Source organism: Hyla sarda, chromosome 9 (genome assembly GCF_029499605.1).
Source record: "Hyla sarda isolate aHylSar1 chromosome 9, aHylSar1.hap1, whole genome shotgun sequence".
NCBI classification, from domain to species: Eukaryota; Metazoa; Chordata; class Amphibia; order Anura; family Hylidae; genus Hyla; species Hyla sarda.
The window spans coordinates 55,745,158-55,988,950 of NC_079197.1; the positions used below are offsets into that span (position 1 = coordinate 55,745,158).

The 243,793-nt window shown below is 42.9% G+C and overlaps 1 protein-coding gene and 1 long non-coding RNA gene across 11 annotated transcripts; one reads left to right on the forward strand and one right to left on the reverse strand.

Moving 5' to 3' along the window:
- Positions 1-58,325: 58,325 nt before the first annotated feature.
- GDPD2 (glycerophosphodiester phosphodiesterase domain containing 2) lies at positions 58,326-240,489 on the forward strand. Of its 10 annotated transcripts, none has more exons than XM_056537825.1 (18): positions 58,326-58,432; positions 58,777-58,964; positions 96,513-96,594; positions 158,734-158,837; positions 193,463-193,566; positions 193,676-193,769; positions 205,051-205,110; positions 205,200-205,298; positions 226,624-226,717; positions 226,834-226,979; positions 227,062-227,144; positions 227,220-227,370; positions 227,464-227,685; positions 227,852-228,003; positions 228,120-228,267; positions 231,728-231,810; positions 233,769-233,797; positions 237,300-240,489. In XM_056537825.1, the coding sequence occupies exons 2-18, from the start codon at positions 58,929-58,931 to the stop codon at positions 237,344-237,346; spliced, it is 1,734 nt and encodes a 577-aa protein (XP_056393800.1). In that variant the 5' UTR covers positions 58,326-58,432; positions 58,777-58,928; the 3' UTR covers positions 237,347-240,489. The 10 variants fall into 10 exon arrangements, with proteins under 10 accessions (XP_056393800.1, XP_056393802.1, XP_056393804.1 ...); XM_056537827.1 differs by lacking the exon at positions 96,513-96,594 and adding an exon at positions 131,447-131,486 and having other exon boundaries at positions 237,300-240,488; XM_056537829.1 differs by lacking the exon at positions 96,513-96,594 and adding an exon at positions 114,746-114,820 and having other exon boundaries at positions 237,300-240,487.
- On the reverse strand, positions 116,657-119,844 carry LOC130290335 (uncharacterized). Its single transcript, XR_008847570.1, has 3 exons — positions 119,727-119,844; positions 116,875-116,937; positions 116,657-116,770 (listed from the first exon to the last, which is right to left on the reverse strand). It is a non-coding gene; the product is annotated as an uncharacterized LOC130290335 (long non-coding RNA).
- Positions 240,490-243,793: the final 3,304 nt, after the last annotated feature.

Consider the following 243,793-nt stretch of genomic DNA (forward strand, 5'->3'; position numbering starts at 1 on the left):
TTTTATTATTAAAGGTTATCCTAAAACCATCCTATCTGATGCTTTCAACAGGGTGAAAGAAAAACAGCAAGCTTCTCTAGTACAACCTAAATCATCTAACCCTATGCTCATTAGTTTAAATACAGAAAATCCAAATATAGAAAATACTAAGAATAATCACACTACATTTAAATATAATTTTATTACAGATTATAATTGTGCTACGGATAGCGTTAGGAAAACCCTGGGTAAACACTGGAGCATTTTTATGGATGACCCAGTTTTAAAAAAGGTGCTACCCTCTCAGCCTAATTTAACATTCCGTAGGTCTAGTAATTTACCAAACTTGATAGCTCCAAGAAAGTTACCTTTCATTAAAACATAATAGCGATATAAAAGTGCTCAAACTTACCATCATCAAAACAATTCCATCTCACACTAGAAATAGATTTCAAAGTCTTATTAATAGAGAATCGTTCTGGATCTTCCCATTGGGCACCTTATTTCCGGGGGGCTTAATGAGACGATCGAGAATTCTAGGTGATGTATTTCATTTATTTACTTATTAATTTACTAAATTTCATTATAGCACATTTATGTACATATATATGTTGTGGTCACAGTTCTAATTTGTTATCCATTTATTATTTGCATTCATTTCATTTTCATTCATTTTTTAACCGTTTGTCAAATTGATATAATTAAATACATTATTTAGTTTTTGTGAGCGGTGAGTGGTCCCTTTGTGTGAGGGGAGGTGTCCCTCCTTATTTTAGAAAATCCTACTTTACTCTATAGGGACAACAAATTACTTCTATTTCATAAGTCCTTCATAATTATTTTAGTACTAATATTTATGCACAGATTTTTATGTATATACTCTTGATGCGCATGTTTTCTACATTTTAAATTCTCTTTTTTCTATGTAATGGAATCATAGTTAATCCATGAACCCTATATATTTTGTGTTAGCACTCACCTGAGTATGCCTGATGAAGCAGTCCTACTGTGAAACGCGTTGCATCATGGGTGAATAAATCTTAGTTTCCCCACCCTTGTGTGTCCTGTGCCTTGAATCCTGTCGACACGTTGGAGGTCCTTTCTTTTGTATCGATTTGGACGTGGAGTGGCTGCAGACATCTAGCTCTACTACCCTTTTCCATTGTTACACTTGGCGGAGTGTAACTTAATGTGGTAAGCACCACCTCTGCCCAATATATTTTGTGTAACAACGGTATTACACTACGGAGTGCTCTCTTTCTTTTGTTTCAGTTATGATTATAAGAGAATTCAGCCCAGGGGAGAAGGTTGACCCAATCGTCTTGGCGAGCTGGAACAAAATGCCGAAGATAAGTCTCAAAGATTTGATTAACCCTCTCCACCTGACCGTTGGACTGAGGGTGGTAGGCTGAGGAGAAGTCCAGCTTGATGTCCAGACGGTTACAAAGGGCTCGCCAGAACTTAGAGACAAACTGCACACCACGATCCGAAACGATATGCTGGGGAAGACCATGTAAATGAAAGACATGCAGCAAGAAGTACTTTGCCAGCTGTGGAGCAGAAGGGAAACCTGGTAGAGGAATGAAATGAGCCATCTTGGAAAACCGATCTACAACGACCTAAATGACAGTGTTATTATGAGACGGTGGCAAATCGGTGATGAAATCCATGGCAATATGGGACCAGGGAGTCTTCGGAATGGGTAAAGGCTGTAAGAGTCCTGCAGGTCTCTGTTGAGGTGTTTTGTCATGGGCACAAGTTTCACAGGAACTAACAAAATCAGAAACATCACGTTCCCAGTAATGCCGGGAGATTAGAAGTAGTGTCTTGTGTATTCCTGGATGTCCTGCTGTCAAGGAAGAATTACCCCATTTCAGTACCTTGCATCTCAATCTGGCAGGCACAAAGGATTTTCCCGGAGGAACTTGCTGCATTTCGGCAGGAGCAGCAGGAATCAAACGGTCAGAAGGAATAATATGCCTAGGCGTGGAGTCCAAACCAATGACATCAGAGGACCTGAGGGAGCATCTGCTCTGATGTTCTTGTTTGCTGGACAGAAGTAGATGAAGAAGTTGAACCTAGAAAAGAACAGTGACCACCTTGCCTGGTGGGGGTTCAAATGCTGAGCAGACTGAAGGTATAGAAGATTTTTATGGTCGGAATAGATGCTGACCGGATGAGAAGAACCTTGCAATAAATGTTGCCATTCCTCCAAAGCAAGCTTGATAGCGAGGAGTTCATGATCTCCAATGGAGTAATTCCTCTCAGCAGGAGAGAATGTCTTGCAGAAGAACCCACAAGTTAGAGACTTGCCCTTGGTGTTTTTCTGAGTAAGAATGGCACCCGCTCCAATAGATGAAGCATCAAACTCCAAAGCAAAGGGCCTCTTCGGATCAGGTCTTGTAAGCACGGGAGCAGAGGCAAATGCAGACCTTAAATGGGAGAAGGCCTCTTCAGCCTCTTGAGGCCAAGACTTAGGATTGGATGCCTTCTTAGTGAGAGACACAATTGGAGCAACCAAGGACGAAAAATGTGGGATAAATTGACGATAATAGTTAGCGAATCCCAGAAAGCGTTGAATAGCAAGTAGGCCCAAAGGACGAGGCAAATCCAACACCACAGACAATTTATCTGGATCCATTTTCAGGCCCTGATGAGAGACAATGTAGACAAGAAATCGAAGACTAGAGTTCTCGAACAGACATTTCTCCATTTTGGCGTCGAGATTATTCTTCTGTAGTCGCTGAAGAACCAGACGAACATGAGTACGATGCTCCTCTAATTTGGAAGAGAAGATCAGGATGTAATCTAGGTAAACGACAACACAGGTATAGAGAAGATCATGGAAGATATCATTAACAAACTCTTGAAAAACGGCAGGATCATTGCAGAGACCAAAAGGCATTACGAGATTCTCAAAATGTCCATCATGAGTATTGAAGGCTGTTTTCCATTCATCTCCCCTGCAGATACGAATGAGGTTATACGCTCCACGTAAGTCCAACTTGGAGAAGACCTTGGCACCATGTAGACGCTCAAAAAGTTCTGAGATAAGAGGTAGTGGGTAACGGTTCTTTAACGTGATTTTGTTAAGTCCCCTGTAATCAATGCATGTACAGAATGAGCCATCCTTCTTCCCTACAAAGAAGAAACCAGCTCCAGCAGGAGAAGAGGACTTAGAGATAAATCCCTTTTGGATATTCTCCTGGATATACTCAGACATGGCTTTGGTCTGAGGAACTTATAGAGGGTATATCCTTACAATAAACAGGGGTATGACATACATGTATAAAATGCAGTTTTATTGGTTACATTCTAATAAAAACAGACATATAACCCCTTAGACAGAACAAAAATTATTCACCTGTGACCGCAAATGGGAATGAAATATTCACAAAGAATAGAACATAAAGTAATACTGATAACATCCACCTCCTTACAATATTGCACCTCAGTTGGTCACTTTCACAGTCTCCAGATAGTGATCTATTGCACATACCCTTTAGCCTACCAAGTCAATTCGGACCTTAAGATGGGAGATCTCATACAGGCAGGGACAGCTGATGTATCCTGTCCCTACACTCCCTCTCTGTCCCTATTGTGTAGTGCAGGTATGGCCCTAGTGTAATCTTCCCCTTACTGTCTGGCACGTAACTGGGGCACTCGTCCTAATAAGGATGACCCCCGTGCCCCAGGACCCTCTTCCTATACTGGTACAGTCCTGATAAGTGTATACAGTTTAAGGAAAAAACAAAGTGCAAGTGCTAAGGTGCAAATGTAAAGTCAGAATTCACATCGATATATAGAAAACCCGCATGTAGTACAACAGGACCTGATCTCCTACGCTGCGTTTTGCTTCCATGCAGCTCGTCAGGGAGATCTACTCTCAGGTAAACGTGTCCATGCAGGGTGGAGTGGCAATGGCAACTCTTCTCCCCCTTCACGGTCTTTTTAAATCTCAAGGGACTCCCTCTTTTTAATACGTACATCCGTGTCACTAGCGCAACGCCTTCAGAGTGGATGAGGGATTCCCCGATTACCTCCGCCCAAGCCCGCATCACTGAGGTACCGGCAGCAGTGTAATGAGCCTCCCAAAGTGACATCAGGCTAGCTCACTGTCAGAGCGGGGATCGGGCCCTCCCCTCTCAGGCTAACAACCACTGACACGGAGGGGGGAGTGTCTAAGTACTAATAACGGGACGATTGGCACGTCCCTGGCAAGAGTCTCTCCGCAAGTTCTCCGATTATAGAAAAAGCCGACTCTCGGACATCTTTAGTTACTGCGGCAATAGAAAGGTCAGTATGGCATATGGGCCATGAGTGCTGAAAGCTACTATACCGACAGCAATGCATATTGTTAGAATAACATATAACATAGATAGAAAGATCAAGATATAGACACAGCGATCGGCACTACCTTGATCGGCCTAGCAGCGGTACATAGGAAGATGAGGGCAGATATGTACAGTCCTCTAACGTGGTTCACTGGAGAGCGGTGCACCAGTCACCGATCTACGGTGCTCTAACCCCTTTACGGACAGCTGTAACCAATGAACAGATAGAGCAATGGAAAAGAAAAGGTAAGGGGTGCACTCACGAAGACCCGGTCTCAGTTGCGGTGCAAAGTGTTCTTTATTCAGGTGCGGGTAAAACCAAGCTGGACGCCAGGAACGCCGGTGTGACAGGTAAGCTTTCACGCCACTGACTGGGCGCTTCTTCAGACCACACCTCTTCCGACACCTCTATGGTCACGTGACGGGAGAGGATGTTAACATAGATAGTTAAAAATGACACTGGTGGACATGCTAAAAACAATACAAAAACCACAGCTCCAGCTGCAGGATAGGTTCTTTCGATGCCAAAGAATTTCATGGCCGTGATATCACTATTGTGGTAATCACGCATGTGTGCAATTAGTCGGGGCGATGTAAAATCTATTGCAGCTGCAGCGTACACAATAGACAACGTTCTTCGTTCTGCAACATATGAAGTCCCTGCAAATGATGTCAACACCTCCCACATGAATGTACTTATCTGAGCAAAAGAACCTACACCAATTGCAGCTGCCACAACAAAAATTCCCTTTTGGCCTTTCTGCATTTAACCAGTTAGTACTGGGGGAATTATTTTTAAGGGCGCTGCTTACGATTATATTGCTAAGATTTCTAAATTTTTTGAAAGTGATAAGTGGGGGATTTTTAGTGAACTAGCAGATCAGGATCATTTTGTAGAAGTCCCCAATTTTCTTTAATAGCTTTTTTAATTTTGTGGGCTACCGGACTGTAGGTGAAGGCAAAGGAGAACCGATTTAGGTTTTTAACTGTATGTGGAGATGACTTTTTACATTTAAGTAGTGTCTCTCTTGGTATCGTTCTGGCCTTAGCCAAGGCCGTGTTTAATACCTTCTTTGGGTAGCCCCTACTTAGAAGCCTCGCATGCAAATCGCTGGCCTGCCTCTCGAAATCCTCCCCCCGGGTTTTTATCCTCTTTAATCGTAGGAACTGTCCATAAGGGACAGCCCTTTTCACATGTTCCGGGTGGTAACTTCCAAAGTGGAGCAGCGAGTTGCAGGCTGTGGGTTTGCGATACCCCTGGGTGGTGACCCCGCCGTCATTGATGCTAACTTTGACATCAAGGAACTCCAAGTCGGGATCGCCTACCTTCCACGTAAATCTTAAATTCATATCATTCTCATCGTTTAGGGCGGAAACGAAGTCCACAAAAGTGGACTCCGTTCCCGCCCAGATGATGAAGATATCGTCCACAAATCGGTGATACTGAATAATGTTCCCGATAAATCTATTAGTGTTGGTAAGGATGTATCTTTTTTTGAGGCTAGTTAAATATAGATTCGCCAACGTACAAGCGACCGGGGTCCCCATAGCGACCCCACCGGTCTGCGTATACCAGGTATTATTGAACTTGAATGAGTTACACGAATGAAATTAATAAAGTTGGTACTCTTGTCTGAGCATTCTAGAAAGTCTCTGATCACCTCGACACTTCTCTCCTGGGGTATGCTGGTATAAAGACTTTCAATGTCTATCGACACCAGGAGAGAGTTTTCGGGGACCACGAGACCCTCTATTGCTCTTAGGGAGGCATTGGTATCTTTTACCAGGGCTGGGATGTCGTCCAATAGGGGGTGTAATACCCAATCCACAAATTGAGATAAAGGTTCCATTAGAGTCCCCACCCCGGAGACAATAGGTCTCCCGGGTGGGGACTCCAACGTTTTGTGAACCTTAGGGAGGAAGTACCATACTGCCTCCCTAGGTATGTCCGGTAGGAGCCTTTCAGCCATTTTTTTGGACAGAACACCTTTTTCAAAATAAATCCTCAATAGTGACTGTAACTTGCTTTTTTGTGTTTGGAGGGGACTGCCTGCTAATTTGACATAATGAAGGGGTTTTTCTAGCTGTCGTAATGCCTCTTTGACGTAATACGTTTTGCTCATTAGCACTATATTACCCCCCTTATCAGATTTTTTGATGACGAGATTATCTGCTTTTCTTAATCTATCAAGTGCCATTTCATCTTCCCTGGAAATATTTTTGGGGTCTTTAGGGTGCCGCAGTGCCTTGATCTCCCCCAGAACCTTTTTCTGGAAGAGATCAAGGCCACTGCTGGTTGGAACCTGTGGGCAGAAAGTGGACTTCTTGCCCCCCCCCCCGTAAATTCGGGAACTTCCATTATCTCTGATTCTGTCTCTCCCTCATTAGGTAAGAGATCCATAAGGGCAAAAAGACAATCTAGTTCAGACTGTGGAGCCTCTTTGAGGACACTGAACCCCAATGCCCCAATACTGACAGGTGTCTCTCCCTCCGAACGTTGCTTGACATTATCTTTGTTACAAAAAACTTTTTGAGACTAATCTTCCAAATAGCTCGGAAGAAATTTATTTCAAAAGACACCTGATCAAACTCGTCAACTAGGCAGTAATTTAACCCTTTAGAAAGCAAAGACACGGTCACTGGATCCAAGTGATAGTCTGATAAATTAATAATTTTCAGGTCTTATCCATTGTCCATGGCCCCATCTCCGGTTACATCTGCCATGTCACTCCTTTCCTCTTGATTCCCAGACCCCTTTCTCCTTCTCCTGCTTCTTCGTGTTTTCCGCCTAAAGGGTCGGCAGTGATGTTTTTTCCCGATTTCTGTTGCGATTTCTCCTTTTGTTTCCTGTCGTTGTTACCCTTTTCCTCTGATCCACTGGACTCAGAATCCGTAGTCCAGTAATCTGATTTGCGTCGGCGATTTCTATTTTTCCTTTGTGGGCGTTTATTGGATGGCTTGGCATATGAGACCACTCTATTGGTATCAAAGTCCAATTTATCTCTCAAATATTTATCTTTTTTGTTCTCCTTTAAGGACACCTGCAGCAATGTCAGCTTTTTCTCCAATTTTTTGCTGAAAGCCAAATATTGCTGTTCTGAGAGTCTCACTCTCAGCTCAGTTTTTGCCTTCATAAGATCGACTGTAACAACTGAATATTCTTTTTCATTTTGTTGTATAATGGCTTTCATCATGCTTAATGCATAATCTAGATGTAACTTGTGCCAAGTCTGCAGGAATTCAGGGTCATCTGTAAACTGCGAGGGCTCCTTATAATTGTGCCAACCGCGAGGTACGCGGTTACAGGCTTCATACGACTTCAAAGACTTCAAAGTCCAAAAGAGCCTGGTCTTTTTTCTGACAAGGTGGAGATCTTTTGTTCCAGGCTTTTGATGCTCATCACCTGGAGCGTGTCCTTTAGATTGCACGTGGAAAAAAATCTGTCCGCGTCCTGGCCTCCAGCAGAAAACGCACCCTCCGCATTATCAATGAGTCCACTTTCTGAGTCATCCGACCCAAAGTCCATAGTTGCACTGGTACCTTCAGCCATGTATCAGGTGTGCTCTGATCCAAACAAGAGCAAAGCAAAAGGACAAGATATAGACACAGCGATCGGCACTACCTTAATCGGCCTAGCAGCGGTACATAGGAAGATGAGGGCAGATATGTACAGTCCTCTAACGTGGTTCACTGGAGAGCGGTGCACCAGTCACCGATCTACGGTGCTATAACCCCTTTACGGACAGCTGTAACCAATGAACAGATAGAGCAATGGAAAAGAAAAGGTAAGGGGAGCACTCCCGAAGACCCGGTCTCAGTTGCGGTGCAAAGTGCTCTTTATTCAGGTGCGGGTAAAACCAAGCTGGATGCCAGGAACGCCAGTGTGACAATCTGCAGGAGTTCACTAAAAATCCCCCACTTATCATTTTCAAAATTTTTTTAAATCTTAGCAATATAATCGTAAGCAGCGCCCTTAAAAATAATTCCCCCAGTACTAACTGGTTAAATGCAGAAAGGCCAAAAGGGAATTTTTGTTGTGGCAGCTGCAATTAGTGTAGGTTCTTCTGCTCAGATAAGTACATTAATGTGGGAGGTGTTGACATCATTTGCAGGGACTTCATATGTTGCAGAACGAAGAACGTTGTCTATTGTGTACGCTGCAGCTGCAATAGATTTTACATTGGGTGCACTACTCACGCAATTAATGTACGTTTTAGAGAACATGCCAACTCAATCAGGACAGGCAAAGGATCGCCCCGACTAATTGCACACATGCGTGATTACCACAATAGTGATATCACGGCCATGAAATTCTTTGGCATCGAAAGAATCTATACTGCAGCTGGAGCGGACATTAAGAGGCTCGTCCTTCAAAAAGAAGGACGTTGGATTTTAAAGACCGATGCCCAAGGTAGCCTTGGTCTAAACGACAGGTTAGATATGAGCGTGTTCATTTAACATTTTGTATTGTGGTTTTTGTATTGTTTTTAGCATGTCCACCGGTGTCATTTTTAACTATCTATGTTAACACTCTCTCCCGTCACGTGACCATAGAGGTGTATATACCTGGGTCAGGTGTCGGAAGAGGTGTGGTCTGAAGAAGCGCCCAGTCAGTGGCGTGAAAGCTTACCTGTCACACTGGCATTCCTGGCGTCCAGCTTGGTTTTACCCGCATCTGAATAAAGAACACTTTGCACCGCAACTGAGACCGGATCTTCGTGAGTGCTCCCCTTACCTTTTCTTTTCCATTGCTCTGTTCATTAGATAGAAAGATAGTTCTGAGGAAATACAATTTAATCATATGGTCCTGTGATCAATAAACATGTAAATGTAGAAAATATGATATCTATTGGCAAAGGTTATATAGAAAGAGAGTTGTTATGCATGTATTCACAACTCTTAATATAGCCCAAAGATCCTATACAGGTAGATGCCCAAATATTTTCACGTCTATTATCAATAGTGCTAAGCAGTCACTCCAATTTGGCAAACCTGCATGTATCATTCTAACATAAAGTGGCAATGGCCATCATAAATACTTGTATCTTACTGTTTGTAGCAGTGTGTTCTACCAATATATGGACATACAAACCAAATCCCCTATACATTTCTATAACCTTATTAGTCTCCCAACAATGAAACAAACATATTATAGTATCAAATCATCATATCATGTGTTTAACATCCGACCCTAGAAGTATTTCAATCCTGTGTAAAACATATCATTTGTCACCTATCGTTATGCCTACCCGGGGGTACCATCTAACTAATTAATACTTATGTCACTACTACCTAGTCATATTACAACATAAAGTAAAATAAAACATGAAAAGCCGAGTGTTTCATTTAGGCCCACGGGAGTGGATGAATTGAGTCTAAAGATCCACTTGCATTCGGTTTGCAAAAGTCCACAGTTTGTCTCCCCATAAATTTCACAGTATTGGGGACACCACCATGTACTTGATGGATATGTCTCGAGAGAGACGTGTCTCTCTGATTCCGAATGTCATTATAGTGATCCCTAATCCTCCAGTGAAATTCCCGCCGGGTCTTGCCCACATAATCCAGGGGGCAAGGGCATTGTGCCAAGTGAATGACTCCTGAACTTTTGCAATTAATAAAATCAAAGATCTTAAACTCTTTGCCATCCGAAGAACCCCTAAAGGTTTTTCCAGTCCTAACGGACGAGCACGCCACACAAGATCCGCACCTAAAAGTGCCATTAGGTTTTCTGTCCAGCCAGGTTCCAGTCCCCCTTTTGGGAGTCAGATGGCTATGTACCATCAGATCCCTGAGGCTGGGGCCTTTTCTGAATGTCACTTGTGAACATTCTCCTATTACATCTTTGATGTCCTTATCTGCCCGCAGTATGTCCCAATATTTCTCGAGTATGGACCTTACTTCCCTATGCCCGCTGTCTTAGGTCCCAATTACTCGAATAGAATCCACTTCTTCCAAAGGTGTTAGTTTTGGGACAAGAAGATCCCTCCTTCTGTGATCTCCTTCGGTGATTGCGGCATCAAATGCACTGCGCAAGATGTTATCTGGGTACCCCCGATTATGGAAACATGACCTCAGATCTTGTGCTTGTTTGAGAAACTCAGCTGTCCCTGAGCAGTTTCGCCTTAGGTGCAAATACTGGCCCCGCGGAAAACCCTTTTTCAGGGCCAGTGGGTGGGAACTTTCCCACGTCAGTAAGCCATTGGTCGAAGTCGGCTTCCTATACACCGTGGTCTCAATGTTTCCATTCCTTCCTTTAGTTAAGAGGACATCTAGGAAGGGCAGTTTACTAGGATTCAATTCACATGTGAACCGTAAGTTAAAATTGTATTGGTTCAGCAGGCTCACAAAGTCCTCAAACTCTCTCCCAGTTCCTGACCACAAAATGAAGACATCATCTATATACCTCAGCCACATGGATAGATGTTTTTGCCATGGGCTGAGGTCTTCTCCAAAGACCACCCTTTCCTCCCACCAACCCAGGAGCAAGTTGGCATACTTGGGGGCACAGGGGCTCCCCATCGCGGTGCCCCAGAGTTGGTGGAGGATGTGGCCATTGAAGAGAAAAAAATAATGCAGCAGATTGAACTCCAAGACAAATTAATGATGGGGTCCCTGATGTATATCCCTGGTGGACAGATAAGATCTTACTGACTGCAGTCCAAGATCATGTCTGATGGAGCTATACAGGGCTTCCCCATCGATGGATGCAAAGATGGGATCCGCATTCACCGATATGCCATCAAGTTTTAACAGGAGGTCTGCCGTGTCCCGTATGTATGAGGGAAGAGAAAGAACGAATGGGCGTAATATTCTGTCCAGATAGACTCCAACATTTTGCGTCAAACTTCCCACTCCTGACACTATGGGTCTCCCTTTCAAAGGGGAGAGCCCCTTGTGTATCTTATGGAGTGAGTAAAACGTTGGAGTCACAGGATGTTCTGGACATAGAAAAGACGCCTCATTCTCATCCACAAGCTGATTCTCCAGGGCCCTGGAGACAATAGTCTGCAGCTTGTGTGCAAAAACCCTTGTTGGATTCTCTTCCAGCCTACAATAAGTGTCTTGATCATTCAATATATAATATAAATGTGGTGCCAATATTTAAAAAGGGGATAAAAGGTGACCCCGGTAATTATAGGCCTGTTAGTTTAACCTCTGTTGTATGTAAATTGTTTGAGGGTTTTCTAAGAGATGCTATTTTGGAATATCTTGATACAAATAAATGTATGACTCCATATCAGCATGGCTTTATGAGGGATCGGTCCTGTCAAACTAACCTGATCAGCTTTTATGAGGAGGTGAGCTCCAGACTGGACCATTGGCAATCGCTGGATGTCATGTATCTGGATTTTTCCAAAGCATTTGATACGGTTCCACATAAAAGGTTGGTGCATAAAATGAGAAGGATGGGGCTGGGGGAGAATGTGTGTAAGTGGGTAAGTAATTGGCTCAGTGATAGGAAACAGAGGGTGGTTATTAATGGTACTTATTCTGATTGGGTGACTGTAACTAGTGGGGTACCACAGGGGTCAGTATTGGGTCCTGTCCTATTTAATATATTCATTAATGACCTTGTAGAGGGGTTGAATAGTCAAGTAGCAATCTTTGCAGATGATACTAAACTCTGTAAAGCGGTAAACACAATAGAGGACAGGGCACTGTTACAAATGGATCTGGATAGGTTGGAGGCTTGGGCTGAGAAGTGGCACATGAGGTTCAACACTGATAAATGTAAGGTAATGCACATGGTTAGGAAAAATCAAGCCTGGGATTATGTATTAAATGGGAGCACACTAGGGACGACTGACGTGCAAAAGGACTTGGGAGTTTTAGTTAATAGTAAATTTAGCTGTAGTGACCAGTGTCGGGCAGCTGCTGCCAAGGCAAATAAAATCATGGGGTGCATCAATAGGGGCATAGATGCCCACAACAAGGAAATAATTCTACCGCTGTACAAATCACTAGTCAGACCACACATAGAATACTGTGTACAGTACTGGGCACCAGTGTACAAGAAAGATACAGTGGACCTGGAGAGGGTTCAAAGACGAGCAACCAGGGTAATACGGGGAATGGGAGGACTGCAGTACCCAGAAAGATTATCAGAATTAGGGTTATTTAGTTACGAAAAAAGAAGGCTTAGGGGGAGACCTAATAACTATGTATAAATATATCAGGGGACAGTACAGAGATCTTTCCCATGATCTATTTATATCCAGGACTGTATCTATAACAAGGGGGCATCCTTTCCGTTTAGAGGAAAGAAGGTTCCTATACCAGCACAGACGGGGGTCTTTACTGTAAGAGCAGTGAGACTGTGGAATTCTCTCCCGGAGGAAGTGGTCATGCGGAACTCTGTAAGGCTGGGTCCACACTACGTTTTGTCCCATACGGGAGCGCATACGGCAGGAGGGAGCTAAAAGCTCGCGCTCCCGTATGTAACCGTATGCGCTCCCGTATGTCATTCATTTCAATGAGCCGACCGGAGTGAAACGTTCGGTCCGGTCGGCTCATTTTTGCGCCGTATGCGCTTTTACAACCGGACCTAAAACCGTGGTTGACCACAGTTTTAGTTCCGGTTGTAAAAGCGCATACGGCGCAAAAATGAGCCGACCGGACCGAACGTTTCACTCCGGTCGGCTCATTGAAATGAATGACATACGGGAGCGCATACGGTTACATACGGGAGCGCGAGCTTTTAGCTCCCTCCTGTCGTATGCGCTCCCGTATGGGACAAAACGTAGTGTGGACCCAGCCTAAAAGAATTTAAAAGGGGTCTGGATGCTTTTTTGGAGAGTAAGAACATTGCTGGTTATGTAAATTAGAATTATAGGGACAGAACGTTGATCCAGGGATTTATTCTGACTGCCATATTTGGAGTCGGGAAGGAATTTTTTATGAGTTTTTTTTTTTTTCCTTCCTCTGGATTAACTCAGTAGGTACTCATTAGGGATATAGGTTGAACGGGATGGACTCTGGTCTTTTTTCAACCTTATGAACTATGTTAAGACACATATGGGTATATGAATTCAGGTCCATGACCACTACATTATTACCCTTGTCTGAGGGTTTTATAATGATCTCCTGATTGGCAGAAAGCTCTTTCTTAGCCCCCCCCCCCCCCCCCCCCCCAAGCGATTACAGTCTGAGGAACAGGATTCAGGAGAGACAGGGGGCAGATCAATAGAAGTAATAAATCTATCCAAAATGACTCTCTGGCTCACATATGAGTGTTCTAAAAAGGGGTCTCTCCTTTGTACCCACTACCAATTTTGATTCTTTCTCTTGGGTAAAGGATATCTCCCTCTTTGTGAGAAAAATAAAATGGAAAAAGAAAAATGTAAGGAACAGAATATCTCACCCTCTGATATCACTGTCTGGAGGGCCCTGCAGTCCCTAGAGAGTTGCCACCCCTCCTATCTCTGCTATTGGTGGTCTACACGCGACCACCAATAGCAGATCGGGGGCGGAGGGGTTTACTTTCGGTTTCCCCGTCCTGCCCACCCACAATAGGCGGGGCAGGACGGGGAAACCGACAGGGACCGGCGCCGAAGATCCACTTACCCATCGGCGACGGCAGCGGGCGACTATCAGCGGCGGCAGCGGGCGACGATCGGCGGAAGATGAGGACCACGACGCAGGTCCCTGGATCCAACAGAAGCCGGTGAGTTACTTAGCAACATCTGGAGGGCTACAGTCTGAGACCACTATAGTGGTCTCTAAACTGTAACCCTCCAGATGTTGCAAAACTACAACTCCCAGCATGCCCAGAGAGCTGTTTAGGCTTGCTGGGAGTTGCAGTTTTGCAACAGCTGGAGATCTACAGTTTGAGACCACTCCAAAGTGATCTCTATACTGTGCACCTCCAGATCTTGCAAAACTACAGCTCCCAGCATGCCCAGACAGCAGTTTGCTGTCTGGGCATGCTGGGAGTTGTAGTTCTGCAACATCTGGAGGTTCCCAGTTTGGAGACCACTGTGCAGTGGTCTCTAAACTATAGCTCTCCAGATGTTGCAAAACTGCAACTCCCAGCATGCCTAAACAGCAAACAGCTGTCTCTGCATGCTGGGAGTTGTAGTTGCGATCCCTCCAGCTGTTGCATAACTACATCTCCCTGCATGCCTTTCGGTGATCAGTACATGCTGGGAGTTGAAGTTTTGCAACAGCTGGAGGCACACTGGTTGGAAAATACTGAGTTAGGTAACAGAACCTAACTGAAGGTTTTCCAACCAGTGTGCCTCCAGCTGTTGCAAAAGTACAACTCCCAGCATGCACGGTCTGTCAGTACATGCTGGGAGTTGTAGTTTTGAAACAGCTGGAGGTTTGCCCCCCCATGTGAACGTACAGGGTACATTCACACTGGCGGGTTTACAGTAAGTTTTCTGCTTCAAGTATGAGCTGTGGCAAATTTTTCACCGCAGCGCAAACTCCTAGCGGTAAATTCACTGTAAACCCGCCAGTGTGAACGTACCCTAAAAACACTACACTACACTACACTACCACATAATAAAGAGTAAAACACTACATTTACACCCCCTTACACTGTCCCCCTAATAAAAAATAAAAATGTATTGTACAGCAGTGTTTCCAAAACAGAGCCTCCAGCTGTTGCAAAACAACAACTCCCAGCATTTCCGGACAGCCACTAACTGTCCAGGCATGCTGGGAGTTTAGCAACAGCTGGAGGCACCCTGTTAGGGGTATTCTACGCCAGTGATTCCCAATGTCCACCCCTGTGCAATCCCTAATTTAGTCCTCAAATGCGCATGGCGCTCTCTCACTTCAGAGCCCTGTCGTATTTCAAGGAAACAGTTTAGTGCCACATATGGGGTATCTCCGTACTCGGGAGAAATTGCATTACTAATTTTGGGGGCTTTTTTTCCTTTTACCCCTTATGAAAAAGAAAAGTTGGGGTCTACACCAGCCTGTTAGTGTAAAAAAAAAATTTTTTTTTACACTAACATGCTGGTGTTGTCCTTTACTTTTTATTTTCACAAGAGGTAAAAAGGAAAAAAAGACCCCCAAAATTTGTAACGCAATTTCTCCTGAGTACGGAGATACCCCATATGTGGGCGTAAAATGCTCTGCGGACGCACAACAAGGCTCAGGAGTGAGAGCGCACCATGTACATTTGAGGCCTAAATTGGTGATTTGCACAGGGGTGGCTGATTTTACAGCGGTTCTGACATAAACCCCAAAAAATAAATACCCACATGTGATCCCATTTTGAAAACGACACCCCTCACGGAACGTAACAAGGGGTATAGTGAGCCTGAACACCCCACAGGTGTTTGACAAATTTTCATTAAAGTTGGATGGGAAAATGAAAAAAATAAATTTTTTTCACTAAAATGCTGGTGTCACCCTAAATTTTTCATTTTCACAAGGGAAAATAAAAAAAAGCCCCCCAAAATTTGTGACCCAATTTCTTCTGAGTAAGAGCATACCCCATATGTGGATGTAAAGTGCTCTATGGGTGCACTACAATGCTCAGAAGAGAAGGAGCGCCATTGGGATTTTGAAGAGAAAATTTGTCCGGGATTGAAGGCCACTTGTGTTTACAAAGCCCCCATGGTACCAGAACAATGGACCCCCCCCATATGTGACCCCATTTTGGAAACTACACCCCTCATGTAATGTAATAAGGGGTACAGTGAGCATTTACGCCCCACAGGTGTCTGACAGATTTTTGGAACAGTGATCCGTGAAAATGAAAAATTTAATTTTCCATTTGCACAGCCCACTGTTCCAAAGATCTGTCAAACGCCAGTGGGGTGTAAATGCTCACTGCACCACTTATTAAATTCTGTGAGGTGTGTAGTTTCCAAAATGGGGTCACATGTGGGGGGGTCCACTGTTCTGGCACCACGGGGGGCTTTGTAAATGCACATGGCCCCTGACTACCATTCCAAACGAATTCTCTTTCCAAAAGCTCAATGGTGCTCCTCCTCTTCTGAGCATTGTAGTTCGCCTGTAGTGCACTTCAGGTCCACTTATGGGGTACCTCCATACTCAGAAGAGATGGGGTTACAAATTTTGGGGGGTATTTTCTGCTATTAACCCTTGCAAAAATGTGAAATTTGGGGGGAAACACACATTTTTGTGAAAAAAAAAATATTCTTTTACATATGCAAAAGTCGTGAAACCCGTGTGGGGTATTAAGGCTCACTTTATTCCTTGTTACGTTCCTCAAGGGGTCTAGTTTCCAAAATGGTATGCCATGTGTTTTTTTTTTTGCTGTTCTGGCACCATAGGGGCTTCCTAAATGCGACATGCCCCCCGAGCAAAATTTGCTCTCAAAAAGTCAAATATCACTCCTTCTCTTCGGAGCATTGTAGTTCGCCCGTAATGCACTTCATGCCAACTTATGGGGTGCCTCCATACTCAGAAGAGATGGGGTTACAAATTTTTGGGGGTATTTTCTGCTATTAACCCTTGCAAAAATGGGAAATTTGGGGGGAAACACACATTTTTGTGAAATTTTTTTTAATTTTTTTTTACATATGCAAAAGTCGTGAAACACCTGTGGGGTATTAAGGCTCACTTTATTCCTTGTTACGTCCCCCAAGGGGTCTAGTTTCCAAAATGGTATGCCATGTGGGTTATTTTTGCTGTTCTGGCACCATAGGGGCTTCCTAAATGCAACATGCCCCCCAAAAACCATTTCTGAAAAATGTACTCTCCAAAATTCCCTTGTCGCTCCTTCGTTTCTGAGCCCTCTACTGCGCCCGCCGAACACTTTACATAGACATATGAGGTATGTGCTTATTCGAGAGAAATTGGGCTACAAATATAAGTATACATTTTCTCCTTTTACCTCTTGTAAAAATTCAAAAATTGGGTTTACAAGAACATGCGAGTGTAAAAAATAAAGATTGTGAATTTTCTCCTTCACTTTGCTGCTATTCCTGTGAAACACCTAAAGGGTTAAAACACTTACTGATTGTCATTTTGAATACTTTGGGGGGTGTAGTTTTTATAATGGGGTCATTTGTGGGGTATTTCTAATGGGAAGACCCTTCAAATCCACTTCAAACCTGAACTGGTCTCTGAAAAAAACGAGGTTAAAAATTTTGTGAAAAATTGAAAAAGTGCTGCTGAACTTTGAAGCCCACTGGTGTCTTCCAAAAGTAAAAACACGTCAATTTTATGATGCAAACATAAAGTAGACATATTGGAAATGTGAATAAAAAAAAATATTTTGAATATCCATTTTCCTTACAAGCAGAAAGCTTCAAAGTTAGAAAAATGAAAAATTTTCAAATTTTTCATCAAATTTTGGGATTTTTCACCAAGAAACGATGCAAGTTACCACAAAATTTTACCACTATGTTAAAGTAGAATATGTCACGAAAAAACAATCTCGGAATCAGATTGATAACTAAAAGCATTCCAGAGTTATTAATGTTTAAAGTGACAGTGGTCAGATGTGCAAAAAACGCTCTGGTCCTAAGGTGTAAAATGGCCTGGTCCTTAAGGGGTTAAAGAGCTTTCTACCAATCTGGAGATCATTATAAAACCCTCGGACAAGGGTAATAATGTAGTGGTCATGAACCTAAATTCATATACCCGTATGTGTCTTGATATATTGAATGATCAAGACACTTATCGTAGGCTGGAAGAGAATCCAACAAGGGTTTTTGCACACAAGCTGCAGACTATTGTCTCCAGGGCCCTGGAGAATCAGCTTGTGGATGAGAATAAGGCGTCTTTTCTATGCCCAGAACATCCTGTGATTCCAACATTTTTCTCACTCCCTAAGATACACAAGGGGCTCTCCCCTTTGAAAGGGAGACCCATAGTGTCAGGAGTGGGAAGTTTGACCCAAAACGTTGGAGTCTATCTGGACAGAATATCACGCCCATTCGTTCATTCTCTTCCCTCATACATACGGGACACGGCAGACCTCCTGTTAAAACTTGATGGCATATCGGTGGATGCGGATCCCATCTTTGCATCCATCGATGTGGAAGCCCTGTATAGCTCCATCAGACATGATCTTGGACTGCAGTCAGTAAGATCTTATCTGTCCACCAGGGATATACATCTAGGACCCCATAATGAATTTTTCATGGAACTCTTGGCGTTCAATCTGATGCATAATTTTTTTCTCTTCAATGGCCACATCCTCCACCAACTCAGGGGCATTACGATGGGGAGCCCCTGTGCCCCCACATATGCCAACTTGCTCCTGGGTTGGTGGGAGGAAAGGATGGTATTTGGAGAAGACCTCAGCCCATGGCAAAAACATCTATCCATGTGGCTGAGGTATATAGATGACGTCTTCACTTTGTGGTCAGGAACTGGGAGAGAGTTTGAGGACTTTGTGAGCCTGCTGAACCAAAACAATCTTAATTTACGGTTCACATGTGAATGGAATCCCAGTAAACTGCCCTTCCTAGATGTCTTCATAACTAAAGGAAGGAATGGAAACATTGAGACCTCGGTGTATGGGAAGCCGACCAACGGCTTACTGAGGTGGGAAAGTTCCCACCCACTGCCCTGAAAAAGGGTATTCCACGGGTTCAGTATTTGCACCTAAGGCGAAACTGCTTAGGGACAGCTGAGTTTCTCAAACAAGCACAAGATCTGAGGTCACGTTTCCATAATCGGGGGTACCCAGATAACATCTTGCGCAGTGCATTTAATGCCGCAATCACCCACAGAAGGAGGGATCTCCTTGTCCCAAAATGAACACCTTTGGAAGAGGTGGATTCTATTCAAGTAATTGGGATCTATGACAGTGGGCATAGGGAAGTAAGGTCCAAACTCGAGAAATATTGGGACATACTGTGGGCAGATGAGGACATCAAAGATGTAATAGGAGAATCTCCACAAGTTACATAGTTAGTACGGTCGAAAAAAGATATACGTCCATCAAGTTCAACCAGGGAATTGAAGGGTAGGGGTGTGGTGGGATATTGGGGGAAGGGATGGGATTTTATATTTCTGCATAAGCATTAATGTTATTTTGTTCCAGGACTGTATCTAACCCTGTTTTAAATGTATTAATCGTTCCTGCTGTGATTAGTTCCTGAGGTAGACTGTTCCATAAATTCACAGTTCTTATGGTAAAGAATGCGTGTCGCCCCTTGAGACTAAACCCTTTCTTCTCCAAACAGAGGGAGTGCCCCCTTGTCCTTTAAGGGGGCTGAACCTGGAACAGTTTTTCTCCATATGTTTTGTATGGGCTATTAATATATTTATATACATTTATCATATCCCACCTTAAACGTCTCTTCTCAAGACTAAACAAGTGTAACTCCTTTAATCGCTCCTCATATCTAAGATGTTCCATGCCCCATATTAGTTTAGTCGCGCGTCTCTGCACCCTTTCCAGCAACACAGTGTCCCTTTTATGGACTGGTGACCAAAACTGAACAGCATATTTCAGGTGAGGCTGTACCAAAGCTTTATAAAGGGGGAGTATTATGTCCCTGTCCCTCGAGTCCATGCCTCTTTTTCTACATGACAATATCCTGCCGGTGCATTGCCGTGGAATGAGATTTGCCATAGAATGAGATGGTCCGCCTCCATCACATCCTATTGGCTCTCTCTTGTCACGTGACATATTTAAACGTCACGCATCGATGCGCACAGCAGTGTCAATTTGGCTATCACAGGGAGAGGGTCTCCTCACCCTGTGATAGCTGAAGCTGTACGGAGCTCTCATGGCCTCTGTGGCCCGACAGAAGTTCACACATGTACGCAGATCATACGGCTGCCTCATATACATTTACTGTTGATCCACAGCGCTATCGGGATCCCTATGCCCGATGGCGCTGTCATCAGTGTGCGTCCCCGCGAGCGCCCCATGCCCGCAGCTCTACTCCCCGTCCTCCGCCCCCCGCAGCTCTACTCCCCGTCCCTCCGTAGCTCTACTCCCCGTCCCGTTAACGCTCAGGGAGCGGGGAACAGAAAGTAGAGCATCGGGCGCAGGTTAAGTTATTCGCGTAGTGCTGCGCATGCGCAGTACTACTTTACCTGCGCCCAATGCTCTACTTTCTGTTCCCCGCTCCCTGAGCGTTAACGGGACGGGGAGTAGAGCTACGGAGGGACGGGGAGTAGAGCTGCGGGGGGCGGAGGACGGGGAGTAGAGCTGCGGGCATGGGGCGCTCGGGGGGAGGCACACTGATGACAGCGCCATCGGGCATAGGGATCCCCATAGCGCTGTGGGTCGCTCCCTGAGCGTTCACAGGGGACGGGGAGTACAGCTGCGTGGGACAGGGAGTAGAGCTGCGGGGGACGGGGAGTAGAGCTGCGGGGGACGGGGAGTAGAGATGCGGGGGACGGGGAGTAGAGCTGCGGGCGTGGGGATCCTGATGACAGCGCCATCGGGCATAGGGATCCCGATAGCGCTGTGGATCAACAGTAAATGTATATGAGGCAGCCGTATGAGCTGCGTACATGTGTGAACTTCTGTCAGGCCACAGAGGCCATGAGAGCTCCGTGCAGCTTCAGCTATCACAGGGTGAGGAGACCCTCTCCCTGTGATAGCCAAACTGACACTGCTGTGCGCATCGATGCGTGACGTTTAAATATGTCACGTGACAAGAGAGAGCCAATAGGATGTGATGGAGGCGGACCATCTCATTCTATGGCAAATCTCATTCCACGGCAATGCACCGGCCTTCGAAGCAGCAGCCTGACATTGCATGCTATTCTGTAGTCTGTGATCTACAAGTACACCCAGATCCTTCTCTACCAGTGACTCTGCCAGTTTAATCCCCCCTAAGACATATGATGCATGCAGGTTATTAGTACCCAGATGCATAACTTTACATTTATCCACATTGAACCTCATTTGCCAAGTGGATGCCCAGACACTTAGTCTATCCAAGTCATCTTGTAACCTATACACATCCTCTATAGACTGTACCGTGCTACAAAGCTTGGTGTCATCTGCAAAGATAGAAGCAGAGCTGTTAATGCCATCCTCTATATCACTGATAAATAAATTAAACAACAGCGGGCCCAGTACTGAACCTTGGGGTACACCACTAATTATCGGGGACCAATCAGAGTACGAATCATTGACCACCACTCTCTGGGTACGATCCATGAGCCAGTGTTCAATCCAGTTACAAACTAAAGCCCAAAGACCTTAACTTACCTGTCAGGCGTCTATGAGGGACAGTATCAAACGCTTTAGCAAAATCCAGAAACACTATATCCACAGCCATTCCTCTGTCAAGGCTTCTACTCACCTCTTCATAAAAGCAAATTAGATTGGTTTGACAACTTCTATCCTTAGTAAACCCATGCTGGCTATCACTTATAATACAATTATCCCCTATGTATTCCTGTATGTAATCCCTTATAAGTCCTTCAAACAATTTACCCACAATGCACGTTAAACTTACCGGTCTATAATTTCCTGGGGAACACCTAGAGCCCTTCTTGAAGATTGGTACCACATTCGCCTTGCACCAGTCCCTTGGCACAATACCAGACACCAGAGAATCTCTAAATATCATGAACAAGGGAACAGATATTACTGCACTTACCTCTCTAAGAACTCTTAGGTGTAGTCCATCCGGTCCTGGAGATTTGCTTACATTTACTTTACTTAACTTACCTTGTACCATCTCTACATTAAGCCAGTTCAGTACATTACATGATGTGTTACCAGCATTGACCTGGCCAATGTCAGCTCCTCCTTCATCCTTAGTAAATACAGAACTAAAGAACCCATTCAGTAGCTCCGCCTTCTCTTGATCGCCCGTGACAACCTCCCCATTATTATTATTAAGGGGCCTACATGCTCTGTCCTTGTTTTTTTTTGTATTTATATATCTAAAAAAATATTTAGGATTCGTTTTGCTTTATTTGGCCACCTGTCTCTCATTTAGAATTTTTGCAGTTTTTATTACATTTTTACAGATTTTATTAAGCTCTTTTGTACTGTTTAAATGTTATAGCTGACCCCTCAGATTTGTATTTTTTTAAGGCTATTTTTGTTGTTGTTAATTGCTCTTTTAACATCATATGTCAGCCATGTAGGATTTAGTTTTAATCGTTTATATTTGTTCCCCTTTGGTATATATTTAGCTGTATAGTTATTTAGAGTTTATTAAAAAATGTCCCATTTACCTTCTGTATCAGTATTTGAGAACACCTCCCCCCAGTCTATGTCCTGTAGTGCAGCTCTCAGCCCAGGGAAGTTTGCCTTTTTAAAGTTATATGTTTTTGCCTTCCCCGCCTGTCTTTGTTTTCTACATTTTAAGTCAAAAGTAACTATATTGTGGTCGCTATTACCAAGGTTTTCCCGCACAGTTAGATTACCAACCAGCTCTGCGTTGTTGGAAATGATCAGATCCAACAAGGCATCACTTCTTGTTGGGTCCTCCACAAACTGGCCCATAAAATTATTCTTGAATAAATTTAGGAATTGTCGCCCCTTTGTAGTTTTAGCCAACCCCCGACCCCAATCTATGTCTGGATAGTTAAAATCTCCCATTATTACCACTGCACCGTCCCGGGCAGCCCTCTCTATTTGTTTATACAGCTGACCTTCTATTTCATCAGTGATATTAGGGGGTCTGTAGATTACACCAAATATTATCTTTTCAGTATTTCTCAGTATTTCTCCACATCCTCAGAATCATCACACACTATGGCATCGTTCAGACTGACTTTCATACCACTTCTTACATACAGACAGACTCCACCACCTTTCCTGTTCAGTCTATCCTTGCAAAACAATGTACAACCCTGCCGATTGACAGCCCAGTCATGCGAGGAGTCCAGCCATGTCTCAGTGACCCCAAATATATGAATATGTTCCTCCAGTATCAAGGCCTCCAGGTCCCCCATTTTATTTTCTAGGCTTCTGGCATTTGTGAACATACACTTTACATTTTCATCCTTTATGTTATTGGCGTTAATGGGATTCAAGGGTATATGTTTTATTTTCCTATGAAGCCTATTCCTATTAACTATTCTAACCCCTCCCTCCGCTCCACCCCCAGGTCCATTATTAATTCCCACCTCTCTATCTACGCTATCTTCCCCCTCTTTGCTGTAGGTTCCCTCAGTGACATTCAGAAAAGGCCCCAGCCTCAGGGATCTGATGGTACATAGCCATCTGACTCCCAAAAGAGGGACCGGAACCTGGCTGGACAGAAAACCTAATGGCACTTTTAGGTGCGGATCTTGTGTGGCGTGCTCGTCCGTTAGGACTGGAAAAACCTTTAGGGGTTCTTCGGATGGCAAAGAGTTTAAGATCTTTGATTTTATTAATTGCAAAAGTTCAGGGGTCATTAACTTGGCACAATGCCCTTGCCCCCTGGATTATGTGTGTAAGACCCGGAGGATTAGGGATCACTACAATGACATTCTGAATCAGAGAGACACGTCTCTCTTGAGACATATCCATCAAGTACATGGTGGTGACCCAAATACTGTGAAATTTATGGGGAGACAAACTGTACCAAAAGGCCCACGAGGGGGAATTTGGGATGTCAGACTTTTGCAAACCGAATGCAAGTGGATCTTTAGACTCAATTTATCCACTCCCGTGGGCCTAAATGAAACACTCAGCTTTTCATGTTTTATTTAATTTTATGTTGTAATATGACTAGGTAGTAGTGACATAAGTATTAATTAGTTAGATGGTACCCCCGGGTAGGTATAACGATAGGTGACAAATGATATGTTTTACACAGGATTGAAATACTTCTATGGTCGGATGCTAAACACATGTTAGATATGATGATTTGATACTATAATATGTTTGTTTCATTTTTGGGAGACTAACAAGGTTATAGAAATGTATAGGGGATTTGCTTTGTATGTCCATATATTGGTAGAACACACTTCTACAAACAGTAAGATTTATGATGGCCATTGCTACTTTAATAGAAGTGACTGCTTAGCACTATTGATAATAGACGTGAAAATATTTGGGCATCTACCTGTATAGGATCTTTGGGCTATATTTAGAGTTGTCAATACATGCATAACAACTCTCTTTCTATTTAACCTTTGCCAATAGATATCATATTTTCTACATTTACATGTTTATTGATCACAGGACCATATGATTAAATTGTATTTCATCAGAACTATCTTTCTATCTATGTTATATGTTATTCTAACAATATGCATTGCTGCCGGTATAGTAACTTTCATCCCGCATGGCACATATGTTATACTGACCTTTCTATTGCCACAGTAACTAAAAATTTCGAGAGTCTGCTTTTCCCATAATCGGAGCGCTTGCGGAGAGACTCTTGACAGGGATGCGTCGATCGTCCCGTTATTAGTACTTTGACAGTGAGCTAGCCTGACGTCACTGTGGGAGGCTCAGTACACTGCTGCCAGTACCTCAGTGACGCGGGCTTGGGCGGAGGTAATCGGGAAATCCCTCATCCACTCTGAAGGCAGTGTGCTAGTGACACGGAGGTACGTATTAAAAAGAGGGAGTCCCTTGAGATTTAAAAAGACTGTGAAAGGGGAGAATAGTTGCCATTGCCACTCCACCCTGCATGGACATGTTTACCTGAGAGTAGATCTCTCTGATGAGCTGCATGGAAGCGAAATGCCGCGTAGGAGATCAGGTCATGTTGTACTACATGCGGTTTTCTATGTATCAATGTGAATTGTGACTTTATATTTGCACCTTGGCACTTGCACTTTGTTTTTTCCTTAAACTGTATACACTTATCAGGACTGTACCAGTATAGGAAGAGGGTCCTGGGGCACGGGGGTCGTCCTTATTAAGACAAGTGCCCCAGTTACGTGCCGGACAGTAAGGGGAAGGTTACACTACGGCCATACCTGCACTACACAATAGGGACAGAGAGGGAGTGTAGGGACAGGATACATCAGCTGTCCCTGTCTGTATGAGATCTCCCATCTTAAGGTCCGAATTGACTTGGTAGGCTAAAGGGTATGTGCAATATAGTATAAGTGCATGTGCAACAGGTCACTATCTGGAGACTGTGAAAGTTACCAACGGAGGTGCAATATTGTAAGGAAATGGATGTTATCAGTATTACTTTATGTTCTATTCTCTGTGAATATTTCATTCCCATTTGCGATCACAGGTGAATAATTTTTGTTCTGTCTAAGGGGTTATATGTTTGTTTTTAATAGAATATGACCATTAAAACTGCATTTTATACATGTAAGTCATACCCCTGTTTATTGTTTTGATATTTGATTGATGGGGGAAATGCGATTGCCTGTAGTGACTATAGTAAGCTATCTAATTGTGTTTAGGGTATATCCTTCCACCAGGAGGAGTGGTACCAGGCAGAAGATCTATAGGGCAGTCGTAAAGACGATGTGGAGGTAGAGACTCAGCCTGTTTCTTGCAGAATACATCAGAGAAATCTTGGTAAGGTGGAGGCAGACGAGGCAAAGGAGGAGGACGATAAACAACTTTAGGCTGGACTGGCCTGAGACAAAGATTTTGACAGAACTGTCCCCAGCGACTAATTTCTCCAGTTCTCCAATCTTGTTGCGGAGAGTGTTGCGGAATGTCCGAGCCAAGGAAGGCCAAGAAGAAGCTCAGAAGTACAGTGAGGCAGTACATAGCATTCAATCTTTTCTTTATGCAAGTGTGGCAGTGTGGCAAGGAAAGGGTGTATTTCCCTTGCTATCTCTGCAGAATGCTCCACCTGTGGGCTGATTAATGAGGTATCAGGAAGGGAAAGTGTGTGTTTAAAAGGAAAAGAAACAGAATAGTTGGGGCTTTCCCTGGGTAACAGCACATCGCTGTAGGGGGAGACACACGGACCCTGTTGAGGAAACCCAAAGCGAACTGTGAGCGGTCCAAGAAGTGAAGTGGTGTGAACTGTGAGTAACAGGTTGCAGGGGCACATGTTTTATGCTGGCTGAGGGTAGCTCACCAGATAGTAGTCAGGGCATGCTGGTATGTGTAGTCAGTGACCAGACGGTCTAGGACTTTGGTTTGTTCCTGAGTTATGTTTTGTTTTACCTGCAACCTGTCTAAATAAAGCTGGCAAGGTGCCAGGCGTGCATAAATAACCTTTGTCTGCGGGTTTATTGAGTGGAAACGTGTCCCGTGGCAGTGTCCAGGACGATCCCGGAGCTAATCCCCAAGGAGGAATCCTTACAATTGGTGTCGGATGCAGTGAAGTTGTTGCCAAGAGAAAACTACCGTGCATGGTGCAAGGGTGTACTCTTTCTCAGAGAGGAGACAGGGGGACGAGCCCAGCTGTGGAGTACAAGAGCAGGACTGCGCCTGTGGTGAAGTTGTTGCTAGGGGCAACAGATCGCATCAAGCGAGTGGGTGCTCTTTCTCAAGTAAGGAGACAGGTGGACGGGCCACCTGCAGAGGACGTTTTGAGACTGTGTATAAAGGCGTTGCTAGGGGCAATGGAAAAATTTTGTTGGCAAGCGGCTGACATTTCGGCAGAGGACTGTACTGTGTTTGCAAGGTTTGAAGTGTTGCAAGATGGATGTCCTGATAAGTGCTTTGTTGCAGACTGCTGCAGCGCAAGAGGAAGCAAGCTTTGCAGAGTTTGAAAAGATTGCTATGCATGAGGCATGGCCCAAGACACACTTGGGAAACTTGGTGTTTGGATTCCTTGGAGGAGATGCCCAAAAAGTTCATTGTGAACTGGATCCAAAGATCTTACGGGACTATGAGAAAGTCAAGACAGAGATCCTGACTAAAGTGGGAGTAAGCCAAGCTGCAAGACTACAGTGTGCACTGCAGCCTAACAGTGATGCTGGGTTTAAGGTTGCAGAGCTACTTAAAGAGCAAGTGGAGCGATGTTCTGCAGCAGAGAAGCTGGTGAGAGGTGTCCAGCACCAGCCTTTAACTGACTGGACGGCAAGAGATTCTGGTAAGACTGTTCCAGGGGTTATGGGGGCCATGTTTAGGGACTATGAGACTGTACATAAAAATGATGGGACTGTGCATAAAAATGCTGAGGCAGAGGGTGGTGTTTCCCTAGTTGACTGTGTGAACAGTGTTCAAGGTGGTACCAACCTATGTCCAGTTGCAAAATCATGTGAGGGTGGGGAACCCCTCATGAAGACTGATGGGACTGTTCACACTGTGCAGATCGGATTAAAAATAAAAATCTGGTGAACAGAAAATGTTAAATGCAGGACTGGGAGAAAATGTGTTAAAACACACTTTGCCTGAGTTAGGTCCTAGTGCTATGAACTGTCCTGTAAATTTTGAACATGTGCAATCTGATAATGTTTTTGTTGAAAAACTTATGTTGATGTGTTCAGATGTAAAGAGAACTGCTGCCACCTCTGACAGGACAAAAGAAAACCTGTGTGAGCTGGCAATAGAAGGTAAAAAGATGACAGTTTTGTTAGACCCTAGATGTGTAATAAGTCTGGTAAAGTCCAGCAGGAGAAAGCCAGACCCTGCTATAGTGTCTATGCAGGCTGGTATTTGGGGTTATAAAACGGTTAATGTCTGTATTTCTACTCCCTATGGTACTATAGGTCACAAGGTTGCAATAGAGCCCTCCTTGGAGTATGATGTAGTACTGGGGACGGATTTTCAATTATTTCAGCAATTATGGGAAGACTGTCGGGTAACTAGAGCAGGTACATCTGATAGGCTCACAACACTTGACTTGCATCACACACTAGAGGAGAGTTACTCAGCAGAGGCTGAGGACGGGGAGTGTCAGCAGTCACTAGATGTAGGTCAGATAGGGGTCTGCCAGACTGCTGGGGGAGCTGAAGACCAGACCATGAGTCAAGTCCAAGAGGATCCAGTGACTCAAGTGACAAGTGTGCCTCTGACTGAAACAGAATCTTCAGTGAAACCAGAAACGGATCAGGTACAGGAACATGGGTTCCATCCGCCAGCTGAAGATGAGCCCAAGGTGGGGCTAGAGTTGCGTGGTCATCTGGAAGAGGTGACTGGAAAAGAAGCTACAGAGATGTCTGTGGATAATGCAGAAGTACTGAAGAGAGTACATCTGGAGCTGGGTGCTGCGCTTACTGTCACAGACAGAGTCCTGAGTGAAGGAGATGTGATGTCTGGACCAGAGTTGGATCGTGACCAGGAAGGTCGAACCACTGGACCAGATGTTGTTGCAGACCCAGGAGCCCTAGACCTTTCTGCTGGGCAGCAGAGAGACAGTGTTGAAGTGAAAGAGAAGTCTGCCAGTGAGCAGAGAGACAGTCCAGAGAGACTGTCCAGGAACTACCCTGAAGCCCAAGTGGCCAAGACCCTTGAAAAGGGGGAGACTACTCCTAAAGGTGGAAAAGAGTCTGAACGAGTTGGCTTGAAGGAAGAGACAGGCCAAGCACAGGTGACTGACAGAGGACAAGAGAATGTCACAAGGTCCAGCAGCGAGAGTAAGGAGACCGCTGTAAGTAAGAGATCTCGGAAAAAACGCGCTGGTCTTGGTAAAAAAAGGGAGCAGATCCAGAACCTTGAAGAAACCTTGCAGATGGTTTCTGCTAAATTGTCTCAAAAGGAAGAAGTAGTTCATCACCTGACAGAGGAGAAAGAAAAAACGCTTGCAGACTTGAATAAAGAGCAGGAAGCGACGCTTCAGCTGCAGAAAGATATGGAGCTTCACAAAAGTGAGTTTGCGGCTCTGCAGGAGGAACTGTCCCGCTCCCAGGGTCTTATGACCAGCAAGGAGAGAGAATTGGAGATTCTGGCCAAGCAGATCTCATTCAAGGATGAAAAAGTGAATGTCCTGTGTGGGGCATATCTGGCTCTACAAAGTGATCACAAGGCTAGGTTGGTAGCCATGGAAGAGCTGGAGAAGGAGAAAGTGGTAATGGCTCATAAGGTGCAGAGCCTGGAGGCGCAGAACGAAACGCATATTAAGTCTCGCGCAGCTGCCTTGGATTCACTGGGTACTCAGCTCTCTGAACAAGAGGCTCAGCTAAAAGTCTATGAGCAGAAAGTGTCCAAGATGGCGCAACTGAATAAAGACAATGAGCAGATGAGAGAACAACTGCTGTCCCTGGAGGATACTGTCAAAAACTTGACAGAATTGCTGGAAAGTGAGAAGAAGAACTCTGCTAAACTCAAGAGTGAGCAGCAGAAATGTTTAAAGCTGGAAGGGGACATGAAGGTCCTAAAAGAAAGCTGTGACCAAGTTATAGTAGAACTGGCTAACGAGAGGTTAAAAGTGTCTCAGATGGAAACTGAGGCCAAAGCCACAGCCGTCCGTGTAAAAGAAGAAAAACTGCTTGTGGGGCAAAAACTACTGGAGACAGGGATGCTTTCTCTAAAAAAGGCGGAGTCTGAACAATGGACGCAAGAAACAGTAGAGTCTGAAGACCATGAGAAGAAGCCATATGAAAGGTCCTCTGAAGCTGAGACTGAGGTGAAACCATATGGGAAGTACTCTGAAGCTGCAGAGATATTGACATTGCATGGTGAAAATTCTGAGGCAGAGAAGTTCTCTGAGGTAGAAGTTAAACCAGAGATAACTGCAGAAGCTGCAAGTAAAGTCACTGACACATCTGAAGGTGCAGGTGAAAAACTGGCTAAAGGAGCCAAGAGTTCTCAGCCTAAAAATGAGCCTGTGAAAGTCGGTGTCCCTAAAGAAAGGGCTAATAAGAAAGCAGAGTCCTTAAAAAGAGGTCACTGTGATAGAAGACTGGGTCGTGGTGGAAACCCTGAGAGGCACTGGATTAGAAAACACTGGAAGAAAGTCCGCAAAAGTAGAATTTGGAGAAGAGTCCGTCTCAAGGAGAAGATGGACAGGTGCATTAAAGGGAAGCCTCCTGAAATTGTGGAGGATGACTTAGAATACCTGCAAATGGGTGATACAGGCTCGGTTGGCCACCAGCAAAGTTCGTGCAATGGTCATACCAGTGACAGAAGAAGACAATGGCCTAGAGCATCTGCCTTGTCCGCACCTAGTGTCCAGAGCACTGCACAGACCAAGATGAAGAACCTGGTGTTGGAAAGGTGTGACATGAATGGAGCTTTTTACAAGGAATTTGTCAAAGGTGACCAAAAGTCTTGTGCTCGGTGGCTGATGAAAGTGCGAGTGAAAGAAGGGTGCACCATTGAAGTGGTGCAGATAAAATCTACTGATGAAGGAAGCCAAGTGCCTCAAAACCTGTTGGACGTAGTTGTTCAAGGAAAAGGAAAGGCAGTTGGACTCTGCCTTTTGAATACAAGTGCTCCTTCCCGGTGGTCTGAGCAGAAGGGGGGGATATGTGGCAGTGTGGCAAGGAAAGGGTGTATTTCCCTTGCTATCTCTGCAGAATGCTCCACCTGTGGCCTGATTAATGAGGTATCAGGAAGGGAAAGTATGTGTTTAAAAGGAAAAGAAACAGAATAGTTGGGGCTTTCCCTGGGTAACAGCACATCGCTGTAGGGGGAGACACACGGACCCTGTTGAGGAAACACACAGCGAACTGTGAGCGGTCCAAGAAGTGAAGTGGTGTGAACTGTGAGTAACAGGTTGTAGGGGCATATGTTTTATGCTGGCTGAGGGTAGCTCACCAGATAGTAGTCAGGGCATGCTGGTATGTGTAGTCAGTGACCAGACGGTCTAGGACTTTGGTTTGTTCCTGAGTTATGTTTTGTTTTACCTGCAACCTGTCTAAATAAAGCTGGCAAGGTGCCAGGCGTGCATGAATAACCTTTGTCTGCGGGTTTATTGAGTGGAAACGTGTCCCATGGCAGTGTCCAGGACGATCCCGGAGCTAATCCCCAAGGAGGAATCCTTACACAAGACACCCACTTGCATGATGAGAGGCTCAGTACGGAATAGCACCTTACAGTCCTAATTCTGTCCATTAACAGAGGAGATGAACAAAGGCTTGGCAAGCCGAGTAACAGGAAGATGATATTTGTGGACGAAAGAAGCATCAATAAAGTCACCTGCAGATCCAGAATCCAAAAATGCTGTACCGCTAAAGGAAGACTTGGCAGAAGCGAAGACTTGTACAGAAATGGTCAAACAAGAGGTGGTATTCACACCTAGGGACACCTCTCCTACGTGCACTAGGTGCAAGCGTTTTCCCTGATACTGTGGACGAACAGAACAGTCTTTGAGGAAGTGCTCCGGGCTAGCACAATACAAACACAAATTCTCAATGCGTCGTCATGATCTCTCCTGTTGCGTAAGACGGGAACAATCCACTTGCATAGCCTCTTCGGCAAGAGGTGCAAGAAACTGTGGAGATGGACATTGAAACATGGGTGCCAGGCGAGGATATCTCCTTATTAGAGCAAGTTCCCTCTTTAAGCGCAGTTCTTCCTGCCTCTCAGCAAAACGCACACCAATACATGTGGCCAAGTTCAGTCAGAGAAGAAGGAGGATCACGTTCAGCCAGGGCATCTTTAATCCAGCTAGACAGTATGGAATTTAACCGCGTAGTTACCAATGGAAGAATTCCCTTGACATAGGTTCAGCAAAGCCATCTCAGCAGAAGAGGCACGTGTGGGTTCCTCAAAGACACAGTGAAATTCTGCCAGAAAAGCCGTCAAGTTGGTAGCTACAGGATCACCGCGGTCCCAAAGGGGTGTAGCCCAGGCCAGGGCTTTTTCGGACAGTAGGCTAATAACAAATTCCACCTTAGCACGTCCTGTTGGAAACAGTTCAGACATGAGTTCCAAATGCATGGAGCACTGTGTAACGAAGCCTCTGCATAACTTGGAATCATTGGCACATTTAGAGGATAATGGTAGACGTAGCTGGGAGCCATAAGACACTGCAGGAGCTGGAGGAGGGAGTGGGACAGGATGCGGGTGCAGCTTTTGTATTATAGCAGACAGTTGGGTATGTTGCTGCCCCGGTCGTGCCAATTGCTGAGACTGACATACCTCAACAGAGGGAAGATCCGCGACTTCAGGTGGGGTACTTCAGTGGGATCCATGGCCGGATCTTACTGTAACACACACGTTTCAGAAGACAGGAACTCCGGTGGATGTGGATCTGCTGGACCTGTGTGGCAGATGACTCAGACCGTACCAGGGAGCGGAGTCTAAGGTGCCACTGGTTTTCACCAGATCCCGACGCTGCTGCTGTTGTTGCTGCTGCTGAGCCAAGAGGAGCTGCTGCAACATCGCAGATAGTTGATTCAACATTGTGCAATCTGCTGGGCCACAATGGTGGTGTGGTCAGCAACATTCGGCAGAGGCATCTGGGCGGGATCCATTGCCGGATCATACTGTTACGGCAGTAGAGTGGATCCGCTGTACCTGCGTGGACGATGGCGTGAGCCGCACCAATGAGTGGAGTCTAAGGTGTTGCTGGTTTTCACCAGAGCCCGCCACAAAGCGGGATGGACCTGCTGCGGCAGGCAGCTCCCAGGTCACTACCCCTGGTACAACTCATCCAGTAAGGCAGCCAAGATGATGCAAAGCACAGAAGGAATGAGGCAAAGTCATAGTCAGGACAGGCGGGAGGTAAGGGCTGGCGGGACAATAGCAAGGTCGGAAACAGGTAGCAAGGAGGTTAGAGGGCAGGCGGCACAGTAATGTGGTCAGAAAACGTAGCAGGCAGAAATGGTACACGGAGAGGCAGAACACAATATAATGACACTTTCTCAAAGACACAGAGGCACAAAGCTCTGGCAAATGTAAGGAGGAAGTGCATGGTTAAATAAGGTCAGGACCAGACAAGCACCAATTAATGGTGGATACGCACATGCCGGCATCACATGATGACAGGGGCCTCCATAGCAACACCCCATAGTATTCCGACCCTTTGTTATGACACTTTTAAATTTAGCTTTGGGGGGCCTCCAATTTCTCTATCTCATATTTGAGATGTTTCTACACCTGTGGTGAATTCAGTTGGTTGGTTGAACACACCACTGTCTATATAGTCTTACAGCTAAGAATGCGTATCAGACAAAAAAACAATAGAGCTCAGAGACAGGATTGTGTGAATCCACAGATCTGGAGAAGGATAGAAAAAAAATTTCTGCTTTGCTAAAAGTTCCTTACGAGCACAGTGGCCTCCATATTTCTTAAATGGAAGAAGTTTGGAACTACCAGGACTCAGCTCCACCAAACTAAGTAATCAAGAGAGAAGGGCCTTGTTAAAGGGGTAGTCTGATAATTAACTTCTTTTTAAAAACTAAGAGTGGGGGTTAAGTTCCCCTCCCAACTGTTCAGTGCTTCAAGGTTTGACGCTGGCTAAGCTCCAAGGATCCTGTGTGCAGATGGTAGAAGCTTCCAGAAGGAAGTTAACAAAAACTTTTTATATAATGTAGATAATACCATTAAAAGTATATTTGTAATATACATTGCTTAAAAATTATGTATATTTTTGTTTCTACAGCTATTGCCTGTGTATAGTGTTGGTGGACAAGCAGAGCTCTGTTCACTGAGGACAAGCAGGGCTCTGTACACTGAGGACAAGCAGGGCTCTGTGCACTGAGGGCAAGCAGGGCTCTGTGCACTGAGGGCAAGCAGGGCTCTATGCACTGAGGACAAGCAGGGCTCTGTGCACTGAGGACAAGCAGGTATTTGTGCACTGAGGACAAGCAGGGCTCTGTGCACTGAGGACAAGCAAGGCTCTGGGCACGGAGGACAAGCAGGGATTTGTGCATTGAGGACAAGCAGGGCTCTGTCCACTGAGGACAAGCAGGGATCTGTGCACTGAGGACAAGCAGGGATCTTTGCACTGAGGACAAGCAGGGCTCTGTGCACTGAGGACAAGCAGGGATTTGTGCACTGAGGACAAGCAGGGCTCTGTGCACTGAGGACAAGCAGGGCTCTGGGCACTGAGGACATGCAGGGATTTGTGCATTGAGGACAAGCAGGGCTCTGTACACTGAGGACAAGCAGGGCTCTGTGCATTGAGGACAAGCAGGGATCTGTGCACTGAGGTCAAGCAGGGCTCTGTGCACTGAGGACAAGCAGGGCTTTGTACACTGAGGAAAAGCAGGTGTGTTTTCCCGGTACGGTATCCTATCCGGTACCTTTTTATTGTGGGTCCCCATAGCCAGAGTCCCTAGGACGTCGGGGTTCCTATTGTCCTATCCACCCCTAGTCACCTCTCATTCAGATAGTTATTGCACCGATAGCTTACTTAGGAAGCATGTAAATATTATATAAAAGCTCTATAAATAGTTAATTACCTGTCCCATAGCGTAGCAGGACCTGCGGGTCACGTGGTTAGGTGAACTCTATGGTATTTCTGCTTGAGGACCTTTGGAGGTCCTTATGACGTAGTCAATCCCATCACTCATTATAACAGTGAATGACGGATGTTCGGACCAATCAGATTAGCCCCGCCCCCTGCCCATATAAGGGAGCGGCGGCCATGTTCTCACTCTCTTGTTCCTGTGCAAGCAAGAAGCATCTGCGCTGCTGAGATCTCTGAGTCTAGGCCTGAACCTTGCGGCGACGGCCGATAACTTCTAAATTCTGAGTGTATCAATCCCCATGCACTCTGCAAGATCACCGGACCTTATCTATCCCCTAAATCTGGACGGATCTGCAATAATTACCCTAAATTTAGAGACTTTAATTTATTTCAATGTCCGCAACAATTGTCAGTCATTGAGCTATATAAAGACTGTATTCCTGAGACTGTCATTGTTCATTGGATGTACCGCAAGCACTTAAGTAAAGTTACCCAAGTTCAAGTACATTGTGGACCGTCAGTCATTTCGTTACATGCACCTGTCATTTCTGGGAAGGGCGGCGATAGGACGGAGAATTACCTCAGCATACTAGCCCTTAGCCTGGCGTCACGAACAGGGCTCTGTGCACTGAGGACAAGCCGGGCTCTGTACACTCAGGACAAGCAGGGCTCTGTACACTGAGGACAATCAGGGATCTGTGCACTGAGGACAAGCAGGGCACTGTAAACTGAGGACAAGCAGGGCTCTGTACACTGAGGACAAGAAGGGCTCTGTACACTGAGGACAAGAAGGGCTCTGTACACTGAGAACAAGCACGGATCTGTGCACTGAGGACAAGCAGGGCTCTGAACACTGAGGACAAGCAGGGCTCTGTGCACTGAAGACAAGCTGGGATTTGTGCACTGAGGACAAGCAGGGTTCTGTGCACTGAGGACAAGCAGGGGTCTGTACACTGAGGACAAACAGGCATCTGCATTCAGGACAAGCCGGGCTCTGTGCACAGAAGACAAGCAAGGCTCTGTACACTGTGGACAAGCAGGGCTCTGTGCACTCAGAACAAGCAGGTCTCTGTACACTGAGGACAAGCAAGACTCTGTGCACTGAGGACAAGCAGGGTTTTGTGCACTGAGGACAAGCAGGGCTCTGTACACTGAGGACAAGCAGGGATCTGCGTTTGGGACAAGCAGGGCTCTGTGCACTGAAGACAAGTAGGGCTCTGTGCACTGAAGACAAGCAAGGCTCTGTACACTGTGGACAAGCAGGGCTCTGTGCACTCAGGACAAGCAGGTCTCTGTACACTGAGGACAAGCAAGACTCTGTGCACTGAGGACAAGCAGGGCTCTGTGCACTCAGGACAAGCAGGGCTCTGTTCACTGAGGACAAGCAGGGCTCTGGGCACTTAGGACAAGCAGGGCTCTGGGCACTGAGGACAAGCAGGGCTCTGTACACTGAGGACAAGTTGGGCTCCATACACTGAGGACAAGCAGGGCTCTGTGTACTGAGGCTCTGTGACACGCCCCTGGCTCACACATCAGGATGATTGACAAGCTAGGAGCCTGCACAGAGCCCTGCTTGTCCTGCTCTCACTTCTTTTATTTTGTTTCCTCATAGAGACACACAGGCAATAGCTGCAGGGACAGCATTTTTTCACCCAAAAATATAGCCATTTTTTTAATCAATGTATATTACAAATGTACATATACAATGGTATTATCTACAATATATCAAAAGTTTGTTGTTAACAACAGGTACAATTTAACGATAACTGCAGCATTCCAAAAATCTGGCTTTATGGCACAATGGTCAGAAAGAAGCCTTGCTTCAGTAAAAGACACATGAATGCCCGCCTAGAGTTTGCATGAAAGTGTATAAAAGACTCAGACTGTGAGAAACAAGATTCTCTGGTCTGATTACACCAAGACTAATTGTTGGCCTCAATTCTAATCATCATGTTGTTACGCTGAGCGCTCTGGGTCCCTGCTCCTCCCCGGAGCGCTCGCGGCGTTCTCCTCTCTGCAGCGCCCCGGTCAGACCCGCTGACCGGGAGCGCTGCACTGTCACTGCCGGCGGGGATGTGATCCGCGTAGCGGGACGCGCCCGCGGGTCGCTTCCCAATCTACTCACCTGTCCCGTTCCCCGGCTGTCATGTCCTGGCGTGCCCGGCTCCGCTCTCTAGGGCGCGCGCGCGCCAGCTCTCTAAGATTTAAAGGGCCAGTGCACCACTAATTGGTGCCTGGCCCCATCAGTGTCTATCAGCTTCCCTGCTCCACCTGTATATAAACCCACTTCCCCTTCCTGTCCTTGCCGGATCTTGTTGCCTCAGTGCCTAGTGAAAGCGTTTTGTGAGTGCCCTTACCAGTGTTACCAGACCTTCTGCCGTTGCCCTTGACTACGAACCTTGCCGCCTGCCCCGACCTTCTGCTACGTCTGACCTCGCCTCTGTCTCGTCCTTTTGTACCGCGCCTGTCTCAGCAGTCAGTGAGGTTGAGCCGCTACCGGTGGACACGACCTGGTTGCTACCGCCGCAGCAAGACCATCCCGCTTTGCGATGGGCTCTGGTGAAAACCAGTAGCAACTTAGAACCGGTCCACCGGTACGGTCCACGCCAATTCCTCTCTGACACAGAGGATCCACCATTAGCCTACTGAATCCTGACAGTAGATCCGGCCATGGATCCCGCTGAGGTGCCACCGTGGTCGCCCAACAAGGACAACAGCTGTCGCAGTTGACCGCCATGCTACAGCAGCTTCTGCCTCTACAGCAGCAACCATCTCCTCTGCCTGCTCCTGCTTCTCCTCCCAGTAAGTTGCCACTTGCAGACTCCGCTTGTCCCTACCTGACAAGTTCGATGGGAACTCTAAATTGTGCCGTGGGTTCCTGTCCCAGTGTTCCTTGCACTTGGAGATGATGTCGGACCAATTCCCCACTGAATGGTCTAAGGTGGCTTTCGTGGTCAAGTTCACAGACACTTGTCCAGCTCACCAAAACCCCTCCAATGTGCACGGATCGGTGTCCAGCCAACACCCAATAGTGGAACAAAGAAGCAGTAGATCCAGCACTATTCTTAGCAGCTTTATTGTAACACAGCACTCGGATAAAATCAGCCAATACATCAAACGCGTTTCGAGTGCATGCGCTCTTTTTCGGTGATGTAACAGGTAAGTCCAGGTGAGGTTAAATACCTTTCCATTTTAGGGAGGGGGAAAGAACTTACTCCTAGCCCCACCTCTCACTGGAAACCTGTGACACAGTTCACATTAGTAAAAACAAACATTGATTTAAGATATATAAAATCTATAAAGAACGTGCATGCAATAAATATTGCCATATTGTTCATACAATTGTGGGATCAAAGAAATGGGAACAAGAGGTTTATAAGAATACTATAATTATAATTGGTAATATTTTACCTAGCAATTTATGCTATATATAATGTTAAATGTTAAATATTAATAGTGGAACAACAGTTCATGACGGACATTAAGTCCCATCGGGGAACGAGTCCCCAATGTGAACTGCCAATAAGCCTCACGATCTGCAAGTTTTTTTCTAATACAACCACCTCTTGTTCCTATTTTCACATGCTCAATGGCAAAGATTTTGAAGGAATTTAATTTACCAGCGTGTACAGAACGAAAATGCACAGATGCCGCAGATCGTTGTCTCACCGCAGTGAGTGTACTATCATTTAGATGTTCGAGTGCTCTGGTTTTCAGTTTTCGTGTGGTATATCCTACATATTTTAAATTACACTCTGTACATTCTATCATATAAATCACATTACTGTAATTACAGTTAAATTATAGATAGAATATTTTTTAGTACCATCAAAGTTTTCAAACTGGGTGGTCTGTTTCACATACTGACATGTGCGGCATACTTTATGCCCACATTTGAAAAAACCTTTTCTCTCTATCCAATTTTGGTTATTTCTTTTTTGTGAAACAACCACACTGGGGGATAACTTATCACCAAGTGTGGGTGCCCGCTTAGAAACTATCTGACATCCTACACCTAATATTTCAGCCAGGGTTTCATCCTGCCTTAGATATTGCATGTGTCTCTGCACTATGTTTTTAATGTGGCCGAAATATGGTGAGTAGGTAATGGCTAGTACGGATGTTTTATTCTGGGTTACCGCCTGACGTGTTGGATTTAATAAGTTACTTCTTTCTTTTTTAGACACTTCTGTTCTGCTTTCTTGATAGTGTACGAGGAATATCCTCTCTGTTTTAATCTTTGTTTTAACTCACCAGCTTGAGTATTGTACACTGCGGGATCTGTGCAGTTCCGTTTTAACCTAGTTAATTCTCCTACTGGAATCGCTTGTACAGTATCAATTAGAATACAATACAGGAATATGGGTGCACTACTGTGGTAGATGTATACAATGACATTGGCTATCCCTCAACACTGATGTTAAAATTGAGACATTCGCCAGTGTATCCTTATATGAAGGACACACCAGAGCCCGCACACCAACGCCAAGGTTTCTCAAGATGGTGCGAGACCTAACGCTAATCCTACCTGTGCTTGATAAGCAAAACAGGGGCCAGTGGGCAATTATGGCAGCATTCGGTCGACTCACAACTTCCTCCCAGATATCCTCCAGCGTGACTGAGCACACATGCAATGGGAGGAGGGAGGCAAGCTGCAAGCCTGTACAGTATGTCTGGGATGATTGCTATTGGCTCTTAGGACCGTATTTCCCGATATGGGTTTTCTGTATGTTGAAGTCTCAACTATTCGGTCCCTGGAGCCACTTAACTCTAAGTCTAGAAATGTAATGTTAGTGGAATCCACATGGTAGGTAAACTTTAGATTAAACATATTATTATTCAGGTAATCTACAAACAGTGGTACGGCCATGACGCTCCCCCTCCAGATTAGGAGAAGGTCGTCAATGAATCGACCGTACCACTGTATGTTTTCCCTAAAAGGATTCTCAGTATTGTAAATGAATTGTGACTCCCAGAACGACATAGTTAAATTAGCTAGGGAAGGTGAGTGCCTCGCTCCCATGGAAACACCACTGACCTGTACAAAAATGGTCTTGTCAAAAATGAAGTAATTCCTGGACAGAAGAAACCAAATAACCATTTTGATGTATTCACATAAATCCAAAGAATAATCACTATATGTGATCAAGCGGTAATCCAAGGCACGCATGGCAACCGTCCATGGGATGCAGGTGTATAAAGACACCACATCACAGGAAAGCCACGCGAATCCCGGATCCCACCTGATATTTTCAAATGCATTTAGAACATCTCTGGAATCCTTTAAGTAACCTGGAACTCTTTGAACTAAAGGTTGCAATAATCGATCCACCCATGTGGACAATCGCTACAGCAATGAACCATTGCCCGACACGATCGGTCTCATGGGCTGAGGAATAACACCCTTTTGGGTTTTGGGGAGAGTATATAATACTGGGATGATTGGCGGATCTACATATAAATAATCTCTATCCCTCTCTGAAATAACACCCAGTGCTACACCTTCATCCAATAATTTACTTAATTCTTGTTGAAATTTTCTGGTTGGATCCTGATCCATTTTTTTGTAAGTTTTTTCATCTGTTAATAACGTACTTTCGTGCTTTCGTGGTCAGTCTCCTGTCTGGAAAGGCCTTGTCATGGGCCACACCGCTCTGGGACCGCAACGATCCTGCCACTGCTACAATCCAGTCCTTCTTCGCTGAAGTTCGTAGTGTCTTTGAGGAGCTAGCCCGGGCCTCCTCAGCCGAGACTGCTTTGCTGAACCTCGTCCAAAGGAGTTCTTCCGTAGGCGAATACGCCATCCAGTTTCGCACCCTCGCTTCAGAGCTATCCTTGAACAATGAGGCCCTCTGCACAACCTTCAAGAAAGGCTTATCCAGTCACATCATGTGCTGGCCGCACGAGAAATTCCTGCTACCCTATCTGAACTTATCCAGTTGGCCACCCGCCAGGAAAAGGACCTTGATCTCTGGGTACCTCTCTCCCAGAATCCTCTGCAATCTACTCCTGTGCCTCCCGCCGAGGAGGCTATGCAAGTGGATCGGTCTCGCCTGACCCAAGAAGAGAGGTCTCGTCGCAGAGATGAAAATTTGTGCCTGTACTGCGCTAGTACCGAACATTTCCTAGTGGACTGCCCTATTCGTCCTCCACGTCCGGCAAATGCACGCACCCTGTTCACGTGGGAGTGGCGTCTCTTGACATAAATTCTGCCCCTCCACGTCTGACTGTACCTGTGTGGATTTCTCCTTCCGCCAACTCCTCCTTCTCAGCAGTGGCCTTCTTGGACTCAGGTTCTGCAGGAAACGTTATTTTGCCTCTTTTGTTAATAGGTTCAGTATCCCAGTAACCCGTCTCGTCAAGCCGCTCTACATTTCTTCTGTCAACGGAAAAAAAATTGGACTGCACTGTGCGTTACCGCACAGAACCCCTGCTTATGAGCATTGGACTGCATCACGAAAAAATTTAATTTCTTGTTCTGCCCAACTGCACCTCTGAAGTCCTCCTTGGTCTACCATGGCTCCAACGTCATTCTCCTACCCTTAACTGGACCACCGGGGAGATCAAAATTGGGGTCCTTCTTGTCACAAACGATGCCTCACATCTGCTCCCACTTGTCTAACTCCTGAGGTTCCACCCTTACCGGGTCCTCCCAAGGCTTACCAGGACTTTTCTGATGTTTTCTGCAAAAAGCAAGCAGAGATCTTACCTCCTCATAGCCTCCTTCCTGGTACCACTCTGCCCCGTGGCAAGATTCACCCTCTGCCCCCCCTCCCCATTCCCACTTCTTCTGGAGTTCCTTCCGTAGATTAAGTAACCCGGGACTTCTCCGTTATCTGGAAGGAGACTCAAGAGTCTCTCCCACTGGCCTCGTCTCGTATGAAGGGACATGCAGATAAAAAGAGAGGGAGACCTAAGGAGGGGGGGTAATGTTATTCCGAGCGTTCCGGGTCCCTGCTCTTCCCCGGAGTGCTCGCGGCGTTCTCCTCTCTGCAGCGCCCCGGTCAGACCCGCTGACCGGGAGAGCTGCACTGTCACTGCCGGCGGGCATGCGATCCGCGTAGCGAGATGCGCCCGCCTGCGGGTCGCATCCCAATCTACTCACCTGTCCCGTTCCCCAGCTGTCACGTCCTGGCGCGCACGGCTCCGCCCTCTAGGGCACGCGCGCTGGCTCTCTAAGATTTAAAGGGCCAGTGCACCACTAATTAGTGCCTGGCCCAATCAGTGTCTATCAGCTTCCCTGCTCCACCTGTATATAAACCCACTTCCCCTTCCTGTTCTTGCCGGATCTTGTTGCCTCAGTGCCTAGTGAAAGCGTTTTGTGAGTGCCCTTACCAGTGTTACCAGACCTTCTGCCGTTGCCCTTGACTACGAACCTTGCCGCCTGCCCCGACCTTCTGCTACGTCTGACCTCGCCTCTGTCTTGTCCTTTTGTACCGCGCCTGTCTCAGCAGTCAGTGAGGTTGAGCCACTACCGGTGGACACGACCTGATTGCTACCGCCGCAGCAAGACCATCCCGCTTTGCGACGGGCTCTGGTAAAAACCAGTAGCAACTTAGAACCGGTCCACCGGTACGGTCCACGCCAATCCCTCACTGACACAGAGGATCCACCATAAGCCTGCCCAATCCTGACACATGTCTGGAGGAATCCAGGCACTGCTCATGACCTGCCTGATCCTATCCCTTCAATGAAGCAGGGTTGTGGCAGCATCATGCTGTGGGGATGCTTTTAAGCATCTGGGGCAAGAAGACCTGATGGAAAACGGAATGAATCAAACTACAGAGATATTCTTAATCAACTTTGATCCAGAATGCTCTGGACCTTAGACTGGGGCAGAGGGTTCACCTTCCAATAGTACAGGGTGGGCCATTTATATGAATACACCTTAATAAAATGGGAATGGTTGGTGATATTAACTTCCTGTTTGTGGCACATTAGTATATGTGAGGGGGGAAACTTTTCAAGATGGGTGGTGACCATGGTGGCCATTTTGAAGTCGGCCATTTTGAATCCAACTTTTGTTTTTTCAATAGGAAGAGGGTCATGTGATGCATCAAACTTATTGGGAATTTCACAAGAAAAACAATGATGTGCTTGGTTTTAACGTAACTTTATTCTTTCATGAGTTATTTACAAGTTTCTGACCACTTATAAAATGTGTTCAATGTGCTGCCCATTGTGTTGAATTGTCAATGCAACCCTCTTCTCCCACTCTTCACACACTGATAGCAACACCGCAGGAGAAATGGTAGCATAGGCTTCCAGTATCCATAGTTTCAGGTGCTGCAGAATGGGCAAAACTAAAATTGGAACAGGACCCTCAGTTTACGCAGAAGATTTTGTTCACTGATGAGGCAAACTTTTATGTGAATGGTGAAGTTAACAAACAAAACCACCGCTATTGGTTTGACACTAACCCACATTGGATAGATCCCTCCAAGACTGTTGGAACACAAAAATTGATGGTATGGTGTGGTATATGGGGTACAAAGATAGTGAGGCCATTCTTCATCAATGGAAACCTCAAGGCCACTGGATATGCGAAATTGCTACATGATGATGTGTTTCCCTCTTTATGCACTGAAGCTGGCATGTTCCCTGAGTTTTTCCAGCAAGATGGTGCACCACCACATTATAGGCATCAGGTCCGAGCATTCCTAGATGAACAGTTTCCTGGAAAGTGGATTGGTCGTCGTGGGCCAATTGAATGGCCCCCAAGGTCTCCCGATCTGACCCCCTTAGACTTTTATCTTTGGGGTCATCTGAAGGCAATTGTCTATGCTGTGAAGATACGAGATGTGCAGCACCTGAAACTACAGATACTGGAAGCCTGTGCTAGCATTTCTCCTGCGGTGTTGCTATTTTTCTTGTGAAATTCCCAATAAGTTTGATGCGTCACATGACCCTCTTCCTATTGAAAAAAACAAAAGTTGAATTCAAAATGGCCGACTTCAAAATGGCCGCCATGTTCACCACCCATCTTGAAAAGTTCCCCCCCCCCCCCACATATACTAATGTGCCACAAACAGGAAGTTAATATCACCAACCATTCCCATTTTATTAAGGTGTATCCATATAAATGACCCACCCTGTACCCTGTACACAGGCAACAAAACACAGAAGTGGCTTAGGAAAATCTCTGTGAATGTCCATAGTGGCACAGCCAGAGTGCTGGTTTGAACCCAATCAAACATCTCTGTAGACATTTAAAAATCGCTTTCCACCAACCATCCTATTCAGCAGGACAGAGCTTTAGAGAATCAGCCAGAGGAATGGCAGAAAATCCCCAAGTCCAGGTGTGGAAACCTTGTGACATCATAACCAAGAAGATTTGAGGCTGAAATCACTGCCAAAGGTGCTTTAACTAAGTACTGATGAAAGGGTATGAATACTTATGTCAATGCAATATTTTAGATTTTACTTTTCAATAAATTAGCAAAGATTTCTAGCATTCTGATTTCATAGGATAATGGGGGTATTTATCAATTTTGCCTGTTGACAGTTTCTTTTTACCCTTTTTTTTTTCACTTTGGTTTTCGTGGACATGCACCAAATTTATCGTTTGGTGCATAGTTGCTAGTAATTTTGGCTCAAATGTTGAAATCAGCTGTTCACAGCGCCTTTTACACAGAACTTACCACCACAGAGGACGCGTATTTTACCCTGTAGAGCCGCCATTTCGGAGTCCCTCCTGCAGTATATCAGCAAGCGACATGAGTTCTTTTCTTTTGTGGGGTTTATAGCCACCATGTGAAATGGATTTTATTTTCAACTTGGGTATTTATTTTTATTTTTTTACTTTAGTGCAGTGGTCTTCAACCTGCGGACCTCCAGATGTTGCAAAACTACAATTCCCAGCATGCTGGGAGTTGTAGTTTTGCAACATCTGGAGGTCCGCAGGTTGGAGACCACTGCTTTAGTGCTTACCTTTCCTGAACCTGTGTGGCCATGTCCAATGCTGGCTCAACGGAGGGTGAAGGTTCCTCAGAGACAACTATGTCGCAGGATAGTATTGAGCACCCCTGGAGGCGTCGCTGCTTTCACCCAAAAAATTTTTTTATGTATTTTGACGCCTTTAGATTTTCTGAAAATGCTAAGTGTGTTTTCCATGTGCAAAATTTCTTGGCGGGGATTTGTGCCAAAAAAAGACAGGATTGGCGCAAATGATGAATTACTAACTAAAGTTAGAATCACACACAGGACCGCGTGATTTTGAGAAAGTTGTAAAAATGGAATTGGAGAAGATGCGCCAAACTTTGGCGCAAAAAGACACTGCGCCAAAGTATTGCGCCAAAGTTACGTGAAAAAAAAACACATAAATCCTTTGAAAAATACCCCCCATTGAGTGCAAATAATGGAGGAAATCTTGACAGTTTTAGCACAAAGCTACAACATAATAATATGAAAAAGTGAAAGGGCTAATACTTTCTGAATGCATTATAGCGCTGGAGAGATTGGAGGAGACACTTTGTGCCTCATTTTTGAAAGGCAAAATCCTACTTTAGAAATTCATGTCGGTGCTAGGACTTATAGACGGCTATGCATTAGGTGCAGACTCCGGACAAAGATTTAAACATCTGGCACGGAAATTCCGCCATGTGCACAGCGCAGCAGAATCCGAATGAATTCGACGTGACTCTGCTGATTGGCTCTGCTGATTTCCATGTGGACATTCCAAGCGGAATTCTGGACAGAAATTCAGGCATGTGAACCTAGCCTCACAGTCCATGGGAACATGCTGAGTTTTGTAAGATTTGAATGTGTATGTAATCCTCTTCATAGTTATTGCTTTTCTACTCCTCTAAATCTATTTATTCTAATCTGCTGTTTATTATATCAATGTACTGGTTTTTAACATAATAAGGCTATGTTCACACGTCGGAATGTCCGTGCAAAAAATCTCTGTCTGCTGACTGTGGGTGTCGGCATAACAGGCTGGTGCTAGGACCGCATGGGAATGCGCCTTCTCATAGATGGCAATGCATTCAGTGCGGAGTCCGCAGAAAGAACGGGCAGGTTCATTCTTTCTGTGACAGATGTTTAACAGTGCAGCTGAATCTAATGAATAAAATGGGACTCTTCTGCTGCAGAATCTTTGTGTAGAATTCCAATGGGAAATTCCACATGGTAATTCTGTGAAAATAACCTAAGAGCAAGCATTATCCTCATGTATAGAGAAAAAAAATGCATGTCATTAAAGGGGTACTCTGGTGGAAAACATTTATTTTTTAAATCAACTGAAAGTTAAACAGATTTGTAAATTACTTCTATTAACCCCTTAAGGACTGAGCCCTTTTTCACCTTAAGGACTCGGCCATTTTTTGCAAATCTGACCACTGTCACTTTAAACATTAATAACTCTGGAATGCTTTTAGTTATCATTCTGATTCCGAGAATGTTTTTTCGTGACATATTCTACTTTAACATAGTGGTAAAATTTTGTGGTAACTTGCATCCTTTCTTGGTGAAAAATCCCAAAATTTGATGAAAAATTTGAAAAGTTTGCATTTTTCTAACTTTGAAGCTCTCTTTATTCACATATACAATATGTCTACTGTCACGGCTCGGCTGGCAGGAGGTGGATCCTCTGTGCCAGAGAGGGATTGGCGCGGACCGTGCTAGTGGACCGGTTCTAAGCTGCTACTGGTTTTCACCAGAGCCCGCCGCAAAGCGGGATGGTCTTGCAGCGGCGGTAGCAACCAGGTCGTATCCACTAGCAACGGCTCGACCTCTCTGACTGCTGAAGATAGGCGCGGTACAAGGGAGTAGACAAGAGCAAGGTCGGACGTAGCAGAAGGTCGGGGCAGGCAGCAAGGATCGTAGTCAGGGGCAACGGCAGGAGGTCTGGAACACAAGCTAGGAACACACTGGGAAACGCTTTCACTGGCACGATGGCAACAAGATCCGGCAAGGAAGGGAAGGGGAAGTGAGGTTATATAGGAAGTGCACATGTGAATACACTAATTAGAACCACTGCGCCAATCAGTGGCGCAGTGGCCCTTTAAATCGCAGAGACCCGGCGCGCGCGCGCCCTAGGGAGCGGGGCCGCGCGCGCCGGGACAGGACCGACGGAGAGCGAGTCAGGTACGGGAGCCGGGGTGCGCATCGCGAGCGGGCGCCACCCGCATCGCGAATCGCATCCCGGCTGGAGGCGGTATCGCAGCGCACCCGGTCAGTGGATCTGACCGGGGCGCTGCAGTAGCGAGGATGTGGCGAGCGCTCCGGGGAGGAGCGGGGACCCGGAGCGCTCGGCGTTACAGTACCCCCCCCCCCTTGGGTCTCCCCCTCTTCTTAGAGCCTGAGAACCTGAGGACCAGACTTTTGTCAAGGATGTTGTCCTCAGGTTTCCAGGATCTCTCTTCAGGACCACAGCCCTCCCAATCAATCAAAAAATTTTTTTTCCCTCTGACCGTCTTGGAGGCCAGTATCTCCTTTACGGCGAAGATGTCAGAGGAACCGGAAACAGGAGTGGGATAAACAAGTTTGGGAGAGAAACGGTTGATGATGAGTGGTTTAAGAAGAGAGACATGAAAGGCATTAGGAATACGAAGAGAAGGAGGAAGAAGAAGTTTGTAAGAGACAGGATTAATTTGGCACAAGATTTTGAAAGGACCAAGATAGCGTGGTCCCAGTTTGTAGCTGGGGACACGGAAGCGGACATATTTAGCGGAGAGCCATACCTTGTCTCCGGGAGAAAAAATGGGGGAAGCTCTTCTTTTCTTATCGGCAAACTTTTTCATGCGAGATGAAGCCTGTAAAAGAGAATTTTGGGTCTCTTTCCATATGGTGGAAAGATCACGAGTCACTTCATCCACAGCGGGCAAACCAGAGGGCAAGGGAGTAGGGAGGGGGGGAAGAGGGTGACGGCCGTACACCACGAAAAATGGGGATTTAGAAGAAGATTCAGAGACTCTGAAGTTGTACGAGAATTCGGCCCATGGTAGAAGATCTGCCCAGTCATCCTGGCGGGAGGAAACAAAATGCCGTAAATAGTCACCCAGGACCTGGTTAATTCTTTCTACTTGCCCATTGGATTGAGGATGATAAGCAGAAGAGAAGTTTAATTTAATCTTGAGTTGTTTACAGAGAGCCCTCCAGAATTTTGACACGAATTGGACGCCTCTATCCGAGACGATCTGCGTGGGCAAACCGTGAAGACGAAAAATGTGTACAAAAAATTGTTTTGCCAACTGAGGCGCTGAAGGAAGACCAGGAAGAGGAATAAAATGTGCCATCTTGGAAAATCGATCAACGACCACCCAAACAACAGTGTTGCCACGGGATGGGGGTAAGTCTGTAATAAAGTCCATACCAATCAGAGACCAAGGCTGTTCGGGGACAGGCAGAGGATGAAGGAGACCAGCAGGCTTCTGGCGAGGAGTCTTATCCCGGGCACAGACAGTACAGGCCCGCACAAAATCAACAACATCCGTCTCCAGAGTCGGCCACCAATAGAAGCGAGAGATGAGTTGCAAAGACTTTTTGATGCCCGCATGGCCAGCGAGGTGGGAGGAGTGACCCCATTTGAGAATCCCGAGACGTTGGCGTGGAGAAACGAAGGTCTTCCCTGGAGGAGTTTGCCTGATGGAGGCTGGAGAAGTGGAGATCAGACAGTCAGGAGGAATGATGTGTTGCGGAGAGACCTCTACTTCCGAAGCATCAGAGGAACGAGAGAGAGCATCGGCCCTAATGTTTTTGTCGGCAGGGCGAAAATGAATTTCAAAGTTAAAACGGGCAAAGAACAAAGACCACCTGGCCTGGCGAGGATTCAGCCGTTGGGCAGACTGGAGATAGGAGAGATTCTTGTGATCGGTGTAAATGATAACTGGAAATTTTGATCCCTCCAGCAGATGCCTCCATTCCTCAAGTGCCAATTTAATGGCCAGTAGTTCTCGATCCCCGATGGAGTAGTTCCTCTCCGCCGGAGAGAAGGTCCTAGAAAAAAACCCACAAGTAACAGCATGCCCAGAAGAATTTTTTTGTAGAAGGACCGCTCCAGCTCCCACTGAGGAGGCATCAACCTCCAATAGGAAGGGTTTAGATGGGTCAGGTCTGGAGAGCACGGGAGCAGAAGAAAAGGCAGACTTGAGCCGTTTAAATGCGTCTTCCGCTTGGGGAGACCAGGACTTAGGATTGGCATTCCTCTTGGTTAAATCCACGATAGGAGCCACAATAGTGGAAAAATGTGGAATGAATTGTCTGTAATAATTGGCGAACCCCAAAAAACGTTGGATAGCACGGAGTCCGGAGGGGCGTGGCCAATCTAAGACGGCAGAGAGTTTATCTGGGTCCATTTGTAGTCCCTGGCCAGAGACCAAGTATCCTAGGAAAGGAAGAGATTGACATTCAAACAGACATTTCTCCATTTTGGCATAAAGTTGATTGTCTCGAAGTCTCTGAAGAACCATGCGGACATGCTGGCGATGTTCTTCTAAGTTGGCAGAAAAAATCAGAATATCGTCCAGATACACAACAACACAGGAATATAAGAGATCACGAAAAATTTCATTAACAAAGTCTTGGAAGACGGCAGGGGCGTTGCACAGGCCAAAGGGCATGACCAGATACTCAAAGTGTCCATCTCTGGTGTTAAATGCAGTTTTCCATTCGTCCCCCTCCCTGATGCGGATGAGATTATATGCACCTCTTAAGTCCAGTTTGGTAAAGATGTGGGCACCTTGAAGGCGATCAAAGAGTTCAGAGATAAGAGGTAGGGGGTAGCGGTTCTTTACCGTGATTTTATTAAGTCCGCGGTAATCAATGCAAGGACGTAGGGAGCCATCCTTTTTGGACACAAAGAAAAATCCAGCTCCGGCAGGAGAGGAGGATTTGCGGATAAACCCCTTTTTTAAATTTTCCTGGATGTATTCATACATAGCAAGAGTCTCTGGGGCGGACAGAGGATAAATTCTGCCCCGGGGTGGAGTAGTGCCCGGGAGGAGGTCAATAGGACAGTCAAAAGGCCTGTGAGGGGGTAAAGTCTCAGCTTGCTTTTTGCAAAATACGTCAGCATAGTCCATATAAGCCTTAGGGAGACCGGTTACAGGGGGAACCACAGGGTCACGGCAGGGAGTACTGGGAACCGGTTTAAGACAGTCCTTGAAACAAGAAGTACCCCAGCTCTTGATCTCTCCTGTGGACCAATCAAGGGTTGGGGAATGGCGTTGAAGCCACGGTAGTCCAAGGAGAATTTCGGAAGTGCAATTGGAGAGGACCAAAAACTCAATTTTTTCGTGATGAGGTCCGATGCACATTAGGAGGGGTTCCGTGCGGTAACGCACGGCACAGTCCAATCTTTCATTGTTAACACAATTGATGTAGAGGGGTCTGGCGAGACTGGTCACTGGGATGTTGAACCTGTTGATGAGAGAGGCCAAAATAAAATTTCCTGCAGATCCGGAATCCAAGAAGGCCTTAGTAGAGAAGGAGAAGGTAGAGGCAGATATCCGCACAGGCACAGTAAGGCGTGGAGAAGCAGAGTTGACATCAAGAACTGTCTCACCTTTGTGCGGAGTCAGCGTACGTCTTTCCAGGCGGGGAGGACGGATAGGACAATCCTTCAGGAAGTGTTCGGTACCGCCACAGTACAGGCAAAGATTCTCCATGCGGCGTCGTGTCCTCTCTTGAGGTGTCAAGCGAGACCGGTCAACTTGCATAGCCTCCACGGCGGGAGGCACAGGAACGGATTGCAGAGGACCAGAGGAGAGAGGAGTCGGGGAGAAAAAACGCCTCGTGCGAACAAAGTCCATATCCTGGCGGAGCTCCTGACGCCTTTCGGAAAAACGCATGTCAATGCGAGTGGCAAGATGAATGAGTTCATGCAGGTTAGCAGGAATTTCTCGTGCGGCCAGAACATCTTTAATGTTGCTGGATAGGCCTTTTTTAAAGGTCGCGCAGAGGGCCTCATTATTCCAGGATAATTCGGAAGCAAGAGTACGGAATTGGATGGCGTACTCGCCAACGGAAGAATTACCCTGGACCAGGTTCAGCAGGGCAGTCTCAGCAGAAGAGGCTCGGGCAGGTTCCTCAAAGACACTTCGAATTTCCGAGAAGAAGGAGTGTACAGAGGCAGTGACGGCGTCATTGCGGTCCCAGAGCGGTGTGGCCCATGACAGAGCTTTCCCAGACAGAAGGCTGACTACGAAAGCCACCTTAGACCTTTCAGTAGGAAACTGGTCAGACATCATCTCCAAGTGCAGGGAACATTGTGAAAGAAAGCCACGGCAAAAGTTAGAGTCCCCATCAAATTTGTCCGGCAAGGAAAGTCGTAGGCCGGAAGCGGCCACTCGCTGCGGAGGAGGTGCAGGAGCTGGCGGAGGAGATGATTGCTGAAGCTGTGGTAGTAGCTGCTGTAGCATCACGGTCAGTTGAGACAGCTGGTGGCCTTGTTGCGCTATCTGTTGCGACTGCTGGGCGACCACAGTGGTGAGGTCGGCGACAACTGGCAGTGGAACTTCAGCGGGATCCATGGCCGGATCTACTGTCACGGCTCGGCTGGCAGGAGGTGGATCCTCTGTGCCAGAGAGGGATTGGCGCGGACCGTGCTAGTGGACCGGTTCTAAGCTGCTACTGGTTTTCACCAGAGCCCGCCGCAAAGCGGGATGGTCTTGCAGCGGCGGTAGCAACCAGGTCGTATCCACTAGCAACGGCTCGACCTCTCTGACTGCTGAAGATAGGCGCGGTACAAGGGAGTAGACAAGAGCAAGGTCGGACGTAGCAGAAGGTCGGGGCAGGCAGCAAGGATCGTAGTCAGGGGCAACGGCAGGAGGTCTGGAACACAGGCTAGGAACACACTGGGAAACGCTTTCACTGGCACGATGGCAACAAGATCCGGCAAGGAAGGGAAGGGGAAGTGAGGTTATATAGGAAGTGCACATGTGAATACACTAATTAGAACCACTGCGCCAATCAGTGGCGCAGTGGCCCTTTAAATCGCAGAGACCCGGCGCGCGCGCGCCCTAGGGAGCGGGGCCGCGCGCGCCGGGACAGGACCGACGGAGAGCGAGTCAGGTACGGGAGCCGGGGTGCGCATCGCGAGCGGGCGCCACCCGCATCGCGAATCGCATCCCGGCTGGAGGCGGTATCGCAGCGCACCCGGTCAGTGGATCTGACCGGGGCGCTGCAGTAGCGAGGATGTGGCGAGCGCTCCGGGGAGGAGCGGGGACCCGGAGCGCTCGGCGTAACATCTACTTTATGTTTGCATCATAAAATTGAGGTGTTTTTACTTTTCGAAGACACCAGAGGGCTTCAAAGTTCCGCATCAATTTTCCAATTTTTCACAAAATTTTGAAACTCGCTTTTTTTCAGGGACCAGTTCAGGTTTGAAGTGGATTTGAAGGGTCTTCATATTAGAAATACCCCATAAATTACCACATTATAAAAACTGCAACACCCAAAGTATTCAAAATGACATTCAGTAAGCGTTTTAACCCTTTAGGGGTTTCACAGGAATAGCAGCAAAGTGAAGGAGAAAATACACAATCTTCATTTTTTACACTCGCATGTTCTTGTAGACCCAATTTCTGAATTTTTGCAAGTGGTAAAAAGGAGAAAATTTTTACTTGTATTTGAAACCCAATTTTTCTCGAGTAAGCACATACCTCATATGTCTACGTTAATTGTTCGGCGGGCGCAGTAGAGGGCTCAGAAGGGAAGGAGCGACAAATGGTTTTTGGGGGGCATTTCACCTTTAGGAAGCCCCTATGGTGCCAGAACAGCAAAAAAAAAATTACATGGCATACCATTTTGGAAACTAGCCCCCTTGGGGAACATAACAAGGGGTAAAGTGAACCTTAATACCCCAAAGGTGATTCACGACTTTTGCATATGTAAAAAAAAAATAATAATTTTTACCTAAAATGCTTGGTTTCCCAAAAGTTTTACATTTTTAAAAAGGGTAATAGCAGAAAATACCCCCCAAAATTAGAAGCTCAATTTCTTCCGATTCAGAAAACACCCCATATGGGGGTGAAAAGTGCTCTGCTGGCGCACTACAGGTCTCAGAAGAGAAGGAGTCACATTTGGCTTTTTTGAAGGAAATTTTGCTCTGGGGGCATGCCGCATTTAGGAAGCCCCTATGGTGCCAGGACAGCAAAAAAAAAAAAAAAACACATGGCATACCATTTTGGAAACTAGACCCCTCGGGGAACGTAACAAGGGGTAATGTGAACCTTAATACCCCACAGGGTTTTCACAACTTTTGCATATGTAAAAAAAAAATTTTACCTAAAATGCTTGCTTTCCCAAAAAATGTACATTTTTACAAAGGGTTAAAGCAGAAAATACCCCACAAAATTTGAAGCCCAATTTCTCCCGATTCAGAAAACACCCCATATGGGGGTGAAAAGTGCTCTACTGGCGCACTACAGGTCTCAGAAGAGAAGGAGTCACATTTGGCTTTTTGAAAGCAAATTTTACTCTGGGGGCATGCCGCATTTAGGAAGCCCCTATGGTGCCAGGACAGCAAAAAAAAAACACATGGCATACCATTTTGGAAACTAGACCCTTCGGAGAACGTAACAAGGGGTTAAGTGAACCTTAATACCCCACAGGCGTTTCACGACTTTTGCATATGTAAAAAAAATATATATATTTTTCCCTAAAATGCTTCTTTTCCCAAAATTTTAAATTTTTAAAAAGGGTAAAAGCAGAAAATACCCCCCAAAATTTGTAACACAATTTCTCCCGAGTACGGCGATACCCCATATGTGACCCTAAACTTTTCCCTTGAAATACGAAAGGGCTCCAAAGTGAGAGCGCCATGCGCATTTGAGGCCTAAATTAGGGATTGCATAGGGGTGGACATAGGGGAATTCTACTCCAGTGATTCCCAAACAGGTTGCCTCCAGCTGTTGTAAAACTCCCAGCATGCCTGGACAGTCAGTGGCTGTCTGGTAATACTGGGAGTAGTTGTTTTGCAACAGCTGGAGGCTCCGTTTTGGAAACCGTGGCGTACCAGACGTTTTTCATTTTTATTGGGGAGGGGGGCTGTGTAGGGGTATGTGTATATGTAGTGTTTTTTACTTTTTATTTTATTTTGTGTTAGTGTAATCTAGTGTTTTTAGGGTACAGTAACACGGGCGGGGGTTCACAGTAGTTTCTCGCTGGCAGTTTGAGCTGCGGCAGGAAATTTGCCGCAGCTCAAACTTGCAGCCCGATACTTACTGTAATCCTCCGCCCATGTGAGTGTACCCTGTACATTCACATGGGGGGGGGGGGGGGGACATCCAGCTGTTGCAAAACTACAACTCCAGCATGCGCTGACAGACTGTACATGCTGAGAGTTTTAGTTTTGCAACAGCTGTAGGCACACTGGTTATGTATCACTGAGTTTGTGACCTTACTCAGTGTTTCAAAATCAGTGTGCCTCCAGCTGTTGCAAAACTACAACTCCCAGCATGTACGGTGCATGGTGTAAGGTGACTGCTGGGAGTTGTAGTTTGCAACAGCTGGAGGCACACCGGTCGTGAAACACTGAGTTAGGTAAAAAAAAAAATGAGTTTCACAACCAGTGTGCCTTCAGCTGTTGCAAAACTACAACTCTCAGCAGTCACCGACAGCCAATGGGCATGCTGGGAGTTGTAGTTATGCAACCAGCAGATGCACCACTACAACTCCCAGCATGCACTTTAGCTGTTTGTGCAAGCTGGGAGTTGTAATTATACAACAGCTGAAGGTACACTTTTCCATAGAAAAAATGTGCCTCCAGCTGTTGCAAAACCATAAGTCCCAGCATGCCCATAAGGGAATGCTGGGAGTTGTGGTGGTCTGCCTCCTGCTGTTGCATAACTACAGCTCCCAGCATGCCCTTTTTGCATGCTGGGAGTTGTTGGCAAGCAACAGCAGGAGGCTGTCACTCACCTCCTGCTGCTGCTCCGTCGCAGGACAGTCCCGCCTCCGCCGCTCCTGGGGCCCCGATCCCAACAGGGACATCGGGGATCGGGGTCCCCAGCACCCGGGGTCTTCTTCCCGCACCCGCTCACTTCCTCCGGAAGAGGGGCGGAGCGGATGCGGGACTGACACCCGCAGCAGGCGCCCTGATTGGTCGGCCGGTAATCCGGCCGACGAATCAGGGCGATCGTGAGGTGGCACCAGTGCCACCTCACCCCTGCTGGCTCTGGCTGTTCGGGGCCGTCAGAGACGGCCCCGATCAGCCAGTAATTCCGGGTCACCGGGTCACTGGAGACCCGATTGACCCGGAATCGCCACAGATCGCTGGACTGAATTGCCATCGCCGACATGGGGGGGCATAATGACCCCCCTGGGCGATATGCCGGGATGCCTGCTGAACGATTTCAGCAGGCATCCGGCTCCGGTCCCCAACCGGCTAGCGGTGGGGACTGGAATTCAAACGGGTGTATGGATATGCCCTGCGTCCTTAAGGACTCGGAATGCAGGGCATATCCATACGCCCTGCGTCCTTAAGAGGTTAAAAAATCTTTACAATTCCAGTACTTATTAGCAGCTGTATGCTACAGAGGAAATTCTTTTATTTTTTAATTTCTTTTTTGTCCACAGTGCTCTCTGCTGACACCTGATGCCCGTATCAGGAACTGTCCAGAGCAGGAGAAAATCCTCATAGCAAACCTATGCTACTCTGGACAGTTCCTGACACAAGCAGAGGTATCGGCAGAGAGCACTGTGGTCAAGACAAAAAAGACATTCAAAAAGCAAAGAATTTCCTCTGTAGCATACAGCTGCTAATAAGTACTGGAAGGATAAAGTTTTTAATAGAAGTAATTTAAAAATCTGGTTAACTTTCTGGCATCAGTTCATTAAACAAACTAAAAGTTTTCCACTGGAGTTCCCCTTTAATTGTGTGTTCCCCTTTAAGTTTTAGTCCTCCCATTTGTTGTGTCCTTCTTTGCAGCCATTACACAAATGCCACACAGTATTGAATGCTGCTTTCTTGGTGAAACTAATTTCTGGGGTGCTGTTGTACACCATCAGACCCTGCCAGTTTTACTGGCCATCAGCTTTCAGGAGGAGAAGTGGCCAGTATCACCATGAGCTAATGCAGAGCCCAATGCTGAAGTGTTGTTGTGTGCCGGAAAGATGTCATAAAAGAGTTTGATGCCAGAATGGAGTATGTGGTATGCCATGTTTAATGCCATAAGGAATGGCTGTGAGTGTGTGCAGAGCAAGCGGGCCAAAGTACAGCCACCATGAGTGTGGGCTAGAAACAGAGGTTAATAGACATGGAGAACCTAGGAAGTGTTGTGCAACAAAGTCCCAGAATAGATGAGATATTCCAGTTAGAGACTGAGGCCAAAGAGAAAAAATTGAGTTTTGGTTCTGTAGTGGCCCAGAGTTAGCAGAAATGTTGCTGGGAGGAAGTAAACCTGTAGGCTTCCACAAGGTTTTCCAATGCTCCCCAGAATGACATAGTAAAAGGGGGGAGGGGATGCCTTGGAGGGACTACACAAGTGGTATAGGTATACTACAGAAGAGGTTCATTTCTTTTTGAACTTCCTTTCTGTCTGACCACTGTGCTCTCTGCTGACATCTCTGTCCATGTCTTGAACTGTCCAGAGCAGGATACGTTTTCTATGGGGATTTCCTCTTGCTCTGGACAGTTCCTAAAATGGACAGAGGTGTCAGCATAGAGCACTGTGGTCAGATAGAAAGGAAATTGAAAAAGAAAATTACTTCCTATGGAGCATACAGCGGCTGATAAGTACTGGAAGGGTTAAGATTTTTATATAGAAGTCATTTACAAATCTAAAAGAAAAAGGAAGGTTATGTGCAGCTCACAATTAAATATTCCCCGAGGTCAAATGGACAAGCAGCTATACCCAAGCTGCAATATACAAATGTAGAAAAAAGAAGTTTTTTTTTTGTCCAGACCTCCAGGAGAATAAATGCTATAATTAATGCAGTAATAAAAGATCGTGCTTCAATTATAATTAACTAAAATGTATTTTATAAAAAATTCTGATATATATATATGTAGGATAAACATATATATATGTAGGATGTATACATATATATATATATCCAAATTTTTTATAAAATACATTTTAGTTAATTATAATTGAAGCACGATCTTTTATTACTGCATTAATTATAGCATTTATTCTCCTGAGGTCTAGACAAAAAAAACCTTCATTTACAAATCTGTTTAACTTTCTGGCACCAGTTGATTAAAAGAAAAAGTTTTCCAGTGGAGTACCCCCTTTAAGGCTCAATATGAGGCTGGAATTCCACTGAGGTTTTTTTTTTTTTTTGCAAAAACGCCGTAAAAAAACTCCAATTTTCCTGCACAGCGTTTTTTCAGTGTCCAGATGTTAGCTGCAAGTCAATAGTAAACTGCAAAATGCCAGATCCACTTGGCGTTTTTCAGTTTTTAGTTTTAATCCTTTTGGGCTCAGAGGTTGCGATCCAAAAAAGTGATGGAGATACCCTTTTTATTAAAATTTCGTAGGGTACCATTAAAAAAAATAATAAAAAAGATACAGTAGTGATGGAAAAAATTGTATTACAAAATGTTTATTAATTTTTAAACAGGGATCAATTTATGTGGGCGGGTAAACCACTAAAAATGTAGCCGACAATAATAAAAATGTAGTGAGTTTTTAGGTAGTACTACTACTCCCAGCATGGAACACACTGTTCCATGATGGGAGTAGTAGTACCTGTACTAATTGACAGATCGCCTGTTGAGATCCTTCTGTATAATTTATAGATGCAGCTGGTTGCTCTTCTATGGTCCCCTGCACTGCTGTATATATACACCTATTCATATTTTCCACAGAGAGCTGTGATTGGCCAGATGGTTCCAGCCAATCACAACTCTGTGGGAAATATGAATATGTGTATATATACGGCAGTGCAGGGGACCATAGAAGAGCGGCCGCATGTATACATTATACAGGAGGATCACAGCGGTGTCAGGAGTGATACCCGCTGTGATCTGTTCTTAACTGCAGGTACTACTACTCCCAACATGGAGCACACTCTGCTCCATGCTGGGAGCTGTAGTACCTGCATTGATAGACAGATCGCAGCGGGTTTCAGAAATTACACTCTATTGTCTATTGCAGAGATGGAGCGGCTGTATACAGCGCTCCGCATCTCTGCACTATACTCCGGCCGGCCACACACTCATTCATATTTCCCTCTGAGAGCGGTGATTGGCTGCAACCATCCGGCCAATCCCCACTCTGGTCGGAAAATATGAATGAATGATGTTCTATTCACATCACTGGCCGGAGTACAGAGCAGAGATGTGAGCGCTGTATAGAGCCACATCTCTGCTATATTATGGACTGACACCCTGGGTGATATGTCTATTAGTACAGGTACTACTACTCCCATAATGGAACAGTGTGTTCCATGCTGGGAGTAGTAGTACTACATAAAACATTTTTTTTTTTTTAAAGAAAAAAAATTGTAAAACACACACACTTTATAAAAAGTTTATTAACATTTTGTTATAAAAAAAACGTTTAGTTAAATACGTTTTTTTACATCCCTACTGCATCCTTTTTATATTTTTTATATTTTTGGTACCCAACTAATTTTGTACAAAGAACGCCAAAGGGGCCAAAAAAGGCAAATTCCACACAAAGGTAAAAACGCAAGAAAAACGCCAAACGCAGGTAAAAACAGTTTTTCTGGCATTTTTAAGCCCCAAAAAAAAACCTCAGTGGAATTCTAGCCTTACGCTTGTATTTATTGTAGTAGCAAAATAAGCCTTACATTTTTAAACCATTAAAATTTTGGGTGAAGTTCACTCACCATTTTATGAGCCAAAGGCTTAGTTCACACAGCAGAATTTTGGCGGAATTTCTATTTCTTTAAACACAGAATTCTGCCAATATTCAAGCCCCATTGACTTCAATCATTTCACTCTTGGAGCCAGGCAGCACAATTGGGTAGATTTATCAAAACCTATGCAGAGGAAGAGTGGTGCAGTTGCCCATAGCAACCAATCAGATTGCTTCTTTCATTTTCCACAGGCCTCTAAAGAGGCCTGTGGAAAATGAAAGAAGCGATCTGATTGGTTGCTATGGGCAACTGCACCACTCTTCCTCTGCACAGGTTTTGATAAATCAACCCCCAATGTCTTGGCCGGCCCGGCATGTATGTTGTATTATGTTTAAAAGAAATTAAAGTCGAACTGTAATGATTATGTATGAAAAAAAAATAAGTTATAAACGTAGCCTCAGAAATAACATACAAGGGGACTGTAATATATACACTTGCTAATGCATTCATTTTAGCTTGATCTCTTCCTTGCACAATATCCCAGACATCACATTCAGGAACATATAAATACAGCTTCACTTATTCACTGCTTAGTTATGTTTTCATTGACTAATAACATTTCTAAATTGCGTATTTAATGACCTCGTAGCCTTTATTACGACACCAAGTGTTGCAAAGAGTCTAGGAATTGATTATGTAATACCCGGTTTCTCCACTAGGTGTCAGTATTGTAAAAGTTGGATGTCGGTCAATGCATTGATGAAAAAGTAATGGAGAGAAGTGAAAGAAGCCAAACAAAGTGAAGGGAAGAGATGAGGAGCACGCAGGTGATCAGTGGGGATGAGGACAGAAGGCACAGCATGTGGACTCTATGATCCTGGGCGGATGTGAAGCAGTCTATCTGCAGGTACATGAATGGCTTTCCTGTGTGTGTGGGGGAACATGTGCTCCTCTAGAACAAAGCTGAGAAAGATGAGATGGAGATCCTGGACCCCCCTCTGCAGTGCTGGGACTCACATGAAATGGATTATACAGCCCTGGGATAGCTGCTAGTCCAGCACAGCCAGAGTATAGAAATGTGAGGACCTATGTCACCCTGAAAAGGAATGAACATAAATGACACCTGAGAGCCTAGGGCAGGAGCTGGGGAGCAAATCAGCATTTTCCTGGGTCATAGGTTGGATGTTCTGATCCAGAATGTTGTTTAGGATGTACTAAACTGAGGTGAAGGGCAGTATGTAATGGGTAACGTATACAGACCAGGGGTCATGGGCAGGATGTACAGACCAGGGGTCATGGGCAGGATGTACAGACCAGGAGTCATGGGCAGGATGTACAGACCAGGGGTCATGGGTGGGATGTAATGGGTAAGTTATACAGACCAGGGGTCATGGTTAGGATGTAATGGGTGAGTTATACAGACCAGGGGTCATGGGTAGGATGTAATGGGTAAGTTATACAGACCAGGGGTCATGGGTAGAATGTAATGGGTAAGTTATACAGACCAGGGGTCATGGGCAGGATGCACAGACCAGGAGTCATGGGTAGGATGTAATGGGTAACTTATACAGATCAGGGGGTCATGGGCAGGATGTACAGACCAGGAGTCGTGGGCAGGATGTAATGGGTGAGTTATACAGACCAGGGGTCATGGGCAGGATGTAATGGGTGAGTTATACAGACCAGGGGTCATGGGTAGGATGTAATGGGTAAGTTATACAGACCAGGGGTCATGGGTAGGATGTAATGGGTAAGTTATACAGACCAGGGGTCATGGGTAGGATGTAATGGGTGAGTTATACAGACCAGGAGTCATGGGTAGGATGTAATGGGTAAGTTATACAGACCAGGGGTCATGGGCAGGATGTAATGGGTAAGTTATACAGACCAGGGGTCATGGGCAGGATGCACAGACCAGGAGTCATGGGTAGGATGTAATGGGTAACTTATACAGATCAGGGGGTCATGGGCAGGATGTACAGACCAGGAGTCGTGGGCAGGATGTAATGGGTGAGTTATACAGACCAGGGGTCATGGGCAGGATGTAATGGGTGAGTTATACAGACCAGGGGTCATGGGTAGGATGTAATGGGTAAGTTATACAGACCAGGGGTCATGGGTAGGATGTAATGGGTGAGTTATACAGACCAGGAGTCATGGGTAGGATGTAATGGGTAAGTTATACAGACCAGGGGTCATGGGCAGGATGTAATGGGTAAGTTATACAGACCAGGGGTCATGGTTAGGATGTAATGGACTGGGATCTTGGATGGGATGTACTGACCAGGGGTGATGGGTGGGATGTTGTGACAAGGGGTCATGGGTGGGATGTTCTGGCTCAAAGGGGGAGATTTATCAAAAACTGTGCAGAGGAAGAGTGGTGTAGTTGCCCATGGCAACCAATCAGATTGCTTCTTTCATTTTTAAAGAGACCTGTGAAAAATGAAAGAAGCAGTCCGGTTGCCATGGGTAACTGTGCCACTCTTCCTCTACACCAGTTTTGATAAATCTCCCCCAAAGTGTTGGGTAGGAGTCTGACATCTGTGTAGGGTGTAATGATTGGAGTCTTAGGTAGAATGCGCTGTGGAATTTAGATTGTGAACCCCAATGGGAACTGGAACAGATTTAAGTGATGACAAGCTGAAATAACTTGAAACAATAGTAATAATGAAAAAAATCACTGAAAATGAACTGGTAAAAATCAGACCTTCATTTTGGTTCAGCAGAACCACGTTAAAGAACAAAATCATGAAACTGCACTATAGTACCCTGAACTATTCTCATTCAAAAAAATGTATCCCCTATCCGCTCGGACCCCCCCCCCCCCCCCCCCCCTGCGATCTTCTGCACGGAGCCCCGGCTCTTGCCTGGAGCGGCGCGTCACAATCATCGCCCAAAGCAGGGACCACCACGCCTCCTCCATATAGCTCTATGGGAGAGCCATAGATAGTCAAACGGCACTCCCATAGACATATATGGAGGGGTCGTGACGCGCCACTCCCGGGGAGAGCCGGGGCTCCGTACAAGAGATTGTGGTTGACCCCAGCACTCAGATCCCCTGTGAGCTAAAACATAGTTTTTTTTTTTTTGTATGACCGATCTCCTTTAATATTTGGTTGCACAACCTCTTGAGACAGTCACTACAATCAAGTGATTTCTGTCACTCTCAACGAGACGTCTGCACTTGTCTCCAGGTATCTTGGCCCACTCCTCATAGGATCCTACTCTATTGTCTCAAGTGTGAAGGTGTCTTCTCCAGACTGCATGTTTTAGCTCCTTCCACAGATGTTCAATAGGATTCAGATCAGGGCTCGTAGAAGGCCACTTCAGAATAGCCCAATATTTTTCTCTTTACCATTCTTCGGTGTTTCTAGCTGTGTGTTTAGGGTCATTGGGGTAGACTTATCAAAACCCGTTTAAAGGAAATCTGTCACCAGTGTCACCTGCAATAACCTGTGGGTACCGACAGGTAGTGCAGGTGACCCTGATGACAATGGTACTTACCTTGTCCTGTTCCGTGCAGTGCTCAGTGATGTCACCGCTGCCTTTAACCCCTTGGGGACGGAGCCCATTATGACCCTAAGGACGGGAGCATTTTTTGCAAATCTGACCACTGTCACTTTAAGCATTAATAACTCTGGGATCCTTTTACTTATAAATTTGATTCCGACATTGTTTTTTTGTGACATATTCTACTTTATGTTAGTGGTAAATTTTCGGCGATACTTGCATCCTTTCTTGGTGAAAAATTCAAAAATTTCATGAAAAATTTGAAAATTTTGCATTTTTCTAACTTTGAAGCTCTCTGCTTATAAGGAATATGGATATTCCAAATAAATTATATATTGATTCACATATACAATATGTCTACTTTATGTTTGCATCATAAAATTGATGAGTTTTTACTTTTGGAAGACATCAGAGGGCTTCAAAGTTCAGCAACAATTTTCCAATTTTTCTCAAAATTTTCAAAATCGGAATTTTTCAGGGACCAGTTCAGGTTTGAAGGGGATTTGAAGGGTCTTCTGGTTAGAAATACCCGATAAATGACCCCATTATAGAAACTGCACCCCTCAAAGTATTCAAAATGACATTCAGTCAGCGTTTTAACCCTTTAGGTGTTTCACAGGAATAGCAGCAAAGTGAAGGAGAAAATTCAAAATCTTCATTTTTTACACTGGCATGTTTTGTAGACCCAATTTTTGAATTTTTACAAGGGGTAAAAGGAAAAAAATCCTCTCAAAATTTGTAACCCAATTTCTCTCGAGTTAGAAAATACCTCATGTGTATGTCAAGTGTTCGGCGGGTGCACTAGAGGGCTCAGAAGCGAAGGAGCAACAATGGGATTTAGGAGAGTGAGTTTTTCTGAAATGGTTTTTGGGAGGCATGTCCCATTTAGGAAGCCTCTATGGTGCCAGAACAGCAAAAACCCCCACATTGCACACTATTATGGAAACGACACCCCTCAAGGAACGTAACAAGGGGTACGGTGAGCCTTAACACCCCACAGGTGTTTGACAACTTTTTGTTAAAGTCGGATGTGTAAATTAAAAAAATATATTTTTCCAATAAAATGCTGGTTTTTCCCCAAATTTTACTTTTTTACAAAGGGTAATAGGAGAAAATGCCCCCCAAAATTTGTAATCCCATTTCTTCTGAGTATGGAAATACCCCATGTTTGGACGTCAAGTGCACTGCGAGCGAACTACAACGCTCAGATGAGAAGGAGCGCCATTGAGCTTTTAGAGAGATAATTTGTTTGGAATGGAAGTCGGGGGCCATGTGCATTTACAAAGCCCCCCGTGGTGCCAGAACAGTGGACCCCCCCACATGTGACCCCATTTTGGAAACTACACCCCTCACAGAATGTAATAAGGGGTACAGTGAGCATTTACACCCCACTGGCGTTTGACAGATCTTTGGAACAGTGGGCTGTGCAAACAAAAAAATTACATTTTTCATTTTCACGTACCACTGTTCCAAAAATCTTTCAGACCCCTGTGGGGCGTAAATGCTCACTGTACCCCTTATTACATTACACGAGGGGTGTAGTTTCCAAAATGGGGTCACATGTGGGTATTTATTTTTTTGCATTTATGTCAGAACCGCTGTAAAATCAGCCACCCCTGTGCAAATCACCAATTTAGGCATCAAATGTACCCGGTGCGCTCTCACTCCTGAGCCTTGTTGTGCGCCCGCAGAGTATTTTACGTCCACATATGGGGTATTTCCGTACTCAGGAGAAATTGCGTTACAAATTTTGGGGGTCTTTTTTTCCTTTTACCTCTTGTGAAAATAAAAAGTAAAGGGCAACACCAGCATGTTAGTGTAACATTTTTTTTTTTACACTAACAGGCTGGTGTAGACCCCAACTTTTCCTTTTCAAAAGGGGTAAAAGGAGAAAAAGACCCCCAAAATTTGTAGTGTAATTCCTCCCGAGTACGGAGATACCCCATATGTGGCCCTAAACTGTTTCCTTGAAATACGACAGCGCTCCAAAGTGAGAGAGCGCCATGCGCATTTGAGGACTAAATTAGGGATTGCATAGGGGTGGACATAGGGGTATTCTACGCCAGTGATTCCCAAACAGGATGCCTCCAGCTGTTGCTAAACTCCCAGCATGCCTGGACAGTCAGTGGCTGTCCGGAAATGCTGGGAGTTGTTGTTTTGCAACAGCTGGAGGCTCCGTTTTGGAAACACTGCTGTACAATACATTTTTCCTTTTTATTGGGGGGGGGGACAGTGTAAGGGGGTGTATATGTTGTGTTTTACTCTTTATTAGGTGTTAGTATAGTGTTTTTAGGGTACATTCACACTGGCGGGTTACGGTGAGTTTCCCGCTAGGAATTTGCGCTGCGGCGAAAAATTTGCCGCAGCTCATACTTGAAGCAGGAAACTTGCTGTAAATCCGCCCGTGTGAATGTACCCTGTACGTTCACATGGGGGGGGGACAAACCTCCAGCTGTTTCAAAACTACAACTCCCAGCATGCACGGTCTGTCAGTACATGCTGGGAGTTGTAGTTTTGCAACAGCTGGAGGCACACTGGTTGGAAAATACTGAGTTGGGTTCTGTTACCTAACTCAGTATTTTCCAACCAGTGTGCCTCCAGCTGTTGCAAAACTACAATTCCCAGCATGTCTGATCACAGAAGGGCATGCTGGGAGATGTAGTTATGCAACAGCTGGAGGTACGCAACTACATCTCCCAGCATGCCGAGACAGCTGTTTTCTGTGTGGGCATGCTGGAATTTGTAGTTTTGCAACATCTGGAGTGCTACAATTTAGAGACCACTGAACAGTGATCTCCAAACTGTGGACCTCCAGATGTTGCAAAACTACAACTCCCAGCATGCCCAGACAGCAAACAGCTGTGTGGGCATGCTAGGAGTTGTAGTTTTGCAAGATCTAGAGGGCAGTATAGAGATCACTGTGCAGTGGTCTCTAAACTGCAGACCTCCAGCTGTTGCAAAACTACAAATTCCAGCATGCCCACACAGCAAACAGCTGTCTGGGCATGCTGGGAGTTGTAGTTTTGCAACATCTGGAGGGCTACAGTCTATAGACCACTATAGTGGTCTCAGACTGTAGCCCTCTAGATGTTGCTAGGCAACTACTCACCGGCTTCCGTCGCATCCGGGAGCCGTCCTCTTCTGCCGCACGCCGCCGCAGATCTCCGTCGCCGCCGACGATCCCCGTCGCTCCGCTGCCTCCGGAGGGGTAAGTGGACTCCGACGCCGCTCCTCTTCGTTTTCCCCGTTCTGCCCCGCCTATTGTGGGAGGGCAGGACGGGGAAAACGAAAGTAAACCCCTCCGACCCAGATCTGCTATTGGTGGTCGTGTCTAGACCACCAATAGCAGAGATAGGAGGGGTGGCAACCCTGCCACCTCACTCCTATCGCTTTAGGGGGATCGTGGGTGTCTTAGACACCCGCCATCCCCCTTCTATTCCGGGTCACCGGGTCACCATAGACCCGTAATGACCCGGAATCGGCGCAAATCGCAAGTGTGAATTCACTTGCTATTTGCGCCGATCGCCGACATGGGGGGGTCTAATGACCCCCCTGGGCATTTGCACGGCGGGGGCCGAAATTCCCACGGGCGTATGGATACGCCCTTCGTCCTTAAGTACCAGGACGCAAGGGCGTATGCATACGCCCTTCGTCCCCAACAGGTTAAAGGAAGAGTGGTGCAGTTGCCCATAGCAACCAGATTCCTTCTTTGTTTTTTTCATTGGCCACTTTAAAAAGCAAACTGGTTGCTATAAACAACTGCACCACTCTTCCTTTACCCAGGTTTTGATAAATCTCCTCCATTATTCTGTTTGAGGACCTATGATCTGCAGCTGAGACCAGCCTTTCTGACACTGGGCAGCACATTTCGCTTGAGAATGCCAGGATATTCTTGAGATTTCATGGTACCCTGTACAGATTGAAGACCCTCTGTACCAGGTGCTCCATGCTTCACAGTAGGTACAGTGTTCTTGTATTCGTCGTTTTTGTGTGTGCGAACATAGAGCTGATGTGACTTGCTGAAAAGCTCCAGATTTGTCCAAAGGACATTCTCCCAGAAGGTTTGGGGCCCTTTGGACGGATGAGACAAAATTTAAGCTTTTGGCAAAACATTGGACTATTCTGAAGTGGCTTTCTATGAGCTGTGACCTCAATCCTATTGAACATCTGTGGAAGAGCTGAAATATGCGGACTGGAGAAGCCACCCCTCAAACCTGAGACAGCTGGAGCTATATCATATGAGAAGTGGGCCAAGATACCCGTATACAAGTGCAGTACTCTCATGTTCACATGGCAGAAATTCTGCTATTCCATTCAAATTCGGTTCTGCAAAGCTTGCTGTGCTCAAAACACAGAATCCTGATGAAATGGAAAGCCCCATTGAGTTCAATAGGATTCTGCCTGGAATTCTCCAACATTTAAAGACCTATTCAATGCTTTTGCAGAACCCGGAAAGCAGAATTCCATAGTGGAAATTCTGCCATGTGAATGGGCCAGCGGACTCCCCATTCAATTCAATGTGCAGTCAATTTTGCAGAATTTCCAAGAAGAATTTTCTGGGGAAACTCTGCAAGGAAATTCTGCCATGTGAACATAGCGTCATTGAGAGTTACAGATATCACTTGCTGCAAACCTTTATTTTTGTACAAGGCACTTTCATTATTATTATTTTTTTTAAATGATTCTTTAGGACCACCTTTCAAAAGCAATGCATGATTCAGGTAATTTTAAGCAAATTTTTACTCATTTTTACTTCTGTCAATTTCAAGTTATTTTAGGCAGCACTGTTGGTTTTTCTGTTTTTAACGATAGGGTACAAACAATATTGTCCATGTTTGTATGTACTTACTGCAGTCTTGGGTAGGATGTGCTGACCTGGAGTACTGGGCAGTATGTAGTCAGCTGGGATCAGGGGTGGGAATTACTGAGGACCAGAACTGATAAACATTCATCTATCTTGTGAATAGGTGATAAGGCTTTTTAGTGACACAAAGTTGGATACTTAGCAATTGTCACATGGTAAAAGCTGGTAATGCAATGCTATGAAAGAGGTACTCCAGTGGAAAACAATTTGTAAATATCTTCTATTAAAAAAAATCTTAATCCTTCCAGTACTTATCAGCTGCTGTATGCTCCACAGGAAGTTGTTTAGTTATTTTCTGTCTGACCACAGTGCTCTCTGCTGTCACCTCTGTCTGTGTCAGGAACTATCCAGAGTAGGAGCAAATCCCCATAGCAAACCTCTCCTGCAGTTCCTGACAAAGATGTCAACAGAGAGCACTGTGGTCAGACAGAAAGATCTACTCAACTTCCTCTGAAGCATACAGCAGCTGATAAGTACTGGAAGGATTAAGATTTTTTAATAGAAATAATTTACAAATCTGTTTTAACTTTCTGGAGACAGTTGATGTTTTCTACCGGAATACCCTTTTAAAGCTGTGTTATGTTAATCCTGTGATTTTTGCAGTGACTTGCATGGCACTGCATAGCACGAGATTGAGGCTGTTGTCACTCGTGCCTTTTTTTTTTGTCAGTTTTTGTGCCAACCACAGGAACAGATGCAAAATCAGGAGGATTATCTGTTTTTTTTTACTATTTCTTTACAGTTTTTTTCAACAGATTGTGGAGCGCTACTGATTTTTATTAAAATCCAAATTTTGTTTTTTTAAAGAAATAAGTAGAATGCTGGAAAGTGGGGCAGCTGTGGATATATTAGGAGATTTATCAAAATTTGTGTAAAGGAAGAGTGGCGCAGTTGTCCATAGCAGCCAATCAGATTGCATCTTTCACATTTCTTTAAAAATGCAATAAGCAATCTGGTTGCTATGGACAACTGCACCACTCTTATTCTACACAGGTTTTGGACAACTGCACCACTCTTATTCTACACAGGTTTTTATAAATCTCCCCTGTAGTGTTTTGTTTCTTTTAGAAACCTAATGGTTAGGAAATTATAGTTTGTAATTGGATTGAAAACTGGGTCAAGGACCATACAGATTGTAGCGGTCAATGATTTCTACTCTAAATGGTCCCTGGTTAAGTGGTGTACCCCAAAGTGCAGTACTGGGTCTCTATCTGTGATGATGGTGAAACCTTCTTTCCTCTAGACCAGGGGTACTCAACTGGCGGACCGCGTTCCAGATCCAACCACCCGCTGAATCTCCCCTTATTCATTTGTAGCGGTGTCCTTAAAACACCGATACAAATGAATAGCCGTGGCCTGGAGTAAGGGAATACTGTGTCCCTGCCCGGCGCTTCTCCTGTGATGCAGGCGGTGCGATTAGCACTGCCTGCATCATCTGCTCTAGCCAAGCCTGACAAGAAGAGGCCAGAGCAGCGGAGCAGCGCGGGACCTGGGACGGGAGCAAAGCTCTCAGGTAAAAGTTTGTGTTCCCAAACTTTTGACTCTCCAGTTTTTGTAGAACTATAGCTCCCATGATGACCACCTGTCTGTGCATGATAGGAGTTGTAGTTTGCAACAGCTGGAGAGTCACAGTGGCAAAGTTTATATGTCGGCACAGTGGCATCATTAACTCTGTGGGGCACAGTGGCATCAATAATTCTAGGGGCACAGTGGCATCATTAACTTTGTGGGACACAGTGGTATCGGTAACTCTAGCACTGTGGCATCATTAACTTTGTGGGGCACATTGGCTTCATTAACTGTGGGGCACAGTGGCATCATCAATTCTAGGGGCAGAGGCATCATTAACTTTGTGGGTCACAGTGGCATTATTAACTTTGTGGGGCACGGTGGCATCATTAATTCTGTGGGGCACGGTAGCATCATTCTTTCTGTGGGGCACGGAGGCATCAATAATTCTGGGGGCACAGTGGCATCATTAATTCTGGAAGCACGGTTGCATAAATTTGGGGGCACAGTGGCATCATTCATTGTCAGGGCACAGTGGCATCATTTATTCTTTGGGGCACAGTGGCATCACTGGCATATTGTGAGGGTACAGTGTGCGGCAGTATTATATTCAGGGGAACAGTGTGTGGCATTATTATATTCAGAGGGTACAGTGTGTGGCATTATTATATTCAGAAGGTACAGTGTGCGGCAGTATTCAGGTCATACATACTCCACACTTCAGTCGCTCGTTTGCTCTTTCTTTTATGGCACTGAGGCCGAGCTGAAGGCCTTAACGTTCAGCTCGGACCTTCACCAGATGGCAGACCTGAATAAGCGGACGCTCACTAAAGATAGTTGAGTACACCTGCTCTAGACGTAGAGAATGCCCACTTGTCATGGTTACAGACCTAGATGTAAAAAGATGACTCGAAAGATCTCTGTACTGTCCATTCATATATTTGTACATTGTGATCAGATTGCCTTTAACCCCTTAAGGACCTAGGGCGTATGGATATGCCCTGGCTCCCTGGTACCAAAGGACCCAGGACGTATCCATACGGATTGGGGTGACTGCTGATATCTATCAGCAGGCACCCCGCGCAAATGCCCTAGGGGGTCATCAGACCTCCCCATGTCGGCGATCGGTGAATTCGCACCGACCATTTGTGCCGATTCCGGGTCATACAGATCTATGGTGACCCGGAATATAAGGGGGAATGCGGTTGTCCAAGACACCCACGATCCCCCTGAAGGGATAGGAGTGAGGTGGCAGGGGTGCCACCCCTCCTATCCCTGCTATTGGTCGTCAAGAAGCGACGACCAATAGCAGATCGGGGGCGGGGGGGGGGGGGGGGGTTAACTTTCGGTTTCCCCGTTTTGCCCACCCACAATAGGCCGGGCCGAATGGGGAAACCGACAGGGACCGTCGCTGAAGTCCACTTACCAATCAGCGGCAGCAGCAGCCAGCGATCGGCGGTGGGGATCGACGGAAGAAGAGGACGTCGATGCGGCTCCCTGGATCCTACGGAAGGCGGTGAGTGGCCTAGCAACATCTGGAGGGCTACAGTCTGAGACTACTATACAGTGGTCTCTAAACTGTAGCCCTCCAGATGTTGCAAAACAACAACTCCTAGCATGCCCACACAGCAGTTTGCTGTCTGGGCATGCTGGGATTTGTAGTTTTGCAACATCTGGAGAGTCACAGTTTGGAGATCACTGTGCAGCGGTCTCTAAACTGTAGCTTTCCAGATGTTGCAAAACTGCAAATCCCAGCATGCCCAAACAGCTGTCTCGGCATGCTGGGAGTTGTAGTTGCGTACCTCCAGCTGTTGCATAACTACATCTCCCAGCATGCCCTTAGTTTTGCAACAGTTGGAGGCACACTGGTCGTATTTCAAGGAAACAGTTTAGGGCCACATATGGGGTATTTCCGTACTCGGGAGAAATTGCACTACAAATTTTGGGGGGGCTTTTTCTCCTTTTACCCTTTATGAAAAGGAAAAGTTGGGGGCTGCACCAGCCTGTTAGTGTAAAAAAATTTACATTTTTACACTAACATGCTGGTGTTGCCCCATACTTTTTATTTTCACAAGCGGTAAAAGCAAAATAAGACCCCCAAAATTTGTCACGCAATTTCTCCTGAGTATGGAAATACCCCATATGTGGGTGTAAAATGCTCTGCGGGCGCACAACAAGGCTCAGAAGTGAGAGCGCACTATGTACATTTGAGGCCAAAATTGGTGATTTGCACAGGGGTGGCTGATTTTACAGCGGTTCTGACATAAACGCAAAAAAATAAATACCCAGATGTGACCCCATTTTGGAAACTACACCCCTCATGCAACGTAACAAGGGGTATAGTGAGCCTTAACACCCCACAGGTGTTTGAAGAATTTTCATTAAATGCTGGTGTTACCCTAAATTTTTCATTTTCACAAGGGAAAAAAAGGAAAGAAGCCCCCCAAAATGTGTAACCCCATTTCTTCTGAGTATATAAATACCCCATGTGTGGACGTCAAGTGCTCTGCTGGCGCACTACAATGCTCAGAAGAGAAGGAGCGCCATTGGGATTTTGAAGAGAAAACTTGTCCGGAATTGAAGGCCACGTGTGTTTACAAAGCCCCCATAGTGCCAGAACAATGCCCCCCCCCCCCACATGTGACCGCATTTTGGAAACTACACCCCTCACAGAATTTAATAAGGGACGCACTGAGTATTTACGCCCCACAGGTGTCTGACAGATTCATTCAAGAACATGCGAGTGTAAAAAATGAAGATTTTGAATTTTCACTTTGCTGCTATTCCTGTGAAACACCTATAGGGTTAACACACTTACTGAATGTCATTTTGGATACTTTGAGGCGGGAAGTTTTTATAATGGGGGTCATTTGTGGAGTATTTCTAATATGAAGGCCCTTCAAATCCACTTCAAAACTGAACTGGTCCCTGAAAAATTCAGATTTTGAAAATTTTGTGAAAAATTGGAAAATTGCTGCTGAACTTTGAAGCCCTCTGATGTCTTCCAAAAGTAAAAACATGTCAACTTTATGATGAAAATATAAAGTAGACATATTGTATTTGTGAATCAATATATCATTTATTTGGAGTGTCTGTTTTCCTTACAAGCAGAGAGCTTCAAAGTTAGAAAAATGCAAAAAAAAAATTTCATCAAATTTTGGAATTTTTCACCAAGAAATGATGCAAGTATCAACAACATTTTACCACTAACATAAAGTAGAATATGTCATGAAGAAACATTCTCGGAATCAGAATGAAAAGTAAAATCATTCCAGAGTTATTAATGCTTAAAGTGACAGTGGTCAGATGTGCAAAAAATGGCCGGGTCCTTAAGGTGAAAATGGGCTGGGTCCTTAAGGGGTTAAGCTGTGTAAGTAACTCCAAATTTAATTACCTGTCTTGGTACTGCATGAGAACCATTTAATTACCTTGGTCACCCTCCTCTGCACCTTCTTCAGTTCAGAAATATCCTTCTTGTATACAGATGCCCATAACTGAACAAAACATTCCAAATATGTTCTGACTAGAGATTTGTATAGAGGAAGATCTGTGCCTCTTTGGATGATGATTTTATTTGCCTTAGCAAATGCTGCTTGGTACTGACTACAAATGTTGAGCCTACTGCCCACCTATACCCAGTGTGTTACGATATATATCATTTTCTATTTTGTTTACAGCCCAAGTACATAACCTTACATTAATCCACATTAAATTGTATTTGCCATTTCTCCACCCAAGCCTCCAGCTTCCAAATTCCACTGTAGTATTATATTATCCTTCTCTGGCTTGGTTGTCGTACATAATTTGATGTCAAGTACAGATAGTGAAATTCTACACCGTAAGCTGTCCACGTGGTCATTACTAAACATATTAAAAAGAAAATGAGCCAAAACTGACCCCTAGGGTACCCCACTTGTGACTGTGACCTAACTGGAGTATGTTTCATCAATACATTTCCTGTGTCCTATCTGAGCCAGTTACTAACCCATTTCTGCATATTTGCCCCTAGACCCAGCACTTTATCATATGCCTTATAAAAATCCAGATACAACATCTTAGGTTATTTTTAAGATACTCTGGTATAGCATTGCTCCCAAATGGATGCCATCTGGACATGGTGATTTGTGTATTTCAGTGTTTTAAGGCAGCATTTCACTTCTTGGGTTATGCAGGTGAAATCTGATGGATACTTTACATAGGCCCTTCTCGTGTCATCTGTCATTGACTTTTGCTTTGTAAATATGGTAGAGGAGAAGGTGTTAATAGATTGTGGCGAGCACCTCAATGAGAAATGTTACCCCTCCAGTTCAATAATAAAGACCTCTCTTTTAGTCAGCACTCTGCTCTATATGTAGGGAAAACACTCTGAAATGGCTCTACAGATCTTTTACTTTAGGAGAGATTTTGGCTTGGTAATTAAAATTCTCAGTCATGTTCTCAGATTTCCTAAAGGGAATGTTGCCTGCAATTGTTGCTTCCATAATGTAGAAAAATGCCTTTATTCTCTGGTGTCAAGTGTCAAAAGGTGTTCCCAATTCCCTGTAGGGCTAAGGGATAAATAAAATAGATAAATGTAGCTCACTCAATAATGTAAACCTGACTGAGTTTAGTTACTAGACCTATACCCAGGGCCTCAAAAGTGCAAAATTTTTTAGATAATTTGTTAGTTTCTAGGGGTAAAAATGATAAATCATTTTATTAAGGTTATATGTTTTCAAGTGTCTGGAGTAGAGGTAAACAACAGTTGCCACAGGGCCCTCACCCATTACATATGAATATTACATTGTTAGATATGAATATTATTAATGTTAATAAAAATGTATTACAGTATTTTTATTTATTTCAGTATTTTTCTCAATAAAGTAGGAGTGAGTCAACCTAAGAAATGAATATAAAACAAAAATAAAGAAAGAGAAACATAGCCGCACACCCACAATTTGTATTTTCATCTACTTGCTTCTCAGCAAATCATCACAGCAACAATGGCTGCCACACCAGTGGGAACACCTACCATCTGCTCCCTGCCAGAGGGCTGGGAGATTGCTAAGAGGATACCCATATGCAGTCTCCTGCTAATTAAAAATGCCTGGGCAGAATGGGTGGGGTGGAGTGGAGTGCTGGCCATGAATGAGGGGAGACTACAATGTACAACAAAAATAGAGAAACAGAAACACAGCCGCACATCCACAATTTGTATTTTGATCTCCTTGCGTCTCAGCAAAATTTAAAAAATGAACAGGTTGTTAGTATACATTTTGATCAAAAAGTACAAGCCCACTCACCACATCGAGGCCACCTAGTCAGAGTGGGTCCCTAACCTAACACTGGCGGAGCAACACCAAGCCCACAGCCCACAGGGGGAACGACCCATTGGCCAGGCAGCCCCACTGCTGCCCAACCAAGCTCCTGACACCACCCCACAGACAAAGCATCACAGCAACAATGGCCGCCACAGAGCACCACACCAGGCGTGAACACCTACCACCTAAAAAATAAATACATTTCCAATAAACTGCCTTAAATTGATGTCCTTGGAATCATCAAAGATTCTAAATTCATCCAATGTTGTGTGCTAATTGTTTTCACATTTATTTTCCAGTAAGCTTAAACCTGTTAAGGACAATGCACTTAAGGACCAAGGGCGTACCTTGTTGGTTTTGAAGTGCAGGAGAAAGATGAAAGATGTCGGCAGCTCAGTGGAGCCAAAATGGTGGAGGAGGGTACCTTTACTTGCCTCCTGCCGCCCGATTGCCGATTCAATTATGTAGCCTGGCTTAGTGATTGCATATTAAAGTCCCCTATGGGGACTTAAAAGAGTGTAAAATAAAAAATAGTTTCTAAAATCATATAAAACCCCCTCCCCTAATAAAAAAAATCCAATCCCCCTTATTTTCCCACTTTACAAAAAAAATAAAGAAAAAAAATAACATATTTGGTATCGCCGCATGCCTAAATGTACAAACTATTAAAAAACGTAAACACAAAAAAATACCACCAAAAATACAGATTTTTAAGCACATCATATACTGGAAAAATAATAATAAAAAGCGATCCAGAAGTCCCATCAGAACAAAAATGGTACCAATAAAAACTACAGATCACGGTGCAAAAATTAGCCCTCATACATCTCTGCATACACCATATACAGAATAGTAAAAAAGTTATATATATATATATATTTTTTAAATAGTACAATAATAGAAAAGCTATATAAATTGGGTATTGGTTTAATTGCACTGACGTACAGAATAAAGACAATGTGCGTGAATCTTTCTGCGGACATTCCGGAGAATGTGGGCACTGGCGCTAGGACCGCACGGGAATGCTATGCATTCCGTGCAGTCTCCGCACAAAGAATGGACATGTCCCTGTGCGAGGTACCGCGGCACCGGTTCTCAAGCCCGATTTGTATCGTGGACTACAATCAGTATATGGGGGGAGTTGATCTCTCTGATCAAGTCTTCAAGCTATATAATGCCATGCGCAAAACCCGGGCATGGTACAAAAAGGTTGCAATCTACATGGTCCAGGTTGCCATGTTCAATGCATTTGTACTATACTGGAGCGCTGGCAACACAGGGAGAGTTCTCAAGTTCCAGGAGGTGCTCATAAAGGCCCTGATCTTTGGTGGTCAGGGGGTAGCGGCCCCGAGCACTTCCAGAACTGGTGGTGCCAGGATCGTCCCTGGCCAACACTTTCCAGGTGAGGTTCCCCACACTGGAAAGAAGGGACGATCCCATAAAAAATGCAATGTGTGTCGCAGGAGGGGGATTCGGAAGGACACCACCACTCAGTGCGACACTTGCCCCGATCATCCGGGCCTCTGCATTAAGGATTGATTCAGGGAGTATCAAACTTCCATGGAGCACTAAATTTTAAAATCATCTTTCTCCCTTTTAATTCCACTTGATTTGACCCCAATGTACCTGTCCCCAGTACACACTATCCTCCAAATTTTACCCCCCCCCCCCCCAAGAAAAAAAACCAAGCCCAATAGCATAATACCCCTGATACGACCTCTGGTGGTATTGGGTCATGTGTCAGTCATTTGCATTGGGGGTTTTCAGGTTGCCTCAAATGTGCAGCGCTCTCTCTACACCTGAGTGGGGTGCGCATTTGGGTTAACAGAATAGGGACGGCCACACACGTCACATTCCCAGAATGATGAATCAGAGTATAGGGTTTCGGGCGGGCATAATTTTTTACTTTTGGCTATACTCTGGGGCATCATTCTGGGTACCCAATTTGCAAATTATTATGAAAATTGCAATTTTCATTTTTCCTAAAACTACCCTTCATCCATTCCTGGAAAATAAATCTAGGAAACGCCCGTCCATTCAAAATATGGTCACATGTGGCTGTTTCTTTTTTTTTTCCTCTTAATGTATGTAACCATCAGGCCTCAAATGCGCAGTGCTCTCTCCTCCCCTGAGCGGTGTGTGCATTTTCAGGTAACCGTTTAGGGATGGCCACCCAAAAAAAAAACATTCCCATAATGATGAAGCAGAGCATAGGGTTTGTGACGAGCACACGTTTTACTTTTGCCTATGCTCTGGGTCATCATACTCCATACACAAATAGCATATCAGTTGGAAAATTGCAATTTTCATTTTTCCAAAAATACATTTCATCCATACCTGGAAAATAAAAGAAGAAAGAAAGAAACACCCGACCATTCTGAATGTCCACTTTACCCCTATAAAGATTCCACAGGGGTTGTACTTTCTGTAATGGTGTCACATGTGGGTGTTTCTTTTTGTATTTTCCTCTGAATGTATGTAACCGTCAGCTACTGATATGCCATAGGCCTCAAATGCGAACATTGCTCTATGAGTCTTGAGCCATGTTATGTGCCTCAACAGCATGTTACGTCCACATATGGGGTATTCAGGAGAAATTGGGTTAAAAAAATTTCGGGATTTTTCTCCTATTAACCCACTTTTTGGTTTTACAGCCCACTGATCCAAAAACCTATGAGGTGTAAATACTCACTGTACCCCTTGTTACGTTCCTTGAGGGGTTTCATTTCAAAATTCAGGTCACTTGCTAGGATTTTTATTTTAGGTCAGAACCTTTGCCATTGCAGGGCAAATCCCCACCTTAGGCCTCAAAGGTGCTCGGTGCTCTCTCACTCATTAGCCCAGTTGTGCACCCACACAGCATGTTACATCTACATATGTGGTATTTCCTTACTCGGGACAAATTGGACTCCAAACTTTGGGGGGCTTTTTCTCCTATAATCCCAGTTAAAAATGAAAAATGTTGTGCAACAGTAGCAACAGTAGTAGTTAAAAATCAGATTTCTAATTATTACGGCCCACTGTTCAAAAAACCTGTGAGTAGTAAATACTCATTGTACCCCTTGTTACGTTCCTTGAGGGGTGTACTTTCCAAAAAGATGGCACAGTTGGGGAGGATCCTCTGTTCTGCCACCATGGGGGCTTTGAAAATGCACATGGCCCCCAACTACAATTCCAGCCAAAACAGCGCTCCTTCTTCTGAGACTTGTAGTGCCCTCGCCGAGCAATTTACGTCCACATATGAGGTATTTACTTATTCATGAGAAATTGGGCTACAAATTTTTGGGGGATTTTTGTTCAATTACACCTTGTTAAAATTAAAAAATTGGGGTAACACAAAAACTTTAGTGTTAAAAATCTAATTTTTCACTTTTACAACCCACTGTTCAATAAACCTGTGAGGTATAAGTTCTTACTGTAAAGTTTATCATGTTCCTTGAGGGGTGTAGTTTCCAAAATGGTGTCACATGTGGGGGGTTTCCGCTGTTCTGGCACCATGGGGGCTTTGTAAATGCACATTGACCCCAACTTCAATTACAGCAAAATTATCCCTCCTACAGCCAAACAGCGCTCCTTCTCTTCTGAGACCTGTAGTATGCTCGCCGAGCAATTTACGTCCACATGTGAGGTATTTACTTATTCATGAGAAATTGGGCTACAAATTTTGGGGGTTTTTTGTTCAATTACACCTTGTTAAAATGAAAAATTTGGGGTAACACAAAAACTTTAGTGTTAAAAATCTAATTTTTCACTTTTACAACCCACTGTTCAATAAACTTGTGAGGTATAAGTTCTTACTGTAAACTTTACAATGTTCCTTGAGGAGTGTAGTTTCCAAAATAGTATGCCATGTGTTTTTTTTATTTTTTTATTTATTTATTTTTTTTTTTTTGCTGTTCTGGCGCCATGGGGGCTTCCTAAATGCAACATGCCCCCCCAAAACCATTTCAGCAAAATTCTTTTTCAAAAAGCCAAATTTAGCTCCTTGTCTTCTGAGCATTGTAGTGCGCCAGTAGAGCACTTAACGTCCGCATATGTGGTGTTTTCTTAATTGGGAGAAATTGGGCTTAAAATTTTGGGGTCCATTTTCTCCTATTACCCCTTGTGAAAAAGAAAAATTTAGGGTAACACCATACTTTTAGTGTTAAAAATCAAATTTTCCATTTTCATGTCCAACTTCAATGCATAGTCGTCAATCATCCGTGAGGTGTTTAGGCTCACTATACCCCTTACGTTCCTTGAGGGGTTTAGTTTCCAAAATAGTATGCCATGTGGGGCTGTTCTGGCACCATGGGGGCTTCCTAAATGCGACATGCCCCCCCAAAAACCATTCCAACAAAATTCTCCAAAATCGCAAAGCTGCTCCTTCCCTTCTGAGCCATGTTGTGCGTCCTCAGAGCACTTAACATCCACATATGAGGTATTACCATACTCGAGAGAAATTGGGCTACACATTTTTGAGTCTTTTTCTCCTTTTACCCCTTGTAAAAAGTCTAAAAATAGGGCTACAAGAACATGTAAAAAAATTAGATTTAATTTTTTTTCCTCCACTTTGCTGCTATTCCTGTGAAACACCTAAAGGGTTAACAAAGTTTCTGAATGTCATTTTAAATACTTTGAGGGGTGCACTTTTCATAATGGGGGGGTTTCTTACAGAAAGGCCCCTCAAATCCACTTCAAACTTAACTGGTCCCGGAAAAAAATCCTATTTTGAATTTTTCATGAAAATTTGGAAAATTGCTGCTTTACTTTGAAGCCCTCTAATATCTTCAAAAAGTAAAAATATGTCAACTTTATGATGCCAACATAAAGTAGACATATTGTATATGTGAATCAATATATAATTTATTTGTTATGTCTATTTTCCTTACAAGCAGAGAGTTTCAAAGTTAGAAAAATGCTAAATTTTCATAAAATTTGGGAATTTTTCACCAAGAAATGATGCAAGTAACGCTGAAAATTTACCACTAACATAAAGTAGAATATGTCACGAAAAAAATCAGAATGAAAAGTAAAAGCATCCCAGAGTTATTAATGCTTAAAGTGACAGTGGTCATATGTGCAAAAAATGCTCCCGTCCTTAGGGTTATAATGGGCTCCATCCCCAAGGGGTTAAAGGAGAACTCCAGAATAGAAAAATTGTCCTCCATACTGCCGACAGTAAAAAAATAAATAGATACATACCTTCCTTCGCTCCCCCGGTAACCCACTCCGGTCTCTGCCGCTATCCTCTTCCTGGTTGCCGGTAGTCGGCAAGTCATACTGCAATCAGCCAATCACCGGCTGCAGCGAAGTCCCGACTCGGCCGGCGATAGGCTGAGCAGCAGTGTGACATTTTCGATAAATCTCCCCCATTGTATATGTGAATCAATATATCATTTATTTGGAATGTCCATTTTTCTTACAAGCAGAGAGCTAGAAGTTAGAAAAATGCGAAATTTTTAAAAATTTTCGATGATGCAAGTATCAACGAAAATTTACCACTAACATAAAGTAGAATATGTCACGAAAAAAAATCTCTGAATCAAATTCATAAGCTAAAGCATCCCAGAGTTATTAATGCTTAAAGTGACAGTGGTCAGATTTGCAAAAAATGGCCTTGTTAAAATGGTCTTCGTCCCCAAGGGGCTAAAAGAAAAAAATGAAAATGCAAAATAGAAAATTCACTGTATCCTTTAAGGGTTAATTAAACTGTACCCTGCTCAAGTGCAAGTGGAATTGAGCATGAAATCCCATTCATTTCCTTTTATACAACGAGGCAGCAGTCATCTTTCACCCCACCTTATTCCACTTGATATTGTAGTGTTTTGGTATAAAATTGTTCTGTGCCAGAACTTAGTGGCTTGGAAATTGCAATTCTTTATCATAGCCTCTCTGTTTTGCTTTGTCTCTGTCTAGATTCTGTATTTTTCTTATGGATATCATTTCTGAATTTAGAAATGGGTCTTGCTGGTAAGAAATTCCACTTACTTCACCGAGGGGAGTATACGCTCTCCTACTTCCTCAGCAGGAGAGATCCTCCGTTCACTTTCTTTCTCAGTCTCAGGGAATGTTGCTAAGTACCTCCAGGGAAACTTCATATTAGGTAAATCACTTCTTTATTCCATATATTATAAAACAATAAAATTGAGTAAAAGCACTAAACATGCTGCATTCTTATCGGGTACTCCCCTTCCTCGGGAATGACTCAGGAATGATGTGAGTTGTTACGTGGAGATACACACTAATATATATATATATATATATATATATATATATATAATATATATATCAATATGTAGTGTATGTGTGTGTGTGTGTGTGTATGTATCACTTCGTGGGATAAGGGTTTGAGACAGAAGACTGCTCCCAAAAATGTGTTTTTCTGTTGCTTCTTATTACCTGTTGTTATTGTTAGTATTGTATTAAAAAAAACTACTTTAAAGGGAGTCTGTAATCCATGTCACAAGCACTAACCTCCTATTGGTACAGGCAGATAATGCGGGTAACACTGATGAAAATAATGCTTACCTATCTGTTACTTACCCGTTCGCCCATTATCCTCCTTTCGGACAGCAAAAAAATAAAAATTAAAAATAAAATGCAATTGTGTAATTTGTGGGGTGTTTATTTAGTTAAATTTTGTTTTCTAAACACACCAGGTGGCAAAAATTGTAAGCTTTGGTTACCTGTGGTTATATCAATACAAGACTTATATAGTTGTTTAAATGGGCACTCTCATTAAAACACATTTTTGCTATTGCACTCCTTATGGTAAATAAAAAATATCTCTAACATACTTAAAAAAAAAAAATGAAGTTTTATATGTTTTATTTAGGCTTAAAAAAGCTCAGGAGCACATCTTCCCCCATCTCATACACAGACTTAGGACCGAAGCCCAAACACAGGAAGTGCAGTCTGGAGTGCTGAGGGGGGATGTCCAACCCACAGCATATGGCAGTTAAAGGGGTACTCCCACCCTAGACATCTTATCCCCTATCCAAAGGATAGGGGATAAGATGTCTGACCGCAGGGTCCTGCCGCTGGGGACCCCCGCAATGTTGCATGCGGCACCCACCTGTTTCTTGTCCGGAAGCGACCACAAGAACGGAAGTCCGTGACGTCAGGACTCCGCCCCCGTGTGACGTCACGCCTCGTCTCCTCAATGCAAGTCTATGGGAGTGGGACAGACTTCCGTTCCCGTGGTCGCGACCAAGACCCTCCAGCGCTTCCGGACAAGAAACAGGTGGGTGCTGCATGCAACATTGCGGAGGTCTCCAGCAGCGGGACCCCCACGTTCAGACATCCTTAGGGGATAAGATTTCTAGGGTGGGAGTACCCCTTTAAGTGTGAGAGGAGCTATGATTGGATGAGGCTGGACACCCCTGCCCCCCCCCCCCCCCCCCCCCCCCCCCCCAGCACTCCAGGCTGCACTCTGTTGGTCCTAAGTCTGTGTATAAGATGGGGAAAATGTGCTCTTGAGCTTTTGTAAGCATAAATAAAACATAGAAAACATTTTTTTTTAAACAAAGTATATTATAAATGTTTTTTTATTTACCATAAGGGGTGCAATAGAAATTTTTTTATTTTAATGAGAGTTACCCTTTAAGACTAGGTTTGCAGAATTTCTGAGCAAAATTTAATTGCAGCAGAATCCTATTGCTGTCAATGAATTTCTGCTGCAGTCCACACTGCAGAATTTTAGCAGCACAGTTTGGAGGAATCCATTGTAGTCTATGGAGATGGCAATGTCTCTGTGGTCCTAGTGTCCACTGATTCAGCGATGGCCACACTCAGAATCTCACGCTGGAATTTTTCTGGCCAAAGATTCTGTAGTGTAAACCTAGCCTTACTTTTAAATAAATAAAATATTGCTTTGCATTATCATACTCTGTCCCTATAACTTTTTATTATACCTCTACGGAGCTGTGTGAGGGCTTGTTTTTTTGAGCATTTTGGGGTAGAAAGGATTCTTGTCAGGATCCGGAGTGGTATGCGGGTAGGCACAGGTAGTGAATCCTCTGTCAGTGAGGTGATGGTGTGGGCCGTACCAGGGGAACGGAATCTAAGGGGTTACTGGTTTTCACCAGAGCCCGCCGCAAAGCAGGATGGACTTGCAGCGGCAGGTAACCCCCAGGTCGTTCCACCCGATAGCAACTCAACCTCACTGACTGCTGAGTCAGGCACGGTACAGAAGGACTAGGCAAAAGGCAAGGTCAGACGTAGCAGAAGGTCAGGGCGGGCAGCAAGGGTTTGTAGTCAAGGGCAACGGCAAGGGTCTGGATACACAGGCAAAGGACACACGGGAACGCTTTCACTGGCACAAAGCAACAAGATCCGGCAGGGACAGGAAGGGGAAGTGGATTTATATAGTGTTGGGAATGCTTGGAACTAATTTGGCCAGGCACCAATTAATGGTGCACTGGCCCTTTAAATCTGAGAGACCCGCGCGCGCCCTAGAGAGCGGGGCCATGCGCGCCGGGACTGAGCAAGAGGACGGGGCAAGTGAGAGACATGGGGCGCGATCCGAGAGCGGCACGTCCCGTGCCTCAGATCGCGTCCCCTCTGGTGACATGGGAGCAGCGCTCGCGGTCAGCGGTGCCGACCGGAGCGCTCCGGGTTGGCAGTGGGACCCAGAGTGCTCAGCGTGGCAATTCTTTAATTGCTTTTTATTCCATGTTTTCTGGGAGGGGAGGTGACCGAAAAAAACAGCAATTCTGGCATTTAGTATTTTTATTTCTGTTAATGGCGTTCAACAATATTTTATATGTTTACACATTTCTCAAGAGACAATAGTAATTTACATTTTTTCAGTGACCAATGGGAATTAGATCTGGACTCATTGCTGGCCACTTCAGAACTCTCCAGCGCTTTGTTGCCATCCATTTTGTATGTTTGGGGTCATTGTGGGAAGACCCAAGATCTCGGATGAAAACCCAGCTTTTTGACATTGGGCTGTACAGTGTGACCCGAAATCCATTGGTAATCCTCAGGTTTCATGATGCTTTGTACACATCCAAGGCTCCCAGTGCCAGAGGCAGCAAAACAACCCCAAAACATCATTGAACCTCCACCATATTTCACTGTAGGTACTGTGTTCTTTTCTTTGTAGGCATCATTCCTTTTTCGGTAAACAGTAGAATGATGTGCTTTACAAAAAAGCTCTATCTTGGTCTCAACTGTCCTCAAGACTTTTTCCCAGAAGGATTTTGGCTTACTCAAGTTACCGCATTTATCGGCGTATAACACGCATTTTTTATGCAATTTTTTTTAGCCTAGTCTATCGGCGTGTTATACGCCGATAGACTGTGACCACGCAAATGCCGCTGCAGTTCAATGATTTAAAGCGGGCGCTTTAAATCATTGAACTGCAGCAGTTTCTGCTTGGCCAGAGTCCCACTGCCACTGCCCGATTCACTTCCCGTCCCCGGTTTTATAGTTATATGTCCTGCCGCCGCCATTGCCCAATTCCCTCCCCATCCCCGGTTTTATAGTTACATGTGCCCTGGGGACTGCAGTCCTTCATGCTCCGGCGGTCTCCTGATCTGTCACTGTGCCCTGCGTAATGACGAGTGACGTCCCCAACACGACGTCACTCATCAGTAAGTGCGCGGTGCACAGTGACAGATCAGGTGCGTGTTATACCCCGATAAATACGGTAATTTTGGCAAAATGTAGTCTTGCTTTTTTATATGTCTCTGTGTCAGCAGTGGGGTCCTCCTGGGTCTGCTGCCATAGCGTTTCATTTCATTTTAATGTCGACGGATAGTTTGCGCTGACACTGATGCTCCCTGAGCCTGCAGGACAGCTTGAATATCTTTGGAACTTGTTTGGGGCTGCTTATCCACCGTCCGGACTATCATGCGTTGACACCTTTCATCAATTTTTCCCTTCCGTCCATGCCCAGGTTTAGCTATAGTGCCAAGGGTTGCAAACTTCTTGATAATGTTGCGCACTGTGGACAAAGCTAAATCTAGATCTCTGAAGATGGACTTGTAACCTTGAGATTGTTGATATTTTTCCACAATTTTTAGTTCTCAAGTCCTCAGACAGTTCACTTGTCCTCTTTCTGTTGTCCATGCTTAGTGTGGCACACACAGACACACAATGCAAAGACTAAGTGAACTTCTCTCCTTTTCATCTGCTTTCAGGTGTGATTTTTATATTTCACACACATGTTACTTGCCCCAGGTGAGTTTAAAGGAGCATCACATGCTTGAAACAATCTTATTTTTCCACAATTTTGAAAGGGTGCCTATAATTTTGTCCAGCCCATTTTTGGAGTTTGGTGTGACATTATGTCAATTAGCTGGTTCTCTGGTCATCTTTATCTGCCTTTATCATGCATTAGCTTTTACATTTTTTCGGTGTGTGTGTGTGTGTGTGTGTGTGTGTGGGGGGGGGGGGGGGGGTGCAATTATCCCAATCATCCCTGTAACATTTTATGAACCTATGAACAGTAAGATAAGCAAGAGTCTTGCTAGTGTAATCCACCTAAAACAATGGCTTATAAGAAATTTGTTTTATGTCCATCCTTATAATTTATGTTGCATTAAGTATGCCTTCTTGTATAGTCAAGGGATGCCCTAGTTTGTGGCAAAAACACGATCATATGGTATCTCTACACAGCTTCCTGAAGGATATTGATAGGATTCATATTTGGCTACAGCAATCTGGGCAGTTTGTCAATAACCTTGAAGAAAAGGTTCTGCAAGTATATAAAGGAAAGGCACATAACAGTCTTCGCATTTTGAACATTCTTTCTATATATACGGGGAGTATCGAAGAATATTAGGAAAGGATGCAGTTTCAACAATTTTTGGACAACATGCATTAACATCAGGCCAGCAACCTCAACACTTGCCTACTACTTCATCCTTACGAGGTGTTAACACTGTCTCTTCTACGATACTACTTACCACTCCAGTTTGTACACCTACAACTACAGTGGTAACATACATTATTTCAAGCTCGGAACAGCAGAAACATCGTCTACATCTTCTATAACGGATACTGTTACCTAAGTTTGCCTATTTCTTACAATGTCTTGCCATCTTCCAACCAAGGAACATATGACCATCCTCCATCAAAAACAGAAAATAAGGCTTTTATCAACTACCTCCTTTGTCCCTATCATGGCACAATCTGTGTCTGAAGGTACTGTGCTAAATACTGGAGAACAAGAAGTACAACTGTAAATGTTGCCTATTACTGATCCACTGCTAATACCTATCTCTGGTCTTCAAACTGCTGAGACTAGATTATTGGTTGAGTCGCTAAGCAGAAGAAAACTGCATAGTAGTCCATGTTTTCATGATTTTGCAAGCAATAAATCGCCTTTTGTGTTCCTGAAAGCAAAAGAACAGCATTCATCTTTGACAAAAAGACAGCAAAGAATCCTATGTCGTAGACAAATAACTAAGTGAGAACTTGGCAAAGATGATAACACTAGTGGAAATGCAGATATGGGATGAGTTTCCGATAGCACTTTTGTTACCAGAAGACATTACTCAATATTCTGAGCCACCAATAGAACCCTCCACTTATGTAGAACATACAGTTCAGCATCAAGACACAGAGCCAATTGTGTCAATTAGGGAACCAACAGGAGCACCTCAATTTAGAAGCCCGGCTTTGGCAACCTCAACGCCAACTAAAACCATGAAGTACCTACCAATATGCTTCCACAGTTAAAAGAACACAATTATTTTGTAAAATTTCATGCCGCAGGTTTGTCATACCCTATTGAAGTCAAGCAATACACCCAAAGTTCGAAAAATGTTTTGCTAGAGCCCAATGTCAATATTCCTCATATTTCACCAATTAGGTTACCCTTACACCCTACCCTTAAATTCCCGGGTTGGGCTTGATGGACGTATGTCTTTTTTCAACCATACTAACTATGTAACTATGTAGGTTTTAAGTGGACAGTCATGAAGTTCAGATTGATGAAGCTATTGAGCAGACCATTGAAAATTCCACTATTTCTACATTCATGGATCCTGAGGACTGATCATTCCACATTAGTGATTATGAAGAATAACCTGTGGAGTCGTCTGAAGTAAGTAGTGATGAAGACATTAATTCTAATGAGGATTTTAAGAATTTATTCTTCATAAATGAAGATCTTGTCCGTGATGTAAAATTCCTAATTTTCGAATCAGGTTTTAAAAAAACAAATTAGGCTCATTCCATATACTGTAAATAGAAAGAGCCATTGTCATTTGATTAAATATCACCCAAAAAATCCAGAGTAGCATGATGTCAATAGAGGTAAATATAATAAAGTACATATACGTAAGCTCTGGACATCTCAGCCAATCATCAAAGATCAACCAGCAGGAAATGTTATAAGGGCAGCCACTGTTCTAAAAGGTAATAATTTTATGAACATGCAATAATTTTTAAACATTTCACAGATGAAAAGCATTGGGAAGTCTACTTAAAAAAAAAAAAAGGAAGGATTTTATTTTTCTTGATATAGACTCAGAATGGTGACAAGAACAAAGACCCATTCTTGAAAAAAATGTCTAAAGCCCACAGCCTTCTTTACAGGAGATGGGCAATCTTCTTCACCTTGCTATTCAGCATATACTCTACATACAACCTGATGGATGCAGACAGTAAGAAAATATGTGCTTTTCATGTGGAATAGCTTTTACCAAGCACAACCTCAGTTGCAATGGAAAAAATTGTGTTAAATCCCTTAAGGACCCAGCCCATTTTTGCACATCTGACCACTGTCACTTTAAGCATTAATAACTCTGCGATGCTTTTACTTTTCATTCTGATCCCAACATTTGTGACATATTCTACTTTATGTCAGTGGTAAATTTTTGTAATACTTGCATCATTTCTTGGTGAAAAATTTAAAAATTTGATGAAAAATTTGAAAATTTTGCATTTTTTTACTTTGAAATGCTCTGCTTATAAGGAAAATAGACATAACAAATAAATTATATATTGATTCACATATACAATATGTCTACTTTTTATGTTTTCATCATAAAGTTGACATGTTTTTACTTTTGAAAGACATCAGAGGGCTTCAAAGTTCAGTAGCAATTTTCCAATTTTTCACAAAAATTTCAAAATGGTAATTTTTCAGGGACCAGTTCAGTTTTGAAGTGGATTTGAAGGGCCTTCATATTAGAAATACCCCATAAATTACCCCATTATAAAAACGGCACCTCTCAAAGTATTAAAAATTACATTCAGTAAGTGTGTTAACCCTTTAGGTGTTTCACAGGAATAGCAGCAAAGTGAAGGAGAAAATTAAAAATCTTCATTTTTTTACGCTCGCATGTTCTTGTAGACCCAGTTTTTTAAATTTTACAAGGGGTAAAAGGAGAAAAAGCCCCTCAAAATTTATAATCCAATTTCTCTCGAGTAAAGAAATACCTCATGTGTATGTAAAGTGTTCGGCGGGCGCAGTAGAGGGCTCAGAAGGGAAGGAGCGACCATGGGATTTTGGAGAGTGAGTTTTTCTGAAATGGTTCTTGGGTGCCATGTCACATTTAGGAAGCCACTATGGTGCCAAAAAAAACAAAAACATGGCATACTATTTTGGAAACTACAAGGAATTTAACAAAGGGTACAGTGAGCCTTAACACCCGACAGGTGTTGGACGACTTTTTGTTAAAGTTGGATGTGTAAATTAATTTTTTTTCACTAAAATGCTGGTTTTCCCCCCAAATTTTACATTTTTACAAGGGGTAATAGGAGAAAATGCCCCCCAAAATGTGTAACCCCATCTCTTCTGGGTATGGAAATACCCCATGTGTGGACATAAAGTGCACTACGGGCGTACTACAATGCTCAGAAGAGAAGGAGTCACATTTGGCTTTTGAAAAGCAAATGTTGCTGAAATGGTTTTTGGGGGGCATGTCGCATTTAGGAAGCCCCTATGGTGCCAGAACAGCAAAAAAAAACAAAAAAAAAACACATGGCATACTATTTTGGAAACTACACCCCTTAAGGAACTTAACAAGGGGTACAGTGAGCCTTAACACCCCACAGGTGTTTGACAAATTTCCGCAAAATTTGGACATGAAAATGAAAAATTAGATTTTTTCACTAAAATGCTAGTGTTACCCCAAATTTTTCATTTTCACAAGGGGTAATAAGAGAAAAAGCCTCCCAAAATTTGTAACCCCATTTCTTCTAAGTATAGAAATACCCCATATGTGGATGTAAATGGTGCTCCTTCTCTTCTGAGCATTGTAGTTTGCCCGTAGAGCACTTTACACCCACATATGGGTATGTTCTTACTCAGAAGAAATGGAGCTACAAATTTTGGGGGTCTTTTTTCCTATTCTCCCTTGTGAAAATGAAAAATGTAGGGTAATACGAGCATTATAGAGATTTTTTTTTTTTTTTTTTCATTTTCCCATCCAACTTTGACGAAAAATCGTCAAACACCTGTGGGGTGTTAAGGCTCACTTTAGCAGTTGTTAATTCCATGAGGGGTGTAGTTTCCAAAAAGGTGGTCACATGTAGGTATTTATTGTTTTGCGTTTGTCAGAACCGCTGTAAAATCAGCCACCCCTGTACAAATCACCAATGTAGACCTCAAAAGTACATGGTGCGCTCTCAGTTTTGAGCCATGTTGTGCGCCCACAGATCACTTTACACCCACATATGAGGTATATCTGTACTCGGGAGAAATTGCATTACAAATTTTGGGGGTCTTTTTTTCCTTTTACTGCTTGTGAAAATTAAAAGTATGGGGCAACACCAGCATGTTAGTGTTAAAAAATAAAAAAATTTACACTAACATGCTGGTGTAGACCCCAACTTTGCCTTTTCATAAGGGGTAAAAGGAGAAAAAGCCGCCCAAAATTTGAAATGCAATTTCTCCTGAGTACAGATATACCCTATATGTAATGAAACCAACGACCTCCAAACCAGTGGACAATAAGGCGCTGAGGGATCAGGCGATAGGTAGAACAATCGGTTTATTCCCAACATGCAATGCGTTTCGCGTAACTGTGCTTCATCAGGCATATGGACAGGGGGAACAGGAAGCAGTATATATGCACACTCCAAGTTAATAGATTAACCCCTTGGCAGGGCCAGACTGGCCTACCGGGATATCGGGAAAAATCCCGTTAGGCCGCTCCCCCCATGGGCCGGCAGGGCTGTGTAAGTAATATTGGGCCTGTGTAGGAGCCAGAGGCCGAGGCTAAAGCTGCTCTACCTCTAGCTTTGATCCATTGCACTGACCTTGCTCGCTTACACACCTCTGGCTGCCGGCCAGAGGCCCCTCCCTCAGAAGTCAAGCAGTGCGGCTTCTTTACAGATACAGCAGCAGCGTAATGACCGGGCCGGCATCACTACGCAGGCCCAGCACCGAGGAGGGCAGAAAATCACTTGCCACTTGCCAGGCTGGGGCGCTGTGTGCTGTGCCGTAATCCTTTACTCACAGAGCGGCGTGGGGGCACAGCAGTTAGTGAGTGTGGGGCTGGCCAGGTGACTGGCGCTGATGGGGCCCCTAACCATTTCACCCTCCGATTCCCCCCCCTCCTGGGCTGCACGGGCCGTGCTGCAGTAGCATCGGTGGATGCAGGTGAGAAGGCCAGGTGTTAATGTATGATGTGTGTGTATGTATGATGTTTGTATGTATGATGTGTGTTTATGTATGTAATAAATGATAGATGTGTGTAAGCTAGATGTATATATGTATGTTTAATGTGTGCGTATATGTATTGTGTGTATGTATTATTGCGTGTGTATGTAGTATGTATGTATGTAATGTATGATGTGGGGCCGCAGGGCTGCCATCAGGGGGGTACAGCCAGTACTCCAGTAAGGGCACTGGGCCCTGCAGCGGGCGTAGCCCCCTGCAGCGGGCGTAGCACAGAAGGGCTGGACTGATGGTGGGACCTCCAACCTGAGAGGGGGCCCAAATATTCAGCCTGCAGCCCTTTAACCCCTTAAGGACTTAGGGTTTTTCCATTTTTGCACTTTCGTTTTTTCCTCCTTACCTTTTAAAAATCATAACCCTTTCAATTTTCCACCTAAAAATCCATATTATGGCTTATTTTTTGCGTCGCCAATTCTACTTTGCAGTGACATTAGTCATTTTACCCAAAAATGCACGGCGAAACGGAAAAAAAAATCATTGTGCGACAAAATCTAAAAAAAAACGCCATTTTGTAACTTTTGGGGGCTTCCGTTTCTACGCAGTGCATATTTAGGTAAAAATGACACCTTATCATTATTCTGTAGGTCCATACGGTTAAAATGATACCCTACTTATATAGGTTTGATTTTGTCGCACTTCTGGAAAAAATCATAACTACATGCAGGAAAATTTATACGTTTAAAAATGTCATCTTCTGACCCCTATAACTTTTTTTATTTTTCCGCCTATGGGGCGGTATGAGGACTCATTTTTTGCGCTGTGATCTGAAGTTTTTATCGGTATGATTTTTGTTTTGATCGGACTTTTTGATCACTTTTTATTCATTTTTTAATGGTATAAAAAGTGACCAAAATACGCTTTTTTGGACTTTGGAATTTTTTTGCGCGTACGCCATTGACCGTACGGTTTAATTAATGATATTTTTATAGTTCGGACATTTACGCACGCGGCGATACCACATATGTCTATTTTTTTTTTTTGACACTGTTTTATTTTTTTATGGGAAAAGGGGGGTGATTCAAACTTTTATTAGGGAAGGGGTTGAATGACCTTTATTAACACTTTTTTTTACATTTTTTTTGCAGTGTTATAGGTCCCATAGGGACTGAACACACTGATCTTTTACACAGATCACAGGCGTGTATTAACACGCCTGTGATCAGTGTTATCGGCGCTTGACTGCTCATGCCTGGATCTCAGGCACGGAGCAGTCATTCGCCGATCCGACACCGAGGAGGCAGGTAAGGGCCCTCCTGGTGTCCGGTCAGCTGTTCGGGACGCCGCGATTTCACCGCGGCGGTCCCGAACAGCCCGACTGAGCAGCCGGGTCACTTTCACTTTAGAAGCGGCGGTCAGCTTTGACCGCCGCTTCTAAAGGGTTAATACCGCACATCGCCGCGATCGGCGATGTGTGGTATTAGCCGCGGGTCCCGGCCGTTGATGAGCGCCGGGACCGACGCGATATGATGCGGGATCGCGGCGCGATCCCGCTTCATATCGCGGGAGCCGGCGCAGGACGTAAATATACGTCCTGCGTCGTTAAGGGGTTAATGTCAGTTCTGGGGCCAGGGCTGCGGCCGCACTGACTCTATGGGAGGAGAGCAGAGAGAAGCTCCTCCTCCCCTTCCCCCCACACTCCTCTGCGTGCAGGCTGCAGTCCAATAGGAGCAGGGCCATGCTTTACTTCCTGCTCCACCAAGGATTCCGACACCCGCCCGCGCTGAGGCCACCCATCAATAAGGTAACTTTCTGGTGGGAAAGAGGGAAGAACACAAATTGCTGTTTAGGGGTCAGTGGGGGGTTTCTCAATGTTTCCTGAACAGGTTGCCCCCAGCTGTAGCAAAGCTACAACTCCCAGCATGCCTTTGGCCATCCATGCATGCTGGGAGCTGTAATTTTGCAACAGCTGGAGGCACCTTGGTTGAGAAACACTATCTATCTATCTCATATCTATCTATCTATCTCATATCTATCTATCTATCTCATATCTATCTATCTATCTCATATCTATCTATCTCATATCTATCTATCTATCTATCTCATATCTATCTATCTCATATCTCTCTATCTATCTATCTCATATCTATCTCCTTTCTCTCTCATATCTATCTCTCTCTCATATCTATCTCTCTCTCATATCTATCTATCTCTATCATATCTATCTATTTACTTTCTCTCTCATCTATTTATCTCATATCTATCTCATATCTATCTCATATCTATCCATCTATCTCATATCTATCTATCTAACTATCTATCTATCTCATATCCATCTCCTTTCTCTCTCATATCTATCTATCTATCTCTCTCATATCTATCTATCTCATATCTATCTATCTATCTATCTATCTATCTATCTCATGTCTATCTATCTCATGTCTATCTATCTCATGTCTATCTATCTCATGTCTATCTATCTCTCCTATATAGCTTATATCTCTCTTATGTCCATCTACCTATATCTATGTTATATCTCAGTGTTTTCCGACCAGGTGGCCTCCAGCTGTTGTAAAACTACAACTCCCAGCATGCCTTTGGTTGTCCGGGCATGCTGAGACTTAATGTTTTGTAACAGTTGGAGGCTCCTTGGTTGGGAAACACTGATCTATTTATCTATCTATCTATCTATCTCATTTCTATCTATCTCTCTAATGTCTATCTATCTATATCTATATTAGATCTCAGTGTTTCCCGACCAGGGGGCCTTCATCTGTTGTAAAACTACAACTCCCAGCATGACTTTGGCTGTCCAGGCATGCCGGGAACTGATCTATCTGGAGGCATGATCTACCTAGGGACTCTTTCTTCTGGGGGCATTACATATCTAGGGCACTACCTATTGAGGGACCTACCTACTAAGAGCATTATCTACTTGGGGGGGCACTATCTATCTACTGGGCACATTACCTACCTGGCAGCACTACTACCTTGGGGCACTACCTACTGGGGCATTACCTACTGTCTACCCGTTTGGGTCATATTTCGCAATATTTTGGAGTTTTTCACAAAAAATGCTGCACCACTTATATAAAGTACAATATGTCACGAAAAACAATCTCAGAAAAAGCTCCGCTCAGATAAAGTGTTCTAAAGTTATTACCATTTAAGGAGACACATGTCAAATTATAAAAAAAAAAAGTGCCTGGTCATTAAAGGGTTACTCCGTTGGAAAATATATATCTTTTTTTTCAAATATATATACTTCTATTTAAAAATCTTAGTCCTTCTAGTACTTAGCTGCTGTATGCTACAGAGGAAGTTGTGTAGTTCCAATAGCAAACTTCTCCTGCTCCGGACAGTTCCTGACATGGACAGAGGTGTTAGCAGAGAGCACTGTGGTCAGACTGGAAAGACCTACACAACTTCCTGTGGAGCATACAGCAGCTGATAAGTACTGGAAGGATTAAGATTTTTTAATAGAAGTAATTTACAAATTTTTTAAACTTTCTGGAGGGAGCCTGTTGATTTAAAAAAAAAATAATAATAATAAAAATAATTTTCCCACCGGAGTACAAAAAATGTTCCTAAGGGGTGTAGTAAAAGTTTGGTTTTTGATTTACTAGGCTTCTGTGATTTACATTGTGGCTGTGCCAGTTGACGAGTGGGGCTGGTATGCAGTTATTTCCAGGGCTGGTTTTTATCCCCAGTCCGGCCCTGGCCCTTGGTGTCAGAACAATCATTCACCACGGGAGTCACAAGGTACAGAACTCACAATGGGCATTAACCCCTAAAGTGCATAAAGAACAACATCCCAATAGCACATCAATCAAAAATATATACTAATGTGCAAACAGCGCATGAATATAATTGCACTCACTAAAAAGTGCATGATACATAAGAATAAATATATGTAGACGTACAAAAAAGACACCAAAAAATACAAAACTACAAAGGATCAAAGATTAATGATGCATAATAATAACAATCAGCGAGTGTTTTCAATAGTTTCGTTGAGTCCATTCGGGAATAAAATGCATAATTTAAATATCCAATAAGATTCCCGATTAATACGTTTTTGTAATCTATTTTGAACAGTATTGGGAATCATTTCTAAAATCATCAATTTCAAACTAGCCGTGTGCCTATTATGAAGCATAGTAAAGTGTCGGGACATACTGTGCAGCATGAATCCATTTTTTATGTTTGATCAATGCTTATTCATACAAACCCGTACTGGCTGCACAGTGCGTCTGACGTACTGAAGATGACAATCACAAGTCAATAGATAAATTACAAAGGAACTCTCACAATTGAATGAACCCTTAATAAAAAACACATCATTAGTGATCGCTGATTTGAAAGAAATATCAGTGCACACCATCTCACAACAAAGACACAACAAATGCACCGCTGCATTCCACACTTGGTAACACTTGTAGGGGTAATAAAATCATGTCTTAACCTGCTAGGGGCTAACAAATTAGGAAGATTAGGCGATCTTCTAAATGTGACCCCAGGGTGTTCAGGGACAATTTTATTTAAAATCAGGTCATCACGAATGATAGGCCAGTGCCTCCTTAAAATATCTTTGACATTCTTAGAGGCACAGTTAAAATTTGTAATAAAATTGTATTTAAAATCATATTTAGAATTCTTGTCCCTAGAGCTAGTGTTGACACAAACCTGAGTATTTTACCTTGTTATAAGCATTAGAAAGAAGGGGTACGGGGTACCCTTTACTAACAAAGCGTTGTTTTAAAGTGCGAGCTTGCATGATAAAATCGGAGTCTAAAGTACAATTTTTACGAATACACAAATATTGACCATAAGGTACGTTTTTTTTTAACCATTTCGGATAGTGTGCACTGGAAAAATCTAAAAAATTGTTGACGTCTACACTTTAAAAATATGTCTCAGTAAAAATACTTCCATCACTGTCCCTCCTAATTAAAAGATCTAAAAATTCAATATGAGTGTTAGAGAAATGGGGGGTAAATTTGAGACCCCAATTATTTTGTTTAAGATAACAAACAAATTGATCCGCCTGTTCAGGGGACCCCAACCAAATAAAAAACAAATCGTCAATATAACGCCTATAGAAGGCGATAAAATGGTTAAGATCGGGGGACTGTGCAATGTATTGGGTCTCGAATCGCCCCATAAACAAATTAGCATAACTTGGGGCGAAACGAGTCCCCATTGCACTGCCTATTTACAGTGCCATCAAAAGAGAACACGTTGTGTTCGAGAATAAAGTGCATAGCTTCAATAAGAAATGTGGACTGGGTTTTATTGAATTGGGGGTCTAACATGAAGGTCTCTTCCATAGCATGTAATCCCAACTCAGTAGAAATATTTGAATAAAGTAAACATCAAGAGTGAGAAAAGAAAAATGAGACGGAAAGGAGATGAAACTCAATTCATAAATTAATTGAGTGGAATCACGTAAATAAGAAGGGAGTTGTAAGACCAAATCCTGTAAGTATAAATCAATAAAGTGTGAAAGATTACAAGTGATAGACCCAGCCTCAGAAATAATAGGACGCCCAGGAGGAGTGACAGTGCACTTGTGAAGTTTTGGAAGATAATAGAAAATAGGGAGAGAATAATCCCTAATGTTAAGAAAATCATATTCCTTTATGTTTATAGTGACAAATCAGCAGCTTTCTGAATAAGTGACTTATACAGAATAAAGTGGTCATGTGACGGGTCACTAGACAACACTTCATAGTATTCAATGTCTGCCAAAATTCTATTGGCCTCTGTAATATCAGCGAACTTATCTAAAATAGCAAACCCCCCCCCCCTCCCACCCCGTCAGCAGGGCGCACAACAATAGAATGCTTATTCTGGATGGATTTAACAGCTTTACGTTCATCAACAGATAAATTATCATGCACTTTAAAAGAAATCGCCTGAGATCTAAGGTTACGAAAATCCCTAGCAACCATGGAAATTTTTTTTTCCAAATGGTTGCCTCTGATGTGTAGCGGGTAAAAAGTAGACACAGGTCTAACATCAACATGTTTAAAATTGTAAGTTAAATCTGGAATAGTAGCAGCAGAAGATTCAATGGGGTCATTACTATTGGGAACAACGACCAAAGATTTAGAATGGTCATTACCAATAGCAACAAACTCTGTGTTTGTGGTGATGTTATCAATACTGGATCCAACATTGCCTGCCACGGCAACAGAGCAACCGGCCCGTTTATCCTGCAAAAAGAAATGGCGACCTAGCGTTAATTTACGGACAAATTTATTCAAATCTAAGAATAATTGAAAATCATTGGGTAAGGAAGTGGGACAAAATGAGAGTCCCCTACTGAGTAATTTAATGTCATTCTCACTTAGTAGGTATGATGAAAGATTAAATAATTTTACATCCTGTTCTTCTTGTGCTCTGGTTTGGGGAGTGCCTCTTTTTCTCTTGACACCTCCCCTACACACGCTGTATCTAGTTTTCTTTTTAGGGGGTTGTGGTTTGACGTGAATGGACAAAAATACTGAGTGATGTGGTGGGATGAGGAGTTGTGAACTGGCGGGGAATGGGATGGAAGTGGGAGAGTGGATACCGGCCGGGACAAGGATGGAAGGGTTAATGCAGTGTTTGCAATGACAGGTGCAATGTCTAAAAAAACATTGTCAAATTATTCTACAGAAACATTGTCAAATGACTCTACAGAAGCTGAGCTGGTGTCTAACATGGAGCTCTCATTCTGAGAAAAGGTGCATGCATGTACAGTGAGTGATGAAGTATTCAAAACTACTGTGTTGTCAGAATCAGAGCTGGAGCTGTCAGACATCAACTCAGACTGCAAATGTGAGGCCTCACCAAACATGTGTGCGGTATTCGACATACCCCGAGTGGGAGCCCCAATGGAAGATGTGGGGTCTCCAGAGAGGCCGGTCCTGAGTGGAGCACTAACGCTATCAAAGGAAATAAGAGGGTATACTGTTACCGGTGTCAGTTGTACAGGAGGTAACGGAATCAGGCTGGATCGGCATCCCACAACACACACATGTAATAGCTGCAGGGACAAAAAGATACACTTTTTTTATTTTTATCGATGTATATTACAAATATGCATATGGTGTTAATGACAGGTACACTTAAAATAGAGGCAAAAAGGCTGCATTTCTTCATAGACTCCATGAATGCAAAAACGCAGCTCGCGGTGATCAACCACAACAGAAATGTGGGTCGTTGACAAGCCACCATACAAAAACAAACCTTGTCCAGCTTTGAATTTGAAAATTAATGTTCCAGTTACGAATATTCAAAAGCACCTTGTGCTTAGGTGATAAAAACAATCTATGAAAATACCTCCCAGGACCTCCCAGGACTTTGTTTTCGAGAGACCCTAGTGTGAGTGACTGGAAATCACGAAGACTCTGCCAGCAAATATAGCACCTGTCCCCAGACCTGAAAAAAACAGTTACTGCAAGAACACACTTTCAGATTTGATTTCTAAGCCAATTCTTTTACTGGACTATGTAGAAAACTATATAGGATATTTTTTTTGTGTGTGCTGTGAGAGCTTAATGTCTGAAGGAGCTTTTATTTTACTATGGTACATGGAAAACAGTTCGGCGACCTTTAATCTCTATATAACCCATAAACTACAATACTTAAAAGCTAATATTGTGTACCAAAAGGCTATGGACTCTCAGTAAGGCCCTGTTATAAAAGTGTTAATTTTTTTAGGTGAACAGAAATTATGTGCAATATTTATTAAAAGTATTGGCTGCGGCAAAGAAGATGATTCTGTGTATTCATCTACAAAACCGTGAGTTACATGTTTTGTGTACCTGTTGATGTATGCTGAATAAGATTGGGATTAAATGTTACATTGATTATTATCTGTCTCAAAGGATTTCAGTGGTGTGGAGCTGGTGGAGCAGATGATTATACTGTGCTATACTGGGATTCCGAAAGATATATTTGACATGCAGGGAGCGCCTGGGTCAGCTGGATGAATCTCTGGTTTAAAAGTACCTTACCATGAGTTTTTCAAATCCCTTCTTTTTTATTATTGGTATATATCAGAAATGATTGGGAATGGAACTGAAGCTTATATTAGTTGCATCTTTCCCATGGGGCTCTAGTGGACTGAAGCTAGCGAGTACATGATGCCACCAAAACCAAATCAAAGAAGATCATGGGGTTGAGCTGGGAGCGCAAATTCCCCCAAACATGCTGCTGTGATGACTACCAGTAAGATTGAGAAATTCTTGAAGGCTTCTCTGGCTAGTGTGAGAACTAGAAGTAAAATCTCCCTGACGAACACTAGTACCTTATCAGGGAATATAGGCTCCCGCCTTTCAGTATTGGCGGAGATGGACATGGGAGAAAGGATTTCTGGAGGGGAGTAGGTGGTAGTGCCAGAAAATTCATCAGTACTAAATGTAATTCTGAGAGAGGTACCCAATGTAACATGGCCCTAGAGAACCTGAAGCTTCAAGTTGGTTCACTATCATCTGAAATTATGATTATCAGAGACGAGAACAATAAAATGAGAGATCGTACTACTTTGCTCGAAAAATCTTCATTACCAATCAAAAAAGAAGTCTCCTAGTTGAGAACTGATATGGAGTTATCAAAGTTTTTTAAAGATGAAGTAACAGACTTGAAGGACCGCTCACGGTGGAAAAATGTGAGAATGGTGGGAGTTCTAGAGGACACCGAAATGGAGGGGATTAAACAATGGTGCAGTAAATGGGTCCAGGACTATGTTGCCCCCCCCAAAAAAAATTCTCCGATGTTTGCTCTTGAAAGGGCCCATAGAATACCTGTTAAAAAACCACTGCCCGGGGTGCCTCCTAGGACTTTCCTGATGAAATTCATGTGTTCTGAGGGCTGAGATTCACTTTTAGCCTGGATTTTTTTTAGCCTGGATTTCACTTTTGCAATGGAAAACGGTCTGTTGAATTATAACAGGTCTAAGGTCTTCTTCTTTCCTGATTTTTCTAGAACGACTCAAATCCAACGAGCCTCATACAAGGAGATCAAAAATAAACTTTTTGATGCAAAAGATTCTGTTTTCTGTTATTTATCCCGCTGAATTAAAGGGGTACTCTGGTGGAAATTTTTTTTTTTTAAATATACTGGTGCCAGAAAGTTAACCCCTTAAGGACACCTGACGTACTGGAACGTCATGTGTCCGCTCCCGATCTATAACGCGGGGCCACGGCGTCAAACAACGGCCGGGACCCGTGGCTAATAGCGCGCGGCATTGATCGCTGTGCCGCGCGCTATTAACCCTTTAGACGCGGCGTTCAAAGTTGAACGCCGCGTCTAAAGTGAAACTGAAACCATGCCGGTCAGCTCAGTGGGCTGTTCGGGATAGCCGCGGCGAAATCGCGGCATCCCGAACAGCTTACAGGACAGCGGGAGGGTCCCTACCTGCCTCCTCGCTGTCCGATCACCGAATGACTGCTCAGTGCCTGAGATCCAGGCATGAGCAGTCAAGCGGCAGAATCATCGATCACTGGTTTCTTATGAGAAACCAGTGATCAATGTGAAAGATCAGTGTGTGCAGTGTTATAGGTCCCTATGGGAGCTATAACACTGCAAAAAAAAAGTGAATAAATATCATTTAACCCCTTCCCTATTAAAAGTTTGAATCACCCCCATTTCCCATAAAAAAAACTGTGTAAATAAAAATAAACATATATGGTATCGCCGCGTGTGGAAATGTCCGAATTATAAAAATATATTGTTAATTAAACCGCACGGTCAATGGCGTGCGCACGAAAAAATTCCAAAGTCCAAAATAGTGCATTTTTGGTCACTTTTTATATCATGAAAAAATGAATAAAGAGCGATCAATAAGTCCTATCAATGTAATATTGGTACCGTTAAAAACTTCAGATCACGGCGCAAAAAATGAGCCCTCATACCGCCCCATACACGGAAAAATAAAAAAGTTATAGGGGTCAGAAATGACAATTTTAAACGTATTAATTTTCCTGCATGAAGTTATGATTTTTTCCAGAAGTACGACAAAATCAAACCTATATAAGTAGGGTATAATTTTAACCGTATGGACCTACAGAATAAATATCAGGTGTCATTTTTACCGAAAAATGTACTACGTAGAAACGGAAGCCCCCAAAAGTTACAAAACAGCGTTTTTTTTTCAAATTTGTCTCACAATGATTTTGTTTCCTGTTTCACCATAGATTTTTGGGCACAGTGACGGACGTCATTACAAAGTAGAATTGGTGGCGCAAAAAATAAGCCGTCATATGGATTTTTAGGTGCAAAATTTAAAGAGTTATGATTTTTAAAGGCAAGGAGCAAAAAACGAAAATGCAAAAACGGAAAAACCCCCGGTCCTTAAGGGGTTAAACAGATTTGTAAATGACTTATATTAAAAAATCTTTACCCTTCCAGTACTCTTTAACAGCTGTATGCTACAGAGGAAATTCTTTGCTTTTTTTCCGTCTTGTCCACAGTGCTCTCTGCTGACAGCTGATGCCCATATCAGGAACTGTCCAGAGCAGGAGAAAATTCCCATTGCAAACCTATGCTGCTCTGGACAGTTCCTGACATGGACAGAGAGAGCACTGTGGACAATACAAAAAAGAAATTCAAAAAGAAAAGAATTTCCTCTGTAGCATACAGCTGCTAAAAAGTACTGGAAGGGTAAAGATTTTTTAATGGAAGTAATTTACAAATCTTTGCTTGTAGTGAGAAACAGCGTTCGGCACAGCCAACCGTGCAGCCTGATGTTCGCTCTTAGTAGAACAGGTGTGTATGTGTGTCGCTGCTTGTGGGGTGCTCAGCCAGGACAGAGTCATGAGTCAAACATTTAAATAATTTACAAATCTGTTTAACTTTCTCGTACCAGATGATTAAAAAAAAAAAGTTTTCCACCGGAGTACTTCTTTAACCCCTTAAGGACCAAGCACGTATGAGTACGTCCCTGCACCCTTGGTCTTAAGGACCAGGCTGTCACGATGCCGGCTGGCAGGTAGTGGATCCTCTGTGCCAGAGAGGGATTGGCGTGGACCGTGCTAGAGGATCGGTTCTAAGTCACTACTGGTTTTCACCAGAGCCCGCCGCAAAGCGGGATGGTCTTGCTGCGGCGGTAGTGACCAGGTCGTATCCCCTAGCAACGGCTCAACCTCTCTGGCTGCTGAAGATAGGCGCGGTACAAGGGAGTAGACAGAAGCAAGGTCGGACGTAGCAGAAGGTCGGGGCAGGCAGCAAGGATCGTAGTCAGGGGCAACGGCAGGAGGTCTGGAACACAGGCTAGGAACACACAAGGAAACGCTTTCACTGGCACTAAGGCAACAAGATCCGGCGAGGGAGTGAAGGGGAAGTGAGGTGATATAGGGAAGTGCACAGGTGTGAACACTAATTGGAACCACTGCGCCAATCAGCGGCGCAGTGGCCCTTTAAATCGCAAAGACCCGGCGCGCGCGCGCCCTAGGGAGCGGGGCCGCGCGCGCCGGGACAGAACTGACGGAGAGCGAGTCAGGTACGGGAGCCGGGGTGCGCATCGCGAGCGGGCGCTACCCGCATCGCGAATCGCATCCCGGCCAGAGGCGGTATCGCAGCGCCCCGGGTCCGTGGAACCGACCGGAGCGCTGCAGTGAGAGGAGTGTAGCGAGCGCTCCGGGGAGGAGCGGGGACCCGGAGCGCTCGGCGTAACAGTACCCCCCCCCTTGGGTCTCCCCCTCTTCTTGGAGCCTGAGAACCTGAGGACCAGACTTTTGTCCAGGATATTGTCCTCAGGTTCCCAGGACCTCTCTTCTGGACCACAACCCTCCCAATCCACTAAAAAGAAGGTTTTCCCTCTGACCTTTTTAGATGCTAAAATTTCTTTGACGGAGAAGATGTCCGAGGAGCCGGAGACAGGAGTGGGGGGAACAGATTTGGGAGAGAAACGGTTAATGATAAGTGGTTTAAGAAGAGAAACATGAAAGGCATTAGGAATACGAAGAGAAGGAGGAAGAAGAAGTTTGTAAGAGACAGGATTAATCTGGCGCAAAATCTTGAAAGGACCAAGATAGCGTGGTCCCAACTTATAGCTAGGGACACGGAAGCGGACATATTTGGCGGAGAGCCATACCTTGTCTCCAGGGGAAAAAATGGGAGGAGCTCTTCTTTTCTTATCCGCGAATCTCTTCATGCGTGAAGAAGCCTGTAAGAGAGAATTTTGGGTCTCTCTCCATATGATGGAGAGATCACGAGAAATTTCATCCACAGCGGGCAGACCAGAGGGCAAGGGGGTAGGGAGGGGGGGAAGAGGGTGACGGCCGTACACCACGAAAAACGGGGATTTGGAGGAAGATTCAGAGATTCTGAAATTATACGAGAATTCGGCCCAAGGTAGAAGATCTGCCCAGTCATCCTGGCGGGAGGAAACAAAATGTCGTAAATAGTCACCCAAGATCTGGTTAATTCTTTCTACTTGTCCATTGGATTGAGGATGGTATGCAGAAGAAAAATTTAATTTAATCTTGAGTTGTTTACAGAGAGCCCTCCAGAATTTAGACACAAATTGGACGCCTCTATCCGAGACGATCTGCGTAGGCAACCCGTGAAGACGAAAAATGTGTACAAAAAATTGTTTAGCCAACTGAGGCGCTGAAGGAAGACCAGGAAGAGGGATGAAATGTGCCATTTTGGAGAATCGATCAACGACCACCCAAATAACAGTGTTGCCATGGGATGGGGGTAAGTCAGTAATAAAATCCATACCAATCAGAGACCAAGGTTGTTCGGGAACAGGCAGAGGAAGAAGAAAACCAGCGGGCTTCTGGCGAGGAGTCTTATCCCGGGCACAGATAGTGCAGGCTCGCACAAAGTCCACCACATCAGTCTCTAGAGTCGGCCACCAATAGAAGCGAGAGATGAGTTGCACAGATTTCTTGATGCCCGCATGACCTGCGAGATGGGAGGAGTGACCCCATTTGAGGATTCCGAGGCGTTGGCGTGGAGAAACAAAGGTCTTTCCTGGAGGAGTTTGCCTGATGGAGGCTGGAGAAGTGGAAATCAGGCAGTCAGGAGGAATGATGTGTTGAGGAGAAAGTTCAATTTCAGAAGCATCTGAGGAACGAGAGAGAGCATCGGCCCTAATGTTCTTATCAGCAGGCCGAAAGTGAATTTCAAAATTAAATCGGGCAAAGAACAGAGACCACCTGGCCTGACGAGGATTCAGCCGTTGGGCAGACTCGAGGTATGAGAGGTTCTTGTGATCGGTGTAAATAATAACTGGAAATCTTGATCCCTCCAGCAGATGCCTCCATTCCTCAAGTGCTAATTTAATGGCTAGAAGCTCTCGATCCCCGATGGAGTAGTTCCTCTCCGCCGGAGAGAAGGTCCTAGAAAAAAAACCACAAGTAACAGCATGCCCGGAAGAGTTTTTTTGTAGAAGGACAGCTCCAGCTCCCACTGAGGAGGCATCAACCTCCAATAGGAAGGGTTTAGATGGGTCAGGTCTGGAGAGCACGGGAGCCGAAGAGAAGGCAGACTTGAGTCGTTTAAAGGCGTCTTCTGCTTGAGGAGGCCAAGACTTGGGATCGGCATTTTTTTTGGTTAAAGCCACAATAGGAGCCACAATGGTAGAAAAATGTGGAATAAATTGCCTGTAATAATTGGCGAAACCCAAAAAACGTTGGATGGCACGGAGTCCGGAGGGGCGTGGCCAATCTAAGACGGCAGAGAGTTTATCTGGATCCATTTGTAGTCCCTGGCCAGAGACCAAGTATCCTAGAAAAGGAAGAGATTGGCATTCAAACAGACATTTCTCAATTTTAGCATAGAGTTGATTGTCACGAAGTCTCTGAAGAACCATACGGACATGCTGGCGGTGTTCTTCTAGATTGGCCGAAAAAATTAGGATATCATCAAGATATACAACAACACAGGAGTATAACAGATCACGAAAAATTTCATTAACAAAGTCTTGGAAGACAGCAGGGGCGTTGCACAGGCCAAAGGGCATGACCAGATACTCAAAGTGTCCATCTCTGGTGTTAAATGCTGTTTTCCACTCATCCCCCTCTCTGATGCGGATGAGGTTATAGGCGCCTCTTAAGTCCAATTTAGTAAAGATGTGGGCACCTTGGAGGCGATCAAAGAGTTCAGAGATGAGGGGTAAGGGGTAGCGGTTCTTAACCGTGATTTTATTAAGTCCGCGGTAGTCAATGCAAGGACGTAGAGAGCCATCTTTTTTGGACACAAAGAAAAATCCGGCTCCGGCAGGAGAGGAGGATTTACGGATAAAGCCCTTTTTTAGATTCTCCTGGACGTATTCAGACATGGCAAGAGTCTCTGGGGCAGAGAGAGGATAAATTCTGCCCCGGGGTGGAGTAGTGCCCGGGAGGAGGTCGATAGGACAATCATAAGGCCTGTGAGGAGGTAGAGTCTCCGCTTGTTTTTTGCAGAAAACATCCGCGAAGTCCATATAGGCCTTAGGGAGACCGGTTACTGGAGGAAGCACAGAGTTACGGCAAGGGTTACTGGGAACCGGTTTTAGACAGTCCTTGGAACAAGAGGGCCCCCAACTCTTGATCTCCCCAGTGGACCAATCCAGGGTTGGGGAATGAAGTTGAAGCCAGGGAAGTCCAAGGAGAATTTCCGAGGTGCAATTGGGGAGGACCAAAAGTTCAATCCTCTCGTGATGAGATCCGATGCTCATTAGAAGGGGCTCCGTGCGGAAACGTATGGAACAGTCCAATCTTTCATTGTTTATACAATTGATGAAAAGGGGTCTGGTGAGACTGGTCACTGGGATGTTGAACCTGTTGACGAGAGAGGCCAAAATAAAATTTCCTGCAGATCCAGAGTCCAAGAAGGCCACAGAAGAGAAGGAGAAGGCAGAGGCAGACATCCGCACAGGCACAGTAAGACGTGGAGAAGCAGAGTGGACATCAAGGATTGTCTCACCTTTGTGCGGAGTCAGGGTACGTCTTTCCAGGCGGGGAGGGCGGATAGGACAATCCCTCAGGAAGTGTTCGGTACTAGCACAGTACAGGCAGAGATTCTCCATGCGGCGTCGTGTCCTCTCTTGAGATGTCAGGCGAGACCGGTCGACCTGCATAGCCTCCACGGCGGGAGGCACAGGAACAGATTGCAGGGAACCAGAGGAGAGAGGAGCCGAGGAGAAGAAACGCCTCGTGCGAACAGAGTCCATATCTTGGCGGAGCTCCTGACGCCTTTCGGAAAAACGCATGTCAATGCGAGTGGCTAGGTGAATAAGTTCATGAAGATTAGCAGGCATTTCTCGTGCGGCCAGAACATCTTTAATGTTGCTGGATAGGCCTTTTTTAAAGGTCGCGCAGAGGGCCTCATTGTTCCAGGATAATTCAGAAGCAAGAGTACGGAATTGTACGGCATACTCGCCAACGGAAGAATTACCCTGGACCAGGTTCAACAGGGCAGTCTCAGCAGAAGAGGCTCGGGCAGGTTCCTCAAAGACACTTCGAATTTCCGAGAAGAAGGAGTGTACAGAGGCAGTGACGGGGTCATTGCGGTCCCAGAGCGGTGTGGCCCAAGCCAGGGCTTTTCCAGACAGCAGGCTGACTACGAAAGCCACCTTAGACCTTTCAGTGGGGAACTGGTCCGACATCATCTCCAAGTGTAATGAACATTGGGAAAGGAAGCCACGGCAAAGCTTAGAGTCCCCATCAAATTTATCCGGCAAGGATAGTCGTAGTCCAGAAGCGGCCACTCGCTGCGGAGGAGGTACAGGAGCTGGCGGAGGAGATGGTTGCTGGAGCTGTGGTAGTAACTGTTGTAGCATAACAGTCAGTTGAGACAGCTGTTGGCCTTGTTGCGCAATCTGTTGTGACTGCTGGGCGACCACCGTGGTGAGGTCAGCGACAACTGGCAGAGGAACTTCAGCGGGATCCATGGCCGGATCTACTGTCACGATGCCGGCTGGCAGGTAGTGGATCCTCTGTGCCAGAGAGGGATTGGCGTGGACCGTGCTAGAGGATCGGTTCTAAGTCACTACTGGTTTTCACCAGAGCCCGCCGCAAAGCGGGATGGTCTTGCTGCGGCGGTAGTGACCAGGTCGTATCCCCTAGCAACGGCTCAACCTCTCTGGCTGCTGAAGATAGGCGCGGTACAAGGGAGTAGACAGAAGCAAGGTCGGACGTAGCAGAAGGTCGGGGCAGGCAGCAAGGATCGTAGTCAGGGGCAACGGCAGGAGGTCTGGAACACAGGCTAGGAACACACAAGGAAACGCTTTCACTGGCACTAAGGCAACAAGATCCGGCGAGGGAGTGAAGGGGAAGTGAGGTGATATAGGGAAGTGCACAGGTGTGAACACTAATTGGAACCACTGCGCCAATCAGCGGCGCAGTGGCCCTTTAAATCGCAAAGACCCGGCGCGCGCGCGCCCTAGGGAGCGGGGCCGCGCGCGCCGGGACAGAACTGACGGAGAGCGAGTCAGGTACGGGAGCCGGGGTGCGCATCGCGAGCGGGCGCTACCCGCATCGCGAATCGCATCCCGGCCAGAGGCGGTATCGCAGCGCCCCGGGTCCGTGGAACCGACCGGAGCGCTGCAGTGAGAGGAGTGTAGCGAGCGCTCCGGGGAGGAGCGGGGACCCGGAGCGCTCGGCGTAACACAGGCACGTACTCATACGTCCGTGGGAATTTCGGGGACCGGACCCGGGGTGACTGCTGATATCGATCAGCAGTCACCCTGCACAAATGCCCAGGGGGGTCAACAGATCCCCCCCCCCCCCCCATGTCGGCGATCGGCACAAATCGCAAGTGAATTCACACTTGCGATTTGCGCGATGCCGGGTCATTACGGGTCTATGGTGACCTAGTGACCCGGAATATAAGGGGGGTCGCGGGTGTCTAAGACACCCACGATCCCCCTGAAGAGATAGGAGTGAGGTAGCAGGGGTGCCACCCCTCCTATCCCTGCTATTGGTGGTCTAGACGCGACCACCAATAGCAGATCGGGGGCTGGGGGGATTAACTATCGTTTTCCCCGTCCTGCCCTCCCACAATAGGCGGGGCAGAACGGGGAAACGACAGAGGACCGGCGCCGGAGTGCACTTACCGATCTGCGGAGGCTGCGTGCGACGATCGGCTTCGGAGATCGGCGGGCGGCGATGTCATGCAGCAGGCTCCCTGGATCCGACGGAAGCCGGTAAGTTGCCTAGCAACATCTGGAGGGCTGCAGTCCGAGACCACTATATTGTGTTCTCTATACTGTAGCACTTCAGATGTTGCAAAACTACAACTCCCAGCATGCCCACACAACTGTTTGCTGTCAGGGCATGCTGGGATTTGTAGTTTTGCAGCATCTGGAGGGCCACAGTTTGCAGTGGTCTCTATACTGTAGCTCTCAACAGCTGTCTCAGCATGCTGGGAGTTGTAGTTGCGATCCCTCCAGCTGTTGCATAACTACATCTCCTAGCATGCCCTTCGGTGATCAGTACATGCTGGGAGTTGTAGTTTTGCAACAGCTGGAGGCACACTGGTTGGAAAATATTGAGTTAGATAACAGAACCTAACTGAAGGTTTTCCAACCAGTGTGCCTCCAGCTGTTGCAAAAGTACAACTCCCAGCCTGCATGGTCTGTCAGTACATGCTGGGAGTTGTAGTTTTGAAACAGCTGGAGATTTGCCCCCCCCCCCCCCCCCCCGTGTGAACATACAGGGTACATTCACACGGGCAGGCTTACAGTAAGTTTTCTGCTTCAAGTATGAGCTGCGGCAATTTTTTTGCCGCAGCGCAAACTCCTAGCAGGGAACTCACTGTAAACCTCTGCCAGTGTGAATGTACCCTAAAAACACTACACTTCACTACACTAACACAAAATAAAGGGTAAAACACTACATATACACCCCCTTACACTGTCCCCCCAATAAAAATTGAAAACGTATTGTACGGCAGTGTTTCCAAAATGGAGCCTCCAGCTGTTGCAAAACAACAACTCCCAGCATTTCTGGACAGCCACTGACTGTCCAGGCATGCTGGGAGTTTAGCAACAGCTGGAGGCACCCTGTTTGGGAATCACTGGCGTAGAATACCCCTATGTCCACCCCTATGCAATCCCTAATTTAGTCCTCAAATGCGCATGGCGCTCTCTCACTTCGGAGCCCTGTCGTATTTCAAGGAAACAGTTTAGGGCCACATATGGGGTATCTCCGTACTCGGGAGACATTACACTACAAATTTTGGGGGGCTTTTTCTCCTTTTACCCCTTATGAAAAGGAAAAGTTGGGGTCTACACCAGCCTGTTAGTGTAAAAAATTTTTTTTTTTACACTAACATGCTGGTGTTGCCCCATACTTTCTATTTTCACAAAAGGTAAAAGGAAAAAAAGACCCCCAAAATTTGTAATGCAATTTCTCCTGAGTACGGAAATACCCCAGATGTGGGCGCAAAATGCTCTGCGGGCGCACAACAAGGCTCAGGAGTGAGAGCGCACTATGTACATTTGAAGCCTAAATTGGTGATTTGCACAGGGGTGGCTAATTTTTACAGAGGTTCTGACATAAACGCAAAAAAAGAAATACCGACATGTGACCCCATTTTGGAAACTACACCCCTCACGGAATGTAACAAGGGGTATAGTGAGCCTTAACACCCCACAGGTGTTTGACAAATTTCCGTTAAAGTTGGATGTGAAAATGAAAAAAATTATTATTTTTTCACTAAAATGCTGGTGTTACTCTAAATTTTTCATTTTCACAAGGGAAAATAGGAAAAAAGCCCCCCAAAATGTGTAACCCCATTTCTTCTGAGTAAGAAAATACCCCAAATGTGGATGTAAAGTGCTCGGCGGGCGAACTACAATGCTCAGAAAAGAGGGAGCGCCGTTGGGATTTTGAAGAGAAAATGTGTCCGGAATTGAAGGCCACGTGTGTTTACAAAGCCCCCATAGTGCCAGAACAATGGACCCCCCAACATGTGACCCCATTTTGGAAACTACACCCCTCACGTAATGTAATAAGGGGTACAGTGAACATTTACACCCCTCAGGTGTCTGACAGATTTTTGGAACAGTGGTCCGTGAAAATGAAAAATTTAATTTTTCATTTGCTCAGCCCACTGTTCCAAAGATCTGTCAAATGCCAGTGGGGTGTAAATACTCACTGCACCCCTTATTAAATTCTGTGAGGGGTGTAGTTTCCAAAATGGAATGCCATGTATTTTTTTTTTTTTTTTGCTGTTCTGGCACCATAGGGGCTTCCTAAATGCGACATGCCCCCAAACCAAAATTTGCTCTCAAAAAGCCAAATATGACTCCTCTTCTAAGCATTGTAGTTCGCCCGTAGTGCACTTCAGGTCAACTTATGGGGTACCTCCATACTCAGAAGAGATGGGGTTACAAATTTTGGGGGATATTTTCTGCTATTAACCCTTGCAAAAATGGGAAATTTGGGGGGAAACACACATTTTAGTGACTTTTTTTTTTTTTTTTTTTTTTTTACATATGCAAAAGTCGTGAAACACCTGTGGGGTATTAAGGCTCACTTAATTCCTTGTTACGTTCCTCAAGGGGTCTAGTTTCCAAAATGGTATGCTATGTGTTTTTTTTTTTTGCTGTTCTAGCACCATAGGGGCTTCCTAAATGCAACACGCAAAAACCATTTCAGAAAAATGTACTTTCCAAAATCCCCTTGTCGCTCCTTCGCTTATGAGCCCTCTACTGCGCCCGCCGAACACTTTACATAGACATATGAGGTATATGCTTACTCGAGAGAAATTGGGCTACAAATACAAGTATAAATTTTCTCCTTTTACCCCTTGTAAAAATTCAAAAATTGGGTCTACAAGAACATGCAAGTGTAAAAAATGAATATTGTGAATTTTCTCCTTCACTTTGCTGCTATTCCTGTGAAACACCTAAAGGGTTAAAACACCTACTGAATGTCATTTTGAATACTTTGGGGGTGCAGTTTTTATAATGGGGTCTTTTATGGGGTATTTCTAATATGAAGACTCTTCAAATCCACTTCAAACCTGAACTGTTCCCTGAAAAATAGTGAGTTTGAAAATTTTGTGAAAAATTGGAAAATTGCTGCTGAACTTTGAAGCCCTCTGGTGTCTTCCAAAAGTAAAAACATGTCAATTTTATGATGCAAACATAAAGTAGACATATTGTATATATATATGTGAATTAAAAAAAAATATTTGGAATATCCATTTTCCTTACAAGCAGAGAGCTTCAAAGTTAGAAAAATGCAAAATTTTCAATTTTTTCATAAAATTTTGGGATTTTTCACCAAGAAAGGATGCAAGTTACCACTATAATTTACCACCATGTTAAAGTAGAATATGTCACGAAAAAACAATCTCAGAATCAGAATGATAACTAAAAGCATTCCAGAGTTATTAATGTTTAAAGTGACAGTGGTCAGATGTGCAAAAAACGCTCTGGTCCCAAGGTGTAAAATGGCCTGGTCCTTAAGGGGTTAAGGACGCAGCTAATTTGGGCCTTAAGGACGCAGACATTACATTTTTACGTTTTTGTTTTTTCCTCCTCGCCTTCAAAAAAATCATTACTCTTTTATATTTTCATCCACTGACTAGTATGAGGGCTTGTTTTTTGCGCGACCAGTTGTCCGTTGTAATGCCATCACTCACTTTACGGTTTTTACGCCGTACAATTTATGGTAAAAATTACGTGTTCTTTATTCTTTGGGTCAATACGATTAAAATGATACCCATGATAACATACTTTTCTATTACTGTTGCGCTTAAAAAAAATCACAAACTTTTTAACCAAATTAGTACGTTTAAAATCCCCCTATTTTGAAGACCTATAACTTTTTCATTTTTCCGTATAAGCGGCAGTATGAGGGCTCATTTTTTGCACTGTGATCTGTACTTTTTGTTGATACCATATTTGCTTATATGGAACTTTTAATCCATTTTTTATTAATTTTTTTGGCCATAAAATGTTATTAAAAAAAAGCATCTATTTTGGACTTTTTTTTATTTTTACGTTCACGCCGTTCACCGTACGGTATCATTAACATTTTATTTTAATAGTTCAGATATTTACGCATGGGGTGATACCAAATATGCATATAAAATATTTTTGGGACGCTTTTTGGGGGTGATATAGGGAAAATGGAAAATTTTAGTTTTTATTGGGGGAGGGGGTTTTTCAAATTTTTTTACTTTATTTTTTTTACTTTTTTTTACTTTTATTTTTACACTTTAATAGTCCCCATATGGGACTATTTATAGCAATCACTCGATTGCTAATACTGTTGAGTGCTATGTATAGGACATAGCACTGATCAGCATTATCGGTCATCTTCTGCTCTGGTCTGTGGGAAGGCAGATCAGAGCAGAAGACGCCGGGAAGGCAGGTGAAGGGGCCTCCGGCTGCCGTGCTGGATGATCGGATCGCCGCGGCACCGCTGCGGGCGATCCGATCATCCATTTTAGTGACCGCGATGCTGCAGACGCCGTGATCCGGGTAGCTCTCTGATGCTCGCGGTTATGTTTAGGACGTAAATACCACCTCACCAGGACGCACATTTACGTACTCCATCGTTAAGGGGTTAAGGGTCACCTTTAATGAGAATGCTTTTTATTTTTTAAGGACGCTGCTGCAGTACGGGACTGGATGGATAAAGAAGGTTTATAAAATGGGAGCCTATTTTGTTTAATATATTAATACCTTATGAATTATTGGGACAGGGGTGGTGGTGGGAAATGGATAAGGAGGGAGTAAAGATGAGTATGGGTAGAGATCTGTTGTATAGCAGGTCATGTGGGGTTAAAGGGGGGTGGGTACCAGTGTTGAGCGGAGTGTGTTTTTTTTCCTCTCTTCATAAATGTCTATTAAAGTGTTATTTTGGAATGTGAGTTGGATGGGGGACCGTCAAAAGAGGTTGGCAGTGTTCAATCGGGTACAGAGATTTCTGCCTGCGATAGTTTGTATGGTGGAAACACATGTTACATATAAAAATGCTCAGAAGCTAGAGAGGAAGTGGTCAAAAATAACTTTACAGTCAGCCCTGACTAGCTTCTCAGCTGGGGTTTCTTTGCATATACACAAAAATAATCATTTACAAATTCTGAAAAAACAAGGGGAGGTTTATATTTTTGCATGTTAGGTCTCATGGATGTGATCTGATTTGGGCCTTTAATGTTCCCCCACCCTTCTCTCCAGAGCCTATTTTAGCATTGGTTAAATTCTTAAAGGGGAACGAAAATTTACCCTTAATTGCTTGGGGTGATTATAACAACATAATGGACTTGGCAAAAGAAAGGAAAAGGGCTGGTGCCCAGGGCAGTGTGCATCTACCTAGCAAAAACGGCTTTCTAGGTTAATAATTGAACTGGGGTGGATAGATACGTGGAGGCAATTAAATCCTACTAAAGAAACCTTTTCCTGCTTTTCAAGTTCCTATCAAACTGCATCACGTATTGACCTTTTGTTTTGTAATCGGAATGCCCAGCGGTTAGTCACAAATATGAAGTATCGCCCTAAAGTGTTACCAGATCATGCCCTGGTAGTGACAGACTTAGAGTTGGGATGCGAACTGACAGGACGACCCAGGAATTTCCGGTTCAACCCACATTGGCTGAATATTTTGAAAAATAGAGGGGATTGAATTACAAGTAAGAGAATTCTGCGAAATTAATAAATCCTTTCTATGGGGCCTCCTCTTCAGAGAGGTTCTCCAATCAAAGATGGAATTCCATGAAAGGGAATCTGTGGTAGAGGCAGAAGCAGCAAGGCTTGAGTATGAATTCACCAGAGACCCTTCGCAGGCTAATTTTGAGAGAATGAAGCAGGGGCAGGATCAACTCTCTAAATTTATAATGGATAAGGTACAACATAAAAAAAAAAATTTCAGGGCAGAAGCACTTTGCAGAGGGTAGTAAACTTTGGAGATTGTTGGCCAACTTGTTGAATGCTCAGAAGGGACTTAATGAAATTGGAAATATAACTAAACCAGATCACAGGAATACGTCACATTCAACGGAAATACATCAGTGTTTTTATGATTTTTTCACTGCTCTCCATAGATCAGAAAACAAATGTAGCTCCTTTATGGAGAAAGCAGGTCTTCCAAAATTGGCTGAACTTCAAAAAAGCTATTTGGATGGACCAATATCTTTGGAGGAATTGAAAAAGGCATGTATATAGAGAGTGGGGAGAGTTACTTTTACCTAATCTACTATTAACTTTTAATGAATCCCTTGATAAGGGGGACTCTTCCACCATCAATGATGGAGGCAGAGATAACTTTAATTCCAAAAAAAGAGAGTACCAATCTAACCCCAGCCGCATTTAGACCAATATCACTCTTGAATGTTGATGTAAAATTTATTTCAAAAGTCTTAGCTGCAAGGTTGATCAAAGTGATAGTGGAACTGATTCATCAAGATTAATCCGGCTTTGTGCCAGGTAGATGGATCCAGGATAACTTATTCAGAGTTATGGCAACACTTCAAATGGAAGGCCATCCTCACCGTTCCATCCTGTCATTGGATGCGGAAAAAGCATTCGACAGGGTGGAATGGGAGTTTCTCTGGAAGGTCCTGGATCCCTTCAATATTGGTACAAAAATTATAGCTATATAAAACCCCAAGGGTTAGATTGTTGGTTAAGGGTAGATTGACCCCATCTTTTTCTTTATATCGGGGAACGCGACAGGGTTGTCCCCTCTCCTCGCTCTTATTTCTTTTCTATATGGAACCTTTGGCAAGAATAATTAGGAATTCATCTAAAATATTGGGGTTTGGAGTTCAGGGTAAGAATAATAAAGTTTCTTTATGTGCGGTTGATCTTCTTTTTTTGGATCAGCCAGAGGTAATGCTTCCAAAGGTGATGTTATTAATTAAAGAGTACAGGGATATATATGGCATAAGAATAAATTGGTCTAAATGTTTCCTGCTGCCACTAGTCGAAAGTACAAAACTGGAGGTTGAAGGAGTTTCGGTGAGGGGACACGATGAGTCTTTTAAATATCTGGGTATTAAAATAGGTCAAGATAAAAAAAATTCTTTATGAAACTAAATCTGAACCCACTTTGAAAAAAAATATATTCTGTTTCCTGGTGGCAATAGCTCAAGTTATTAAAAATGTAGGATTAATGTAGCGATAGCTTATATAATAGATACATTTAAGGGGAGTTTTATGGAGATTGTAGAAATTTTGGAAGCCGGCGCACAGGGTACGGTTTTGAAACACTTTAAATTTATGTACAAAGTTTGGGGTGAAATAAAAGGGATTTGTAAAATAAACATAAGTTTGGAGTGGTCCCTATTGTTGGGGAATATAAATATAATTGAATTTAATAAAGGGATTGATAGCTCACTGTGGAAACAATATGGGATAAAATATATTGCAAACATTTTTTTCGATGGGGAATTAATTCCCTTTCAAACACTTAGAGAAACATATGGGCTGAATCGAGAATTTTTTTTGTGGTATGTTCAGTTAGAACACGCTAATAGTTGCACTTTGAATAGGGAGAAACTAAGAATTAGTTTGCACAAGCTTATTAATTTTTTAATCTCACCTTTGGTAGGGTTAAAGGGGTACTCTGGCCCTAAGACATCTTATCCCCTATCCACCCGCAATCTTGCATTCAGCACCCACCTCATGGGGCTGCACGCCGCGCTACCAGCTTAGAATCTGCCATGTGAAGACCACGGGGCCGGAGTATCGTGACGTCACGACTCCACCCCCGTGTGACAACATGCCCTGCCCCCCGCTATGTAAGTCTATGGGAGGGGGCATAGTACACGTTTAAGCCGCTGGAATTTAGATATAAAAATTTGATTTAAAGAATACCCTCTAGACTACCAGGCAAAGATTAAAGTTAAGTGGGAAAAGGATGTTGGAGAGCTTGATGAGTTGGCTTGGGAAAGAATAATTAAAAATTCAACTATATTATCTTCTAATAAAAAATGTCAATTTATCCAGTTAAAAATGATTTATCGCTTGTATTACTCTCCATTTATGGGAAATGTATGTTCCAGCATAACTTTAGTACAGCTGGAGATATTTCGCTAATACTTGGTCACATGTTACTTATATGTCAAATAAAAATATATAATAGTTAACATAACCCCTAACCTACCCCCATATGTGAAGGATGGGGTTTTTGTTACAAGTCCCAGGTAAGTATATAGGATTTCTGGTACATTACTCCACAAGCTCCACTCTGCATCTCCTGGTGAGTGCTTCAGTCACTGGCAAGCCACACCCTCCCCGCATTCCATGCCCCATCTTGCAAAGACACGCCCACCATTTAAGCCACACCCCTTTTATTTTCAGCTTACAATATCTTTACCACAACTCAGCCCCACCTGAGGATAGGATATGAGGATTAGATATTCGGACGGGATATTCGGAGGGGATATGGGATCAGGATATGAGGACAAAATATGAGGACAGGATATGAGGTCAGAATATGAGGAGGGGATTTGGGGTCCGCATATGAGGAGGGGATATGGGGTCAGGATTTAAGGATATGAGGACAATCCTCCCCCAAAAAGATAAAAACCGAGCAGCGCCGGGTACTCAGCTAGTAAGGAATAATTGTGAGATGTTGGATGTTTCGACAGCTGGGACCACCCAAGATCTGACAATTATCCCCTACTCTTAGGATATGGGATATGTTTTCCTATCCCGCAGTTTAAATTTTAATGATTCTAAAATTGCCTTGAAGAGTTGCCTTTTAATAATTTTATCTTTGTTATTTGATAAGTTGAATAAGCTTGTTGTAAAGTTTGGGTGTTTAATACATTTTTTAACTTTTACTACCTCTCAGAGAAAGCAGTTTTATGTGTCCTCAAGTGAACATACATTGACATGATAGAATACCCCCAAAGTATATATTTTAATACCCAGTAGCTCCCCGCCACATAAACCATCCTTACACCAACCCACCGCCCCTCTTTTTTAGCCACAACTACAATCGGTATAAATAATCAAATTATATTTATTAAAAACATTTTTTTGTGTAACATTGCAGGTTGTAAACATATAAAAAAGGGCAGATCATGTACAGTGAAATAAAAATATAAAGAACACGTCATCAAACAAAACGGTATGTGCATCAAATACAATATGTAGTGCAAAAAAACTATATGTAGTAAATAAAATGTCGTCAAGTAGGTCAATGAACTACATTGCCTCAATAGTAAACATTGTTTCACAGGTGAATAAAAATCTAACCAGTGATTGGCCAGGATGTAATGTGATTGCTGAAAGGGTTTTTCCGGGTTACATAGTTACATGGTTGAGAAAAGACACCCATCCATCAAGTTCAACCAAGTAATTGAAGAGAAGGGGTATGGCTGGATGAAGGGTAAAGGATGTGATTTTATATTTCTGCATGAGCTGGATGAAGGGGAAGGGATGTGATTTTATTTTTCTTCATAAGCATTAAGGTTATATTGTTCTAGGAATGTATCTAACCCTGTTTTGAAGCTTTCAACTGTTCCTGCTGTGACCAGTTCCTGAGGTAGACTGTTCCATAAATTCACAGTTCTTATGGTAAAGAAGGCGTTGAGGGGGTTTAACCTGGAACAATTTTTCCAATGTTTTTTGTATGGGCCATTTATATACTTATATACGTTGATCATGTCCCCCCTTAAGCGTCTCTTCTCAAGGTTAAACAAATGTAATTATTTTAATCTTCCCTCATAGCTAAGATGTTCCATGCCCCATATTAGTTTAGTTGCACGTCTCTGCACCCTTTCCAGCTCCACATCATCCCTTTTATGAACTGGTGCCCAAAACTGAACAGCATATTCCAGGCGAGGCCTTACCGTTGCTTTATAAAGGGGTAGTATTATGTCTCTGTCCCTCAAGTCCATGCCTCTTCAGATACATTACAATATCCTGCCGGCCTTAGAAGCAGCTGCCTGACATTGCATGCTATTCTGTAGTCTATGATCTACAAGTACACCCAGATCCTTCTCTACCAGTGACTCTCCCAGTTTAATAGGGTAATGTATCCCCTTTGGAAAGGATAAGGGGATACATTTCTGATCGCCGGGATCAGATTGCTCAGAAATTTATTCCAGATGCTTTCCATAGAGTATAAATTTCACTAACCTGGATTGACACTTCTATCATTCTGGACCATGACAGGAACATAAAGTGCAATCAAAGTAGTTCAATAAAAAAAATGAAATTAACCTATAATATAAATAGTAACATAAATGTAAACCAAGCATACCAATTTTTTCTTATAAAATGTTTATAAAATTATCCTAACAATTTTTTGTTTTTAATTTTGGGCATAGAGAGCACGTGCAGAATTATAATCTGCGAACCACTAGAAGCCTGTGTAGTTGCGATCAGGATCCGGATATCTCTCCCGTATGGTGCAAATTACCAGGAGGGAATTGGAACCCTATGTTTCTTTCCTAGAAACCCGTAAATTAGTCCTGTAAAAGACCGGTAGGCCATCCAACGATAGTTTCTGTAAAAAAAAAATTATAATAATTTGGTATATATTGTATACTGAGGGAGAAAGAGAGAGAGAGAGGGAATGATAGAGGGGGTATAGAGAGAGGGGGGAGAGAGGGAGCGATAGAGAAAGAGAGAGGGGGGAGAGAGAAAGAAAGAGGAAGTGAAAGGGAGAGAGAAAGAGAAAAAGAGTGAGAGAAAGAGAGAGAGCTTGAGATGATAGATATTTTACCAGTTAGCAACCTTTTTCAATTCCTTCTCGGTCATGTGCTCCAGCATCACAAAGAACAGTCATAAGGAGTTTTTTTCACTGCACAACTCGTTTAAATTCTGGGTTTAAGCATACACAGGGGTGTGTATCTCTCCCAACAACATATGCTTTCCACTACTGAAGACATTTTCTGCCAATTATGACATTTACACCAATGTCGGCTGAGTAATCTGCCTTCTAGATCTGAGAATGGTGCTGGACGCTCCATATTTGGGCCCCACTGGGGGTCATTGGGAAAAAAAACTAGGGGTCCAGTTTATTTTCTTTGTCGATCCGACCCTGCAATCTTTGTAAAAGATTCTGGAAATGCTGTGTACCAAAAGTAGAAATAAAAATACATGAGTAAGTTATACTAACAAAATAAAACTGAAAATAAGGGTAGGGCAACAAGTAACAATGTTTCAAAAACTTACTGTATTATCAACAGTTCTCTGTGGTCTTGATCTTACTGACTATACATCTTCCTTGCCTGTTTCCTAGAATTAAAAACAAAATGTTTTGAAATGAAACTATATATGCTGACACGTTCTATAACCTTCAAATGTGCAGCAACACTCCTATCTGTATTCAGATTTTGTGGATTTATTAATTTAACCATTGTAATCTTACACCCATCTCGCATGGGCAACAAAATGCTAGATTATGGACATGTGAAATGGAAAAAAAGGTCTATGGTCACTATGGTGTTCATAATTGCATAAAGCCTCAGATTGATGTGTTGCTGCGCATTTGAAGGGTATAGAACGTGTGGGCTCTAGGACCTGAGCCTGAACTCAGCTTTCACCCTGTAAAATTACTTGCCATAGTTTGCTTCTCCACTTCTGGAATATCTATCTCTCTATATTAAAAATAGTATATAAAATCAACCTTTCAAGGTAAGAAATTTTAACAATAACCCCATGATCATACACCGTATTTCGAAGAAGAAATTACACCGTGTAAAAATAGCCTCAGGCTGATGAAATTTAGCTTGTCTGTACGAATACTTGTGCCATAGAAGTAACATTTGCATTATGCCCTGGTTTGATGTTTGGAGATATGTACTTTTCTTACGCTTTACCACCTCTCTCCCACCCTCCAACTAATCCTCTATACACACATGGTAAAAATTTAACTAATGATATATTATTTCTGAGAAATATAGAAGACTTTCCAAATTTTAACTTACATTCCATTCCTCACATGAAATGACTGTTTCTGTCACGATACTCTGCTCGACAAAGGTAATTTCCCCGTCAGACCGACATTTTTTTAAATGTAAATAAAACACCCATAGGAGAAATAGTTTTTTGTGCAACAAATTGTACTTTATAATGTGTGACACTGTATCATCATTCATTTGGTACATATATATATATATATATATATATATATAATATATGATTGGTTTTTATTACCTTATGAAAATTACTAAATTATTCTAAATTCTTTTACATTTACGCATACAGTGACTTTTGAGGGATTATTTTTTGTACCATGATCGATTAGTTATTAGCTATACCTTTTTTTAATTTTTGTTCCTAAACTTTTTTTTATAGTATATGAAGTGTCCAAAAGTACTTATCTGTATTTTTATGTTTACGGCTTTGACTGTTCTGTGTACAAGGGAGATTTATCAATACCTGCGTAGACCAAAAGTGATGAACTTGCCCATAGCAGCCACAGATACTGAGTGCGCTTCATATGAAAGGAACTGGCGTACATTCATAAATAAGGGAGACATTTTACCATAATGACAGACACCAGTGACCTCTTCCTCATGCTCCATTTATGGCAAAATGGATCTTAGCTATGTAAACACACTTCACTCGGTTTACATAGCTCACAATACAGTGTGAACACGCCACAACGCTACACACTATTGGAGGATTACAACCAGGGGGATTGGGGATGTAACTGGGTTAGGTGTAGTTAGCTTTAGGGGTGGTGGCTGTGGGCGTACATATTGAATTTAGGGGAGTGAGCAAGAGCAGGAGGGCAGTGAACATAGTGCAGCAAGCTAACGGGAAGGATCATAGGAAATGGAGTCCATGAACCGGGAAGTAACTGAAGCTTTCACGCCAATTGCAGGAGAACGGCTGGACCAATTCTCATTAAACAAAGTTTCACCAATCGGTCAGTGGATTATCTAATATATGACATTAAGTTATTTTTTTAAGTATCCCATCCAAGAGGTCTCCTTTAAAATGCTGTAGGTGGTGCAAAAAGTCACAAATTATTGTGCAAAATGAAGCTTGCACATAAATTTGCAACTTTTGTATGCCATGTGTTTAAAAATTCACCGAATTTTTTTGTAGATCTGCAGTTTTTGCAGTAAAATCTGCAATGCTGTGAAATTATTGAAGATTTTCACTGCCTAACTGAATTCAACAGGGAAAATCATCACTATATCCACAGTGTTTCAACATCAAAATTTACATGCTGAGCATTTGAAATCGGCCTGTATCAGCAAATACAAAATGTGTGGCTGTACACCGATAAAATGGTTAAAATGACCCAATCATTTTTTGTATTTCAGTGTCACCTGTTCACACCACTGCTCATGTAGACAGAATTGTGCAAATCATTGATAGCAGCAGTCTTGAGGTTTGTGGCATAAAAGGAGTCTGCTTTTCACCAGCAGTGCCCCAAATGCATAGTATTCAGAGGTACACATTGGAGTCCTTAGGGTAATATCAATTGAGCTGTAAAAGCATTGGCATTTTTCTCCTGCAGTGGTGTTTGTGTATAGTTGTACATATTCCTCAGTGTTTGTGTGCAAACTGCAAGTAAAAGTGTAAATTGTCGTCAAAAAGATATTGCAGGAGACACTGATATTCATAAATGTCAGTAAATGGCCTGTCTTGCTATTAACTATAAAAAGTTTCTGTTATATCAGACAAGGCAAAACAACATTGTTCAGTTGTAATAGTATAAAAAAAATATGCATCCAGGTTTTTCAAGTTATGTACTTGTTACAGTCGTCCCCCCCCCCCCCCCATGCTGATGGATTGACTCTCCACTGAACAACATCCACTGTACTATGTCTGTGTTGAATCACTGGGATGACAAGTGGGTTGATGGTGAGGTCCCTTATATGCCACGCGGCTAGTGGTGTTACCCAATGTACCTTTGTGAATCCCACAATGTCCTTTTCCAAATAAAGCAATTCCCTTACACGAAGTCCAGGAATGAGACTTCTGACAGTCAGGGTCTTGGTGTCAGAAGGGGCACTCTGGCAAATAATTTTTGGGCTGCCGGGGGGGAAAAAAAAGCCTAGACTTACCTCCCTTTTCTTCCATGGTGCTGCTGGTATCACTGTTGTGTCTTCTTCCTGCTTCTGGGGCCCAATACGTAACAATGCAGCTGAGCTAATCGCCAGCCTTAGCAATGTCCCACCTTGGCCAGTGATAGGTTGAGCATACTGTGATGTATTAGGCCTGGGAGCCAGGAAGAAGACTGTGTCTATCACTGTCAGAGGCAGGACATTGCTGAGCTGAGCTGTTGTGTTACTTGATTAGCTGAGCTGTTGTGTTACTTGTCAGGCCCAAGACGCAGGAAGAAGACTGCATTGGAGGATGGGACCGGGATATCGGGCTAAAAAAATATATTCTGAAGCTGTTTATTACAGTATATATATTTGAAATGTTGCTTAGGGTGCATGCACACCATGATTTGTGCATCTGGCAGGAGAATTTCAAAACCGCCTGCTGCCATATCCCTGCCTTACTCCTTTATCTTCAATGAGTCTGAGTCAGCTAGTGACTCTGGTCGGCTCATTTTCCGACTGTATATACTTTGCTAAACCCCTTTAAAGCGTACCCGTCAGATCCAACAAAAATTTTTTTTTTAACATATCACAAGCACCTTTATTTTTTTATTACACTTTTAGCTCACTAGTCTGAATTCCTCTCAAAGGGAGGGGGCATGGCCTCACTGTGCAGGTCTCCACCCCCACCCTCAGTATGCTGTCTGCTCACATCTCCCCTAGCATTAGCAAAACTACAACTCCCAGCTTGTCCTCACTGACAGTAGCGGGACACAAGCTGACAGCTGACACGGGGCATGACGTCACACGGGGGTGGAGTTGTGACGTCACAATGTCATGTCACCGTGGTCGGGAGCCGAAGCCTCCAGCGTTTCCGGAAGCGGCAACAGGTGGGTGCAGCAGCCGAGATCCCAGGGGTCCCCAGCGGCAGGACCCCCGCGATCTGACATCTTATTCCCTATCCTTTGGATAGGGGATAAGATGTCTAGGGGAGGAGTACCCCTTTAAGCTATTGGCTAGAAGTCTTAGCTGTGACTAGATTCTACTTTCTGTTGTTCAGAGAAAATACTCCTCTGCACGCTGGAGAACTCAGTGTATACAGGGTGGGCCATTTATATGGATACACCTTAATAAAATGGGAATGGTTGGTGATATTAATTTCCTGTTTGTGGCACATAAGTATATGTGAGGGGGGGAACTTTTCAAGATGGGTGGTGACCATGGCGGCCATTTTGAAGTCGGCCATTTTGAATCCGACTTTTGTTTTTTCAATAGGAAGAGGGTCATGTGACACATCAAACTTATTGGGAATTTCACAAGAAAAACAATGATGTGCTTGGTTTTAACATCTCTTCTTTCATGAGTTATTTACAAGTTTCTGACCACTTATAAAATGTGTTCATTGTACTGCCCATTGTGTTGGATTGTCAATGCAACCCTCTTCTCCCACTCTTCACACACTGATAGCAACACCGCAGGAGAAATGCTAGCACAGGCTTCCAGTTTCCGTAGTTTCAGGTGTTGCACATTTCGTATCCTTACAACATAGACAATTGCCTTCAGATGACCCCAAAGATAAAAGTCTAAGGGGGTCAGATCGGGAGACCTTGGGGGCCATTCAACTGGCCCACGATGACCAATCCACTTTCCAGGAAACTGTTCATCTAGCAATGCTCGGTCCTGACACCCATAATGTGGTGGTGCACCATCTTGCTGAAAAAACTCAGGGAACGTGCCAGCTTCAGTGCATAAAGAGGGAAACACATCATCATGTAGCAATTTAGCATATCCAGTGGCCTTGAGGTTTCCATTGATGAAGAATGGCCCCACTATCTTTGTACCCCATATACCACACCATACCATCAATTTTTGTGTTGTAACAGTCTTGTAGAGATCTATCCAATGTGGGTTAGTGTCAGACCAATAGTGGTGGTTTTGTTTGTTAACTTCACCATTCACATAAAAGTTTGCCTCATCACTGAACAAAATGCGTAAACTGAGGGTCCTGTTCCAATTTTTGTTTTGCCCATACTGCAAATTCAGTGCGCCAATCTGGGTCATCCTCACTGAGATGCTGCAGTAGCTGGAGTTTGTAAGGGTGCCATTTGTGAGTAGCTAACATCCACCGAAGGGATGTTCGACTAATGCCACTATCCAGTGACATGCGGCGAGTGCTATGCTGTGGGCTCTTGCTGAATAAAGCTAGGACAGCCACTGATGTTTCTTCATTGGTGACATATTTCATGCATCCACATTTTGATAAATCCAACACTGAACCAGTTTCACGAAACTTAGCAAGCAGTTTGCTAACTGTAGCATGGGAGATGGGTGGTCTTGTAGGGTGTCTTGCATTGAAATCTGCTGCAATGACCCGGTTACTGCGTTCACCAGACATCAACACAATTTCTATCCACTCCTCACGTGTTAACCTCGACGACATGACAATGGCTGTAAACAGAGAAACTTGTAAATAACTCGTGAAAGAATAAAGTTACGTTAAAACCAAGCAAACCAGTGTTATTCTTGTGAAATTCCCAATAAGTTTGATGTGTCACATGACCCTCTTCCTATTGAAAAAACAAAAGTTGGATTCAAAATGGCCGACTTCAAAATGGCCGCCATGGTCACCACCCATCTTAAAAAGTTTCCCCCCTCACATATAATTGCCACAAACAGGAAGTTAATATCACCAACCATTCCTATTTTATTAAGGTGTATCCATATAAATGGCCCACCCTGTAGTTATGGCTGTTGGAAGAACAAATTGTTTGCATAATCTACCAGATAAATATAATAGTCCATCCTGGGATAACTTTTAACACAAATAGAATATATGTCTCTTGTTACATCCTAAAGCTATTAGTATCTCTTATTTTGTTCTGCCTTCTTTTAGTAAAAATGTCTACCCTATAACATCCACAGACTGTTTTACCAACCTTCTTAAACTAATGATAACAATGTTCCAGCCATTGTTATGATAGACCTCATGCTTAGGTATTGCTGAAACCAGACTGAGATGGGACCCCGGCTCAGTTTTGCATGGCTGAGGCCATCACTGAAATTCGTCTCCAAAGGTGGGGGCTGGAGCATGCCAAGGATGGTTGAGTAGCCGGGCCCTGTATAGGAGATAATGGGGATAATTTTTCTTTCCCCAGAGTACCCCTTTAAGTTATTTTCCTACAATACTTCTTTGGTTAATAGCCTATTGGTGTTAGATGCACTGTAGTCCAGATGCAGATGTAATCCTTATCAATTTGGTGCATTTATTTCACTGTCCATGCGCAGATCTGGAATAACTTATATTAAATCTAGCGAGCCTCCTACCACTAAGCCCTGATCACTTTTCTGAAAATTTGTGACTTTGTCAGAAAACCCAGAAAAAGTGAAGAAATCGACCTTCAGTGCAGATTAAAAACCTGTAGCATCTCTATTTTGATGTTGGTTTTGCTGCAGATTTTAAAGTCTGCGATAATGTTGAGAATTTAGCTGCAGAAATTATGCTGATGTGTTCTGTGCATTTTATATGGATTTCATTTAAACATTATTATAATCCACACAATATCTGCAGCAACGAATCTGCAGTAAAATCAACACAATTTAGTATGGATCTTCCAGCTGAACTGTTGCAGAACCTTTTAGGGTCTATTCACATGTACAGTATCCTGCTCATATTTGATGTACAGGATTTAAATCTGCAGATTTTATATTGCAGATTTCAATGTAAACTAAATGACTGAACATCGCATCAAATCTTCAGCTTCAAATCTTGCTGTACATATAACTAAACCTTAACCCCTAGAGGATGCAGGGCATACAGGTACGCCCTGGGGGACCAGGGACTTGTACATCCTGAGTCCCGCCACTGCTATGATGCCAGTGCAGGAGCTATGCTTGCATCATACCAGCAGCCAGGGACCCTTCTGAAATGGCGGACATCAGTGATCGCACTGATGTCCGCTATTAACCCTGCAGATGCGTCGGCATCTGCGGCGGTTCAGGTGGCTCTTCTGATCACCCGTGGCTCGGCTGCGGGGATCAGATCAACCAAGATGGCGGCTGGAGGTCTCCTTTAGAGATGAGCGAACTTTTGAAAAATTTGCTTTGGCTGATTTGCCGAATTTTCCCAAAAAGTTTATTTCGATTCAAATTTTTTGGCTGCGAATCTATATTAACCCTTTAACGACAATGGACGTAAATGTACGTCATGGTGACGTGGTACTTGGTGACGTACTTGGTGACGTACATTTACGCGCCAACATGATCGCGAGCACTGCTCCGGTCATGCCCGGCAGGTCCCAGCTGATATCAGCAGCCAGGGACCCGCCGGTAATGGTGGACATCCGCGATTGCGTTGATGTCTGTATTGATCACGGCATCTGCGGCATTGCGGTAGTTTGAATGGACGATCGGATCGCCCACAGCGCTGCCGCGGGGATCCGATCGTCCAGCATGACAGCTGGAGGTCCCCTCACCTGGCTCCGGCCGTCTCCCGGGGTCTTCTGCTCTGGTCTGCGATCGAGAAGACCAGAGCAGAAGATCACCGATAATACTGAGCAGTGGTGTGTCCTATACATAGCACTGCACAGTATTAGCAATCAACTGATTGCAATGAATTGTCCCCTATGGGGACATGAAAAGTGTAAAAAAAAAAAAAAAAAAAAAAAAAAAAAGTAAAAAAAAATGTCAAATAAAAAGGTAAAAAAATTTGAAAAATCCCCTCCCCCAATAAAAAGTAAAACGTCCGTTTTTCCCCATTTTACCCCCCAAAAAGGGTAAAAAGAATAATTAGTACACATATTTGGTATCGGCGCGTGCGTAAAAGTATGAACTATTAAAATGTATTGTTAATTATCCCGTACGATGAACGGCGTAAACGTAAAAAAAAAAATCCAAAATTGCTGTTTTTTTGTCACATTTTATTCAAAAAAATTTTTATAAAAAATTTATAAAAAGTAAAGCCTAAGCAAAAGTGGTTCTGATAAAAACTACAGATCATGGCACAAAAAATGAGCGATATGCCCCATATATGGAAAAATTAGAAAGTTATAGGTGGTCAAAATAGGGCAATTTCAAACATACTAATTTTGTTAAAATGGTTTGAGATTTTTTTTAAGCGGTACAATTATAGAAAAGCATATAACATGGGTATCATTTTAATTGTATTGACCCAAAAAATAAAGAAAACGTCATTTTTTACGGAAAGTGTACAGCGTGAAAACAAAACCTTCCAAAATTTGCTAAATTGCGTTTTTCTTTTCAATTTTCCCACATAAATAATATTTGTTTGGTTGCGCCATACATTTTATGGTAAAATAAGTGATGTAATTACAAAGTAAAATTGGTGACGCAAAAAAACAAGCCCTCATATGGGTCTGTGGATGGAAATATAAGAGAGTTATGATTTGGTCCTTAAGGCCAAAATGGGCTTGGTCCTTAAAGGGGTACTCCGCCCCTGGCATCTTATCCCCTATCCAAAGGATAGGGGATAAGATGTTAGATCGCCGCGGTCCCGATGCTGGGGACCCCGGGGATCGCTGCTGCGGCACCCTGCCACCATTACTGCACAGAGCGAGTTCGCTCTGTGTGTAATGACGGGCGATACAGGGGCCGGAGCAGCATGAGGTCATGGCTCTGCCCCTCATGACATCACAGCCCGTCCCCTTAATGCAAGTCTATGGCAGGGGGGGCGACGACCGCCACGCCACGAGGGGACCATATAGTGGCTGAATGGCACAGCGTGGAGTGGCTGAATGACACAGCTTGGATAAGACTGAAGCATGAGGACACCATATAGTGGCTGAATGAGACAGCATGGAGGTGTTTGCAGCATGAGGAGACCATATAGTGGATGAATGGCACAGCCCAGAGTTGCCAGCAGCATGAGTAGGCACTAGGCCTTCACAATCCCTAAGATTAAAAGATGAATTTAGAAATTTAAACCAAAGATTTTGGATAGCGGGTGCTACCTATGATAAAATTTGAATTTCCCAGACCCAGGCTCAGCAGCGGCATCAGTAAACCATACTTTGGATAGGGGATAAGATGTCTAAGCACCGGAGAACCCCTTTAAGCATGTATTTAGCTACTGCTAAACATGCAAAAATTAAAGGGCCAAGGCCCGAAGCATCTGTGAGGCAATAGCTCCTGAAAGACACAGGATGAGTCAGGAGCAGGCATTTACTGTACCAAAGAGGGTTTCATAACCCTAATTGATAACCCAAGAGGGTTTCATAACCATAATTGGGAAGTGTTGGTGTAGCAGCATCGTCAATCTACTTTGAGGCATCTGGCATTGGTGGCTGGAAATCCTGGCTGATCCATCCCTGATTCATCTTGACAAACGTCAGTCTCTCCACATTTTTGGTGGACAGATGAGTTCGCCTTGGGGTGACTATGGCCCCGGCCGCACTAAACACCCGCTCTGATGGCACACTACTGGCCGGGCAGGACAGCTTTTCCAGGGCAAACTCTGCTAGTTGCGACCATAAATCAAGTTTGGCTGCTCAGAAGTCCAGCGGATCTTCAATGGTTGTTGGCATGGCCATGTCAAGGTATGCCACCACCTGCTGGTTCAGGTCCTGCTCCATATCTACCTGCTGCTGATGAGTTGCTTCACTATGCGGGTGAAGAAAGCTACTCATCAGCGACTGTAGACTCAGGCTGCTGCTGATTGAGCTGGTACTGCTCCTGCCACCCCTCCCCCCCCCAGCAGCCATGGCAGTGGAAGGTGAGCGCAGAGGGCCCTCAGTGTCAGACCTGCCAGTGGATGGACCATGTGGCCGATAGGCATTGGCCAACTGACTACGTAGGATCTCTATGTAGTAGGTTAGTTTGTCCTCCCTCTCAGTGGGTGTAAAAAAGGCCCCTATTCTGGGACGGTAGAGAGGGTCTAATAAGGTGGAGATCCATAAGTCATCCCGTTGACGAATTTTGACAATTCGGGGGTCACTACGCAAGCAACTGAGCATGCATCGTGCCATTTGCGCCAGTGACTCTGAGGGACTACCTGCCTCCATGTCCACTGCATACTGCCACGGTGTGTCTGGGTCCTCTGTCTCAACTTCCTCATAACCCTACAGCTCCTCTGGCTGCTCCTTCTCCTCCTCTCCTGTCCGATGACTAGAAACACTGGCCCTCTCACTGTGCTCTGCTCTGCCCCTCATCTTCCTCCTCCAGTTCAGCCCCCACAGGGCTCATGTAGTCTTGAGATGTAGGCGCAACGTCTCCATTGCCTTGACCAGCCATAATTTCAATCATTTGTTGTAGGAAATGTAGGAGTGGAATTACGTCATTCATGGCGTAATCCAGGCGACTTACAAATAATGTGGCTTCCTCAAAGGGCCTCAGCAAACAGCAGGTGTCACGTATGAGCTGCCACTTGTTCATATTGAAGTTACACAGGAGAGTAGTCCTATCTACTTGGATCATCAAGAAATCGGTGATGGCTTTTCTTTGTTCATATAGTCAGTCTGTCCAACATATGTAGGGTGGAATTCCAATGTGTGGAAACGTCACAAATAAGACTATGTTGTGGGATACCGTTCTGATACTGTAGCTCAAGGAAGGTATGCTTGGTGGTGCACGAGTGGCTGAAGTGCATGCACAGTTTCCTTGCCATTTTAAGGGTGTTTTGCAAATGGGGTGAAGACATGAGGAAGTGCTTGACAATCAGATTCAACACGTGTGCCATGCAGGGCGCTTGTTTCACACTTCCTTGTCGCAGCGCGGACACCATGTTCTTCCCGTTGTCGGTCACTATGGTTCCCATTTCCAGATTTCGTGGAGTAAGCCATACTCGGATTTCTTTACAAATGAATTTTAGCAGTTCCTCCCCTGTGTGACTCCTTTCGCCAAGGCAAACCATGTGAAGAACAGCTTGACACCGCCGTGCCCAACACACATGGTACGATGAAGGGCCACCGAGATTTGGACGTGCAGTGGAGGCCGAGGACACGGTGGAGGATGAGGAGGCGGCGTCGCACACTGTAACAGGACCAACTGCCTGAGAGCGAGAGTGTGGAGGAGGAAGCGGTGTAACCTGTCCAAATTGCTGTTGTGGCTATGCAGGAAGCACATTTACCCAGTGGGCCGTAAAAGACAAGTATTGTCCCTGCCCGTAGTTACAGCTCCACACGTCAGCGCTGCCGTGCACTTTTTAATACACCGACAGGCTCAAGGACTGGCACATCTTCTCTTGTACAAACTTATGCAGGGCTGGTACTGCCTTCTTCGCAAAGAAATGACGGCTTGGGACACTCCACCTCGGCTCGGCACAAGCCATCAATTCTCTGAAAGGTGCAGAGTCCACCACTTGAAAAGGGAGGGACTGCAGCACCACCAACTTGGACAGGAGCACATTCAACTTCTGCGCCATTGGATGAGTGGGCGCATACTGTTGTCTCTTGGACATGGCTTTGCCGATGGATTGTTGGTGGAATGGCTAACTAAAAGCAGGAGCATCTGGAGCGACAGAAGGAGGGTTTGACACACAGCTCCCTTCGGCTGAGGTGGTGGAGCCTTGGCTGGATGAAGGAGGGAGCGGGTGGCCACTAGGTGATGCAGCAGACTGGACCACTACATCGGAGCCACGGTTCTCCCAGGCCGCTTTATGGTGGCGAAGCATGTGTTGATGCAGGGCCATGGTGCAGACATTGGGACCCTGGCCACGCTTCACCTTCTGCCGACAGATCTTGCATGGGGCTACGGGAACCTCCCAGGATGCCTTATGAAAAACTTCCACACCGCCGAGTAGCTGATTTTCCCACCTACAGTCCGCACTTATTGACTGCTACTGGCGCGGTCTCCAAGAACCCCTGTTGCACTACCTCCCGGAAAGGTAGGCTGCCGCGAAGCAGGTGGTCTCCCCTGGGCATGTTTGGCTCCTGAATTTCCACTCCTGCTACCACGCTGACTGCCAACCGTGCTACCGCCTTGCTGCCTCAAGGGCAACCTGCAACTCTCTTCTCCTGATGATGAAACCCCTTCTGCTCCCGGCTCCCAATTGCGATCGGCTTCATCATAATCAATAGGTGTGTGCACGTCACTGATGTCCTCCTCAGGTTCCCCAACAGTGTCTGCTTCAGGACCCGGAAACCATGCAACACCGCCTCCCACGTCACTCTCCGCATCACTACTTGGCTGCCTAGTGGCGCAAGCGGCGCATGTCTCCTCCCCTTCTTGGCTGGGCAGTAGCTGCTGGCTGTCCTCTATTAGATCGTCCTCCATAAATAGTGGAGCTGAACCCACAGCATAAGATACTTCTCTAGGAGAGGGAACAGCATAGGACAAAGGCAATGGGAAGACAGGGACTCCTTCCGGGCCATGCCAACTGAGGGTTGTGTCTGAGGAACCCACAGACTGTTGACTGGGGGTGTCAGAGGTAACTTGTGATGATGTGGATGAGCCTGTTAACCAATCGACGACGGCAGATGGGTTGCTCGTCGAGACAAGACCGCTGGCTAATAACGAGAGCTCAGGCCTCTTGCTGCGACTCCTGCTGCCACTCGCCCCTAGTCTGCTGCCAACTCTGCCTGAAGTATTTAGGCCTCTGCCACTCCTCTGTGCACATCCTGGCACTTCTCTGCCTGACATACTTATATATATACGTATATGAGGGTATTACAATACGCTACACTACTCTTTAAACAGTATTTGTCTAGAAGAGCAGCAGGTGATTACTTATGTCCTTTCACAGTATGTAGCCCCTTGACAGATTAACAGGTACAAAATGGTACAATACTTGGATGTACGTATGCGGTATGCACTGATGAGGGCAATAATATGCGCAACAATACACAGAAAAAATAAGTATTTTTTAAAAACACCAGCAGGTGATTACTTTTGCCAGGAGTCAGGACTTTCCCTGTATCTAGACTTGTTACAGATACAGAATAGGAGACTGCTTTGATGTAGGCATGTGAACAGCAGCAGGACCCAACAGTGCAGCACCACACAAAAAAAAGAAAAAAAAAACGGGGATTAAACCCTAAATTGCACTCTAAAGGAGATATATATATATAAAAAAATAAATAAATAAAAGAAAGATGCGCTCCTAGTGGAGAATCATAAGGTGGGTTGACGTGTGGGCGTGTCTTTTGCACCTTACCGTGTAGCGTTGTGCTGAGGGCACAACACCTTGATGAGCTTGTAGACTCGCTGGGGTTTGTAGTTGAAAATACGGGCGGCAGCCTGGGCGTCCTTCACTGTGACCACCAGGCCGTGGTGTAGCTTTAGTATGAAGAGAACCGAAAAAGATAGGACTTGCTTAGCCCTTGGTGCCTATTCCCCAAGTATCGATTCCTGCTGGTAGTAGTCCATAAAACCACTGGCCTTTATTGGTAAAAAAAAAAGAAGGGTGCAACACATTGGTTTCGAACCCGGGCCGGGATCTTCATCAGGCAGTGGTTGTTACAAGAGCACATTCCCGCTCGTTTAAATGTACACCTGTGGACCAGCATAGAACTGCTGCCGGGTCACCGGGTCATTGTAATTAACACATTTTGGCAAAATGTTTTTTTACACATAAGGAAATTAACAAACATGAAAAACTTAAAGTATGTAAAGCAGAATTATAGATTTGGTATCACACCTTTATATTGGTTAAATTAGCACTTATACCCTCGTAACTCCTAGGAGGCGCTGAGGTCTCCCTTAGGAGGTGTCCACTGCTGTTGGGCTGCGGTCAGGCTGCGAATATTAACAAGATGAGGAACTCTCCGCAGGTTGGTGCGCCAGGTTTGTGATATTCATATTAGGTATTGGAACCTTGTAACTTCTAGGAGGCGCTGAGGTCTCATGTATGAATGCCCACTGTTGGCAGGCTGCGGACCCGTTTGTCGCCGCATGCGCTGTCCCTGCATGTTGGGGGTATTTCTTTGGAGTTACCCCGTAGCACATGCATAGAGTGGAACACGCCGAAACTAGTATGTAGATTAGTAGTTCGGTCCAGGGGAGAAGGAAAAAAGCCCCGCTGGAAAAACCATTAGAGGAGAATGTAATGGTTTCTTTGTAGGAGCGGTGTGGACTATCTTGATGCAGGTAAGCGGATGGTGAGGTATCCTCTGTTTGGGAGCAAGATAATTGTATCTTGGGTATGTTCCTTGGTAATAGGGGATGGGCACGCCGGTGTGTATATGGATATAATAATTATTTAATAATTATAGCGCTCCCGGCGTGTCTAACCGGACCGAAATTGTAGTCGCAGCGGGTATGAAGCATATGACGGGTGGTCTAATTGAAGGTTATTGGCAGTAGACACTTGCTATACCCTGGTTGTCTAGCTAGCTTGAGCCATTATATGGACATAAAAGATTGTTGGAATTATGATAACGGATTATATAATAACCTCGACTATTTCATTGAGACCCCTCGGGTTCACTGTGCTCAACTTGAAGATCCAAAAGACCTCTCGTTTTTTTAGGAGTTCGAATCGGTTGGAATTGTGATCAGGAATGTGATCAATGGGAGTGATTTTTATGGGATCCGCACTCTCCGGGTGTGCAATTGCACAGTGCCTGGAGACTCCATGGAGAAGAAATTTTTTCTTTATATTTTGTCTATGTTTGTTCATCCGACAGTGCAGGGATTGGGTCGTCCTGCCTATATACTGCAGACCGCACATACAATCCAGTAGGTAGATGACATAATTCGATTGGCATGTCAGTCTGTATTTGAGTTGGAATCTTTCATCTGTCGAATGTGACTTAATCTCATTTACATTGTTTTTGATCTCCTTGCAGCATTTGCACCGGGTGGACCCACATCTGAAGCTTCCTACAGGTAAGGTCATGGTCCCTTTAGTCTGTTTGTGCTGCACTACTAACCCGGCTTTATCATCCCATATCATTCTATATCGCAGGTATATAGATGATCTGTTTTTCATCTGGAATGGGACAGGAGAAACCACCGGCATACTACTTGACGAACTCAACAACAATAACTGGGGAATCCGGTTCACAATGGAGACATGTAATAGAGAAATCCACTTCCTAGACCTATGTATTAGCCATAATTCTGAAAACTTCATCACATCAACTTACTTCAAAACTGTTGATGTAAACAGTTACCTGGATTTTGAAAGTGGGCATCACAAGCAATGGCTTAAAAATGTCCCCTACAGTCAATTCAAACGTGTGAGAAAGAATTGCACAAACATTGGAACCTTTAAAGCACAGGCGAAAATCCTGGAAAAAAGATTCAAAGAAAAGAGATACCCTGGTCTAATCATAAAGGAAGCACTGAGAAAAGTACAACACAGATCACAAAAAGAGTGTCTTGTCCCGGACAAAGAAAAGAAAAAAGTTGACTGTGCGATACAAACAAAAGACCAACTTTATAACCACATTTTCCACCGCCGCTACTCGGATGAAGCAGATATTGAGAACACACTGGCACATCCTCCAAAGCGACGTATACCTTAAAGGAAAAATTCCCGAGCACCCCCAAATCACGTTCCGCAGAGCCCCCACTCTGAAGAACCTGCTGGCCCCTAGCCAGATACGACAGCACAAACAGACTAAAGGGACCATGACCTTACCTGTAGGAAGCTTCAGATGTGGGTCCACCCGGTGCAAATGCTGCAAGGAGATCAAAAACAATATAAATGAGATTAAGTCACATTTAACAGATGAAAGATTCCAACTCAAATACAGACTGACATGCCAATCGAATTATGTCATCTACCTACTGGATTGTATATGCGGTCTGCAGTATATCCCTGCACTGTCGGATGAACAAACATAGACAAAATATAAAGAAAAAATTTCTTCTCCATGGAGTCTCCAGGCACTGTGCAATTGCACACCCGGAGAGTGCGGATCCCATAAAAATCACTCCCATTGATCACATTCCTGATCACAATTCCAACCGATTCGAACTCCTAAAAAAACGAGAGGTCTTTTGGATCTTCAAGTTGAGCACTGTGAACCCGAGGGGTCTCAATGAAATAGTCGAGACTATTATATAATCCGTTATCATATTTCCAACAATCTTTTATCTCCATATAATGGCTCAAGCTAGCTAGACAACCAGGGTATAGCAAGTGTCTACTGCCAATAACCTTCAATTTGACCACCCGTCATATGCTTCATACCCGCTGCGACTACAATTTCGGTCCGGTTAGACACGCCGGGAGCGCTATAATTATTAAATAATTATTATATCCATATACACACCGGTGTGCCCATCCCCTATTACAAAGGAACATACCCAAGATACAATTATCTTGCTCCCAAACAAAGGATACCTCACCATCCGCTTACCTGCATCAAGATAGTCCACACCGCTCCTACAAAGAAACCATTACATTCTCCTCTAATGGTTTCTCCAGCGGGGCTTTTTTCCTTCTCCCCTGGACCGAACTACTAATCTACATACCAGTTTCGGCGTGTTCCCCTCTATGCATGTGCTACGAGGTAACTCCAAAGAAATACCCCCAACATGCAGGGACAGCGCATGCGGCGACAAACGGGTCCGCAGCCTGCCAACAGTGGGCATTCATACATGAGACCTCAGCGCCTCCTAGAAGTTACAAAGTTCCAATACCTAATACGAATATCACAAACCTGGCGCACCAACCTGCGGAGAGTTCCTCATCTTGTTAATATTCGCAGCCTGACCGCAGCCCAACAGCAGTGGGGACCTTCTAAGGGAGACCTCAGCGCCTCCTAGGAGTGACGAGGGTATAAGTGCTAATTTAATCCAATATAAAGGTGTGATACCAAATCTATAATTCTGCTTTACATACTTTAAGTTTTTCATGTTTGTTAATTTCCTTATGTGTAAAAAAACATTTTGCCAAAATGTGTTAATTACAATGACCCGGTGACCCGGCAGCAGTTCTATGCCGGTCCACAGGTGTATATTTAAACAAGCGAGAATGTGCTCTTGTAACAACCACTGCCTGATGAAGAACCCGGCCCGGGTTCGAAACCAATGTGTTGCACCCTTCTTTTTTACCAATAAAGGCCAGTTGTTTTATGGACTACTACCGGCTGGAATCGATACTTGGGGAATAGGCGCCAAGGGCTAAGCTAAATTGCACTCTGTCACACAATTCTGAGCAGCCGATGATTTGTGGAGCCAAAAAAAACACTGAATTGCACTGAAAAATTAGGAGATAAGATGGTTCATAAAGTTCAGGCAGCTTGTTGATCTGTATGAGGCAGAACAGCTATCTGCCCCTCTCTGCTGCAATGCTCAATAACGTGAATAGGAGGTTTAGCTATCAATGATCCTTCTCAGAGTAACAGCAAAGCAGTCTGCACTCCTGTCTTTCCCTAATGCTGATGTGACTAGCAGTTGCAGTGGTACGCTGTGGTATGAGCTATTCACACACACGCAGTCCCGTTCTCTCTATCTCCTACTGCATAGACTAAATGAAGAGAGGCAAGATGGCTGTCGATTATATAGGGGCTGTGACACAGGGGTCAGTGAACACTGATAGGCTGCATCTCACATGTGATTCAGGGTCATCCCGCCTACTTTCATTCCCGCCGCTGTTTCCCGCCCTCCCATAATTCCCTGCCCCATGTACTCATATGTGGATCCGCCATTTTAGGTCTCCAATAGCCTGGAACACTGTAAAATGAAGTTTAATGAAGCGATTTGCACGATCGAATCGCAACGATATTCGCATTCGTTGCGAATCGAATATTTCATGAAATTTGCAACGAATTTGGGTTTGTCAGCTTTGATTCGCTCATCTCTAGTCTCCTTACCTGCCTCCTGTAGTCATCATGGGGTCTTCTTCTCTGGTATAACTTTAAGCAATAGATAAGAGAAGTAGATTGCAGAAAACACTTATCAGTGCTATGCCTATGCAGATTACTGATCCGTATCTGCAGGATAGCAGCATCTAAAGATCACTAAAAATATTCCCCTGATGGGACTAGAAAAGTGTAGAAAAAGTTTTCTTTTATTTTTTTTTTTAAGTAGAGTACGATAATATAAAAGCATGTGAAGATGGCTATCATTTTAGTTGTATTGACCCACAGAATAAAAAGAAAACATGTCAGTTTTACCATAAAAGGGACTGCGTAAAAACAAAAAAAAACTAAAGTTGCAGAATTGCGGGGTTTCTTATTAATTTCCCACCATAAATAATAATTTGTTTGCACCATAGATTTTATGATAAACTAAAAAGTTGTCCTTACAAAGAATAACTTGTTGCGCAAAAAGCAAGCCCTATCCCTGAGTCTGTAGCTGAAAAAATATGAGTTAGGACTTTTGGAAGGCAAGAAGGAAAAAACACAAAAATGAAAATTTCCTTTGTCCTCAAGGCCAAAATGTTGTGTCCTTAAGGGGTTAAAGTTTATTTAATTTTTTTTTGTCTTTTCATATACTGCACTATAAGGTTGGGGTCATATGACATTTATGGAGTACATTTTGCCAGGGGTTATGCACCAAAATCTGCACTGTAGTGCATGTCCTACTTGTAGATGTAAATTTGTGACATGTGAAATCCAAGGCTACCCACAAACCCTTACCGCCCTATGTGCACGTGCCCTTGGGTTAATTTATTTAATTGCTGATTCATCAATTGTCCTAATTACAATATTTTGGGGGCTCCAAATGTAAAGCTTCTGCCAGGATTAAAATGATAGAATTTGCCTTTCTTTTACTTCTTATGTTAATTTAGTAGGAAAAATCATGGGAAATGCATTTCACTAGATGTATTAAAGGAGTGCACGCAAGTTTGCCTATTTTTCTGACCAATTTGTTACTTTTAGTTTTTTTCCCCAAAATGTGGGCTGGGTTTTCCAATTTTTCAATCCGAGTCATTTGTGAAATTTTTCACCCTGTTCATGGTGAATTTTCAGGCTGTCATATTATACTTTCAATAGGGAAGTTAAATACTTTGCCACATTTTCACACACACACAAGTTTTTCAGACATGTGAAAACATATTGATACATATAAGAAAGAATATGGGGGAAAAAGGGAAATGTCCGTAAATGACCCCTTTATGTAAGAGGCTGTTCTGATCATGATTGTTAAGCACATTTTAGCACACAGTGGTCTTTCAAGTTACAGTGGCCTCAGGTTACAATATTTTCAGGATACAGTGATTTTTCCTAGACCATTGTAACTTGAAACCAATCTCAGCATTCAGTGCCGCAGCTACCAGATTTCCTTTGTGCATGAAAGCTGAGAAAATTCGACCAGAGTGTTGAATTTCACAGGTACATGATAAAAGCATATATAAGGAAGAATATGATCATTATACATATTTCCATCATACTGTTGCTGAGCAAATCCTGTATACTGTAACCAGTAATAACAGTACAGTATATAAGAAGGAATATTATCACCATGCATATTACTGTCATAGTGTTACTGATCAAGTCAAATATTTTTTTTTTTGATTAACGTTGGCTCACATTTTTTTCCTCCTCCCATTCTAAGACCCATAACATTTTTACTTTTCCACTGACAAAGTTGTATTGGGGCTTATTTTTTTGTTGTTGGACAAGTTGTACCTATATTTGGCATGCTTTACCATATAACGTATTACAGAGCTAGAAAAAAAGTCTATAAGGCAAAATGGGAAAAAATATGTAAATGCGCAATTCTGTGGGGCATGACATGCCACCTTAATTCTATGGGTCGGTACGATTCCAATGATTCCTATTGATATTCCAATGATATTTTTTTTTTTTTTCGTTTTATTGTAAAAAAAATAAAATAAAATAGAAAACTTTGAAAAAAAATTGGTTCAATGCCATGTTCTGACCTCTATAACATTTTTTAGTTTTCCATCTACAGAGCTGTGTTAAGGTAAATTTTTTGCGCCCTAAGCTGTGGTTTTTAACGGTACCACTGTTTGTATATATGTGACTTTTTGATCACTTTTTATAAAAAAAAATTCTGGGACATGATGTGACCAAAAATCAGCAATTTTGGCATTTGAAATGTTTTTGCATTTACCCCTTTCACTGTGCAGAATCGGAAATGTCATTATTTATTAGTTTGGATTATTACACACATGGCGATACCAAATATCTAAAAATAATAATATTTAATAATCTAATCGCAGTCATTCTTTCCATTTCTGCTTTCTTTTAGTTCCACTGACCACTGCATAGTTTCTGTGGTCATTTTTGCAGCCACATAACACAAATTCAGACCATTTGCCAAATTATTTAAGAAATACAGATCCCATATGTGATATCATCATAAAATACAGACTCCATATGTGATCCTCTCATAAAATCAGACCTCATACAGGACCTCCTCATAAAATAAAGACCCCGTTTTTTTGTGGATGCTGATATGACCAGGGATTAAAGTCGACCACTACAGAAGTTGACTCAGTTATGGTTTACTGTAATGCTTGGTGTCTCATTTTATCCCTTACTTACATAATGTCACCCCCCCCCCCCCCAATATGTACAAGAAACCCCTATTTTACCCACACTTGAAAGATGCCTGATTCATTGTAATAGGAGGTTGTTTACACAGTCGGAAGTGCCTTCATCAGGAGGCCGAAGTCAGCAGCCAAAGATTCTGTGTGCAATTCACATAGCTAATCATCTTCAGGCTCCTGTGTGTGAAACTGCTGCCGCCCACAGTTAGAAGGACCTTGTGTGCTGGGCAGGGCCGCCATCAGGGGGGTACAACCCATACACCTGTATGGGGCCCGGAGCTTAAGGGAGGCCCCGGACGTCCCTGGACCTTTTTTATTTTATTTTTATTGGCCTGTCAGTGAGTGACTGCGACTGTCACTCACTGACCGCTTGGTGCCCGCCAGAATTATGACCGGGCCTCATAGTCCGGGGGGCCCGCACATGAAATTATCTATTTCTGGGGCGCTGGCCCCTTAAGAATCATAGTAGGGCCGGTCTAATGAGAAATTCTATGTCTTGACAAGTTCTGTGTCCCGATCAGCTGATGAAAGTGCTGAGTCAGCAGAGCTGCCAGCACAGACACTGTGATTGCACTGTGATTGGTTGATGGGAGGGTCTGTCTGCTCACCGGGACACAGAACTTGTCAAGACACAGAATTTCTCATTACACCGGACAGGTCAGGGGCTGATGGGAGTAGAGACGTCACGTGCCCCGCGTAGGCACGCACGTCCACTCCAATCACCTGACCTGTCCCTGCACCGTCCAGCGCTCGGAGCAGCTGCAGCCTCACGCCGCTACAACGATCCCCGGCATGGTAAATAAAGCAGGGCGGGTGGTGTTGTGGGGGGTCATAAAAGGTGCAGGGGGGGAGGGGTGAGGGGGTGATAAAAGGTGCAGGGGTGGTGGTGTTGTGGGGGTGATAAAAGGTGCAGGGGTGATGGTGTTGTGGGGGTGATAGGTGCAGGCGGGTGTTATGGGGGTGATAAAAGGTGCAGGGGGTGTTATGGGGGTGATAAGAGATGCAGGGGGGTGTTATGGGGGTGATAAAAGGTGCAGGGGGTTATGGGGATGATAGGTGCAGGGGGTGTTATGGGGGTGATAAGAGGTGCAGGGGGGTGTTGATAGGTGTAGGGGGGTGTTATGGGGGTGATAAAAGGTGCAGAGGGGGTGTTATGGGAGTCATAAGAGGTGTAGGGGGGTGTTATGGGGGTCATGAGAGGTGTAGGGGGGTGTTATGGGGGTCATGAGAGGTGCAGGGGGGGTTATGGGGGTGATGAGAGGTGCAGGGGGGGTTATGGGGTTGATAAAAGGTGCAGGGGGGTTATGGGGTTGATGAGAGATGCAGGGGGGTTATGTGGTTGATGAGAGGTGCGGGGGGTTATGGGGGTGATGAGGACACAGAGGAAAAGATGGGGTATATATGTATATATGATGTGTATGCATGTGTGGTAGTATTATATTCAGTGGATACAGTGTGTGGCAGTATTATATTCAGGGTACAGTGTGTGGCAGGATTATATTCAGGGTACAGTGTATGGCAGTATTATATTCAGGGATACAGTGTGTGGCAGTATTATATTCATGGTACAGTGTATGGCAGTATTATATTCAGGGGTACAGTGTGTGGCAGGATTATATTCAGGGTACAGTGTGTGGCAGGATTATATTCAGGGTACAGTGTGTGGCAGGATTATATTCTGGGTACAGTGTGTGGCAGTATTATATTCAGGGTACAGTGTATAGCAGTATTATATTCAGGGTACAGTGTATGGCAGTATTATATTCAGGGATACAGTGTGCGGCAGTATTATATTCAGGGTACAGTGTGTGGCAGGATTATATTCAGTGGATACAGTGTGTGGCAGGATTATATTCAGGGTACAGTGTGTGGCAGGATTATATTCAGGGTACAGTGTATAGCAGTATTATATTCATGGTACAGTGTATAGCAATATTATATTCCTGTTACAGTGTGTTGCAGGATTTAGTGGGTACAGTGTATAGCAGTATTATATTCTGGGTACAGTGTGGGGCAGTGTTATATTCAGGGTACAGTGTGGGGCAGGGTTATATTCAGGGTACAGTGTGGGGCAGGATTATGTTTAGTGGGTACAGTGTATAGCAGTATTATATTCAGGGTACAGTGTGTGGCAGTATTATATTTAGTGGGTACAGTGTATGGCAGTATTATATTTAGGGTACAGTGTATAGCAGTATTATATTCAGGGTACAGTGTGGGGCAGTATTTTATTTAGGGTACAGTGTAGGGCAGGATTTTATTTAGGGTACAGTGTATAGCAGTATTATATTCAGGGTACAGTGTGGGGCAGTATTTTATTTAGGTTACACTTACTGGCAAGGTTATAATGATTACTGTCTTCATGCAGAGGATGAGGATCTGCTGACAAAGTGAGGAGCCAATGATGTCTGGATGTCAGACTCTGCAGAGAAGATGGAGCTGGAGGAAGAAGAAAAGATAACAGAGAAGATGTCACTCAAGTCAGAAGATGTCACTCAGGTCACTGATATCATTGTGTGTTCTCCTGACTGTCCCATCAGAGCTGTAGTCACTTGTAAGTTCTGTAGTGACGATGGGTAAAACTGTGTCCAATCTGTGTCTCTCCAGCTGTTAAAAAAAACTACAACTCCCATTGCCAGAAGCTCTCCAGACACGATGGGAGTTTTAGCTTTCCAACAGCTGGAGAACCAGCAGTCAGACCCCCCACCAGGCAGGGGGAAGCAGGCAGGGGGTAGGGAGCCCCAAGGTAATTTTTTTGCATTGGGCCCTGTGGTTTCTAGCTAGACCTATGGGGGCAACTATTAACAGAGGGGCCTACCCAAACTATATGGAGCCCCCTATATAGTTTGGGTAGGCCCATCTGTTAATAGTTGCTTCCATATAGTTTGGGTAGGCCCCTCTGTTAAAGGAGTAGTCTGGTGAAAAATAACTGTTAGGGGATAAGTTATAGATCGCAGGGGGGTCCAAGTGCTGGGACCCCCCACCTGGATCTCCTGCACGTCTGTACCCTGCAGGAAGCCGCGGCCGGCACACACCCTCCATGTATCTCTATAAGGTACATGGAGGGGCGTGTCAGCCAGTGCTCCATGCTGGGTACGGCATGCCCACTACCAGCTGGGAGGGGGGCCCAGGCCTTGAGCTGTGTGAGGGGCCCCGAAATTTCTGATGGCAGCCCTGGTGCTGGGACCAATAGAAGGGAAACAGTGAAGTTGTTTCCAGCAGCTCTTTTCAATTTTATATGTAAGGACTTATCTGTGTTAGTTATCTGCTTATTCATTTATTTTTAACCCCTTAAGGATCAAGACAATTTTCATTTTTGCTGTTTCCTCCTTGCCCTTTTATAGCTATAACACTCTTATTTTGTCATCTACCCACCCATATGAGGGCTTGCTTTTTTTATGGGACCAACGGTACTTTGTAATGCCTTCCTTAATTTTTTCATTACGCATGCTCTAAAACAAAAAATAATAATTTGTGAGGTAATATTGAAAAAAACAAAACTGTGTGTGGGGTTGTTTCTTTCACCTTGTGGTCAAACCAACATGTTATCTTGATACGTTAAGTCGACAAGATTACAATAACAAATTTGCATAGCTTTTGTCATATTTTACTAATTGTAAAATAAAACAACTTCTGTATGAGGGCTAATTTTTTTGCACCGAAATCTGTTGTTTTTATCAGTACTATTGTGGTATAGATCATACTTTTTGTTCGCTTTTTACTTAATTTTTTCTGGGATATGATCTATCATATATAATGTTATGTTTTAATAATGTTATGTTTTAATAGACAATTACACACACAACTACGGTATACCAAATATATTTATTTTTATTGTATTGACATGTTTTTTTATATGGGAAATGGGAAAAAGAAAAAATTTGTCCAGAATTGAAGGCCACGTGTGTTTACACAGCCCCAAGAGTGCCAGAACAATGGGCGCAACCCACATGTGACCCCATTTTGGAAACTACACCCCTCACAGAATTTAATAAGGGGTGCAGTGAACATTTACACCCCACTGGCGTTTGACAGATCTTTGGAACAGTGGGCTGTGCAAATGAAAAATTAAATTTTTCATTTTCACGGACCACTGTTCCAAAAATCTGTCAGACACCTGTGGGGCGTAAATGCTCACTGCACCCCTTATTACATTCCGTGAGGGGTGTAGTTTCCAAAATGGGGTCACATGTGAGGGGGTCCATAGTTTTGGCACTATGGGGGCTTTGTAAACACATGTGGCCTTCAATTCCAGACAAGTTTTCTCTTCAAAAGCCCCATGGTGCTTCTCTTCTGATCATTGTAGTTCGCCTGCAGAGCACTTTGCATCCACATATGGGGTATGTTCTTACAAGAAATGGGGTTCCAAATTTTGGGGGGATTTTTTCCCATTTTTCCTTGTGAAAATGAAAAATTTAGGGTAACACCAGCATTTTAGTAAAAAAAAAGTAGAATTTTTTTTTTCATTTTCCCATCCAACTTTAACGAAAATTTGTCAAACACCTGTGGGGTGTTAAGGCTCACTTTACACATTGTTACGTTCTGTGAGGGGTGTAGTTTCCAAAATGGGGTCACATGTGGGTATTTTTTTGTGTTTATGTAAGAACCGCTGTAAAATCAGCCACCCCTGCGCAAATCACCAATTTAGGCCTCAAATGTACATAGTGCGCTCTCACTCCTGAGCCTTGCTGTGCGTCCGCAGAGCATTTTACATCCACGTATCGGGTCTTTTTTTCCTATTACCTCTTAAAAACTATGCGGCTACACCAGCATGTTAGTGTAAAAAAATTTTTTTTTTTTATACTAACTGGCTGGTGTAGACCCCAACTTTTCCTTTTCATAAGGGGTAAAAGGAGAAAAGCCCCCCAAAATTTGTAACTCAATTCCTACCGAGTACGGAAATAGCCCATATGTGGCCCTAAACTGTTTCCTTGAAATACGACAGGGCTCCAAAGTGAGAGAGCACCATGCGCATTTGAGGACTAAATTGGGGATTGCATAGGGGTGGACATATGGGTATTCTACGTCAGTGACTCCCAAACAGGGTGCCTCCAGCTGTTGCTAAACTCCCAGCATGCCTGGACAGTCAGTGGCTGTCCAGAAATGCTGGGAGTTGTTGTTTTGCAACAGCTGGAGGCTCTGTTTTGGAAACACTGCCGATATGTTTTTTATTTTCATTGGGGGGGGGGGGGGGGGGACAGTGTAAGGGGTGTATATGTAGTGTTTTACCCTTTATTATGTGTTAGTGTAGTGTAGTGTTTTTAGGGTACATTCAAACAGGCGAAGTTTTACGATGAGTTTCCTGCTAGGAGTTTGCGCCGCGGCAGAAAATTTGCGGCAGCTCACACTTGAAGCAGGAGACACACTGTAAACCCACCAGTGTGAATGTACCCTGTACATTCACATGGGTGGGGAGGGCAAACCTCCAGCTGTTGCTGACTGACTGACAGACCGTGCATGCTGGGAGTTGTACTTTTGCAACAGCTGGAGGCACACTGGTTGGGAAACCTTCAGTTAGGTTCTGTTACCTATGTTCCAACTAGTGTGCCTCCAGCTGTTGCAAAACTACAACTCCTAGCATGTACTGATCGCCGAAGGGCATGCTGGGAGATGTAGTTATGCAACAGCTGGGGGTACGCAACTACAACTCCCAGCATGCCGAGACAGCTGTTTGCTGTTTGGGCATGCTTCAATTTGCAGTTTTGCACCATCTGGAGGGCTACGGTTTAGAGACCACTGCACAGGGATCTTCAAACTGTGGCCCTCCAGATGTTGCAAAACTACAAATCCCATCATGCCCAGACAGCAAACTGCTGTGTGGGCATGCTGGGAGTTGTAGTTTTGCAAGATCTGGAGGGCCACAGTTTAGAGACCACTGCACAGTGATCTCCAAACTGTAGCCCTCTAAATCTTGCAAAACTACACATCCTGGCAAGGCCAAACGGCTGTCAGTGGTATTTGATTGCTTTTTGGTTGTATTTGGCTAATATATACCTATATATACCCTTCTACTCTACATATAGGAAAAACAACCAAATACCACTATTAGGCATCTATAAGGATCATCTACTCTCCATTACCACCATATATAGGTATATATACCTTCTCCAACTTCTTTATATATAATATATAATTTACTTGTGGTCCTTGATATATCACACTTACTTATATTTGATTTTATCTGCAACCTGCTACTATTTATTGTTTTACTATTCATTATTTGTACCACTAGTGCATCTATACTATTTATTTATATTTATCTATTGCTAATTACAGCACCAGTGTACTTTACCTTCTTATATTGATTTATTGCTACTTTATATACAGCACTAGTGCACCTTATCCATTCACATTCATTTATTTTCTTATCGCTACAGCTGAATTAACCCTGCATATATCCTAACACCGCATCTACAATATCAATTCCGATCAATGTAGGTATGTGTTATCCCATATATCATTAATTAAGCGCGTACTGGTATATATGTGTATTTTATACATATATATATATTATTCATTTACATTTGTAAATTACTTGTATTGAAAAATCTTTATCCTTCCAGTACTTTTTAAATGCTTTATGGTACAGAGGAAATTCTTTTTGAATTTATTTTTTGTCTTGTCCACAGTGCTCTCTGCTGACACCTGATGCCCTTATCTGGAACTGTCCAGAGCAGGAGAAAATCCTCATAGCAAACCTATGCTGCTCTGGACAGTTCCTGACACGGACACGGGTGTCAGCAGAGAGCACTGTGGACAAGACAAAAAAGAAATTAAAAAAGCAAAGAATTTCCTCTGTAGCATATAGCTGCTAATAAGTACTGGAAGTACTGGAAGGATAAAGTACACATTATTTTGTTGGTATTACCCCAGCAATTACTTGGGGTTTCAGATCCAATTACTAAGTTTTATTTTTAAAGGGAAACTGACCGCTGGTTCACCTGCACTAAACCCAATGAACTGGATTAAAATGATATAGTACTTACCCAAATTTGTGGTCTGGTTCTAGAGACACACAATATATTAGTACCAGCTGCTAATATGTTAATAAACACTATTTTTGCAATAGTGGCAGCATCTGTTGCTCTGAGTGTCCATGGCTTTGATATGCCCGCCTGTCTGTGGGCAGGCCTACTAAAGCAGAGAGAACAGACGCAGGGAAGCTCAGAACATTAGCTCCCGCCACAATGATGCAAAAGGAGTTAATAAACATATTAGTGATGGCGGCTAATATAGTGCGTATCTCCAGAACTGGACCATTGATCCGGGTGAGTAATACAGTGGGGATCAATAGTCTGGGCACCCCAGGTAAAAATTTGTATTAATGTGCATAAAGATGCCAAGGAAAGATGGAAAAATCTCCAAAAGGCATCAAATTACAGATTAGACATTCTTATAATATGTCAACAAAAGTTAGATTTTATTTCCATCATTTACACTTTCAAAATAACAGAAAACAAAAAATGGCATCTGCAAAGGTTTGGGCACCCTGCAGAATTTATAGCATGCACTGCCCCCTTTTCAAAGCCGAGACCTGCCAGTGTCATGGATTGTTCTCAATCATTATCTGGGAAGACCTGGTGATGTCAATCTCAAAGGTTTTAAATGCCCAGACTCATCTGACCTTACCCCAACAATCAGCACCATGGTTTCTTCTAAGCAGTTGTCTAGAAATCTGAAACTGAAAATAGTTGACGCTCACAAAGCTGGAGAAGGCTATAAGAATATAGCAAAATGTATTCATATGTCAATATCCTCTGTTCGGAATGTAATTAAGAAATGGCAGTCATCAGAAACAGTGGAAGTTAAAGCAAGATCTGGAAGACCAAGAAAAATATCAGACAGAACAGCTAGCAGGATTGTGAGAAAAACGATTCAAAACCCACGTTTGACTGCACAATCCCTCCAGAAAGATCTGGCAGACACTGGAGTTGGGGTACACTATTCCACAATAAAGAGATACTTGTACAAATATGGTACTCAAGGAAGAGTCATCAAAAGAAAACCTCTTCTATGTTTTCACCACAAAAATCAGTGTTTGAACTTTGCAAATGAACATATAGACAAGCCTGATGCATTTTGGAAACAAGTTCTGTGGACCGATTAAAATTGAACTTTTTTGCCGGAATGAGCAAAGGTATGTTTGGAGAAGAATGGGAACAGAATTGAATGAAAATAACCTCTGTCCAACTGTTAAGCATGGGGGGGGGGGGGTGTGGATCAATCATGCTTTGGTGTTGTATTGCAGCCAGTGGCACAGGGAACATCTCACGAGTAGAAGGAAAAATGGATTCAATAAAATTTCAGCAAATTTTGGATGCTAACTTGTTGCGATCTGTGAAAAAGCTGAAGTTAAAGAAAGGATGGCTTCTACAAATGGATAGTGATCCTAAACACACCTCGAAATCCACGGGAGATTACAACAAGAGGCATAAACTGAAGGTTTTGCCATGGCCTTCACAATCTCCTGACCACAACATAATTGAAAATCTATGGATAGACCTTAAAAGAGCAGTGCGTGACAGACAGCCCAGAAATTTCAAAGAACTGGAAGACTTTTGTAAGGTAGAATGGGTAAAGATACATCAAACAAGAATTGAAAGACTCTTGGCTGCCTACAAAAAGCATTTACAAGATATTAGTACAAAATATTAACTCTGCAGGGTGCCCAAACTTTTGCAGACGCCATTTTTTTGTTTTCTGTTATTTTGAAAGTGTAAATGATGGAAATAAAATCTAACTTTTGTTGACATATTATACATTTTTACCTGGGGTGCCCAAACTTTTGATCCCCACTGTACATAATTTTAACCTGGTTATCCTGCACAATAACCCTGTGTATTGGGTTTAGTTTCAGCTGTCAGTTTCCCTTTTCAGTTACAATATTTTCAACTGGTACATGAGTACTTATCCCCTATCCACTGAATCTCTATGGGAGAGCGCTGTATCTCCAGCTCTCCCATAGAGTTACATGAAGGGGCATGTCGGCCACTGCTCTGTGCCATTGTCGACAACAAAACGTGCAAGGAGCGGAGGTCAGTCCATGCATGGAGAGAGACCAGGTGCCGGGTAGGAGAGCGCAGAGGGTCCCAGCGGTCAGGACCCCCTCGCGATCAGACACTTATCCCCTATCCACAGGATTCTACAGGTGATAGAACGTAAATCTAGAGATATATTTTGATATTGGAGTTGTGAAGGAATTTTTCCTTATGTTATGAAACAATTGGCATCACCCTCATAGAGTTTTATTTTGCCTTCCTCTGGAGTGTTTTAAGTTAAACTTAGTGAACTTGATGTATTTTTTTTTTTCAGGCTTTAAACTATATAAACTATGTAACTTCTGTTGTGTACTCTTTATTGTGTTGGACTGCATTCTAAAAATACATGCTCAAAAATACACTTCAAAGAGGCCTAAAAAGGTCTGCAAAATTAGAAGCGTTTCTGCCTTGCAACTTTTTCTACTTCTGTTTTCCACTGTGTTAACAAAGCCTTAGCGCCATGTACTTATTAGTCAAATGGGAAAATGATGCTACAGAATGTCTGTGTGTAGCCCTAATCTTCTACAGAAGCTGTAGATACATGCCCATACCTATTTGCCTAGAGGTGCTTATAAAGTTCCTCATTCCTAGTATTTTCATAGTTGAAACAAAACCTAAAGAGGTTGACACCCTTACCAAAGTTAGTATAGTTGTGTACTATAAAAGTTATAGAGAAACAGAACATTAAAGGGGTACTCTGGTAGAAATTTTTTTTTTCTTAAATTAACTGGTGCCAGAAAGTTATACAGATTTGTAAATTACTTTTATAAAAAAAATTGTAATCCTTACAGTACTTATCAGCTGCTGTATACTACAGAGAAAGTTGTTTAGTTCTTCCCAGTCTGACCTCAGTGCTCTCTGCTGACACCTCTGTCTGTGTCAGGAGAGGATTGCTATGGGAATTTGCTTCTACTGGATTTACTTCTAAGAACTGGACTGAAAAGAATTAGACAACTTTCTCTGTAGTATACAGCAGCTGATAAGTACTGGAATGATTAAGATTTTTAAATAGAAGTAATTTACAAATCTGTTTAACTTTGGGGCACTAGTTGATTTGAAACCATTTGTTTTCCACCGGAATACCCCTTAAAACTCCCTTTGGAACACATCTACATGCCTTAACCCCTTAAGGACCACGGGTTTTTCCGTTTTTGCACTTTCGTTTTTTCCTCCTCACCTTTTAAAAATCATAACCCTTTCAATTTTGCACCTAAAAATCCATATGATGGCTTATTTTTTGCGTCACCAATTCTACTTTGCAGTGACATTAGTCATTTTACCCAAAAATCTACGGCTAAACAGAAAAAAAAATAATTGTGCCATAAAATTGAAGAAAAAACGCCATTTTGTAACTTTTGGGGGCTTCCGTTTCTACGCAGTAAATTTTTCGGTAAAAATGACACCTTATCTTTATTCTGTAGGTCCATACAGTTAAAATGATACCCTACTTATATAGGTTTGATTTTGTCGTACTTCTGTAAAAAAATCATTTAAAAAAATGTATACGTTTAAAATTGTCATCTTCTGACCCCTATAACTTTTTTTTTTTTCCACATATGGGGCGGTATGAGGGCTCATTTTTTGCGCCGTGATTTGAAGTTTTTAGCGGTACCATTTTTGTATTGATCAGACTTTTTGATCGCTTTTGGACTTTGGATCGTTATTCTTGATTTTGGAATTTTTTTGCGCAAACTCCTTTGACCGTGCGGTTTAATTAATGATATATTTTTATAGTTCGGACATTTACGCACACGGCGATACCACATATGTTTATATTTATTTTTATTTACATGGTGTTTTTTTTTATGGGAAAAGGGGGGGGGGATTTGAACTTTTATTAAGGAAAGGGTTAAATCACATTTATTAACTTTTTTTTTACACTTTTTTTTTGCAGTGTTATAGGTCCCATAGGGACCTATAACACTGCACACACTGATCTTATACCCTATTCACTGCAAAGCCATAGCTTTGCAGTGATCAGGGTTATCGGCGGTCGATTGCTCAAGCCTGAATCTCAGGCTTGGAGCAATCAACCTCCGCTCGTGTCCCAGCTGATCGGGACGCCGCATTTTCACTGTTTACGCCGCATTTACGCCCTTTAAACTTCTATGGATTCAAGATACCTTGTTGAAGGGCTTAATATACATTTTTAATTGATTCATGGTCCCTCCTTGCCTGACAATATAAGAAAACATGGCTGTATGCTTAAGTGGGAACAATACTTGGGTAATTCTCTATCCACTGTATATCAATTTGGCAATCAATATGAATAATAGCAGCAAACTCTTCCCTATACAAATTGTTCCCTTTATTTTTTTGTGCAGTGTATACTTTCATCTTTACATAGTTGAATGTACTGACCACAAAATCACAAAAAAAGTGATCAATGGAAATCAAATTTATCAACCCATGGAGGTCTGGATATGGAGTCACCCTCAAAATCAAAGTGGAAAACCACACTACAGGCTGATCCAACTTTGATGTAATGTCCTTAAAACAAGTCAAAATGAGGCTCAGTAGTGTGTGTGGCCTCCACGTGCCCGTATGACCTCCCTACAATGCCTGGGCATGCTCCTGATGAGGTGGCGGATGATCTAATGAGGGATGTCCTCCCAGACCTAGACTAAATCATCAGCCAACTCCTGGACAGTCTGTGGTGCAAAGTGGCATTGGTGGATGGAGCGAGACATGATGTCCCAGATGTGCTCAATCGGATTCAGGTCTGGGGAACAGGTGGGCCAGTCCATAGCATCAATGCCTTCCTCTTGCAGGAACTGCTGACACACTCCAGCCACATGAGGTCTAGCATTGTATTGCATTAGGAGGAACCCAGGGCCAAACGCAGCAGCATATGGTCTCACAAGGGGTCTGAGGATCTCATCTCGGTACCTAATGGCAGTTAGTCTACCTCTAGCAAGCACATGGAGGGCTGTGCGGCCCCCCAAAGAAATGCCACCCCACAACATTACTGACCCACCGCCAAGCCGGTCATGCTAGAGGATGTTGCAGGCAGCAGAACGTTCTCTACGGCCTCTCCAGACTCAAGTGCTCATTGTGTCACAAGTGCTCAGTGTGAACCTGCTTTCATCTGTCAAGAGCACAGGGTGCCAGTGGCAAATTTGCCAATATTGGTGTTCTCTGGCAAATGCCAAATGTCCTGCACAGTGTTGGGCTGTAAGCACAACCCCCACCTGTGGACATCAGGCCCTCATACCACCCTCATGGAGTCTGTTCCGGACCGTTTGAGTGGACACATGCACATTTGTGGCCTGCTGGAGGTTATTTTGCAGGGCTCTGGCGGTGCTCCTCCTGCTCCTCCTTGCACAAAGGCGGAGGTAGTGGTCCTGCTGCTGGGTTGTTGCCCTCCTACGGCCTCCTCTACGTCTCCTGATGTACTGGCCTGTCTCCTGGTAGTGCCTCCATGCTCTGGACACTACTCTGACAAACACAGAAAACCTTCTTCCACAGCTCGCATTGATGTGCCATCCTGGATTAGCTGCACTACCTGAGCCACTTGTGTAGGTTGTAGACTCTGTCTCATGCTATCACTAGAGTGAAAGCACCACCAGCATTCAAAAGTGACCAGTACATCAGCCAGGAAGCATAGGAACTGAGAAGTGGTCTGTGGTCACCATTTGCGGAACCGTTCCTTTATTGGGGGTGTCTTGCTAATTGCCTATAATTTCCACCTGTTGTCTGTTCCATTTTCACAACAGCATGTGAAATTGATTGTCAATCAGTGTTGCTTCCTGAGTGGACAGTGTGATTTCAGAGAAGTGTGATTGACTTGAAGTTACATTGTGTTGTTCAATGTGGATAAATGTAAAGTTATGCATCTGGGTACTAATAACTAGTGTTGCTCCTGAATATTTGCAATGTAAATTTTATTCGCGAATATCGCATATTCGTGAATTTCATGCGTCGTATGTCTTGGGGGATTAAACTGGCAGAGTCACTGGTAGAAAAGGATCTGGGTGTACTTGTAGATCACAGACTTCAGAATAGCATGCAATGTCAGGCTGCTGCTTCCAAGGCCGGCAGGATATTGTCATGTATAAAAAGAGGCATGGACTCAAGGGACAGGGACATAATACTCCCCCTTTATAAAGCATTGGTACGGCCTCACCTGGAATATGCTGTTCAGTTTTGGGCACCAGTCCATAAAAGGGACACTGTGGAGCTGGAAAGGGTGCAGAGACGCGCGACTAAACTAATATGGTGCATGAAACATCTTAGCTACGAGGAGCAATTAAAGGAGGTACAATTGTTTAGTCTTGAGAAGAGACATTTAACCCCTTAAGGGCTCAGCCCATTTTGGCCTTAAGGACTCAGACAATAACATTTTTACGTTTTCGTTTTTTCCTCCTTGCCTTCTAAAAATCCTAACTCTTTTATATTTTCATCACCAGACTAGTATGAGGGTTTGTTTTTTGCATGACCAGTTGTTCTTTGTAATGACATCACTCATTATATCATAAAATGTTTGGCGCAACCAAAAAATACTATTTTTGTGGGGAAATTAAAAAGAAAAACGCAATTTTGCTAATTTTGGAAGGTTTCGTTTTCACGCCGTACAATTTATGGTAAAAATGACGTGTGTTCTTTATTCTGAGGGTCAATACGATTAAAATGATACCCATTATTACATACTTTTATATTATTGTTGTGCTTAAAAAAAAATCACAAACTTTTTAACCAAATTAGTACGTTTATAATCCCTTTATTTTGATGACCTATAACTTTTTCATTTTTCCGTATAAGTGGCGGTATGAAGGCTCATTTTTTGCTTCATGATCTTTACTTTTTTTTATACCACATTTGCATATAAAAAACTAATACATTTTTTTAATAATTTTTTTTAAATAAAATGTATTAAAAAAAAAGTAGCAATTTTTTTATTTATTTTTTATTTTTACGTTCACGCCGTTCACCGTACGGGATCATTAACATTTTATTTTAATAGTTCGGACATTTACGCACGCAGCGATACCAAATATGTCTATTAAATTAATTTTTTACGCTTTTTGGTGGTAAAATAGGAAAAAAACGGACGTTTTACTTTTTTATTGGGGGAGGGGATTTTTCACTTTTATTTTACTTTAAATTTTAAATTTTTTTTACATTTTTTTTTACACTTGAATAGTCCCCATAGGGGACTATTCATAGCAATACCATGATTGCTAATACTGATCTGTTCTATGTATAGGACATAGAACAGATCAGTGTTATCAGTTATCTTCTGCTCTAGTCTGCTCGATCTCCAGAGCAGAAGACACCGGGAGCCAGACAGAGGCAGGTGAGGGGACCTCCGTGCCGCGTTCTCAATGATCGGATCACCGCAGCAGCGCTGCGGGCGATCAGATCATTCATTGAAATCGCGTACTGCCGCAGATGCCGGCATCTGAGGGGTTAATGGCGGACGCCCGCGAGATCGCGGGCGTCGGCCATTGCCGGCAGGTCCCTGGCTGCGATCAGCAGCCAGGATCAGCCGCGCATGACCCGGGCATCGCTCCGATGCCCGCGGTTATGCTCAGGATGTAAATGTACGTCCTGGTGCGTTAAGTACCACCGCACCAGGACGTACATTTACGTCCTGCGTCCTCAAGGGGTTAAGGGGGATATGATAAACGTATATAAATATATTAATGGCCCATACAAAAAATATGGAGAAAATCTGTTCCAGGTTAAACCCCCCCAAAGGATGAGGGGGCACTCCCTCCGTCTGGAGAAGAAAAAGTTTAGTCTCAAGGGGCGACACGCCTTCTTTACCATGAGAACTGGGAATTTATGGAACAGTCTACCTCAGGAACTGGTCACAGCAGGAAAAATTAACAGCTTTAAAACAGGATTAGATACAATCCTGGAACAAAATAACATTAATGCTTATGAAGAAATATAAAATCCCATCCCTTCCCCAATATTGCGCCAAACCCCTACCCTTTAATTCCCTTGTTGAACTTGATGGACGTATGTCTTTTTTCAACCGTACTAACTATGTAACTATGTTCCCTTTATTTTTTGAGCAGTGTAAAAGGAGAATGAACACAAAATCCATCAATTCAATCCACACTTTCCAGATATTTGTTAGATGTATAGACACAGATGGTTCTTTATTTCACATCTTCTGGGAGTTCCCTCTCCTCACTACTATTGGAATATGGTTCTCTCTCTGATCTGATATGTCTTCACATAAGGCGGGGTTCACACCACGTTGTCAGCCATACGGGACCGCATACGGCTGGCGGGAGCTAAAATGGGGCGCTCCCGTATCCCTGCCGTAAGCCGCCCGTATGTAATTCATTTTATTGAGCCAACCGGAGTGAAACGCTGACTCCAGTCGGCTCCTTTTTGCCCCATTGGTCCACTGCGGTTTTAGGTCCGGTGGGAAAACTGCATATAGGGCAAAAATGAGCTGACCGGAGTCAGAGTTTCACTCTGGTCGGCTCATTGAAAGGAATTACATACGGGCGGCATACAGCAGGGATACGGGAGAGCCCGGTTTTAGCTCCCCCCAGCCATATGCTGTATGGCTGACAATGTGGTGTGAACCCAGCCTTAACCATTCTCTTAGATCCCCTCCATTTATTTCTTAGGCTATGGTCAGTCGCCAGAATTTCTGCATGGAATTCTGCATGAATTTATAAGCAATACACTTCAATGGGTTTCCTCTGTCCCATTCACACAGCAGAATTTCCTCTGATGAATTTCAACTGCAGAAATTCCATTGAAGTGAATGGGCAAGTATTTTATGCGGAATTTAATGCCAAATGTTCATGCAGAATTCTGTGCAGAAATTCTGCTATGTAAACATAGTCTTAAACTTTCTACTTAGGGTCTGAAGAAAAGCGCACATTCTTATGGCAGCAAAATGCCTAATTGCTCCAATGGAAACAGATAATGCAATCGATCTGCAAACCGAACCTAATTGTAAGGTGTCACTCTAAAGGTTGGTATTACACGGCAGATTTTCTGCACCAAATTCTGCATGAAAATTCTACATGAATTTATAGCTAATTCACTTCAATGAAATTCCTGCAGCAGAAGTGCTGCAGCAGAAATTCGGATCTGTGAATGGGACGGCGGAATCCCGTTGAAATGTATTGGCTATAAATTCATGCAGAATATTTTGCACAATTCTGTGCAGAATTTCTGCCGTGTGAATGTGGCCTAAAGATACTGGGTTTTGTGGCATGTTATATATGCTGAAATATTCTTGTGCATGACACTTTTGTAATGTACTTGGACTAGTGAGCTTGGATCACTATGCCCATAATCCTTTGCGCTATGTATTACTGTTGTCTGATGTATTCTGCTCCGCAAATTCTAGAATTTGTGTGTGAAAAACCAAAGGGATCATCTGTTTCATACCCAAACTAACAATATTTTCAATACCAAGATACTTAACCCCTTAAGGACCCAGCCATTTTACACCTTAGGACCAGAGCGTTTTTTGAACATCTGACCACTGTCACTTTAAACATTAATAACTCTGGAATGCTTTTACATATCATTCCTATTCCAAAGAACAACTCAACTTCAGAAGCTCATACGTACTGAAAGGATTAAGATTTTTTAATAGAAGTAATTTACAAATCTGTTTAACTTTCTGAAGCCAGTTTATATATAAAAAAGTTTTTTCCTGGATAACCCCTTTAAAGGGGAACTCCGGTGGAAACAGGTGGAAAACACATGTTTTCAAATCAACTGGTGCCAGAAAGTTAAACAGATTTGTAAATTTCTTCTATTTCAAAATCTGAAGTCTTCCAGTACTTATCAGCTGCTGTATACTAAATTTATGAAGTTCTTTCAAGTCTGACAACAGTGCTCTCTGCTGACACCTCTGTCCATGTCAGGAACTTTCCAGATTTCCTGACACGGACAGAGGTGTCAGCAGAGAGCATTGTTCTCAGACTTGAAAGAACTTCACACATTTCTGTGTAGTATACAGCAGCTAATAAGTACTAGAAGGGTTAAGAATTTTGAATAGAAGTAATTTACAAATCTGTTTATCTTACTGGCACCATTTGATTTGAATACATTTTTTTCCCACTGGAGTTCCCCTTTAAAGAAAAAGTTTTGCCATATTTGCATTTTTGTCAGAACAATGATTGACTTTCCTAACCATATTTTTGAATCGCCCTTGCTCTTGTAATTTAAGCGCACATTACTATGGTTTTTCAGCCACACTGCTTAAAGAAGTGAAGCACGTTTAGATATGCTGTCTAATTCTTAGACAGCATGAACAAAGAGAAAATCTACAAATTGTCAGACCTATCACAGTGGCCCTTACTGTTTGATACATATGGCACATTTGTAGTCTGTCTGGTCCAAGTTTGCACTGTCTTGTCTAAGTTAGTATATAGAGCAACAGGTGTGGGCACTGTTCACTATGGACCTGAAGCTGTCAACCCCACTCCTGGAATCTTCAGTGCAGTGAGACCAATCTTACACTGCTCAAAATAAATAAATAAAGGGAACACTTAAACTACACAATGTAACTCCAAGTCAATCACACTTCTGTGAAATCACACTGTCCACTCAGGAAGCAACACTGATTGACAATCAGTTTTACATGCTGATGTGCAAATGGAACAGACAACAGGTGGAAATTATAGGCAATTAGCAAGACACCCCCAATAAAGGAGTGGTTCTGCAGGTGGTGATCACAGACCACTTCTCAGTTCCTATGCTTCCTGGCTGCTGTTTTGGTCACTTTTGAATGCAGGTGGTGCTTTCACCCTAGTGGTAGCATGAGACGGAGTCTACAACCCACACAAATGGCTTAGGTAGTGCAGCTCATCCAGGTTGGTACATCAGTACGAGCTGGGGCAAGAAGGTTTACTGTGTCAGTCAGCCTAGTGTCCAGAGCATGGAGGCACTACCAGGAGACAGGCCAATACATCAGGAGGCGTGGAGGAGGCCGTAGGAGGGCAACAATCCAGCTGTAGAACCGCTACTTCTGCCTTTGTGCAAGGAGGAACAGGAGGAGCGTTGCCAGAGCCCTGCAAAATGACCTCCAGCAGGCCACAAATCTGCATGTGTCCACTCAAACGGTCAGAAACAGACTTCATGAGAGTGTTATGAGGGCCCGGCATCCACAGGTGGGGGTTGTGCTTACAGCCCAACACCGTGCAGGACGTTTGGCATTTGCCAGAGAACACCAACATTGGCAAATTCGCGACTGGTGCCCTGTGCTCTTCACAGATGAAAGCAGGTTCACACTGAGCACTTGTGACAGACATAACAGAGTCTGTAGGCGCCATGGAGAACATTCTGCTGCCTGCAACATCCTCCAGCATGATTGGTTTGGCGGTGGGTCAGTAATGGTGTGAGGTGGCATTTCTTTGGGGGACCGCACAGCCATTCATGTGCTTGCCAGAGATAACCTGATTGCCGTTAGATACCGAGATGAGATCCTCAGACCCCTTGTGAGACCATATGCTGGTGCGGTTGGCCATGGGTTCCTCCTAATGCAAGAAAATTGCTAGACCTCATGTGGCTGTAGTGTGTCAGCAGTTCCTGCAAGAGGAAGGCAGACCTGAATCCGATTGAGCACATCTGGGACATCATGTCTAGCTCCATCCACCGCAGACTGTCCAGGAGTTGCTTAGGATGCTTTTAGGTCTGGGAGGACATCACTCAGGCGACCATCTCATCAGGAGCATGCCCAGACGTTGTAGGGAGGTCATGCGGGCATTTGGAGGCCACACACACTACTGAGCCTCATTTTGACTTGTTTTAAGGACATTACATCAAAGTTGGATCAGCTTGTAGTGTGGTTTTCCACTTTGATTTTGAGTGTATCTCCATATCCAGACCTCCATGGGTTGATAAATTTGATTTCCATTGATAATTTTTGTGTGAAGATGAAAGTATTTCATATGATTAGTTCATTCATTCAGACCTAGGATGTATTATCTTAGTGTTCCCTTTATTTTTTTGAGCAGTGTATATTGCAAGGACTTTTGTCAATTCCAGCAAGAAAGAAAAGAAAAGTAATAGACACTCCCATCCGCTGTACTTCATTTACCTTTTTATTGAATAAATCAGCCTGGCAGGTAACAGACTTGCAGGGGCATAGAAAGCAAGCAAAGGCACTGTTCTGTGGTGTGAACAGCACTATGTCTGGACTTAGAGGCCAGATGAAGAGCTTTCCACAACACGAGATGGTGTTATACAATCAAGTGATTTCTCATACAAGCCCCCCAGGGGGACTAAAAAGTATAGACCTCAATAATAAAAAATCAACTTCTTTTTTTTTTTTTTTCTCAAATCAAAAAGTAAACAAAAATTATAAAATAAACATATTTGGAGTTTTTGTGTGGGATATTGTTTAAACTATTAAAATGTTATTGATCCTGCATGATGAATGCCAAAACCAAAATAACAGATGCCAGAACATGTTTTTTTTGTGTCAGATCACATCCCAGATAAATTGAATAAAAAGTTATGAAAAAGTCCTACCTATCTTAAAATGGTACTGATAAAATCTACAGATCCTGGCAAAATAAGACCACTGCAATGCTACTGGTTGCCAACCGCCAGCGTACCACGTGACCCTGTGTCCTGGTTCGTACCAGCGCCGTGCGATGTTCTCTGTTCAATGTGCCTGCTGTATTTCCTGATCTTCCTGCTCTGGTGTGTGTCATGTTGCAGATTCCACTCTGTCCACTAGAGGCTGCGTGAGTTTTATAGAGCCAGAGTGCACTCCCTAATGCATACTCCTCCAATATCAGCCAGGAATTCCCTATATAAGTCTGCCATACCTGCTGTTCAAGGCCAAAGCAAGGTTGCATTGTGGTTGTGTATTCTGCATTGTTAAGTCTCTGAAACCTGCCTGTCTGCTGATCATGTGTTCCTGACCCCTGCCTGTATTCTGGACTTTACCTTTGCCTCATCTCTTGGACTCTGACCCCCATCTTCTGTGTATGATTTTGGACTGTTTACCAGGATCTTGGTTGGCTGTTCTCACAGCTTCATCTGTTTATCTCTGCTATGTCTGAAGCTGTCTATAGTGTCAGTTTGCCCCAATCTGCCTGCCTGGCTGGTTGCCGCTTGTGGCGCAGTGGGTTCACATCTGTGGGGCTACACCCAGCTCTGCAGGTTGAAAAATTAAAAAGTTATAGCAAATTTTTATTCTTTAGAATACAGATAGCATGTCTGTTTAACCACACATTAAATGGTGTAATCACAACTCACCCCCCTCCTATTTAATCTCTCAGATACTATTTTATTTTGTTTCGTTTCTCAATATATTTTTATGAAAAAATTAACTATCATTAAAAAGTACAGTTGATCTTAAAAAGGAAAATAAATGATATGGCTCTGTATTTAGACAAAGAGTGACAGCAAGGAGGAAAAATCATAAATGCAAAAATAAAAATTGGCTGTGTCCTAAAGGGCTTACACATATTTAGCCATGTCCTTGTATATCACCATACCGCTTTAAATAGGCCACTCCCATTTTTGCAATAACCCACTATTTGCCTATTATCCTTAGAAGGGCACTCTCAGGTAACATCTCTGAGGGTATATAATGACATTTATTCAGCACTGAATTTTGGATCTATTTAGACTAAAATATCAATATGATCTGGGAATCATCAAGGGGCGAAATAAAAGCCTTTCTAAAAACTTTGTAAAAACTTTGGTCACTCCTTTTATATTCAGTCATTTTTTTGGTCATGGGATAGTGTGGCACCTTCTCTGGCCCAGTCTCCATTTGCCTATGCATGTTACAATTGTTAACAAGGTCTAAATTGTTTAATTGTATGTTCAGGTGCCAGCAGGTTTTATGAGCTGGATGTGGAGTTCTGAAGAAATCTTCTTTATTTTTATTTTATTCATGGATGACACTTATGACTAAAGCAAAAAGTATTGTAGCTGTAAGGTCAGTATGGGAATGTCTAGATAACTTCAGGTATTTCTCCAAGGTGTGTTTTGCAATTTAAGAAGCAATAATAAGTCCTTTTTTTTTACTAAGTGCATTGATATGTGAATTTATTGTTTATAAAAGAAGATGCTATTATGTTACCTATTAGAGGGTTGATGTGATATGTCGATCTACCTAGCATTCCATCATTTAGTATTTTTTTGCTATTGTCACATTTATTCCTAACTGCTGTACAAAAAAAACTGACTGTGATCTTCATTTTTGTGTAGAAATGTCTTCAGGTTATAATGACTCAGGGAAGTATGGAGTCTTTTCTACACTTGCTAATACATACATTCCTAACCATTATAGAGCTATTTTAGTCAGCTTTAGGCTATTTTGTGAGTGACCTCCTCCTAAAAACAAGAATGACAGACTCAATGAAGCAAACGTAGGCTGCAGTGGGTCTTCCTTATATTTTCATTGTTTCGCACACAGGAGAGGGGCTTCCTCTGATTATTGTCAAATTTTATCTTGTGACCCTCCCAGTCTGGTTTAACCTGTTCTGTACATTTTATGTTCGATTTGCACCGGCGAGTCTTGTCACACAATTTTCTGTAGGAGTGCTAGAAACGGAACTGTGCTAACTGTGAGTGGGATCCTACACCATAACTATTCTACTTTTTTATTTTTTCTGATGTTACTCTTAACAGAAACAAATCATTAACCTTCCTTTTGTTCTTATTTCAGCCAAAAAGATGTCTCGGAACAGTTGCTGCTTATCCTGTACTTCTTGCTTAAGGTGCTTTTATAGTTGCTCGTGTAAAAAAGTCAAGAGGGAAATTCCAAACACAGTAAGTCAATAAAATTGTATCTGTTGTAAAGATAAAAGGCTGTTTTAGTTCTAGAAACTTTAATATTTTGTTGGTATCTCAGTAATATTTCTAGAACTGTAATACCACTTCATCATGTTTATTTAAAAGGTATTTAGGAATATTTTAGAGTTGATTTTTACATATTAACTGTTCTCTGTGTGACTGTTAATGTGTTTATTATACATATTCATACTTAGTTTGTGTTTTGTTTTTAACACAATTGATCATTAATTCAATAACATTTGTAACAATTGTTAAATTAAGTCCAAAGAAAACTGGTCATTCATGAGTGTTGGTAAAGTTCCTTTTTTTTGTATGCCCTTGCAACCAAAATAGTTTTGTATAAAAATACTTAAGATACATGATGTATGTCTGAATGCTCAGCAACAGCAGCTTTTTCTCTAAACTATAAAGTAATGATAATAAGAATAACCTTCACTAGAATCAATGATCAATCTTTTTTTTATGTACATGGGCCAATCCTCACTGTTTTTCCTGACTGTACATGAATTTATATACAGTTGGTAACCCTGCCACTTGCATAATAATATCTGTGAATTTTTCATGTGTAAATGGTCGCCATGGAGCATTGTAAAACCAACAGTCATTATATACTTTAACATGTAGAATTAGCCCCCCATATCTCTTCCCTCCGACTCCTTAGTTGTTAGACATGTGTCTACTATGTACAGTGTCTTTGGAATACATTTACTGTAAGATGACAACTTTTGAGAGAGTATTTTTTTTTTTATTTCAGTTTAACGTGTTGCTCATGTTAGTTAACCATAGTGAATACTACTCTAAAAATGACACTGAGATAAATTTACTAATACTGTCTAATACATAGTGTTTGACCTAATACTTAGTCTGGTGCAAATGAGTCTAATTTATCACAATAACTCATACTATTTGATAAATTTGGCACATCTGTAGACAAATATTTTTTTATATTTATACCACCTATTAAGGGGCTTACTTTTGGCTCACAATGTTGTTTTCTAGACCTTGTCACTGTTCCAAAAGACGCATTATTTTCTGAGAAGCCAAACCCCTTGTTAAGTGAGCCACAGAAAGTGTCTAATACATTTCTCCAGCTTTTTTTGCATTATTTGCAATAGAGTTTTGGCGCATATAGAGTTGTAAAATCTGCCCACTGTTTCTAACATTCTGTGCTGATTAAATCTATAACCTATCTTTTATTGGTCCGTGCTTTGTTTTATTTTATTTTATAGAGCTTCCTACATAGACATAAATTGTTAACATTTAAAGGGAATTCTGAGTAAATAGAGGACGGCTTTCTGTTCAGTATCCTCATTGGACACAAGAAACACTTCTAAAAAGTAAAACTTAGCTAAAAGGGGATTCCTTTTTTTCTATTTCTGTCAGCCTGCAGCCACAGCTAGGGGGAGCAGGATTCAAAGCTCAACCTAGTGACTTGGTCTCCAAACTGTTACCCTCAGTTTAGAGACCACTGCCCTAGTGTTTGCAGGTAGATAGAATGTCCACATTTAGCCTTATAGCAATGGAGGCAATCAAAACCTCTGACACTATAAAGCTATATGAAGAAGTTAACCAACACAGAATGTAGGATCAATTTATAATAAGTAGAACAAATGTGCTGCTTTAAGGCGATTGTGCTTTAAGGATTTCTTAATCTGACTGAGATAAAAACTCTTATTAGCCAAAAGGAATTACTCACAATTGAGAAATAAAAACTGAGCTGTGATTGGCTGCTACTGGCAAACCAGTCGGTGTGTTTTAAAACTCAAAACTATGCCTGTATTTACAAGTTAAATAAGCTTCAAATCCTTAAGTATTTTTATTGCCTTTAGGAACATTTTTATGCATGTTTTTGCTTCATGGAACTTTTTTGGCATGTTTTCTGGGTGTTTCCCATGTGGTTTATGCAAACCAGGCTTTTGCTTTGAATTTTTTATATACTAATGTGTTTGTGCCCAATAATCAGAACTTTACAACAGAAATATTACATCCAAAAATATGCATGTTATTTTTTTTCTACTGCCGTCTTAACAGAAATGTATACAAAAATGAGTGTAGCTGCATGGGATTCAAAGACAATCAACCAGGGTAATAAATAAAACAGGAGGACTACAGTACCCTGAAAAAATAACGAAAACTGGAGTGTTAACTAATATCTATGAATAAATATATCAGGGGCAGTACAAAGAATTGTATAATTGTATAATTGTAATGTAATCCATGGAGTAATTCTACCCTTCTCTGGAACAATACTGTGGGGTGATGGGCTGAACTGGATTGGTGCATGACTTTTTTCATTCTTCAAATTATGTTATCGTAAACTATGTGGTAGGTTCTCTTTGAAGTCAATGAAATTTAGTTGGGAAATATTACAGGTGTAATACATTCCCATTGCAAGTGCAGAGAATTTAAGTTCAAACTTTCTAAGAATCCTTAGGGTATCTTAGGGTATGTATACACTAGGGAATTTCCGTGCGGAATCCGCATTAGAATTCCACACAGAAATTCTGCAGCAGCAGAGTACCATTGATATTAATAGGATTCTTCTACATTGTGTGAAATGAATCGCAAACCGACTCCGTATTAGATGAGTATCTGCCCCCTTCCTAATTAGGTGTCAGAATCAGCATATGCAGGATAGAAGAAATCAGACTGACACATTCAGCAAATGATACTTCCTGTATTTGAAGCAATTACAAGGGTTTTTATAATCTTGTAACAATGTGCCGTGTGCAAAGCTATACGTCATGAATAGCTGTCCTCATGATTCGTTTCTTCCATCTGCAGGTGTTTCTTGTCCATCACGTGGTCTTATCATCTTGGGTGTAGATCCTGCTCAGGCACCATCTTGAGACATTCTTTCAAACATGATGGGAGGGGGGAGTGAGTTAGGGAGTGGATGCGGGGGTTATACGTGAGTGGCCATTTTAGCCAGCATATTCTGTAATAGACATTTTACCTCATCCACCACATGTGCACAAAGCAAAATTTCCATAGCAGATGTTTCTGCTGCGGAAATTCCGATTCCAGAGTCTGCAGAAAGAATAGTCATGTCTACTCTTCCTGTGGAGTCCGCATGGAAATGCAATGCTTTCTATGGGACAGTGCATTTCCGAGTGGTCCTAGCGCTGGCATGTTCTGCCGCTGCTCTGCATTCAGTGGAATGTGTGCACGGAGATTTTCTGTGCGGACATTCCATTGTCTGAACCTAGCCTTACCTGCATTGGTAGACAGTATAATTTCCAGGTTTAATCTTTCCTTTCTCACAAATGTTTACACTCCTCTATTCTAGACCCAGAGACAATGACAGTAACTTAGGTTCTGTTCACATAATTTTTATGGTCTTTGCCACAGGTATACTATCAAAACAATATCTCAATGTATACCACAGTGTAGCTATAGGTGTCGGTAGCCCAAATCTGTGAGTATGGTTGACCTGTTTTATGCTGGTGTATGTTTTATTTGAAAAGTAGAAAAGTGTAAACTACACAGTTTTTCTGTTCAAATTAAAATAGCCAAATTTGACAAACTGTATGTCATGCTTAGCTCCTATTTAGAGACAGATATAAAATGTGATTTAGAGAGATTGAAGAACAAGTTTTGCAGCAGAACTAAATAAGTCAAAGGTACATGATTCATGCCCATGGGAAAACCTCTTCAGAGACATCTATGCATTATACTTGAGCAACATACCCTAAAGCAGAATGTAATTTCAGGTTTAGAAGAATGTAACTACTAACCTAAAACCATTTTGTAATATACTTATTACTCGGATACCTTCAAGAAAATTTTCAGAAAAGAAAAAAATTGGCAAGCAGTGCCAAGAGGATACATGCGAGCAGGTTGTGACCATTTTCAGTTGTTTCCTATCTACAGGGCTTGGGCCTTCTCAATAAGTAAATTGAGCAGACCCAAGCCTTATAGATAGGAAATAACTGGAAATGGTCAAAACGTGCTCTGTCCATCTGTGCTGAGATTTGCCACACAGTAAATACTCTACAATTTTAAAGTGGCCTTGATAACAACAAACTAGGGGTGTAAATAAGTCAATGGCTAGATAGATCTATTTACATCAGAACTTCAGAAATACCTTTTTTAACCTCCATTGTCCTTTACAACCAATATGAAACTATAAGCCTTTTTGTTGAAGAGCAGTAGAGGCTCATGTGCCCTGGGGGTGTTTCTCAGCACAACAAGAGCCCCATGTGAAACAGAGTTGGGGTATGCAAGCAAGCTGGGGGGGGGGGGGGGTTGGTGTTAAAGATTTCATAGGTCAGACTTACCCGGACACATGAGCCTCATTTGCATAATAACAAAATGACTGAATTAAACTATGGAGATAAAATAAAAGTAAGTCTGGAATTCTTCTTAGAAGCCCTATCTAGCCATGTGCTTATTTACACCAGCAAATGATGGTCTAGATTGTTTCCCAAATGCAGTCCTTAACCCCTTAAGGACCGGAGGTTTTTCCGTTTTTGCATTTTCGTTTTTTGCTCCTTGCCTTTAAAAAATCATAACTCTTTCAAATTTACACCTAAAAATCCATATGATGGCTTATTTTTTGCGCCACCAATTCTACTTTGTAATGACGTCAGTCATTTTGCCCAAAAATCTATGGTGAAGCGGGAAAAAAAATCATTGTGCGACAAAATTGAAAAAAAAACGCTGTTTTGTAACTTTTGGGGGCTTCCGTTTCTACGTAGTACATTTTTCGGTAAAAATGACACCTGATATGTATTCTGTAGGTCCATACGATTAAAATGATACCCTACTTATATAGGTTTGATTTTGTCGGACTTCTGGAAAAAATCATAACTACATGCAGGAAAATTAATACGTTTAAAATTGTCATCTTCTGACCCCTATAACTTTTTTATTTTTCCGTGTATGGGGCGGTATGAGGGCTCATTTTTTGCGCCGTGATCTGAAGTTTTTAACGGTACCATTTTTGCATTGATAGGACTTATTGATCACTTTTTATTCATTTTTAAATGATATAAAAAGTGACCAAAAATGCACTATTTTGGACTTTGGAATTTTTTTGCGCGCACGCCATTGACCGAGCCGTTTAATTAATGATATATTTTTATAATTCGGACATTTCCGCACGCGGTGATACCACATATGTTTATTTTTATTTTTATTTACACTGTGTTTTTTTTTTTATTGGAAAAGGGGGGTGATTCAAACTTTTAATAGGGGAGGAGTTAAATGATCTTTATTCACTTTTTTTTTTCACTTTTTTTGTGCAGTGTTATAGGTCCCATAGGGACCTATAACACTGCACACACTGATCTTCTATGTTGATCACTGGTTTCTCATAAGAAACCAGTGATCAACGATTCTGCCGGATGACTGCTCATGCCTGGATCTCAGGCACTGAGCAGTCATTCGGCGATCGGACAGCGAGGAGGCAGGAAGGGGCCCTCCCGCTGTCCTGTCAGCTGTTCGGGATGCCGCGATTTCACCGCGGCTATCCCGAACAGCCCACTGAGCTAGCCGGGATGCTTTCGGTTTCACTTTAGACGCGGCGTTCAACTTTGAACGCCGCGTCTAAAGGGTTAATAGCGCGCGGCACAGCGATCAATGCCGCGCGCTATTAGCCACGGGTCCCGGCCGTTGTTAGAGGCCGGGCCCGACCCGCTATGACGCGGGGCCACGCCGTGGCCCCGCGTTATAGATCGGGAGTGGACACATGACGTTCCAGTACGTCATGTGTCCTTAAGGGGTTAAGTACCTCCAATTGGTCATGATTTGAACATATCCCATACAGAGAACACTTGTGGTGATGCCTGAGGCATTGACCATAGTTATATCACCTGTAATAGACTAAGAAAATCCTGAGAATATGACCTGTAGGGGGTAGTTGAGGACTATGCTTGTGAAACACTGCTTGAATTGCAGCCAGAGCACACACATGGCCCTGATAAAGGAGGAGGAATACTGGAGGAAGAAGCTGGTATCAGACGGTAGTGGGATCTCTGCGAATCTGCCCTTCTTTTATTTTGAGCACAGCTTTCGTGTTACTAGGTATTCATCAGCAGTGGGTCTCCAAACCCAACAACCTCAAGCATGACCAGTGTTGGTGCACATACAGCGCAAGCTGTCCTGGAAAAGATCATGCTATTCCTACCATTTGATGTCCTGTTGGAGTCGTCCTCTTTTTTTTTTTTTTTTCAGCTCAGACCACCAGGACTACTTCTTCACCAAAACTCTTATCTTCAGCACCTGCAGGACAAACATCTTAGACTCCGTGACCAGTGACCATCTAAACTTTCCCTAATCCCCCTCCTCATCTGTCCCTGACCCTTACTTACTCTATCCCTGCATTTATTTTGCTTTAAAACCCCCTAAAAATACCTTTTTTCTATGCTCTCCAGTAGCTCATTTCAATGTACAGGAGGTTGTCATAGCAACCACAAGTCCATGGAGAGAGCAGATAAGCAGTGCATATATAATTAGCCATGTGGAAAGTGGATAGAGGGGAGAGGAACTGAGAAAAAGAGAAGAGGGAATATATCCTTTCTGTTTGCTCCCTGCTTGTGTATGAGCTGAGTGCTCCCCCTCCCTCCTGCCTGTCTGACTGGGAGCTGCACAGAGCAGATTTCAGACTCACTCACTGAGTCCGAAATGCTTGCTGTCAGGATGGCTAGGGAGACCCCTAGTGGAGAAGTTTTTAAAGTTAAAAAAAAACATGAAAGGAGAAAACATTTTTAAATAAAAGCAATTAAAAAGTTATTCAGCAGGGCTTTATCTTTAATATATAAAAAGTTTGTTTCATGAGAGGTACACATTAATTTTGTAAGTCTAATTCTGTCTATACATGGGAATTTGAGCTTTGTTTCAGAAAACTTTTTATCTGACTGATATAAGCATATGTAATTTAATTCTGAACGGTAATGAGACATGCAATGAATGAAAATGGTGTTCAAGGTAGAAATGTACTTTAATTTAGAAATATGCTTTATTTTATATCAAGAGTTTCACACTTAAAACACTCTACAATACAAACCCATCACTAAATATCCACTTTCTAAAGGAAAATTGTCATCCTGTTCACCCGCACTAAACCCAATACGAGGTGTTATAGTGTGGGTGAACAGGAGACCTATGAGGGGTCACTGACTCCAATATGTACCTTCGAAAATCTGCTTCCATCTTCTGTGAATTGCTCACTGGAGGGGGGCCTGCCAGTTCAATTTGAATATTCATTGTAGCTGGTTACGGGTGCGCTGCAACGACTGGCTCACGTGACCAGCAACAATGTATATTCAAATTGAGCCAGCAGGCCCGCCTCCAGCGAGTAATTCACAGAAGATAGAAGCAGATCTTCAGAGGGACAGATCTCCGAAGTGAAGGTACATGTAGGAGTCAGTGACACACTATAATCCAGTGTATTGGGTTTAGTGTGGGTGAACAGGATGACAGTTTTCGTTTAGTCAGTTATTTCAAAGCTAAATATTTAAAAGTGAAAAAATAAACATTTACCCAGAATTAAAATAACTTGTAAAATAGTGTACATGCTGTTAAGGAATGAAAGTTATTTGAGACCACATATGCTTTGCCTTCATTATACCTTTCTGCCCCTGTCTGTCCTATAAAAAATGGTGGGAAAGCCCTGTGTCCTTACAAAACGTATTGCTGCTGTAAACTACAGATTCAACCTTGTTAATTGAAAACATATTCTGGTTAGAAAGTGCTATATCAATTGTAATTTCCAATAGTTGAAAATCTCATCAATCTTTGAGCATTAAATGAATGTCATTGACATGACATGACATATCTCTAATGTATCCTGCATATACCAGGAAAGTAGCATCTTTGACTTTGACATCTTTGCTTGAAAACTTGATATACAGAATCACAACACTTAGTATAAAACTATGAGTGTCAATTGCCTCATGGTTATTGGCCACATGACACACAACTGCTATGTGTACAATTGCTGATATTCTGAGATTGCATGCAAAATTTATATTAAGTTCAAAATACCTGCACAGTGAATGCTATATCAATGTATCTTGTCTGTATTTGACTGGAAACCTTTAAAGGGGTACTCCGGTGGCCAACGTGTTTTTCCGTTTTTGACTTACCCTATTTGTTTTGTTTCATTTCTATTCTTGTTGTTTAGCCTACTCTATTTCCGTTCTTTGTTGTCTTTTTATCCCCCACTTTGTTTTCCTATCTTTGCTTCTATTTCCTGTTTCTTGCTGTGCTGAAAACTACAAATCCAAATGGCTGGGATACACTGGCATACACACACAAAAGGGACAACAACTCCCAGCATGTGTCATTCAGGAGGCTTCAGTCTGTGGTATAACACCAGCATGCTGCCTCTGTAGTCTCCTGGGGATTGTAGTTCACCACACCTCTATAGGGCATACATCAGTGTTTCCCAACTAGGTTGCCTCCAGGTGTTGCAAAACTACAACTCTCAGCATGCCCTGACAGCCTTTGGGCATGCTAGGAGTTGTAGTTTTGCAACAGCTGGAGGCACACTGGATGGGAAACACTGGTGTAACATGATGTGTATGCTGAAAAGGCTAGAACAGTGTTTCCCAACCAGTGTGCCTCCAGCTGTTGCAAATCTACAACTCCCAGCATGCCCAAAGTCTGTCAGGGCATGCTGGGAGTTGCAGTTTTGCAACAGCTGGAGGCCCACTGGTTTGTAAACACTAGCATACACACACACAACAGGGACTACAACTCCCAGCATGTGTCATTCAGGAGTCGTCCCCCTCCCCCTTCACATATAGAGATCATTCCCAGTATTATTCCCCTGCAGTCCATACATCCCCAGCCTGTGCACCTTCTCATCCTTCCCTTCAGATAACACTTATCTTCTCTGTGAGGTCCTTCTCCTGTGCAGACCTGCGTCCTTAAAATACAGAGCAGGGAGAGGGGAGGTGAGGAGCTGTGTACTCAGCTGGATGAGATGAGGGGGCGTGGCTTATTCCTCTCATGCAGACAGAGAAAAACAAAAAGCTGTGACATCTTGTCCACAACAGACTCAGAACTGTGGACAACAGTAAAAGAAAACCCTCTGAACTACAGAACTTCCTCCCCAACAAACAGGTAAGAAAAACACACACATGCTGCCAAAACATATAACACATGTATATTGCAAAAAAACTAAACTTTCAAAGAAGATGCCAGATGCAAATCATAAAATGTTGCAGTATCTTGTAATACCTTTTTTATAGGACTAACAGCATTTTGTAGAGACAAGCTTTCGGGATTCCTCCCTTTATCAAGTCCAAAAGCAAATCAAAGATGCCATATAGTCAAAAAAATTTACCACCGAAGTACCCCTTTAAGGAAGTTTCCCTTAATTGCATGAGTGGATCCAAATTGGTTTAAAAGGGTAATATGCAATCGCATCAGCCTTAGAAATGGCAACCCTAGTGGATCCTGGTCTCTCTAACACCTGGTATAACAGTCCACAGAATTGTTAAGAGAATGGTAATGCAGGTAGGCCAAAACAGCTAGTGGTTGTAGGCGATTCTATAATCAGGAGGACAGACAAAATAATATGTTGCCAAGACTACCTTAACCGAATGGTTTGTTTTTCCTTAAAGGGGTATTCCAGGATTTTTTTTATTTGACTATGCTACAGGGGCTGAAAAGTTAGTGTAGTTAATAATATAGTGTCTGTACTTGTGTGTGACGGTTTTCTCACAATTCTTCTGTGATTTTCACCCCACTATTTATTTTTACCAGCATACAAAATGACTGTTTTCTCTGATTTTTCCCAGCTTGCAATGCGGCCGAGACCTGACTCACTAGTCAGCTGATGACAGGGAGCCTGTCTGCTTCAATGGGTGGAGGGATCAATCTGCAACTAATGCAACAGCTGTAGGCACCCTGATTGAAAACCACAGGTCTTTTGTTTCAATGGGTGGGGTGGCTGATGTCTGGGAGGGAGGGAAATGGAATTGTGGGATTTGTAGTCAAAAAAGAAAAGTCAAACAGGAAATACCAGTTCACAAAAAGATAGCCACAGTGTTATGGTAATCTCATGACATAGCCATTTAGCCCCAAGACAAGCGCGGATCCTTCTTAAGCATGTACATTACTGCCTGCCAGGTACGCACTAATGGGGTGGATAACCCCTTTAATATCAGGAATCGGCATGTGGTCGATCGGGTGGATAAATTACTGGGAGGGGCTGGGAATGACCCAGCTGTTGTAGTTAATATGGAAGCCAACGACAGAATACATGTTTGGTGGAGGTCCCTTTTAAGAATAATTTTGGAGAACTAGAGAGCTTTTAGAGAGCTTTTCTAAGAGCTGAGGAATGGGCTCAATCACCCCAGTGCAAGAAAAAGTGCAAAAGAGACTCCCTTCTCCTCCGGACCAGAAGGCACTGGCAAGGTTCCAGGTTCAATGTCCCTTTTTGCCGAAGCCACTAGGGTACCGCAAGTGCTCCCGGCATCCATCTAGACATTATTAGTGGTGTGGTGCATGGAAGCAAGAGGGGAAAGGTGAATGGAAGCAAGAGGAGGGGGAGGTGAATAAAACAAGAGGAGGGGGCGGGTGACTGTAAGCAATTGCAGAAGGATGAATGGAAGCAAGAGAAGGGGGGATATAAGCAATTGCAGAAGGGTGAATGGAGGCAATAGCGAGGGGTTGGGGGTGAATGGAGGCAATAGCGAGCGGTGGGGGGGGTGAATGGAGGCTATAGTGAGGAGGGGGGGGTGAATGGAGGCAATAGTGAGGAGGGGGGGTGAATGGAGGCAATAGTGAGGAGTGGGGGGTGAATAGAGGCAATAAAGAGGGGTGGGGCGGGGGGTGAATGGAGGCAATAGCGAGGGGTGGGGCGGGGGGTGAATGGAGGCAATAGCGAGGGGTGGGGGTGAATGGGGGCAATAGCGAAGGGTAGGGGGTGAATGGAGGCAATAGCTAGGGGTGGGGTGAATGGTGGCAGTATTGAGGGGTGGGGGTGAATGGAGGCAATAGCGAGGTGTGGAGGGGTGAATGAGGGTAATAGCGAGGGGTGGGGGGTTAATGCAGGCAATAGTGCTGGGTAGTAGGAGGCAATGTGGGTGGATGGCTGGAAGCAACATAGGAGGCAATATGGGTGGCTGGATGCAATGTGGGTGGCTGAAAGGCTGAAGACAGTATGGGTGGCTGGTAGCAACGTGGGTGGCTGGAGGCACTATGGGTGGGTAGCTGGGAGGCAATGTGGGTGGCAGTAGGCAATGTGGGTGGGTGGCTGGGAGGCAGGAGACAATGTGGGTAGCTGGAAGCAATGTGGGTGTCTGAAAGCAAAAGGGGTTGGTTGGCTGGAGGCAACAGTGGTAAGTAGGTAGGTAAGAGGAAGGAGGCAAGTGTGTGTGTGTGTGTGTGTGTGTGGAAGAGGCTGGAGTATGTGAGGCTGCTGGAGGCATTTTGTGCTGTGTGTATGAGGTTGCTGGAGGCATTTTGTGCTGTGTGTATGAGGTTGCTTCATTTTGTGCGTGTGTATGTGAGTCTGCTGGAGGCATTTTGTACATGTATATGTGAGTCTGCTGGAGGCATTTTGTGCAAGTGTATATGAGGTTGCTTGAGGCCTTTTGTGCATGTGTATGTGAGGCTGCTGTAGGCATTTTGTGTGTGTATGTGAGGCTGCTGGAGGCATTTTGTGCGTGTATATGAGGTTGCTGGAGGCATTTTGTACATGTGTATGTGAGGCTGCTGGAGGCATTTTGTGTGTGTGTATGTGAGGATGCTGGAGGCATTTTGTGCGTGTATATGAGGTTGCTGGAGGCATTTTGTACATGTGTATGTTACATAGTTACATAGTTAGTACGGTCGAAAAAAGACATATGTCCATCAAGTTCAACCAGGGAATTAAGGGGTAGGGGTGTGGCGCGATATTGGGGAAGGGATGAGATTTTATATTTCTTCATAAGCATTAATGTTATTTTGTTCCAGGAATGTATCTAATCCTGTTTTAAAGCTGTTAATTGTTCCTGCTGTGACCAGTTCCTGAGGTAGACCGTTCCATAAATTCACAGTCCTCACGGTAAAGAAGGCGTGTCGCCCCTTGAGACTAAACTTTTTCTTCTCCAGACGGAGGGAGTGCCCCCTCGTCCTTTGGGGGGGTTTAACCTGGAACAGTTTTTCTCCATATTTTTTGTATGGGCCATTAATATACTTATATACGTTTATCATATCCCCCCTTAAACGTCTCTTCTCAAGACTAAACAATTGTAACTCCTTTAATCGCTCCTCATAGCTAAGATGTTCCATGCCCCATATTAGTTTAGTCGCGCGTCTCTGCACCCTTTCCAACTCCGCAGTGTCCCTTTTATGGACAGGTGCCCAAAACTGAACAGCATATTCCAGGTAAGGCCGTACCAATGATTTATAAAGGGGGAGTATTATGTCCCTGTCCCTTGAGTCCATGCCTCTTTTGATACATGACAATATCCTGCCGGCTTTGGAAGCAGCAGCCTGACATTGCATGCTATTCTGTAGTCTGTGATCTACAAGTACACCCAGATCCTTCTCTACCAGTGACTCTGCCAGTTTAATCCCCCCCCTAAGACATACGATGCATGCAGGTTATTAGTACCCAGATGCATAACTTTACATTTATCCACATTGAACCTCATTTGCCAAGTGGATGCCCAGACACTTAGTCTATCCAAGTCATCTTGTAACTTATGCACATCCTCTATAGACTGTACTGTGCTACAAAGCTTGGTGTCATCTGCAAAGATAGAAACAGAGCTGTTAATACCATCCTCTATATCATTGATAAATAAATTAAACAACAGCGGGCCCAGTACTGAACCTTGGGGTACACCACTAATAACCGGGGACCAATCAGAGTACGAATCATTGACCACCACTCTCTGGGTACGATCCATGAGCCAGTGTTCAATCCAGTTACAAACTAAAATTTCCAAACCCAAAGACCTTAACTTACCTGTCAGACGTCTATGAGGGACAGTATCAAACGCTTTAGCAAAATCCAGAAACACTATATCCACAGCCATTCCTCTGTCAAGGCTTCTACTCACCTCTTCATAAAAGCAAATTAGATTGGTTTGACAACTTCTATCCTTAGTAAACCCATGCTGGCTATCACTTATAATACAATTATCCCCTATGTATTCCTGTATGTAATCCCTTATAAGTCCTTCAAACAATTTACCCACAATGCACGTTAAACTTACCGGTCTATAGTTTCCTGGGGAAGACCTAGAGCCCTTTTTGAAAATTGGCACCACATTCGCCTTGCGCCAGTCCCTTGGCACAATACCAGACACCAGAGAATCTCTAAATATCATGAACAGGGGTACAGATATTACTGAACTTACCTCTCTAAGAACTCTTGGGTGTAGTCCATCCGGTCCTGGGGATTTGCTTACATTTATATCACTTAACTTACCTTGTACCATCTCTACATTAAGCCAGTTCAGTACATTACATGATGTGTTACCAGCACTGACCTGGCCAATGTCAGCTCCTTCTTCCATAGTGTATACAGAACTAAAGAACCCATTCAGTAGCTCCGCCTTCTCTTGATCGCCTGTGACAACCTCCCCATTATCATTATTAAGGGGTCCTACATGCTCTGTCCTTGGTTTTTTTGCATTTATACATCTAAAAAAATATTTAGGATTAGTTTTGCTTTCTTTGGCCACCTGTCTCTCATTTTGAATTTTTGCTGTTTTTATTACATTTTTACAGATTTTATTAAGCTCCTTGTACTGTTTAAATGTTATAGCTGACCCATCAGATCTGTATTTTTTGAAGGCTATTTTTTTGTTGTTTATTGCTCTTTTAACATCATGTGTCAGCCATGTAGGATTTAGTTTTAATTGTTTATATTTGTTCCCCTTTGGTATATATTTAGCTGTATAGTTATTTAGAGTTGATTTAAAGATGTCCCATATACCTTCTGTATCAGTATTTGACAACACCTCCCCCCAGTCTATGTCCTGTAGTGCAGCCCTCAGCCCAGGGAAATTTGCCTTTTTAAAGTTATATGTTTTTGCCTTCCCCGCCTGTCTTTGTTTTCTACATTTTAAGTCAAAAGTAACTATATTGTGGTCGCTATTACCAAGGTTTTCCCGCACAGTTACATTACCAACCAGCTCTGCGTTGTTGGAAATGATCAGATCCAACAAGGCATCACTTCTTGTTGGGTCCTCCACAAACTGGCCCATAAAATTATCCTGCAATAAATTTAGGAATTGTCGCCCCTTTGTAGTTTTCGCCAACCCCGGACCCCAATCTATATCTGGATAGTTAAAATCTCCCATTATTACCACTGTACCTGCCCGGGCGGCCCTCTCTATTTGTTTATGAAGCCGAACTTCTATCTCTTCAGTGATATTAGGGGGTCTGTAGATTACACCAAATACTATTTTATTCAGTATTTCCCTCCTTTTGTAATTCTACCCACAATGATTCCACATCCTCAGAATCATCACACACTATGGCATCGTTCACACTGACTTTCATACCACTTCTTACATACAGACAGACTCCACCACCTTTTCTGTTCATTCTATCCTTGCGAAACAATGTAAACCCCTGCAGATTGACAGCCCAGTCATGCGAGGAGTCCAGCCATGTCTCAGTGACCCCAACTATATCAATATGTTCCTCCAGTATCAAGGCCTCAAGCTCCCCCATTTTAGTTGCTAGGCTTCTGGCATTTGTGAACATACACTTTACATTTCCATCCTTTATGTTATTGGGGTTGATGGGATTCAAGGGTGTAAGTTTTATTTTCCTATGAAGCTTATTCCTATTAACTATTCTAACCCCTCCCTCCGCTCCACCCCCAGGAAATTTATAATTCCCACCTCTCTATCTACACTATCTTCCCCCTCTTTGCTGTAGGTTCCCTCCCCCCAAGTCCCTAGTTTAAACACTCCTCCACCCTTCTAGCCATCTTCTCCCCAAGCAAAGCTGCACCCTCCCCATTGAGGTGCAGCCCGTCCCTACGGTAGAGCCGGTAACCGACAGCGAAGTCAGCCCAGTTCTCCATGAGCCCAATGTGAGGCTGCTGGAGGCATTTTGTCCATGTGTATGTGAGGCTGCTGGAGTCATTTTGTGCATGTATGTGAGGCTGCTGGAGGCATTTTGTGCTGTGTATATGAGGTTGCTGGAGGCATTTTGTACATGTGTATGTGAGGCTGCTGGAGGCATTTTGTGCTGTGTATATGAGGTTGCTGGAGGCATTTTGTACATGTCTATGTGAGGCCGCTGGAGGCATTTTGTGCATGTGTATATGAGGTTGCTGGAGGCATTTTGTACATGTGTATGTGAGGCTGCTGGAGGCTTTTTGTGCTTTGTATATGAGGTTTCTGGAGGCATTTTGTGCTTTGTATATGAGATTGCTGGAGGCATTTTGTGCTTTGTATATGAGGTTGCTGGAGGCATTTTGCACATGTGTATATGAGGTTGCTGGAGGCATTTTGGGCTGTATATATGAGGTTGCTGGAGGCATTTTGTACATGTGTATGTGAGGCTGCTGGAGGCATTTTGGGCTGTGTATGTGAGGCTGCTGGAGGCATTTTGTGCTGTGTATGTGAGGCTGCTGGAGGCATTTTGTGCGTGTATGTGAGGCTGCTGGAGGCATTTTATGCTGTGTATGTGAGGCTGCTGGAGGCATTTTGTGCGTGTATGTGAGGCCACTGGAGGCATTTTGTGCATGTGTATATGAGGCCGCTGGAGGCATTTTTTGCATGTGTATATGAGGTTGCTGGAGGCATTTTGTGCGATTGTATGTGAGGCTGCTGGAGGTATTTTGTGCTGTGTATATGAGGTTGCTGGAGGCATTTTGTGCATGTGTATGTGAGGCTGCTGGAGGTATTTTGTGCGGTTTATGTTGGGATCCACTGCTAAAGTGTAGAATACAAACATGTGTTGGGGGGGTAAAAACATTTAAAATGTATCTGTCATTTTTGACATGTCCTAAAGACATGCCAAAAGTTTTGATCGGTCAGTGTTCAGACCCCAATTTAACACTAGAACAAGCAGGGAGAAGAGCATGGCTGATTACTTCTCTCACTGCTCTTTTGTGCGCGACATGAGCCGTTCCCATAGATGTCTGTCATGATCTTGTTACAGAGCTGGGAGAGAATGTGCATAGCACACACTTCTCCCAGAGTGTTCTATCTAGCGAATAGTTCCGGTTTCTGTCAGCAGCCGGGGATCCCCCGGTAATGGCAGACGCCAGGGATCCGGCTGATGTCTGCTACTAAACCTTTAAATGTCATGATTAATACTGATCATGGCACCTAAAGCAGTTGTGGAATTGTGGGGGTCCGAAGAGTCGAGATGGAGGCTGGAGCTCCATTCACAATCTCCACGACCAACTCTGACACATCATAGTGATAATGATCCTATCCAGTAAATGGCATAAACTTAAAAAAAAATACCAAAGTGCAAAATTGGTGACACAGAGTATGGAACACTCAGACCCCCGCCGATCAAAACTTTTGACACATCACTTATACATGTCAAAAGTTCTCTATGTGCTGGAATACTCAGCTGCTCCTGTACCTACATTTTTTTCCAGAATTTGCAATCTCTTTTGTCTCCATTTATTTGGGGTCCTCACAGGCATAAAGTTAAACTCCCTACGCTCCAGCGCCCTAAGTTGGCTGCTGGCACGGCATTGCTAGACTTGCATTTGTACTACTTAGCGGGTCAACTATTACATTAGGTATATACGTGTGTAGGAGAGAATGGAGAAGGCACCACTAGTATAGAGTTAAACAGGGGTTAACTTCAGAGCCGGAATAGGCTATCAACGTAGCATACAGAGAAACACTTCATAGCAAGTCATGTGGTGGTGCTGGGATATAAGGCAAAGAAAGAGCCTCATATGTATGCGGTATAATAGACAATAAAAGACATCCGCACTCACCACTGGATAAGGGACTCGATGCTCCTATCTGGAGAATGCCGGCAGACCAGGGCTGGTCCACCGGCTTTCTCCAGATAGGAGCATCGAGTCCCGTATCCAGCGGTGAGTGCGGATGTCTTTTATTGTCTATTATACCGCATATATGTTACATTAGGTACTGAGTTGTCCCAGACCCACTGCCCAGAGCAGAACAGGTTCTGGATAGATTTATTAATGCCCCTTCTCTCAGACCTTTACCGGAGGCACACTTGGCTGGGGGGCTTATCCCTCTACATAAGTTAGCGATTCAAGTGTGGAAGGCCACCAAGCATGTCCATGCATTCACCGATGTAGCATTGTGGCATAATTATCATCTCACACTTACTGGGCAGTCCTGGCTCTCAGTTTTGGAGTGAGGCGGGTGTTCAAGCACTGGGTCATATGTATGTAGCTAATGTCCTCCGTTCCTTTTAACAGGTACAATCTGAGTTTGGGTTTCCTAGGGAGTCCTTCTATTGCTACTTACAACTATATCACACTCTGAATAGGCAGTTCTTGGGCGATGTTCCACAGATCTCTGCATATCTTCTTATAGAGGTTCTTCATTCACAGGTTCCCAGGGGGCTCTTGTCCATTCTCTATACAGTATACACTTTATAAAGGCCAAAATAACTGCTGAGAGGCGTTGGAAGGAACATATTCCTGCTGTGTCTGCTGAGGATTGGGAGGAGGTGATGTCCTCACATATGTATGTCACCCTGGTGATTCAATTGTATATTATTCACCATATTAACATAACGCCTGTCCGCCTTCACAAAATGGGATGCTAGGGCTGATTTTTGGAACCTGCCCTTATGTGACGTCCTATTGGGAGCTCTTATAGCTACCTTAGTTCAGTGTTTCTCAAGAGCGGTCCTCGAGTACCCCCATCAGGTCATGTTTTCAGGATTTCCTTAGTATTTCACAGGTGATTTAATTATTAAGTGATTCAGGCATCACCACGGTTATATCACCTGTGAAAGACCAAGGAAATCCTGAAAACAGGACCTGTTGGGGTACTTGAGGACCACGCTTGAGAAATACTGCCTTAGTGGATCCTGTGCCTCCCCTAGAGCCGTTAGTCTGTCTAGTTGGAGTCCTGGATGAGGAGGTGTGGCCTCATCATACCTGTGTGTTCTTGCGGAAATCCCTATTTATCGCTAGAAAAGTAGTGGCCCTTAGGTTGATGGATGCAAGACCCCAATGTATTCCAATTGGAGAAAGCTGGTGAATGCGATAATTCCCTTTCCCTATTGTGTACAAAAATAGGAAGTGGTCCCAAAAATAGTAAAGACCGGCACTGACAAAACTAGGAGTTCGGAATTATCATGGGTTAGGATTTAACATACAGGTGGTCCTTCAAGGCTAGGTCTCCAGTGATGCAAAGTAAAAATGAACAAAAAGAGGTGCGCTCCTGGTGAAATATTGCGGGGTAAATCAGTAAGATGAATATAAATAATGCACCTTACCATGTGATGTTGCACTGAGAGTGCAACACCTTTGATGACATATAGACTCTCTGAGCCAATGAAGGTGGCAGCCTCCGCGTCCCTTTTCCCGTGACTCTTCGGTCCGGTAAGAAAATGAGGAAAGGATAAAAGATATGGACACTCTGGACGGCGCCTTCCTTGGGAATTGAAAAAACTTGCCAGAGCGTTAAAAAGGCAAATTTTTATTTGTAAAATGGCACCATTTTACAAATAAAAATTTGCCTTTTTAACGCTCAGGCAAGTTTTTTCAATTCCCAAGGAAGGCGCCGTCCAGAGTGTCCATATCTTTTATCCTTTCTCCAGTGATGCAAAGTCAGTCAGATTATAAAATGCATTTTTAGAGAATAAAAAGCATACTGCACTCAACATCCATAACAGTGCTTAAAAACTCCAGCAGGCAAGAGCATACCGGGCAGGGGTTGTGCAGGACAGAACTGTTTCGCACGGCTCGCGCTCTTCCACAAGCTGACACTCGGCATCTCATCCTGCACGTGCGCAAGAAAAGCGAGGAGCGCTGGAAACATTCCCATGACAATACAACAACAAAAATCTGTGATATGGAGTGAACAGAAACGGAAGGAGATTTATCAAGGGATTAAGAGGGGTTTATTTTGCTTACAAAAGTCACACAAAAAGTCACGGGTGCGTGTAAGCGACTTTTGTGGGTAAGCAAAGAATACCAGGCAGCCCTACCTAAGCAATTTTCAGTTTTTACTTCACAGTGATCGGGAATTGATCAAGTGCGAAGGTTGCACGTAAGCCAAAAAAATCACAAACCCTCTTAAAAAAGTCGCAAGTGTAAGCCAGGTCAGACCTGCTTACAAACTTGCTTTTTACACACTTTTAAAAAGTTCCAAATAACTTTTTGTGCGACTTTTTGCACAGCTCAGCTCCCCGTCACCCGCTCACATCTACCACCCATCTGCCAGCTGTTGGGATGACAACTCCCAGCATGTCCTCACTGTAACGGCTGGGAGTTGTATTCCTGCAGTAGCTAGCAGGCGGGTGGTACATGCAGGCGGGTAGCCCGGGAGTGGAGCTGCACAAAAAGTCGCAACTGCGACTTTTTGTGCAACTTTTTGCGCAGCTCAGCTCCCTGGCCACCCACCTGCATCTATCATCCACCCGCTAGCTGTTGCAGAACTACAACTCCCAGCATACCCATGCAGTGAGGACATGCTGGGGGTTATAGTCACAACAGCTAGCGGCGGGGTGATAGATACGGTCGGGTGGCCGGTGAGCAGAGCCGGCCGACAGGAATATGAAATTGCAGCACTATAATTTCATATTTCCCTGGCAGACCTCTTGGCCAATCACAGCTGCCAGAGGGAAATATGAAGTTACAGTGCCGTAACCTCATTTTCACCACTGGGAAGCCAGGGAGTGTAGCACAAGCCACCCGCTTCCCTGGCTTCCTTGTTGTAAGGACATGCTGGGAGTTGTAGTGGTGCGGCGCGGGCGGGTGACAAATTTGTCACCCGCCTGCAAATCTCCCATCCGCGCCGCAGGACTACACCTCCCAGCATGTCCTTATTGTAAAGACATGCTGGAATTTGTAGTGGTGTGGCGTGGGCGGAAGATGTGCAGGCACCCGCTCGCGTCGCAGTACTTCAACTCCCAGCATGTCCTTATTGTAAGGACATGCTGGGAGTTGTAGTGGTGCGGCGCGGGCGGCCGGAAGAACTTTTACCTCTATCCCTGAAACATGCCAAATGGTATTTTTTGCCTAAAGTGCATAAGTCCTGGATGCCTCTCCTCACAGAATCTGCAACATATATTAAAGACACAAGTGACCTCCTGCAACATCTTGAAGGTTTTGAGTGGCACAGTAATTGCCGCCTTGCTTCCATTCATATAGAGACCCTGTATAGCCACATACCTCACAATACGGGTATACAGGCTATCTGGGAATTTCTCCAGGAAACTGCCCAATCAGCACAGTTTACTTCATTTATTTGTGACTCCTTAAATTTGATTTTGTCCCACAACGAATTCAAGGTTGGCGGGGATTGGTATAAGAAGGTGACCGGTACTGCCATGGGCACGCCGGTCTCCTGCACTTATGCCAATTTGTTCCTCACCGTCCTTGAACGACAGTATGTCTTTTACACATCTAACAGCTTTGCTAAATTGTTTCTACGCTATGTGGATGACATTTTAGTAATATGGGATGATCCAGAGTCTGAGTTTTTAAACTTTGTTTCGTACCTCAATTCTACAAACAAAGAAAAGTTGCTCTTCACTAACGTGTTTGGAGGTTTAAAGCTTGACTTCTTAGATGTTTAGTTGAAAATAATTGACGACAGCTTGGTTCTGATCTCCTTAAACCTAAAATGAAAACCCATGTTCAGACTCAGCATTTTGCATTTTCCTTCAGCAATTCTAATCTCATTCACATAGGGGCCAGTGCCATCCGCCACAATTGGTACATACTCTGTACCTATAATGATCTAAAAGACACTGTTAAAGAACCACCCTTAATAACCTTTAGGAAAAGCATCACTAAAGGTGATATTCTGAAAAAAAAAAAAAACCTGCATCCAACATTCAAACCTCTGACCCCCAGAATTGGCTTTTAAAACACTCCCTATGGGGTAATTACCCCTGCAGGAATTGTTCCTTTTGTTCCCACAATTTAGCTTCCCATAGCATCAAAGTAGGTGGCTATGTTCAAACTGTCAATTGCCTCATCACCTGCCGCACCACCTTTGTGGTTTACATTCTCCTGTGCCCATGTAGCTTCTTTTATGTTGGGAAAACAATTAGACGGTTACATGTCCATATTTTTGAGCACTTTAGCTCCATACGGACTGGCAGCGGTGCTCTCAGACTAATATCCCACATAAAAGACGGAGAAGAATGTAATGTCCTACGTTTTGCCGGAATAGAGAGGGTTAATATGCCTCCTCACGGCGGAGATAGGCATGCGTTACTGTTACAGAGAGAGGCTAAGTGGATCGTTAAGCTATGTGCAACATACGCACTAGGTCTTAATGACCGCAATGAGCTTGCCCCCTTTTTGTAAGATTACTATTCCTTACGTACACTTCTCCCTTATTTGGTGTATTTCTTTTTTCTGTATCACTTACTGTTTCTGTTCACTCTCACATGATTTTTAGTTGTTGTATTGTCATGGGAACGTTTCCGGCGCTCCTCGCTTTTCTTGTGCACTCGCAGGACAAGACGCTGAGTGTCAGCTTGTGGAAGTACGCGAGCTGTGCGAAACAGTTCTGTCCTGCACACCCCTGCCTGGTATGCTCTTGCCTGCTAAAGTCTTTATGCTTTATCGGCTCCAATAAAGCACCGTTATGGATGGTGAGTGCAGTCTGCTTTTTATTCTTTATAAATGCAAAAATAGGAAGTGCCCTGCTAAATTTGATTTGGTGTGGGGTCCCTGGTGCACATCTCCCCTTACACAGTGCTCAATTAGAGAGGTCCGGGCACTCACCTCTCCCTCTCCGTGTCCATGTGTGCTTAACCCGACTGTATGATTCTATGCCATGCGTGCATATCTGTTGATGTATTGGCTACTGCTAGATGTAAGAGTGAAATGTTGTGAGAGACTGTCAGGAGTGTTTTTTTTAAATGTTTATGTTACTGTATTTTTTTTGCAATCTGTCGGCTATATCTTATCCAGGACATTTATCAGGATTTCTGTAGATCGTGTTTTCGGCAGTACCGATTTTCTGTGTCCTTCTAATTGTACTTCTGTAATTGTTAGCTGGCTGCGCTGTATTTAATTTACTATGTACATTTCTGTGCAGATTCTCCTTTTCCTGGTCTGTATTGGAGAATGTATTTTACTTTTCAATAAAGAGAATTAAAAAAATTCCCTGCAATTCTGTTATTGGTTGCTATCAGCCAAATTTTTGTCTCAGATTGATAACCCTTAAGTTTGCAAAGTTAAGTTTTTTTTTGCTATACTGAAAAATGGCTCAAGGGTTGCACCCAGAGAGTGATGGTAAAATTCATACTCTCCTACCTCAGTCCTCTGCAGTTCCTGAAATCATGTCATTTATCCCTACTTCAGAGCCAGACCCTTTTTAGCAGTGACGGCCCACTTAGCTAATGTAGATCAATGGTCCGGATTTATCAATCTGGCCGATTCTCCCACAGCAACCAATCAGAACTAAGCTTTTTTCTAAACTTGCTCTTATAAAATAAGAACTGAGCTATAATTGGTTGCTATGGGCAAATCAGGCAGCTTTTGTATCAGACAGATTGATACATCGGGGCCTGTGTTTCTCAACATTCCTAAGCCAAGCATGTCTACTCAAACATATTACATCAACCCAAGGTACATATTATAGAGACAGATCATATGGCTGGGGCCCTTGTAGAGAGGTGGCACAGCCTGGGTTGGTATCATTCTGTTTTTTTTACGGGTAGGGATGGGGGTGGCAAGATCAGATGTAATAGGAGGCCCATTTCTTTTATGCACACCACTGCATCAAAGTACTCCAATATGGGCAGTATATTAGCACAATACAGGTTGAGAAACTAGGCCATATAAAACTGAAAATAAATCTTTATATTTTTTTTAAGGCAAGAATAACATCAGGGGCTTTTCAGGGAGAAAATCATTTTTTATTTCAAGAGCTCTTTTTCAGTAAAAAGTTTGTGAATAAATGTCTTAAATGATTTCTCTCCTAAAAAAAAAAAAAGACCATTGAGAAAAAGAATGTCCTTTGTCAGATGCAAATGAGCATCTTCATTCTTTTATAATAAGATTAACTGGTACAGGGAAGCACCACTTAGGACATCAATGTAGAGCAGAAAGAGCTAAGCCAATGTCTTGTGCATGTTCAGAATATTAAGCAATAGCAAGCAGATTTTTTGGAAGAAGGCCATATGTCCCAATTAATATAGCTTTATACAGGTCATTCTTACAAAGATTCACAAATGTGGAATTCTACCTAAATTTTAGAGGGACTGATTTATATTCACTGTGATAGTGGCCTTTTTTCCCCCTCACAAGGGTCCTGAAAATAAGATGCTAAAAACTCTAGAGATCACCAGTCATTTGTGGTTGAACCTGGCAGCAAGTAAGTAAATGTCAGTGCCAAGTATCACATAATTACCAGGGAAGTCAGTGTAGTGCACGTAGATGCTCTTTGTAGCTGCTCTCTCCTCTAATTGAGTAAGTACTTAAAGGGTTTTCCAGGGAAAACCCATGTATGGCCTAACCACAGGATACGCTATCAATAGCAGATCCACAGCCATAATGTTGGAAGTAAACACAGTGAACCGAGCTGGAAGCCTATGGCTCTCTACTTTTTGTAGTGATGGCGCTGAGTTACAAACTCCATGGAAAACTCATTTAAGTGGGCACTGTCATATCCCAAAACTTTTTATATATTGTTACTGATGAAAATGTAAAAACATTTTGTAATATGGTTGTTTAAAAAAAAAAGAATATTTAATAAAAAAAAATGGCTCCTGAAAATCCCACCACTAGGGGTTCCCATACCTACTGGGACACTAACTAGTCCTGTAGCAGCATTATACTGTTTAGTATACTGGATTATATTGCAGGTGAACAGCTTTAAAGTGAGGGGTCACTTACTAAAATCCATTGGTTAGATGCTGAGTTATGGTTATAAATGTTTTTATTTCGAATATGCCCCAGTGAGCATTGGCTCCTCTGAGCTCCTCTGTCTCATCTATATTCCACCCATGGCCTGCCCCTGGCTTAAAGGGGTATTCCGGGCAAACACATCATGCCCCCTCCCATAGACATGAATGGCGGGGGGCGTGGCGTGACCCAGAGGTTTCCGAAACTGGAGACGCAGGTGCTGCAGGGAGATCGCGGGGGGTCCCAGCAATCAGGCCCCCCGCGATCAGACATCTTATCCCCTATCCTTTGGATAGGGGATAAAATGTTTTTGCCCGGAATACCCCTTTAATTAGTGAAATTTTTACCTCTCGCCTCACTAAACCTGGAAGCAGGCAGGGGGAGGTGAGCATGTCTATATGCGCCACTGTAGCCTTGCTACGCCTGCCTTCCGGGTGTAGCGAGCGAGCAGTGCCTGTGCTCTGCTTAGAGAGCAGAGCGCTCATCTTTTCCTGCTGGCTCTCATGTCCTAGTGACATGAGAGGGAAGAATTTTAATAATAAAGATGGGAGCGGGCCAGTGAGTGAATATAGATGAGGGAGGGGAGCTCGGCCAGCTGGCCCCCCTGCCTCCAATGCGCGCTGGGGCGCATTAGCAATAAAACTATTTACAACCATAACTCTGCACCCTACAACGGATTTGAGTAAGTGACCCCTCCTTTTACAGCTCTTCATCCGCACTAAAGCCCAGTATACAGGGTTTAGTGCGGGTGAACTAGCTGTCAGTTTCTTTTTAAGTGAGCACCTTTTTCTTTTCTTTTCTTTCTTTTTTTTTCTTCTAAGTACACATTTTTTTTCTACTTCTATTCAGATAAATATATCATTGCCAAAATGTCAGATATAAAAATTCTTGGCTAAGTATGGTGGCATCATGAGACAGTTTGTAAGTTCTGTACAACCAGTGCCCAAATCATAGATAATTTGCTCATAAAAACAAAATGTAATGTGTAAAGTGGTATCATAACATCTAACAAATTCAAAAAAGAGAAAAGGCATTGACAGGAAGAATTGTTTGCGTAGCAAGATGGTTGTTAAAGGAAAAATCCAGCACATCCCATTGTCTGACATGTAATTTATTTGTTGGTTCTTGATCTGCTCTGCTTTTTCAGATGAAAGGGTGACAGCATTTTCCTAATCCCTTACATTGAAGGGAGCAAAATGAGTGTTATGGATATTAGATTTAAACTGTAGACATGCATAAAATTTCAAGAATTGTCAAGTCTGTTGAATTGCAATTTTAAAGCCGTATGGTGTGAGAATCACACAGCTCTTCTCCAAATATACAATAAAAAGAATAAAAAGATGCAGATTTTAAAGAGGTACTCCATTGAAATTTTTTTTTTTTAAATCAACTGGTGCCAGAAAGTTAAACAGATTTGTAAATGATATAGAAAAAAAGGGAAAAAAATGTAATCACCACATCAAGGCTAGTCTTAGGCAACCTGATACATGATAAACAAAAGGGGTTGAGATAAAATACGTGCTTTAATTTTCAACATCATAGATAAAATATTTAAACAAGTAAAATTAGATAAAAATGAAATAAATAATAATTATAAATAATAATGATAAAATAAAATAAAGCATCCACAGAAAAAATATGCAATTAGTATGGTGGTATATGCAAATTGCTGCCAAAACTTATACCACAGGGCCCTTGTGGAATTGTATAGTGTCCCGCACTGAAAATGAATGATAAATTCTAGTTTGTTAGGTAGTCCGTCATCTGATGGATCGGAATAGTGGAATGTCAATACACAATATCCAATATTATTCAGTATCTCCCAGTCCAAATAGATAAATATAATTACCGGCTGATGATGTTACCTGCGGCACATTTGTATCCTCAGGTCCGCATTCAGGACAATGGTATTCTGGTGTCGGGATGCTGGCATGCGTCCTCCGCGGCTGGTCTGTCTGCCACAGACCCGTAGTTACATGACACCTTAGATGACACCTTTGCAGTGTCCTGGCGATTGAGCCGGAGGTAGTGGGCTGCAGGCTGGGAGACTGCAGATGTTGCAAAAGGTAATTACCGGATAGTCCGTTCAACACAGATGGAAAAGTTCAGTGCAGACTAGTACACTAATGGCAGTTTGTTTGTGGATGCGTTAAATGCACTCTAGACGTGTTTCAGGGCTCTTAACCTTAACAAAGTGGCCCTTTCCTCAGTAGAGATGTAAGTCGATCTGTCTAGTAGATCCATATATGCACATTTTAATCAGAGTAAATGCACATAAGCTGTATGCTATGTAGAAAGCAAGAAATTGAATGGATTTGTGTCCAGCAGATAATGGTTACTATATTAACTGTGTGTAATTTTAGTAATTCATTGTAACAAACAAGTATATAATAAACATAGAACAATGAATGAGAAGATAAGAAAAACTGTCAATGATGAATAATAAATGAAAATAAAATGAGAATGAGGTAAAATTAAAAACAATATATAACGATAAAGATAAAAATAAAAGTAAAATGAAAATAAAAATAAGAATCAAAATAAAATGAAAATAAAAATTGAGGATGAATAAAAAATTAATAAAAAATTAAATAAAAAGAATAAAATATTAGTATTATTTTTTTTAATTTAATTTTTTATTAAATTTTTATATAATTTTTTTATTTTTTATTTAATTTTTAATTTTTATTTATTTTTTATTCTTAATTTTTATTTTCATTTTATTTTCATTCTTATTTTTGTTTTATTTTTATTTTCATTTTACTTTTATTTTTATCTTTATTTTTATTTGTATTTTTTATTTTATTTTGCCTCATTCCTATATTACTACAGTTAATATAGCATCCATTATCTGTTGGACACAAATCCATTAAACTCCTTGCTTTCTACATAGCATACAGCTTATGTGCATTTACTCTGATTAAAATGTGTATATATGGCTCTACTAGACAGATCAACTTACATCTCTACTGAGGAAAGGGCCACTTCGAACGGTTAGAGCCCTTAAACGCGTCTAGAGTGCATTTAACGCATCCACAAATGCACTGCCATTAGTGTACTAGTCTGCACTGAACTTTTCCATTAGTGCAACCATGTGTCTCTGACGTCAGACGCCACCAATCTACACGTGGTCCATGCCAGGACACTGCAAAGTTGTCATCTTGTAATCACAACTACATGCGGGGTAACTATGGGTCTGTGGCAAGCAGACTAGAGACGCATGCCAGCATCCTGACACTAGAATACCATTGTCCTGAATGTCTAAATAGTTAGGTAAAAAATGGGGGGGGCGCTCCCAGAGTGAAATGCATTGCAAAGTCTGTTGCCAGATCTTGCTGGTAGCTCGCCAATTGGGGTTGTGAGCTGTTGGATGAAAGCTGCTGCACTCTGACCGGGTCTGGGCTCTTATGCAAGAGCCAGTGGAGAAACGGGATAGGTAGCTAGGGGCTACAGAAAAGGCCGGTTAATTGGGGAGGCGCTGCTATTTGTATATAAAAGGACAGAGAGACTCAAGCCAGCACAGGTAAAACTAGTTTATTTAGCAAAAAATTTGGACAACGCATTTCGGCACTCTCAAGGTGCCTTCCTCAGGTCCAAAGAGTACAATACTGAAAGATAGTAAAAACAAGGGTATAATAAAGAGACAGGGTAGAGAATAGAGGTACAGTGGATGTACAGTGTGGGATAAGACAAATGTGTACATGATCTAAAATAGTTAAAAGATACAGTAAACTTAAGGGTAAAAAGTATGTGTATCTATGTTTGATTCGTTAAAATATATATGTAAAATGTATATGTAAAATACATATAAAAGTATGTGAGCGTAGCATTTTGTTGCTACATGTATAACAGCATTTGTTGCGATAGTGGGTGTATATAGATCACAGCTTGTGATCTCAGCTGAGGGTGATTGTTGGTGTTAACGGTGTTACCAAGGTCCCGGGTGGACCTGAGGTACCGTATCAACTCCACACCACAAGCCATCCTATGCATATGTTTAGACAGTGGTTGTTGGTAGGCCCATTGCTATATGGTTTTTCTAGAGTGCAGCTCTAGTGTGTGTAAAAAATGAATATACAATTTCTACGGATAAATTGATAAGTAGTATGTAAAATGTGAGTACACAGTCAATTTATATGGATAAGTCGATATACAGGAGATTTGTAAGAGTAGATCAATAGATAAATAGTGTAATCAATAGATAGCCTTAGTATATGTAAACTATACAGAAACATACTCCAGCCAGTGAGGTGAATAGAACATCACTCATTCATAGAGTGGGGATTGGCCGGATGGTTGCAGCCAATCACCGCTCTCTGAGGGAAATATGAAGTGAGTGGCTGGTCCGAGTATAGTGCGGAGTGCAGGAGAAAGCCGCTCCGCATCTCTGCAGTAGACAGGACGATCGCATCGGGTGTCAGTAGTGATACCCGCTGTGATCTGTTCTTACCTGCAGGCACTACTACTCCCAACATGGAGCACACTCTGCTCCATGCTGGGAGCTGTATTACTGGCATTAATAGACAGATCACAGCGAGTGTAACTTCTGACACCTGTTGCGATCTGTCTATTAATGCAGGTACTACAGCTCCCAGCATGGAGCAGAGTGTGTTCCATGTTGGGAGTAGTAGTACCTGCAGTTAAGGAAAGATCACAGCGGATGTCACTCCTGACACCCGCTCTGATACTCCTGCATAATGTATAGGTGCGCCCGGCCGCTCTTCTATCGTCCCCTGCAGTACCGTATATATACACATACTAGATGAGTACCCAACGTTGCCTGGTTTTTCCTTCCTAATCCTTGTTGGGGAGGAAAATAAACAAAGGAGGAAGCTTTTGACTTCATATCCCATCCTCATATATTTTTGTCATATCCCGTCCTCCTATCCCGACCGCCTATCCCGACCGCCTATCCCGTCCTCCTATCACGTCCTCCTATCCTGACCCGTAATATGTGTACCAGGTATTGAAATATCTTCAGCCGTACGGAAGTTATGTGGGAACATACATTTCCCATTGATTTGCATGGGAATTTAAACAAAAACCCCGACCCTCACAAATGGAGGTAGTTGAGGGTTAAATTAACTATCCTATATTTTAAGTGGACATATAAGTAACATGTGACCAAGTATTATCGAAATATCTCCAGCCGTTTGGAAGTTATGCAGTAACATATAATTCCCATAGACTTGTATGGGACTTTAAACAAAAACCCTGACCCTGGCAAATGGGGGTGAGTAAGGGTTAAATTATCTATCCTATGTTTGTTGCTGACATATAAGTAATATGTGTGCCAAGTTTCATGTTAATATCTTTAGCCGTTTGGACGTGATGCTGGAACATACACACACACACACACACACACACACACACACACACACACACACATACATACATACACACATTGGGGGGTATTCATCAAGAGTGGTGGAGCTGAACGTCTTTTTACCCCATTAATTCATGTGGTGGAAACTGTGTATCTGCACCAGATTTATTACATGGTGCAGGGCATGTGATAAATCTGGTGCTGATCACATTTCTTACTTCAGTACTCCACTTTGTTGGGAGTATTAGTGCCTGCAGTTAATGAAAGATCACAGCGGATGTCACTCCTGACACCCGCTGTGATCCTCCTGCATAATGTATAGATGCGGCCAGACACTCTTCTATGGTCCCCTGCAGTGCCATATATATATATATATATATATATATATATATATATTTATATATATACACATACTAGCTGAGTACCCGACGTTGCCTGGTTTTTCCTTCCTAATCCTTGTTGGGGAGGAAAATAAACAAAGGAGGAAGTTTTTGACTTCATATCCCATCCTCATATATTGTTGTCATATCCCAACCCCATATCCCGTCCTCCTATCCAGTCCTCCTATCCAGTCCTCCTATCCCGACCTCCTATCCCGACCTCCTATCCCGACCTCCTATCCCGACCTCCTATCCCGACCTCCTATCCCGACCTCCTATCCCGACCTCCTATCCCGACCTCCTATCCCGACCTCCTATCCCGACCTCCTATCCCAACTTCCTATCTCAACCTCCTATCCCAACCTGTAATATGTGTACCAGGTATTGAAACATCTCCAGCCGTACGGAAGTTATGTGGGAACATACATTTCCCATTGATTTGCATGGGACTTTAAACAAAAACCCCGACCCTCACAAATGGGGGTAGTTGAGGGTTAAATTAACTATCATATAGCTTAAGTAGACATATAAGTAACATGTGACCAAGTATTATCGAAATATCTCCAGCCGTTTGGAAGTTATGCAGTAACATATATTTCCCATTAACTTGTATAGGACTTTAAATAAAAACCCTGACCCTGGCAAATGGGGGTGAGTAAGGGTTAAATCCCCTATCCTATGTTTGTTGTTGACATATAAGTAACATGCGTGCCAAGTTTCATGTTAATATCTTTAGCCGTTTGGACGTGATGCTGGAACATACACACACACATACACACACATTGGGGGGTATTCATCAAGAGTGGTGTAGGTGAACGTCTTTTTACCCCATTATTTCATGTGGAGGAAACTGTGTACCTGCAACAAATGTACTACACGGTGCAGGGCATGTGATAAATCTGGTGCTGATCACATTTATTACTTCAGTACTCCACTTTGTATGGTGATTCCTCTGCGACTTTTTGTGCGACTTTTTATCCCGTGCGACAAAACATGTGACTTTTTAATTATGCTGTCAACAGTCAGTTTTGTCAGGGCTGGTGTAGATTTGTGCCTAATTGAGCGCAGTTGCGACAAACTGAAAAGTCTAATTTCATGAATTCCTTACCACTGCATGATATCAACTGAAATCATGACTTGGTATGTTCCTTTTGAAAAACCTTCTAAAGCAAAAGTCGCAATGAAAAGTCTAAAAACCGCATCTGAGACAAACTGTGAGACAAATGTACACGACAAAACCAGGGTAAAACCAATGATAAATTCCACCCATTGAGTTTTATATATAAAGATTCCTATTTCCCACAGAGTTGTGATTGGCTGGAACCATCTGGCCAATCACAGCTCTCTGTAGGAAATATGAATATGTGTATCGCATCTATACATTATACAGGAGAATTGCAAGGGGCGATCTGTCAATTAGAACAGGTACTACTACTCCCATCATGGAACAGTGTGTTCTATGCTGGGAGTAGTAGTACTACCTAAAAAAAAAAAAAGGGAAAAACATACACACTACATTTTTATTATTGTCGGCTACATTTTTAGGTCCCCGCCCACATAAATTGATCCCTGTTTTAAAAAGTAATAAAAATTTTTTAATGGTACCCTACGAAATTCGATTAAAAAAGGTATCTCCAACACTTTTTTGGATCGCTAAAGTCCAAAAAAGAATAAAAACCGCCTGCAAAAACGCCAAAGTTAAAACCCACATATCGTTTTTCTTGGCGTTTTTTCACTCCCATAGACTTCTTTTGACAAAAAAATCGCCAGTGGCTCAACATACTGCGATTTTGGAAAACCGCCAAGGAGCTGAAAAACGCCAAAAAAGAGTGAAAAAACGCCAAAAGGATTAAAAAGACGCCAAAGTGAAAAACGCAAAGTGAAATAAGAATTTTGCGATTTCTCATTGATTTACAGTTAACATCTGGCCCGCAGTGATTTGTGGCTTAAAAAACAACATGCGGCAGAATTGGCATTTTTCTTTGTGTTTTTCCCAAAAAAACTAAAAAAAACAAATAGAAACTTAGCCTTAATGTCTTTGCTGTCTGACCACAGTGCTCTCTGCTGACATTTCTGTCTGTCTCAGGAACTGTCCAGAGTAGGAGCAAATCCTCATAGCAAACCTCTCCTGCTCTGGACAGTTCCTGAGACAGACAGACAGGTGTCAGCAGAGAGCACTGTGGTTTGACAGGAAAGAAATTTAAAAAGAAAATAACTTGCATACAGCAGCTGATAAGTGCTGCAAGGATTAATATTTTTTTTAATAGAAGTAATTTACAAATCTGTTTAACTTTCTGGCACCAGTTGATTTAAAAAAAAAAAAAAAAAAAAAGTTTTTCACCGGAGTACCCCTTTAACTGTTTATTCATTCTTGCTCTCTATCTCTCACATATATGCTATTACCAAAACTAGGTTGAGGTGGGGGGCATATATAGCAAGAATTAAGAAAGAATTTGTCATATTTAGGCACAGTGGGGGATATTTATCAAAGTTGTCTATGTCCCGCATCAATATAGACCAAACTACAGAGGGTTAGTCTGGTCTATTGTGCACCTAATTTATCAAATGGCGCACGGCTCTTGATAAATTCTGTGCACAGACTGCATGATCTATGCTTTAGTCTATATTTAAACCTGCTCCAGCATGGTCTGACATTTCGGCGTACTTTCAGCCTATGCGACTTGTCGCTGAAAAGTCGCTTTTGATAAATTCAGCACCAATGCATTTTTCAATGCATTTCAGTCTAAAATAGACTTGCATGCATCATGTTCTAAAAATCCTCTAGAGCAAAAGTCGCAGAAAAGTCGCACAGATTTAGACTGCGACTTTCTGTGCGACAAATTTAGACAAGAAAAACCAGTCTAAATCCTTTGATAAATCTCCCCCATTGACTATGGTCTTGGCTGTGTCAAAGTATATTTTATCTTTACTATTTAAAATGTAGACTTTTAGGAAGTTTAGGTGGGTTTATAGACCAAATAAGGGAGCTGGGGTGAATAGGCAATATCCACAACTTCTCCACTTCAGTCCATTTATTAAACGCTATAAACGTAGTCCATGATGGTATTCTACGTAGATGCGTAGCTAAATAATACCTGTAGAGATCTGGTACTGCCAAACCTCCAAATTTTTTCAGTGTTGTGAGGACTGAGATGGAGATTCTGTGGTGCCCACTCTTCCATATAAATTTCAAAAACAAGGTTTGTAACTTTTTCAGAAAGCCTTTCGTTACCGAAACTAGTATAGTTTCGTAAAGGTATAGGATTTCCGGAAGGATGGACATTTTTATAGCCGCTACGCGCCCTAACAGAGATAAGGGAAGAGAGGCCCATTTCTCTAAGAGGAGTTTCACGTTTTGGATAGGGGGGGGGGAATTATGTTTGAAAAGAGATGTATAGGTAGGTGTAAGTTTAATTCCCAAATATTTAAGGGAAAATTTTTGCCATTTATAAGGGAAATTCAATTTTAAGGAAGCGCCTCAGTCTTACTTGTATTCATTTTGTATCCAGATAATTCAGAATATAAATTTAGCGTTGAATGTACATTGGGTAAGGAAATATGGGGATTAGTTAGGGTCAGCAATACGTCGTCTGTGAAGAGGGAAACTTTAAACTGTCTAGAATTTATCTCAATGCCTTGAATATCAGGGTTAGATCGGATATATGATGCCAGTGGTTCGATGCTAAGGACAAATAAAAGGGGGCATAGGGGGCACCCCTGTCTGGTCCCATTAGAGCTAAAAAATGTAGGAGAGGTGGCATGTAAAAGACGGACTGGTGCTGAGGGGTTCGTATATAGGCCGGAGACAGCAGAAAGAAACGGACCTGAAATACCATACGCTTCCAAGGCTAGTAGTAAAAACGACCAATCTATTCTATCAAATGTCTTTTCCGCATCTAGGCTCAGAATGAGTCCCTGAGTCTTAGTTTTGTTTAATACGTCAATAAGGTCGATGTTTCATGTCCCGCTTGATCCAGAGGTTTTCCTTTTGAACTTAACACCTGTAAACCTAAATAAAGCTCTCTTAAATTGTTGTTATCCATATTGACAGCATCAAAATGTGTAATATCTCAATGGTGGAATTCCCCTAGAGCTCCCCCTATGTCGAGTCTCCTGGACAAGATTAGGGATATACGTAGAATGGAGCACATGTCAGCCATTATTGATAATACCTTACATCTTTTTGATAAAATATGGAGGCCATGGGACCTCACTGATAATGCTTAACTTCTAGACCTCTTTTTCTTCCCTTTGGAGAAGTTCTCGTGCACGGCCGTGCGGGCTTCTAATATCTTTACTGCTCTTACTCCTTATTCTTTTTCTTTTGTCTCTTTCTTGTTTTTGTTCTTATAATTTGGCTTAGATTTTCCCTATATTGTTTTTTTTTCTTTTTTTTTTCTTCTATTTTTCTGTTATGCTTTAAGTATACTCACCACACAGTAGACCAATTTTATACCAGTACCGATTTTGCAAGTGCCTACTACTGATATATGCATCTTCATGTCTTTGAATTTAATCGACAGTGATGCAACATTATGTATGTCATATCCCTTTTGTTTTTGTTGTTTTAATTTTACCCCTGTATTTTATACTTGAATATCTCTCGCTTTTCACTTTGTATGGGAAAAAATGTGAAAAAGTTTATAAACAGTTTAAAAAGAAAAAAAAAAATGTAGACTTTTTTTTTGCCTTGAAGCCTACTCTTTCACTACATAAAAACTCTAAGTCTAAGTGTCCGTTCACATCTGTGTATTTTTGCTGCATATTTGCTGCCCATTAACTTCAATTGGTAGGACTAGCATCTGCAGCAAATCTGCAGCAGAAAATATGCATGTGTGAAAGGGCCTTAATACAGATGTGTTAAGTCTTCTGCATAGGCCTTTTCTGTTTTAATCCATGCTGATTGTTACTAAATGTTCTGATCATTGTTTTGCAGTGTGGTTGTGTCTGGATGCTCCTGGTTCTCTGTGTGTTCCTGTATACCTTGATATGGTTGTATGTCACCTTGATCCTGAAAAATGATATACACAACTTCAATGAGTAAGTAGCATTCTCAGTATTTTACAGACTGTATATTTGCCTGCCAAAATGATAGGAATATTCTGCAGAAAGTGCTGATTATTTTTTTTTATTATTATTTTTTAAATAGGGAGATATTCCGTCTCGTAGGTGTTTGGCAAGACTGGTCTGTCATCTTCATTACAGTGGCTGCTGTGCTGGCTTCATACAGCTTTGTCCTCCTTGTACGTTTGCTTTTTAATAGAGTTTTATAACAGAGAAAAGTTCTGGTCACTAAGAGTGAAGGAGGGCCAATCATAGGATCATGGACACCTGGGTGCAGGATTATTATTGGTTTGGTGCCCTCTAGGTGAGCTTGGCCAATTTATTACCCCCTCCCCTTTACAAACGACAACATTATACAAGATAAGCAGTAGATGAAAACCGCACTCACCCGTCAGTAGTGCACCGATGCTTTATTTCAAAAGAACCGTGGACATGAACACAAGACAGCAGGATATCGGCAGGAACGCCAGGGCACACACACGTGTATACAAGATAACATCACAAAAAAAAAACAACTCTGGGGAAGGCAAGGATTCCAAATTCCAAATAATATACAAAAACCAAGGGCACGATGGCCCAGGGCACTAAATCCCCTTCTTAAACCTATCCTATAAAACTTGACTTTCCTTTATCAATATTAAAATATGAGGCAAACATGTTCCTCCTGAGGACAGTACTGGTATACCGAAACATGTAGAGGGGGCAATCACTGGTTTTTAAAGTTGCTGACACTGAGCTCTAAGATCACATTGAGTACTACAGACTCAATTGTGATAAACATATTGATCCTGATCGATAATACAAAATATAAATAAGCACAGTGTACAGCAAGTACTTTTAAACAATTTTTGTTGGTCACCAAATATTTAATATTGATAAATGAAAGTCAAGTTTTATAGGGTAGGTTTAAGAAGGGGATTTAGCATCTCGGGCCATCGTGCCCTGAGTTTTTGTATATTATTAACATTATACAAGCACATAAAATTCCTAATAAGAAAAGACTATGGGGGGAATTTATTAAGCTCCTACGCCTACTTTTTAGGCATAGAAAACGTGCATATTTTTACACCAGTCATGATTATTTTTTAAATAGTGGATGTGACTGGGGTAAAAGAGTTGTGGCCTAACCTCAAACCTGATTATTATATTACACTGCAGCTGTAGCTTAAAGGAAACTGAGAGGCTGTCCTAGAGATGTGAGAATGAATAAAAAAAATTAGATAGGCGGGCATAGTGTAGCATACAGGGCTGGGACAGGGGACCTTGGCAAGCTGGCTCCCCACCTCCATCGTGCACTGAACAGAATTAATATTCTAGCAACGGGGGCGATATCTTTAAAACCAATTGTGAACCAATTTTTAGTAAGTGATACCTAATTTTTCTGACAAACACTATAACCGAGTGTATTTGGTTTAGTGCCGTGAACAGCCTGTCAGTTATACTTTAATGAATGGTCCAAATTGTCCAAACGCCATTTATCTATAGATATAAAACTATTTGCAAAACCATTTTTAATCTTCAGTCCTCCCTCTAAAACTCACCAGAAGCCAGGGCCTTAAGAGGTGACTGGCAGTAGCTGAAGGGACAGGAGGTCAGACAGAGTGGTCTTCTCTGCAGGAGGGGGACATCATGCATGGAGTGTATATCCTGATTTATCTTCATCAGTGTTTTCTATGAAGAGTTTGGCAGGGATTATAGGACCATTACAGCACATGGCAGTGAGACAGTTCCTCATTGGTTCAAAGTTCATGCCCCCTGACATCAACCAATAGCCTAGAATTCCTGCCAAACTGTTTATAGAAAATACTACCTAAGGTGCTGTAAATTATTACAAGCACTTAATGTGAGGTCTGGCTGACACCCTAGGAGCTGTCAGAGACATTCTTTTTTTTTTTAAAGGAAGCAGAGTACTAACATGGTATCAGCCAGCCACTTGCTGCAAGCTCACATCTTTGAGGCGTCTTCCGCATAAAGAATCCTTGAAGAAGAGACACAACATCTCACAGGCAAAAGAGGAGGTGGAATCGGGCAGTATTCCTAATACAAGATTGGCGCCACAGACAGAGCTCAGAGCACACAACATCCTGCCATTACCCATTTGTATTGAGAGGTAGGGGCAACCCGCTCGCCACCCTTAGCTTTCTCTGCTACCCTGGCACCTGGGTGCAGTGCACCCAATTCACCTGCCCAGGATCGGCCTAAGTGAAAGCATTTGGCAGTTTTTGAAACTCACATTTATTTCACCGGGAAGAAACCAAACCTGTGCATCCTGTTCTCTCTGTGTGAGGAGGAGGACTAAACTGGTCTTACTAAATCTCTCATATTTAAAAAATTAAACAGGACCTATCACCACCAAGGTAGGGAGGGGATAAAAAGAACTAATCATAGAGAAATCATCTTTGAAAGCATTAGGCTAGGTTTACACTATAGAATTTCCAACCAAATTTTGTCCATTTCACAACACTTACCACATGGGGAGATGGCCGAGAGAATTTAAAGCTCCTTCGGTCCCTAGCCCCAGTTTCCATGGCATATATTTAGTATCGGTTTACATATATTTAGTATCGCCATGTCTTAACAACATGAAAAATAAAATGATTTTATTATTTAAGTGGAAAAGTGTAAAAAAAAATAATAATAATAATAATGCCATAATTGCAGTATTCTGTTAATCCGGCTCCGAAAAAGACAAAAGAAAACAGTCAAAAAGTCATATGCATTCTAAAAGATAAAAACTCTAAGTTTTTCTATAAAAAAAATTAGCCCTGACACATGGATTTTGTAATGTGGCAACACTTATCATTATTATTATTATTATTTAAAGGGGTACTCCGGTGGAAACCTTTTTTTTTTAACCCCTTAAGGACGCAGGGTTTTTCTGTTTTTGCATTTTCATTTTTTCCTCATCAACTTCTAAAAATCATAACGCTTTCAATTGCACTTAAAATTCCATATGTTGGCTTATTTTTTGCGCCACCAATTCTACTTTGCAGTGACATTAGTCATTTTACTAAAATATCCAAGGCGAAGTGGAAAAAAAATTCATTGTGCTACAAAATTGAAGAAAAAATGCCATTTTGGGGGCTTCCGTTTCTACGCAGTGCATTTTTCGGTAAAAATGACATCTTACCTTTATTTTGTAGGTCCATACGGTTAAAATGATACCCTACTTATATAGGTTTGATTTTGTATTACTTCTTTTTTTTATGGGAAAAGGGGGTGATTCAAACTTTTATTAGGGAATGTGTTAATTGATCTTTATTAACTTTATTAGTGTAATCGGCGGTCGATTGCTAAAGCCTAAATTTTAGGCTTGGAGCAATCAATCGCAGATTGGATGTGACTGAGGCAGGTGAGGGGACCTCCACTCACTTTCACAGCGATGGTCCAGATCAGCCCGACGGAGCTGCCGGGAAGCTTTTACTTTAATTTTAGACGCAGCAATCAACTTTGAACGCCGCGTCTAAAGGGTTAATAGCACGCGGCACAATGATCGGTGTCGCACGCTATTAGCCCAAGGTCCCGGCTGTCATTAGCCACCAGGACCGACCAGGTATGATGCGGGATACTGGTACGCCCTGCGTCCTTAAGAGGTTAAATGAACTGGTGCCAGAAAGTTAAACAGATTTGTAAATTATTTCTATTTAAAAAATCTCAATCCTTTCAGTAGTTATTAGCAGCTGTATGCTACAGAGGAAATTCTTTTATTTTTGAATTTCTTTTTTGCCTTGTCCACAGTACTCTCTGCTGACACCTCTGTCCATGTCAGGAACTGTCCAGAGCAGCATAGGTTTGCTATGGGGACTTTCTCCTGCTCTATTTATTAATATATATATATATATATATATTTAATTAAATCTATAATTTAAATTAACCGGTTGCCGTCTAAGGATGAGGCAGCTCGTCCTGAGACAGCAACCATTGTATGGTGCGGGCTCCCGACTCGAACCCGCGTCATGCTGGACCCCAACTGATTCCTGTAGATGGGGGGGCGGCGTTAATAGCCGACATGCTGCTATTTCCGCGGCTGGCTATTAACCCTTTAGATCGCCGCTGTCAAAGTTGACAGCGGTGTCTAATGGCACATTTAAACCATCCCTGGATCGCCCCCTCCCCCTCACCCGTAGCGCCCTCCCCCTCATCCACTGCTGAGGTAGCCGCAGGGCTTACCTCACGTCCCATGCCGGCTGCTGCTCTGTGAATGATTAAGCCTGGCAGGACCAGGCTTTATCAATCGAGCGCAGAGCACACGGATCAGTGTGGTTCTATGAAACCACATTGATCTGTATGAGGAATCTAATGATTCCTCTTAAAAGTGTAAAAAAAGTTGAATAAAAAGTTTGAAAAAACACCATTAACCCCTTCCTTATTAAAAGTTGAAATCACCTCCCTTTTCCCAAATTCCATATAAAAATATGTAATCATAATAGAAATAAACATATCTGGTATCGTCGCGAGCATAAATGTCCGAACAATAAAAATATATTGTTAATTTAACCGCACGGTCAATGGCGTACATGCAAAAAATTCCTAAGTCCAAAATAGCGTATTTTTGGTCACTTTTTATATCATGAAAAAATGGAGAAAAGGCAATAATATTCCACTGCATCATTTCTTGGTGAAAAATTCCAAAATTTCATGAACATTTTGAAAATTTTGCATTTTTCTAAATTTGAAACTCTCTGCTTGTAAGGATAATGGATGTTCCAAATAAATTATATATTGATTCACCTCTACAATGTGTCTCCTTTATGTTGACATCATAAAGTTGACATGTTTTTACTTTTTGAAGACATTAGAGGGCTTCAAAGTATAGCAGCAATTTTCCAAATTTTCACGAAAAATGTAAAATCTGAATTTTTCTTGGACCAGTTCAGTTTGAAGTGGATTTGACGGGCCTTCATGTTAGAAATCCCCCATAAATTACCCCATTATAGAAACTGCACCCCTCAAAGTAGTCAAAATGACATTCGTAAAGTTTAATGTTTTAGGTGTTTCACAGGAATAGCAGCAAAGTGGAGAAGAAAACTCAAAATCTCTATTTTTTACACTAACATGTTCTTTTAGCCCCATTTTTTTCATTTTTACAAGGGGTAAACGGGAAAAAAAGCCCCCCAAAATGTGTAAACCAATTTCTCTTGAGTATGGAAATACCTCATATGTGGATGTAAAGTGCTCTGCTGGCGCACAACATGGCTCATGAGGGAAAGAGCAACTTTGGGATTTTGGAGAGAAAATTTTGCTGAAATATTTTTTGCGGGGCATGTTGCATTTAGGAAGCCCCCATCGTGCCAGAACAGAAAAAAAAAACACATGGCACGCTATTTGTGAAACTAAACCCCTCAAGGAAAATAACAAGGGGTACAGTGAGCCTTAACACCCCACAGGTGGTTGACAAATTTTTGTAAAATTTGGACGTGAAAATGAAAAATGAGATTTTTTTTCACTAAATTGCTGGTGTTACCCTAATTTTCATAATGACTAATAGGACAAAATTCCCCCATAAATTTGTAACAGCATTTCTTCTGGAAATACCCCACATGTGGATGTAAACTGCTCTCTGGGGGCACACAACAGGGCTCAGAAGAGAAGGAGCACCATTGGGCTTTTGGAGAGATAATTTGACTGGAATGGAAATCGGGGCCTTGTGCGTTTACAAAGCCCCCATGGTGCAAGAACAGTAGACCCCCCCCCACATGTGACCCCGTTTCGGAAACTACACCCTCACTGAATGTTATAAGGGTGCAGTGAGCAATTACACCCCACTGGCGTTTGACAGATTTTTAGAACAGTGGGCTGTGCAAATGAAAAAAAATATTTTCCCCTTGCTCTGCCTGCGCCTTACCATATTTTTGGTTGTGGGCAATTTCGGAGGTGTGGCCGCACCGCAAGGTACGATGTCTTCTTTTTTCTCTTTTACTTATGGACTTATCTGTTACTCTTTCTTTCCTCTTTTTCCTCTCCTTGTTGTTCCCTGTATTTTATTTCTTACCCTTTTGCTTCCTCATCTACAACTCCCCTCCCCACCTTTCCTTTCCTGTTTTCCTTTTTCTTTTTCTTTATTATACATGGAGTATTGCTTCCCTCACACCTGATTTTGATGCCATATTTATTTATTTAAATTTCTGTTTGCCCTAATATAATATTGGCTATTTATCCTTTTTGCACTCCTCTGTTATTGCCATGTTTTTGTCTTATGTGAGAAAAATAAAACTTCTTATTCTGAAAAAAAATTAAAAAAAAATTACATTTTTCATTTGCAAGGGCCACTATTCCAAAAATCGGTCAGACACCTGTGGGGTGTAAGTGCTCACTGCACCCCTTGAGGGGTGTAGTTTCCAAAATGGGGTCACATGTGGATGAGTTTTTTTTGTGTTTATGTCAGAACCGCTGCAACCATCAGCCACCCCTTTGCAAATCACCAATTTAGGCCTCAAATTTACCTGGTGCGCACTCACTCTGAGCTCTTTACATCCACATATGGAGTATATATGTATTTAGGAGAAATTGCGTTAGAAATTTTGGGGGTCTATTTCTCTTTTTACCTAATACATTTTTTTTACACTAACATGCTGGTGTAGACCCCAACTTTTCCTTTCCATAAGGGGTAAAAGAAGAAAAAGACCCCCAACTGTTTTAACAAAATTTCTCTCGAGTACGGAAATACCTAAATTGTTGCGTTGAAATATGACAGATGAGAGAGCATCTGAGGCCTATATTAGGGATTTGTATAGGGGCATTGAAAAAGCAAAAATACCCAACTGCCTCCAGCTGTTGCAAAACTCCAAGCATGCTTGGACAGTGAATGGTTGTCCGACAATGCTGGGATTTGTTGTTTTGGAACAGCTGGATGCTCAGTTTTGGAAACAGTGCCGTATGATCCATTTTTTATTTTTATTTTGGGGGAGGGGAGGTAACTGTGTAAGGGTGTGTGTATATCTAGTGTTTTACTGTTTATTTTGTGTAAGTGTAGTGTTTTTGGGGGACATGCACACGGTTGGGTTTACAGCGAGCGAAATGTGCCTCAGCTCAAACTTGCAGCGTGATACTCACTGTGTAAGCCCCCACCCATGTAAATGTACCCTGTAACCTCAAGCTGTTGCAAAACTACAACTCCCAGTATGCACTGACAGACCATGCATGCTGGGAGTTGTAGTTATGCAACAGCTGGATGCAAACCACTACAACTCCTCTTGTGCATGCTGGGAGTTGTAGTTATGCAACAGCTGGAGGCACACTGGTTGGGAAACACTGAGTTAGGTAACAGACTAACTCAGTGTTTCCACACCATTGTGCCTCCAGCTGTTGCAAAACTACAACTCCAAGAATGCATTGACAGCATGCCACTGCAACTCCCAGCATGCCCTTTTGTTGTCTGTGCATGCTGGGAGTTGTAGTTATGCAACAGTAGCTCTTGCATAAGTACAACTCCCAGCATCCACAGACAGCCAAAGTGAATGCTGGGAGTTGTAGTGGTGTGCTTCCAGCTGTTGCTTAACTACAATTCCCAGCATGCCTATTGGCTGTGCATTCTGGGAGTTGTACTTAAGCAACAGCAGGAGCCCTGCTTCTGCTCTCTGCCACTGCCACCAGTCCTGGGGTTCCAATCCCGTCACTGACATTAGGGAACAGGGGTCCCCACTGCTGGAGTACACTGCCAGCACCCACTCTTACACTCTGGACTAGAGGCAGAGCGGTTTCCGTAAGTGGCACCGCCCAGAATAAGCCCTGATTGGTTGGCCTGTCCCGGTCAACAAATCAGGGTGATCATGAGGTGGCACCAGTGCCACATCACTCCTGCTGGGCAAGGGTGATTGGTGCTGTCTAGCACCAGTCACCCTTATTTTCCAGGTCACTGGAAACCTGAATGACCCAAAATCGCTGTGATTCCCCAGTCAGATTTCACTGGCGAATCGCTGCGATCACCGACATGGAGAGGGTCTCAGGACCCCCCTAGGCACTGCTGAACGATTTCAGCAGGCAGCCTGTTCGGATCACCGCCCGGTGTGCAGTGGTGACCGGAAAACCAGATGGCGTACAGGTACGCCCCTGGTCCTTAAGTCCCAGGATGCGAGGGCCTACCTGTACGCCCTTCGTTCTGGGGGGGGGGGGGGTTAATGTTTCTATTATTGCAATGTAGGGAGAATAAAATCTATAAATTTGGTATTACTGTAATTGTGCTAACCCAGAGCATAATGCTGCAATTATATTTTTACCATACAGTGAGAAAGTGAGAACCATTAATTTAAAATGCAAAAAATAAATACATTTTTTTCCATTTGACCAGCAAAAAAAAGTTAAATTAACCAGTAAAATAGATTAACCCAAAATCTTTAAGTCAAAACAAGCCCTCGAATGGCTTTTTTTGACGTTAAGATAAAAAAGTTACAGCACTTGGAAGGCAACAATGATAAAAAAAAAAGGGCACTAAGGCCCTAAAGGCATGGCAGGGGAAGGGGTTATTCTGTGATAAAATTACATTAATTGACTGACTTAAAATGGAAGAAGCTTTGAAGCTGTTTACCTATAGTTAAGACATTTTATTGGTGTTTTGTTTAATGTAATGTGTGTTTTATTTGCACATACATTCATATAGAAAGTCCAGTGGCCTGCTGCATACAGTACATGTCATGCAAGCCTAAACACATACAGCTCCATATAGCACAGTCCCTGAGATTTCCTTTGAAGAAACGTCAGCTCTTTTAATGGTGAAACAAGTAGCTGCAGCTTCTAACTACTAGAAGCCCTCCTAGTTTGTTTTTTTATGACTCATTCCTTTCAAAATGTGCGTCAAGCAAATTAATGAATTACTTCCTGCAAAGAAAAGAACAATCTTTTTTATTTTTTAAATTGCTTTAAGGCAAAATGAAGTAACCTTACCTGTTCTGTTTTCTGCTTCCACTAGTCTACCAGCTATGTGCTCTCTACCTGTATAGTATCTAGGGCAACAGCGCCTAAAAAAAAGCTGATGCTATAGAGTGAATGAAAATTACGGGTGCATTTTTTTCTCTAAGGGTATGTTCACACTGAGGAATTGGGGAGGAATTGAAGAGGAATAATTTTGGTCAGGAAAATGTTGAAATCTGCCATTTGCTGCTTGCTGCAATATTGAAGCACTCTCAATAGTAAAATTCCTCCAAAGCAACAAATAGAATGGCGCTGGACACACAAGTACAGAATAAGATAGTTCATTCACCCATGATGCAACGCGTTTCACAGATAGACTGCTTCATCAGGCAGTCTATTGAATACTATCTTATTCCGTCCTTGTGTGTCCAGCACCATTCTACTCCTGTTGTTGCATTGGAGGAATTTTACCATTGAGAGTGTGTCATTTGGATTTGATGTGGAGCGGCTGCAGGGGATAAGATGTTTGATCGCCGGGGGCCCGCTGCTGGGATCCCCGCAATCAAATTCTATGCAGGGCTGCGTCATCAGTCTCGGAAACCTTTGTTTCTGGGACTAGAGACGTGATGTCACACTACGCTCCCTCCATTCATAGACATGAATGGAGGGGGCATGGCGTGATGTTACGAAGGGGCGTGGCCTCATGTCTCCAGTCCCGGAAACAAAGAGGTTTAGGAGACTGGAGACGCAGCCCTGCATAGAATCCGGGTGCTGCACGAAGACCCCGGGGGGTTCCAGCGGCGGGCCTCCGGAGTTCAGACATCTTATCCCCTATGCTTTAGATAGGGGATAAGATGTATATGTCCGCAATACCCCTTTAAAGCAGAATAGAAGCTAAATTGAAGCAGACATTACAAGCAGAATTCAGAAGGAGAAGCAGTAAAGTATGTTGTGGAGGAAGTTCAGCCATTTCCGCTTGAATTCCACTTCAAACTGATTTCCTCAGGAAAAAAAACTCCAGTGTGCTTTTAGAAGCGGATTCCACCTGAAGAATGAACATGTTCTATCTTCAGATGGTAACAGAATTCAAAAAGGAAAAAATAGAATGGGATGGCTCTCTTATACTAAAACAACAGTGTGCAGACCGGACAACTAATAAAACACCAACCGCAGGTGTCTATAAAATAATAAATAGAAATAACATGATTGAGGTAGTAGTATATCAATAGCAAGCGTACCGCTCACCCAGTCGTTCTGGTTCTTGCAGCCGTGAATGCAGATTATGGGTGCAGACCGAGTTGTATCACGTTGGATCTCCTGGTTCTTGCAGCTGGACAAGCGAAATTACAGTGACTGGTGCAGACCTAGTGTCAGAAGCGTGGGGCTGAGCACAGAGCGATAATGATGATAATATGCTAGCGATGTCGCTCCTTTCCTGTGATCGTGCGCGCCTCCTGGTTCCTGTACTCACTAGCAGCGTGCAGACCTGAATGTATGCAGAGATGCCCGTAGTGATATTGGAGATTCCAGTTACGTTGTTGGGGTTCATGCTGGTTTGTGATAGCAATGAAAGAAATAAAAAAATATATATACATTTTTTGTCCTTGTGGCAGAGAAGTGCGGGACCAGGGAGTTAAATGGTATATAGCATAAACTTGGTATGCTGATATTTAGATGTGTTTAGGGACCTTCCTCAGTGAAATCAGCAAGCAGTAACAGCAGTAGTCGGGGTCTGAATGTCCAGGTCCTGGCCAATCACAACTTTTGACATGTCAAAAAAAATTTAAGTGACAGGTACACTTTAATTTTACAGTAACATACAATCTATATGTGTGGACACTAATGGATATTTTCAGCTATAAATCATTTTAAGCTATTAAAAAGATATCACCCCAGTCACTGCCCCACCCAAAAAATTCAAAGGATGAATGAAAGCACAATCTTACATCCCCATTCACAAATGAAAAAAAAAAATGCTACCTCAAAGAGGTATTCCCATTTCCATAACCAGTTTTAAAATTGTAGGGCATATAAAGTTATGGGCCCAAATTATAGATTCCTGTGGAAACAGGTGTAAATTCTCCTGTGGGGGTTGTTGTTGAGCTTTCCCTAAAAGGTATTTCCACGTACTGTATGTACATAGTGGTGAATATTTTGCACCTTTTAAAGCTTCAGGAGTTTGTAGTTGAAAATTTGTTGTATTGACTTACAAGTGGCTATGCGAGTTTGTTATATTTTATAAGGATTTTTCCTATGTTTTTCACAGTTTTTGCGTAATGAACTAGTTTTTTTTTTCAACACTAGATCGAAAGGAAATATTTAGATACATATATAAAACTTTATCTGACAGATGAACTGAGAAGTGATATTCTAATGTGAAAATCCTCAGTGATCCCCACTGTGACAACAAATAGAAAAATCGAATGCATTTTTACCAACTTTATCAACTGGAGGAAAAAACTCCGATTCAATAAGCTTAGCTAAAAGCAACTTTCAGACGTTGCCGGCATCTGCAGAATGTTGTGCTGCTGCCATCTGCTGGTCATACAGGAGGTTAGCAGTTAGCACTGAAGACAGTTTCATCCATGTTTCCTTTGTGTTCTGTTACTGCAGATACTCTCCTTGTGCCTGGTAGTGTGCTCCCAACCTCTCAGTCTACACTGGCTGCATAAGGTGAGGTCTCATTGTCTACTCACATGTTCTCCTCTTTCGTTTTGCTCTATTTTATCACTTACCTAACATGTTTTTTTCTTACACGTTAGGCCATCCTCTGTCTCTGTGTTGTTTTGGTTTCCCTTGGAATTATTGGCATTGATTTAAGGTGGAAAATAGAGTGGAAAGCAGTTGCCATCTCTTTGCAGGTAAGTGTGCAGCTTCTCATGCCCCGAGTACCATCCTGGCATTAGTAACTTCATTCAGCTCTGTCAAAGAACCTAGTACAGTAGATTTTGGCAAGTAACTGTAGCAAAACTATTTAAAATTGGGGTTGTTCAGTAATACATTATTATTAGTAGGCAATGTAATGGAGCAGAAATCATCATAAAATTGTGCTATTGGCATTTTCCTTTCATGTACAATGTATATGTGTATATGGACACAGCTTGTTCATCTCAGCCTAATACACTGAGGCTACTGTTTAGCAAGTAAATGTCTGACAGATCTTCCCAGTCTTTAAGCTGGAGACCTCTCTCCAGACAATGGTGCTCTGTTCGATCATGCCAACTTCTACGACTGCACACATTATTTTCACAAGCCCTGGAATGTATTTATGTGGCCTTTTTAATGCTACACTTCATGAATCTTGCTGTAACTGAATGCAGACCTGTCTGCGCGGTCAGTTCTTCTATTTCACTCTCCAAGTCTATGATTGCCTGGTTTACACATCTCCTGTAAATCTTGCACATCAATCCTTTTCCATGCTGCATCAATAAGATTAAAGCTGTTTCTTATTCTATTTAAATTTAAATTGGTCCAAAATCTTGTGGATATTTCTTAACTGCTTCTAGACTGGGCCCACTATCCTCTTCTGGCGACACACATTTTCATATTTTTAGTACATACGGATTTGAAAGATATAAAGTTTCTTCTCACTCAGGTATTCAAATAACGTTTGCCCATTTTTCCTTTAATACTGAAATGGGTTTTTTCCTTATGCCACTAAAGTGCCACTAAAATACTTTTTTTTAAATTGCACCCTCCTTCCATTTACAGTCATTTCTTTAAATTAATTTCATTTCTTCATTTTTTTAAACATTTTTCATATATATATATATATATATATATAGTCATAGTTTATCAGGTTGAAAGAAGGGTTCAACCTTTACCCTACCTGACTAGATTCCTTCCTGACTCCAATATGGCAATTTCCTGTCCTCATAAACTTAGTATCCATAACTTGTAATATTACTGTCATGATCGGTGGCAGGGAGAAGTGAGCCCTAAGCTGTTCCTAAGACAACTCTCCGTGCCTGCTTGCCTAGACACCCTAGCGGTGAATGACAACTTGGAGCCGGTCCCTTCCTGCGCTAAAGTGCTTTGGCATATAAGTCAACAAAACAAACAGAACTGTACATAGTCGGGGAACAAGTCAGGAGTTCAGAGGACACAAATCAGTGTTAATGTACAGAGGACACTTTAGATCAGTGATCATGTACACTATGATCAGTGATCATATACTAAAAACACTATGGATCAGTAATCATGAACACACTAGACACCCCACTCCAAACATGGAGGGGCATCAATACCAAAGCCAAATAGACTCCTAGCCAGCGGGCACTCCCCACCGAGTGATCAAGATAATAGCCTAGGAGGAAACAGAAATACTAAATACAAGCAAACACGGGTACAGGCACAAAACTAACTCCCTCCTAGAGTAGCAGGAATATACAGGACTGGCAAAAAGCACAGTGTGAATATGGACTAAAATATAAAGGAAAATTCAGAACGAACATACACAAATACTGAAACTCGATAAATGTACTAAAACAAAGCAGGCTAACATATATATATATATATATATATATATATATATATAACAGATAACCATGGTTAAAACTCAGACAAAAGGTGCATAAAGAAACATGACATGGTCAGCATAAATACATATCTAATTACCAGCAGCTGGATCCAGCAGAGCTTGGGTCTAAATAACCACACCCAAAATGCCATAGGCTGAGAGCATTAACTCTTCCCAAACCAGGGAGAATTAACACTGAAACTGTTCAGACACAAAACATGTCTGAACATGACCTATAACAGAAAAATGCAAAAACACAGAAACGGACATTACAATTTATATTTTTCCAGAAAAACATCCAGGCCCCACCTTGAACGTTACATAGTTTCACTGCTCTTACAGTAAAGAATCTGTCTGTAATTATGATGAAACATTCTTTCCTCCATATGTAGAGGATGCCCCCTTGTCATGTTTACTGGCCTAGGTATAAAAAGATCACTAGAGATCTCTGTACTGTCAATTCATATATTTGTACATTATGATCAGATCGCCCCTAAGACGTATTTTCTCTAAACTTAGTAACCCCAAGCATGATAACCTTTCTTGGTCCTGTAATCCTCCCATACCATGAACTACGTTGGTTGCCCTCCTCTGCACCCTTTCCAGTTTAGCCATGTCCTTATATACAGGTTCCTAAAATTGGACACAATACTCCATATGTTTTCTGACTAATGATTTATACAGAGGCAAAACTAAATTCTTGTCATAAGCCTCTATTCCTCTCTTGATCCCATGACTTTGGCAGCCTTGGCATTAGCTGCCTGGTGCTGGTCACTAAAGTAGAGTTTACTGTCTACCAGTACCCTCAAGTCCTTTTTGTAGAAATTTTACCTAATCTCTTATTGTCTAGCATATAATTGTATATTTTGTTTTTATGTCCCAAGTGCATAACAGTTCATTACATTCATCCACATTAAACTTTATTTGCCATGTCTGTGCCCAAGCCTCCAGCTTCCCAAGATCCCTCTGTAATATTATGTTATCCTCCTCTGTGGTGATCACCATCCCCAGTTTAGTGCCATCTGCAAATATACAGGGTGGGCCATTTATATGGATACACCTTAATAAAATGGGAATGGTTGGTGATATTAACTTCCTGTTTGTGGCACAATAGTATATGTGAGGGGGGAAACTTTTCAAGATGGGTGGTGACCATGGCAGTCATTTTGTAGTCGGCCATTTTGAATACAACTTTTGTTTTTTCAATAGGAAGAGGGTCATGTGACACATAAAACTTATTGGGAATTTCACAAGAAAAACAGTGATGTGCTTGGTTTTAATGTAACTTTATTCTTTCATAAATTATTTACAAGTTTCTGACCACTTATAAAATGTGTTCAATGTGCTGCCCATTGTGTTGGATTGTCAATGAAACCCTCTTCTCCCATACAGTTACAATGATAACTAATTTATATAGTTTTTATTTTTATTTTACTACTTTAAAAAAATTATAACTACATGCACCAAAATTTGTATGTTTAAAATTGTCATCTTCTGACCCCTATAACTTTTTTTTTTCCGTATATGCCCCATATAAGGGCTTATTTTTTGCACCGTCATCTGAAGTTTTTATCGGTACCATGATTGATGGGACTTTTTGATAGGGTATAAAAAGTGACCAAAAATATGCAATTTTGCACTTTGGATGTTTTTTTTTCTGTGTATGCCATTGACCGTGTGGTTTAATTAACATTTATATTTTTATAGTTCGGACATTTTCGCATGCGGCGATACCACATACCGTATGTTTATTTTTATTTATATATATATATGCGGTCCAGAACAGCTCCACTGAAATAACTGGCAGTATTTTCTCCCGGTTTAGATGCCGCGATCTCCTTTGATCGCTGCGCCTAAAGGGTAATACCGGACATCAGCCCGATCGGTGATGTGAACTTCTAGTTGTGTGTCCTGGTTGTTGATAGCAACCGGAACCCAGCAGGTATCAAGCGCACTCAGCTCCTGAGCGCGTTTCACATAACGGGAGCCAGCCATGGACGTAAATATACATCCGTGGTCGTTAAGGGGTTCAATATAAAGAATAGGGGTCTGTTTAGCATGGTACTTAATTCCTGCAAAACTCTGAGCTGGATTCTGTCTGTGATTTGTGTGTTTTAAAGTTAAGAAGGTGGCACCGCACTTCATGTTGGGTTAAACAGGTAAGATTTTCTGGGGAATGTAAATTATCCCTTCCCCTGTTATCTGACATTGGATATACAGTAGAGAAGAAGGCATTTAGAAGTCCAAAAAAGCAGCAGTCTTAAATGGGTAGTAGACATCAAAACCTAGACAAATGTTTTTTTTCTGTAATTATATAATATATCTATTTATCAATCTATCTATACACTATCTCACATAAATCAGTACACCCTCACATTTTTGTAAATATTTTACAATATCTTATTTAACACTGAAGGAATGGCACTTTGCTGCAATTTAAAGTACTGAGTGCATAGCCTGTATAACAGTGTTTAATGTTGCTGTCCCCTGAAAAAAACTTAAGACTCAGCCATTAACCCATAAAGGACCTAGGGCATATGGATACGCCTTCTGTACCTGGGTCTTAACCCCTTAAGGACCGAGCCCTTTTTCACCTTAAGGACCGGAGCGTTTTTTGCAATTCTGACCACCGTCACTTTAAACATTAATAACTCTGGAATGCTTTTAGTTATCATTCTGATTCCGAGATTGTTTTTTTGTGACATATTCTACTTTAACTTAGTGGTAACATTTTATAGTAACTTGCATCCTTTCTTGGTGAAAAATCCCCAAATTTGATGAAAAAAATGAAAATTTAGCATTTTTCTAACTTTGAAGCTCTCTGCTTGTAAGGAAAATGGATATTCAAAATAATTTTTTTTTGGGTTCACATATACAATATGTCTACTTTATGTTTGCATCATAAAATTTGAGTTTTTACTTTTGGAAGACATCAGAGGGCTTCAAAGTTCAGCAGCAATTATGAAATTTTTCACAAAATTTTCAAACTCGCTATTTTTCATGGACCAGTTCAGGTTTGAAGTGGATTTGAAGGGTCTTCATATTAGAAATACCCCACAAATGACCCCATTATAAAAACTGCACCCCCCAACGTATTCAAAATGACATTCAGTAAGTGTATTAACCCTTTAGGTGTTTCACAGGAATAGCAGCAAAGTGAAGGAGAAAATTCAAAATCTTCATTTTTGACACTCGCATGTTCTTGTAGACCCAATTTTTGCATTTTTGCAAGGGGTAAAAAGGAGAAAATTTTTACTTGTATTTGAAACCCAGTTTCTCTCGAGTAAGCACATACCTCATATGTCTATGTTAATTGTTCAGCGGGCGCAGTAGAGGGCTCAGAAGGGAAGGAGCGACAAATGGTTTTTGGGGGGCATGTCAACTTTAGGAAGCCCCTATGGTGCCAGGACAGCAAAAAAACACACATGGCATACCATTTTGGAAACTAGACCCCTCAGGGAACGTAATAAGGGGTAAAGTGAACCTTAATACCCCACAGGTGTTTCACGACTTTTGCATATGTAAAAAAAAATAAAACAATTTTTTACCTAAAATGCTTGGTTTCCCAAAAATTTTACATTTTTAAAAAGGGTAATAGCAGAAAATACCCCCCAAAATTTAAAGCCCAATTTCTCCCGATTCAGAAAACACCCCATATGGGGGTCAAAAGTGCTCTGCTGGCGCACTACAGGTCTCAGAAGAGAAGGAGTCACATTTGGCTTTTTGAAAGCAAATTTTGCTCTGGGGGCATGCCGCATTTAGGAAGCCCCTATGGTGCCAGAACAGCAAAAAAAGAAAAAAAAAAACACATGGCATACCATTTTGGAAACTAGACCCCTCGGGGAACATAACAAGGGGTAATGTGAACCTTAATACCCTACAGGAGTTTCACGACTTTTGCATATGTGAATTAATTATTTTTTTTTTACCTAAAATGCTTGTTTTCCCAAAAAATTTTAATTTTTAAAAAGGGTAATAGCAGAAAATACCCCCCAAAATTTGAAGCCCAATTTCTCCCGAGTACGGCGATACCCCATATGTGGCCCTAAACTGTTGCCTTGAAATAAGACAGGGCTCCAAAGTGAGAGCGCCATGCGCATTTGAGGCCTAAATTAGGGATTGCATAGGGGTGGACATAGGGGAATTCTACGCCAGTGATTCGCAAACAGGGGGCCTCCAGCTGTTGTAAAACTCCCAGCATGCCTAGACAGTCAGTGGCTATCTGGCAATACTGTTGTTTTGCAACAGCTGGAGGCTCTGGAAACAGTGGCGTACCAGACGTTTTTCATTTTTATTGGGATGGGGAGGGGGGCTGTGTAGGGGTATATGTAGTGTTTTTTACTTTTTATTTTGTGTTAGTGTAGTGTAGTGTTTTTAGGGTACAGTCGCACGGGCGGGGGTTCACAGTAGTTTCTCTCTGGCAGTTTGAACAGCGGCAGAAAATTTGCCGCAGCTCAAACTTGCAGCCGGATACTTACTGTAATCCTCCGCCCATGTGAGTGTACCCTGTACGTTCACATTGGGGGGGGGGGGGGGGGAGAAACATCCAGCTGTTGCAAAACTACAACTCCCAGCATGTACGGTCTATCAGTGCATGCTGGGTGTTGTAGTTTTGCAACAGCTGGAGACACACAGGTTGTGAAACACCGAGTTTGGTAACAATCTCAGTGTTTTGCAACCAGTGTGCCTTCAGCTGTTGCAAAAGCTACAACCCCCAGCATGTACGGACAGCGGAAGGGCATGCTGGGTCTTGTAGTTATGCAACAGACGGAGGCATACTACATTGACTGGGGATGCTGGGGATTGTAGTTATGCAACAGCTGGAGACACACTGATTTGCTACTTAACTCAGTGTGCCTTCAGCTGTTGCAAAACTACAACTCTCAGCAGTCACAGACAGCCAACGGGCATGCTGGGAGTTGTAGTTATGCAACCACCAGATGCACCACTACAACTCCCAGCATGCACTTTAGCTGATTGTGCAAGCTGGGAATTGTAGTTATACAACAGCTGAAGGTACATTTTTCCATAGAAAGAATGTGCCTCCAGCTGTTGCAAAACTACAAGTCCCAGCATGCCCATAAGGGAATGCTGGGAGTTGTGGTGGTCTGCCTCCTGCTGTTGCATAACTACAGCTCCCAGCATGCGCTTTTTGCATGCTGGGAGCTGTTGCTAAGCAACAGCAGGAGGCTGTCACTCACCTCCTGCTGCTGCTCCACGATGCTGCCGCACAGGTCGGTCCCTCGCCACGGCCGTCGCTCCTGGGGCCCCGATCCCAACAGGGACGCCGGGGATCGGGGTCCCCAGCACCCGGGGTCTTCTGCCCGCACCCGCTCACATCCTCCGGAAGAGGGGCGGAGCGGGTTGCGGGAGTGACACCCGCAGTAGGCGCCCTGATTGGTCGGCCGGGAAACCGGCCGACGAATCAGGGCGATCGTGAGGTGGCACCAGTGCCACCTCACCCCTGCTGGCTCTGGCTGTTCGGGGCCGTCTCTGACGGCCCCGATCAGCCAGTAATTCCGGGTCATCGGGTCACTGGAGACACGATTGACCCGGAATCCGCCGCAGATCGCTGGACTGAATTGGACCCCCCTGGGCGATATGCCGGGATGCCTGCTGAACGATTTCAGCAGGCATCCGGCACCGGCTCCGCTCCAGCTAGCGGCGGGGGCCGGATATGCTCAGGGCGTATCCATACGCCCTCGGTCCTTAAGGACTTGGAAACGGGGGCGTATGGATAGGCCCTATGTCCTTAAGGGGTTAAGGACCCAGGGCGTACCTGTACGCCCGTGGGAATTTCGGTCCTCGCCGCGTGCCGGGCGGGGACCGGACTGGGGTGACTGCTGATATCGATCAGCAGGCACCCCGTGCAAATGCCATGGGGGGGTTATCAGACCCCCCCCCATGTCGGCGATCGGCGCAAATCGCAAGTGAATTCACACTTGCGATTTGCGCCGATTCCGGGTCATACGGGTCTATGGTGATCCGGTGACCCGGAATATAAGGGGGATCGCGGTTGTCTAAGACGCTCACGATCCCTCTGTAGCGATAGGAGTGAGGTGGCAGAGGTGCCACCCCTCCTATCTCTGCTATTGGTGGTCTAGACGCGACCACCAATAGCAGATCGGGGGAGGAGGGGTTTACTTTAGTTTTCCCCGTTCTGCCCACCGACAATAGGCGGGGCAGAACGTGGAAACGACGGGGACCGAACACCGAAGATCCACTTATACGTTGGTGGAAGCTGCGGGACGTGCTGGGGATGTGCTGGGCATGCTGGGATTTGCAGTTTTGCAACAGCTGGAGGTCTACAGTTTAGAGACCACTGCACAGTGATCTCTATACTGTAGCACTCTAGATCTTGCAAAACTACAACTCCTAGCATGCCCACACAGCAGTTTGCTGTCTGTGCATGCTGGGATTTGAAGTTTTGCAACATCTGGAGGTCCACAGTTTGGAGATCAGTGGTCTCTATCTGGAGCCCTCCTGATGTTGCAAAACTGCAAATCCCAGCATGCCGAAACAGCTGTCTCGGCATGCTGGGAAAAGTAGTTGCATATCTATAGCTGTTGCATAACTAAATCTCCCAGCATGCCGGACGATCAGTACATGCTGGGAGTTGTAGTTTTGCAACAGCTATGGGCACACTGGTTGGAAAATACTGAGTTAGGTAGCAGAACCTAACTGAAGGTTTTCCAACCAGTGTGCCTCCAGCTGTTGCAAAACTACAACTCCCAGCATGCACGGTCTGTCAGTACATGCTGGGAGTTGTAGTTTTGAAACAGCTGGAGGTTTGCCCCCCCCCCCCCCATGTGAACGTACAGGGTACATTCACACGGACAGGTCTACAGTAATTTTCCTGCTTCAAGTATGAGCTGCGGCAAATTTTTTGCCGCAGCGCAAATTTCTAGCGGGAAGCTCACTGTAAACCTGTGCCCGAGTGAATGTACCCTAAAAACACTACACTACACTAACACATCATAAAGGGTAAAACACTACATAAACACACCCTTACACTGCCCCCCCCCCCCCAATAAAAATGAAAAACGTATTGTACAGCAGTGTTTCCAAAATGGAGCCTCCAGCTGTTGCAAAACAACAACTCCCAGCATTTCCGGACAGCCACTGACTGTCCAGGCATGCTGGGAGTTTGGCAACAGCTGGAGGCACCCTGTTTGGGAATCACTGGCGTAGAATACCCCTATGTCCACCCCTATGCAATCCCTAATTTTGTCCTCAAATGCACATGGCGCTCTCTCACTTCAGAGCCCTGTCGTATTTCAAGGAAACAGTACGGAAATACTCCATATGTGGGGCGTAAAATGCTCTCCGGGCGCACAACAAGGCTCAGGCGTGAGAGCGCACCATGTACATTTGAAGCCAAAATTTGTGATTTGCACAGGGATGGCTGATTTTACAGCGGTTTTGCCATAAACGCAAAAAAAAGAAATACCCACACGTGACCCCATTTTGGAAACTACACCCCTCACATAATGTAATAAGGGGTGCAGTGAGCATTTACGCCCCACAGGTGTCTGACAGATTTTTGGAACAGTGGTCCGTGAAAATGAAAAATGTAATTTTTCATTTGCACAGCCCACTGTTCCAAAGATCTGTCAAACGCCAGTGGGGTGTAAATGCTCACTGCTCCCCTTATTAAATTCTGTGAGGGGTATAATTTCCAAAATGGGGTCACGTGGGGGGTCCACTGTTCTGGCACCACGGGGGGGCTTTGTAAACGCACATGGCCCCCGACTTCTATTCTGAGCATTGTAGTGCGCCAGCAGAGCACTTGACATCCACACCTTGGGTATTTCCATACTCAGAAGAAATAGGGTTACAAATTTTGGGGGTCATTTTCTCCTATTACCCCTTGTAAAAATATAAAATGTAGGGGAAAACCAGCATTTTAGTGAAAAATATGTTTTTTTTTCATTTACACATCCGAATTTAGCAAAAAGTCGTCAAACACCTGTGAGGTTTTAAGGCTCACTGTACCCCTTGTTGTGTTCCTTGAGGGGTGCAGTTTCTAAAATAGTATGCCATGTTTTTTTTTTTTTTTTTGCTGTTCTGGCACCATAGGGGCTTCCTAAATGCGACATGCCCTCCAAAAACTTTTTTTTTTTTTTAAATATATATCAACTGGCTCCAGAAAGTTAAACATATTTGTAAATTACAACAGAGAGGGAATGGGCTGGCACTAGAGACTAACTTTTCCTGTTGCAAGTTGGAGCAATGAAGTGTGTGCTGCTGTATTCCCACTGAATCAATGGTGCAAAGCCTCCAAATAATCACAATAAATGTGTGCAAAATAGAACAGAAATGAAGCTGCACTCAACGAATCTTCTTGCAGTGCTATTTATTCGCTGAACATTACAGGGTGACAGGTTAGAGATGCAGGCGCATGTAGAGCGACACGTGTTTCACGCTAGTCACGCATCTAATTTACCTGCTCACAGCTTCTGTCCTTAAATGCAGGCCTCCCCCTCCCACAATACTCACCTGAACTATAATTAATTGCCTGCTACAGTTACCTGTTCAATCAGAACTCCGTACAAGCGATGATGAGAGCCGCGTTCCTAAGTAGCCACTCCTCAACACCACGTGGGCTGACCTATGTGTGCTCAGCCCAACCCACGGATCGGAACAAATTCCGACCAATGAGCAGCACCGGCGCTACTAAGGTGCTTACCACATGGTCTCGAGTTATGGCAACCAGGACACCAGCTCTCCTGCTTTGTTCCGGTGATGCTTCCACATCTAAATCCAGGGAAATGCTACAGGTACTTGTTCAATCAGAACTCCGTATGAGTGATGATGAGAGCTGCGTTCCTGACATCCTCCACACCATCTGCCATCTGTCGCATGCTTTTACTCTAAATGTGCATGGTGCTCCAGCAAAATGAAAAAGAGTATGAAGTGACTACATCTGACCTTTGCCGGGCAAAAACAGAATTAAGAACCCGTCTAACTGAAGAGCAATTTGTCCTGTTGATGAAAAAGCTTGATAAAAAAAAATGTTAACAACACAAGCTGAAATAAAGGACAAAAAGAGAGACAAGTTCATACGGGACAAATTAGATTATGAGAATGGACGTATATTTTATTGGAGCACTAAAAAAGTGCAACGGCGTAAATTTCGTTTTAATAATAGAAAACATCAAGATTACGGAACAACCGACTCCGACTCCAGTCTTTCGAATGAAGCAAGGTCCTCAAAATCCGCTAAATTTGAAAGAAGTGGCCCCTTTAGAAGGAAGATCCACCGGGGAGGGCAGAAGAAAAAAGAACACTAAAAGCAATACAGCGCAAAAAAGGAAGCAAGTCACCTGGAAGGACTAGCTAGTAATAGTGAAGAGGCCCATGTACCATCAGTAATTAATTTATTGGGCCAGTCTATTCCTCTGGAGTGGATCAGTAGAAAAAAAAGAGAGAAGAGGCAGAGGCGCTCCTTGTGGAGTAAAATCACTTCAATATGGAGGGAAGAATGGGGGGAAAAATCACCGCTCACCCGATCGCGTAGATTAACAATCCGGGATCTGCAGCCTTCTTGATGTAAACAATAATAGACAGAGCGGGCTTCTGGTTCAGGAATTAATTGACGCTGACCGGGATAAGGACACCAAACAGGTAGGATACCTTCAAGGAGGGATTTATTGTAGGTAATGCAAAGCATTTCACCACGCATGCGTGGCTTCCTCAGGCATGCCTGAGGAAGCCACGCATGCGTGGTGAAACATGTTGCATTACCTACAATAAATTCCTCCTTGAAGGTATCCTACCTGTTTGGTGTCCTTATCCCGGTCAGCGCCGATTAATTCCTGAACCAGAAGCCTGCTCTGTCTATAATCCGGAGTGTATCAGTCTGTTATCCAAAGGACTTAATTATTGCATCCATCAATCCTTTGATGAAGTGGAATGTAAAATATATGTATTTAAAGCATTAAGGAAAAATGAATCTGAGTAAACATTTTTGTAAATCCCAACAGGTTTTGCCTCAACCAAAACTGGGAAAAGTACGCCTAGAAATTGGCCCTTTGGGATTTAGAGCAGTCATTGATTTGATGACAGCGTGGTAGATGGTGCAAGGCTATTAATTGTTCTTACCGAGGAGGGACTTTCTAAGTATGTTGATTGGCTTTTGCTCCCAATCCTACGGGATCTCCCTACTTACCTAAAAGACACTGGTGAATTCCTTGAGATAGTGGAGGGGATTTGTTGGAATGAAAATTGCAAACTTACCTCTTTTGACGTGGAGTCCCTCTACACCCGAATCCCCCTAGATTTGGGGGTTAGGGAGGTGGAGGGGCTACTCTTGGACATGGGCAAGGACCCCAATTTGGTAGAGTTTATCAGTGAATCCTTGAGGTTTATTTTACATAATAACACGTTCAGATTCCATAACAAATGGTATCAACAGATTTCTGGTACTGCAATGGTTACGCCTGTTGCATGTACCTTTGCAAATCTGTTCCTTGCAGCATTTGAAAAGATTTATATTTTTTGTGCAAAAAATCCCTTCGCAAAATTCATCAACAATATTTTAAGGTACATGGATGATATATTTATAGTGTGGGGAGGAGATCTCCAACAATTTGAGTCCTTTGTTCTATACTTAAATGATAATGAGTTTAACATGCTATTCACTTTTATGTCTGGAGGTACAGAACTTGACTTTGTTGACATGCGGGGGGGGGGTAAATAGTTTAATTGCTTGTAAGAGTAAATTTGTCGTATATGTGATCCGATGCCCCTGCGGATATTTCTATATTGGTAAAACGATTCGTTGTCTATAAATTAGATTACGTGAGCATTTTCACTCTATCCGCACGAGCATTGGATCACCACGACTGATTGAGCATGTGAGAACTCAACACGATAGTGACTCTAAAGTATTAAGATTCTCCGGTTTAGAATAAGTGCAATGTGCTTTTAATGGAGGTGACAGGCAAAAATTATTATTACAGCAAGAGGCCAAGTGGATCCTGTGGACAGACGCAGAAGGCCCATTAGGTCTCAATGAGAAAACTGATATGTCTGTCTTCTTATGAAATGCATCCACTTTTTTATATATTTATTTTTTGTGTAATTGTAGCTTTGTGTTCTCTTGTTTTATCGTCTTTGCCCTTTTCCTGTCTCGCAGTTACTCTCCTTAATGGGTATTTTTGATAAATAGTGGGTTTAAATTGCCCCCTTTTTTCTAAATACCCCTCAGTCCATTTACCCCCTCCCCCCCTTATTTTGTTTCAATCTCCTACATTCCCCTGGATTTAGATGTGGAAGCATCACCGGAACGAAGCAGGAGAGCGGACGTACTGGTTGCCATAACTCCAGACCATGTGGTAAGCACCTTAGTAGCGCCGACGCTGCTCATTGGTCGGAATTCGTTCCGATCCGTGGGTTGGGCTGAGCGCACATAGGTCGGCCCATGTGGTGTGGAGGAGTGGCTACTCAGGAATGCGGCTCTCATCATCGCTCATACAGAGTTCTGATTGAACAGGTACCTATAGCATTCCCCTGGATTTAGATGTGGAAGCATCACCGGAACGAAGCAGGAGAGCTGGAGTCCTGGTTGCCATAACTCCAGACCATGTGGTAAGCACCTTAGTAGCGCCGACGCAGCTCATTGGTCGGAATTCGTTCCGATCCGTGGGTTGGGCTGAGCGCACATAGGTCGACCTACGTGGTGTAAAGGAGTGGCTACTCAGGAACGCGGCTCTCATCATCGCTCGTACGGAGTTCTGATTGAACAGGTAACTGTAGCAGGCAATTAATTATAGTTCAGGTGAGTATTGTGGGAGGGGGAGGCCTGCATTTAAGGACAGAAGCTGTGAGCAGGTAATTGAGAGCCGTAAGATGCGCGACTAGCGTGAAACACGTGTCGCTCTACACGCACCTGCATCTCTAACCTGTCACCCCGTAATGTTCAGCGAATAAATAGCACTGCAAGAAGATTCGTTGAGTGCAGCTTCATTTCTGTTCTAGTTTGCATAGATTTGTAAATTACTTCTATTAAAAAATCTTAATCCTTTCAATAATTATCGGCTGCTGAAGTTGAGTTGTTTTCTGTCTGGCAACAGTGCTCTCTGCTGACATCTCTGCTTGTCTTGGGAACTGCACAGAGTAGCAGAGGTTTGCTATGGGGATTTGCTTCTAAATTGGCGGTTACCGAGACACGTGTCATCAGAGAGAACTTAGACAGAAAAGAACAACTCAACTTCAGCAGCTCATAAGAACTGAAAGGATTAAGATTTTTTAATAAAAGTGATGCTGGGACACCCCGCGATCTCCCTGCAGCACCCGCATTCTATGCAGAGCTACGTCTCTAGTTTCGGAAACCTCCGGGTGAGGGGTCATTCAGACGGTATATCCTTTGTTTTTGTGTATTGCAGTCAATTGGGGCCTGTCTGCTGTTTTCCTCTTTTTGAAGTCACGAGTTTCTTTGAAGTAGCAGGATGTAAGGGAACTCTGGTCCCATATATGAGATAAGAGATGCCCCCCCCCCCGGTGGGACCAGAGGGGAGGGGGGAATGGAGTCCCTCCAAAAAGGAGATATATAATATGTATCAATGCTAGAGTCAGTAGTTAAGATCTGTGCCCGAAGCTGACAAGACCATCCTAAGAACAGCTGGAGACCCACTCTCACTGCTATACTATTACGCTGTAAGAACTTCATTTTTGCTTTCTGAACTTGCTAAACTCTTTTATATATTTTTATACCTGTATGTCATTTGTTTCTGTATTTTTATATAGTCAGCACTGTGATACCTTTTATCAGATTAAATGTTTAATTAATCAGCTCTGGTCTTTGATCTCTAAATATATGAGCTCACCTTTCTGAAGGCAGCTCGGGTGAAACACGTTTATCTGAGGGTTAATTTGGTGACTTGCTGGGACTAGTAGTGGATACCCAGAGGTCTGGCGGCTTTAGCCCTTGCACCATCACACTCTCTCTGATGTCCTGGCTGGACCGATAGGGTGTGACATTGACACACGCCCCCTCCATTCATGTCTATGGGAGGGGGTGTGATAGCCGTCATGCCCCCTCCCATAGACATGGATAGGGGATAAGATGTTTTTGCCTGGAATACCCCTTTAAAGTTTAGGCTTCTGTCTGGAGATAAGGTACATCCCAGAAAAAGAAGATCTCACCAAATATTGACCTATCTCTGCTAAGATAAAGGTAAAAAAGAAGTTTCCCTGTAATATGTAGGATAAGTATCAAGTTTGCTAATCATATGTATTTGAGGAAAGTCTTATAATTCCAACTACTGTCACAAACAATAGGTCATCTTTAAAGTTATGTTCATCCTTGTCAGATTTGTGCAAATATTTGTGTAGATTTCTGAAAAACACATTCCGATGAATGAAACTAGTGCAGAAATGTATACAACAAACCTGACGTGAACATACCTTACTATATAAAGTTTACACAAAGGGGGGTATTTATCAATTTTGCCTGTTGAAAGTTTATTTTTACCCTTTTTTTTTTTTCACTTTGGTTTTCGTGGACATGCACCAAATTTATCATTTGGTGCTAGTTGTTAGTAATTTTGGCTCAAATGTTGAAATCAGCTGTTCACAGCGCCTTTTACACAGAACTTACCGCTACAGAGGACGCGTATTTTACCCTGTAGAGCAGCCATTTCGGAGTCCCTCCTGCAGTATATCAGCAAGCGACATGAGTTATTTTCTTTTGTGGGGTTTATAGCCACCATGTGAAATGGATTTTATTTTCAACTTGGGTAGTTTTTTTTTCTTCGTTACTTTAGTGCAGTGGTCTTCAACCTGCGGCCCTCCAGATGTTGCAAAACTACAATTCCCAGCATGCACGTTGGCTGTCCGGGCTTACTGGGAGTTGTAGTTTTGCAACATCTGGAGGGCCGCAGGTTGGAGACCACTGCTTTAGTGCTTACCTTTCCTGAACCTGTGTGGCCATGTCCAATGCTGGCTCAACGGAGGGTGAAGGTTCCTCAGAGACAACTATGTCGCATTATAGTATTGAGCAGCCCTGGAGGCGTCGCTGCTTTCACAAAAAATTTTTTTTTATGTATTTTGACACCTTTACATTTTCTGACGTTGCTAAGTGTGTTTTCCATGTGCAAAATTTCTTGGCGGGGATTTGCGCCCAAAAAACGGGATTTGCGCCAAAATTGCGCCAAAGATCGATTGCAAATACTGACTAAAGTTAAAATCACACACAGGACCGTGTGATTTTGAGAAAGTTGTAAAAATGAAAGTGGAGAAGATGTGCCAAACTTTGGCGCAAAGTATTGCGCCAAAGTTAAGTGAAAAAAAACACATAAATCCTATGATAAATACCCACCAATGAGTTGACTAATAAATCTGAATTCAGTAAGTTCCCTCTAATAACAGCTGCAGTAACTGTGTCACTTACTTGTCACAGGACTAAACAGAGGATTTAGAGCTTTGTGTTAGAAACAAAACATAGTTCTAACCCCATAATTATATGTAATAAAATGAATCTGCACAGAATGATAGATTTTAAAAGGTGGACATTCACGTTAAGACTTGTTTTTTGTTGCATTGCTGTCATAGGATGTATAATAACCATTGTTAGTCCTGGCCCAACAGCAGGACAAATTACCTTAAAGGGTACCTCTCATCAAATAAACTTTTGACATATTTTAGATTAATGAATGTTGAATAACTTTCCAATAGCATGTAAATGAAAAATATGCTTCTTTCTATTGTATTTTTCCTGATCAGTCCTATCGGCAAGCATTTCTGACTCATGCTGGAGTCCTAAACACTCAGAGCTGCCAGCCTGCTTTGTTCACAGCCAAACAGGCTGTGAACAAAGCAGGCTGGCAGCTCTGAGTGTTCTCCTTTGTGAACAAAGCAGACTGGCAGCTCGTAGTGTTTAAGACTCCAGCATGAGTCTGAAATGCTTGCTGCCAGGACTGGTAGGGAGACCCCTAGTGGTCATTTCTTCAAAGTGGAAAATTAAATAGAAAGAAGCATATTTTTTAATAACATGCAATTGTAAAGTTATTCTGCATACATTAATCTATAAGGAAGAAATAGATGGTCCAGCGCAGGATAACGTGCAATAAAAGCCAAAATTTATTGTAGATTCAAGCCATAGGATAGCAGGACACAGGGTTACACGTTTCAGCCGGAAAAACCAGCCTTACTCATACAAAGATACAAAAGAAATGGCCATTCCTTTATGGGAAGTGGTGGAAGGAATCACGCCCACCAGATCCCACAGTGGAAATACAAAAGCATGTGTATACATTCAGAAATAGACACAATATAAAATATTAACATAGTTACAAAAAACACTTTTTAGAATATAACTATAAAAATTGATATAATAATTGTTATAGTAATGGCCTGGACTGGTTAAAGGCATATATATATATATACATGTATAACAAAGGGTATAAATTCCCAAATAAGAAAAAATATATTATATAAGTATATATAATATATGCAAAGGTATATAAATGTGAATTACAATAACCATAAAACCATACAAAGGAGAGGCATTGAAAACCGTAGGGTCGCAATCGTAGACAGGGGTACCATCAATTATTGTAATTCCTATTTATAATAAAATTGTATCAATATTAGTAATGTAAAATCACATCCTGTCTACGATTAAGACCCCTAGGAAATCTACAGTCTAATTCCATAATCCAGCATACCTCCCGATCTAGCAATTTTTGCCTGAAATTGCCCCCTCTTTTGGGTGGAATAACCCTTTCAATTCCACATAGGACCATAGAAGAATAATCTCCCTGGTGTACCCGGGCACAATGTTGGGTCACCATTGATGTGTGTCGGGAGTTAAAATGAGCAATATCTGAAATATGCTTCCTGGTCCTAGTTTTGAGAGAATTGGAGGTACAACCAACATACTGGAGTTTACAGGTAGTACAGTACAAACATGGCTTACTACCAAGGGCTCATATGAATTTGGGCACAAAGTATGCATTTGTTGCAAATTCATGCATAATGTTGTTGAATTCAGCTCCTATTCTACTGGAAAAAAATATAAAATACAACAATACATGAATTGCAACACTATGCATGTTATCTACATGTTCTCCTGTACTACCTGTAAACTCCAGTATGTTGGATGTACCTCCAATTCTCTCAAAACTAGGACCAGGAAGCATATTTCAGATATTGCTCATTTTAACTCCCGACACACACCAATGGTGACCCAACATTGTGCCCGGGTACACCAGGGAGATTATTCTTCTATGGTCCTATGTGGAATTGAAAGGGTTATTCCACCCAAAAGAGGGGGCAATTTCAGGCAAAAATTGCTAGATCGGGAGGTATACTGGATTATAGAATTAGACTGTAGATTTCCTAGGGGTCTTAATCATAGACAGGATGTGATTTTACATTACTAATATTGATAAAATGTTATTATAAATAGGAATTACAATAATTGATGGTACCCCTGTCTACGATTGCGACCCTACGGTTTTCAATGCCTCTCCTTTTTATGGTTTTATGGTTATTGTAATTCACATTTATATACCTTTGCATATATTATATATACTTATGTATATATAAGTTTTTATATATATATATATATATATATATATTTTATATATAAAATATATAAAATATATATTTTATATATATATATATATATATTTTTTTTTATTTGGGAATTTATACCCTTTGTTATACATGTATATGTATATATATATATATATATATGCCTTTAACCAGTCCAGGCCATTACTATAACTATTATTATATCAATTTTTATAGTTATATTCTAAAAAGTGTTTTTTGTAACTATGTTAATATTTTATATTGTGTCTATTTCTGAATGTATACACATGCTTTTGTATTTCCACTGTGGGATCTGGTGGGCATGATTACACCAGGTGTTCACCTGGGTGTTTCCTTCCACCACTTCCCATAAAGGAATGGCCATTTCTTTTGTATGTTTGTATGAGTAAGGCTGTTTTTCCGGCTGAAACGCGTAACCCTGTGTCCTGCTATCCTATGGCTTGAATCTACAATAAATTTTGGCTTTTATTGCACGTTATCCTGCGCTGGACCATCTATTTCTTCATTGCTACTCTGGTGTTGGTTCACACGGTGCCGTGCGACAGGCGTCTGGCTGTAAGGGTGAGCTGAGTTATCTTATACTATTAATCTATAATATATCAAAAGTTTTTTTAACTAACAGCTGAAAGTACAGCAGTTCAGGTCTTCAGACCCATGGTTTGGCCAGGACTTGTGGCCACAATATGGAGGTAAAATGCATCTGTAATAGGCTAGTGTGAACCCAGTGTTACAGCCATGCACAACAAAGCAGTGGGGTTCAAGTAACATACACATGTACCTAGATTTACTGTGGTTGTTGAGTTTGAATTGTGGCTCCAAATACATGACACCTTTATGATACTATGTGTTCCAAACATAAAATACCCCATACACAACACTTCAAATTTTTATACACCAAATAATAGGTCAGTCTAGGGGTTGCCTGTGTTTAAGCCAACTACACATTTTTTTTTTTTTACTTAAAAAAGTTGCATGATAAGCCACAATAGAATTTTAGAGTTAGATTTTTTGTTGGCACATTACCGAAGGGCACCAATTTTACTATGCAGTATAGTCAGCCTATCTATAAGATAACTTGTTATTTCCCCACTAGTGGGTCTCCGGTGGCAAAATTACAGCTCCTAGCATGCAGTCTGGGAGTTGTAGTGTTTAAACAGCTGGTTGGGAAACACTGAGATAGCTAGTGCAAAAATGTTGAATGAATAATCAGAAGATGATGATGATAAAAATGAATGCAAAAAAATATATACTTGATTCAATATTGTCCTGGTATCGCCAGACAAAAAGTCCATACGAACATATGCAAAGTAAAGCAATGTTGTCTACTTTAGAGACACTGTAAATTATGTTAGTACATTCTATGCACAAGTATATATAAAGTATGCTGGTCTGTTTTGATTAAGTGAAATAAAGCAGTATGAAGTATGTGTGGGTCACTTCTACCATATGATCTTTCCTCAGCCATGTTCCTATAGTTGGGTGATAAAGAGCCAAGGAACGTGCTCTTTATTACCCAAGGGCAAGAAAAAAGTGCAAATGTGTCACATTTAAACATGCACAAGGATGTGGTCCATCGCAAAGCCTTTCTCCAAAAGGAGAGCGCCCCCCAACATAACCATCCTGTTCCTATAGTTGATCTTGCTTGATGGTTTTTATCTGTAATAGAGTGAGTTTAGTGAGTGAATCCGTTCCCCGCAGCTCCGGTTACCTGTGTTTCACCTCCACCACTGCAGTGAAGAGATGGTCTTGGAAGTAGAAAGTAGCCTGAGCTGCTGGGAAACAGATGACCTCACAGCAGGAGCCCTGGGGGACTGAGGTAGGTGGGTCTGTGATTTTTCTTATTATTTTCAGGCCACCCACAGCACAGCACCATAGGAAGGGTTTATTTTTTTTATTTTTTTATTTTTTTTATTTTTTTGTCTTCAGGTTATATTTTCCAATTGATAAAAATTAGACTGCATGGGCTCCACTTTTTTAAAATCCTTTTTGCATGTACAATACAGACCAAATGTTTGGACACACCTTCTCATTCAAAGTTTTCTTTATTTTCATGACTTTGACAATTGTAGATTCACACTGAAGGCATCAAAACTATGAATTAACACATGTGGAATTATATACATAACAAAAAAGTTTGAAACAACTGAAAATATGTCATATTCTAGGTTCTTCAAAGTAGCCACCTTTTGCTTTGATTACTGCTTTGCACACTCTTGGCATTCTCTTGTTGAACTTCAAGAGGTAGTCACCTGAAATGGTTTTCACTTCACAGGTGTGCTGGTGTGGAGGAGGAGGTGTGATGGTGTGGGGGTGCTTTGCTGGTGACACTGTTGGGGATTTATTCAAAATTGAAGGCATACTGAACCAGCATGGCTACCACAGCATCTTGCAGCGGCATGCTATTCCATCCGGTTTGCGTTTAGTTGGACCATCATTTATTTTTCAACAGGAAAATGATCCTCAAACACATCTCCAGGCTGTGTAAGGGCTATTTGACCAAGAAGGAGAGTGATGGGGTGCTGCGCCAGATGACCTGGCCTCCACAGTCACCGGACCTGAACCCAATTGAAATGGTTTGGGGGTGAGCTGGACCGCAGAGTGAAGGCAAAAGGGCCAACAAGTGCTAAGCATCTCTGGGAACTCCTTCAAGACTGTTGGAAGACCATTTCAGGTGATTACCTCTTGAAGCTCATCAAGAGAATGCCAAGAGTGTGCAAAGCAGTAATCAAAGCAAAAGGTGGCTACTTTGAAGAACCTAGAATATGGCATATTTTGTTTCACACTTTTTTGTGTTATGTATATAATTCCACATGTGTTAATTCATAGTTTTAATGCCTTCAATGTGAATCTACAATTTTCATATTCATAAAAATAAAGAAAACTTAGAATGAGAAGGTGTGTCCAAACTTTTGGTCTGTAATGTACCTTCCCATAGTTGACATATATCTGGGTAATGTTTGCTCTTATTTGTATTCTGCTTGTAAAAGTTTCTTACATAAATAATATTGTTCAGTTATATGGATATTATGAAATTAAGTTGCAGGCTTGGAGGAGTCATTCAATTTCTGTGTCTTAAAAGATTTGTTTTTATTCTCTCATTTTAGGCAACTAGCCCCTTTCTACACATCGGTGCAGTGATAGGTGTGTCGGCACTGGCCTGGGTACTTGCTGGTTATTTTTGGCAAACAAAAAATAAAGGTAATCACTTGGCTTTCATTTGGGGACTGGAAGTGCAGTAGAAATAGATATCTTTGTTATATGATTGGTGTATGTGTACAGTAGCGTGATTATCCTTTTTTTTCTTTTTCTTGCAGTGTTAAAATGTCTGCTTCCAATGGTATACATCATCCTTGTTTGTGCCCTGTTTGTAAGTCCTCTGTTCATTTCCTCACCATGTATCATGAAGGTGTCAGAACTTCCTCTAAAACCAAGGATTATAGGCCATCGTGGGGCTCCAATGGTATTGTTTGGCTGGATTAGTACTAGATTTTTCTATGATTTTAAGTGGTTGCTGATGTCAATAACTGGGGTTTCTTTTCCAGCTGGCCCCAGAAAATACAATGATGTCATTTGACAAAATGGTGAATTGTGGAGTAAAAGTGTTTGAGACTGATGTCATGGTGAGGTAGGAGAACATTTTTTTAATTGCTAACAACTACCAGTTATGCACTTACCAATTGTCTTTTCTTTCTCCAACCAGTTGGGATGGAATCCCCTTCCTAATGCATGATGAAAATCTACTGAGGACAACCAACGTGAGTCAAGCTTTTCCATCGCGTTTACATCAAAACTGCTCAAATTTCACCTGGTCTGAACTCCAAAGTCTGAATGCTGGTGAATGGTTTCTGCAGGTAATAAAAATATGTGGTTATTATTTATCTATTTACCTTTATAGGCATTACTTTTATTTATTTAATTTTTTTACTGTTGCTGCATCTTTTTAGAGAAACCCTTTTGGAGCAGACAGGTCGCTGACCGAAACTGAACGTGATGAGATTTTGCAGCAGAGCATTCCTTCTCTAGAAGAAGTTCTGACTGCATGCCAGGACCGCAACATCTCTATAATGTTTGACCTGCGCCAGCCGCCTGCAGGACACCCATATTACAAGAGCTTTGTGAATGTTACCATTAATACAATTGTGAATGTTTCTATACGCCATGATCTGGTGAGTTGTTTTCTGTGTTCTGTAGTGTCTTGGGAATAATAAGGAAGGATTTCTGTATGAAAAATAGATACAGCATGTGAGTTTCTGGCACTATTTTACCAACATTGATTAGAATCCACAAATTCAGCTTCTGTAAAATACTTATCTGGTCACTTGCACCCTCCAGATACTCTGGCTTCCAGATGATCAGCGGGAGGAAGTTATAAAGGCAGCGCCAGGTTTCAGACAGATTTATGGTAGAAAGAGAGAGAAAAATGACACGGTCACTTTGGAAGCTGTAAATCTGTCATATACGAATATAAGTGTGAGTGACATCAGGTAAGAAACATTAAAGTGCTCAGGGAACCATAGAGGCATAGATAGGTATATTGTTAAGCTTACTTGCTTGTATTAACATGTAAACAGAGGCTCCCTTTACTTCTTATTTTTAAAAGGTCGTATCGTCAAGATAATATTTCTGTGAATCTGTTTGTGGTAAACAAACCCTGGTTGTTCTCCCATTTATGGTGTGCTGGAGCCACTTCTGTCACCACTAATGCATGTCATCTTCTTAAAGACGTGAAACAACCAATATGGCTGCTGGTGAGTGAATTTGTTGTTAGCACAACATAGCAACATAGTAATATAGTTTGTAAGGTTGAAAAAAGACAAGAGTCCATCGAGTTCAACCTAAAACCCTACAACCATATGAGATACATGCATATCCATAGTTTCTGCTGAATCGTCCATATTGGTATCAGTCCCATCCAAACCCTAAAAAGGACCTTTAGCCAACTCCCCAAAATTTTTTTTTATATCAGTAAATAACTTGTATCCTGATTACACACCTGTCTTAAGTATCTTGACCCCCCCTTCCCCCATTCCCAAGATATGTGGGTTAATAATTTGTCTCAGGGTGATAATTCCATTTGACAATTCAGGGAATTAGTCAGATGGGAATGCAATTAAAGGGGTTATCCACCTTAAGGCTAGGATTCCACTGAGATTTTTGCCCTGCGATTTTTTTTTTTTGGCTTAAAAACGCCAGAAAAATCGCTAGAAAAACTGCCACTGTGGTTTAGTTTCTGGTGTTTTTTCTTGCGTTTTTACCTTTGTGTGGAATTTGCCTTTTTTGGGGCCCCTTTGGCGTTTTTTGTTCAAAAATAGTTGGGTACCAAAAAAAAAAAAAGGATGCAGTAGGGATGTAAAAAATGTATTTAACAAAATGTATTTTTTTTCTAACGAAATTTTAATAAAGTGTGTGTTCAAAGTGTGTTTTTTTTTACATTTCTTAGGTAGCACTACTACTCCCAGCATGAAACACACTGTTCCATGATGGGAGTAGTAGTACCTATCGCCCTGGGAGTCACAACTGACACCCGCTGCGATTGTCCATAATATAGCAGAGATTCAGAGTGGCTGTATACAACGCTCCCCATCTCTGCTCTGTACTCCGGTCAGTGATGTGAATAGAACACCGCTGATTCATATTTCCCACCCAGAGTGGTGATTGGCCGGATGGTTGCAGCCAATCACAGCTCTGAGGAAAATATGAATGAGTGATGTTCTATTCACATCACTGGCTGGAGTACAGAGCAGAGATGGGGAGCGCTGTATACAGCCGCTCCATCTCTGCAATAGATAGGACGATCGCAGCGAGTGTCAGGAGTGACATCCGCTGTGATGTGTCCTTAACTGCAAGTACTACTACTCCCAACATGGAGCACACTCTGCTCCATGCTGGGAGCTGTAGTACCTGCATTAATAGACAGATTGCACCTAACTTCTGACACCTGTTGCGATTGTCTATTAATGCAGGTGCTACAGCTCCCAGCATGGAGCAGAGTGTGCTCCATGTTGGGAGTAGTAGTACTTGTAGTTAGGAACACATCACAGCGGGCATCACTACTGACACCCACTGTGATCCTCCAGTATAATGTATAGATGCGGCCGCTCTCCCATGGTCCCCTGCCATATATATATATATATATATATATATACACCTAGTCATATTTTCCACAGAGAGCTGTGATTGGCTGGAACCATCTGGCCAATCACAGCTCTCTATGAATATATGAATAGGTGTATATATACGGCAGTGCAGGGGACCATAGAAGAGCAGCAGGCCGCATCTATAAATTATACAGAAGGATCGCAACTGGCGATCTGTCTATTATTACAGGTACTACTACTCCCATCATGGAACAGTGTGTTCCATGCTGGGAGTAGTAGTACTACCTAAAAAATGTAAAAAAAATAAATAAATGAAAAACACACACACACACACACTACATTTTTATTATTGTCGGCTACATTTTTAGTGCTTTACTCGCCCACATAAATTGATCCCTGTTTAAAAATGTATACAAATTTTGAAATAAAAAAGATACATTTAGTTAGATACAATTTTTTCCATCACTAATGTAGCTTTTTTATTATTATTTTTGAATGGTACCCTATGAAATTTTAATAAAAAAATAAAAGAATTCCAGCCTTAAAGTGTTTTATTTTTTACATTTTCAACTCCCAAATTAATTAAAAGGACTGTTAATTACCTCTCCTTCCCTTCTTGAGCCGATTCCCTTTTCTGCCTCGGTGTCCCAGTGTCCATTTAGGAGCACAGCCAATCAGCAGCCTTAGAGTCATGCTCCGTACTTCTGACATTACTGTTCAGTGCAGAACAGGGGATCAGTGTGGTAACGGAGGGGGAGGTAAGGAACAGTTTATTTTAATTAATTTGGGGGCTTTAAAAAATGTTAAAGGTGGATAACCCCTTACATTTTTTAAATAGGTAACTATCAGGTGATAGGGGTGATTATACAGTGAGAGGGTGTGAACATTTTACATAGAGCGCCATGTAAAATCCCCCTTGTTACCTAATATTCACTCCCAATATTAAAATTATGTTCACACCCATGTGACGAATCCCTAAATTGTCATAAAACTATAAACCTACATATCTCAGGAACATGAGGGCATATCAATAAACTGCCAAAAATTGTGTGATCAGGCAACCCCCCAAAAAATCTTTTTTTTGGGGTTGGCTTCAGGTCCACTTTAAGAATTGCTATATGATGATAAATCAGTAGGTTATATAGAAAGTTTGAGATATTGTAATTTGTCTATTCTCTTGCAGCTGTGACATTTACAAAAGTGTCAGACCGGTGGTCACACTTCAATTTGCTGCTCATGAACTGGGGAGAAATTGTAATTTTGTCATTCTGTTACTATTCTATCAAAGACATACATAGGCTAATTGTAACAAGAAAACCAGTATGGTTAATCTCATGTTTTCCATTTATTTTAAAGGAGTTATCTGATGAAAAGTTTTTCTGGTAATGTGCCCAGCCTGCCTACTAAAATATTAAAACCTTTAAATCTCCTTCCTCCATGTCCTCGTAGCCTCCAGTATCAGGACTCCTTGTCCCCGGCCAGCCTCTGCTGACAGTCTGCTTCACAGAGCCAGCCGAGCTGTAGACGTGACATAACAGCTCTGCTTAGCAAATCACTGCAGTGGTGTCCTGCCCCAGCCAGTGATTGGTGAGCGGCACTATCAGTCCCCCTGGCTGCAAATGCTACAATCTGCAGCTCGGGTGTAAGCAGTATCATTGGCCACAGTCAGGATGCCTTATGGACGCAAATTGCTAACTTCCCTTCTTCGGCTTCTTTCAGCTTTCCAGTAGATAGAAAAGCCGGACGTAAGGAGAAAGGACACATCTTTGTAGTGGGAAAAAAAAATAGTGGTGATGCATGAAAATCTCCAGTTTTACATTTTGAGAACTTAAAAAAAAAAAAAACTCCCTACATGTCATTGCCAGGGATTTAAATAGGTTGGTGAACACTTTATCCCTTCAACTTTGGCCTGCATTTTTACTTCTTCCCTGGGATCCTGTATTACTTATAGAAAATGCAAACAAAGTACACGGCCCCTCCTTATTGGAAGCTTTGAAATGATTTACTATTGCAGTTCAGTACATAATATTTAGACCAAAAAAGTTGTGATCAACACTAGGATTCTGAGTTACTATTGAAGGAATAACATATCCTTACCTTGTCTTTGTAGGACTCTGACAGCTATTTAATAATCTGGATAGTAGCAGATGTTATAGCTCTTATTCACATAATTTGGGCATTTCTTGTGCAGAGGTAAGTAGAGTGGAAGGTATGTCAGGGGGTATGTAGATGTGGTTATGTATTTGGGTATAAATATCAGTATAACATTCTTTAAGCAGGTCTTATTTGGTATTGTTAAATTCGTACTGAAGTTTGAGTCAGCACAACACAAAGCTAAAAGTCATAGTATGCATATGTTGTTTTGTTCACAATTTTCATTCAGTGCAATGTTTGGGACAACTCTTCATCAGGCTTGGGGGGAGGATTGGCAAACGGCACAACTAGGATGAGATAGGTGGAATACTCAAAAATGTGCATGCTCCCATGAAGGACTTCCCGAGTTACTGATCTCCCCACTGGAGATGGTTTTTGTAGTCTTGAAGTCTATGAAGCCTGTCTCTTATAGCAAGCTGGGGTGAGAAGCGCTTAGCCGTGCACTTCTACTGGCTTGCTCTAGAAATCAGTGGGGTATGAACACCCATCTATATCAAAAGTTTTGTTAATGGCCCGTGAAAAATATTTGACATGTCACAAACATATAACATGTCAAACGTTATAATTGGTGGAAGTCTCAGGGCTAAGACCCCCACCGATCAGGAGAACAAGCAGGGAGAAGTGTGCAGCATTGCTGTTCACTCCCTGCGATCAGACATCTTATCCTCTATTCTTTAGATCGCGGATAAGATGCCTAGTAGCGGAGTATCCCTTTAAGGCTTCACCATCATCGTGCCAATTTATGTTGGATTTAATGCAAATTTTCCTGTTTACTTCAATCTACAAGAAGTCTGAAATTAATTTGTTGCAGTAACACTGAAGGTCTGATTAAAAAACTGCTATATTTTAGCTTGTAAACACATGTGTGATTTGGTGCCGATTTTGTGCTGTGGACAATCAGCAGCACTTCCATCTTTTGTGACCTTTTTGGGCTGTATTTTACGGAAAAAAACATGAACATTTTGTGTGTCTTTTCAAAAAATTTTTTGCTTATGGGATATTTTTAAGAGGTGAAAGACAGTCACTTTTTGGGACATAGTTTAGGACTTTTGGGGGCCCTTGCATAAACTAAAGCCTAGAAATAGATATTTTACACTTACAGCCTACAATATATCTCAAATTAAATGCCAAAATATGTTCTAAAGTAAGGTCACATTTTGGCCTGTAAACAGCTTAAAAAAGGCTCTGCCACTTAATGTTAACACCAGAACAATTACAGCTGTTATATTAACATTGGTGTGTATAAGATGTCCTTTACAACTGGGCTCAATAGAACTTAATAGGAAAAAAATGATGTTTGTGGGATGTTTTATGGCCAACAAACAGCCCACAAAAATTTACATACACATAGCCTCAAGAAAGTTTTCAAGTTATTTGAAAAGTTATAAACAACACAATTTTTACCCGACCGTCTATAAAAGTTACAGCACACCTATTACATGTGCACATTCCTGTCATACTCTTGGAGGTCGAATGAGAAACAATTAGGTAGGGTGAAAGGGTTAATGGTGGTATTGGGCAAGGCAATGTGCTGATTATTATTATTTTTTGTTGGGGGGGGGGGGGAGGAGTTTAAGGATGTGATTTTCTCATACAGTGATCTACATCCCAGCACTCCATTACCCAGCTAATCTGATGTGCCATTAGAGGTATCATTAGCTTGATATTTTCTGGATCCTAAGAACCTCTTTTAAGGCTGGTGTCACCTAAAGTGGCTTTTTTTTATTTTACATTTTTAAAACAGTTGATGTGTTTACTTCCATAGACCTTCACAGTGTTTTTTCCTGCCTTATAACACCGGTTTTAATGTTAATTTTGAGAAATGTCATGAATAACGCATAGAATACAACAATGGCTGGAATTTTTACACATTTTAATGAAAACAATAAACCTGTGTGGTAAAGGCCTTAGTATTTTCCTGGTTCTTAATGTGGCTTTATTTTAGATGTGGTATGGTCTTGTGTTTAATTTAATTTTTTATTTTTTTATTTTTTTAGAGCATGTTTCACAAAAAGAGAAGAAGAAGGTATGATTTATTTATGTTATTATGAAGTGCAAAGTGTGTAGAACACAATTCAGTAAGGGCTCATGCACACTATGGAATTTTCACCTGGAGAAAATCTGTGTGGAGACAGGCAGAGATTCCGCATGCAGCAGGCATTGGCGCAATCATCTCTAATGTCCGTGCACATTAAGAACTGTCTTCGTTGATGGCAATGCAGTTCCTGGACAAAATTCCATTGGGGTACAGAGAATTTCTACAGCAGAAAATCCACAGTATGCACTTGACTTGAAATTAGACTTGACTTGACTATGTGCAGGACATGACTAGTTTCAGTGACAGCAGACATAGACCTAAGACTTACTGGAGAGACTTGTAGCTTTTGGGGTCTTCCAGATGCTGATCACTTGCACTGAGATCTCTGGTGGTTGCTGCCTCAGCAAAGACTTAGATGGATGAGTTCTGATAGAAATTATAATGCCCGCCCCTTTATATAGTGGGGGGCTGGACTAAAGCCCATTGGTTAAGCTGCGGGTCATAGGTTAAGCTGGTGCTCTCTGGGAGAACATGTGACAACAAATCATGTGACTGCATGACATAACATGTGACAGGCTTACTCACAGGTCCTTAAGACCTCCCACAGGTCCTCTATACTACCTATACATAGGGATCCTGTCTAAGCATTAAAGTGATACGCACACCTTTATAAAACAAACAGGGGGGGACCTTACAGGAGAGCTCTCAGGACCTGCCAGGGCCTAAGGGTAGTACATGACCATGTCCTGTACTGGGACATCACAATAACATTAAAAGATGGGAAAACTCCTTTAAAACTACTGACTAGTGAATATCATTGATTTTGACCAGTAAGTTAAAGTTTATGTGTTGAAAACAGAAAAAAATAAGCAATTTTAAGGATCTGAGGGACTTTGACAATAGCCAAATTGTGATGGTTAAAGTTTGAGTTTCTCCAAAATTTTATTGTTTTTTTCCAATATGCAGTGGGTTACAGACAATAAAGATTGTCCACAGAAGGTAATTTGTAGTAAGGCAGTAGGCCGTTAGGGCTAGCCTGTCTAGTTTGATCCTACAGAACAATTACAGTAAAACAAACTGCCATAAAGTTACTTTTGGCCATGATAGAAAGATGTGAGAATTGCAGCTTGCTCTGTATAGGGGCTAAGTAGCCCCTGTCCATCTATAAAAGCACCCACAAAGTGACCATGGAAAAATGGATGGAAAGTCAGATGTGAGGTGTTTTGACAGCAGGAGAAGGAGTTACACAGTGTGGGTGGTTTTTATGTAAAAACTAGTTATAAAGCATTACTATCATTTAATTAAACATTTGACATTTTGCACAGACATGCCAAAAGTTTAAATCAGTTGGGGTTTAAGATTCCCTCTGATCATTAGATCTACCTTGGTGAAGTCGGTTGGGGTCTCAGTTCTAAGACTCCCTCTTATCATTAGATCTACCTTGGTGAAGTGTGGGACATGTCTGTGGGACTTGTCTAAAATAAATTTAACAGTAACTCTTCCGATTCTGTAAAGTGGGACTACTTTACAGGAAAAAAAATCCCAGAAAATGGGACAGAAATTACTCAAATAAATCACAGAAAGGAGGCCATACTTAATGGTACAGGGACAGGTTAGACACGTATTCCCACATGATGCAGATCAGCCACAATGCCATATGGAGGAGGTCGCACAGGTGCAAAATAGTGATAAACAACCAGTCACACGCCTACTATTTATAAAGTGGGGGTAGCTGATTAGTATTATAGCTGCACACAGATAAGTGTGAGAAAGAAGTAAAAAAAAGGTAGGGGCGCTCTCTCATGTGTAGTGGGAACGTGGTTGGATGGCCAGAAACCACTGCACTCAAGGTAATGTGATGTCCCGCTGAGGTTATCAGCAGCAGCAGCACCTCACCTGGGGACTGTGTGGAGTGGAGGCGGTAGCGGCAGTTGTGCAGCTCGAAACCCCTATCCATATCCGCAAAGAGTATGGAAACAATGATAACAGGAAAAGTAGAGGAAAAAGGCGGTTATAAACGAGCAATAGTGCTTTAAGAAAAGGATTCAGGATGCCACTGTAGTCAAAGGACAGTTTATTATGGTTCAGAGCGATAGGACAACTCGTTTCGGCACCAGCATATCCCTTCTTCAGGTCCAAAAAACAATTAATTTATGACGTCCTGTAGCCTGTGTTGTGCTAGGATGGCGTGCTTGCACGCCATTCTAGCACAACACAGGCTACAGGACGTCATAAATGTATTGTTTTGTGGACCTGAAGAAGGCACATGCTTAAAGCAGTAGCGCTCGTTTATAACCCCCTTTTTCCTCTCCTTTTCCTGGACACAGATAAGGCATTCGCAGGGTGCTAACTGCAACTCTCTCCTAACTGCAACTGAACTCTCCTCCCCCTCTACACTACACAAGGGCTAGGTTTTGGGGGTCCTCCATTGGGGCATCGGTCATCTGGTCACTCCCTACCAAAATCCCTTAAAGGTACAGAACGTGAATTATTACATAACGTAACACAAAAATACAGTGGTCCCTTAACATACAATGGTAATCTGTTCCAAACGGACCATCCTTTGTTGAAACCATCATATGTTGAGGGATCCATGCAATGTAAAGTATAGGACAGTGGTCTTCAACCTGCGGGCCTCCAGATGTTGCAAAACTACAACACCCAACATGCCCGGACAGCCAATGGCTGTCCAGGCATGCTGGGAGTTGTAGTTTTGCAACATCTGGAGGTCCGCAGGTTGAAGACCACTGGTAGAGGAAGTTGTACTCACCTGTCCCCGCCGCTCCAGACCGTCACCGCTCGTCACCGCTGCCCGGGATGTCGCCTTCTATCACTGTCGCCGCGTCCCCGTGGTGTCCCTGACGCTCCGGCAAGGCCTCTGCTTCCCCTGCATCCTCGCTCTCTGTCGCTGTCATCACGTCGCTATGCATGCCGCTCCTATTGGATGACGGGACGGCATACGCAGCGACGTGATGATGACGATGGAGAGCGCCGACAATGCAGGGGATCCCGAAGAGGACGCACCAGAGCCCCGAGGACAGGTAAGTGATCGTCAGCGGACCACACAGGGCACGGTAAACGGCTATCCGGTGGCAGCTGAAGCAGTCTGTGCTGCCGGATAGCCGTTTATGCGATGGCCCCGACATACAAAAGCATCGTATGTTGATGCTGCCTTCAACATGCGATGGCCTCTGGGAGGCCATCGTATGTTGAAATGATCGTAGGTCGGGGGTCACTGTATACCACAGTATGACAGGTCCGGCAATGAAGCAGTGGGCCTAACACATAGATAGCAGGGATTCCTGAGGCAATCTTGAGCCCACAGGACAGCCTTCGAGTGCTAGGACACCACAATAGCAAGTAGCGCACCATGCAGGCTTGCTTACAACCTATTAATAACCCCCACCCCGGAAAGAATCCAGGACATGAACTGATTTTATTTGGCCTAAATTTGTGGGGAATTAAACACAATATACTTTCTGCTTTACAGAGTCTGAAGCTGTATTACTGATGAAGATTGAGAATTTGGCTGCATAGCCACACTGGATGCCTACATCTTTTTTCCCCATCATCTCATATGGATGTCTGGACCATGAGGTGGTGAAATTGGACTAATTCCAGACGCTGCACTAGTCTAATCTCTTAAACAAATCTTAACTGCTGAGTCATAGGAAGCGCTTAAAACTGCTGCATACAAAAGCATTTCATGACGTTTTGAACTGTTTGGGTCGTCGTTGGATGCTTAGTATAGTTACATTGTTTAAGGTATAAAACTACAAATACTTTTTTTTACTGGAGTGCAACAAACAAGGTTTTGACAGGGTAATATTATTAATATATTTGAGGTATTTTTAACCTTTCAAGAACATGTGTTGTGAAATCTGGCCATGTGCTGTAGGGCATTTTTCTTCACCATGTTTTTGCTGTTTCTATGCTTAGTATTTACCTTTATGACGTAGGTGACTAAAGCTAGGTTCACATCAGTCTTTTGCATCCTGTTAAAACATCCTGTTATTTTCATTTTAAATGTTTTTTTTATTTTTTTTTTATTTAAAACAGAAAGTTTAAGATCAATATTTTTTTTTTTTGGGATGGATCTGTTATATCAGTTGCATCCGTTTGAATATTTTTGAATACAATTTAGTTTTACCTTTTTTAGAGGTAATAAAGTCAATTGTTAGTAAAACAGGATGCCAAACAGGATGGTGCAACAGGGTGCTTATACTGTAACCGTAGACTGGTATTGTACTTAAAAAGGAATCCATCAGATCCGGTTTCACAGGACAAAAAAAAATAGTCTTTGTTTTGTCTGTCTTGTTAAAAAAAAAATATAAAAAAAAGTGAAACTTCATAACTAGATGTGGCCAGGCCTTTATTCTGTGACACTGGGGAAAGAAACAACACAATGGGCATTTACACCAGTTTTCTTAGTCCAGTTGCCATATTTTTGCAGCCCTTGCATCACTTTTTTTCAACACATACAAATGTTTGAATGGGACTTTGAGTTGTGCTGAGCATGATTCATTTAGCAACATTTTTTTCCAACAAAAGAAATCAACTTAAGGTTTAATGTGACATTGTCTGAGGATAATGGCATATTCACAAACTGGCGCACACCACATTGATGAATCTGGCATATGCTGCACAGGGAGAGATACTGGCACGCCGCACACACAGTGCATCAGTATTAATACATTTTCTACCATCTTTTTCATGTCTGTGTGTGTGGTAGGCCTGAATAAAGATATGGATTACCATTGTAAATAAAGAGACTATTAAACGGCAGATGCTTTGGCTTGAAAGTAAGTTAAATGGGCACTGTCACTTTAAAAAACTTTTGACATGTAGCAATATATCAAAAGCTTTGGTCAGTCAAGGTTTGGGTATTAAGGCCCCAGACTGTTCCAAAACCCAAGGCATGAGGAGTACACACTAAGGATGCATTCATGCATACATATTTTTCTGCTGCAGATTTGCTTCAGCACATCTGCAGAAAGAATATGTACGTGTGAATGTACCGTTAAGGGAAGATTTAATAAAACCTGTGTAAAAGAAAAGTGGTGCATTTGTCCAGAGCAACCAATCAGATTGCTTAAATAAAAGAAGTAATCTGATTGGTTGCTATGCCTTTCGGTTTTGACGAATCTCCCTCTAAATAGATTCTTTCCCAGCTCTATGCCACATGACTGAGACGGACTCCTGATGTAAGTCTATGGGACCATCTTGGTTGCACACATAAAGAGCGAGGAGTGAAATACTCAGCTTCTTAACCTGCTCAGTCTAACAATTGGTCAGTGTCTGAACTCTGACTAATTAAAAAATTGTGACGTCAATTTATTTCACTTCTGTCCAGCGGTTGTGTGTAGTACTGAAGTTCAGTCCCATTAAATTCAGAGAAGCCAAGCTGCAATACTAGACACAGCCTGTGGAAAGGAGTTGTGCTGTTTTTGCAAGAAAGAGACAGCCGTAATCTTGGACAACCCCTTTAAAAACATGTATCCTAAACTGCAATCTGCCCTTGACAAGAAGCTCTTAAAGGAAATGTGCCGGGCTGGCTTCTTACAGGCAGTTTATTACATCTTTTAGTGTAGTTTACAATATATTTTCCATAGACAAAGCCAAGAGTGGATCCTAAAAATAGAAAAATAATAGGAAAGATTATTCTATCTTTTGTATCCTCTACTGATGTACCAAAAACGACATTGTGTGGATCTGGCCTAAACTTGTTTCAGTGGTTACCAGAATCACTGTATCACATGCAATAGCTTTTTAATCATTGCTTTTTTCCTAAAAATTAAACATCATGTGCAGAGCATGCTATTGGATAGATAAATAGATAGATAGATAGATATGAGATATATAGATAGATATATGTTTATAGAATTTAAAAAATAATCTGCTTTACATGGCACAGAATATCTGCCTTCAGCTGCAGAATAAAATGTCTGTACAAAGGCAATGAGTTATAGTGATTGTTTTCTAGATCACTCTGTGTTTCTTAATAAACTATTGGTGGGTTTCTTAAGTTTTAGTTCACACTTTTTAGTGTGCTTGAGCTGAGTGTGTATATTATGTTTCTCACTTGATCAGAATTTAGGCAGAACACTTATCTTTGGAAGAATAAAAGGATACTGTCATATATGGGCAGGGAAAAAGTGAAGTCCTGCATTCACCCAGAGCCCCTGTCCCTACCTATTGCGTATCTGCCCTAAACAACAGATCCACAACCAATGAAGAAGGTCCATTTCTATCTCTGTGCTGGGACGTTAAGTTAAAATAACAAACTCCTAATACACAGTCAAAGGGTCAGAAAACAGTCAGGAATACAAAGGGTAAATAAACACTAACAATATCAAGGGAGGCAAACAAACACAAAGAGTTGTCAACAAGCCGAGTCGGGAAACCAAGAGGACAGTATATAAGCAGAGACGAAATCCAGAGAGAATATCCTAATATAAAGCCGGGGTCACAAAATACTAGATTATCAATACATATGCAAATGCAGGATAGAAATGCTAGCTGCTGGAAAAATTTTCTTTTACAGGCAAGGTGTATAAACACACTGCAGGCTTATATAGGCAGCTGAGCAGGTGTGGTCACACAAGGTATCTGATAGGCTTAAGAGACAGAACCATGGATAGGTCAGAGTGTAACCACTGCCACCCAACTCAGCACACAAACAGAACATTTAAAAACATAGAGCTCTTACACTACCCCCTCCCCTATTTATGGGGGGGGGGCACCGGAACCTTAAATTTGGGTGCAGGTTTGTCCGGATGAAATGTGTGGAATCTCCAGGGTGGGTGGATGAATAGAAGAGGCTGAGACCCACGACCTTTCCTCCAGACCATACCCCTTCCAATGAACCAGATATTGGATGGAGTTTCGTACCTATCCAATAACATGGACATTTCATTTTCCAGGTCATCATCAATTTCGACTGGAGGAGGGGGATCAGAAACAGGAGCCAGGGACAGAACATATCATTTAAGTAATGAGTAATGGAAAGCATTATGAACCTTAAAAGACCTGGGTAGCTTTAACTTGATTTACGACCCCCGACACCTCATAGGTCAGCGCAAGGTGATTTTACCTGATGGAACCTTAAGATGTCAGTTTTTTGAAGAAAGCTAAATCTTGTCACCAACTTTTAAGGCTGTGCCACAACTCTTGTTGGCAAATCTTTTTTTGTACCTCTTGGGCTTTCCTGAACCTAGGCCCAAACTCTTCAAAGTTTATTCATAGTGGTATCAACTTCGAGGTTATTACCTAGATGATCAGAACAAGAGGAGAACTGAGGATGGAAACCCCCCCGATCAAATACTATATCATCTGGTATCCCATGATACCGAATCACAAGTTTCAAGAACAAATTGGCTAGATTCTTAGCTGTTGGGAGCTTCTTCAATGGGACAAGATGACACTTTACTGAACCTGTCCATCACCACCCACAACACAGTTTTTTCCCTCAGATGTGGGGAGGTCTGTCATAAAATCCATCGATATATGTGTCCACGGTCTTTTTGAAATAGACAGTGGACACAACTCTCCTGCAGGATGTGCCCGGGAGGTCTTTGCTCAAGCACGTCTCACATGCCAGAGCAAAAGCCTCTACATCCCTATCAAGGGTTGTCCACCAGAACTTCTTCTGAAGCAATTTCTTAGTGCCCAGAACTACAGAATGAACTGCTAATGGAGACGTGACGTAACTCCACGCCACCTCGTGACGTCATGCCACGCCCCCAAAATTCATGTCTATGGGAGGGGCCATCACGCCCCCTCCTATAGATATGAATAGAGGAGGTGTGATGTGACATCATGAGGGGATGTGGCCAGAGGCATAGCTTGTAGCTTCTGGGCCCCGATGCAAAATCTGCAATACGACGCCTATATGCAAATTATTATACTGGTCTCTTATGGGGAAGATGTGCTTTGTGGCCCCCTTTGGCATCAGGGCCCCGGTATGACTGCTACCTCTGCTACCTCCATAGCTACTCCCCTGGGCGTGGCGTTACGTCGCATAGAATGCGGGAGCTGCACGGAGATCATGGGGGGTCCCAGCGGAGGGCCCCCCCCGCGATCAGACACCTAATCCCCTATCATTTGGATAGGGGATAAGATGTCTTTAGCCAGATAACCTCTTTAACCCCTTAACAGCCACAGATGTAAATGTACGGTACTTAGCACACCAGGACATACATTTACGTCCTATGTAAGACTGTGAGCATCGGAGCGGTGCTCACGTCATACATGGCAGGTTCTGGCTGCTAGCATCAGCCAGGGACCCGAGGGGATAAGGCGACATCCACGATCGCTTGGATGTCCGATATAACCACTAAGATGCCGTGATCAGTATAGATCAGGGCATCTGCGGCAGTGCGCATGTTAAAATAGATGATCGGATCACCCGCAGCGCTGCCGCGGGGATCCGATACTCTGTAATGGCGGACGGAGGTCCTCTCACATGCCCCCATCTGTCTCTTGGCATCGTCTGCTCTGGTCTGAGATCAAGCAGACCAGAGCAGAAGATTGCCGACAACACTGATCATTGCTATGCCCTATGCATAGCATTGAACAGTATTAGCAATCAAATGATTGCTATAGATAGTCCCCTATGGGGACATAAAAAGTGGAAAAATGTAAAAATAAAAAGTGAAAAATCGCCTCCACCAATAAAAATGAAAATTGTCAGTTTTTCCCATTTTACCTCCAAAAAGCATAATTTTTTTAATAAACATATTTGGCATTGCGTAAAAGTCCGACCTATCAAAATATAATGTTAATGATCCCGTACGGTGAACGGCGTAAATGTAAAAAATGGATAAAGTCCCAAAATGCTGCTTTTTAGTCACATTTTATTCTAAAAAAAATTATAAAAAATGATCTAAAAGTTTTATAAATGCAAATGCGGTATCTATAACAAGTAATGATGACAGCACAAAAAATGAGCCCTCATACCGCCCTATATACGGAAAAATTAAAAAGTTATAGGTGGTCAAAATAGGGCAATTTTAGATTACTGATTTTTTTTAAGCGGTACAAAAATACGATACAAAACAAGAAAACGAAATAAAGAGAAAACAGGTGTATACAAGACCCGAGGGTCATCAAGCATAATAAACAGAATAGAAACAGCCTATGAGTTTCCAAGGATAACCTGACAAGGCAAACAAAATCCACGTCAGGCAGGGTAGTATACCCATGCATCATAATGCCTAAAAGAACAGTAACAAGGGGAGAACAACAACACTGAACAAGACGGACACCCAACACCGAACAAAACACACAACAAGAACATTGGGAAAAGAGGAAAAAAGACTTAGAATAAAAAGAGCTATAGAAGGTCAAGGAGGGTTCCGGTCAGTAAAACGATCTCAAGGCTCCCATGCAGCAAGAAAGGAGGGTATAGAATCATTCAGAGAAGCAGTGAGAGATTCAAGAGAGCGAATTTCCCGCACCCGAGCAACAAGGTCAGCCTCGAACAATGGGATAGTCCTCTTCCAGTACTTAGCAATGAGCGTTTTAGCCGCTAGGGCCACATGCATGAAGAGTTTGAACTGCTTCCTCGATAGGCCCCTATAAGAAAGGTGTAAGAGATATACAAGAGGGTCCAAAGGGACAAAGACTTCCAGAACCGAAGAAAGCAGCCTCTGAACAACGTTCCGAAAGCCAACTATGAGGGGACACGACCAAAAGATATCATAGACAGTGCCCAATCCCACCCCTCAACGCCAGCATTGGGGTAAGATAGCTGGGTTCAGTTTATTCAGGAGTGTGGTACCAACCAAATAGTCTTTTAAATTAAGTCTCTTTGTAAGCTGTGCATATAGACGCTTTGGTGGCACGCTCCCAAATCACCTGCCACTGGGGCAAAGTAATAGTAGTATGAAGGACTTCATTCCACTTCTGCATATAACGATGAGAGGGGGCAGAGCCGTCCAAGGGCAAAAGAAGGATAGAGTAGATATCAGAAAGAAGTCCCTT

Coding starts and splice junctions, on each gene's coding strand:
- GDPD2 (XM_056537824.1), top strand. CDS start 139,507: ATGGAGCTGGAGGAAGAAGAAAAGATAACAGAGAAGATGTCACTCAAG. Junction 158,838..193,462: donor AGAGGGAAATTCCAAACACA/GTAAGTCAATAA, acceptor ATTGTTTTGCAG/TGTGGTTGTGTCTGGATGCT. Junction 233,798..237,299: donor CACAAAAAGAGAAGAAGAAG/GTATGATTTATT, acceptor TCTGCTTTACAG/AGTCTGAAGCTGTATTACTG.